The sequence below is a fragment of the Notechis scutatus genome, chromosome 3, assembly GCF_049901735.1.
Source record: "Notechis scutatus isolate UNSWTSFEM ecotype Mainland chromosome 3, rNotScu1.2, whole genome shotgun sequence".
NCBI lineage: Eukaryota > Metazoa > Chordata > Lepidosauria > Squamata > Elapidae > Notechis > Notechis scutatus.
Window position 1 is genome coordinate 118,999,494 of NC_142011.1, and position 288,358 is coordinate 119,287,851.

General features: G+C 38.9%; 4 protein-coding genes across 7 annotated transcripts; 2 read left to right on the plus strand and 2 right to left on the minus strand.

Moving 5' to 3' along the window:
• Positions 1–9,580: 9,580 nt before the first annotated feature.
• KIZ (kizuna centrosomal protein) lies at positions 9,581–88,246 on the plus strand. Of its 3 annotated transcripts, XM_026672536.2 has the most exons (13): positions 9,596–9,797; positions 39,443–39,505; positions 41,591–41,753; positions 42,905–42,994; positions 49,395–50,004; positions 50,925–51,162; positions 55,309–55,443; positions 56,483–56,647; positions 62,831–62,981; positions 65,452–65,560; positions 78,512–78,605; positions 84,639–84,679; positions 87,644–88,246. In XM_026672536.2, the coding sequence occupies exons 1-13, from the start codon at positions 9,613–9,615 to the stop codon at positions 87,745–87,747; spliced, it is 2,148 nt and encodes a 715-aa protein (XP_026528321.2). In that variant the 5' UTR covers positions 9,596–9,612; the 3' UTR covers positions 87,748–88,246. The 3 variants fall into 3 exon arrangements, with proteins under 3 accessions (XP_087817222.1, XP_087817221.1, XP_026528321.2); XM_087961095.1 differs by lacking the exon at positions 39,443–39,505 and having other exon boundaries at positions 9,595–9,797; XM_087961096.1 differs by lacking the exons at positions 78,512–78,605; positions 84,639–84,679; positions 87,644–88,246 and adding an exon at positions 64,041–64,085 and having other exon boundaries at positions 9,581–9,797; positions 65,452–65,554.
• Positions 88,247–89,883: 1,637 nt separating this feature from the next.
• Positions 89,884–165,341, plus strand: XRN2 (5'-3' exoribonuclease 2). The gene is made up of 30 exons (XM_026672532.2): positions 89,884–90,044; positions 101,512–101,639; positions 101,717–101,828; positions 102,342–102,453; positions 102,870–102,928; positions 104,955–105,044; positions 106,474–106,546; positions 111,644–111,694; positions 112,056–112,213; positions 115,370–115,444; positions 118,117–118,250; positions 119,089–119,146; positions 119,232–119,339; positions 120,341–120,385; positions 122,552–122,686; positions 123,915–124,033; positions 125,765–125,900; positions 126,805–126,912; positions 127,005–127,094; positions 128,748–128,820; positions 130,144–130,227; positions 131,478–131,575; positions 131,687–131,766; positions 140,372–140,428; positions 144,449–144,517; positions 144,659–144,793; positions 146,532–146,671; positions 152,838–152,907; positions 158,517–158,670; positions 164,586–165,341. The coding sequence occupies exons 1-30, from the start codon at positions 89,970–89,972 to the stop codon at positions 164,640–164,642; spliced, it is 2,883 nt and encodes a 960-aa protein (XP_026528317.1). The 5' UTR covers positions 89,884–89,969; the 3' UTR covers positions 164,643–165,341.
• An 8,124-nt stretch (positions 165,342–173,465) lies between these two features.
• Positions 173,466–174,959, minus strand: NKX2-4 (NK2 homeobox 4). Of its 2 annotated transcripts, XM_026672535.1 has the most exons (3): positions 174,581–174,959; positions 173,715–174,172; positions 173,466–173,639 (listed from the first exon to the last, which is right to left on the minus strand). In XM_026672535.1, the coding sequence occupies exons 1-3, from the start codon at positions 174,957–174,959 to the stop codon at positions 173,466–173,468; spliced, it is 1,011 nt and encodes a 336-aa protein (XP_026528320.1). The 2 variants fall into 2 exon arrangements, with proteins under 2 accessions (XP_026528320.1, XP_087815143.1); XM_087959017.1 differs by having other exon boundaries at positions 173,466–174,172.
• Positions 174,960–226,721: 51,762 nt separating this feature from the next.
• Positions 226,722–228,789, minus strand: NKX2-2 (NK2 homeobox 2). The gene is made up of 2 exons (XM_026672465.2): positions 228,469–228,789; positions 226,722–227,340 (listed from the first exon to the last, which is right to left on the minus strand). Exons 1-2 carry the CDS (start codon positions 228,725–228,727, stop codon positions 226,781–226,783), a joined length of 819 nt encoding a protein of 272 aa, XP_026528250.1. The 5' UTR covers positions 228,728–228,789; the 3' UTR covers positions 226,722–226,780.
• Positions 228,790–288,358: the final 59,569 nt, after the last annotated feature.

The following is a 288,358-nucleotide window of genomic DNA, read 5'->3' on the forward strand; positions in this document are numbered from 1 at the left end:
GTTTGGGGAACTCCTTTTATTGGGAACACACAAAGGGGTGAGTTTATCCAATCATTATGTTACATGCGTAGGAATGTTAGTGGATGCATCGCATCTTCCAATAACCATGCCATGGTAAATTTAAACTAGCAAACCAAGCTGCATTCCAGTTAACTGCCCTTGTGACGTGTTTTATGGTCTTGTTCCTGGTGTCTGTTTTCAGCCTACGTGAGACCTAGCATGCACCGGAACCATTGAGGTTGCTCACGTGAGGCTTGGCACACAATGGATTTGGCCCATTACAGCATATATCTATTTCTATACCCATGCGTCTTGCAATGCCATGTTCTCACGTTTATATATGCTTACAATTTACCTTCCTTCACTATCCCCTTCCTCGTGAGTTTTTGTACATCAATGTCTAACAATTGGAAGGGATTTGGTATGTAGGATTCTCACCATTCAACCATCAGTTCAGCTCTTCAGGTTTTAAAATGCATGTTTACTGCAATATTATCATAATCATGGAACTGTACATCCAAATGTGTTTTCACAAGCAATCTTCTCTCATCACACTTCATAAAACAGCTTCACAAAAGGGTAGGTTTTTTTGCAAGCCAAATTAATTATTTAAGATTCCCTTTACCTGTTATTTGATTTTGGGGTAGAATCCTAGCATCCTTCTATTAATGGGCCATTCACCTGCACACATACACTCCCAGACATGCAGTGGATTGTCCCCTCTGGCTCCTCCAAATGGAAGTTCCCCAATTAATATCATTTGTAGCCTTTCCTCTATACTCCCTACTGTTCCATCTCACTCAATTGTGGAGGGAAGTCTGTTTGGTCACTGCCACCATCCATTCTTTAAAGGGACAATTCGTCCCTATAATTCTACATCTTTATTCAAGAGGAAAACAATAGGAAAAAACAGATAGTCCTTGATTGATGACAATTGGGATCAGAAAATTCATCATTAAGTGCAATTGTTAAGTGGGGCTTCATGTGACTGCATCAGATTTTATGTCCTTTTTTGCCATGGTCATTAAGCAAATGACTATAGTTATTAAATGAGACATCACATGATTGCGATTTTCCAGCTTCCCTGCTAGTTTCCCCATGTACTTTGCTTCTTGGAAGCTGGGTAGAAGTTGCATGATTACATGATTTCAGGATGCTGCAACCATCATAACTGTGAGTGGTGACCAAGTGCCAGAATTAAGATCATGTGACCATGGGGTTGATACGATGGGCATAACTTCAAGAATGGGGTGCAAGCCACCTCTTTCACCACTAATGTAATGTTGAACTGTCAATAAACAGATGCCCATAAGCCAAGGTCTATCATCTGCATTTGGCTCATTCACTTACTTCAAAACTGCTACTCATGTGAGTCTTCGGGGAGTGAGCCCTTTAGTGGGCCCACCTCTGTTCAAAAGATAATGGTTTATCCTCTTTCTTTGATTAAACATAATCCACATATTTTCTCAAAGACAGAAAGCTGGAAAATGAAGGAAAGGTCCTCTATTCTTCTCATTGTTTGTATGCCTGGAGAGGGTAAGTAAACAGGCAAAGGCAGCAATATGGAGCTCCAGCGCATCAGGCTCCAAAGAATGCCAAGGTTGTGAATTTTGGGAAGCACCCAGCAATAACAACTGTGTCCTTGTTTCTATGTCCTGACTATTGTTTCATATTCGTGTTTTATATGCAGTCAATGTTATTGTCTTACCTATTTTTCTAAACTATTGACAAAAAATTAAAATGGCTGTGCTTGCATCCAATATATTTAAAATTACTCCTTGTTTCTTTGTTCTGATTATGCCATTCTTCAGATAATTTAGTGAACCACTGAGACATTTGGCATTAAGAAAATCAAGCATTGTTTCAAGGGTTATTTTCTCAAACTTCTTAGCTTTAATTATATCATCACCACAGATGCATGAAACCTCATGTCATTGCTTTATAGTAGTTAACAGCTGCTTTCAATCATTCTATAAATATTGAGAAATCTCCAAGGTATCCAATGTCATAGTGATATCGTGTTAGAACAATTATTTGTCAGGTTAAAATATAATTACTTTAAAAAAAAACTTAAGTCACAAATTTTCAATTCAAGTCTTGCTGAACTCTGTAATACAATCTGTGCATATCAACTAAAAAATAACTCTCATTATGCTCAAAAAGAATTATTCCAGAAAGACAAGCCTATTGAGTTACAGTGAAACACCCCCCCCCCACACACACATATTCCTTCAGTGGAGTAAAATACAGCACTGAGGCACAACATTCAAGGCTGCAACACCTAAGCTGGGAGACTGGCTCCAACAGAACTCAGGAACAACACCAGAGCTTTCTCTCCAGAAGAGCACAATAACTCCCAAGGCTCAGGTAGACGAGGCACCGAGATTGCAATATTACCATAGCGGTGATAAGGGAATGTTTATTTAGAAATAAATTACACAGAATTCAGTGGGATTTTTGTCCAGGTAAATATTTATAGAATTACAGTTTTAAATAGGAATAGGCCTGATTAGACATAGCAGGGTTTATATCCCCTCAATATCTACAATTGGACTGTTAAAAATCTACCCTAGTTTTGTTTCAATCTTTCTCAAGCCGTATTTACTATACTGTAAATACAGTATTTTTTTTATGAACTGTACAAACTAATTCCATTTAACATTTCTCCAAAGATGGATGATAAATTTGCTCACAGAATCAAGATGAACTGATTTTGAAATAATAATTATGCTTATTATACAAATCACTTGTTTGTATTGCTTTTTCTGTGCGTATGTATAATGTGAGAAAGAGAGATTTCTTCAATAAGCAGTGGTTCCTCCTGTATGAATCTGGAATGTACAAAAATATTCCTGAGAAGATATGTATTGTTTATTTAATGATATATAGATGCTCAATTCATAAGCAGTGGTTCCAGGTGGCGTATAACATTAAAATACCACCATGCAAAAATCCATGTACCTTATCCAAATTCTTTTCTACCGTAAATTTCTTACCTGCTTTTCCTAGACAAGTAAAATGTTTCATGTGATATTTTATTATTATTTATTAAATTTATTCACTGCCCATTTTTCTGTCATAAGACTCTGGGCTGCTTGCTATCTGATAAAACTATATTATAAAACATTAAAAGAATAAAATAATAAATACATTAAAATTAACAAAAAAATAGCTAAGATAGCGGTTACATGATACAGGCTCCTATCTGGGCCCTAGGCCAATAGACAGAGCTAGGTTTGAAGACATTTATAGAAGGTCAAAAAGTATGGGGGTAGATCTCTTAGGCACGAAAACAAGATCCGCACCTGAAGATACAATTTAACCGACTTATTTATAAAAGCCTATGCACTGGTATCTTCTCAACTAAAGGTCAGCACCTGGTTAGATGTTAGATAATATTCACTGCCAATTAAGATGGGTTGGATTTAGTTTATTTGTGACTATATAATGATTCTAGGCTGATGCCCTTTTTTTATTCCTCCTCTAGTTCTGCTAGCCCTGTCTCTACACAATCTTACCTCAAATGGTATGATGTTCAAGAGGGTGGGCATAGTGGCAGAAAAAGCTCTGCTCCTGGACCCTATCAGTTGCACTGTTCCAGGGTCATGTAATGCATAAGCGCACCAACATGCCTACCGTCCCTGTCCTATTGTTTCTCTTATTCTTTTATTTTTCTTATATGTACCCATTTCATGTATTCACAACTATGTATACATTTATACTTATTATCTTGTAAACAATTGGCAAATCAAATAAATAAATAAATAAATAAATAAATAAATAAATAAATAAATAAATAAAATAAATAAATCACCATTTGTAATCTTCCCAGCTGGCTTCCAACAAGCAAAGTCAATGGGGGAAGCCAGATTCACTTAATGACTGCATGATTCACTGAATAACTGCAGTGATTCTCTTAACTATGAAAAAAAAGGTTGTAACATGGAGCAGAATTAATTTAACAACTGCCTCACTTAGGTAATTTTGTGATCAATTATGGTTGTAAGTCAAGGACCAAGTGTATTTGCATCCCTACAATTATATTCTCAGAATAGTTAGGAAGAATCTTTATTTAACCATCTTCCTCCTAATTAAACTTTCTGTACTTAACTGACTCTTTGCCCTTTGGAATACAGCTTCTCCCACCTGGGAATCCAGGATATTTTCCACCACATCACCACCTCCCTCCCCAAAAAACTCTTCCCCCTCCTCCATCTCCAGTTCTCATGGAACGGGTAATGGAAGTACAGAGGATGTCTCAGAGGCACCACTTCATGTGTAAGGAATCTCCTGAAAAATATCTAGTTAGAAAATTCCTCCCCCATTTCTCTTGAGAAATGAAGGCCTGAAGTTGAAGACCAAACTTCTTTTTGTCAGTGTCAATTCATGGAATGCTATCTTAATTAGCATGTTGGATTCAACATCCAAAGTTTAATACATTTCAATACAAGGAAACACATACTTTCACAATCTGGTTTTTTGATATTAATAATTGCTTTCTTCTGATGTACAACCATCAAATATATGGTTATGGGGAAAATGGGCCTTCTGCACAATTTAGAAATTTGCTTTTGATAAAAACAGGAATTGAAACTAGTTGAGCAAGGCATGTTAGCCTTAATCTTAATTTTCAGGTGTTTTATATTAGAATCCTAGTGATATGAACCCCAAAAATTGCAATATTAAAAATGTAATAATAAAATGTTTGCATACAGGTAATCCTTGACCTATGAGCACAGTTGAGCCCAAAATTTCCACTGCTATGCAAGACAATTGTTAGGTGAGTTTTGCCACATTTTATGACATTTCTTACCACAGTTGTGAAGTGAAACACTGCAGTTGTTAACTTAGTAACACAGTTGTTAATTGAATCTGGCTTCCTCATAAACTTTGCTTATCAGAAGGTTGCAAAAGATTATCATATAATCCCAGGTCACTGCAATCATCATAAATACATGCCAAATGCCAAGCAGCCAAATTTTGATCACATGACTGTGGGGTCATAAGTATGGTCATAAGTGTGAAAAATGGTCATAAATCATTTTTTTCAGTAACAGATAACAGATAATCAGAGTTGGAAGGGACCTTGTAGGTCATCTAGTCCAACCCCGCCCTCCCAAGTGGGAGACCCTATACCATTTCTGACAGATGGCAGTCCAATTTCTTCTTGAAAGTCTCAAGTGATGAACGCCCACAACTTCTGAGGGCAATCTGTTCCATTGGTTGATTGTTCTCACTTCAGAAAGTTTCTCCTTATTTCCAGGTTGTTCAGTTTCCATCCATTATTCCTTGTCTGGCCTACAGGCCATTGTAACTTTGAACAGTCACTTTGCTAATCTGAATCTCACTCTGAGAAATTTATTAAATATATATGCCACCTGACTCCCATTAACCAGTGCAGTTCATCAGTTGTTAAAAACATCTAAAATTAAGAATGCAACCCCCTCCCCGCAAAAAACAACAACATGAAATAAAAGGAACAAAGATGGCAGAGAAAACACACACTCAGGTAGAAAGATGAAAATGAAGAAAATGGGCATCAATCATTCTTGCCAAAGGCCTGCGGTGAAATCCATGACTTCAGGATCTTTTGTAGTACCAATTGCTCAGTGAAAATGGCAGCATAACTAAGAAAAAAAGTCTTGGTCTTTTCCTACAATATCTGTTTCATTAGGCAGTTGCAAAGAATAGCTTTGAGATAACTGTAGTTTGAGGTTAACTGAGACATAGTCAGTGTGTATTTACTTTAAATGAGATCAAAATTTCCAGAAACAAATGAACTGTGAATGCATCCTAGGATACAAATGAAATTTACTGATGGTTTGATTATACATTATCACTGAGAAATCCCCCACCCCACCCCCAAAAATTAATGTGTCAGACAATCCAAGGAGAACAAATACTGTTCCTACCTTCCAAAGCAAACAATAAACAGAAAAAGAAAGATTTAAAATTATATAGACCAAAAGCTATTATAAAAGTTACTACATGATGAAAATGAAAAAAAAAAATAACAAAACACTAGGAATGTTAAAAAAGGAACAAATTCTAAAAAAACAGAAATAAAAAAAATTAAATAGACATAATTGGAAATAGAAAACATTATCAAAACTGTCAAATTTCAAAATCATATTTTCATCTATTATATAATGTCAGGTTCTTAATTTTATACTAACACAAATTGTTACCATTCAGTTTTGAAACAGTGAATTGAACTTAGACTATAAGGAATATTATCTATTTTTGCCTCTTATTCAGTATAAAGCCAGTTCAAAGGCTGAGAAATGACTATTTTTAATAAGCCAACTTTTAATGTCTGTTACATAAATATCCAGGAATATGTAATTGTCTTCTTCAGAAAAATCCAAAGACAATATATAGCCAAACTTCTATATAAATTGAAACATTCTAAATATTGAGGACTATAGTTTAAAAGCACTTGGACCCTTAACTTCCATCCAAGAACCTGATTAACCATTTTAATAATGTCTAACCAATAAGGAATCAGTACTAGTCATGTCCACAGCTTCTGTAATAAGGTACTTTAGAACTGTAACATATCCAGTTTAAAAAGAATAATCTTTTAAAAACATTATTTGAAAATCCAATATACCTATATATTATATAAGTATATATTTAAAATACATAGCTATATTTGAACTCATATGAAGTATATCTAACATTCCTTACAACCCGGAACCATTGACAGAGCAAGGATGGTATTCCAGTGTTATTTTCCAAATTTATTATATACTAATTAAATTTAGTTCTATAAAAATGTATGATAGTTACAAACTGCTAATGTAGTTAGCAGCTTTTTCCACTTAATACCTCTAAGAGTTGGACAGACTGCAAGCACACTTGGGCCAAACAATGAGATAATAAGTTTATTGTCATTTAATAATTTTAGATATGTTTATATACAGTTCTAACACTTCTAAAAGCACTGCAACAGGAAAGTAATTTTTGGTGACCTCTCACTCACTGTATTACTACACTGAATAGATCACAGATTCCATGGTCATTGGGGTTTCTCCCAATGATTATAATAATTTTGGTGGTAATAACAGCAATAGTGATTATAGTAAGCAAGGTGATGAAGAATGGTTATAATTAGAAACAAAACCTCATCCAATTAGTTTCTATTTACCTCATAGGTCTATTTATTATTTTGGAAATACAATCCTGACATATTTCTGTATGTGAAATATAGCCTCCAATCCCCTTAAAGTTTATAAATCATAGCGGTTGACAAAATACATTAGACCAAAACAAAAGAAAACACACACATGATGCAGCTTAGCATGATCTGTAAACCCACATTATATACTGTATGTACTTATCTTTCCCAGCTGTTGAAGGATGGATATATAACACTTTTCTCCCTGGTCATACTGTACTCCATGAATGTTGTGGAAGAATTATGATTTACAACTACTATGCTATAGTAAAATGTTTAAATCTTTAAGATCTAGCTGAAATGGAGACTATTATGAGATTACTTCAGAGCTATAGTCATCATTGGAAGGATAATTGTTTCTAGTGCACTAATGAAGCCATTGTAAGGGGACAGATCAGGAAGGCATAGAAAATGGAAATTCTGAATCTTGTGCTAATAATGAATTACTTGTGGCTAGGTTGTGGCTAGGTTTTTGTTTTTGTTTTCCTTTTGGTTTACTGTTGATTTACTCTTATATGCATGGTACAGTAGTACAATGACTGCTGGAATGGAGATACAGATTATACATACATACATGTACTATGTTTGACTAAAATGTTCATGAATTTTATTATTGAGGAGTCCTTGGTGCTGAGTTTTGTTGTTTACTTGGAATTTTATTATTTGTTACTAAATTTTATTTAGTCTATAATAGTTACAACATTCATAAGTTTGGTATTATTTTTATTCTCTGTTAACTGTGAAATATTTAAGATATTTCAGGCTAATTGAACAATATTCAATGCTTTTATCTTCTCTTTTAGAGGAAAAAGTATAAAATAGATAAATCAATGGATGAATGAATAAAGTAGAATTTCCTCAATGGGTTTTTTTTAATGTTCAAGATGCACTTTTTTAGTTTGATCAGAAGTGATTTTAAGAGGAAAGAGAAATGGGATGGACCATGGAAATTTAGTTAAAATTCAGGAGATAGTGATTGCTTTTTCATCTTGATAGGACTAGATTTCTTTTGCTTTGATTCTAGATTCTCATGAGTAAATATAGTAACAAACTTACCTAGTTCCTTGACTCCAACAGATTTTGAATGTAACTGTTATGTTTTGGAGGAATCAGGAAAAAAGCTGATAAACTAAAAACGATAAAAGCTTTCTCAATGCTATTATCTGTCAGACTTTTTTTTTGACATTTTTGCAACTGATTATTTTTACTTCATCTTTCTCATACTTTTAAAATTTCTTTTAACTTTTGTCAACAGGAAAAGTAAAAATAAAGATCCATGTTTATGTTGTTATATTTCAATTATACTCCAGTTTGGAGCATTATTCTACAAAGTCTACTTCCTTATATTTTCATTACTTGTTAAAATCATTGCAAAATAAATGTAAAGGATGTCCAATTTACACATTGTACTCAACATAAGACATCTTGCATCTGGTTTAGCATGCTGTGAATTCAACTGGTTTTTAAACCATGGCGAAAACCCACCCACTCTGGTATACACAATAAACCACTTTCAAACCAACCATGGATTACTGCAATTATGGACTCAGCCACTGTTGTTTTATAATAATGTGTATGCTTGCAATCTGCACAAGGACTGAATGTTCTGCTATTATTATCTTGTTCTGAGTCAAGCAGTATGATCAATTAGCAAATACAATATGAGTTCACAGAAGGATGCAATTGAAACGTAGGATTATGAGAAGAGTGGTGAAAAGGACAGTTCAGTCACAAGGAGAACAAAATGATTTGGAATCTAAATTTGTTTATTATAGCATTCCAACTAAATCCATAAAATTACCAATAATCTGAATCCTGTACTGACAATGAGAATGTGATATGGTGTGCAGGTTTTCTAAGATAAAAACAAGTTGAAATCCATCTATTTCAAGTTGTCTACAGACCTAGCTGACAAGTTCAGATTCAGTTAAAAGTTTTTAACGCTTTTTTGACATCTTTTTGACTGATACGTGATTTAGTCAAGACCTAGATGATTCTGCTACGTGACTAATAATAGTGCATACAAATTAAGTAACAACCCTTGAAGCTAAATCCCTTGAACTCATCACTTATTTACAGATAAAAAAGTACACCAATCCATGTGAGTTAAACAATCGTGCTAATCCAATTAAATGCAGTTGCTTTTGAATGTCATTGATTTTATCCAATAACATACTACCGACTAAATTTGCTACTGCTGACTTCTGAGTAACTGCCCATGGAGTAAGCTGCTACCGAAATCACACTTACCTTTATTTAACCTCTGAATTGAGCCCAGGTTTCTTTCATTAATTATATTGGCATACAAGCCGATTGCCACTTTCTTTAACGGTACTGTATCTTGATTGCTTGAGCGTACGGGGGCGAGGGGCGCGGCTTTCTCCTCGTCGATGATTGGCTTGCGAATTAGAGTCGTGAACTGGCCGTGTTGCATGTCGGGAACACATTTTTGTAGCTTAGAGACCACGGAAAATAAACAAGAGAGCGTCGGGCCTGTTTGCGGCGTTTGTACGATGACTGGAACTGTGTACGGTGCCCGAAACCCCGCTGTTGCCGGCTGCGATAAAGGCGATTACGATGAACAAATCCGACGTATTCAGGCACATCTCCGGGATAGGTGAGGTCATTGCGCGTGCGGTTTTTTTTTTGTTTTTTTTTTTTAAATCTATGCCGGAAAAAAACATGGTTAAAACTTCCGACCTAACCGTTTCTTCCTCTTTCCCGGGACTCACTTGGTATATAGTGGAGAATTGCCCGGTGGCTCTCAAGGCGGGGCTTCCTTTCCATACCGCTGAGCAACGGGGCAGGTAGAAGCTTCTATTAGGAAAGTTGTTCAAATTTAAACGGGGCCGGGGTAGAGAGAGTTAAACCGTTAAAACGAAATACCTTCTCCTGGTATTTGAAATACTTCCACGCACCAGTTCTGTCCAATATGTATTATTATTATTATTGTTATTGTTATTTATTACATATTGGACAGAACTGGTGCGTGGAAGTATTTCAAATACCAGGAGAAGGTATTTTTTATTATTATTATTATTATTATTATTATTATTATTATTATTATTATTATTAATTAAGGTGCGGTTAAATTCATGTAGATTAGGCCTGTCTGGCCATAATTGAGAGAAATGTTGCTTGCTGGTTTGAAATTTTTGTTGGATTGAACCACATTTCTGAGCTTTTGATTCAGATATTACAGTACAAATACACATACTAGAAAGACCTTCACACCCTATGACTGATCAATGGAGTCTGTCTAGCTGTCAGATGAAGTAATTTATACTTTTAAACTTAAATTATTGGCTTCTTTAAAGGTTATTAAAATAATCCTACATCTAGGTTAAAATATGCTGTGTTATTCTTATGGCACTACTGAAATTTATTTTTTGATCCTCAATGGATGTTTTAATACTAGTAGCATATTGAGAAAATGCTACCTAACAAGTTCTGGGGTGATTGTAGCATGCCTTTGTCCCTCTTCTAAAATAATTGTACAGATGAGTTTAACAATGTTCTAAAAGCTGAAGTCGCTTAATTTTTCAAAATTTACCAGAACGATATTTTTGTTGTTCATATGACAACATAGTTAATCTAATTTAACTGATCAGAAATGTTATCAAATACAGATGATATGTATTATGTATTTCCATTGTATAGGAATGCATTGTTCTATACAATAACTGCAAGCCTTTTAAACTTTGATTTATATTTCAAATATAAATATTTTAAAACAGAAATATGCCAATATTCCTTTTCCATACTTTATTATATTTACCTCTAATTTGAATTCATTGTGTACAGTATACAGAGAAGAACCAGGTTTGCAAATCCCTGCTATAAGAATGCACTATTTTACAGTATGTAACTTTTTAAGTTCAAGGTATTTTAAGCCATGTTTGGAGCTGCAGATTTGGTGGAACCAATACATGTACTTTATCCATCAAAATAATTGGTTAATGTCTGCTAGTCCACCCCCCTGCTCAAGCAGGACAATCTCTACCATTCTGGACAAATAGCTCTCCATTATTCTTAAAAACCTCCAATGATGGAGGCCTCCACAACTTCTGAAGGCAAGCCACTGATTAATTGTTCTCACTAACAGGAAATTTTTCCTTAATTCTAGATTGGGTCTCTCTTTGTTAAGCTTTCATCCATTTCTTCTTGTCTTGCCCTCGGGTGCTTTGGAGAATAGGTTGATCAACATCTCTTTGTGACAGCCCCTCAAATATTGGAAGACTGCTATCATGTCATACCTAGTCCTTCTGTTCATTAGATTAGACATTGCCAGTTCCTGCAAATGTTCATTGTATGGTTTAAACTGTAGTCCCCTAATAATCTTTGTTGCTCATCTCTGTATTCTTACTAGAATCTCAACCACTTTTTGTATTATGATGGCCAAAACTGGACACAATATTTCATGTGCGGTCTTATCAGTGGAGTATAAAGCGATACTAACACTTCATGTGATCTTGATACGGCCTAGGACTGCATTGACTTTTTTTGCAGCTGCAGCACACTGCTGCCTCCCATTAAAGTGGTTCTCCCCAGGATTCCTAGATCCCTCTTGCATTTGGTTTTTCTTGCCTATCTTGAGCCTATCTTCTAAAGTGTTGGCTATTTCTCCCAGTTTAGTGTGGTCTGCAAATTTGATGAGTTCCCCTTCTATCCCCTTATCTAAATCATTTATAAAGATGTTGATGAGAATTGGGCCTACCTTGTGGTACCCCACTTCATGCTTCCCTCCATGTACATCTAATTCCACTGAGGACTACATGTTGAGTCGAGTTAGTCAACCTGTTACAAATCCTTCTGGTGGTGATGCTGTCTATTCATATTCTTTTATCTTACCAAGAATTTTTTGTCAATATCTGGTGATGATATTTCAAATATTAGTAAGTGCGTCCAAGACAGGCACATTTAGTTAACCTTAAACATAAATAAACCTGGCAATTTAAAATGTATGCATTTTTCCAGTCTGATATTAAACATTACAGCTGGATGTTATGTTTTGGAAGTTCCTAAAAGTTGCACTGGATGAAAACTCTTTAAGATGAAAACTTAAAAGTCTGGGCAGAATGGAGGAGAAAGAAAGAGAGACAAAATAACTAATAAAGATTAGTAGTAAAGTCTAAACAGTTTTGGCTGTTGAAGATTTGTTTTCCAGGAGAACTTGGGCAAAATTTTTGAAATGGTGATGTTCAGCTTGATCTGAATACCTACTGAAGAAAGAAGAGAACCACTGTGGGACAAATCCTCCTGATACAGATGACTTTTGCGAAAGATGACAAGACAAGGGAGCTTTTGCTAGCAAATAAAAAGACAGATATCCAAGAGGGAGAATTCAACCCAGAACATAGATGTAACAGTACTTTTATTTTGCTCTTTACTCTTGCTTTTACCTGAAAGAAGATAAACTTTATTGGGAGAAATTTTAGAGAACATACTGACTTCCTTGATGACTTAAGTCTTTCTTAAATAGGTCCTAGAAGTTATCTACAGTAGATAGCATCTTAGGTATTGACTGGGAATCTAGGGCATTCCCATGAAAATATTTTCAAAGATTATTCCATTTATATAGCTACATACATTGTTGATTTTAAAAAGGAAGTGTCTTGGACTCCTTTCTGCTTAATTCTTTATTACTCTATTCTTTAATACAGTACAATTTATTGTATTGTATTAAATGGTAAATTAATTATTAAATTGAAATGAAATGAAATTGAATTTGATTTTTACTTTTTATCTTGGGACTGCTCTTAACGCTTGTATCAGACTGTTGAATGCCCATGTTTAGTTGCTTTTTGATTAAAGGAAAAATCCAGGAAAAAATAACTATCCTCCTCTATTTTTATGTGTTCAAATTGAGAATTTGTTACATGAATAGTGTTGCTATATTTGTATAGTCTGATTTCATGAGAACAGTTGCTGGTTAGTTCAGATATAAAGATTAATTGATAAATTAGATTTTAAGGAATGATAAGGTTAGAAGTTGCAGATTTCCTATTGTGAATAGATGCTAGTATCTAACAATCATATTTTAATAAAGCAGGATCCCCAGACATCAAATAGAACATTTTGAGATCTCTTTGGATTAGGTTACATCCAGACTTGACTAACTGCCAGAAGATTATAGGATTTAAACAGCTGTGAAGAAAGTACAGCTAGTCCTTGACTTACTATTATAATTGAGTTCAGAATTTGTTATGTCATGGCAGTCATACATGATTTCATGATTATTTTGAGCAGTCATTAAGCAATGCTGTGATCCGTAAGTGAATGTGGCCATTGTTAAATGAATCCATTTCAGCCAATGGCTGGTTTTTTGTGTGAAACCAGAATTAAAGACCAGTTTCTGTCAAACAAAAATATGGTTAAAATCATGGTCATGTGATTATAAAATGGTGGAAACACCCTAAATGTGGGCCAGTTGGCAAGTGCCCAAAATGTGATCACATGGCTGTAAGGAAGGCTGTTGTCAGAATTTTAAAACCAGGTTGTAAGTAGCTCTGAGGAGGTTCATTATAACTTAAAAGGTTTATAAGGAGCTCTGAGGAGGTCATAAGTCAACTACCTGCAGTTACAGCTATTAAAATAAATAGAGCAATCTAGGCTGAACCAGATAGATTATGGGATCCTAGGAAAACACAGGTTAGCAGTTTGGAGGCAGAACATTCTCCATTTACAATTTGAATTTCATCTAGTATATACATTGGCCGGCTGTATGGTATGGTGATTATAACTGATGTAGGTAACATATTTTGCTTACAGCTAACATGAAAATTTAGCTGCCCATACCAGGTTACTATATGTTTTACAATTCATTTCAGTGTAATACTTGGTAATGTAAGGCAGCAAAACGTAGGTCAGGGTTAGACATATTTGCTGTCTAAATGTAGCATCACCAGGCTTTGTGTTACTTTGTTTTATAGTCCCAACTTCCAAACATTGACATTAGGCTCTGTTTGTTAATTCTGTGTTTGGCCAAGTAGGCTTGGTTCTAGTGGTTGCCTGCTTCTGAGAATACTATTTTTGTTCAGGTAGGACTCAGATTCATCAGAACTACTGTAGTTTCAGTAATATTGTTCCTCTCCATGGCTATTGACCATAGCTTCTTTCTATAGTTTTGGAGCATCATTGTCACAAGCAAAAAATTTTGGAGGGTTTGTTCAGTTTTGGGGAGAAGATTGTGTAATGGATGATTGATGCCATCTCTTGTGAGAGGGAGCTAACAATTTACCTGAAATGTACTTCTTAGTGATCAGATAAGTGCCATTACATATTTGAATAGATGGCATCTGGGTGAGCATTGGATTTTGATTTGAATCTTGGGGATTGTATTTTAGTTGCTCAGATGGGATTGTATCTTTTTCCCCCCCAGGAGTTCTAGGTCAATTAGGCTGCAGGAATGGATTGAGAGGTGTGGTCTGCTGACTCTGATTGATGGACATTGTGGTGCCCAAGATAGAGGTTTTCTTTGTTTTGGGGATAGCCCTGATCACAGAGATACATTTTACTACATTGTGAATGTTGTTGTGTGGTTGGGAATGGAAAGTTCAACTGTTTTCTAGCACCTTTGTTTATAGGTATGCATATTATAGGTTGTCTCTGGTACCACTTTAGTCAACATGTCATGCAACTCCCATACCTTGAAGACATCACAATCTTTGGAAAGTTCTTTAATCTCTGCATATGAGGAATTTCTAGCAGTTCTGGTGCACTTTATCAAGTTGGTTGTCTATTCCAGTCAGAATCCAGGGGGCTATCTGGATCATTTCAAAAGGTTGCCTTGATTGTTTCTGATGAATTTGCGTCTCAGCCATTTTATCAAAAGGTTAAGTTGGATGCCAGGAGATGGGATTAATAGAAGCTCCACTTCCAAGTTCCATGGAGGATCAATGAATTTCATGTCCCAAAGTCATAAGTTCTCACCTAGCTAAAACATCTAATAAGCTAATATTTTCCTCATGTATATTGGAATACTGGAATCTCCTCAAAGACAGCCTCAAAAATGATATCAGTAGATTAAGATGCTGCAAACAACCTCCATCTCAGGATGAACTAAAAAGGGCTGACTAAAGATAGGACAAATACGTGGAATGGCAAAAGACTTCCTTTTTTAAAACATTCATCTGTAGGGAAAGTGGCCACCCTGTGGAAGGTCAAAAAACAGCATCAAAGAAAATTGACAAGATATATCTAATTTGAAATAAAATATCTAGAAAACAGGAAAAAACATTATGTATCCTATGTCCAGTGACATCCATAGCAATGTAGGTCTCCAAGGTCAACCTGGTCCAGACACTTGCTAAAAGGATGAAGTTAACTGGCAAGATCACATGTGCTTGTAAATTCTCTGTTTGATGTGAGACCTTTGTCAAGATCTGTGAGTTGTGGTTTGGAAGACATTAGGTGGGCACATTTATTCCACATATTTCCTTGATCCATCAGAGTATGTAGGAGGCCTAGCTTGCAGTTATAAACCTTTGTATAATGTTTGAGAGTTACTGGATGGACTTTTCATCAAAGACATCAATATCATCTATGGCACGGTGTCAAACTCGCGGCATCATGTTGCCATCATGTGACGTTTCATGACATTTTTCTCATTCATGGAACTGGGGTGGGCATGGCCTGCCATGACGCATCTGCTTCGCGAATTTGACAGGGTTGACAGGGATTATGATGTAATAAGACATCCCTATGAGGAAGGTTTGCTTCAGCCAGCTCCTCAGGGAGAAGCCCGTGTTCAGGTTTTATAGTGTATCTGAGTGCTTCAGTTCCTACTGTGACTTGAACAGCTCCTTCTCCTCTTTTATTATAACTACAGTAGTTTGTATTTTAGCCACCTTTAACTTCACATGAGATTTTTTCCCCCCCTCAGCTGCCTTTAATTTGGTCTGTGTTACATCTACTCTGGCATATTGGTTCCAACTATCACTCTTTTAGCAAACAAGTTTTTGAGCAGCAACTGCTTCTGCTCTAATTAGGTCATTAACAACAAGTGTAGTGTTACTCGAGCTTGGTGACTTTAGCCAGAGTTTCTGTCATTTGCTTGAACCTGTGGCCTTTTCTAGTTCTAGTGTTTCCCTGGGATTAAAAGTCAGTGTACTCTGTCTTTGGGTTAGTCGCTGGAGTGCTTTTGAGAGACTTGGTTTTCTGAAGTCATTCATTACCTGTGGGAACCATTGTCTGGGGTTTCTGTCCACTCTGTCCATTAAGGGGCATCTAAGTTGCCATTCAAGTCTGGTTGCAATCCTTAATAGCAGGAAGAGTTTTGAAAGGGCTGTGGTAGTTTGGCTACAGTATCAAGTTCTAGTCCTCTACGTTAAGGATCTTTTAGAAGGAATAATTTTGGCAACTTTACATTAAATTTACATTGTCTCGTTTACATTAAGAGTGTGCAGGTCCTGCTCCTAATACTGGATTCCAGTCCAGTCAACTATAGCCAATGTGGACAATGACCAAAGAAGATGGGAATCATGGCACAACAACATCTGCAAGGGCCTAATTTTTTTAACCTTACATGTAGTCCTTGATTTAGGACCATTTGATTAACAATCTGGAATTACTATGGCCTAGGAAAGAATGCCTTACAGCTAATAAGGCACTTCTGGCTATTGCAAAACATTGCACTAACACTCTTGCAGTCATGTGGCTGCAATCTGGGTGGTTGACAACCTGTTCATACTTATGACCAGTTACTAAAAGCCTGTGCCATTTGCTATCTTCTCTGCCATCTTCCCCGGGGAAGGTTGCAAGTTGTTCTTGGCTCCTGAGAGGACTCCTTCTTACTCTGGAGACTGGCTGAAAGGTCTGCCTCCTGAGGGGAGTTGAATGTCTTCGGCAAGGTGCAAAAATAACTGAAATCCTGAAGTTTTTGGCTTGCTTCCTTCACTCTGTTGAAGGAGTTCTGTGGATGGAGGAAGCTGAATTCCTTCGGCAGGCAGTTCTTTCAACCAGCCCCCAGAGACAAGAAGGAGCTGAAATATAATTGGAGAATAGAGTCAGTATTGTAAAGTCAGGGATTATGTGGGGTGCTTCAATCGGTATGACCTGGGAAGCCTGGTGCAGGCCATGCATTAATGTCTCTTCAGGGGTTGAAAATCCTGCTTGGATTTTGATATGGCGGATTTTCAGCTTAGGAATGCAGCCTCCTAGGGCCCCTCATTTGATTGCCTGATGATAACCAGGTGTGCTAGTATTACAGTCATTTTAGTGAAGACTCACGTGGGCAGTCATGGGACAGCCACTTAACTCAATGACTCAGATGCCATTCCCAGTTGGAGTTGTAAATCAGTGATTCCTGTTCTTTTACAAACATGCTATATAAAGACGATTTAATAAAACAGTAAAACACAGTAGTTATCAATTTGATAACAAAGATTTTTATGTGTGCTTGAGCCCCAGTATTGTCCTCATAGTGACTTGAGATCCATTAAGTATTACTACTTAACTCATTGCAAGTGTTCTCTCACACACATATGCTATTTCTGACATGAAAAACAACAATATTTACTTGTTATATTTATATTCACTTTTTCCTTCAGGAGCTCAGGGCAATATAAATACTGAGGGCACAAAATGAAAAATGAATTTTGGGTTATAGGTGGATTGTTTAACAACCAGAACCCACCATTTAGTTATAAAGTAATCACTAAGTGAAACTGAGACTATGGTTGTGATTTTACTTCAGCTTTCCTTTGCTTTACAGACCTGCTAAGGTCGTAAATATTACAATTGACCACAATAGTTATACAGGGGTGGGATTCAAATCTTTTAACAACCGGTTCTGTGGTTGTGGCTAAGTTGGTGGGCGTGGCTTGGTGGTCATATTATTGGCTGGGTGTGGCCAATTCAATATCACATCGAGGCATGCATCTCCTCACCTGGCCTCTCATGACTGTGGGGATGCTGCAACAGTCGTAAGTGTGAAAAATGGTCATAAGTCACTTTTTTCAGCGCCATTATAACTTTGAATGGTCACTCCACACAAGCAAAGTACTAGCAAAGGAGGGGAAAAAAACTCCAGAGAAGTTCCTGAGAACAGGAAGTCTAGTCCTGCCAAGAATGTAATAAGGGTTAATGGAGAGGCAGTTTCTGTAAGCAACACCAGAATGTTTCCTTCCTGACTTCCTTACAGGATTAGGCCAGTAGTTTCTTCTAACAACCGGTTCTCCGAACTGCTTAGAATGCTAACAACCGGTTCTAGCGAATAGGTGCGAACTAGTAGAATCCCACCCGTGTAGTTATACCTGCAAACAGTTGCTATGGAGAAGTAATTTTTCTTGCTGAAGTATTTTCATTATGCCCATTGTTGACGACATTGAGGAATTGGGTACAGAAATATCTCTAGAACGATGATCCAGCAAGTCACAAGTTGTCCAGTAATAGTTAAAAATATTACTAAGAAAACCAGTAATTGAATTATTTTTCTCTTGCTTCCCAATCATTTTTCTTCTAGTTTCTATCATAGGCTGTAAGCCAAAGTACATGAATGATCTTTTATTAATAACCTTTGTAAGTTCTCTGGGGGATTTTTTTGATTAAGAATTACCAAGAAGTAAAACAATTCCTTAAATAACTGCATGAACAATGTCTTGAAATTATTATTCCCATGTGAAAGCTGGGTGGATGACTTTGGACCAATCACTTTCTTTCAATTCAACTCACGTCATTGGATTGTTGTGAAAAAAGTAGGAGTTGGGGTATTAGGTATGTTTTATGCTTTAAGTTATGCAGATATAATAAAAATGTGGGATAAAAATTAATAATGTGAATAATTAATTTGTAAGGCATATAGAAAATAACCAACAGAAGAGTTGTCATTTACATTGCTTATTCAGATAGAATGCAGGAAATGTATATCAAACGTGAAGCGCATAAAGTCATGATTGGGAAAACAAGGTAGATCACTTAAATATTTTAATTTTCCTTACATTGAATAGTATTGTACTGTTATGTTTTTTAATAAATACCAAAATTAAAAATGTTCTTGGCAATCTTGTTTTTAAAAATGTTGGTAATTAGAGAGTTTCTATAGAAGTTGGTTTGCTGATTTAAAAAGTATTGGAAGACTGCTATCATGTCTCCCCTTAATCTTCTCTTTGTTAAGCTAAGCATGACTAGTTTATTTAGACGTTCTTTATAGAATTTAGCCTCCAAATCCCTTATTATCTTTGTTGCTCTTCCCTGCACTCTTTTTAGAGCCTCAGCTTCTCCACTGAGCTGAAGGGAGAATCCAGGCTGGGTTAGTCTCCTAGCTCTGCAGACCGAGTTGAAAACTGAGGACACACTCCCTGGTAACGGTCCCCAGTTCTTCACTTGGTCTCAGCGTATTCAGACCTCTCATTAAGGGCTCTGAATAGTTAGGATTGTAGAAAAATAATCACCCCCAGGATTAAGCTTTTTTTCGCAGAGAGGCTTAGATCAGGTTTGACAGCTAGCCGGATTGCCGATTTACCACTTTTTTTCACACCTTTTTTCCGGTTCATGGTTTTTTGCTTGTTATTTTAATTTTTGACTTTCCTTGCTGGTGGACTGGTTTTTCTGTCGAAACTGGAGTGGAGGTAACCCTAAGAGCCCATGTGGCCCGGGCTGGGGTGGGAGCCGGCATCTTATTTAACTCGCCTCCTCACGATCCACTTTCCCTTGCCCGGGACGAGCCGCAGCTGCCGCTAAGCGCTTCTGTCCCTTTTCGTTGGCAGCGGCCATTTATTTCGTTCGGGGACAATCTTGCAGTTTGTCTCCAGGATTGTCCCTTGGGGGGTGTTCTGGCCATCGGGATTAAATCCCGACCCCCACATCCAGTCCCCAGAGCAACATGGCAGCTGTGAGACGCTTAAGTCTGCCTGACAGTTGTGGTGCAGCCAGCGCCAGGCTCGCAAGCCTCTGACCTGTCAGGGCTTGCTGCAATTCAAAGAGGCAGCTGTTTTTTCATCTTTTTTTCCTCGACTCAGCTTTTGAATTGTGGAGCTGGGCTGAGCTCACCACTTTGGGTCGCACTAGCCTCCTGAAGTGGTGGACAGCTACTGTGGCTGTAGCTGACAGCTTAGGCTGAATATTTTTTATTTTATTTTATTTTTACTTCTTTCTCCCTTTCTCTACCCTTGTCAAGTGAGTTATTTTTGGCGGGCTCAAAGATGGCCGCCAAGGGAGCTGATCAAGAATTGTCAGTTCCTCAGCAGGGTAGAGAGAAGGCTGTAAAGGGATCCCCTAAACCCAGATCTGCTGGTCTGGAGGCAGCAGCTAGGATTAGAGCCAGGGCTCTAGTCCCTAAGAGATCCTCTAGGGCTGAGGGTAGACAGGCCAGGCGAAGACAAAAGGCCATAGACAAACAGTTTGACAGGGCAGTGAGAGATTCCAGGATGGCTGAATACAGAGCCACCCCTCAAACTTTGCCTCCTCAAGATGACAGGCAGCCAGACGAACTGGCAGATAGGCAGTATATGACGGCCTGGTCTCCAGGGGGCTCAAGTACCCACGATTTGCAGGGTAACCTCCAAATCAGGACTGAGACTTCCCACAATTTTTCTGAGCCGCCCCAGGGAATCTTGATGGCGCCACCTGCAGGCCGTCTCCAGTGGAGCCAGATCTGTGCCTGCAGCCACCTTTACACCTACAGCAGCTGGCTTATGACCGGAGGAGACCCAGATGCAAGAAATGCCATCCTTCATGAGAGCCTGGAACTCCCAGACAATAAGACAGGAATTGCAGGCAGAGGTCAACCAGCTGAGCCCGCTTTCTTATTTGGAACCTAGCAGAGGAGTCCTGCAGGGGCAGGGGCAGGCTTCTGCTGAACAGCCGGTCCACTTCAGAGAGCGCTTGGCCTCCCCTTCAGAAAGCAGCCAAATTTATGGCTCCGAGAGGGACTTCCTTCCAGAAAGGGATTTTTCGGATGAGGAGTCAGAGGTAGCAGGTCCCCCCTCCTTTAAGGGTCTTTTCCAGCTGGCTCTTTTCAAGACTGCTGGTTAAGGCCAAGAACACGGCTCATCTCAAAAAGGACACGGTCACTCAGGACCTTCCCACTGAGGGAAAGGATCAGGAGGATTTCCTGTTCACTGAGAAAGCATCTGTTGTGGACGCTGTACCTGTGCCCCAGATGTTTCTGAACCTGATCAAAAAGCAGTGGGAGTCCCGTGGGATGTACACTCGCCCCAGTGGGTCTGAGTCTACCTTATTTAATGTGGACAAGGACCTTTTGGACATTATGGAAGTGCCAAAGGTAGATGGCCCAGTGGTAGCCCTAGCTTCCTCATCTGTCATCCCACCTGATGCGGAGGATGTTCTACGGGCCTCTTCCATAACAGCACGCAGGCTTCTCTGGCTAAGAAATTGGCAGATGGACATCAGAACCAAATGGAAGCTGGCGTCGGCTCCATTTAAGGGAGAGAGGCTTTTTGGGGAAGCCCTGGATCCCTTTTTGACAGAAACCAGGGACAAGCGAAAGATCCTGCCCTCCCAGGGAAGGCGCTTTGATTACAGGTCTCATCCCTACTACAGAAAACCCTCCTTTAAACAGGGGGAAGCTGGGGCAGGCTTTTCCCATCAAAGTAGGCCCTTTTTCCAGAGATCCTCCTTTCAGGCCGATAGACAGGCCTTTGCCGCCAGAGGGCGTCAGAGGCAAGAGGGCAGAAGGTCCTTTAGGGGTTCCAACAGACCCTTCAGGTGCAACAAGTGATGCCCGAGCCTCATCCCCCATAGGGGGCCATCCGGGACTGTTCTGGCAGAGGTGGGAACAGACCACAACGGACATTTGGATCCTGTCAACCTTACGGTTGGGTCTCTCTCTAGTGTTTCTCTTCTTCCCGCCAAGAGCCTTTGTGTGCTGTCCCGTCTCCAGGGACCCCTCAAAGAGGGATCTCATGGAATCAGCAATCCACCATCTGCTGGACATTTGTGCCATCCAGCCGGTTCCAGTGGACCAGGAGAGACAGAGGTTCTATTCAATGTTGTTTGTGATTCCAAGGGCCTTGGGGGGTGGGTGGGAGGTGGCGAGCAATCTTCAACCTGAAAGGGCTCAACAGACATCTAATCTACCGAAGGTTCAAGATGCACTCCCTCCACTCCATTCTAGAGGGACTGCGGGAGGGAGATTTTTTGGCCTCGGTAGACTTGATGGAGGCCCACCTCCATGTGCCCATACACCCCAACCACCGTCAGTTCCTGAGGTTTTGCTATTGCGGCCGCCATTTTCAATACAGGGCTCTTCCGTTCAGCCTGTCATCAGCCCCTTGGACTTTTACCAAGCTCTTGGCAGCGGTAGCGGCACACCTCAGAACCTTATCCATAAGGATCCAATGCTATTTGGACGACATCCTGATACATCCTCTTCCAGACCCCAGGCGGAGGAGGATCTGATGTCGACAATTAGGATTCTTCGAGAGCATGGGTTCTTGATAAACCTGGACAAATGCCACCTAGTACCATCGACTCGGATCTTGCATTTGGGGGCCATTATAGACACCTTGGCCTGACAGGTTTTTCTCTCACAGGAGCATCGAGACAGTATCAGGGAAGTCATGTCGCTGATCCTGTCTTCCAGAGAGGCACCTATCATCTTGCTGTCTCAACTTCTTGGCAAGATGATATCATGCATAGGGATTATCCCATGGGCCCGCTTCCACACCTGAACCCTTCAGTGGTTCCTGCTCCCTTCCAGAGGGAGAGCATGGGTGACTCCCCAAGGAGGGTTCGCGTCCCCTTACCAGTTTTTCGTTCCCTCCATTGGTGGCAGTCCCGAGCCATGGATCAGGGATGCTTGTACAGGGATCCCCAGAGGATTACCATCACCACCGATGCCAGCCTCTATGGTTGGGGGGCCCACTTGGGAGCCCAGGTCACCCAGGGGAGGTGGTCACGAGAGGAGCTCACCCACAACATAAATTGGCTAGAGCTCAGGGCTGCCCGCTTAACGCTCAAGGATCTAAGGCAAGAGGTGGTGGGGAGACATGTGCTTCTCCTCATGGACAATGTGGCTACCAAGGCCCACATAAACCGGCAGGGTGGTACACGCTCCAGATCTCTAATGCAGGAAGCAACTCAGTTGTGCAGGTGGGCAGAGAGGAACCTGTTGTGCCTACGAGCAGAACATATCTCGGGAGTATCCAACATGCAGGGAGACTGGTTGAGCAGGGCCACAGTTGACCAGTCAGAATGGCAACTGCATCCCAGTCTATTCCAGGAGATGACGCAATGCTTCGGCCGCCCAATTCTGGATCTCTTTGCATCACCAGAGAACACGCACCTCCCGAGGTTCTTTGCTCGATTCCCTGCCCGAGGAGCAGAAGGGGTCAACACTCTCTGGTGCAGGTGGCCCCAGGGACTATTGTATGCCTTCTCCTCCCTTCCCCTGATTCCAGAGGCAATCAGGAAAGTACTGATAGAAAGAGCGGAAGTTCTGTTGGTAGCCCCTTGCTGGCCCAGGCGTCCTTGATGGGCCTGTCAGTCGCCAGACCCTGGAGAATTCCCCTGCACAAGATCTCCCTCAGACAGGGCCCGATCGAGCACCCAGATCCAGCCTGGTTTTGGTTGACCGTCTGGTGCTTGAGCGGGGGATCCTGAAACGTGAGAAGTTTTCCACAAAGGTCATTCAGACCATCCAGGCGGCCAGAAGACCTTCCACAACCAGGATATATAACGCAACGTGGAAGATTTTCTGCTGTTGGTGCGCTTGTCGCCAATTGGAACTCACTGGGGTTTCTGTTGCAAAGGTATTAGAGTTCCTGCAGGACGGGTTGGATAAAGGTGTCGCCCCCAATACCTTGAAGAGACAGGTGGCTGCCTTGACCTCGTTAATTTCGGTCAAGGGCTCTACTTCTCTGGCCCAACATCCTAGGGTGAAAGCCTTCCTTAGGGGAGGCCATGAATCTGAGGCCACCAGTGGTCCACTGCTACCCCACCTAGGATTTGCCCAAGGTCCTGCAGGCACTAACTTCTCCCCCATTTGAACCCTTATGTGAAGTCTGCCTTTGCCTTCTCCCATGGAAGGTGGTATTCTTGGTGGCCATTACCTCGGCCAGGCGTATTTCAGAGTTGGCGGCCTTATCCATCAGGAAGGATCTGTGTGTATTCCATGCAGACAGGGTGGTTCTGCAGTTGGACCCTACCTTCCTGCCCAAGGTGAACTCCTTATTCCATCGTTCCCAGGAGTTGATTTTGCCTAATTTCTGCCCTGAGCCTAACCATGCACTAGAGAAAAAATGGCACACCTTGGACATTAGGAGGGCCCTCCGTATTTACTTTAAAAGAACGTTTTCTTTTAGGAGGACGGAAGCCTTGTTTGTTTCCTTTCAGCCGTCAACTTTAGGTCGCAGGGTGACACCTTCCACAGTAGGTCGCTGGCTCAGAGCCTGCATTGCAAAGGCCTATGAGTTACAGAATCTTCCTGTGCCCAGGAGGATCACAGTGCACTCAACCAGAAGTGCAGCAACCACTGCAGCCTGGGCAATGCAGGCATCGATTCTGGACGTTTGTAGAGCTGCAACCTGGTCATCGGCGACCCCATTCATAAGACATTACAAAATTGACTCCTTTGCCTCAGCGGAGGCGTCCTTTGGAAGACGAGTCCTGCAGGGTGTGCATGTAGAGGTGGGGACTTCTGACAAATCCAGCTCCCACCTGTAGGACAGTCATCACCCAGCTTTGGTATGTCCCAGCCTGGATTCTTCCTTTGGCGCAGTGGAGAAGGGGCATTGGTCCTACCTGAACGCTTCTTCTCGGGGAGCCGAAGGGAGAATCCAGTCCCACCCTGTATTCTGTCTGGTCGGAATAGGGAGGAAATGTCCCTTTTTTTCGCAATATCAATGAACTGTCCCTTTGAAGACAAGGAATTCGCTTCAACGTCGTTCAGAACTGGGGACCGTTACCAGGGGGTGTGTCCTCAGTTTTCAACTCGGTCTGCAGAGCTAGGAGACCAGAGACTACCCAGCCTGAATTCTCTCTTCGGCTCCCCGAGAAGAAGTGTTCAGGCAGGACCAACGCCCCTTCTTTTTTGTATTGTGCTATCACAGACCTGTGAAACTCACAGCCCATGGGCCAGATGAGTCACACACTAGCCACGTCCACACCTGGTTTAGTGAAGGGGGAAAATGTCATGATATGTCATGTGACGCCGCTGTGACAATGCAGGTTGGACACCCCTGTGGTACCGGAATCGACACAATATTCCAAATATGGCCATACCAATGTGGTATAGAGTGATACTGTCACTTCCTGTGATCTTGATACTATCCCTCAGTTGATGCACCCAGGACTATGGTTTTTTTGGAATATGTTGCACAGTGCTAATTCATTGGTGGTCCTCCAGGACACCTAGATCCCTCTCATAGGCATCAGAGTTTGGGTCAGGTACTGTATTTGTCAGGTACTATTCTGTATTTGTGCATCTGATTTTTCCTGCCTAAGTGCAGGACTTTACTTTTCTCTCAACTGAACTGCATATTGTTGGCTATGGCCTAGTGCTCAAATCTGAGAAGATCCTTCTGAATCTTGGGTCTACTGAAATGTTAGCAATCCCCCCCCCGCCCCCCGCCGCAAGCTTTCTGTCATCTGCAAATTAAACGAGTGCCCTTTAAATCCTCTCATCTAAGAAGATGTTGAAGAATACTGGCCCCAAGGGGAATCTTGAGGTACCCCACTGCATGCTTCCCTCTGTATAAATGTAGTTCCTTTAAAAACCAACCACACACTGAGTATGGTTGATCTGCCAACTGCAAATCTACTAGTGGTAGTGTCTATCCTGAATTGTTTTATTTTACCAAGAAGTCAGCTGTGGGCTATTTTATCAAATGCCTTACTGAAATCTAAATATATTATATCCAGAGCATTTCCTTGATCTACTAATTGATGCTGTCTTGAATTAATCACCTCCAAATAAATATTTCCTTACGGAATAGATATTCCTTTGTCATTCTAAATTTTGTAAGTCTGCATATCCCAGAAGTCAACTTGACAGCAAGTTGTTTTATTTTGACTGGATTAGAAGTTTGAGTGACAAAACTTTATTTGTTGAGAAGTGTATATCAGAACTGTATATCCGAAATGACATACAGTAATTTTTCTAAATTTAATTTTGGAAAAAATATCATTTAAAATTTCATTGTCACCATCCAAAAATGATAAATGCAGAGTTCTTATACAGGGGTTATCACCTTCTTTTATTAATTCTCTTGGGAGTGGTATCTTAAGGATGTGAGTGTGGGCAGAGACATTCTGCCTCATTTACTGAGATCAATTGCTTTAATCTTAGTAATAACTTTAATAATACTGTATGAACAATCAATGTAAAATGTAAGTTGTCTCCATCTAGAGTATACAGGTATACTAGTGTATACCAAAATTCCAGGCTTATTTACAATATGATAGTTTATTTTGTTGCACTGTCTTTCCTTTTATATACTGTATATAGATTGTTTCTTTTGCCTTTGTAAGGGATGGATGAACATGGAGGAATTTTGGAGACTCGTGAGAAATTTATTCCTAATAAAGAGGTAAAATTTAGCCTTAGCCAAAAAGATTTTGTTACAGACAGTCCTTGGTTAATGACCATTTCTTTTAACAACAGTTCAAACTTGTAATGGCATGCAAATCTGTGATTGTTTAAACTTGCAACAAGTGGTACCGTATTTTCCGGACTATAGAGCGTATTGGAATATAAGCCACACCCACTAAATTTTAAAAGAAAAAAATATTTTTACATATATTAGCCGCACCAGACTATAAGCCACAGATATATATGTTGTAAAATGAGATATTTACACAGAGAAGAATGCTCTTTGCATGCGGCCAGACGTCTCCAACATCTCACCATTGATTCATTAACGCCAAGCTTACGTGCAGCAGCTCTATTTCCTTCCTGGATAGACAGATCGATTGCTTTCAACTTAAAAGCTGCATCATATGCTTTTCTTCATGTACTTTCCATGATGAGGGTGTGAAAAATATTTTGCGTTCGTGCGTGTCGTGCTGCTTGAGTCGAGCGCACCAAAAACTACTGGTAGCGTCTTCTTCTTTGCATTGACCTCTTGCGTCTGTCACGTTTTTGCGCCCCCTGATGGCAGTTAGCGAAGAAAAATCAATAGATAAGCCACATTGTTGTACAAGCCGCAGGGTTCAAAGCGTGGGAAAAAAGTAGAGGCTTATAGTCCGGAAAGTACGGTACTTGGTCCTTGATGTTCTGACCATCATAGAGACTCTGTGCTCACTTGATCACAGTTTAGGTGCTGGGCCACCAGCCTAGATTTCCAGCCTGGATTTCTAACTATTGCAGTATTCTATGGTCACATGATGACAATTTGCAACCTCTGTGGTAATATAACCTATTGATCATTTTATCATTTTCTGTAAGGCCTTTGTATAACTAGCAGTAAGTCTAGGAAGATGTGGGCATTCTTGGTGGGGGTAGGAGTATCTTTGCTCAGAGTGCCTCATTCTGTTTTGATTCTGCCAGTTTAGAAGGAATAGGAAAATGGGTGAAAGTTCAAGGTACAAGATACACAGTTGTGCTTTCTCATGGGACTTTCCAAACTTTCCCATGAGACTTTCCGTGGCTGTATGATCTCACCCTAGCAAGGTAACATCTGGGACTTTCCAAGATTGTGTGTTCTCATGCTGGTGAAGTAATCTCCTGTTGAGGTCATTGTTTTCTGAATATGCATACTGTATATTTTGCTTGTGTGTTTTCTCAATAAATACTGCTACCTGAGTTCTCTCAGGGTTGGCATTTTTCTCAGAGACAGTTCCCTGTGTCTCATTTCAATGTCAAACCACCATAAATGGTGACCCCGACGTGATAGCTTGGAAAGCTATACGTTTCCCGCATCCTATACTCATCGTCGCGGACGTCGACTGGGCCCTCATCTTCTTCGCTGGACGAAGATAGATTCTTTTCGTGAGTATGGGGGAGATCTCTCGAAGGCTCAGAAAGAGCACATCAGGGAATTGAGAGGGATCATTGGGAATAGTTTTGGGTTTGGAATTGGCAGTAGGGGTTGTGCTGTAGGAAAGAAAGAAATTGAGGACTTACTACAGTATGTTTGGAAAAATATTAAGTCATATCCAGAGGGAGGTAGTATTAAAGTAGAGTCCTGGAAAAAGATAGGGAAATTTTTGCACGAGGAGCCTCGTGCCCCTTCTTCAATTTTGTTAACCTGGAGAGTGATTATGGATGCATTAGCTACTTATGAACAACCGCTCCTATCACCCCCCGAAGAAGGTTTGCCGCTTTACCATGCGGATGCGTTTGTTGCCGCTTGACGGCACCTCCAGATAAATCTGGGGGACTGTCTGGCGCTAGAAATACTTTGTCAGAGGATAAGAGTTTACCTTTAAGGGTTCAGGTGGATGCTGTTACTGCAGCTATTCAAGAAGCAAAGAATAGAGGGGAACTATCAGGAGATGATTTGGTGGAGTTTGGAGTAGAAGTTCAACTTAATCCAGTAGAAATTGTCATGGATGCCGCATTAAATCCGCAGCGGGAGTGGAAGCCTTTACAGCTCAGAATTTTGAGGAAGTTAAGCAAGCAGCAAAAGAATATGGTGTTAGAACGCCATATACTCAGGCATTGTTAGAAGCAGTTGGTTATGGAAATAAAATGATTCCGGCTGACTGGAAAGCTCTGTTGAATATGATTTTAACTCCAGCTCAATATTTGGTGTTAGATCAGAAATGGAGACAGCTGGCAATCCAGAGGGGAACAGCAAATGTTACCCCAGATCAGCTTTACGGAGCTGGTAATTTTACAACAGTGGAACAACAGAGAGATGGTATGCCTGAGGAAGGGTTCATTCTTCTCCCACAAATAATTTTTCAAGCCATAGGGTCTCTCCCTGACGGCGAAGGTGGTGAGAAGACCTTTACTAACATCAAACAAGGGAACAATGAACCCTATGAAAATTTCATTAGCAGACTGAAATTGGCTATTGAAAGACAAATTGATAATCAATTCGCCCAGAAAGAGTTGCTTTTAAGTTAGCAGTAGAACAAGCTAACACAGATTGCAAAAAGATTTTAAATCCACTGGTAGCAAGTGGGAGAGAGAAATCGCAGATTTGATTAATGCATGTAGGAAGGTTGGGAGTCAGTCTTTTAACATGGAAACTTTAGCTCTGGCTTTACAAACAGGACATGCTCAAAAGGGGAATTGTTTCAATTGTGGGAAGCCTGGACATTTTAAAGCGCAATGTCGGGCTCCTGGAGGGGGTCAAAGTCAGCAGTATAAGAGATCAATGGGACAGGGTGTTCGTCCTAAATCAGTGTGCCCAAAATGTAAGAAAGGATACCATTGGGCAAATCAGTGCAGACTTCATTCTGAGGGAAAAAACTAGGAAGCAGGGATCAGGGCATTCTCCCTACTCTAAAGAGTGAAGTAATGTCCGAAGGGTTGGAACCACCAGAGAGAGGTATAGCTACTAAAGGTTCAGCAGGAATTGATCTTCCATTAGCCGAGGATTTGGAATTGGGGTTTCCGCATGTAGTTTGTTTGGGCTCAACGGATTTCTATGGTCCGTTGCCTCCGGCTTCTGTGGGTCTTCTTCTTCCTAGATCATCGGCTCATAGGCGTCAATTGTTTGTGGTTCCTGGGGTTATTGATTCGGATTATGAGGGTCAGATCAAAATTCAGGTTCACTCACCTGTCCCTCAATCTTTGAAAAAAGGGGATTGTTTTGCACAGCTTATAGTTTTGCCAAATATGTCTTTGGGAGAGTCAGATGGAATTTGTCAGGGTGGATTTGGATCTACGGATAGGGTTGAAGAGTCTAGTGTGTTTTCTATTATGCAAGGTATTAGGCAAAATGACAAACCAAAATTAACTCTTTTGGTTGAAGGCAGAAAGTTTACTGGAGTGCTGGACACTGGAGCAGATGTCTCTGTGATCAGTGAAAGTGAGTGGCCTAGGGAGTGGCCGACAGATCCTACACCGTCTGTTCGAGGAGTCGGAGGACTTCAAGGCACGGGTTAGTAGGAAGATTCTTAGAGTTAAAACACAGCAGGGAGGGGCTGTTGCATTTGTCCAGCCGATTGTTCTGCGCCTTCACGTTAACTTGTGGGGCAGAGATTTGATGCAACAGTTTGATACAAGGGTTGTCATTCATGATGACTGAACACCCACCTGTGGAGTTATTAAAATTACAACTACTCCAACAGGAGCCAGTGTGGATAGACCAATGGCCTTTGACTAGTGAGAAATTAGTTCATTTACATGAATTGGTTCAACAACAATTAGAAAAAGGACATATAGTGCCTACCACTAGTCCTTATAATTCTCCAGTTTTTGTTATCAAAAAGAAATCTGGAAAATACAGATTTTTACATGATCTGAGGAGCATAAATTCTATATTAAAGCCAATGGGTCCACTTCAGTGTGGAACGCCTAATCCTAATTTAATACCTGATGGATGGAATATAAGAGTGTTAGATTTGCAAGATGCTTTCTTCTCCATTCCTTTGCACCCTGAAGATGTAGATTTGTTTGCTTTTACTATTTTGAGTATAAATCAGGGGCAGCCCGCTAAGCGATATGCATGGACTGTCCTTCCGCAGGGAATGTTAAATAGTCCTACAATGTGTCAAATGTTTGTGGATTGGGCTTTACAACCTTTTCGGAGTAAATTCCCGGATTGGAAGGTTTATCATTATATGGATGATATTTTGATAGCTGCTAATATTTCTGATGATGCCATGAATTCTGCTGTCATTCTTTTAACTGCTATACTAAAGGAGAAAGGCCTAATAGTTAGTCCTGAAAAATTGCAAAAAGAATATCCTTTTGCCTATTTAGGTCATAAGTTATTCCTGAGTCACATTACACCCCTGAAATTGGAATTTGTTCTTCCTAATCCTTTAACCTTAGTGGGTTTACAACAATTTTTGGGTCATATAAATTGGATCAGGCCGTATTTGGGTTTAACTACTCTTCAATTAAGTCCTTTGTTTCAAGCTTTGGCTAGTGCTAAACAAGCATCTGACATAATAACCTTAAATGAAGAACAAAAAAAGATTTTATCATTGATTGAACAAGTTTTAAGCCATAGATGGACAGATAGATGCTTGCTAGATTGTCCATTATCAGTAATTTTAATCTCAGAACGAAGGGCTACCGCATTGATAGTTCAGGTAAAAGAAAAAACTGCTTTAAGGATTCTGGAATGGATTCATTTGTCTCATACACCATCGAAATCCATAAATTGTATCACAGAACAGCTTGCTGATATTTTTAATCGTGCTCGTCAGCGCTGCAAGGCTATTGCTGGTATGGAACCAGTAACATATTATGTTCCTTTTGCTTTAGCTACCTGGGAACAGATGATTTGCAATAGTGAGTTTTTGCAGGTTTTGGTACATTCTTGGCCAGGGAAGTTTTCTTGTCATCCTCCAGCCGATCCTAGGCTATCTTTGTATAAATCAGTCAGAATTAATTTAGCAAGTCTTTTTGTAACTCAGCCTATATCAGATGCTCCTACAGTTTTTACTGATGGAGGGAAAGTTTTTGGTGCTTGTGTTTGGAAAGATAAATCTGGAATTTGGCATACAAAAGTGACTTCAGAGCAGAAGTCTGCCCAGCAGGCAGAACTTGCTGCTGTAGTTTTGGCTTTTCAAAATTTTCACAATCAGGATTTTAATTTACTAGTGGATTCATTGTATGTGTATAATTTGTTACCCTTTGTAGCAGGTTCTTATTTGTCTCCTGGAATATCACCTGATATTTTAAGATTGCTTTTGTTGTTACAAGGATGTTTGGAGCAGCGTGTGAATGTGTGTTTTGTTGCTCACATTCATAGTCATAGTAATTTGCCTGGAATTTTATCACAAGGTAATGCCAAAGCTGACAGTGCCGTAACTTCAGTCCTCACTGTCCAGCCATGGGATAGTCATAGTTATTTTCATCAAAACGCTAAAGCATTGGCACAGCAATTTAAACTTACTACTGCAGAAGCTGCTGCCATAATTCAACAATGTCCAACTTGTTCAAAGCAGGGCACGAATATCCCTATGGGAGTTAACCCCAGAGGGTTGAAACCTTCAATGATTTGGCAAATGGATGTTACTCAATATCCGCCATTTGCGCCCTGGAAATATATATACATGTGACTGTGGATACTTACTCAGGATTTTTAATGGCTACCCCTCAAAGAGGTGAGATGGTTAAACATGTCATCAATCATTGCATTAAGACTTTTTCAGTTGCTGGTACACCTAAAACTTTAAAAACTGATAATGGTGCGGCTTATCGGAGCACCGGTTTTGATCAGTTTTGCAAACAATGGTCTGTGGAACATAAATTTGGGATTCCATACAATTCTACTGGGCAGGCTATTGTAGAACGTCATAATTCCACGCTCAAGACCATGTTGACTAAATTAAATAAAAAAGGAGGGAAGCTCCTGGGGCTTCGGCGATTCAAGATCAATTAAATCTAGCTTTATATACTTTAAATTTTTAAATTTGTCTGGTAACCCCCTGCGGCGCGGCCAGCAGGCATTTTCTTCTCCTTCTACAGATGCGGTGAGACCTCGGGTGTTGGTGCGGTTCCTTCCGGATCCGGCATGGGTTCCTGCTGAGCTGATAACGTGGGGACGTGGTTATGCAGCAGTTGAACATCTTGGTCAAATTCGTTGGGTTCCTGGTCGGTGTGTTCGGCCTGATCATTCGCAGGCACCTGTGAAGGAAGTTTCGGAGGAGCAGGATGGCGCATCTGTGGTTCCTGATCCTGTTGATTCTGCCTAATCTGTCCTGGGCTGCTCGGGTGCGGAGAGAGCAGCGACAGCATGTTCAGCGTGCCGGAGATTTGGGCGATGATTTGTGGACCGATAATAATTACATTAAAGATTTGCGCACAACTGCCAAAAACTTGAACATCACCAATTGTTGGTTGTGTATGCACCTTCCTGGGAGAGTGGGAGAAGGACTGACTCTACATGGAGTTCCATTTAATCGGTCTACTTTGCAGACCGGAAAGCATAACATTTCATATGCCATGAACTTCACAGTCAAGGTGAAGACTGCACTGCAGTCTCCAGCACATTTATGTTTCCAAAACATTACAAACTCACAATTCTTGGGGAATCATAGTGTCTGCAATTACACTATTAAGTGGACAAATGGTTCAGAGAACAACATAACTTGGGTAAATGGGAAAAATGAGTCTGACGCATTTGGCCAGTATCAATATCTAGACATGAAACAGCTGATGCAAGCGGCAAGTCAACAAGGTTATGTACAGCTGGAAGGGTTTTGGTTTTTATGTGGACTGTGGGCATATCAACAAATCCCTGCAAATTGGTCAGGGACATGTACTTTGGGGTTTGTCATTCCGGTTATCTATAAGTTAGATACATTACCTCCTGAGGTTCGGATCCGAAATCGTCGGGAATTGGATTCGGGTCTAACCATGGGAGGTAATCTGTGGACACAAATTTCTCGAGGTCTTATCCCGCCTTTGGGAATTGCTATGAACTATAGAGATATTCATATTTTAAATAATTTTACTGTTGCTATGTTTAATGATACTATAAAGAATATTAAGATGATTAATGTAGAAATGTCTGAAATTCGTACAGTTACTTTGCAAAATCGATATGCTTTAGATATTATGTTAGCTGCCCAAGGAGGAGTTTGTGCTTTAATTCATTCACATTGTTGTGTTTTTTATACATAATTATGAGCCAAACATTACAAAAACTGTTCAGGACATGGAAGATCGTATTGCTCAGCATCAATCTGGAGCCGATGGGTTTAATGCATCATTCTGGGACAGTCTATGGTCCTGGCTTCCTGATGGATCATGGTTTCGCTCCTTATTGCAAGGGGTTGTTATTATTATTGCTATATGTATCTTATTATGTTGTTTTATTCAATGTATTCCTAATCTATTACAAATGTGTACCTCAGTCTTCCGGCGTGAGGGATCAGGTCATGAGGGAACTGTGTACTATGCCACTAAAACACCCCCTATCTTTGAATAAATAAAAAAGGAGGGAATGTGGTAATATAACCTATTGATCATTTTATCATTTTCTGTAAGGCCTTTGTATAACTAGCAGTAAGTCTAGGAAGATGTGGGCATTCTTGGTGGGGGTAGGAGTATCTTTGCTCAGAGTGCCTCATTCTGTTTTGATTCTGCCAGTTTAGAAGGAATAGGAAAATGGGTGAAAGTTCAAGGTACAAGATACACAGTTGTGCTTTCTCATGGGACTTTCCAAACTTTCCCATGAGACTTTCCGTGGCTGTATGATCTCACCCTAGCAAGGTAACATCTGGGACTTTCCAAGATTGTGTGTTCTCATGCTGGTGAAGTAATCTCCTGTTGAGGTCATTGTTTTCTGAATATGCATACTGTATATTTTGCTTGTGTGTTTTCTCAATAAATACTGCTACCTGAGTTCTCTCAGGGTTGGCATTTTTCTCAGAGACAGTTCCCTGTGTCTCATTTCAATGTCAAACCACCATAACCTCCCCTGCCATCTTCCTACAAGGAAGTTACAGTCAGATGAGGTTCTCACTTCATGACCTGTATAGATATCACTTAATGATTGGGGAGTGCTGGACCTGCCATCACTAAGCAGCACATTCATGTAATGTTGCACTTGACAACTGCATCACCTAGCAATGGAAATTCCAATCCCAGTTAGTGTGGTGGTAAGCAAGGACAGAACAGAATAACAGAGTTGGAAGGGATTCTAGTCCAACCCCCTATACCAGGGGTGTCAAACTCAATTTCTTTGAGGGCCACATCAGGATTGGGTTTGACCTTGGAGGGCCAGTGGGTCCGTGACCATAGTGAGCCTGGCCATGGTAGGCGTGAAACGGGACCTCCGTAGACACAGTTTTATAAACTTATAAAAATAGGGAGGCATATATTTCTGTTATTTTATTTTTTTAATGCTTACTTGATCACCTTATGAGAGACATACCAGATCAACAAACTGACTCCATAGGAAGACTAGAACTACAAAACTATTGACATAGGCTACAGTAGCAGAATCCTGCAAGCCTGAAAGGTAAAATTTTTTATTTACCTCCCTTTTGTAACCTTCTGAGTCAAGGATGGTTTCTTGGATCACTCCAGAGGCTCCATTTTGGGCTGGAAGGCCTCCCGGAGGACTCCAGAGTCCAAAAGCGATTGCGGAGGGCACCCCATTTTAGCTAGCAGAGACACCGTGGCTCGTTTGTTTGCTATTTTCAGACTACCATTGCTTGATCATCTTTTCCAGAATCTTCCCAGATATTGATGTCAGGCTTTTTTGAAGATGGGAACTACATCAACCCTTTTCCAGTCTTCTGGTAGTTTCCCTGTGCTTCAGGATCTTGGAAATATATGGTTCAGTATTTGTATCATAGTGGAAATACCACTATTATATGCATGTGCAGAGGTGATCTTTTGAGGTATTTTTCACTTGGCTAGAAATGTGCAAATGACCAAATATAGATTTAGCCAATGCAACTACACACTTTCAAATGCCTTGTGTGATATTGAGCAAATAAGTGTGTCTATTTGGGGTTTTTTACATGTTATTTTATTTGTCCCTGCATGCCTGATCAAGACTGAAGATTCTTAATAATGTTTTGAAGACACTTAAACTATGTCCTGACTGAATAGAGACATGGACCCCAAAGGCCAAGAAACACACTGGATCTCTCTCCCTCCCATCCCCCCATTCTCCTTCCCTCCCTCCTCTCTCTCTCTCTCTCTCACACACACACAGAGAAAGACACATTTCTCTTTCATTCCACCAATAATTATGTATTTCCACCTCTCCTCTCCTCTCTCTCTCTCTCTCTCTCTCTCTCTCTCTCCCTCCTCCCCTCCCTCCCCCCTCTCCCTCCCTCTCCCTCTCCTCTCTCAGCTCTTCTAGCTTTCTAGATGTTGCCTTTGCTTCAGTCTACAACACAGTATCAACAGTAGAGACCTTCAGATTTCTAGGTTCTATCATATCTCAAGCCCTAAAATGGACACCTAACATCAAAAACATCATCAAAAAAGCACAAGAAAGAATGTTCTTTCTGGGTCAACTCAGAAAGCTCAAACTGCCCAAGGAGCTGCTGATACAGTTCTACAGAGGAATTATTGAGTCTGTCATCTGCACCTCTATCACTGTCTGGTTTGGTTCTGCAACCCAAGAAGACAGACACAGAGGATAATTAGGACTGCAGAAAAAGCAATTGCTACCAACCTGCCTTCCATTGAGGACCTGTATGCTGCATGTGTCAAAAAGAAGGCTATGAAAATATTTACAGATCCCTCACATCCTGGACATAAACTGTTTCAACTCCTACCCTCAAAATGACGCTATAAAGCACTGCACACCAGAACAACTAGACACAAGAACAGTTTTTCCCCCGAAAGCCATCACTCTGCTAAACAAATTCCCTCAACACTGTCCAACAATTTACTAAGTCTGCATTAATCAATCCTCTCATTGTTTCTATCACCCATCTCCTCCCACTTGTGACTCTATGACTGTAACTGGTTTATATTGACTGTTTCCTAGTATGATTTGATTGCTTATTTGTACCCTATTACTATCATTAAGTGTTGTTCCTTATGATTCTTGACAAATGTATCTTTTCTTTTTATGTACACTGAGAGCATTTGCACCAAAACAAATTCCTTGTGTGTCTAATCACACCTGGCCAATAAAGAATTCATTCATTCATTCCAAATCATTTCATTATAAATTGAGATCAGATTCTGAGCAGAGAGTTTCTGGGGTTCATTCTGGTTGAGATTTTGCACTAGAGCTTGACTCAGAGCAGAGAAATCAGAGGTATTCTCTAACCTGGGGGGAAGGAGTGACCTTTATATGTACTGACAATATCATTATATGAGAAATACATCTGTAGCAGAATAACTTGCTTCAGGGAAGCATCTACTTCAGAGAAGAATCTTTCAAACTTCTGTAAAGTAAATCTTATATCAATAATCTGCCGTTTATCTAAAGCAATTACATTTATTTAAAAGACATAAAAGTTGAGGTAAATAGTATAAGAAGCCGATGTATCAATTTCATATGCATTACTTCTTTTCTTGGTAGTAGATACTATAATTATACTCTCTATTATTCATGTTTGAAATCTGTATCTCTACTGAGACTTCCAATTGTAACCAAATACAACTAATGCTGCCTTTATTATATGCTTGACACAAATAGAAATAAAAATCTGTTTGTTTTCTCTGATACAATGCTCATTGCATTTATAGCATTTTATATATATACTGGATCATACTCCAAGCAAAATTTTATATGATAATAAATTTAACTAGATTTTAAATAGGGATACTATGTATGGGATGCAAAGGGATGTATGAGATGAGCATTGAATGGCAGCAAATATTAACAATTTTTTGTATTAGTTTTTTGCCATCTATTGTTCATCCACATTTTTGTCCAGATATGGTAGCTTAATTTAGAGTGCTATAAGACTTCTTTTGCCAAAATAAAATCAAAATAGCTTGCAAAATAGGCTTCAGTATAGCTTGCAGCTTATAAAAAATTAAATAATCAAATTAATTAATTAAGATTATGTCCATAAGAAGACAACAATATCTAAACCTATCAAAATTCAAAATAAATTGTTGAAAGCAAATTAGAACAAAATGTTCTGATTTTGAAGTTCTTGCCAAGATTATATATAAAACTACAATTTTTTTAAAAAAAAGCATAATTTACTAATAGTTTCAGAGAATTAGTCTTCAGAGATGTTTTCTGCCCTCGTGTTATCACTATTTACCTCTTTGTTTATTGAAGCCATAGTACAGGAAAGAAAGAGAAGAAAATAATGAGGCTTCTGCAACGTTTGCAGTGGTACACAATTTTTATTTTTTTATGTTTGGCAAACAACATTGTAACTTTACTTTTGTTATTGAAGACAGTTGTCCTTCCAGACATAAAATTAATAAATACTATGTTAAAATGTTTTGTGGTTACTAGGGCAAATGTAGGGCATGTATAGCACTAATATGTGAAAAGACATATGACCCCGAGTAGCGGTCGCCAAAGAGTGGGCTGCGGCCCTCTGGTGGGCCATGAGAAAATTTTGATGTACCACAGAGAAATCTCACCCCCAGAGCACCCCCCTGCAAAGCAATTAATCCAGGCTGCGCAGAAACACAAGGCTGCGCAGTCCACATGGCCCGCGGGAACCCTCCCCGCCCACTCACTCCTGACCTGGCAAACATGCCTGCTAAATTGCTATTTTTACTCTTTCCGACCATCATCTGTTCTGCTGTGCCAGGAGATTTAGATTACCTAGGAAGCAGGAAATGGTTGGATTTCTTGCTTTCTAGCTAGTCTTTAGATCTTCAGCTCTGCTTTTAAGCACAGCCGAACCTCCCTTAGGACTGAAGGTTCTATTATTCAGTGCAGACTCACGGCAAGCAAATTTGAGAGACCAAGCTAGCCGATGGCAGATATATTGATCACTGAATGATTCTGTGAGCAACTCAACCTACCTGCCTGCTTTGCCTGATTTTGGGTAAAAGTTGCTCTTAAATAAAAAATTCAATATTTACATACATGGTGTGTTGTGAGTTAATTTTATGAGTTTACTTGCAAGCAAATTTTATGTGACAGTCTGAGCTAGCCAATGGCAAATAGATTTCTGAATGAATCTGTGATTCTGTGAGCAACTCTGCCTGCCTGCCTGCTTTGCATGATTTTGGGTAAAAGTTGCTATTTTTTAATAAAAAATCCAATATTTATATAAATATAATATTTACGTACAAGCCATGCCCACCCAGTCACATGACCACCAAGCCACACCCACAAATTAGGCCACACCCACAGAACCAGTTAGTGGTCCCTGGGATTTAAAATTATGAGTTTGGTGGTCCTTGAGGTCTAAAAGGTTGGTGACCCCTGGCCCAGAGGACTTCTTAATGTGTGTATTTAATTTGACATCTTTCAGTAGTGCATGATCCTAGTGCTGTGTAATTAGATATTATAAATATTTCTTATATATTGTGATCTCTGAAAGATAATTATAGAGTAAATGTTCACCTGTAATTACTCATCTATCATGATGTGACCTCTAATAACTGTATAATCTTATCTAAATAAGAATTGTAATGTATCAATATTTGGGACATGTGGTAGAGGAAGGAGTCTAAGGTCATTGGGAGCATTTATATATCACAAAATGTATATATCATACAACTCCCAAAACTCTGGAAACTTTACAAAGCTATATAGTTTCTCTTTGTGTACTGTAAAATTATTTTTGATATATAGAAGATTCAGTAACTTCATTCTATGTTTGTTTTAGTGAATCAAAGAGGGTGGAATTGGAAAGGAAAATGCTTGAATACAGCACACCTGATACTTCCGTGTAAGCTTTTTAAATCAACATGTTGTTATATTTTACTATGTATTATTATGTAATGTATAGTATGGAACTATAGATGTTTAAAATTTATTTAACTATGATTAATTCCAGTGCTGATTGGTGTGTGTGTGTGTGTGTGTGTGTGTGTGTGTATAGAGAGAGAGTGTTAGATTTTTATGGATGTAAGTATATTGAAAATTGGAATGGGGAAGATGAGTGGAGAGAAGGCATCCAAGGAAAGCAAACCCTAATTCTAGTTCACCACTGAATAAAAATAGACCAGATGATGTAGAAAAATAGTGATATAAATACATGTCAGCCACTATGTTTGAAATTAATTGTATGGAAAAGTAAAGAATATGCAGTTCAACTATTCAGAACAAAGCATGTCTCATGTTATATTGGACCTCTAAATCTGGGTGCAATTCAAGGTGCTGGTTGTCACCTTTAAAGCTCTATATGGCTTGGGACTGGCTTATCTGAAAGACTGTCTTTTTCCAAGAGTTTCTAATCCAGATTGGGCATAGTGTCTGTCAGCCAAAGTGTTAACTGGTAGGAACTGGAAGATAGCTGTAGCTCTTGCCTTATGGAATATTCTCCTCTCAAAGATTAGACCCTGTTGGCATTGTACAAAGACTTTAAAACTTGATTATGTAGTTGGGCTATGTACCCAGGGCTTGGAATGTGTTAAGGTTCTGTTTTTTGGCTTTACTATTAGTAAAGTCAAAATAATTAGATTAATCATCATGGCTGCTGTTTATTTATTTTGTTGATGTTTTTGTTGGAATTGTTTTTAATTATTTTAGAATTTTAGAATTGTAAGCCTCCAAGAGTCATTTGGTTGAGTTGGGCTACGGAAGTTGAATGAATGAATGAATGAATGAATGAATGAATGAATGAATGAATCAATAAATAAATAAATAAATAAATAAATAAAACTGACCAGCTGAAATAGCATAGCAAATATATTGGACTGACCACTTGCGTAGAATACTAGCAGTCTACTTTCCTGGTATTTCTAAAGTCTTATTTTAAAATACAGACTACAGTGTTGTTGAAACTTTTTAGAAAGTAGACAGAAACTTAATTTGGAAATCAGATACTTACAGGATTCCTTGCCCAAACATAACTTAATCAGCTGATTGGATGTTTCCCTTGGCTTCCCACTCTTTCTTAAAGTTATACCTTTCTTGTGGCATGCATATATTTTGATGACTATTTAATAAGTGAGTAAGTTTTCTTTTCTGTGATGAATTTCAACTTGCCCTAAGGAAGCCTAGCATATCATATGCCCATATCCAGACATAGAACCAAATAGCTGCAGAATACCGAATAGTTCAGAGTGAGCCTATGCAAATTTTTTGAAAGAGGCTCCTTGAAATGTGTGGAGAGCAGATACAAAACATCTCTTTTTGAATTGTTAAAGCTACCATGTCTTTTTCACAGGCTCACATGTCCTAGGCAGAGTCACAGAAGTAGTTTCTGAAGCAGCTTTGTGAGCCTGGGAAAAAATGCAGGTGTTTACCAGTTTGAAAATGTTTTGCATGTGCTCTTATAACTAATCCAGAATACCTTGTGTGAAGGATTTAATAACTACTCTTTTACAATGGCAGGTGGATGCTATCAGTATGTTCTGTAGAAATTTTGGGTTGAAAGAATCAAAGGAAGAAGGTACTATTTTAGGAGTTCAGCTAGTGCATGTATAATTTGACTACTGCAGAGATGGTTCATTTAGACCTAACCCTGTTTGCAGTGGTGCTTTTCTTCCTTCAACATATACAAGCAAGCAAAGGGGAGGGACAAGTGAGATGATCTTGGGCTGCACCTACACTCAGATTATAATTGGGTTCTACTTTGTTGGAGAAATTTTAAATTGTTGTCCTGAATTTGCTGTTGAAGAAATACATTTGTACTTTTAAAGTAAAAAATGAATAACCCCAAACATTGATTATGATTCATTTTTATAGTTCTGTCAACCATTAACTTTTAAAAATTCATTTGATAATCCTGTGTGTATTTAAAAAATGTTTCTCTTTACAAAAATAAGATGGTACAGTTTATGACTGACTTTTGTTGATCTCTGTGTAGAACTAAATTGAAATATACAAATCTAAAAAAATATTTAAATGAAATATGTGAACGGCAGAAGAAATCTCTGCTCCGAAACCAAGATTTATTAAAAGAATTTGATTGCATTGAAGCTCACATTAGGAAGTTTGCTTCAAGATCAGAGTCTCTTCAAAAGCTAAAGGTATGTTGTGTTTTATCTGTGATAAATAACTTTGAAGGGGCCTGACGTGCCTATTCAGGAAATCTTATGTGACATAAGTTGATAGGGAAAAAGAGCAGTAGGGTCCTGTTTTCATCTTCTTAAAGCTTTGGAAATGAGGGAGGGCTGGAGAGCTTAAGGGTCCTGAATATCTCTTGCAACATTATTTACGTACCTGAACTTTAATTGTTAAATATGTAATTCGATTGTGATGTCAGTGAAACAGGATCTAAAAGAATATACTGAAAATACTTCTTGATATTTCATTTTATTTCAAATTCTTGTTATTCTCCATGTGCAGCGAGTGATTTTTCATAACTATTATATCGTTCTCAAATGCTCATGTTTTAGAAGAAGGTCTTATGCTGAATTTACTGTATTATCACCTTTGCTGCCTTTTGCCAAATGTACACATTTTAATTCATAGTTCTTACGCACTTTGAATTTAAGAAAAGTCTATTATGTACATATTACCTAAAACAAAGAATTTGTTTCAAACTCTGAAGAAGCAATTAACAAAGTTCTAAAACTTTGTGTGTAGTTTCAGATAATTCTTACGTAAAAGAGTATAAAAATATACAGCTTGGCTGTGGCTGCTTATTTAGAAGATATGAAGAACTAATGAAAAACTTGACTAAATTAGTATAGTTGATTTTATATAAAATGGAAGCATTTACATTATTTTAGCTTTGGAACCATTTTATATACTATATCTAAATGTAAGCTTAATTATTTTACAAATAAATTAACTTTAAAATTGGAGAGTTGTTTTAAATTTGTGAGAACATGGTAAGGGAGGCATGTGAATTTTGTTCTGTAAAATCTTTTTTTCTGTTTAATCATCTCATATTAATAATATCTTATTACATTTTGGGGTAAATGCAATATTCAATATGATTAAAAATAATATATGTAGAATATTTACATGAGAATGTTATTCAGAATGCTTTTAAACATGTTCATTTTTGTACTGTATACTACATATACTACATCAAAACAATCCAATCATATAAAGTATTTAATTTAAAGGAAGAAGTAAAACATATGCTTAATTGGTTAAACACATCTGTTTAACTTTGGCTACATCACAACCTGAATGCTTAATTATTATTTATAATATCTCCTTTTACTAGGCAGAATATGAAAAAGAAATTAAAAATAAGCTGTTAGTTGAGAGAAAAGATACGTTTAAACATGAAATGAGAGGTGCTACTAAACATCAGGTAAGTGAACATTCTTAAGGCATGTAAAACAATTTTCCTTATTTTCCTTATTTTATTTTTTCTTTCTTTTTAGTTTATATTCCTTATTTTTCCTTGTTATTTATTTTCCAATTATTTTAATGAGAAAATTCAGGTATGTTTATATTTCTTTTTGAATCAGTGAAATAGAAGGTAGATTGGATGATAGACCCAATCAATTGAGGTTTTTGCATTTAAAAAAAATTGGTTGTAAAGCTTGTGTTGCTGTTCTCACGTGCCATTTAAACAATATGATTTTAGGTAACAAGCAAAATCATTGTGAAATTAATAAACAGGAATTGAAACCCTCACTTCCTAGTACCATTCATCTACCATTCATTCTTAAGTTCTAGACTCAAAATAGTGTCTTGTAAATTTTAATTGAAATATGTTGAATTTATAATTTCATACATTTTGACCTTCCTTTTCCCTCTAAAAAGCAAAGATTGCATACCTAAACCACGGACAAAGCCGACAAGTAATACTCAAATATATTCTGCTATATATCTGTAGTAATGCAGCCTTCTAATCCCCCCTCCTATCTCCATATAAATGATACAGTTCAAGACCAGAACTGTTTTTCTTCCCTAAAAGCAGGAAAGCTCTTTTAGATGAAATGACTAAAAACATCTTGTAATAACTTGGAGCATGCTGGCAAGAGTAGTCACTTGTGACTATATGTTAAACCCCCTCAGCTAGTCGATATTGTAATAAGCCAAAATGGGTAGCATCACTCCATTATTCAGAAAAGCCAACAGCATGCTTGTCCCTTAGGCTACAACATTCATTAAGGAAAGCTTACTGGGCTGAAAGCTGGAAACAGATGATAACAGGATATGATTTTCATATTTAATGCATTCCTTGGGAAGAGTATGTGTGCTGCAGATTGATAGAAGAATCAACTGCTACTTTACTGAAAGACTTTCTAGTTTGCCCTATAGCTACCGATGGAATCATTCAGCCAAGAAATTAACTTTTCCTCCTTTTACCTGCTTTATGTATCAGCTAAGCAGGCTGTCTTGCTGCCAGTAAATGTTATTATGCATTTAACTGTTTGGTATTTAAGACTCTTATCAGGAAAGAAACAGAGGCAACACTATTTCATGTGTGTGTATGTGTGTGTGAGGGGGAGATGTGTTTAATAGTGGCAGGAAGGTTTTCTTCATTGCATTAGCAGTTGTTAATCTGAGGTTATAGATTTCTTTTTCCCTGGTTGTAGATTAAAAGGGTGTTGAAACCTTGCATTTAGACCATTCTTCCTTATATACAGAGCAAAGAGCTTCACCAACCTTGACCTAGATAAATAGACTTGTATAATATAAACATTCATTTTGTTCATATATAAAATACTAATTTTCCCTGTGTCCATTTTGATATGACACCTAAAATATTTATCTGAATGGTTTTTATTTTAAATATTTTACATTAGATATCCAAAAGCCATAGAGTACTTTACAATTATTATAGTATTATACTGTGAATTGTTTATGATTTTTCACTGTTCGTTTTAAATTTATTAATCCTCTGTAGGACGGTGATAGCTTTTACAAATTCTGGCTAGGATCCAAACAACAGCATACAGAAACAAAAACATTTTAAGCATAGGTGGATAGAATTTGATCATTCTTCCTTTGCAGCTTGTATTCTAGACACTAGGCAGAGCTGTTTACATATTAGGACTCTGCAGATCATTCAGGAAATTCAGCACAGCCCTATCATGTCTGTTGAATTGACTTTTTTATTTTTAAATGCAATCAGAACTCAACGTTAAGAGAATCATGGACAAAACTACTCATGTATATCAAAACTAAACAAATCAACCAAACTAGTGGTGATTGTTTTCATTTTAAATCCACCTGAAGCTTAACATAAGCAAGACACTAAAGTTGACGTCAACAAGACTGTCCAAGCATCAGAAAGGTCTATTGGCTGTATACAGGTAGCTCTCAACTTAAACCAGTCATTTAGCAATCAGTGAAGTTATGATAGACCCCCCCTCTCAAGGTACTTACAATCCAGTTCCAAAGTTCTGCTGCCTCCCCTCCTCCCCTCACCTCCATTGTTACGTGACCACAGGCACTTGGTAACCACAGGCATTTCAGGCACTTGGTAACCAGCCTGTTTTTACAGCCATTTACAGCATCCTATGATTGCAATTTATGACATTTTTGCTGACAACAGCAATTAATTCTACTTTTTGGCAAAACATTCCAACCCAAAGTCAACAGTGGGTTTGCTGAACAATTGTAGTATTTGCTACAATGGCAAAACTGTGGCAAAAATATTGCAAAATTGGGTTGGTCATGATTGATTGTCATGACTTACAACTGTAACAGAGAGGCATTAAGGTCGTATGTCAAAAATTACCTTTATGGATTTCCAGAAGACTTGTCTAATGCAGCTGGTTTGTTGGATATAATCAAGAAGTGCTAATATTAGATAAAGTTCCCGTGTACGATGGACTCCTTGGGGGATGAGGTGCTGAAGTAGCATTCATGTAGCCTCATGAAAGCTGACAACAGTCATGGTGCCAAAGGGGTAATTTTTATGTTGGTTTCCATCCTGCCAAAACCATCCCACTCATTTTCTGTTTGGAGGCAATGTAGCTAATGCTGATAAACAATGGATGATAACTGCTATATAGACATTGTTTCCATTGTTTGGGATCTTGAAGCCATATAGTTTAGCTACCCTAATAGCTCCCCTCATGTAAGTAACTAAAGTTCTTCATTCTGAACCAGTACCTTCTTGTAGCAACTGTACCAGTTCAAGGTGAAAAGAGGTAAAAGGCATGAACCCGTCTTCAAGTAAACCATGTGTCTGGAATGCAGTTCATGCTTATGGGGGTCCTGTTGCTTGCAGTGATTCCGGCATTTTCCATGCAAACCTGCTTGCTAAAGTGTTAAGGACACTTGACTGATGGTTCCACCTCTCTTGATCAATAAGCCCTTACCTTCTCACTCTGTCCCTCACTGTGTCCCTCTGCCTTTCTAGATCATGAGCCTGGGAAGACAGGATTAAGCCATTAAAAATGAAGCTTGATTTAAAATGAAAGCACTCAAATAATGTACGTGCATGCATACATGTGCAGCCCAGCAAGTATTGGTGTTTTTTTTTTACAAATTTTATTCAGTTTTTCACATAAAAACAAAAATCTCTTTTTAGTGGACAACATATTTCCGGGTCATCACCTTTACATACAAATATGACAGCAATTATACATTCATATATGCATACTTAATTCTATTATTACCTTTTCCATTCCAAATTTTCAGTAAGGAGAGAAACAAACACATTAATTCTAGCCTCTTTCATTAATCTCAATCGAAACATCTTTTTGTTTCATTTCAATTATTTCAAATATAATCCTTTAATATTTATTTTAAAAAATAAAGATAAACAATATGTGTTTGAATAATAATAATAATAATAATAATAATAATAATAATAATAATAATAATAATAATAATAATAGGTTGCCAATGTCTCTCCTTGCTTTTAATAGTCTATATTAACTTATTAATTTAGTTGGTTCTTTAGTCTGTCATATTCCCTTTCCATTACACATTCTTTTTATAAATTCTAAATTAATACAAGTTTTAACACTAAAGAAAAAAATAAGTATAGGTTTCCCCCCTTTTATTGCTTTGAGGGTGACACCTCAGTAGTTAAAATATACCTTTATTCCCTCATCTTGATTCCCAATAAACCATTATTTTTAAGAAGTTACAATAATAATCATTACATCTTTTCATTTGGATTCCGCAGCATATTTCCCCCCCTTAATTTTTTTTAATAAGAGTTATCAATATCTATATTACCCTATTTTCTAAATAATTTTAATTGCAGAAATATTCTTATTACCCCTTGTCACCCTGCAGAACCCCCTTTTTAATTCATCAACCATTATCTCTGAAAAAACAATTTCTTTTCAACATTTTGCTATTTCTGTATTTCTTTATTTCATGCGCCTGTTTCTTACTGCTTCTCCTCCCCCTCTTTTCCCCATATCTTTTCTCATTACAATTTATATCCCTCTCTTTCTTAATATCTTCCTTTCCCCTTTTCTGCTGGGTCTTTCTGTCTTTCCCAACTTCACAGGTATTCCCCCTTTTGATTGCCTTCTTAAGTTTCAACTTTTTAACCTTCCTTCTTTCCCCACTTCTTTGTAGCGTGCTTTGTGTTAATTGTCTATTTAAGATGTCTTCTCCTTGAGTCGACTCCTCCTCCTCTGAAGCTCTTTCTTCTTGTTCTTCAATCACCATTTCCATTTTTTTTAACACAGAACAAAGTGATTCGCCTCTTTCCTGTAGTAATTCTCTCATATTTTTAAGTTCCATTTTTAATTCCCGAAGAGATATCATCATTACACACTCTTGTATTTTATGATCGTTAAAGTCCACAAAAAAAAAAAAAAAACTTTTACTTTCCTTCTTTCTTCTTTCAATTTTCTAAAGTTCTCAATTGTTCCAGCCCAGGGTCTATACCAAAAATATCAATCAATCAAAAACACAGTCAGTCTTTCCTTGCTTTTTTCTTTATTCTAGTTCTGCTTTCACTTTCTAAGATTCTTACTTTGTTTCAATATTTCTTTAATATTATATCCACACAAATTCATTCAGAAACAGGATGCTTTCCCTTGTTTGAGCTCAAGTTTTTGTCAAAAGGTGGCACTCTCCATTATACAAAGTCTTCACCTTTTCCCCCTATTTTTTTATTTAGGGTTTTTCGAACCTCAGTATTCCAACACAGTCCAGTCTCCAATTTATGAACTTTATTATTATTATTTTTTGACAATCTTAAGTCCAGCTTTATTTTATGCCTGTTTATTGCCAAAATATTTTAGTCCAATTTAGTTAAATCTTTAGTTCCGGCTTCTTCCTTTCCCGGTTCAAAGCCCTGCTTAGCTGTCAGAAATATTTTCTTATTTTTTTTCCTGTCCCTTTGTAATTTCGCCACTCACTTTTCTTTTCTTAAAAATTCCATGTTACCTTAATCCCGGGATACTTTTGTTTAGTTGCCTTGCCCAATTGTCCCGGTTCAAATGTTATCCACCTCTTTCTTCCCTCCTGCACAAATCTTAATCCAACTGAGTCCTCCTCTTCGGGGTGGCCATTCTAAACCACTGCTGCAGTTGTCTTTGGGGGGGGGGGAAAGACCAAGCCCAGGGGGGGAGATGCAGCTCTCCTCAACCTGGCTTGCAGCTTCCCCTTACTCTGCTGCCCCTCCAAGGCAGCTTCAGCCCCTAATCGTAATGATCGGGGCTCTCCAACAAAAGAGCATGGACCATAGCCGCAGAGAGATTCGATCTATGGTCTGTCAGCGAGGAGGCTCTGCCTTCTTCCGCCCAGCAAGTATTGTTGTGCTATCAACCAGGTACACACGTCTCATTGGAAGAATTAATTTTCCCTAATTAAAGCAAATATTTTTTTCATATTGAGGGAAAGGGGAAAAGGTGTTTTAACTTTCCAGGGTGAGTCCTGGATTCCTATACCCAACAAGATTTCAGACACTTAATTCTATCATTTGTGGAACTGAAAACCCAGGGAGGGAAAGGGCAGTCTTTTTTGTTTCTCTAACTAGTGAAGCCTGAAGCTCCCTTAAAACTAAGCAAAGTTGACATTGCAAAAATACTGCTATGGGGGAGGTGCTTGAAGCATTCAGCAAATCTCAGTAATAGAGCAGTAATTAGTGTGAACTGGTCGGTTACTATATCCTGGTCCTCCCTCTGTAGTAGTAAAGCCAATTCCAAACTAGTCTTCTGACATGTTTACATTACTCCCCCCTTCCCCCCAGCATGTTGGCATTCCTTATCAATGATAATTTAACTAGCTACTGCTGCTGTTTGGGCTTAAGAAAGAAAGTTAACTAAACCCCAAAATAACAGAACAATCACAGAAATTGCAAATTGAAATAATAATTTTCAAAATAACCAGGTTTTATTGTAAGTATGATTCAAAACTACTGAACTTGAAACTTTTTCTGCTTGGAATAATTTGCACATCTGTAGTGTAAATTTCTTCCAAGTAGTACTTTGTCACACAGTGAATGTGTGCTGACCTATTGCTAGCTATGTTGCTAACCCCTTCAGAGCACATCTGAAACTTAACCTGGCAATGCATGTTGGATTCTATATACTGCTTGTGTTCACTGGATTGGAGAGCCCTTACTTCATCCCTCTTGTCATCTTTTTTTCTTTATTTTTGTTTTATTGTAATTTTTTTGTCAGCCACTTAAAGTCATTGGAAATCTGATGGCATAGAAGTTTAATGCATTATTATTAACCTTTTTTTAAAGGTGTAGTTTTCAAATAATTCCTATCTATTATAATAATAATGAAAAAAAAAAAGAAAATACTTCCTTGATTTTCAACTATTTTCAGATGATTCCAGAAGCAAGGCAGTCAGGAATTAATGCCAGCACAGCCACGTCAAGAGGACTATATCATACAGCAACTATCTTTATGGGCCGCCAAATGTCAGCTGTCTCAAGCGTTGAAGATTTCAGTGCACTGCAGAAGTCTGAACTCACAAAGAGCTTTTCAATTTCTGACCCACATTCCTATAGACAACCATCACAGAGCTGCTACATGACAGACAGCTGTGTAGTTCAAACTAATAATGATCTACAGTGCTCAAATAAGTCTGACAAAATAGATGGGAAGACATCTCTGCTGAAAGGTGAAGAAATGCCAGTCATATCCAGTGTATCATATGAGAATGAAAGAGCTTGTTTAACAGGGGAAAGTATAGCAAATAATGACAGCAAAAATTTTGTGGAAAACAATGTCCACCCTGAACCTAAATCTCTGCTACACAGAAAATTAAGTTCTGAGAACATATCCACCAGTTTGAAAAGTTACAGTTCCTGCAAATCACTGACCCGTGAACATTCTTTACTATATGAACAAGGAACTAAAGAGCCAATCTCGTTGATCAATGATCCCGGCATACTTGTTTCTGCCAATGAGTGCTCAGAAGAAAAATTCCCAGGTATGAAGACAATATACCTTTAGGGCTTATAAAGAAAAGGAAGAAAGCAACCCTTCAGCTGTAATTTTTATGATGTCCCATAACTGTAGGATCTACAAATGAAAAAAAAAAATGAATAGCAAAAGATAATAGGAATGCAGTTAGGAACTACTATACTGTTTACATTATGTTTGGTTTATTTGTGACCTTGCTTTATTTGGAATTGTTTTCTGAGAACTCAGAGAGGTGTTTCTCTTGTTTTCTTTATTATTTAAAGGAGTATATAAAGGTGTAACAGAGCATAATCAAAGACCTTTTAAAATACAGTATTATTCAAGTGAAATACATAGTCACTTGGCCTTTCTAAATATTTCCTGGTTCCATACCTCCGATATTAGATCTGTATTTTGTTTGGCATAGAAATCAGTCTTATTTATGACAAGATTTGAAGTTAGATTTTTGTTAAATTTTTTAAAAGTTAAGCATTTTTTGTCTCATGAAATCTTAGTGAAATAGCTATAGTTCCGCAGATTGAAGAACTGCAATTTCATCTTTATGTTCTTTTTAGGACAATTCAGAATGGATATAAATTAAAATGGAGGGTAGAAATTAATCTCATTAAGCTGCAAAAAATATTCTGTTTCTGACACAGTGTTATTATCTTGATATTCTTTCCAAATATTGTGGGAATTTCTAAATAGAATTTTAAAATGTGGTATTGTTTTCTAAAATATTCCTAAATTTGTCCTAAATTTATCGTGGTGGGTGGTTTTATAAGTGAAGCTAGATTAATCTTGTTTTATTTTTATTTTTTTGAAACACAACATTAAAAACAGTTTTTCTGCCCTATAATAATAATAATCTAGATAGGTTCAGGGCATTATTATAATTGCTTAGAAATAAATATTTAGATTTAATCGTTAAAAACATTTTTGTTACAGTTTTGGGGAGCACCATGCACTTGGACAAAAATATACTGCAGGAGGAAGATAAAAGTTTAAGTAGCAGCACTGATCTTACTGTTTCATTGAGTGAGGAGGAAGAGGAATCGAATTCTTTGAAATTACAACGAAATATAAACAGTACAGATTACAAACTTGATGACATAATATGTAATAATGAAGAATATTTTCAAAAAAAAAATTCAACTGAGCACTCATCTTCTGACCCCAAACTAAGGTAAAACTAAACCAGTAACGTTCATTTGTATTTGTATGGTTAATTTTTATATCTGCTCATTCTACAATTTTGAGTAGTGTACAGTAATAATAAAAGAGGTGACTAAAAACATACCTCACAATTAAAAATTAAAATATAAGTTAAACAATAATAGTAGTATAAGACTAACATCAAGATGATCCAACATTTAGTATTATTAATTGGTAAATACTTATTTAAAGAAATAAATGTTAAAGAAAATGTTGATGATCAACTAGGTGTATCTCTGGGAGTATATTTCATAATGTAGGGGCAATCACTGAGAAGGTCCATCTTCTGGCTGCTGTTTTCCTCACTTTGCACCACAGCTAGTATTGTTGGTATGTCCTCTAGATCAGGGGACACCGACCTTTTGGACCTCAGGAACCACCAAACTCATAATTTTAAATCCCGCAGACCAGGGACCCTGGGAAAATCCGAAAAAAAGTCTGCAGGAAAATTCCCCACCCCGTTTTCCTACCAATTGATCATTCTTTATTTGGGATCACAGGATACCGTCTCCAGCTCCATTCTCGGGGAAGTCTTGTGTTCCCGCAGGCCATGTGGGCGGCATAGCCTTGTGTTCCCACACAGCCTGGATTAATTGCTTTGTGGGGTGCTTTGTGGGTGACATTTCTCTGTGGACCACCAAAATTTTCTTAGGGACCACCAGTGGTCCCCGTCCCACTGGTTGGCGACCACTACTCTAGATGATTGCACAGGATAGATATCTATTCCTTATAAGAGATGATATATGCCATATAGTATCCATTCCTTTCAACGGGTATGGATGTTTTTCTTCCTATTGATCAGTGTAATGAAAGTATGCCTGCCTATTTAATTCAAGGTGTCATCCAATATAGTAAATCCCAGTCTCTCATGCTAACATTTTCACTTTTAGCAGATACGGTACTATCATGAACAACTAATCTGTTTTTGCTCTGTACCGTATAGAAAACCGTTAAAAGTAGCAAAGAAATACCAAAATTAGTTGTGGCAAAGAGATATTAAGATTAAAATGATCTTATTTTCCTAAATTCAGCTTAACACAACTACTCAGATAGTCTTCCAGTTGGGGTGGGTTGAGATAGTGCTTTTCTATCTATAAAGATTCTGAATCTTTATGCAGATAATAGTCATATTTGTCCTTTGTTTGTTTTATTGGGTATTTTTAAATACCTGTACCCTAAATCCCCTGTATAATAATAGTTTCTCTGTCTTTATTCTAACTGCTGTTTACAAATTTTCTAGAATCAGTATTTTAAAACAATACATTTTTATTTCATAAATCAGCTTACATTAAATCTGAGCAATTAAATATATTTAGAGCTGATATGAATATGAATACAATATGTAGCTATTGTATATTTTTATACTTTATAATTACTTGCTAGTTATATTTATTCTTTTCTCATCCTTTTAAATTGTGTTTGCAGGATAATGTTTTGACAAGCAACTTCTGATTTGTTATAAGGGAGTTGAAAATATTAATAGTATATACTACAGGATGTCATCTTCCTTAAATCTTAGTTAAATTTCTTTTATTATAATTGAATCACTGTGACAGACATGCCAAGAGTCACTTTAGATTGCAGCAAAATCTAAATAGAATAAATAAATGTATTTATGAAGTAAGATTGAACGTAATTAAAGAATTGATTAATTTTCATGATGTTAAAAACATAGTCCAATTAGTATTTTACATTTTGCTAGATATCCCTTAGAAATAAAAATAACACCTTTATATATGTAGTTTTTATTATATACAGGTAGTCCTCAATTTACAACCATTCGTTTAGCAACTGCTCAAAGTTATAACAGCATTGAAAAATGGGACTTAATGACTGGTCCTCGCATTTACAACCATCAAAATTCAGGCATTTGCAACAAGTGTAACAAGTGTTTACAATGGCTGCAGCATCCTGGGATCATGTGATCACCATTTGTGACCTTCCCAACCAGACTTTGACAAGCAAAGTCAATGGAAGAAGTCAGATTTGCTCAAAAGCCATGTAATTTGCTTCACAACTGCAGTGATTTGCTTAACAATCATGGCTAAAAAGTTCTAAAATTGAATACAAGTCACTAAACAACCATCTTGCTTAGCACTGAAAATTCTGGTCCCAATTCTGATCATAAGTCAAGGACTACCTGTATAGCCTTTATTATATTGTCTCTGTGTTAATTGAAATGATGTGCTGTTGCAAGTGACAGTAATACTTATGTAAGTTATTATAATTTTACATATCATAAATATGCATTCCCCCCCCGCCTGTCGGTACTATTTAAGATTGCAATTTGGCATTGAACTAGACTACTTAAGCCTATTAATATTGATACTTCTAACGTGGGAAATAAATCAACGAATAATCTATTAAATAGCGTATGATCTTTCAAAATTTTTGATGTGTCAGTATTATCAAACTAAGGAAGAATCTTTTTTGCGCTTTGTTGGTTCCCATCACTAACCTGTGCTTCATTTAGAACCTTAGCAAGTCCAGACTCTTCGACTTAGCACTTAGGAAAATAATGAGTATTTCAAGCTTAGGTTTAAGAAGGAACAAGGCTGAGACCTTTTGCTTGTGTTGCTTCAGCTGCATTCAAGAGGACTTAGCACAGATGGATTGTGCATTACAAAATGTAACACATAATTCAAGCTGTCAGCTTAATCAGGCTGTTTCCAGGAAGCAACCTGTAAAGAGAAAGACCCCTTGTTTGCTGACCCCTGATCCATACCCTGCTGCATCATGTCATCCATTTTGCTTTTCTTTATTTATGTGTCCTTTCCTTCCCCTTCTTTTTATTAATGTATTCCCTTCAAGTGGCACCCTGGAAAGACCACCCAGAGGGAGGAGCACAATAGGGAATGACCTAGCTGAAATAGAGATTTTGTAAGACTTCAGTGCAATGAAAAGCCCAGTTGAACTGCCTGTGTGTTCTTACTGGTTCAGTGTGTATTAGTTTAAAACTCAAAACTTCGCTCTGACACCACCTTCATTTTTTCAGCGTTCACCATTACTATTATGGGAATGCACTGCAATCATTTTCAGTAACTTAAATATTTTACAGAGCTGTGTGAATCATGCACACTATGCATTAAAGTTATAAATATTTTAGAAGCTTGGTGGGATCTCTGAATATTGTTTTTGTACTATATTTATAGGCCAGCTGTATGTTTGCTTTATAGAGTTTTGCTGGAACAAAGCTGGCAGACTGAAATAAAAATCTGAACAGCTATTTACAGGTCTGTAAAAGGATTAGCAGTACTCCATTGTTAAAATGCTTAAATCTTAATTTGCATCATTATAGAGGTATCCCATTATTATTATTCCCCATAAATCATAGTTATGTTTTCTACCTGTAGGAATCCATTAGCTTTTTCCATTCATAGAGTTATACTTTTTGGTTGTTTTAAATTAGAAATAGCCAAATACTGAGTTGCTTTAACCAAAGTTTGCAATGTCATTGCACTATTGGCCAAATTTGGCCCTAAAATTTATTAAGTTTCTTTGCTAGTCACGTTATACACAGAAATATTACTTCTGCTACAATAGTCTAGCAGAACAGACTCATGTTTTATACACCAAACCAGGACAGTGTTTTACTAGTTACATGAATTCTGCAAACTTATAATATACAATCCTGATGTGAAAACTTGAGCTATGGTTGATACAGGTTTGTATGTCTCATTCTTTTTTTTTTTCCTTTGACATTTAAGGATACCCAATATATATGATGCCAGCTTCACATTGCAAATTTCTTATCTCTGCTTTGTTGATTGCTGCTTGTGAAGATAAACCCTCATACATACAACATTTATCACACTGTTGTATCCCTATCTAAATGTCACCAAAAAAGGGGAAAGAAAAAGTATTTTCAGGTGAAATAGCTCAGCGCTTCAGAGAAGGCATATATATATATATAAATCCTAGATTATTCTCATTTCCAATTGGTCCACTGTGTGTGTGTGTGTGTGTTATGTTATAAATATATAATGAAATACAGCAAAAGTGCTTCTACTTCCCCATTTAAATTAATATGCCCTATTTTAATAAAAATATTTTAGTAGATTGTTAAACTATGTGTTCTTGCTATTGCATGAAATGCATTTTTTTCTTATTTCTGCAGGGAATGCCTGTCATTTGAAGGGTTTTGTCATGTCTTAACTTTCATAGAAGAACTAGTGGCCAAAATACCTTCTGGATGCTCGGCATTATACCAGAGAGGAACTGCTAATACAGCAGAACTAAAGAAGCTTATAAGGTCAATGGCTATTTTCATTTAATGTGAAATGTGAGAATGCTACCTATCTACTTGGATTGTGGCTTTAATAACTTCATTTGAATTTATTTCAGATTAATGTTCCACCACAAAAATCCTGGATTGTTCTCATTTCCAATTGGTCTGTTCAGAAGAATAATGTAAAGGAGATGTTTGAACAACGAGGCATGCATAGTGTACAGTATTTCAGGGTTCATATTAAATGGAGTTCAACTGATTAGAGTTCTCAAAAGAGCCTTTTCAGCATATATAATTATTATTGATTTTGGAGAAAGAGCAATATTTGTTTTGTTAAACTGGAGGAAGATAGGAAACCACAGACTTAGTGTGGCACCTTTCACTTCCCTCCCAAATTTGGGAGCTCTCTATAACACTTAGTAACTTTGCCTTCTATTTAAGATAAATATTCTTTTTGGAATAGTCATTCTTACTTTAGTAATCTGTGGCTAAGATCTCTTTATAACAGTGTTGTAGGAACAATTTGATTGTTTTAAAGTCATTGATTCCTCATTATTCTGATTTATTTCGGTAGATTGCAAGTCAGATCCAGACTGTTCTTATTGGCCACACCCTAATCCAGGACTCGTTTTTTTCTCTTTCTTCCTTGTAAAAAGAATTATGTATATATTCTTCACACTTGACAATGTTGGCATTGCAGGCTCATATTTTAGCTTTGCATATGTTACCTTGTGGTAGTGAGCTCAAATCTTGAAGCAGAAATGCTAACTATGAAAAAGGACTTCCTAAATGGCCTATCACATTCTTCATCAAAGACTTTCATTTTACCCAACTGTGTATCACAGTAATTTCTATGATTTCAGCTGGGTAAAATATCAATTATCAGATGTGGAATCAAAGAAGTTTCTTTAGTTATCAGGATGCTACAGGTGAAAAAGTTGGTGCATGTATACACTTTGACCAAATATTAATATATTTGATCAATATATTAATAGTGTTTTAAATTTCATTGATAAAAATAAAATATAATTACTTGTTTTTAAATATCTGTTTTCGTTTATAGCCTCTGTAATAAAGGTGACAACTTGGCACAAGAAAACTTTGAGACATGTGAAGCACTTGTCCTTTATCAACTTCAAAAATTATTGCAAAAAACAATGAATGGGTGCCTTTTACAAGATAAAATGCTTAATGACAAAAGGGAAAGACTGAATGAAGAACAAAGCAGGTATGATCACTTAATGTTCACAGAGTCATCATTATAAGTCACATGCTGTATAGGATATGAAATCAAAGCACTTCAAGAGTTGCATGCATCAGGTTATAGTTTAACTATTCAAAATATAGAAATTAAAGATGTTTTATAGAAAAATCCTGTACATGTTTACTTTGATGTAAGTCTCACTGAATTATTCCCAGGTAAGAATGTATAGAATAGGAGCTTTAAAAGGAAAGAGATGAGTAGGAAAAAGAAAACTAGATAATAAGCAGAGCAACAGCTAACACCAGGGCTTACGCAGCATTTGGGTGTCTGAGAATACATAAAGCATGGGTGTCAAACTTGATCGCATCACGTGACATGATGCTTTCTGCCTTTGCAGAGCCAAGTTGGGCGTGGCCTGTGCATGATGTATCCGGTCCATGGGTCACCAGTTTGACAGGCTTGACATAAAGTGTTAACTTAGGCTTAATCAAATTTTTATCATAATAAATTTTTTGAAGTTGATAAAATTACAGAGACGGCCCCATGCTTCTGCAGAGTCATTTGCAAAAATGAATTAAGCAAACGTAAATTCATTTATACTATAAATTCACTCGCCAAAAACAACACCAACCATAAAAACCTCCGATCTCGTCCTGACCTAACCTTACAGCAACGTGCCTGCTCCCGTATACTACGCACTGAACTCAAAAATTGTCTAGACAATGGAGAGAAGGACTTGTACATTGATTACCATGCAGACTGTATAAAAAGAAAGTCACACAACCCACAACTCAGCATCCAAACCTTCAACCAATCCACCATCATCCAAGACTAGGCACGCATGCCCCCAACTACCTCAATTCAAACTACAACTGGCCTTAAATGCAAGTTACTCAATGCAAGAAGCCTGGTAAATAAAATACCTGAATTTCTCCTGTTACTAAATACGGCTAAATTTGACATCATATTTGTCTGTGAGACATGGCTCAATGCATCTCTCCCTGACTCCATTACCTCAGTAAGAGACTATCATGTTTACCGATCTGATCGTGAAATCCGTAGAGGAGGTGGTGTTGCTATCTTCTATAAAAAGTCCTTACATCTAAAAAACATCCAAGTTACCCAGGAGCTTGCTCTTCCTGAGACCATCATCTGTGACCTATCCTTAAATATCACATTTCGGTTCTTACAATGTTACAGAGCCCCTGATTATGACATCGAACATGTAAACAAGCTAAATACACTACTAACATGGGCAGCATCCTGCCCACATGCTTTTATCTTTCTTGGTGACTTCAATCTACCTCATATTAACTGGACCCTAAACGAATGTACAACTGAACCAATACATGCATTCTTCTACAATGCTGTAACAAATCTGGGACTGGAACAACGAGTAACCAACAATACTAGGCTTAACAACTGCCTCGATCTCATCTTCTGCAATAGTTTGAATTCAATTTACGGAATACAAATAAAAGAACCCTTTTCCAACAGTAACCACAACATGATTGACTTTTGTCTCAACATACGTCCACACAAAAATCATCACAATGACAAAATCCCCAATTATAAAAAGGCAACTATGATCTTATAATCAACTATCTCTCTTCCCTTGATTGGCAGTTTCTATTTACTGGATGCAATACTGTTGAAGACCATTACAACATATTCTTACTAGAAATCAAAAGAGCCATCAAACTATATGTACCAATAACAACTCCCAAAACCAGAAAAAACAGATTACCCATAACAATAAGGAAGCTTCAATCCAAAAAGAAATCACTGGTGAAAAAAACAAATCTGGTCACATTGCCAACTTCAAAAACTGATACAAAAATCTATGCCACTGAATGCATAATTATCACATTAAACAAGAGGAAAACCTATGCACAAATTCCACCCGTGCTTTCTACAATTTTATAAACAAACTAAAAGACCACCCCTGAAAGGACCTAATGGCAAAGACTGCAACGATGACATCATCAAAGCAAACCTCTTTAACACATTCTTTGGCTCAGTATTTGTAAACAGCAATGGACCAAGCCCAGTACTTCCTAGTCGAACCACAGACAACTACAATGATCTAATACGTATCAGTTTTACAGAAGACTTTGTTGAAAAAGCACTGTGGAATCTAAAACCATCCCTATCTATTGGACCGGATGGAATATGTGCCTACTTCTTAAAAAAGCTATCCACTGCCATAGCCGAACCTCTAAGCATAATCTTTGAAAAATCTTTCAGGACCAGCTCCTTGCCAAAACTATGGTCACAAGCCACGGTCATCCTCATCTTCAAAAAGGGAGACCACAGCCTAGTTGAAAATTACAGACCAATCTCTTTATGCTGTGTCACTTGTAAAGACATGGAATCAATTATTAACAAATCCATTATCCACTTAGAAACAAACAACCTACTCTCTAATAAACAATTTGGTTTCAGAAAAAAACTATCCTGTAATCTGCAACTCTTACAGTGCAAAAACATATGGACTACACAACTCGATCAGGGCAAAGCAATAGACGCAATCTACATAGACTTCTGTAAAGCCTTTGATTCAGTGGTACACGACAAACTACTACTAAAACTAAAATCTTATGGTATCTCTGGACACATACATAACTGGATAGAAGCATTCCTGTCAAACAGACAACTAATGGTCAAAATTGGGAGCATCCTATCAAATTCTGTACCTGTCAACAGTGGTGTCCCCCAAGGCAGTGTTTTAGGACCAACTCTCTTCATACTCTACATAAATGACCTCTGTGATCATATTAAGAGCAACTGCGTTCTCTTTGCTGATGATGTAAAGCTATTCAACGCCACAGACAATACTACTACCCTCCAAAAAGACCTTGACTATGTATCAGAATGGTCAATCAAATGGCAACTTCAAATCTCAACAAATAAATGCTTTGTCTTACATATTGGCAGAAAAAATCAGAAAATAAAACGCAAGCTAAATAGTCAAGACCTTGTTGATGATCCTAACTTTGTCAAGGACCTTGGAGTACTCATCTCTAATGATCTAAGTGCTAGAGCCCACTGTAACTACATAGCCAAAAAGGCATTAAGAGTTGTTAATCTAATCCTACGTAGCTTCTTCTCTGGTAATATCACACAACTAACTAGAGCATACAAAACATTTGCTAGACCTATACTTGAATACAGCTCATCAGTCTGGAACCCATATCATGTATCTGATATTAACATAATTGAAAAAGTCCAGAAATATTTCACAAGAAGAGTTCTCTGCTCCTCTACTCATTGCAGAATACCTTATGCCACCAGACTTGAAACTCTAGACCTAGAAAAGCTAGAACTATGCCGCCTCTGGTCTGATCTAAATATAGTATATAAAATCATACATTGCAGTGTCCTACCTGCAAATGAATACTTCAGCTTCAATCATAACAATACACACAATAGATACAAACTCAAGGTTAACCACACCCAACTTGACTGCAGAAAATGCGACTTCAGCAACAAAGTGGTCAATGTTTGGAATATTCTATCTGACTCTGTGGTTTCTTCCCCAAACCCCAAAAACTTTAACCTTCGACTGTCTACTGTTGACCTCACCCACTTCCTAAGAGGCTTGTAGGGGCGTGCATAAAGCATACCAATCGTGCCTACCGTCCCTGTCCTATTGTTTTTTTTATTTTTCTTGTAAGTATCTATCTCATGTATTCAAAACTATATTTATTCTTATACCTGTATCTTGTAAGCCAGTGATCCCCAACCTTTTGACGCGCGGCCCGGCCGGCATCAGCTGGCGCCGGCATCAGCTCAGGGCGCCGCGAAAAGTGACCACCGGCACGCATCAAAGCGGCATCGCTGCTTTCGGGAAATGGCGCCACCATCTTTTTGATGAAACGTGCTCCGGTGAGCTTTCTACCGGAAAAGCTCACGGAAGCACTTTTTCATCAAAAAGATGGCGGGCGCAAGCCAGCGGCCCGGTAGGAGTTGTTCCGCGGACGGTACCGGTCCGTGGACCGTGGTTGGGGACCCCTTTGTAAGCGATTGACAAATCAAATCAATACTAAAAATACTAAATGCTTTTGGCAGTGCATCTGTCAGCATGTGCATAAATAAACACACATACACATATACATACTGTATTACTAGTCCACAACTCTTAACACCTAAAACTCCCTCAAATACATTAATGCACATATAATTCCCCTCAAATAGACTCATGTGAGAGATTGTGAGAAACAGAAATGGGAGGAGTTTAGTTTACATGACAAGAGATAGCACAGGCAGGAGCTGAGGGAAGGAAATTTGGATTGTGGTATGCTGCCAAGAGTTGTCTCTGTGTGATGGATGATCATATACATTTGATTAACAATAAATATTTCAGAGATTCTGTCCTAACTGGTTTTCTACGTCTTCAGATTTCAAAATTATAGTCACTTTCATTTCTGGATTATCTGCTCAAGCTCCAGCTGATAATTTACTTGAGTTCCTTGGGACAAGTAACTCCATTGTAGTCATAAAATAAAAAATCATGGGACCATGCAAATTTATGACAACAGTTCCAGCAATTCTGGTTGTGGTTCTTAAACAAATTGTGTTTGGTTGTTATGTGATGTCACATGACTGTGACTTACAATTTCCTGCCAATTTCCTCACTGCTTGTTGGAAACTGGCAACAAAGGTCGCAAGTGGCAAACATGACTATGGAATGCTCTGACTGCCATAATTGTATGAATCATGGTCATGTGACTGGGATGTTGCGATGGCTAAAATTTTGAGGACAAACTGAAAGTCTCATTGTTGCTATATCAATGGTCCTAAGCAAAGACTACCTGTAATTTTGTAATAAAGAACGGGGGGAGGGGCTGCAAGAGGTGAGGCTGAGCCTATACATTGATTATGTTCATTTTTAATTAAGGAATCTTTTTTTAATCTAGGCTATTTCTGTGCTTTTTGTTTTGTTTTTGCTGTTTTCTTTTAATATTGTTATCTGCCTAGAGTTGGGTGGTCATTTACATTGAAATAAATAGTAACAAAATACAGGAGAGAGAACTGATTACAAAAGTCTAATACATTTGACGTGATCCAACATTATTATTGTCTCATACTCTCTAATAGATAAACTGAAGTTAAATACAATGAGAATGAATTTGAGATTTAGCTTTTGAGCTTTGACTCTTGAATGAGTTTACCTTATTAGTCCTCCATCTATCCATGTTCCTGAATTAGTTTGAATTCATTTTTCTATATATTTGCTTCTGTCTGAATGTTCTATAAGAACTAGTTTCAATTCCCTCCTTAAAAATTGTTAAACTTTTTTAGGATAAAATATGATATTTCTAGTCATTTGAATTATATATTGAATCCAAAGTAATGTATCAAACTATCCTAATGAATAATGTTCTCAGGTGTGATGGGATGTGGGAATGACCTTGGGAGACAGGAGAAAGATCCACAGCTTAGACAACATTGCATAAGAGGCAGCTCAGTCTGCAGGTGGGGGGAAAACATGGGGAGCGTTTCAAAAGAGACCCCCTTTAGTGTTCTGGTGACTAAAAAGAGTGGATGGGAGAAATATTTTCAGACTTGTAAGATTCTATTCGGTGTAATCTTACACTAAAGATCATGCTGATACTCCTGGTTGTGCTTCTGGCCTGGACTGCCTTGAAAAGCTAATATTAGGACTCTTGAGAAGACATAAAAAGATACAATAAATCAACTACAGATTGCACAACTGGATTACATGGCCATTAAGTGAATGGCAAAATTCTGAGTTCAGTTTTTGCTAAACGTGGCCTTTTTTGTGTGCATTGTATTTATTATACTCCATCAAACTCAGAAGGTGAATCTTGTCAATTTACACCATAACACACAAAGGTGGGGGGACGGGGACCACAGTAAAAGCACAAAACATCTCAATGACCTAATCAATCTAATTTCATTTATCTATAATTAATATATATCAGAAAAAGTTATTTTAGCAAAAACAATACAGTTTAATAAAAGAAATAAAGATAAGATCCAATAAGAGATCAAAAATATTAAAATCAAAAAGAATCTGTGTTCTCAATTGATTCCATCCCCCTGGGCTGATGAGAGCAGAAAGAAAAAAGTTTGTCACTCTGGAATTATTCCATATTTAAGTTCTGTATAAACAATATCTCATGCCAACCTATCTGATTTTGGAGCATTTTAAATGAAAAAATTTTGTCCTGTTTTGTCTAGATCTGAATTGGTATCTGATTTTACTAAGATTTGGGAACGTTTAAGCAAACACATCTTATTCTTGCAAAAGTATCACATTTTACTCAGACAAGAAGTGAAAGACATGTTTGGTACCCTATTGATTTTGGAGAGTCATAAACAAGAAACCCCGGTCAGTATGTTACCTAACTTCTTATGTGTTTGGGTAATGCCAGATAATGACACCTGGTGAATGATTTTCAGATGAAGGAATTCTATCTCTGTGTGTATAGCAGTAATTTTAAATATAGACCAGGTAATGTGCTTGCTGAAAGGGTTGTGGTTTTTTTTTGACAACCAGCTGCTGATTATTTTCTGAAACATGAATGTCCCAATTGCTAGTCAATAACTGGTCAAAATGCTTTGATGCATTAATTTGAAGCAAAGTATAAAACAATTCCTAAAACTTAAGGAGATGAATATATCTTATTTCATATAGTTTTGGGAAAAACTATAAAACCCAAAGTCAAAATTACATTTTTTCCACATCAAACACGAAATTCAGAAGCTGTTTCTACATGGAAACAAAAGTACTTATGTTCTTTTCTTTAATCAGAGTAGTCAGTTTTGTCCATCAACTTCTACAACCATTCTTCCGTGGTAGGTATCAAAGTTTCTTTTTTACTTTATTATTTTTTCTTTTCTTTAGACTAGGTGAACCCCAAACCTGCAGCCGTTCTTCATATGGTTTATTTTCTAGGCCTTTGATCATCTTAATTGCTCCTCTTTGAACTTTTTCCAAAGTATCAACATCTTATTTGTAGTATGGTGACCAAAATTGGTTGCAGTATTCCAGGTATGGTCTTACTAGGGTTTTATAAAGAGGCATTAATATTTCACGTGATCTTGATTCTATGCCTCTGTTTATACAACCCAAGATTGTATTAGCTTTTTTGGCTGCTGCTTCATACTGCTGGCTCTTATTCAAGTGATCATCCACTAGGACTCCAAGGTCCCTCTCACAGTTAACTATTTTTGAGCCAGGTTTCACCTAATCTGTACTCATTTGATTTTTCCTGTCTAAATGTAAACTTTGATTTTCTCCACATTAAAATTAGTTTTGTTGGATAGGGCCCATTGTTCAAGTTTGTCAAGATCTTTTTGGATCCTGAGCTTGTCTCTGGGGTGTTGGCTATTATCTGCAAATTTGATGAGTTCCCCTTCTATTCCCTCATCTAAATCATTAATGAAGATATCTTCATAAATTCATTTTGAGTGGGATATGATACATTGTGTGGTAAGTACATCACTGGGGCAAAAGGAGCCAGATTTTGAGAAACTTATATCAGGCAAGGTTGTCCTTGCCCTCATTGTTTAAAAAACTATCCACACAACTGCCTCAGTTATCATTTTAATGGCACTGATTGAACAGTTGCTTTTTTTCATACAGGCACATTGCTCAGTAGATGACTTTGTTATGAAATAAATTAAACAAGCAGCAAACTTTACTATAATGTGCTCAAGTCACTCCTTTTATTTATCAATAAGATCCTTATAATATTCAGTGGAGTGCTTGATGCTCTCTTAAGTTGATTGTTTGTTTGCAGACATCTAATAGAATGTGTGAATGGCCTTGGGAGATGAGATGCTGCCTAGAAAACAATCAGACAAAAGAAGCAGGAAAAAACTTAGGAAGGTTCTGTCCTTATTGTTCAGGGGGATAAAAGTGGCAGTGGGAAGTTTATACCACCATACTTGCAAGATTTTATCAATGTAGCCTTATAATAAATTAAAATTAGCTCATCTGGTTGTTTTTCTTATCTGGTTTATCCAGGAGAGCTGACAAGATGTTTTATCACCCAACTAGTAACATCATTAGTCCTGCTCTCATTTTGGTGCCATTCTGCAATAATATGCAACAGTTCAGAAAATACAAGGGGGCTAATACTTTATTTCAGAACTGTATCCATTTTGAAGAAGATCTTGTTGAGATAGTAAATAGCTGTATTTGCTTGCATCTCTTTTGTCAGAAATTGTTAGTTTTTGCCTTTTTCTGAGGCTACTACTAACTTACCTGAAAACTAGAATAATCCAGGCTTCTCATGAATGTTCAGACTCAGACATTGGTATCAATGAATAACAAGCATTTTACAGATCTGGAATAGTTCTATGCACATTATTCAAGTTCTCTATGAACCCGCAGAGTAGATGAAGTTGTTTGAAAACGTGGTATGTTTGTTTCATCAGAACATTCTGCACAGGCCTGTGCATGCATGGGTGACTCTTATTCTGTCCAGCTGTCAAAGCAGTTCTTCTGGATGATCTCTCAGCTGCTTCCCAACATCGAGAAATGGATTCGGAATCATGCTGTTGCAAACAATTTGCATAGACCTAAAACTAGTGAATTTTGTCCATATAAGGTCTTTGATGAGCAATTGATCTGAGGGAATTGTACACTTTCTAAAAAAGCAGTAATAATGAGATCTCAATTTTCAGAATTCTCACACACAGAAAAAATAATACAATATACATTAGTTAATTAGTTTCAAAATATATTAAGGCAGGAGCTGAGAGAAGCTCATTTCAGAATTTGCATTTGCTATTATAATTCTGCAAAAATATCAGAATATTTTTTAAAATACTGTTTTATTTCTTTTCTTTAGACTTCTTCAGTGTTGAAAGACTTTGTAGAAGATTGTGAAGACAGATCATTTTCCTGTAACGATCAAACCTCCTATAATTCACAAGCGAAAAATACCCCAGAAAAGCCAGGTAAACATTCAGAATATAGAGAACACAGAAAATAATATTCTGTAAAATATGTTACTTATATTTTTGCATAGAAACATTGAAGAACAAAGGCATAGAAATATATTTGTAATTTGTTAGCAAAAAAGAAACAGAATAATCCATGTTTTAGAAGGAAATACTTTTACTTAGAAAAGTGTTGTTGGATTTTATGATAAATTTGTCTGCTGAAGGAAATAATTTTAGAAGTGGAAGGTAGTGATGTGCTCAGCAAAGGCCATAAGAAACAACCCATTAGAAAGTACAAGTAGACCTCGACATACAACCAAAAATAGAACCGGAACTTCTATTGCCAAGCAGTGCTGTTGTTAAGTGAGTCTTGTCCCATTTTATGAACTTTTGTTGCTGTGGTAGCTAAGCAAATCATGCAATCATTAAGCAAAATCCAGCTTCCACTTGCCTTTCCTTGTAGGAAATCTCTGGAAGGTCTCAAATGGTAATTACATGACTCTGGGATCTGCAACTGTTGCAAACATGTACAGGTTGCTAAGCAACCAAATTTTGATCATGTGAGCAAGGAACAGTTCAATGATTGTAAACACGAGAACAAGTTGTAAATCATGTTTTTCAACACCATCGTAACTTCAAATGTTTGTTAAACAAATAATAAGTTGAGGACTATCTGTAGATTCTTTTACATAGTATTGATAAGCAATCATACTTTGTTTATTTTAGTAGAATTTTATCATTTTAAGAGCCCTGGTGGTGCAGTGGTTAGAATGCAGTATTGCAGGCTAACTCTGTCCACAGTCTGGAGTTTGATCCTGACCGGCTCAAGATTGACTCAGCCTTCCATCCTTCCAAGGTCAGACCCAGATTGTTGGGGGCAATATGCCAACATTGTATACCACTCAGTGCTGTAAAGCAGGGATCCCCAACACTTTTCGACGCCGCGGCCGGTTCCGACATCAGCTGGGCGCCGCGGCCGGTTGCCGGCGTCAACTGGGCGCCGCCATCTTTTTATGGCGAAAAGGCGCTTCCGGTGGCGTCACGGGCGGCTGTTTCGTCATAAAAAGATAATGCGCGCCAACTTCTGGTGAGCTTTTTGGGTAGAAATGGCTTTCTACCCGGAAAAGCTCACGAGCGTTGGCGCCGCCATCTTTTATGGCGAAACAGCGCTTCGATGAGCTTTCTACCCGGAAAAGCTCACCAGAAGCGCTTTTTACCAAAAAGATGGCGGCGCCCAGCAACCAGCGGCCGGTAAGGCTTGTTCCGCGGCCGGTACGGTCAGCGGACCGATAGGGACCCCTGCTGTAAAGCACTATGGAGTGGTATATAAGTCTAAATGCTATCGCTATTGCTATCATTAAAAGAGAGGCAGTGATTTAAAATAATTATTTAGATTTAATTTGTGTGTATGTCTGTGCCTGTGTCTTTATGTATTCTCTTGGGATTAATAGCCAAGTTGGTTAAGTTTTGCTGGCAAGCGTTTGCTGACGTTAAATACAGAGCCTCAATATACCATTGCTGTTTTCTTTGGCAAATAAACAGAGAGAGTAACAGCGTATTTTACTAAAGTTCACAGTAGGATCCTTTGTAAAGAACTGTAATGGACAGTTTAGATCAATAAACAAGAGATAACAAAAATGAAAAAGTAAAGGGAATGGGACTTGAAAAGAAAACAAAGTGGTTTGATCACTGAGTTTGAAATGTGTTTCATTATTGTTTGTGTTCACACACAAAAATCACAAGCTGATGTAAAGATGAAACTAACAAAAAAACTTCCTAGAAAAGATGGATATTGCAGGTAAAAGTAATGGCTGTATAATAGGCTCAAATGTGCTGTTTACCTTTATTATACAATAAAACATTGCATTTCAGTGGCTTGTGAATTATCCTCATTTTGAATAAATCCAGCTACTACATTCTAGGTTCAGGCATAAAATGCAAGAACGCCTATGTCATGACTGCTTTAAGTCTTTGTAATCATGTTATATGTTTTAAACCTTGTGAATATCTATCATTTTAGCCTTTCAGGTCTTGGTATTGGTCTTACAAAGGTCAGTCACCATGGGGAAGAATCAGTAATTATATGGCAAACTACACGTTTCTGATTTGATTCTTTTCTTTTCAGCAGTAATTGAACATATATCATTAGGGTAAGAGCTCAGGAAAAAGTGCCAGACTAAAGCAGAATTTCTATTTCAGAAAGCATTTTGATAATTTAAAACATTTTGCAATAAGATCTTATCAGAATCTGTTACAGATTTCTGGTAATTGCATTATGTTTTTTAAAAATAATGTGAAATATAGCATGGCAGGTTTTTCTTGTTCTTTCTTTCATGTGTGCATATATTAGCACCTGTAACAAATGCAGATCTGTAGTCAACATTTTACAATAATTTTATTTTTAAAAAAGAAACAAACTGCACACATAAATATAGAAATTTACAGTATAACTGCATGTCAACAAGTAGCATAAAATTAAAGGATAAATGTGAAAAGTTATTGGGTTTTTTTAAAATATGAAAAGTGCTTTAATATTTTATGTATATTTCTCTTTCAGCTTTTTTTTTTTAACAAATCTCTAGTTAGGACCAGTTCTACAGTCATCAGTCATAATTCTTTTAACAGTGTTAAAGGGGTTACTAAACCAGTGTAGTAAACTCTTTTTACCTTCTAAATTACCTTCTATAAAGAATAATGTTCTGACTTTATTAAAGGTCATCCAAGAAGATTGGTATAGATTTTTTTCCATTAGCTAACAGAAAAAGGTACAATTTCCAATTTTCATGAACGTCTGCCAAACCAGGAAAATCCAGGCTTTTCCAACCAATGCTTTTTATACCTTTTTTCCTCAATTTTGTGAAGAAAAACTGTGATAAAATTCTAATATTTAATAAAAGACAAAGTCCAGGTAAATATGCCGTGTTCACCTCCCTTGACAAAACTTTAAATACCAATTGATAAATGTATCCTCATTTGATGTAAGCAAAAGAAGCTGCTCATTCTCACAACTATCAATTTACTCATGTTGTCCTTATAATTCATTTTTAATTTTTTTTCTTAGTACAATTGTATGGTACTGTATATCTTTGGAACAGGAATAAAAGTTTAGCTTATCTTGAACAGAAGGTAGCTTTTTGGGGCACTGAGGGGTCCATTTACTCCTCTATCTATTATTAGGTATTTTATATCCACACATACCATAGTCACTCCTTAAGGTTCTTTTTTTACCTCCTGACCATCAGCTGTTCCTATGATCAGCTGTGCCGGGATTCCCCTCCTGTTTTACTGCTTCGCCCAGGAGGCTTCCCTGAGGCCCAGGAAGGCAAAACGGGGGAGGGGGGTGCAGCACAAACATACACCCCATGCTCCATTTTTTGTCTTCCTGGGCCCCAGGGAAACTTCTTGGGAGCAAAAATGCCCTCCTAGGAGGCTTCCCTGAGGCCCAGAAGGCCCCAAAATGGAGGTTGCTATGCACCCCCTCCAGGCTCCATTTTTTTTCTTTCTGAGCCCCAGGGAAACCCTGGGAGAACCCCCCCCCCCCGAAGTTTCCCTGAGGCCCAGAAGACAAAAAATGGAGCATGGGGTGTATGTTTGTGCTGCACTCCCCCTCCCCCATTTTGCCTTCCTGGGCCTCAGGGAAGCCTCCTGGGCAAAGCAGGGGGGGGGAATACAACAAAACAAAAAGCCACACCCACCTAGCCACGCCCACAGAACCAGTTGTTAACCACCAAACTCATACTGAGTTCCTTGCTTCTCCTCTACTGCCTCCTCCTCCCTCCTCCTCCAGCACCTCCTTCTCTGGGTAGGGCGATTCTGAACTAACCGAGCATGCTAAGGCAACTCGGGCGATACCGCTGCTGTGGCTTTGCTTGCATCTCCGAGGCTTTGATGTTGGGAGAGGCAGCAAGGGCTAGAGGAGCTGAGAGCTGTGCACTGCTCCATCTCCCTTTCCTTGTTTGCCTGCACGTGGGCGCAGAGGGGAGGGGGAAGGAAAGAGAGGCAGGAGCAATTCAAAGCTAGAGAACTAATGGGAGAGCTAACAGTGGGCGCCGGGGGTGGGGACTGTTGTTGCCACTGCTCGTCATGCGTGGAAGCTGGTTGGCGCGTGCATCTCAGGGACCTCTCTCCGGGGTCCCTCGAAGAGCTGGGAGGCGTGATCTAAACCATTTTAAAATGACAACTTCAAGTAGCAGTGAAAAGAAGCTGCAAAACTTTTACAGTGGTGCTCAGAAGCAAAAACAGAAAACAGGCAGGAAGAGAAACCGGTAGAACTTCCCAAGTTTAGTTTGTTTTTCTGAAATCATAGTGAGGAGAATACAAAGTCCAGGAATAGAAAGTAATAATCATTGTGATCAGGAATAAAATGAAACACAACATTCACTGAATGGCATTTGGGCCACTCAAGATTTTCCTGCAGACCAAAGGGACCCTTTGAATATCAGACAACTACTCACACCATCTGTTACTGACCAAAACAAAGTACACGCCTCTTCAGTAAGAGGCCAAGAGGGCAGCAAGGATGCTGATGCCACCTTAGGTTTTCTCTTGTTTTCTACAGACAGAGCTCATTTTAATGAATCTATGGCTGTGGGGGTTTGGTAAATAGACCATCCACCTGGTCCATTTCCAAGGGAAAGTGATAAAAGAATCAATTATTTAACCATAAAAGAAATCTGGGGTGTAAGTCCAACAAGATTCTGCTCTTTGATTTAAGATTAAGTGCATCGCCCAGCACATTGGTTCTTCCAACTAGGAAACAGAATGAGTGGTTAGATGATTAATACTTGTGGTTAACCTCACTTAAAAAAGAAAAAAATGGATTCTTGAAGCATGAGATCCCTGTCGCTGCTGATTTGCAAGCAATGCTGCTCTAGAACCTAGAATAGAATGGTCAAAGCTTTTAGAGGCAGATGCTTGATAGAATGATCAGATTCACCATGATCTTGGCTCATTTTAACTTGCTCGTTAGAGGTTATCACTTTGATGGGGAGGAAACAGTGCTTTGTGATGTCATGCTGACTTCATGACCGCAGAAATGTCTTCGGAGACCACTGTCTCAACAGCTCTTGAAACAGAGATGAGCCCCATGCCCTATAGTTGGTTAAATCCACAGGGACCCATTTCCTTTTCTTTTCCTTAGAGGTTATAGACAGAATAATATAAATTTCCCATGGATTCTGTGAAAATTTACTCTCTGTAATCATTCTTTCTGTAAAATACAATTTGTTGGATCTTCTGGACAAGTTGTTAATAGCAATAGCAATAGCAATAGCAATAACAGACCTATATGCTGCTTCACAGTGCTTTACAGCCATCTTTAAGCAATTTACAGAGTCAGCACATTGCCCCCAACAATCTGGATCCTCATTTTACCAACCTCGGAAGGATGGAAGGTCAACTTGAGCTGGTGAGAATTGAACTGCCAGCAGCCGGCAATCAGCAGAAGTAGCCTGCAGTACTGAATTCTAACCACTGTGCCACCATGGCTCTTAAATATGAAATGTGGAACAATCAAGTATCCAACATGTAGAGTGAACTTAGCTTTTGTTCTAATTCTGTCAGGATGCAATTAAAAATATGTTTATAAAAATGTCATGAAAATTCCAGTTTTTCCTCTGGTTATGGATGGAAGATATTGACAAGAAAGTTCAGAGCAGTCAGGTGGTTCTACTGACTGAGTGTGGGTAATGCATGAACAAAATAGAATAGAAAAACATGCTGTTTCTTCAAATTTCGCTGAAGTTAATGCTGCCTGCCTACTTTTTCTAACCACACCTGTAACGGTGGCAGCTGCAGAGAGGTCACTCTCCACATTTTTTGTTGTTAGTTGCAAAGTCATGTCCCACCCATCGCGACCACATGGGCAATGTTCCTCCAGGCCTTCCGGTCCTCTACTATCTTCTCCACATTTTTCTCTACATTTAAATTGTATGCAAAAACATTATTGAAAGCAACTTTCCCAAGCATAGCAAATCTGTTGGTGTTCTCAACTGAGAATGATTATACCACATTCCAAAGATAATTGTAGCTGCTAAGGAAAGAAAAACATTTGAGTGAACCTTTACAACTCTTCACCATGGCCCCCACCTTGACACACAGCCAAGGATTATGACATCAGGTCCCAATCACTGACCCACCTAGGTTGTACAAGATGTGCTGGCTCTGAGGTCATAATAATAAATATTGAACATGGTTGCTTTGCCTAGTAAATTACACAACTCAGAGCGGAGGGAGAGAAGAGGGACAACCAACTGCTTTGTGCCATTGCCTGGAAGGTAAATTACTGTGCTACAGTTTGATTTTTAAAGATTTTGTTTGGCTTGTTAACTTGATATACTGTTTATTATTACTTGGTGCATATTCTTGGTCTCAGTCTGTATTTAAAAATGTAAAACCAACTGCTTTGATTTGGTTGGTGGCTGATATATTTTATCTTCTGTATACATGCTCTTAGTCTCAGTATGTATCATATTGGGTTGCATTCCACTCTAGCTACAGTATTTCCCAATGTATAGATAATACAGTTGTGTTTTATGGAAAAAGAGGTCAGTTGTGTTTGTATAGATTGCTACAAAAATTGGAAAAAGCACTATACTGCAATGTAGTTTAGCAGTGATATTATTTAAAATAACTCTTGAGGACCAAGTACCTTTGTGTTCAAAGATAGTATTGTTTTGAATACTAATGATTCAGAAGGCATTTTAAAATATAGATTAGAATTTTTGAAATGCTAAACATGAAAAACTAATTTAAGTTTCAAGTGAAAATGACCTTTTAAAGGGATTTAAGAGAGAGAAAATGGAGAACAGAATTATGTATTCAAATTGAATATGTTGTCATTCTTTCTGCTATTGATAGTTTGAATTTTATTGTAGTTTTTAAAAAGGCTGAACATACTAACATTCATCAACATGTAGTTGTAGTTATTTTTTTCATACTTTTATTTTGTAGCTTGAAGCTACTTTTTTTTAAACTTGAGTATCTAAATTTTTGGATCAACATAAAGAAATTTGCATGTTCAAAAATAACTTGGAGCAGTGGTAATGTTTCCTACACGTGCCAGTATAACACTTTTGTGTGTATGCTATGTGCTTAAGAGAAATCAAGTGTGCATCTTTTTATAGATCTGACATAGCAGTCTGTTAATTTTTAATCAGGCTTTTCAGTCAGGAATCATCGAGGAGATGAAATTTCTCATTCCTATATAACAGTAGTAAGAATATTTTTAAAATTATTTTCATGTAAGAAACAAAGGGAGTATGCACCTCTTTGATTTGTTTATTCCTACACAAAGGGACGTATGTTGTCTCTTAAATGTCAATTATTGCAGTATAAATTATTTGGAAGAACTGATAGCCAAGTACTTGTACTGGCCTATCAATTAATAAGTTTGGTCACTTAATGGAATTTTCTCTTCCTTACAGTGTTTGAAATTATTATGGTTAAGAAGTGGCAGTACTGGAATTGATTTTTTCCCCACTGTTTTCAGTGTATGATTATTATAAGAAAAGCTCTTATTCTAAGATGCATTCATAATTAAAAGTAAGAATGTTAAGTTATTGTTAGCTGAAGAATTTCTGCTGCTTGTTCACTCTTTGGAAAAGGTAATACTGTACTGTAAAAGAAAGCCTTCAGGATTTCAAAGAATATTGAATGCTCAAAGGAACAAGTTGCTATGTTTGTGATAGCCATGTCTAGATTTTGAAGGAGTAATGTAGACAGTTTCTTTATATTATTGTGAAGGTAAAAGTAAAATTCCTTGTATCTACTTCAACTGCAGCACCACCTAGCGTCTGATAATCATGTTTTGTCATTTTGGAAAAAGAAGTTTACATTTAGATAAGATAGACCAGATCAGAAAACAAATTCCATAGGAAGACTAGAACTATACTTCATTGAAATAGCAATCTGTATCCTCTCTCAATAAAATGTAGAGGTAGTCCTTGACTTAGAATAGTTCACTTAGTGACCGTTAGAAGTTACAATGGCAGTAAAAAAAGTGATTGATGACCATTTTTCACACTTATGACCATGGCAGCATCCCCATGGTCGCATGATTTACATTCGGATGCTTGACAGTTGACTCACATTTATGATGGTTGCAGTGTTCCGTGGTCATGTGATCCCCTTTTGCAGCCTTCTGACAAGCAAAGTCAATGGGGAAACCAGATTCATTTAACAAGTGTGATATTACATTTATTCACTTTACAAATGTGGCAAGAAAAGTTGTAAAATGGGACAAAGCTCACCTAACAAATTTCTCACTTAGCAATATAAGCTTGGGGCTCAATTGTGGTCGTAAGTTGAAGACTGCCTGGAGTAGTCTTCCCGTAGAAATTTGTTTTCTAATCTGGTCTATCTTGAGGTGCTGACACCACTTTGGATGAATAAGCAAATTGAAGAGTATTAGAAAGACCATACTTTTGTACACTACTACTGGGAAAACATGGATTGAATAGTTAAGAAAAAACATTTTTTTATTGCCAGTATCTCTGGCTTCAAGCAGAATGTATGCAGCTTGAAAGATCTTGGTCGTAACATCAGGAATGTAATAGGAAATAAAAGATGGAAAAGTAAAATTTAGTCAGCCAGGGCATTACAGATTGTGGAACAGTTGTGTATTGGCTAAAGCAAAAAAATCAAATAGAGTAAGTGTGCCAAGAAGGTTTGTTATAGAGAATATGCAGTTAAAATATAAGATCAGTATAATGATAAAATGAATATTTTTGAATAATGAAATATAAAAAGCAGTAGACCAACTGCCAAAGAGGAGAACTGCATAAAATAGCAACAACTTTAATGGTGAAGGGAGAGATAATCCAATTTGTTTTAGGCAAGAAGGCACAATAGCTCCAAGTCAAATACAGTTTAGTCTCGTGGAGCCACGTTGCATCTTCAGATAGAGCTGTGAAAACTCAACTATGCATCTGATAAAAGTTGTTGAGTGAGCTAAAATCTACACACACACACACACACACACACCTTAATTTATTTACTTGTCTGATTTAGTCTGAGACCTTTCATTGTCTCTCTAAAGGTACACTATACTTGATCTTAGCCAAAAAGCTTCAGGATTAAAGTGGTAGTTTTATAAAGCTGCCCTCAGGTGTACTAATAAACTGACAGCAAATTCTTTATGCTTTGGCCTGTGTAGCATATTGAAGACAAAAACAAGTGCAACTGAGCAGATGCTTGTGTTCATTTAGCATCCATTTACATTTTTAAAAACAAAGTAGATGTTTTCCTGGTTCAGTTTTGAATTGTGGAACAGAACCATGTAATCTTAGGAAAAAAGATTACATTTAGCAGAAAAACAGTAGAGATATAAGGAGAATAAAGTTGTACAAACCATGCAAAGGCTGGGATTTTTAAACTGCAGTTATAGCCACAATAAATATTTATTTGAAAGTCATGCTTAAATAGGTTTATAGCTCTTCTTTCAATCTCCGAGTAACATTTTTGATCTAGTTATCTGTACTCTAGAAAAATAGTGGGCAGAATCTTATCTAAGAAAATAGTAAGTGTGAAGCAGTATTCAATCCAAATTATTATTCTCAATACTAATAATTGGCTGTCCTTATAAAAATTGGTAATAGACAATAATGTTTTCTGGCTGAATTGTGCCATTATTGTTTTTATTAAATTCTTTCTTTATTGTTTGCTTTCATTTCTGGTGGAGATTTTTATCTCTTGTACGTTCTGTCTCCGTGTTTTGATGACAATGTTATCCATTCAGTTTGTGCCTGATCCTTGGTAATTCCATGTTCTAGACTAGAGACTGTATTTACCAAATACATGGCTTAGAATAATATATGTAACACACTATCTAAATATGTTGGTTTTTAACTTTACCCATGGTAAAATGTATGTTACTTAATAGATAATCTTCAAAACTCTTCAACTGGACAGGAGTCTTGTACATCACAACTCATTCTAAACTCTCCTCATAGTTAAGCCAATCTGAGAAAGCATACAAGAGAAACATTTAAAGCAGATTATATATACAGTAATTAATGTCTTTCACCCATTGAATTCCATGTTGTTTGGAGAGTTTCCTTTCTTAGTTTAGTACAGGTATATAGTGTCTGTCTGCAGCTTCTTCAAGCTGTTTCGTGATCTTGAAAAAAAGATAAATTTAAGTGTTTTAAGAAGTTCAGATCAAATCGAATTTTAAACTTCTTAAATTCATCTTTTTTAATTTATTGGTTTGGTTTTAAATTGCATACAGGTGTTACAGGCTCCAAGCATTATTTTTAATGACTCTGAAGTGCTGTGTAGTCCTAATAATTATTGCCTAGCAGAAAAAATAATTTGCATTTGTTACTATTAATTCTCATTTTGTTTTATGAAAGAGAATTTGCTCATGGTTGGAACTTGTTAAAAGATAGCCTATATGGGTCGGGGGGCAATTCCTGTATCATTTATTATATAACCATCTTTTTTAGCATTCCACACCTTCCTGGCTTCCCGTATTTCAGGATGGGAAATTATATGGAAAAAAATATTTAAGTAGCATTGGTACTATCATTATTACGGTAGAATCTTTCCCCCAGGAAATAGTTGGACATGTATCTATCTGTTGAGAAGTTCAGAGAAATTGTCTACCCAGTGGTATCTTCCCTGCCATGCAAGTATGTCACCCAGTATCTTTGCCCATAAAAATGTGTGCTCAACTCTAATTTTAATTGCAAGGTCTATCTGCCTGGAGACATGGAAGCAATGGCTGATTTTAGTCACAAACCTATGAGAAGTCATTTTTCCTGTAAATCAGAGGAGATATTTTTGTAAATTCGTACTCTTTTCTTTCCTCTCTGAATATTCTATTTTCTGGTTATCTAAGCACCTTCAGCTTTCCAATATGCCTTAAAGCTAGAATCTGATTTGAATCTTAGCTTAAATGCCTGCATTGTGAAAAGTCTAAGAAATATAATAAAGGAGTATTTATTCATTGAGCTTTTTTTTTCATTTTGACTCATCAACTTTTAAATTATTAGTTGTTTGCTTTCTTGACTCACCCTTCTGGCATAAGCAAAAATTTGATAAACTTTTACCATTTAAAATAAAAATTCATTTTGTATTATTTAATTTTAATGACTTTTTAAAATTAACTGTGCTACTAATTGCATGTAATATAGTGAAAGGAAAGAAGTTTTACAACATATTTGTATATGAAACTTTTAAGGATAATTAGAAAGTTATTGTAATATATCTATGATGGGCTGAAATTGGATTATTGAACTAGATTTATATTATTTATATATTTATATTCTGCTGTTGGCAATCAAAGAATTATTAATTTTGGTGTATGGTGAGAGAATTAGACAAAAATGTACCTTATCCAATAAAATGAGGACATACAATTAGTATTAGGATTTATTTATTCACAGAAATCAAAATGTAAAAAAATATCTTTGAATTCTTTAAGGGATTGTTGAAACTATCTTCATGGAACAGTGAAAACATTTAAAGTGTCCTTTCTGTCTTGTAATCATAAAACTAATTTGAGACTTAAAACTGTTTCAATTTCAATCACATCCAACATATATGTCAGGGTACATACAACATATGCTCAGCAAAACTTCAGGTACCACTCCGGAGTGTATTATAGAAACTTCACAAAGAATTCATGTATGTTAAGCAACTAAAACTCATGGGAGGTGGGGGGAAACTACATTGAAGAAAAGCAATATTCCATTTTGAATTTCAAAACTCAATCTGGTTCAGTATATTTGGCAATTCAGTGCCGAATATGCAGATGAAATCATATTGCAGGGTTTGGCAAACTGAGGGAAAACTATATTGGCAGCTGTCTCAGTGGGTAGACGATTTAAAAGAAATACCAGCAGACGATTTAAAAGAAATACCAGCGCTACTTGTATTATTATGGCAGATTACAATAAATAGGAAAACTTCAACAAATATATTTATTCCATCACAATCTCCAATGTATTTTGTGAAACATATGCCTATCATGTATTATAATGACAGGCATAAAGCAAACATATTTTAGAACAACAGTTTTAGTTATAAATTTCTTTAATCCAAAAATTTATCCAAAGGTTTTATATAAATCAGGGCCAAAATAAAGATGTTTTTGTGAATTATAAACTATTTTGCAATTTTTACCTTCTAGTTTAATATATAATATTACTATATAATATAAGTATAGTATTAATTTAATTAATTAATAGTAATAATACATAGTGGTATGAATGGAATTTGGTTGCTAACTTCTTTGGTCTTGCAATCTTTATGTCTTCTCACAGCATATGACATAATGTTTAAGGACATGACAATGTATAATGATAAACCAAATTATAATATTATGTCCTCTATTTAGAAGACATATATTATAACATTATGTTCTCTATTTAGGTTCCTGTTTATTTAATATTTGTGATTTGTTTTCTACTATTATGTATATAGTAATAAATATTTGTTTATTTCAGCCCGACCAATGCTGGGTTTTAAATTACCACAAATGTTTTCTAATGCCTTACTATCAATCTAGATTTAAGACTGTATCTGTATCTGAAAATAAGTATCAAACATTAATATAAAGAAAAATAAATTCTAGGAAAAGCTCAAGGATGAAAAATTATTATTTTTTAAAAAACACAATGTTATAATACTTTGTTAACAAGAAAATAAGCTCTTATAAAAACACTCTTAAAACTTCCGCCTTACTGTCTATCATTATATATTATTCTAATACAGTATAAATAGTACCGGTAGTAGTGGAAAATATAGGGACATTATTTGTAGGGAACCATTAAATTGCCTAGATGTACTAAAAGGAACTATGTTTATAGTTTAAACTATGTTTACACACTGTAAAATCTAAATGTATTTTTAAACTGTTTTTGCTATACGCCATCTATTATTATGGTTTCTTCAGACCAGAAGTTATACTTTCTCATTTATTTTAGCCAACAATTAATGAAGCGCTTGGTTTTTATCTTTCAGGTTTGAACATCAGTGGCTTAAAGGAACAAAAAAGTAATGGAACCAGTTCTGAGCCCAGTTTTTCATCTCTGGAGAGGAAAAGCTCTTTGTCAAGGTAAAATCATTAAAGTATTTCATTAGTGAATTGTTTCAACTATTTCTAAGAAATGCCTCTGGGAATTTCATGGAATCCTGACAACAATATTTTGATCTTTGGGCTACAGTTCAGATTCATGTTTCTAAAACAATAACATTAAAGAAGAACACCTTAGAAAATATTTGTACTAAAGCCAGGTATTCTTTTGCAGCTGTTGTTCTTTTAATTTAAGACTCCATTGACATCTCAGTGAACCACAGATTAGCATGTACAGCTGCTCTCAGTAGGACTACTTAAAGACTAGACAATAGAAGTTGTCAAGAAAAGGGCAGACGTAAAACATAAAGTCTTCAAGAAATAAAATGGTGTGTCATCTCCTGGATGGAGTTGAGATGTAAATAAACTTCAGTTCTTGTATTCACTAAAATGCTAGATTATGTGGTGGGTTGTTGTTTTTTAATTTCAAATTGAGAGCATTTAATTAATGCCCTTGTTTTTCCTAAAGAGATGCAATTTATCTACTGCCTCCCCCCCACTTGTTCTTTGGACGATTTTTTCCCCCCTATCAGCAGCATGATTCAAATTGCTAGCAATCAAGAGGTATACGTAAATGAAGCATAGTAAATAATTCTGGAATTTTAAATTGGCTTTAGATTGTTACATAATAATTGTCAACACACTTCTGTAGCCTGATTGTGCTGATCTGTGTTTGAAAGTCTCATTTGTATTGTCTGATCTTTTTGATTATGTTATACAATATGCCTGTCCCTACTTAGTAACATTTATAACATTTATTTTACTTTTAACTATATAATTAATGTAAAATTGGTACTATGTAGTCATGGAATAAAATTAATTCAGCAGCCTATAAAAGAAATAGTAATGCACTTTATACACTGTACAGTGCAATTATTTTCTGTTCTGATTTTCAGGAACTGAAGTTGGAGAATAATACTTTCTAAAGTTAATTTGTTAAAATATATTGCTTACATTTTCATTTCATAAGTTATTGCTATTTGAAGGAATCCAAAGAAGTCTTTTTAAATACTGTTTGCTATATAAAAAGAATAAGCATATTGTGAACACTATCAATATTTTAAAAAATGTTATGGAAACATGCTTTGAATTATAATATGAACAAGCAGTTTCTTGGGCTTATTACTGTTCATATAATGCATGCTCTCTAGCATAAAGAAGCAAGGAACATTTTTATTCTAATTGGGGGGATTGCATAGTATAACATGAATTAATAGTTATTTTTAAAAACACTTGCATTTTAATTTTCTCTATAAGGAAAATAAAGTAACATTTTCAATCTTATATTGGAGGCTTATCTTATAAAGATGTTACAAATAAAGTACAAATAAACTGTGAAAGAAGGGATAAGGCTCAGGTATTTATTTGCAGTTTGGATACGGAGAAATTTCTTACAGGCTGATGTCTAAAGATTCCACTTACTGTTACTTCTTGCACCTTCGTGCTATTACAAGTGGTCTTGAAAACCAGTACTTGAAAATAAACACAACAGTCTAGTACCGCTGTGGTACGTTTAATTCTCCCCCCACCCCCAGTGTTTAGTCACTGAGCTGATGAGCGACTCGTGAAATACCCTGATGGACCTAATTTTTTTTTAAAAAAATGGCTTCCACTGATGTCCTACAGACAATAATTATGATGTGCTAGTTAAGTCCAAACTACAGCTGAGGGATTTTACTTTAAAGCAGAGGCTTGGGTGCAAAAATGCATTTATAGCTCTTTGTCTGCCACCTCATTATGCGTGGACCTGATTCATTAAGTAATTGGTTTGCAGTTGTTTACATGAGTATTAAGGCTTTTATTCAGCAGTCTTTTGAGAGATACATTGTGCAAATGTTGCATGTTATGAATGCAGAATGAGGGGCAGTGGACAAGTCCTATTGGCTAAACACTGCACTGTTGAAAAGCAAGTAAAAGAGATTGGGTGCTGCTTTGCATAGCAATGACTTTCTTAATAAGCTTTACAGATTAATACACACAAGCTATAAAAGATGCAAAGAGATACTCTTAGCACATTTATCCATGCTCATTTCACTATTATGGCACTGGAGATGGGAAGAATTGAGTGCTTTCATATTCTTTTTTTCCAGTGCAACTTCAGTGCATGAGACTTAATAGAATCCAATGTTTATTGTATTATAAATTGTGGGGGAAGTAGGCAGACCTGCAACAGTTTATTATTAAAGATTCTTTCAATGTAAATCTTTTCCACCATTGTGTATCCAACAGCAAAATCATTTTGTGGTTGAGTGGGGATGAAAGGCATAATGTACGAAGGAGTGAGTCTTAATAGGAAGCTGCTCTCCAATTGAAGGCCACTTGTTCCCTTTTGTAGGGAGATGCATGCCACAGCTTCCTCTTCTCCAGCAAATATTACCCTGTTGTATCCTAGCTGAAAACGATTTTCTTGCCAGAGTCCCACTGCTTAGTACAAATACACTTAAACTCGGACACAATTTTTCTAACTTAATTACTACACTACATTCAAAGGAAAAAAATTATATGAAACAAATGATCCAAAAGTAGCATATCCCTAGTAGTTATAACATAATTATTAAACCAATGGTTGCAGCAATGTGTGTGGCATTTGACTGCTCTGTAGCAATACAATCAGCCAGTGGATGTCAGTAGCAGACTGTCCTTGCAGGTTTGGGCTAGATGCAATGTCTTTTCTTAGAGGCCTTTTCTTTTGCAACATCTGAATGTAAAAAATAAAACCCAAAATATTTAAGTTGGCTTCCTGAAGTGTGCCTTAAAGTTTCAGTATATTTTTATTTATCAGGTTATCTATTAAGGACAATAGGACTTGCTTTTGAGTTTCATAAAATTCTTATCCTTGTGTTTAAATTGGCTTTTTGAACAGAAATGTCTTTTTCTTTAAATATTTTATTCACTTGAATAAATTGCTAATTACCACTTGTAGCAGTTTGTACTGAGTATTTCAAATACTGTATACTTAGCCTCTGATAAATGCTTCATTTTAATCTTCACAGATAATACAATGACCAGTAGGGGTCACTGTTTCTTTGCTAAATCCAAGTTGCATTTTTGTCTATTTCCAAATGAAATTTATATTTTAAATCTGGTTGAATTTTAGTTTCCAAAAGCTTCAGTGCTGCTGATATCAGTTTATATCCTCAGGAGTAAAATAATCTTTTGATAGTCACTGAAGATTTTTATGTCATTTGCATAAGATGCTCAAGGTGGACTTTTCTGGATTCCCTGTTCATGGAAGACATAGTCCAGATATTTAAAGGGATGTTTGGTTTTTTCCAATTCTGCTCAATTATCTAAGCCTGCTGTTTTGGTTTCTAATTGAAAATCATGATTTTAGATTTCTGGTAGTTTATAAATAGCCTGTTTTTCATCTATACTATCCTCAAATTAACAATATAAAAGAACGAGACAGTTGTTGCTCTTATTATTCTTTACCTTTAAGCCTTTCCTTTAAGACCAAAGATTATTGTGGCACTAGTCCTATCTCAATTACTACTGAAACTACAGCACAGTTCAAAACACTGATAAAAGTAATAGCCTCATAGATAGAAGTGGATGAATGACTTTGCAGATGACATTGCCTTAATACTGCTTAAGCTAAATAAGCTTTTCCCTTTGATCATTGAAGACATATTAAAATATGGAGAGGTAGTGAATTTTGAAATTCATTTTAGAAAGACAATGGCTTTGTTCATCAACATCAGCTCCAAATTAGAGAATGAGGTAAGGGTTAAATAATCCTTCAAGATTGATCATAAATGGGACTTTAAATATAATTTTTCTCAATTGTGTGCACTAATACTTGAACTAGAGGAAAATTCTAAGGGGGCAATGTCAATGTCAGACTTTTAAAGTGCAAACTTAATAATTAGACTTATGTGTATAGATTGTTGGTGATAAAACAAGGAATGCTTTATGGATGCAAAAACCGTTGAGGTCCTTAAGTTCTTAAAAGAAAAGAAAGTTTATGAAACTAATGCTCTGATGGTGTTATACTCCAATTTCTTTAGCAGAAATGTCGATATAAGAATTATTGAAAGAGATATGGTAACATTGAAACTTACTGGCATGTTCTGGCAGATCATTCAAAGATTTGGAAATTAGTAATATTTTCAATTTTCTCCCCACACTTAACCAATACAAAAACACCCCCCCCCCCAATATCTAAAACTGTTGGTTTGTCTTACTTGGGGGCTTGCAAAAGGGGTAAATGAGGTCCATGGAGTACCTGCAGTTAACTTAAGATAAATAAACCCCTGCTTTTTGTATTTTTGCTTGTGCATTATGCATTAATAGTAGAAGATTCAAAACTGAAAAAAATGAGTATTTATTCACATAGCACAACTATAGACAGTGGAGTAATTCATAAAGGAAATATGTCTTAAACTTTTTAACAATAAAATGCATTATGAAATAATGTTCTTTATTGAAAAGCAATAGTAGGCAGATAAATCCTTTTGAGTGGCTTGAGTAGGAATCAATTCCTTATTCAAGCCCTCTTTATTTCTGGATTCATTTAGCTTCCCAACTAGGATTTATGTAAATAGGATTTATGTAAATATCCAGTATGTGACATTTCTTTCAACAAGCTTATAGCAGTTCTGTGGAAATCTTGAAAAAGAACAATAAGTTATTTCAGTTGGACACTCTTTCATAATTATAGTGTTATGGCCATCTGAACACCTAATCAGATTTTTCCCCATGATAATCTGTCCCTAACCTGAACTTTTAGGTCTTCCAACAATGCTCTGTAAATGAGTCCATGTCCATCCAACTTACTCGTCCTGTTCTCTTTCCTTCTAGCTTTTCTAATATTAGACCTTCTCCTGAGAGTTAGGTCTTAGTAAAGTATATCCACAGTAGGATAATTTGAACCTGGTCATTTGTACCTCTAGTGAGAATTCTGAGTTGATTTGTTCAATTCTTCTTTTGTTTATTGTCCTGGCTGGCCACCGAATTTATAGAAGCTTTCTCCCACATCAACATTCAAAAGCATCAATACTCTTCTACTCTGATTCTTTAAAGTCCAAGTTTCACTTCCATTGAGTTTTGCAGAGAATACCATTGCTTGCACAAATGTGATCATTGTAAGATACACACATCCTTGTAGTTTAATATATTTTCCAAGGCCTTGATGACTGTTGTTGCACTATCAATACAATGGAACAAGCAGCCAAAAAGTTTACTCTTTTTTGACTGCTTGTTCCATTGTATTGGTAGTTGGTTCCACCATTTCAGTATTTTCACTGTATATTCAAAAACTGGCAGCTCTACCTGTTGTTACTAGTTTAGTCTCCTTCAAATTTAATTTTAGTACCATGTTTTCACTGTACTCTGACTTTTACTAGTAGACTTCCCATAATAAATATACAGCATATATGTTTAATAAATAAAGGGAGAGTATAGAGCCACTCTGTTCTCATAAGACTATAACGTCTTCAGTTGTACATAGGTTTCACCCGAGGACAATGAGTGTTCTGGGATTCCCATTTTTCTAAGCACATTCTACAGCTTGATGTGATCAACACAATTGAAAGCGTTTCTGTAATACATAGTGACTTTTGTTGAATATTCTATAGATAGAACTTACTTTCAGTGGAAATTTATTTTTCCCAAGCTAGTAATTTTCTATAAATATGTATACTTTTATTAAACTATTTTCAAGCTCATGTTTCTTCACTAATTTTTAAAAATGTTGTTCATAGTGTTGTTTTTCTGGAGTATGATATTGATTGCATGCTGGATATTCTGTATAAATATACACAAAAATGTATAAAAACCTTAATCCAGAGAAAATGGCAAAAATGGTCTGGAAACTGAAAAACCTTAAATGGTGAAATACAAATATTGTTGGCTTTGGTTAAAACTGAATTCTGAAGGTTTTAGTCCACTGTTCTTAGAATTCATTCTGATTTTAAGTTATATATGAATATGTCCACCTGTCCACTTGTTACTGTGCAGAATATATCCACCTGTCCACCTGTTAATGAGCACTGATATATATTTCTTTTTTTACAGAGATGAAAATCAAAGAGGAATATCTACAATAAAATCTAAAGGTAAGGATATTATCAGTTGTCGTCACCTAACACAATTAAAGACTTTTTCCCCCTTTTCTAGCAATAGAGAAGCTTGCTTGGACTCATGTAGTCCATCTAGTAGCATCTTGGTTCTAAGAAGCCTGTAAGGAATGAAACAATACTCAGCAATTTTGCCCTCAAATAAATTTGTGCCCTTAAGTCAGTATTGACTTTTGAGGACTACCAGAGCAAGCCCTTGTTATTCCCAAGTTTTCTTGGCAATATTTTCAAAAATGGTCTTTTTCTTCTTTTGGGGCCAAGAGAGAGTGACTGCTGGAACTAGAAAAGCAATCTCCTACTTCCTAGTCAGATCCCTTTAACCACTACATCAAACTAGCTTATTTACAGTTTTTTTTTTGTGATCATGCCTATTAAAGGAATGTTGAAAGGGGGCTAATAGTTATCTTCAGACCTGTGGCATTTGCAGAGAGGAGTAAATGGGATCAAAGTGATGATGTAAGCAACATTGTTATGCAAGCTCCACCACTTAGCAGACTGGAGACTAAAACGTACGAACCATTGCAGGAATTGGGTATGTCTAATTTAATGAAAAGAAGAACTAGTGGTGACATGATATCAGTGTTCCAATATCTAAGGGGCTGCCACAAAGAAGGGGTCAACCTATTTTTCCAAACACCTGAAGGGAGGACAAAAAGTGATGGACGGACAGTTCCTGATAGTTATAACAATTAATCAGTGGAATGACTTATGGTTGTGGGTGCTCCAACACTGGAGATTTTAAAGAAGAGATTGGATATTTGTCTGAAATGGTATAGGGTTTCCTGCTTGAGCAGGAGGTTGGACTAGAAGACCTCCAAGGTCCTTTCAAACTCCATTATTCTGTTATTTCTTTTCTATATGCATCTCAATATCGTATGCCTTCCCCCCAATGGCTGGCCTTTCACTGCAACCTCCTTTCATAATTTTGATTAAAATAGTGAGAACCTGAAGATGCTGCTGTTGCTTTGTCAATGACTTCCACACATATTACACATTACATGAAAAGCACTTTCCCCTGCCGGTAATATACAAAATTAACCTGTGGCCATCTGTTTTATCTCTATATTGTAAATCCTTACTCTGTTAATTTGGATGTGAGCCCTCCAGATATTGCTGGATTTTCATTATTCTTGACCAGAGGCCTTTATTAACTGAGATTGATAGAGGCCTGAATCCAACATCTGAAGAGCAACAGGTTTCTTGCTCCCTAAGTAGCCATTAATTATAAGGAAAGTGCTTGATTCCAGTGATTTCTGCAGCATTTTTAGTGCTACAAAAGCCTTTTTGAAGACAAGCAGCAGAATATATACCATTCAGGCAGTGATTGCACTACCTTAAATATGTTGATTCCAGCTTTTATTTGATTATTCAAAACTTTATAAAGTGGCGATAGATCATTCATATTTTAGTTTTCAACAATAGTGGGATTCCTGAAAGTGCAGATCAGGATTGGAGGATTCAGGTGGCTCTGGGCCTACAGATTGTCTTCCTCTATCATAAGCAAAAGAACCTCTTTAGCTTTGTCAATGATAATGTGGATACCATCTTTGTATACCAAATGCTAATGGGTAGTGATTCCTGAGGTTTTTATTGCCCAAAATTTCTTGTACTTTCTGCTGCTTTAGGAGTAATAAGTCTAAGTCTGAGGTTCTCTTGTATTTTTAGCTTTAAAATTTTACATATGATAACTGTCTAACTCCAGGTCTTCATTTTTTCACCTTCATTTGTCAAGAAACTTGTTTTCCCTATCTTTTTCCTTAAAAAAAGATGAGCCAGAAAAAAAGGTTTCATAAAGGTGATAATTGCACAATCTCTTAGATGAGGATGATGAATCAGATGGACCAAGTCCAGTCCATACACCAATGGAAGGAAAACTTCTATGGCTCTGATTACAGTTAAATAGGGTTCATACAGTATTTAATATTTATACTCTTATCTAGTTGTCATTCTTTGAAAGTTCTTAACATCCTAAATAATATAAATCATTGGTTATGTTAATAATAAACCTTTATTGTCAATGCATGTGTACAATGAAATTGGCTGAGGCTCCCTTAGTGCACCCCCCCAACACATCTCAATAACTCAGAGAAAGAAAATCCCTAACCCAGTAAATCGTATTAACACAATCCTCTATACCCGTGATGGCGAATCTATGGCACGTGTGCCACAGGTGGCACGCAGAGCCATTTGTGCCAGCATGCGAGTTGCAGGTAAACTTACCTCACTGCGCATGCGTGAGTCTCATAGCTGATTTTTGGCTGGTTTGAGGCCTTTTTCGGCTCCCAGAGGCTTGAAAAAAGCCTCTGCAGGTTTTGCAGGCTGAATAATAGGCCCATTTCATCACTTCCTGTAATACCAAAAGTGACGAACGGGCTTATTATTCCGCCTGCAAAGCCTGCAGAGGCTTTTTTCAAGCCTTTGGGAGCCGAAAAAGGCCTCAAACTGGCCAAAAATCAGCTGTGAGGCACAGTGCAGTTAAGGGGGGGATTGCGCGCACATGCACAGGGGGTGTGGGGAGGCGCACTGTCTTCTGGGTGCTGGCAAGCGAGTGCACACACGCACAATTTTTGGCACAGGAGCCCAAAAAGGTTAGTCACCACTGCTCTATACTCTATATGTGCATAACATTACATTATATTGCATCAATGTGAACATGATGCATGTTGCGCCGGCCCTGCAAGTCTATCATACTACATAGTTATGATGTTATGTTGCATTCAGGAGTCTGACAGTCCACAGATAAAAAGTGTTCTTCAGCCTGTTAGTATGACTGGCTATGTCTCTATATCTCCTGCCCGATGGTAGGACAATAAAGAAGTGCTGACCAGAGTGTGAATCATCCCTGAGATTTTCCTCACTCTGCTACGGCAGTGAGTCCTGCTGATTTCGTATGTTGACATTAAATGCCTTGTCATTTCTTTCCCCATCTGTCTCCCAATCCAGCTTTTTGGGGTGAGTCTGATGACAGCAATTCTGATATTGAAGCAGCCCTACGCCCTCAGCAACAGTGTTCACAAGAAGATGGATTCAGTGATTTCTATGACTAACTTGATACTCATTTACAAACGAATGATAAAAAGCCAGTAGCAATTTTTCAGGATGAAAGTGGTTTCAGAAAAGGTCAATCTGGATTGGATATCCTGGTGGCATTTTTATGTACCTTACCATAGCCACTTCTTCACACCAAATTATCCTGTCAGCCTACTTTCAACCAATATGTTTATGAATGATTGTAATATTATTCTTGAAAACCAAGCTAAGAGCACCAAAACTGCAACAGTCTAAGATTTATACCTGGATTTGAAACACATTTGAAATTTGAAGTACACAGAAGCAAGGGGGAGAGTAATTTTGGAGCTGGAAAATTGTAGGCCTTTAATTTATATATTCCCTCCTATACCTGTTCCTTGATCCAAGTTGCTTGGTTGAAAAGTGTGTTCTTATGCTTGAATGGCCATCAGACTAATGAATTCAGTTCAAGACAAAGCAACCATGATGTTTATTAATGCTATTATGAATTTTGCATTAAATAAAAAGCAACTGATTAGACTGGGACCTTGTTTGTATTTGTAGCTTTAACCATCCACTACTGTTTACATCAGGAAGGAAGCTTTTAGTTATGAAAATAGTTGCAAAAAAAAGCAAAGCATGATTAAGAGGGCCAGGGGAGAGCGTCACAAAATGAACGATTGTATGAACAATGGCATTTCAGGCTTAGCTCTATAGCTATTTTTTAGAAGTAAAGCATATTATTTCAGAAATCAGATTTGTAAATGTATCTTACTTTTAGTTTATCATAAATGATGCAAGATATTATATTTGCTGTCTTTTTATATCCCCAATAAAATGTACCTGAAAACTTGGAAGAAACTGTTTTCACAATCTTTCTATTTTGAAATTGATAACGATCATTAAATAATCTTTGCACATTGAAATAAACAGGATCTTCACAGTCAAAAAAGTTTTGTTTTGACCCAGCAATTCATTCTGAGGTACTAAGTGTCTCACTCAGGACTGGCCTTTGAGTCACAGAACAGTTTGGTCTCATTTTTGTCTTTGAATTGTTTTGCAAACATGTCACATTGAAGTATTATATTAAGGGCTGTAAGACATTCGCCTCCACTGGATGGAATAAAGTAGATACAAGTTGTCCTTGATTTATGACCAATTGCTTAGTGACCATTCAAACATGACAGACACCTCCAGATTCTTACGACCAGGTTCCGAAGTTGCAAAATCTGCCCCTGACCTTGTGGTCACATGACATTTCAGGTTACTCTAATTAGGGCAACTGCCTGAACGCTGACAGACTAATCACAACATTTTATTGTATATATAACATGTAAATCCTCACAAAATAAGATGTGCAAATGAGATTGTGCCCTGCAATGGAGGAATTATATGGATAGTTATGTATTCTTCCCTTAAATGAATTTGATTAACTGTTTGATCAAATGGACCCATTGTGTGCCCAATGTCTGCCTGCCCACTACAATCACATAAAAATAATGGAAAGGAAGGGCACCATATTAATTTGGTGGTCTCTGGTCCACCAAAATTGCTAGCAAAGCTATCTCTACAGCTCCAGCCAGGGGAGATTCCGATACAGATCTTGAGAATCCAAAAAAAAAAAAAAAAAGCTTTATCACTAAATTGGATTCTTTCAATGAACACACAATACAGCAACCTTCTAACCCAGTTCCATGCCAGGTGCGTGGAACCTCCGTATCAAAATTCCGATGATGGGTAAAGAAAGTCTGTTCACTTGCGGGCCGTCGGATTGACCAATGGTGCAATCTAGTGGGTTATAACTTCAAATACGGAGTTCAACATGCCAAATTTAGATGTATGGAGGGAGCGGGAAACCAGCTGGTAAAATTGGGGGGGAAAAGTTTTTGAACCAAGTCAAATAATAGAGCACAAATAAAATGACGGATATGCTGGCTTTACCCCCGAAACGTCCTCTGGCCAATATCACACTCGTTAGATTGACTAAGTATCAATGAGTATCCAACACAGCCCTGCTTATTCTCCCGCCTTTTCCTGCCGCGAGACCACTCGGTTCCTCCAGCAGCCATTCGAAACTGAAACCGCTTTTCCGTTCACTTGGAGCAAGAGAGTTGAAGTTACGTCATTGGTGACGTCACTGGTGCGGTCCGCAGTTCCCTCCTTTACCCATAGTGCTAGAGGTTATCCGGTGACCCGGACATCTTTCTTCGCCGGTTTTTGTCACGGAAAGGTCTGCGCATCCAAGGGTCCGGGGCGACTAATGGGGGTCCCGGCATTTTTCCGGTGGCTAAGCCGCAAATACCCCTCCATCATCGTGTCCTGCACTGAGGAAAAGGTGAGCGAGGAAGGAAAGGCGTCTGGCGGGACGGGCTCTGGCGCTGCGTTGCCGCGGCTTTTGAGGCCGCGTTGGTTAGGCCGGAAAAAAAAGGGGGCGGGGGGAAACGGAAGAGCTGGTGGATCTCTGCCGACTTGTTATTGTTCTCGCGAGATGTTGTTTCTCTCCAATTCTCGTGGAATTGGTTGTTAGGCTTCGCAACTGGTTGCGCTGGTGGACACCATGTTCTGGTTTTCCGAATCCAAACAAAACAGGCTTTTCAGACTTTAGACATTAAAAGACATTTTGATCAAGTAATATTCATAGAAAATAATGGTTTAGATAGATTGAAACTGGTTCAGTTTGGTAAAACCAATTAAATAGAATGGCTAGCTGAGTAGGTGCCTGGACCACTTAATTTTTGCACATATATAAATTAGCTTTGGAGTGATGCAGTGGCTTGGAGGTGGAGCTCTTGCCTCACAATCAGGAGGCTGTGGGTTCGATCCTAGCTAGCCGCAGATATTTCTCTCACCTGGCATCCGGCCAGTAAACACTCAGCTCCATTCAGTTGCCCTGACTCCAACCCATGCAACAAGGGATTATGGGGTCATTAACAGGAAGAAGAAAAAATAATTAGCTTCTTCTTCTACACACTTGCTTCATAACTGTCAAGCATATTAATAAAATATTGTTGCTTAAGGTGTTACACAAGCAAACTTTCCAGGCTAAACCTGTTATGAAACATTTTTATTCTTTGTGCTTTCATAAAAAAGCCTGGCACAATAATTAGTAATAAACAAGTTAAAAATATAGCAGTTGGAAGGAACTATTTAGGTCATCAAGCCGACTTCTCTACTCTCCACTACTAGTCTGATCTTATTGTTAGAATGTTTTTCTTAGTGTGTAATTGATATCTGACAAAGATATTTTTTCATGCTCTGTAATCTGGCAATATAGAAGGGGTAATTTTTTTGTACACGGAGTGCCATGCTTTTCTCAATAGTGATTTTTTCAAGGCTTAACAGAGTTTTTTCAGTCTTTTCAGATATATTTCATAGTCTGGTTATTTTTACCAGTATTTGTATCTATCCTAATTTCTTAGAATCCTTAAAATATGAATCTCTGAATTATATTCAGTATACAGGGGCAATTTAGTGGGACCTTTGGTATGATTTAGAAAGTATGCTAATGTTGATACAATCTAAAAATGCATTTACCTTCTTTATGTTGGTGATTAATTATTCATACAATTTGAAAACAGACTATGAAATAAATTCTGTTTGAAAAGATTGGAAGAACTCTGTTAAGCCTTGAAAAAAAATATCACTATTGAGAAAAACATGATTAGCACTCTTCAAGTACTAAACAAACATAAGCCTTCCATATTGCCACAGATTACAGAACATGGAAAAATAGCTTTAAGTCAGATTTCAATTGTACACTAAAAAACATTCTGAAAATATGGTCACAAAAGCTGATCACATGACCCTGGGACACTGCAACATCATAAATGTGAACCAGTTGCCAAGCATCAATTTTGATCATGTGACCATGGGATGCTGCAATAGTCGTAAGTGTGAAAAAGTATCATAAGTCACTTTTTCCAGGGTTGTTGTAACTTTGAACAGTCACTAAATGAACTAATAAGTTGAGAACTACCTCTATTAATATCAAAGACTCATTTTGTATAAATTGGTTTGCAAATTGGGATATACAGTAAATACTGTAGAGATTTTAATGTAAGAACAGTGGTAATACACACGAATGACTGAGACTTACAGTTACTTTACATCTTTGATTTATAAGAATTTCATAGTCACATGCTGCTATTATATATGAAAATATCATGAACTTGATTGGTGAATAAAACATGAAAATCCTACAGAAGATTCAACATGGTAGAAAGTATTCTTCCCCCATCAAAAAAGTCAAATATGTATAGGTATCCATAGGGAAGACAATGAAGTGGTAAAGGATAATGCCGGTATGTGCATCTTGGTGTCATAGCACAGATGATGCAATTTATGCTTGCATCAAACATCCTGATATTACAGCATAGAAGTGCATCATTTGTATGATATCTGTTTTTAAAATCGTTGCTTCATATTTGTGCCAGTATGTTAGTTTAAAAATCATGCAAAGTTGAAGGTAAATAGCTTGATCGTATTAAGGAAAATCAGTCTTGTACAAATATATGAATAGAAATAGGTGCAGCTGTCTTTCACTTGCTTGATTTTGTGCTATAATATAATATATAACTGGGATTAAAACAATAAAAATGTTGAGTAATCATAAATAGGGAAAAATGCATCATGGCCTTGATTCCATCAAAACTGTCAGTTATTAACATGCTAATAATTTGGGTTCTGCGACTAGGCGAGACTCTCTGAAAATATCACTGCCTAAGAATAAATGAACTTGTCCATCAGTATTTCTACCAACTGAAACTACTGGTGTTTGGACAAATTTGGTTTATACTTTACAGTGTTCTAGTAGACAATGCTACTGATTTTTAATGTGCCAAACTGAGCAGACTGTGACACTTGTACAATATTAAAAACTATCTCTTATCAGCTGAAATAGAAACATCTACCATATGTAGGAAAGCTACCAGTGAAGCTTTAAATAAGTTATGGGTCTGAGGAGATCACTGCATATTTCATTTTATCAACATCTTTCATTTCTAGCTATTTCAAAGGGGTGTGAGCTTCTAGAAACTAAAAACAGGGTTAAGGAAATATTTGAATTAGAGGAAAGCATGTACTGTTTTAATGGATGTCCTTTTTCAAAAATATGGGGTCCTTAATGCTCTTTAAATTTGGTTGTTTTCTTTCATTACCAAACTATGTAACATAATTAATGCAAGAAGGGAGTGGTATTTGCTCTCCTTTTATGTAGTGCTGTGATGGTGAACCTGTGGCGTGCGTGGTGGCACGCAGAGCCATTTGTGCCGGCACGGGAGCTGCAGGCAGACTTACCTCACTGTGCATGCCTGTGCCTCCCAGCTGATTTTCGACCTGCTTGAGGCCTTTTTTGGCCTCCCAGAGGCTTGAGGAAAGCCTTTGCAGGATGAAAAATAGGCCCATTACATCACTTCCTGTATTTCCGGAAATACCAGAAGTGACGAAATGGGCCCATTTTTTGGCCTGCAAAAGGCTGCAGAAGTTTTCCTCAAGCTTCTGGGAGGCCAACAAAGGCCTCAAACCAGTTGAAAATCAGCTGGGAGGCGCAGTGCAGGTGAGGGGGTGGCAGGAGGGGGTGGAGGGGATTGCGTGTGCAGGGGCGGGGGAGTGCGTGCATTGCCTTCTGCATGCTGGCACGTGAGCGCGTGCACAGTTTTTTGGCACAGGAGCCCAAAAGGTTAACCACCACTGTACTAGTGGTTTGTCCTGTCAGTATTGATGGGAGTTTTCTTGATAGTTCCTTGATTAGTTTAGTTTACTTCTATTGTCATTGCATCTCGTACAACGAAATCAAACACCATCTTCAGTGCACATCATGACCATGACCATGAAAATAAACACAAACACACATCCTTCAGCCTTCACACATTGAACGGAAAATCCTCGACACTACACTAATACTGCACTGATAAGTTTGTTCTTTACTGTTAGCTTATTTGTCTGAGTTGGTAGTTCCTTGATTGGTGTATTGTTTACTATTTAATTGTTGGCCTAATATTAATCGGTGTTAATCTCTGCTTATCTGGGTATTGGCTTGGTGTAGGATGCTTAGTTTCCCACTTGAAACTATGGTTAAGCCTGTCCATATGTTGTGAGATTAAGGAGTTTTCAATGTCTTCTGATTGCTGCTTAGTCTTCATGAATGTACATGCGCTAGTCTTCTGCCTGTATTAATTGTTACAGTCCTTGTACTGAATGTTGTAGGTGACTTATTGTTTTTATTCTGGGCTGCTGGGTCTTGGTATATTTGAGATGTTTTGGAGGGCTTTAGTTGGTTTGTGTGCTGTGGTGATGCCATGTGATAGTAGTAGTCTGCTGGTTTCGGAGATATTTTGGTCTATCACAATATAGAACAGGGGTCTTCAAACTTGACAGCTTTAAGACTTGTGGATTTCAACTCCCAGAATCTCTCTCTGCAGTCATTTTAGCTCAGGAATTCTGGGAGTTGAAGTCCACAAGTCTTAAACTTGCCAAGTTTGAAGACCCTTGATATAGAACATAGAATAGGATAACAGAGTTGGAAGGGACCATGGAGGTCTTCTAACCCAACCCCCTGCAGTAAAACCCTGTACTATTTCAGACAAATAGTTATCCAATCTCTTCTTAAAAACTTCCAATCTTGGAGAATTCACAACTTCTCAAGGCTAATTGTTCCATTGGTTAATTGTTCTAACTGTAAGGAAATTTCTTCTTAGTTCTAGGTTGCTTTTCTCCTTGGTTAGTTTCCATCTATTGCTTCTTGTTCTCCTCCATGCTGCATCGAGAGCCCAGGATGGGTTGGCTCCCTTTGACGTCATAGCTGAGTCTGTACTAAGATATAAAAGCCAGCCCCCGGGAGAGACCCCAGCTTTTGACTCAGCTCCTTTCAGATAGTAGCTGTGTCTCTAAAAGCGTTCTGTTAGATAGCAATCACAGCGGTCTTCAGTACTTTTTTTCCTCTCTTCAAGCAGCTCCCAGGGATCTGGGCAGTTGCTCTTCCAGGAGAGCAAGGTGCTCTCCCTCCCTCCCTCCCTCCCCTGCAACATTGGGAGCAGCTTTACAGAGCTCTGTGCAGGCAAGCTGGGCAGCGTCTGCAGACCTCCCCCACGCCTGCAGTTTGGAGCGATCGTAAACACGATTGGCAAACTGATAAGAGCTCCAGCCAGCTGATCGTGTAGCTGGTTGCTGTGTTTTTCCCTTGCTGACTTCGCTCAGGGCTCTGTATAGTCTAAGGAGCGATACTTAAATCTTGGAGCCTGTTTTCCTGTAGTCAGTGGCCATCTTGGATTCAAGCCTTCCACCACGAGGTGAATGGCCATTTTGTAAGCCTGGGGGCCATTTATACCCTAAGGGGCTTAATAGAAAAATTTCTAGCAAGAGCCTTTATGTTACAAATGGAGCAAGATAAGGCTCTGGCAGAGCTTTCTCCCCCAATGGAACAGTCTCTTAAGCCCAATAGGAGAAAAAGACGTAGGCAACGTACCCAATCAATCCAGAGGGAGGTGGCTGCTAAAATCAAAGCTAAGGCTCTAGCCCCTAAGAAGGCAACTCAGGCTGAATTGAGGGCAGAGAAGCGCAGACATGCAGCTCTAGAGAGAACTATTCAACAAGGGAGTGCAACTACAGCATGTTTCAGGTGATACTCGTGGACCCCAACCAAGCCCTCCCGGGGAGGAGAAGTTATCTATGAGCCTTTCCATCCTCCATCCTGGTCTCCTGAGGCTCTTGCTGTACAGTCAGATCCTCAGGATTTAAGCAAATCTGGGCCTTATTTCCAACAGGCTTCTGTGCCCTATGCTCCTCCCCCTCCCTCCAGGCCTCGAACCTCTCCTCAATCTAGGCCTGAAGCCACCTTCACTCCCACAGAAGCGGGCCTTTGGCCTTCTGCCTCTTCCTTTGAGCATAGACCAAGGGATATCCAAGATGTAGTCTCATCAGCCATTAGGCAGGGATTGGCTGAAGGCTTCAAGCAAATTCTTCAACCTCTGGAAAGGGTTCAGGCCCTTCTCCCTTCTCAATCTATAGGTTCCTTGCCTCATCATCCTGATTTACACAGGCCTCAGGACCTCAGGGTCCATTCTTCTCTACCAGAATGGGAGGAGGTTGATGAGGACGGAAGGGCTTCACCATCTGAACACAGTTACTCTTCTCATTCAGAGTGTGAAGAGGGTGAGATTTTTGACCAAAATCTTTCAGAGGAAGAGGATTCTTGCCCAGAGCAGACATCCTCTGCATTGGTCTTCAAACCTACTTTCTTCAGACCATTACTCAGCAAGGCCTTGGTCACTGCCAAGCTGTTGCCAGAGGAAGTGGCTCCCGAGCCACAAGGAAATCCCTTTAGCCAAGGGGATTTGCTCTTCTCCAAGCCTGTAGTGCATGCAGAGGTTTTGCCTTCTCCCATTTTGTTCCTGGACATGGTCAAGGAGCAGTGCGCTTCTCCTTCGGCAGGTCCTCGCCCATCTTCTCTAGATAAGCGTTTCTACAATGTCAGCGCAGCTCTGGACAATGCCCTGGCAGTGCCTTCTGTTGACATTCTGGTTCTGGCTTCGTTCTCATCTTCTGGCACTCCCACAGAGCCAGAAGATATCCTGAAACCGGATGATAAACGTCCCGAACAGACCCGCAAGCGCAATCACCAGGCTGCTGCTTGGGCTGTTCGGGCTTCAACAGCACCATCCTTCTTCACCAGGGCATCCATACAGTGGCTGCGCCAACTCCAGAATAGATTGCTTGTTTCTGACCTTCGGTCTCACCAAGACCTTAAGAAGATTATTGCAGCGGCGGAATTCACTACGGATGCCACTCTCAATTCTGCCAAATTTGCATCCAAGGCCATGGCATCTTCTGTAGCAGCAAGAAGACTTTTATGGCTCCGAAATTGGCATGCGGAGTCACGCCGAAAATGGAAGCTGGCTTCAGTTCCATTTGCAGACGATAAGCTTTTTGGCGATGCTCTGGAACCTTATCTCATCGAAACCAGAGATAAACGTAAAATTTTCTCTTCCTCTGGGAAGAAAGCCGACTATCGCCCTGCTCCTTATCGCCCTCCTGCCTTCCGAGTGGAGACCTCATCTCGCTTCCCCCACTCTCACAGGCCATACTCCCAACGCCAAGACCAACGGGCGGAAACATCTGGCAGGCAACAACCTTCTACTGGAAAACGGCCCTTTCGGGGGGAGGAGGTCATTCCTTCCGTTGCTCTAAGTAATCCCTCGTTCTCCCCACCCATTGGAGGTCGCCTTGCCTTTGCCTCCAAATGGGAGGAGTCAACAACAGACGCCTGGGTGCTCAGCACTATTAGGTCAGGGTTACAATTGGACTTCCTAACCCCACTGCCCCCAAAATTTTTTGATCTGTCCTGTGTCTCGGGACATTTCCAGGCAAGCCCTCATGAATCAGGGCATTCAGCACCTTCTTGAAATCAGGGCTATTCAACCTGTTCCCCCATCTCAACAGGGACGTGGACTTTACTCTCACCTTTTCATTGTTCCCAATGCCTCAGGGGGGTGGTGAGCCGTACTTGATCTAAAATTTCTCAACCAATTTGTAAAATGCAGGCAATTTAAAATGCAGACTCTGCATTCTATTTTAGAGAGCGTTCGGGAGGGCGACCTCCTCTCTTCCATTGATCTCACTGAGGCTTACCTCCACCTCCCAATTTGGCCTCATCATCGCCAGTTTCTCCATTTCTGTTATCAGAATACCCATTACCAGTATCGAGCACTTCCCTTCGGCCTCTCATCGGCTCCAAGGGTCTTCACAAAGGTTCTGGCAGCATTGGTGGCATCTCTGTGTTCTATTCCAGTGAGGATCCAATGCTACTTGGACAACATTTTGATTCTTTCCTCTTCCATCCTTGCGACCCATCGGGATCTGCAAATTACCCTGTCATGTCTCCAGAGCCACGGATTTTCCATCAACACCAAAAAGAGCCAGCTCTCTCCTACAACCAAATTGCAACACTTGGGAGCAGCCATCGATACCATGTCGTGCCAGGTTTTCCTGTCCCCAGCTCATGGAAAGAGCCTTGCAGAGATCATCAGCCAGATCCAACAACATCAAATTGTCCCCCTGTTGCTGCTGTCCAGACTTCTGGGGGAGATGGTTTCCTGTATTGGCATCATCCCGTGGGTCGGCTCCACTCCCGAGCTCTCCAATGGTTCCTGCTTCCCTACCAACGAGTAGGAACCAGCCACTCATCCATCAAGGTCTCACTCCCACCACAAATCCTGAGATCTCTCAATTGGTGGCATTCCCCATCTATCTGGAGGGGACTCCTATTCAGGGACCCAGACAGGCTAGTGATAACCACCGATGCCAGCCTCCTGGGTTGGGGTTCCCATATGCAGGGCCAGATAGCTCAGGGCGTTTGGTCCAGATCCGAACAGACCCTTCCCATAAATTGGCTCGAGCTCTCAAGCATTTCAGGCAATCAGTGACCGGCTCTCATGTTCTAGTCCTTACGGACAACATGGCCGCAAAGGCTCATGTCAACCGACAAGGGGGGACGAGGTCCAAAGCCCTCATGAGAGAGGCTCTATGGTTGGGGTTATGGCCAGAGAAACACCTGTTATCGATCTCGGAGGACCGCATCTCCAGGGTCGGCAACTCCCAGGCCGACTGGCTCAGCAGGAAGCCTAGTCAACCAGGCAGAATGGTCCATTCCTCCGTCTCTATTCAGGGATCTTTCCCTCAGATTCGAACACCGGAGGTGGATCTTTTCTCCACTCCTCAAAACACCCAAGTCACCAGATTCTTCACCAGGTTTCCTTACCAGGGAGCGGAGGGGACCAATGCTCTTCGGTGCAGATGGCCCAAGGGTCTCCTCTATGCCTTTCCCCTGCTTCCCATCATTCCGGCAATAATTCGGAAGCGGTTGGAGGAATGTGCGGAGCTCCTCCTGGCACCCTATTGGCCAAGGAGACCCTGGTTTGCAGACCTGGTCAACCTATCAGTGGCTTCTCCTTGGAGGATCCCTGCCCATCTAATCTCCCTTCACCAGGGGGCCCTGCTCCATCCAGAGCCCCAGTGGTTTAAGTTGACCGTGTGGCACTTGAGCAGCAGCGGCTAGAGGAGGCTGATCTTCCAGAAGGGGTCATTCTCACTATCCTGGCTTCTCACAAACCTTCTACAAGGTGCATCTATGATGCCACCTGGAAGGCTTTTTCCCGATGGTGCCTCAGGGAGGGTCTTTCTCCTGCTTCAGCCCAGTTGGCAGAAGTTCTTAGCTTCCTTCACCATGGGCTGGAGAAAGGTTTGTCCCCCAACACCTTACGCAGGCAGGTTGCGGCCCTCTCCTCAGTCCTTTCATGGGGTTCGCTTCCTTCCTTATCCCATCACACTTCAGTCAGGAGGTTTTTGAAAGGGGCTTCCAACCTGCACCCTCCGGTTGTTCACAGGTATCCTTCCTGGGACCTTCATTTGGTCCTTAATGCCCTTACAAAGCCCCCCTTTGAACCCCTTAGAACAGTGTCTCTCCGTTTCCTGACTCTGAAGGTAGTGTTCCTTGTTGCCATCACTTCTGCCAGGAGGGTTTCCGAGCTTGCTGTTCTTTCCATCAGACAGGACCTTTGTTTCTTTCACGATGATAGGGTTGTTTTTCGTCTGGACCCCTCATTTATTCCGAAGGTTAACACCTGGTTTCACAGGTCCCAGGACATTGTTTTGCCTGACTTCTGTCCTCCCGCACCATGACTTAGAGCGGCAGTGGCACACGCTAGATGTAAGAAGGGCTCTTAGAATATACATTAAGCGCACTTCCTCCTTCAGGAAGTCGGAAGCCATGTTTGTTTCCTTTTTCCCTTCTCACTTGGGGCACAAGGCCTCTTCTCCTACTATTAGCAGGTGGGTCAGGTCTTGCATTGAGCAGGCCTACAAAGCTGCGGCCCTTCCGGTTCCCCGTGGTCTGACGGCGCACTCTACCAGAAGTGTGGCCACTTCTGCTGCCTGGGCGACCCAAGCATCCTTGGAGGAGATTTGTCGTGCGGCCACATGGACATCCCTGTCTCCTTTCATCAGACACTACCGTCTGGATGCTTTTGCCTCGGTGACTGCAGCCTTCAGCAGACAGGTGCTTCAACAAGTGGTTCCACAGTTGATGTGATGAGCCAGACGAGGACCCGCCCGTGGACATGCAAGCTTTGGTCTGTCCTATCCTGGGCTCTCGATGCAGCATGGAGGAGAATGGGCGTTGGTAGAAGTTACCGTGAAGTTACCGTTTCTATCTATGCTGCGAGAGAGCCCAGCCCCTCCCTTGATTCGTCCGGAGAGAGTAAGACATATTTCTGTATTTATTTTGGACTTTCAGAGACACGTTTCAGTCTGTCAAGTATCTTCGCCAAAGCTGGGGTCTCTCCTGGGGGCTGGCTTTTATATCTTAGTACAGACTCAGCTATGATGTCATAGGAAGGCGTCAACCCATCCTGGGCTCTCTCGCAGCATAGATAGAAAGGGTGTTCAGGGTAACTTCTACCAACGCCCATTCTGCCCTCAGGTGCTTTGGAGAATAACTTGACTCCCTCTTCTTCTTCTTGACTCCCTCTTCCAGAGATACTGGAACACTGCTATCATGTCACCCCAGTCCTTCTTTTCATTAAACCAGACACACCCAATTCCAGCAATTGTTCTTTATATGTTTTAGCCCCCAGTCCCCTAATCATCTGTGTTGCTCTTCTCTGCACTCTTTTTAGTCTTTAACATCTTTTTTACATTGTGGTGACCAAAACTGGATGCAGTATTCCAAGTGTGGCCTTACCAAGGCATTATAAAGTGGTGGTCTTGATTTTGTCCCTCTGTTAATGAAGCCTAGAACTGTGTTGGCTTTTTTGACAGCTGGAGCACACTGCTGGATCGTAATTAAGTTATTGTCCATTAGGACTCCTAGATCTCTCTCACAGTTACTACTATTGAATGAGGGCACACACAACTTCTGAACGGAAGCTATTCCATGGTTGGTTGTTCTCACCATTAGGAAATTTCTCATTAGTTCTAGGTTGCTTCTCTCCTTGATTAGTTTCCAGCAAGATTAGTCTTGTTTTCTGGAGCTTTGAAAAATAGATTGATCCCCTCATCTTTGTGGCAGCTCCTTAAATATTGGAACATCGGTATCATGTCTTCTAGACCAGACATACCCAATTTGTGCAACCATTCTTCATTATATTTTATTTTGGTCGTATTATCCTTTTCACAGCTTATGTTGATTGTGCTGTAGTGAGTTGAGTGGTCAGGCACTTTTTGATAAAGTTGTATTGGTATTCATTTGTTGGAAGATGTGTACATTATCTTTTTTTCTTATCCTGGTGTTCAGGGTTGTTGCAGTATGTTCATGCTCATCTAAATAGTGTTCTTACAAAGTTTCTCTTGTAGAAGGTTAGGTTTTGTTTTGTTTTTGTAGTGGAGCACTTGAGTGGTATGTCTGGTTTTACAATACCCTTGTATTTCTAATTTGCCACTGTTGCCTGTGCTGATAGGAATATCCAGGAAGGGTAGCGTGTTGTTGTTTTCTTCCCTTGTGAATTTTATTTCTTTGAAGATATTGTTGATAGTTCTGAGAGTATTTACATACTATATTAACATGATAACCTTCCCCAGAGTAATCTCAGAGTTCTGTGTCAATTGAAATGAATCTAGATAAAAATGTCTATTTATGCTGAAGCTTGTCATTTACCAACTGATTGAGTATTTTCCAAGGAAGAATATATTAGCTATTAATCTCCTCTGGGTCAATAACAATTCAATTGCTACCTTCTTTTAAATAAGCTCCTTTTATAAACAATGTATACCATGTCCCATACTACACATTATCTATCATTTATTGTTTGTAGGCTAAAGAATGTAATGGTATCAAAATTCCAGTTGACACTAGTAAGCCGAATCCCAATGAAGTGGAATTTGATAATTTATACTTGGATATGAATGGCATTATCCATCCTTGTACACATCCTGAGGACAAGTGAGTGGCATTTTTATTTAAATAAGGAGTCAGCATTTGTGGTATCTGAAATATTAATGTGATACCTTACACTGCAGGCCAGCACCCAAAAATGAAGATGAAATGATGGTTGCAATTTTTGAGTATATTGACAGGCTATTCAACATTGTAAGACCAAGGCGACTTCTGTACATGGCAATAGATGGAGTGGTAAGTATATTTTAAAAATGCTAACTTATTCAGGGTTTTTTTAAATAACAGTATGAGACTTTCGTAGCAAAAATATTTTTTTGCAAAGTAGACATATAAAAATGGTATTTTAATATTGATTTAATGTTTGTTTCATTTATATTAACTAGCCAATATCAGTACTTCGATATACGTTACAAAACTTTGAGGGACAGTGAAAGCCTATTTAATTATTGCACATGTATTTATGGAGATGGCATGTGAGAAAATCAGTAATAAATATATTTTTCTCACTTAACTGAATCAAATAAATAATATTAATATTGTATAATAACACTTTAAAACTTCCCAGAATTGTTCATAGTGCAGCAGTCTACAGTATAAATATTGCTCCTTGTGTGTGAATGTATGTGTTTGTGTAATTTGTATATAAACTTTCGAATATAGTGATGCAATCTAAACCATAGTTTAATAGGAAGACAAAAAATAAGAGCAATGTCAGTTAAATTGTTAATGCTAATACTCCCTTTCTAGGCTCCCCGAGCAAAAATGAATCAACAAAGATCCAGAAGATTCAGAGCATCAAAAGAAGGAATGGAGGGTGCAGAAGAAAAACAGAGAATTAGACAAGAAATTATGGAGAAAGGTAAATTGATGATCTAACATTTTTCATTAATAAGTAATTTGAAGATGGGGTTCTTTCCTGCTTTTATGTAATAGAGCAAAATAGTCATGCAAATGCATGATTAATTGAGTTGCACAGTTTCTGTCTTATCTTAATTCACAAGATTCTGGTTAAATGTATTATAATTTACACTTAAAATGCCATGACTGGAAATCCTTCGACAACTTCTCTTGAGAGAAGATACACCAAATAGTAAAGAATTTTTAATTGAATAAATAGTTATATTGGATTAGAACCATTATGGTAGGTGGTCATCAGTTTTACTTGTGAATGCTATGGGTTAAAATTAATTATATAAAATATATGTCTGTGTTGTTTCATCTCATAATTTTATCTGTTAGATTAGCCTTCAGTTCTGTTACATGTTTTTTTTAAAGGTGGCTTTCTACCTCCAGAGGAAATTAAGGAAAGATTTGACAGCAATTGCATAACTCCAGTAAGTAGAACTACTATTATCTCCCAAACTGAGACCAGAGATAGTTTTGGTCACAGTCTATTTGTTGCTTAACTACCACTTGGCTGTGGGTTTCTAATTCATCTGAGACTGATTACAGTTAAGATCTAGTAATTATTTTTGCAAAGGCTGTTTGCATTTGCAGAGGGTGAAGGTGCCACCTAAAATGCTACATTACAGAACTAATTAGGAAAAAATCTTAGAGTTCGGGATGCTACTTTGATTGCAGTAGTTGCAGTGTGAAGTCTAAGTAGGAACTTGTAGCAAGACATAAATGGAAGAGTAAAATGTCAAAAGATATATCTCTTAGTGCACGTGCTGTTTTTTCTCTTATCTCTCAACTGAATGTGCATAATATAACTCAAATTCTTATGTTCATTTCTCTCCTTCCCTTGCCATATGTTTGCTAAGAACAACATGAAGGGCAAAGTCATCCAACAGAAAATAATGCTTTTGAGAAAAGTATTCCCAAGTTTAACTTTGGGCTGAGTTTGTATGAGGAGAGAGGATGAAAAGAAGTTTTTCCATAATTCAGTTTCTAAAATAAGAACCTATTTTTTTACTCTCAAAACTCAAGTTTGCACAGTGCTCGTTCTGATGGATAATGTCATAACTTAATAGCAGTGACATAACTTATAAATCTGGAAACAGGATTTTGTGAAATTTGAAGGGGTTTTTTTTGTCGACCAAAATAGCCATCATTTTAAAAACTGATTATAGTTTTAACTCTTAGATTTCTCACATTATCCAAATGGATGTGATGGGGTCTTCTGGCTAGATGAATATAATTTTATAGTTAATTTTAAATGTACTTGCAGCTATTCTCTCTGTATTGTTCCATTTGATAAAAGCCTTACTATTGGAGAATCCAAAGTGTGGGTAGTGTCTGATTCCTTGTTTGAAGTCAGTCAAAGCTTAGTCCCGCCTCCTACTGAGCATGCCCAGTTTTTGACTCAGTCTTCATGCAAGGAAGACACACGGAGAGAGTGTGCAAGAGAAAAGGAAATGTAGTCACGCTTTGGATTCCAAAACAATTCAAAAGAACACAAAAGAAAGCGAACTGTGAGTATAGCGAGCCGGGCAGAAGCCACAAGCAAGCGGGGAAGCCACAGCATGGTAGCACAGCGGGGAAGCGCCAAACAGCTGTTTGGCACTTAGAAGAAAGCTGCCAGGGCTCCAAAAGAGTGGGTGGGCTAGCGCTCGGCTATCCTGAGGCCGCAGGGGGAAAGCGCAGGGGAAAAGCTTAGAAGAAAGCTGCCACAGCCCCAAACAAGCAGGCGGTCATCCCTCAAGGCATACAGAGCCGCTTCCCAAAGAAGGGGGTCCCAAGCAGTTTAGGAGAGTTACTACTCAGTTGCGGCTGAGCATACTCTAAAAGGAGACCCTGTAAAGCCCACCTGGTCTGGGGGCTAGAGTCACTACTCAGTTGCGGCTGAGCATATACTCGAGCAGTCAGGAATCATCAGGCTGCAGCAGCAGAGCCCCAGGGTAGGCAAAACTGCCTGTGCCCAGGAACAAAGGGGACAACATGGCTGATTTTTCAGAAACGGAGGCAGGCTTGGAGAATAAGGGATCTCCTGACCCAAGCGAACAGGTCTCTAAAGGACCTAAGATGGCCAGTAGATGGGAAAGGAGCCCCTGTATATGGTCATGGATGTTCAGAGCTAACTAAGCTAATCTTACTATGTTCAAATGCATAAAAATTGTGTTTATGTAAATTTGTTAAACTATTTTAAAACGATCCTGCCAATACAAATAGAGCATAATAACACTATACCTCTTAAGTTAGAGAGTTAAGATCAATTTTGTTTTATGGTTAAAATGCTCACTACAGTTTTTGGCAGGTTACAGCAAGATTCATTTTTCTTAAAGTATGATTTCACAACTTTGGAAACTTTGGGTTTTTTGACCCACTCAAGCTAGTGTATATTTGTGTTTATTAAATATGTTTATTTTAAAAATTACTCAATCTTGTCCCCAAACATTATTTTATGTTCTTGTTATGTAGGGAACAGAATTTATGGACAATCTTGCTAAATGTCTTCGTTATTATATTGCTGATCGTTTAAATAATGATCCAGGATGGAAAAACTTAACGGCAAGTTTTTATCAAATGACATTTCAATCCACTAATAGAATGTCAAGATTTTTTTTATTAATATCCAGTTTAGGAAGCATAGATATCAGTCTTAGGAATATGTACATAATTTCCTTCATATATAATTTTATAAGGCTGTTTATTTCAAAAGATTGAAGTATAAGATGAAATATATTGGTTTGTAACAAGAGTAAGATGTAATGGTAGTGGAATAAGTAATCATATATTGAAAAATAAGGAAATGTAAAAGATGTCTTGATGTTGATAACAATGCATATAATTTTATTTTATGTTTTTAAACTTTGGAAAATTAATAAAATATTTTTTAAAAAGATTATTAATAAATATATAACATACATATTTTATGATTGTAACCCCACTCAGATGGGGGCCCAATCAAATTTATAAATAAAAAATAGTCAATTTCTGACAGTGACCAGAAAGTAAAGCTTGTGATTTTAATGTCTTTTAAAACAGTGGTCGCCAACTGGTGGGCTGGGGACCACCGGTGGTCCACGAGAAAATTTTGGTTGTCCGCAGCGAAATGCCCCCCCCCCCCAAAGCAATTAATCCAGGCTGCACAGGAACACAAGGTTGCGCTGCCCACATGGCCCGCAGGAACCCAAAACCAACGGCAGAGGAGGGAAATCCGCCCTGGGGTGGCTTGTTGACAGTGGGAAACTCGGTCCCGTATTCCAGAGCTGCAGTAGTCACAGGACTGGGCCTTTGGTCATCCCAGAGCAGCTGCTCCTCCACTCGGGTGCACCGGCCTGCCATGGACTGGAGGAGCTGTTCTGGGATGACCAAAGGGCCAGTCTTGTGACTACTGCAGCTTTGGAATATGGGACCGACTTTCCCACCAACGTCAGCAAGCCATCGTCAAAATTCATATTAGTGGTCTGTGGAATTTAAAATTATGAGTTTGGTGGTCCTTGGGATCCAAAAGGTTGGCAACCCCTGTTTTAAAAGACTTTAAAAGGGTCTGCCACAGTTGCAAGCAAGATAGTTAATTGCTTCATCTCCTGCTTCTGAAACCCACAGAAGACTGCTGTCCTGCAATCTCCTCATAAGGAGCAGCCATCTGGTGCACATGAGTCTCTCCCATCCTTTCCTTGTCTGGGGAGGTACCAAAGAATGAGTCACTGGTTCTTCAGTCTTTCTTGTGGGCATCAGCTCTGCCTTCACCAAGATATCTCCAATTTTCCATTCCTCCCTCGGAGGTTCTAGATCTGAGTGTATCTGAGGTGATTTGTATTTCTGAGAATATAAATATCAGTGTTCTTCCAGTTTTTGTTTTTAAAAATTACTCAAGTCCTCAAAAGTTTAAAAAATATTGTGCCAGATATGCATTAGTAGTAATTTTCATGCTGATATTCTATATTGAATATTTTAATTTATATCTTATATTGCTTCTATTTGCTATTGATAGGTTATTTTATCTGATGCAAGTGCTCCAGGTGAGGGTGAACACAAAATAATGGATTACATACGAAGGCAAAGAGGTAGGAATATTATGCTTTTTACAGGAGAATATGCAGTTTACTAGAATTATTGGATAACTTGGAGCAGTTTGAATTAATGTATTACTGTTTTATACAACAGGGTTTGTCAAAATACTCATGTGTGCAGAGAAATAAGTTTCATGTGATTGTGTGATTGTAGTAATAGTTTAGTGTACAACGTAAACAAAGATAAAATCAAAATTTAAAAATACAAAAATAGGCTTAGCGCTCTTGATATTAGTCTTTATAGCAATTTAAATTGTGTACCTGATTTTAAAATACAGGAAGTCCTCAACTTATCACCATAATAAAGCCTTCCCAGTAAGGTCAGAAATCATGGCAATCATTAAGTGAGGTGCTTACATAATTGTCTTGCTTAACAACCACAATCTCTGCTTTTCTTGTTGCAGTCATTAAGCAGAACATGGGGTGCCTTCAGTGTGAGGGCGGCCTTGGTATAAGTGGGGGAGAGAATGGTCAGTTGTAAGGATGGATCATCAAGCACACAATTTTGTTTATGTGCTGGTGGGGACACTATTGGCCATACGTTCGGGCAGATGTCATAAGTCCATTCAACGTCATCATATTTTGAATGGTCACTGAACAAATAGTTGAGGACCACCTGTGTGTAACAGGTACATTTCATACGAACTAACGTGCATCTGTGAAGTGAGATCATAAACTTTTAAAAATGTGGCTTTTTGGAAGCTTCATTCCTTAAATATGTTCTTTTGGTGGAGAGTTCTAGAGAATTTCTCTCATTTATGAAATACTGTTTCTCCAATGTTTGCAATATAATTTAAAAACAAAACTCTTCTAATGTGTTAAAAACATGTTGATTTCAATCAGTCATTGATTGAAATTGATTGATGTTGGACAGTCTTTCTGATTAAAACATTAAGATAGGCTAAATTGAAGAGACCCAAAAGTTGATTTATATAGCAGTTTAGTTTTGATGCCTTCAAACCTTAGTCCAACAATAATTATTACCTCATTTAAAGGGAAGTTACTAATTCTGCAGAATGAACGGAGCAAGAGAAACCATGCAGCAGAATTTAAAATACATATCAATATATGCTTAATGAATTGCCTAGATGGATACATTGATACATGCTTTGTTTCTTCTCAATGTCTTTGAACTGAATTGATATATCCAATTTTTTATATATCATATATCATACCGTGTTTCTCACAAAATAAGGCCGGGCCTTATTTTTTTTTTTGACCCCTGAAAAAACGGCTAGGCCGTCTTTTCGGAGGTGACTTAATTTCCTCCCCCACCTAGACCAGCCCATGTGCACGTACCTCTCCACGAGGCCGTTTCTATCGGACGACGAAAGCTTCCCAAAGGCAGAGTCCCCAGCTGTTTTGGGGCGAGGCGTGGCTGCCCATGTCCCCTCGCCATTAGGCAGTGTCTTTCAGGCGATGGAAGCTCCCCAAGGCCAGTCATCAACCACTTCGATTGGCCAGTAAAAGTGGCCTCTGGGTGAGCGCACACTCCACTTGCCGCGAGGCCGCTTCTATCGGCCGACGAAAGCTCCCCGAAGGCAGAGTCCCCAGCCGCTTTGGGGCGAGGCGTGGCTGCCCGTGTCCCCTCGCCATTAGGCAGTGTCTTTTAGGCGATGGAAGCTCCCCAAGGGCAGTCACCAGCCACTTCGATCGGCCGGTAGAAGTGGCCTCAGGGCGAGCGTACACGCACACTCCCCTTGCTGCGAGGCCGCTTCTATCGGCCGCCGAAAGCTCCCCAAAGGCAGAGTCCCCAGCCGCTTCGGGGCGAGGCGTGACTGCCCGTGTCCCCTCACCATTAGACCATTTCTTTTGGGCAATGGAAGCTCCCCAAGGGCAGTCACCAGGCACTTTGATGGGCCGGTAGAAGGGAGGGAAGAAGTAGCAGCTTGTGCTTAACTGAGTTTCTGAACTTGAAGGTCCCTGCTCTTCCGTCACCTCTCTTTTGTTGGTGCAATTTACTGGGGGGGGGGGGTTTGTCCCAAGACCCTTTGAGTTTATTCATTCATTTACGTTTCCCCGAGGTGCTTTTTTTGGAGGGGGGGTGTTTCTTCCCTGCAACGCAGCCATTATCTCTCCCGGGCCCAGCAAGACGCCGTCCTCCCCACTGGAGGGAGTTGGGGGTTCAGGGAAGTGTCCTGTTAATCATTAAAGCAATCTGAAAGACCACCCTTTGGGCCCACCAGGATGATCTTCACCCAGCTCAGGCAAAAAAACCAGGAGCCCCTCCACTCTGCCCCCTCCCTGTCCCCCCCCCCCCCAGTGCCTGCTCTGCTCAAGTCAGAGATGGGGGGGCAGAACCAGTCCTTGGATTCCCAGAGCGCACCTGGGACGGGGCTTGTCTAGGATGGAAACTAAGCAGGGTTGGAGCTGGGATGGAGTCCCCAGGAGAGAATTTCCAAGGCTGGAGAGAGAAGTTTAAAAGAGTGGGACAGGAGAAGACAAAAGCTTCTTTAGCGACCCTCCTGCGTTCCAAATGGTTGCAGTGGGAAATCGAGGCGGGGGGGAGTAGGGCTATCTGAGGGGATGAAGAAGAGCGGCTGGCTCAGGAAGCAGAAATGCAGCGGGAATCTTGGGGTTGTCTGATATTTATTCTCACAACAGCATATATACATTGCATTGAGTTTGCAGTTGCATTGAGTTTGCAGTTGGGAACCTGATGTATAGCCACGCCTCGCCCCGAAGTGGCTGGGGACTCTGCCTTCGGGGAGCTTTCATTGGCCGATAGAACAGCCGCAGGGGGTGCGGGCCGCCCAAGGCGCTTCTACCGGCTGATCTGGCTGGTGACCCTGAGGGCCCAGCCAAAAGACACGCCATGGCGGGGACACGGGCCGCCCGCCCAGTGGCTGGGGACTCTGCTGGGGGTTTGGCAAAGCGGCCTCGTGGAGAGGGGATTGTGCGTGAGCGCTCACCCCGAGGCCGCTTCTACCAGCCGATCGAAGTGCCTGGTGACTCTGCCTTCAGGGAGCTTCTATCAGCTGATGTTCTATCGGTAGTAGATCGGGGTATTCTAGGCTAGGCTACCTGCAGGGCACTCCTAAAGGCAAGTTTTCTCCCCACACCCCCCGTCCTTCCCCCCCATTTCTCTTCACCTCGTGTAGTTCCAACGAACGATGTGAGAAATGGCAGAGAAACACATGGTTTAAATCGGCCTAAATTTTGGGGGTGGGGCTTAATTTCACCTCCGGCCTAGAAATCATGCTGGGCTTTCCTATTGTTGGAGAAACACGGTATCATATTATATATTGCTAGTATTGGTTTTGTTAATTTGTTTTAATGTATTTCAGTATTTATCCTACTGGATTTGATTTTCATTGAATTATGTGCAGGAGCTATATATCAGTTTGATTTCATAAACACAGTATATAGAATATTTTGGGAGGTAATACTTGATTTAAAAATTACTGATGTAGCTCTTATGGTGCTGTATGAGGAAAAATGAAATGGATCTATAAGATTATGTTGATTCTTCTCTCACATTGAAATTAAACCCCTGGTTATTTCCTTCCATCAGCCCTCCTCCAAGTCCTGTGGGAGGAGACTGTTCCTGGGAGGGATTACAGGTAGTCCTTGATCTACAACCATTTGTTTAGTGACCATTCAAAATTAAAACAGCACTGAAAAAAGTAACTTATGACCAGTTTTCACGCTTGCAACCATTGCAGCATCTTCATGGTCAAAATATGGGTATTTGGCAACTGGCATGTATTTATGATCATCATTTGTAAGCTTTCCAGCTGTCTTCTGACAAGCCAATGGAGGAAGCCAGATTTGCTTAATGACTATGTTTCACATAACAACTGCAGTGATTCACTTAACAACTGTGACAAAAAGATCATAAAATGGGACAAAACTCATTTAACTGCTTTGCTTAACAACAGAAAATTTGGGCTCAACTGTGGTCATAAATCGAGGACTACCTGTAGCGAAGAACACCAGGAGTGTTTGCCAAAAGTATATACAGTCATATTAAAAAAAAATACATCCTCTTTCAGTTCTATGATGTTATGTATCAGGACATAGTAAAAATCATGTGGTCCTTAACAATTTTTAAAAGTAGTATATAAAACCATAGATCTCAAAGAGGATATTCTTTCCTTTTCACATAACTGTATTTTCAGCTAGATTACCGAAGGCATGAAAGTCATCCTAGCTGTCTAGGTAAAATGAGCATGCATCTATATTGGATAGCAGTGATATAGGAAGATGCTGGAGAGAAACAATCATTTTAGTGACAACAGCAAAATCATCAATTTATACTGTGCAGAAGAAGGGAATAGTAAACCATTCCAATATTTTACTTAAATGGATAGAAGACCTAAAGCAGGGCTCCCCAACTGCGGTCCGCGGACCGGTACCGGTCCGGAACAAGTCTTACCGGGCCGCTGGTTGCTGAAGCGCCGCCATCTTTTTGGTAAAAAAGTGCTTCCGGTGAGCTTTTCCGGTGAAAGCTCACGGAAGCTTTTCATCAAAAGATGGCGCCACGCACTCGGTGAGCTTTCCGGGTAGAAAGCCATTTCTACCTAAAAAGCTCACGCGGGCGCTAACGCGCCGCCATCTTTTTGATGAAAAGTGCTTCCGGTGAGGTCACCGAAGCACTTTTTCGTCAAAAAGATGGCGCGCCCAGTTGACTCTGCGGTACCGGGCCGCGGCGCCCAGCTGATGCCAGTACCGGGCCGCGGCGTCAAAAAGGTTGGGGATCACTGACCTAAAGGATTAATTTAGGAACAGGCCATCATGGAGAAAAATGCTGTGGCAACTGATAATTTGATACAAATTTGCTGACACATAATTAACTGATAAACTTGATTAAATGGCAAAGTAGCAATTAACATTGTGGCAGTAATTGGAGCTAATAAGACATTGTGTTTATTATTCTGGTGAATACTTTCTAGTGAAACTTTCTAGTCTGCTGTTTTTTCCAAATTGCATTTTCTTTGTTGTCACTCTTATTACTTCAGAGTTCAGGGGTGCATTTGTGAATACTATGGTATCTTTTTAAACAATTAAGTAGGGTCTAAACAATTTTTTGTTGTATCTTGCCTGAGAAATATCAGAATTCTATAATAATGCAATGTCCTTTTGTTTTAGCCCAGCCAAACCATGATCCAAATACTCACCATTGTTTATGTGGTGCTGATGGTAAGTCCATCTCTAGACATTTCTGTATTAATAATAAATGAAAACTGTGGAAAATATTTGTTAATCAGTTCAGTGCATGGTTAAATAAAAGTTCATTTGGTTGAGTTAAATATTAAATTACCACTCATATCAGTTCAGATGAACCACGTAATTACATTTTATTCCTGTACTTCTTAGCTTCCCTCCATTTTCTACTTATTACATGTACTTCTGAGTGCATTTAATTCTAACAATAATTTGCTAATTCTGGTAAATTGGGCACAAAAGTTCACAAGAAGAGAATGTATATTATGCTTAGTCACTTTGGTGGCTCATTAGAACTGTGCCCTTATTAATGGTTGGGGTTCTGTTTCTTTTGTAGCTGATCTTATTATGCTTGGATTAGCTACTCATGAACCAAATTTTACTATAATCAGAGAAGAATTTAAGCCTAATAAACCTAAACCATGTGGTCTCTGTAACCAATTTGGACATGAAACTAAGGACTGTCAAGGCCTACCAAAGGAAAAGCAAGGGGAGGTAGGTTGAATTTACTTAACTCCTTTTTATTACCGTTGGTGTGCTATTCAAAATGAAATGTTGAGAACTGCTTTATAGACTTGCTTGCTTAATAAAGAAACTTACCTTTGATAAATAGTTGCTTTATCTTACATATATCATGGAATGGCAGCATTTGTAAGGAAAAACATACATAGCAGTATTTATTATCTTGGGTTATGATAGGATTAGTTTAATTTAATATCCTTTGCTTGAACATCTGAATCCCCTCTTTGAGAGAGATGAGCTGTTTAGAAATAAGAAAAATAAATACATAAACCTACTCCAGGCAATAAATTTGATTCATTGTTTTGGCAGCAAAGCTCCATTTGAAACCAAGGTTTGAAGATAATGTATGAGTCCTAGTTTGCTACAATGATTCAGATGTTATTATTTTTCCAGTTATGTCTGAATCCAGTGTTGGTGACTAATTTTTAGTTTGTTCCTGTGCCCCAGCAGAGTCTCAGACAACAGTCAATCCTTTGCCTGCGCATGGTTTGACTTCATCATTCACTCTTCCATGCCATCCTCTTTTTGTTTTGTCTAAATTACTTAGGACCATTGCCAGTGTTTTGTTAGGAAAGGGACCTAGTTATATTTTCATAATATGTATCAAGAATTACAAGTAAATAATATAACTTTGGTATAGAACTTATATTTGAAACAATGCAAAATATATATTTCCACTTTTTTCATTTTGCAAAGCTGGGAATTAGAGGGAACATTGGAAATAAATGAAATAACTTTAATATCCTTTGTAAGTGTTGGTGTGAAAATACAATTAATTCAGACAGTTATTATGCATTTATTGAATGTGTTTTTAATATTTTTAATTTCTACTAAAAAAACAAAGTTGCTGATCTCCAGAATTATGCATCTCTTCATTTTTAATGTTTAGGAGGGTAGTAGTAAAATATTACTCTAACATTAGATAACAAACTTTTTTTCTTTATAAAGTATTCTCCACCAGTGCACAGTTATCTACCATAAAAATAAACAATAAAAATTAAGCAATAATTAAATTTATGCAAAAGCAATAAAATATGTGCAGAAAAAATGATGAAACAGAAAAGTGTACTGTGGATGTCATCTTCTCTATCTAATAGATACAGAAATATCTGATTTTCAGGAAATTAGAGGAAAATTGGAGAGAGAAGAACAACCAAGGTTCATAGCATGTCACTTACTGCATTAAATTACATTCAGTCACATTTTCTTAATCTGAAGTTGTATCATTATTAACAGTTCCTAATTCAAACTGAAATTATTGGGATATATTTCATAATCCCTCCTCCCTTTTAAAAAAATCGAGTGAAAATACAGAAATAAAAGCCTTGTTAGGGAAGAGGGACTTTTTTTCTGAATTCATCTGCTGTCACATCTCTGTTGCAGTCTGACAAGTATATCTGATTTTTTATGTCCGCATAATGAAAAAATGAAGAAATTATCAAAGGGAATAGGATGGAATGAGTTCTGTCCCACTTTTTTCACCACTTTCCTGTGTTGTTAAATAAATCTCAAGGCTGTTAGCTAGTATCAGCTTAGCACATATTAAAATATTAAGCTAACAGATATCTGCCATCAGGGAATTATTATAACTTATCTAGGCATCCCAGTTTGTTTATCTACCATATGGTCACTAGAGCAGAACTTTTCAAACTTGTTAAGGCTGTGGAAATTATTAGTTAAAAAAAAAAACTTCCCAGAACCCCTGATAGTTAGGCCAGTTTCCAGTGATAGAAAATCAGCTGTGTTCAAGGAATTTATACATTACTCTAGAAAACTGGATTAAGAATTTCATTTTTTTTATAAATATATGTTGATTAATCAGCCTAATATAATAAGTAACTATAAAGCTGGGAAGCAATAAATACAGTTAAATTTATTAGTTTTGCAATTGCTATTTCTGATATGAGGCAAAAGTAAAGCAACATAATTAGGAAGCTCCTAATCCAGGGGTGTCAAACTCGCAGTGTCATGTTGTCACAACTTTTGCCCCCTTCACTAAACCGGGGTTGGGCATGGCCAGTGCATGACATGCAGGCTGCAACTGTGATACACCTGTCCTCATCAGACATGTTTAAGAAAGGAACAAGGGAAGTGGACCTGTATGCTATGTGGACCATTCCAAAAACTTTCCATGCTGTTTCTAAAGACAACCAAGCTAGATATTCTGGATGATATGATAAAAGTTATCCTGCTTTTTGTACTACCAGTAGTTGGGATGCTGCCTGTGAATAAGCAGAAAAGGTGACGGAAAACAGGCTGTGATTGTTGCTATCAGCAAGCCATAATTAATGCTAAGATGTTTGTTTTCTGTACGAATATGGTATTGCTCTGAAGTAATATGATGAAACAAAAACCTACTAAAAACAGAATTTATCTTGGATTGGTGGATCATGAGAGAGAACTACCTTTGCATAAATGCAAAACATTCATAAATATGATGAGACAAGAATTATCAAAGGGTGGATCAGTGTTAGAAGACTAGCTGCGTACTGGTAGTCCTCAACTTACAACCATTCTTTTAGCCACAGTTTGAAGTTATAGGGGCACTGAAAAAAAAAAGACTGATAATTGTTCCTCACACTTAGCCATCACAGTGTCCCCACAGTCACATAATCAGACTTTAGGCACTTGACAACCAGCATGTATTTAAGATGGTTGCAGTGTCCCAGGGTCATGTAATTGTGATTTGCGACCTTCCCAATGTGCTTCTGACAAAGTAAATTCCGGGGTGAGTGGGGGAGCTGCATTCATTTAATAACCATGTAATTCACTTAATAGCTGCAGTGATTAACTATGTGAAAAAAGGTAATAAAAACTGGCGTGGCTCATTTGACCGTCCTGCTTAGCAACAGAAATTCTAGTCCCAGTTGTGCTTTTAAGTTGAGGACTACCTATATTCTTAAACATGTTTACTTTAAGAATAAATGTTGTTGAGCAGAGAAGGGATTTTTTAAAATAAACTTTGTACTTTATAAAAAAAAGTTTCCGCTTAAAGTTATAATAGGAACCACAGTCCAAAACTCATTTCCTAAAAGCATTTAAAGGAATTTTTATTAGGTTTACTTTAGGACTATACTGTCAATACAAACTATTTCAAAATAAATGATATGTCATTTTTCATCTTTGCAGCACGATCAGTTTGCAGATTGTCCTCCTGGTATGGAACAAGAATTTATATTTATTCGCTTATGTGTTTTGAAAGAAGTAAGTAATATTAGGATATATTTTGAACAAAGACAGCTAGGCTTTATAATGGGTCTCGAGATCCATCGCGCACACTAAGATACTTCTAAGTAAACATGCACAGAGATGTTATGCAGCAGTCAGCAAACAGGGTTGCCATGGAAGCCAAGAATGTAATTCTGACAGTCAGCTAAGAGAAGCCAGATGTCTTGGCCTTCTTGTTTTTGTTCATTGTCAGCATTTTCCCTACTAAGCAGCTAAAGATGCCTATAAGGCAAGATGCTCCTGTGTCACGAGGAAATGACCAATTACTTGAATTCTACTAAAGGGAAAGGTTAACTGAACACATCCTTATAAGGACGGTTAGTGAGAAGCTGAGAGAACTTGAAAGAGGTATGAAAAGGGAAGCATGTGACAGCTGACCAGAGTAAGGGACAGAAAAGGAAAAAATAGAAGTAACTGTTATCTTATATTATTTGTTCATGCTATGTAATTGTTAACCAACCACCTGATCCCCTGAGTAAACAAGAGACAATATAATAACCCTCCACACTTGAGATGTCATGTATGTATGTGTGTACACCCTTGAGTTAGTTTTTAACTTCTGGTGACTACCTGAAGAAATCCCTGCAATTTTCTTGAAAGATTTTGGAAGTGGTTTGCTATTGCCACCTTCCAAGCCTGAGAGAGAGGCTCAAGGTCATTCAGATGCCTTTGTGTTTAAGGCAGGACTAGGACTCATAGTCTTACAGTTTCTAGCCTGATACCTGAACCACTACAGCAAACTGGTTCTCTTTAAGATATTGTAGCGGGGGTGTGTGTGTGCTTGTGTGTGTGTGTATGAGAGAGAGAGAGAGAGAGAGATGTGATACTACTTACCATCTGTATAAACTGCTTAAGCTTATGTTGGGGTTGTGACAATAACATTTTCAATTATAGTTATTTTATACCTAGAATAAATGAAGGAAAAAATCATGCAATCTTTTACCCAATAAATCCAGTTCTGCCACAGTTGATTTACCTTGAATCATCTTTCAAAGTAGCCCTTTGATGTCTCTTTGATCAGGCCTGCTGCTATCTGTGCATTGGCTTTGGCTCCCTAGGTTTTCCATTTGCTAGCTCCTGCATTTTCCTCATTCTGATTCTTTACAGGTTGTCTTCAACTTATAACCACAATTTGGACCAGAATTTTTGTTGCTAAGTGATGCATTTGTAAAGTGCAATGTCATGTAATCACATTGCTTAATACTGGCACTCTCCATTGCCATCGTTAAGCAAATGCCACTGATCATCAGCTGAGGAACTATCCCAATCCAATCCATTCTGAGCTTGGTCTCTCCCAGCCCTGGCCCTCAGGAAAATAAGGGAATAACTCCCACTACTGATGCTTGCCTATCTCTCCACCATCTCTCTCCATCACCTTGCTCCCTGTCTTGTTGGGTGGCCAGGAGCCCCAGAATTGCACAGCTCTGGTGCTGTTTTCCACATTGTAACTCAAGGGCTTCTTGGAGTGCCGTGGCTCTGGGGTCACAAAAAGCCACAGAGCCACAGCTGTCATTAGAAGCCCCAGCCGTAGCACCCTGGCCCAAGAAGATAGTGCAAAATTATAGTATTTGGGAAGCCGCAAAAGTGGCAGAAGCCATAGCAGCCCAGGAAGCCACAGCCACCCAAGCCCAGAATTAGCTGCAATTGTCTTTGCCACCCTACACTCCAAGGTTCTTACAGCCTTGTGCTTTGTTGCCTCAGCTGGCCTTTGCCTTTCTTCTTCCACTGCTGACTTGCCCACCATGGCCCTTTGAGAGACAGCTCCTTGCCATATGAGGCCGCCTTCTCCAGGTGTTCTGAGGAAATTGCTGTGCATGACCTTGGGAAGAAAGCAAAGAGATGGTGATGGTCAGCTAGGGTGACTGGAACTGCAGAGTGGGCGTGGTGGTGGGGAGAACAGAGATGGGAAATGGAAGCATCACTGCATTTGTAAGAGTGGATGGCTGGCCAAGCACCAGAGTTTTGACCAGGTGACCCCAGAGTAGGAGCACTGCATCAGCCATAAATTTGGGGAATAGTCATATATCCCTTTGTTTAGTATCACCATAACTTCAAACGTTGAATGAATGGTCATAAGTTGTAAACTACCTGAACCTTGAAAGGTAAACATGTCCTCTCCCAAGTCTTGTCTGTAAATGTGCATGCCATACTGAAAAAAGAAATGTCTTAAAATGGACATTTTTGTAGAATGGAAATGCTGCTTAGGATTCTTTTCTTGGCCTTTTTTAGGTCACATGTTGAAAACAAATGCTGGATTGACAGTCTTTTAGTGCAAATGAAGCCTGAAAGGATGGTTGCAAAACTAAATAAGTCCTGTGCTATTAAAAGAAAGAGTTGGGAAATGGTGACATATTAAATATGTGAGGCTGTTGGAGAGGAATACAGAACATGAGAAACTGATTTGTAATAAATATTTGCCAATGAAGGAGACATGAGATTCAGGCTGATGGGAAACATGACTGTTTGTGCTTCTAGCCTTCTGATTAAGAGATGGACTGCACTTGCTTGGTGGAAAAGACATTTCTCTATGTTCTCAGACGCCCATTCACAATGTCTCCACTAGACATCTGACATTTGATTTCTATTAATGCTTGAGAAAATCTTCATTTTTGTGTGTCTCTCACTCACTCTCTTTAAAAAAATTCTAGTATTTGGAAAGAGAGCTAACAATGGCCAGCTTGCCTTTCACTTTTGATGTTGAAAGAAGCATCGATGACTGGGTTTTCATGTGTTTCTTTGTGGGAAATGATTTTCTCCCTCATTTACCCTCATTAGAGATCAGGTAAGAGAAACAACTTTATATCTAGAAACACTTAAAATGTTGTCAGGTATTGATTATTGCACTTTAAAAAAAAGAAAGTTTGGGCATTATTAATGATTCTTGCTTTTTAGATTTGCAAGTTCTTGTTTAATGGAGAGAGCTGTTTGAGAAACACAAGTCCAAAGCCCCTTTGGGATTCAGTTCACTCATTTGGATCCAACTGATAATAAAATTACTGTTCCAAACCCAGTGAACTTTATAAGGCTTTGAAAAGCATGAGTTTCAAATACCTTGCTATTTTGCTTTGCTTAATTAAGGTGCATGATATCTCTAGCTTATTTGAGGCTGTGCTCACTATTTTTCATGAATCTTGGTTCATTTCCTTAAATTAGTAACATGCTCTTTAGTCATTTGTGTAGGCTTGTTGTTTTTTGTTTTGTACATCGGGGATTTAAAGAGCCTCATGCATAAATTAAATATTTTTCCATATTCCTATCTATCTAGATTCAATAAATATTATAGAAGTAGGGAATGGCAGTCAATAATAACTTCACATATTAATAGTTAAATATTAATAGTTAAATAGTGATTTAAACTCTGCTAAATTTAGTGTTGTACAAGCATACTTCTTCATATGCAGTATAATTTTTCTTTGCTCTCCTCATTCTGTGTGCCCCAAATCTGTTTCCAAAATCTCTCAACCCTCCAAAGTAGATTTAGAGATTGTGGCATGGAGGAGGGAAGCAGAATTTGTTCTGCCATTACATGTCATGCCATCACCAGGATAACAAATTGAATATAACCCTTACCGTGAGACCATCCAAGAAATGGGTGAAATGGTTTTATTCTTGTATTGCAGGGAAGGAGCGATTGATCGCCTGGTGAACATATATAAAAACGTTGTGCACAAAACTGGAGTAAGTGATTCCTCCAAACACTTTCATGTAGTAACAACATAAGAAGAAAGGTTACTTATAATTAATTGTATTCTGCAATTTACAGGGTTATCTTACAGAAAATGGTTATGTCAACTTGGAGAGAGTACAGATGATAATGTTGGCTGTTGGAGAAGTTGAAGATAGCATTTTTAAGAAGCGGAAAGATGATGAGGTGAAAGGGCTATTATGAAATTCTGTTTGGTGTGTTTTTCTTTAACAAAATTTTTTAAAAATGAATACATATGGTTATTCCACTCTACACTACAAGTAGGTCTTGACTTATGACTGTTCATTTAACAGTGCTTCAGAATGACAACAGCTCAGGAAAACATGGCTTACAACTATACTTGATGATGTGTTTGCAATTTGGGTACTTGTCAACCAGCTCGTATTTACAACCAGTTGCAATGTCTTGTGGCCATGTGACTGCAATTTGTGGACATTTTTGCTGATTTCTAGAAAAAAAATGACCATGGAAGCATCTGGTTTCACTTAACAGCTGCCAGTGATTCACTTAAGAACCACTGTAAAAATGTCATAGAATCAGGTCTGACTTGACTTACAACCACGTTTTACAATGGAAATCCTGATCTCAGTTGTGGTTGTAAATCAAGAACTACCTATAAATCAAATAGAAATGAGTTTGCCTTAGTAAGCTGCAATGAATTTGCACTGGATTCAACATTTTGTTTTTATATTAGTTTTGATTAACATGAATTCAGGGTTTTAAGGAAAAACATTCAGGAAGCAGGTTGGTTAGTTAGGAGAAAGTATATCTAAATTTTCTCTGTGTGTGTTTGTACATAGAGCTTCCTTTATGACCAATTTTTGCTAATTTTTCTAGTTTTTCTTTGAGGAGTATGCTAAAACCTCTGGCTGATATAATGTACCAAACATATACATAGTTTGTTTACTACATCCAGAGAAGTTAGATCTGAATATGACCCACTTTGTAAAATCTGTGAATTAGGTAATTGACATTTTATGTATATGTACGTCAATAGGATTCCGTAGTTTAATAGGATTCCAGATTAGAAGAGCAATTTACTTTGAAGCAGGAAAAGGAATCTTCTGCAAAATGGTTGTTTAGCAAAAATGAACTATATCTATTTGAATATTTTAGTTTCCTAATAAATGTTAATATACACTTTCCATATTTTATGGGGTACACAGGAAAATTTCAAAAGAAGACAAAAAGAAAAAAGAAAAAGAATGAAGGTGAATATAAATCTATTCCTATTTATTTATAATATCTTTATTTAAAACAATGGAACTATTTAGTAGTACCTACCTGTAGAGAAAAGAAATGTCTTAAAGTTATATTAGAAATACAAATGGAATGTTGTTGCAGTTTTTCAAGGCTGAAATGCAAAGAGCTGCTGCAAATACCCCAGTGCTTATATTCATTCCATGAAGTTGTTATCCCTTTTTATTGAATCCTGATTCTCAGATCTGGACTGCAAATTACTAGTTATTTTATAATGCATACAGCATGGGGTGCAACTATGACAGAAACACAAGTTCACTCTCATTTCCTGAGCACGTGCATATTGGCTGAACAGTTCTTTGAATTGACTTACTAAGAAATATGGTCTTTTTTAACTTGAACTATAATCCTTGCATTGTTAATCTAAAATCCCAGAGGGATACAATCAAGATCAAGGGAAGTACTAATACCACTCTATAAAGCCTTAGTAAGACCACACCTAGAGTACTGCATCCAGTTTTGTTCACCACATTATAAAAAAGATGTTGAGACTCTAGAAAAAGTACAGAGAAGAGCAACCAGGATGATTAGGGGACTGGAGGCTAAAACATACAACGAACGGTTGCAGGAACTGGGCTTGGCTAGTCTAGTAAAGAGAAGGACCAGGGGAGACATGATAGCGGTCTTCCAATATTTGAGGGGCTGCCAGAGGGAGGAAGGGGTCAAGCTATTTTCTAAAGTGCCTGTAGGCCAGACAAGGAATAATGGATGTAAACTGAACAAGGAGAGATTTAACCTGGAAATAAGGAGAAACTTTCTGACAGTGAGAACAATAAACCAATGGAACAGCTTTCCCACGGAAGTTGTGGGAGCACCATCACTTGAGACTTTCAAGAAGAGATTGGACTGCCATTTGTCAGAAATGGTGTAGGGTCTCCCGCTTGGGCAGGGGGTTGGACTAGATGACCTACAAGGTCCCTTCCAACTCTGATTATCTGTCAAAATATTATTTGGATAAACAAACATATTCAGTATATGGTCCTTAGATCCTAAATTAAATCAGGCACAAAAAACAATGTTCTGTATATTTTCTCAGAAGTTCCATTGCACCAAATTTTATTTTTTCCCAAATAAAATCATGAATAAACTTGCAGTCATATTGATTTGATAGAATTCACAACATTCCTTTTTTGCAAATTTGCATATTTCCCCCAATCTTAGCTGCCTTTTGATAATAATTTTAAAATGCAATATGTTTGCTTACTACTTGAAAATAATTGAGAATTCCTGTTATCTCTCCATTACTTTGACACTTCTACCTGAGTCCTACCACTTTTTCATGTACTGTATACCATTGAGTAAAGGGTGGCTTAATTCAGGAGATAGCTTTTATGATTGATGCAAAATGTCTCATAATAATTGAATCATTCTTCTACAATTGGTGCCCTTTTATCTACTCCAACCACCATAGTCATCAATGGCACTAATAATTCTACAACTTTAAGCATCCGTGTATACAAATTACCATATCCTTTTTATTACATTGTCAATATGGTTTGACTGTTGCTGTTAATTAAATACATACATTTTTATTTGTATTTCTTAATTAAATAAATTTGGAACTGCCAAGCTAATTGTAATATAGCTGTAATTATGTAATTTCACTGTTGTTCTGATAACATCTGAAGTTTTCTGTTAAAGAATCACTAGGATATTATTCTAGTGTTCCTAATATGTTTATGATCATACTAATTATTATTTTTTATTTTATTGCGATATGTTAATTATTTGAGCATATTAATTGAGCATAATTAATTGTTCTATAAGGATCCCAAATAAAAATAAGACATCATTGTATTTTGACCATAGTTTTAAACTGAAGTAATGCCAATCAGTTTTCCTTAATAGATTTTAAGTTGTAATTTTATAATTTTTCTGAACTCTAGCCAAACACTGTCTACTGGTTGAGGGGCACTTCTATCTCAGTCAATGCCATAAGCTTGTGGTTACTTTATTAATGAGCCAAATAGAATATGCCAATATGGATGTTTAAGTATTGTATATTCATTTGGAAATCAATATCCTGTGTAATATAAATGTAGCTATTCATACCTTTATGTAGTGTTTGATCTCATACCTGATGCTCAACATTTATGTTTATATTCTGATCATTTCAGAGGGAACAACATACTATGCTTGGTGGACAATACACCCCACAACCTTTAGGAAGAGGAAACAGGTCAAGCCATCAGCCTATTAGTAATCCAAGACACACAGCCTATGAAATGAGAATGCAGGACAGACAAAACACTGTAAGTGATTGTTTTTTAAATAAATATAGATAAGGTAACAAATGGAAAATAACTTAATGATGGCTCAGTTTCTACAAAGCCTAAACTTAACATTCACCTTTCCTTTACTACTTTGCCTCCATCATATCCTCAATTTGTTGCAACCATGAGTTCAACCCTGAGTCAGACTAACAAGAGTAGAAGTCATATACTCTCTCTGGATCCCTTCAGTCTGAGAAAAGTTAATAATTGATTAGAAAAAACACCCCCACTTTTTGCCTAAACAATTTAATGTTAGCAGTCAATCTTTCCAGATAATGAAAAAGCCTTGAAAGAATAGAAGTTTAATCCCATTCCCTGACTTTGCGTCTAATGTCCACAGCTCAAAACAATCAGTAAAACATTGATGCAGTCCACTTAACAACTACTTGTACTAAATGAATTGGTGCAGAGGGAAGGATTTTATGGATAATACATTGTCTATTAAATATGTGAACTCTGAATTCTTAAATTGGGTTGTATCCAATTATCTTCATTAAGAAGCAGAGTTAAGATTTTAACAGAATGTACTTTACAAACTTTTGTTCTATTTGATGTAAACATACACACACGCACACGTTAATTTATCTTAGATCCGACCTAGCATATATTTCCCCGTGACATGAAGTAGAACCATGTTATATACACTCATTATGGTTTTAATTTAATGTATACTTTTAGTATGTACTAAAACAATAACTGATGAGTTCATTATTAAATTTATTTGTTGCCTATCTCACCATGGGGCTACTCTTGGCAGCTGACATCTACAAAAAGGAAAAAAGGAAAAGTTTAAACAAAGTGAAAGTAAAATAATAGAACAATAAAATAAAGAAAAAGAACAGAAAATACATCAATATTACTACTAAAAAAAGATGGGTGTGTGGGGAGAATAGAATAATTAATAGGATGGGTTTCCCTTTCTTTTGGGTATCAAGATCTATTATATCAGAATCTTTTGAAAGTTCGTCAATTTAAAAGTGGTTTATTACTTGCTATGAAATGTTGCTGTCTGAGTAACACTATTTCAGATCCCCGTGGTAACATGAAACTAGTTTCTACATTGTTCTTTTGAATTCCTGTATTGTTAAGTAAAGTAGATACATATATTTTTATGTGTTGTTGTTTTTTGGCAAACTCATTAATTTTAATTTTTGTAAGTGCAATGAGATCTTTCCACTAATTCTCTGTATGCTAACTATATCCCCAGACTCCTTCAGTTTCTCCTAATACAAGCTTCACGTCTGATGGTACGCCATCCCCAGCAGGAGGAATTAAGCGAAAAACAGAGGACAGTGACAGTGAACCGGAGCCAGAAGATAATGTCAGGTGCCACATTTCATACTTTGTTAGTGCGTTGTCAAAAGGGAGAATGTCTCATTAATACTATTTACCTTGCGTCTGCCACACCTTCTAATGCTTTTCCATGATCTTTTTATCCACTATAATTAATGTGGAGAGTTTGGATACTCGGTAAATTCCAGTGAGATGTGTAGGCTGTAGCTGTTAAATTTAAGTGTTTCCATTAGTATGCATGCTGGTTTTCTTCCTAAAAGCTGCTACTCCCTTTGAGACTAAACACCAGATTGGCTAGAGATTCAATATTCTGTGAGCAGAATCTCATTCTACTAGCATAAATGGAATGGTTTAACTCTTAAAGTTGTATAATCAGATGATTTAGTTTAGTGAGGGGTTATTGTTTGTTAGTAAAGAATATATTATGTATACTCCACGCTTCTTGTATTTAGACTGAAGTTCTCAGTACTTCCATTTAAAAGGTTCTTGGGTTCAGTTTTCAAGATACTAAACCTAAGATCTGGGAAACTGACTACCAGTTAGGACTAAAAGACTGATTCTTATTAAGAAAACTCCATTACTTTAACTTTGCCTGTTCTTTCCTACATGCCAAATGTATTAAAATAAAGCAAACTAGAAAGCAATCTACATTTGTAGAGAGTAAAGAGGATGGTGTTGATGGATAAAGGATAGATCCATTACTAGTCAACAAAAGGGAAAGATTGCTTAAGTCCAAACAACATGGTAGGATTGCAAACATATTACAGATGGACATCCCCCTAAATCACATGAAAATAAAAGAGGGAGGAGGGAAAGTAAATCAGGCTTGTAATATGTTTACTATGACCAATCTAAATAAAAATAGTTTTTAGTTTTCTGTGGAGCCTATTTCTTTATCTGGTCTACCCTCTCAGGGTTATGGGGTATGAGTTGCTGTAGTAGTACAGATTGCAACACTAATCATAGATGGATGAATTTAGGGGAAACAGGTAAAAGAGTCCATTTAAGTAGTAATTTACATGTAGTCCTTGAATTATGACCACTAGGTCAGCACGTGTTCAAAATTACCATGGTGATGAACAAATAGTATTTATAACCAGTCCATGAAGTTCCAGCATCGCACCACCCCTTTGGTCACATGATCATGATTTGGGTGTTTGGTAAGGCTGCAGCATCCTGTAGTTGCCCAATTATTATTTGCAACCTTCCCTGCCAGCTTCCCACAAACATAGTCAATGGAAAGGTCAACAGGGAAGGTTGCAAGTGGCTCTCATATGTCTCTCCCACCACTTTTTCTCCTGAAAAGCCACACTACAAAGTATGAAAGAGCTCATACTCAATAGCTGCCCCATACCCTTACACTCTGTAGTGTGAGTATACCCACAATACCCCCACCCCCCTGTGGTCTTAAATTTCAGCACTTCCTTAGCACCTACCTACACCCCCTCCCCTTCTTGTCTGGGACTCCCACCTCTTCCTGCTTAATGACTTGGGCAGTCCTGAGATTATGACGGCAAACAGGGACTGCCAGGTTTGCCATCATTAAGTGATACAGTCACATGACATCTCACTTTACTATTGCATCTCTTGAGAATAGAAATTCTAGTGCTGTCATAATCCAAGGGCTAAAGTCATCTGATACAATTACATGGGAGCATGATTTCAACCACACTGCTGTTAGTAAAGTCTGTTCTACTCTTTTGTTTGAAACCATTTGATAAACTGAATTGCACATTATGTAGATTCACTATTGTTTTTATGAAGGTTATGGGAAGCTGGCTGGAAACAACGTTATTACAAGAACAAATTTGATGTTGATATCAACGATAAAAAGTTTCGGCGTAAAGTTGTACAGTCTTATGTGGAAGGGCTTTGCTGGGTTCTCCGATACTATTATCAGGTATTAACTTTTGGAATTTTATTTTTATTCCCCCAAGGTTTATTACAGAGGATTTTCTATCATCAAACTTCCACCTTACTTGGCAATGACAAACTACTACTGCATGGTGGTCAAAAATATTACATGGAGTCAGTAGTCTTTGCCTTTATATATTGATATTTCCATTGCAAACATGTAATGCCAGCTCAATCACCGCTTTTGATCATCTTAATAAATTGATCTATGCAGCAAATCAAATTGTTTATTACAGCCATATGGCCAGATACAATAAAATAATATGTGTGTCAGTTCCAATGAGGGGGAACGATTTGAATAAAAACATAGTGCAGAGTGCAGAAACAAAGTGGTTCTGTTAATTCATCTATAACTAAAATTCTCTCCCAAGAACTGATTACCTGACTCTAATAGAGGCAGTCTTAAGGTATTTTGACAAATTGGCAAAATAATTCTTCTTAGAAGGTATTTAATTATGTTATATAAATATAGGATAAATAACATTTACATTTTAGTATAACAGAGCTATCTATATACATTTTAATTGTTTGAAATTGTCAAGTGTAATTTTACCCATTTGCCATGTTGATAAGAACTTTAAAGCTTATTTTTGAGCATACATATTTTTAGACTTATTACAGTTAGTATTCTGTATTGGGTTTTCATTATGGTGATAATAATGTAAAATAACTTGCTAGGGAGAGCAAAGGTTTACAGCTACCATTTTATATATCATTTAATATCAGTAACCCAATAATTTTTTTTAAATGTAAGTAGTTGGTTGCTTATGCCTTCCTCTTTAAAAATACAACTAGATTAATTAAGGTTTACCATTATTTAATAGTTAAATGAAGAAAGAAGATTCCTGAATCTTTTTTTATTTAAATTCTTCTTTCATTTTCCAAACTAGGGATGCGCTTCCTGGAAATGGTATTATCCTTTCCACTATGCACCATTTGCTTCAGATTTTGAAGGTATTGCAGACATGTTCTCAGATTTTGAGAAAGGAACCAAACCAGTAAGATTTATTACTTCTGTTTATAATTCATCTTAGTAACTGAAGATTTAAAAATTTAAAACAGTTACTACTATCTACTTTTCTTTTTACAGTTCAGACCTCTGGAACAACTGATGGGAGTCTTCCCAGCTGCCAGTGGTAATTTCCTCCCACTAACATGGCGGAAACTTATGACTGATCCAGTAAGAAAATTAAAGGGACTTTATTTGTTTGAATATTTATGTTAATATTCCCTCAACTACTTCACTGGTTGTCTGAAAAACAGAGATATTATTTATTTAACTGCTATACCACTACTCTTTCAGTCAGAACTTGTGTGGTTTTAAATATTTCAGTTCATTCCAAATTTAATTTGATCTATATTAGATTCCAACAATGAAATTATGCCCACAAGGGAATGTTATGGTTAATGATAAAATAATTCATTGAATTGCTGCAACTGCTTGAAAGGCTTTTGGCCACAGTAGGCGATATTTGGGACGGACCTTTTAGAGTTCTGAAAAAGTGTGAGGAGGATCAGTATAAAATGTTTTCCAATATAAAATAGCATTTGTGGTTCAGTAGATATTCACAAAATGCCTGGCACATTTAAAGAACTGTACGAAACAATTTATTTCTCCACTATCCAGTAAAATAAATGGTTTCCTACCCTGACTACTCTTTAAATTATATGGATTTATTCTCATAATGATACCTTGATTTTATTTCTATTTAACCACCCTTGAAAATATGTTTTTGTACTATTTTTTTATAAGCAAAATGAGTGTGACAGAGAAAAGCTTGCCATAGGCTTTCATTTAACTTTACAGGGTTTACTGGTAGCTAATTAACTGTTGTCTTTTTGTGGTTGTATTTGACATCAGCACATAATTAATGACGCCATCCAGAATATCAGCTCTAGCTGAGGGAAGAAGGGAAATATCATCAGTTTTATCTCCACTTTTTAAATATTTGAATTTTTAAAGAAGAACTTTGTTTATGAAGTCTATAGTGGTTAAATCAAGGGAAGAAAATTTTGGTTGTGTAATGGAAATTTTGTTGGAACATTTGATAGAAACCAGTGAGAAGGATGTAAAAATGAATTTTAATCACATTAACATTCATGCCTCAGCTATTGAATTTTAATGGTTTCTGTGCCAGTTCCTGGCTGGAAAAAGAGATTCTGTTTTGACTGTAGGGGGCAAGAAAGATGCATGATTTTTCAGTCTCTGGCTCATGGTTGAAAGGATGATTAGGCTTGAATAGAATGAAAGTGAAAGAGGAGTAACTAGCCAACAGGCATGTTCTCTCATTGATCATGCCCTCCCTCTTGCTTTGAATGGATAAGAAGAATTGAAAGTTGAGCTGTCTTTGGATCAAGCTCTGAGTTTCTCAGCATTTTCCTACTGAGAAACAAAAACCAGCCTTATCCCTGCTATTTGCATGCTTTTGTAGGTATGTTCCACAGGTACTACTTTTGTGAGTTCAATTGTATACTACTGTGCCCCAATTATCAAGCACTTAGAAGGTTTATTTTATTGTATCATGAAGCAGGCTGGGAATTTGGGAGGAGGAAGAGAGTGTGGAACATAGGAAGCAAGAGTTTGGGGATTGCATACATATGCTTTTGCACCTAGTTTAATGGTTCTGATTCTGGGCTTAAAGTTAAAAAGTCTAAATTTTACACCTTGAAAATGTACTTTTTAAATTTAAATAGTTGTTTTGGAATAGTTTGTAAACTCCTTTTTTTTAAAAAAAAAAAAAAGCTCTTTGAATTACATTTCAGAAAAAAATAAGTAGCTTCATCCAACACACTGCAGATTTCTAATCACTGTAATAATATTTTATTAAAACAGGATTCAAGTATAATTGACTTCTATCCTGAGGACTTTGCTATTGATCTGAATGGGAAAAAATATGCTTGGCAAGGTAACTATTTCATCATGAAATCAATATTGTATGGTTAGTCTTGGGAATAATTTTAAGAAAACAGGACTTTGTTCCATTTCCAGGTTTGCTAACATTAAACTGATTTTTATGTGCTGTTTTCCTTAATGAGTTTTTTTTTAAATAACAACTGATAAAGATTAAATGAGCTGTGATACATAGTAATTTGAGCAGTATTTAGATGGAATTTTATTGTTGTGACTAAAATAAAATTGATTAACTATTTATTATTGAAGATACTTAATAATAAGCTTCTTAAATAGTTTTTATAATAGAAAAAGTGTTTTATATGTTCTGCCTAGGGTCATGCAAGAGGACTCTACCTGCACAGCTGTCCTCTTCCTCAGTTGCATTTTGGCTCTTCACAACCCATTTTCCTGGAGAAAGCCAGGAATTGTGCTTGGCTGTAATGCTCCTCCATTGATAAATTAATCTTTTGAATGTCACTCTAAAATAACTTACTTGATTTTGTAATTACTTTGTATTTTTATTAGAATGTTTAGAAATTCAGTATCTGTAATAGGTACAAGTGCAAGGTGTCCTTTTGCACTTTATTATGTGTATTATCATCCATCTTAACTTCAGTCATGACCATAATCCAAACTCAAGAGGTTTGTTCTTTGTAGGGAAATGTGGTTTAAGATGGCTCCAAATTGAACTGAACATTTGTTACATTTGCTTAGATTGTATGTTATTTTTTTCTTTAGCTTTATAGACTATTCACATAAGACAAAAACTTTTTAAAAGTCTGTTACAGCGATAAATGCCATTTAGTTCCATTAATAGCAATAGTACTTATATACTGCTTCACAGTGCTTTACAGCCCTCTCTAAGCGGTTTACAGTGTCAGCATATTTCCCCTAATAATCTGGGTCCTCATTTTATTGAGCTTAGAAGGATGGAAGGCTGAGTCAACCTTGAGCTGGTGAGAATCAAATTCCTGGAATGAGCAGTTGAATTAACCTGCAGTACTGCATTCTAACCACAATGCCACCACAGCTCTTAAAAAAAATATTGAAAATTTTTCTAGCATTTTTGGGAAGGGAAATGGTGGATATACAGTAAGTGTAAAATTAACAGAAGTGGGTAAGTGCATGCATTTTCTTTTCCTTCTTTCCCCACCTTCAGGGAAAGTCAATGACCTTAAAAGAAATCTTTCAAATCCCTGATTTTGGTGGAAGAGCTAAATATATACTTAATTATCTCTTCTTGAAATCCAGTGTTATGACTTGCCCAAGTATATTTTAAACTTTCTCCTTGATATTGTTAGAAATAAATGTAAGTTCTAATTGCTTGTTTTCCTAGGGGTTGCTCTGTTGCCTTTTGTTGATGAACGCCGTTTGAGGGCTGCTTTGGCACAAGTGTATCCCAACCTCACTTCTGAAGAAAGTAAGAATTACAAGATTATTAAATGGTTTTGCTAACAGAACATTTTGGTAGTGATAACTCTATATAAATACCTTAATTTCTGTTTCATTCTCAAGTAATTAGGCAGTAAATATTTGTGCCATCTTCTACTATTCCAATCTTGGTCCTTTTAATTATCTGTAGTATAAAAATATCTCACCACCCTACCCACATTACATTTTACGTTGAATATTCTTTTTGTTAGAATAATCAAGTTTATATTAAATACTCAACTCCAGTGCTGAGGGGACTTAAGTTATTTATGCATATTTAATACAATAATTTAATACAATAATTATACAAATTGTAAGAGAAGAAGAGGCAGAGTCGGGGCTGGGGTCGAGTGGACTCAGCCTAGAATTGTTAGGTGTCCACAAACATTCCAAGCCCAGCGCTCTTTGAATTCCATTGACTCTTATCCAGCACCAATTTAGTGCTGACTATTACTTGACTAGATTCTTCTATATTAGCTTAAGCAATAAATCATCTTAACTGGAACTTAACATATGGTCCTGATTCTTTGTGCCTGACACAAATTCAACATAAAAATGCAATTTGTCAGTTTTGTATGACATGCAAACTATTTATATTCACCCTTCAGTGGCAAATAATGATAAAATCTGTATGCAGAATTGTGGAATGTAGTATTACCCTCTTCATGTCAAATATTTAGCCAATGAAGAAAAACAGCAGAATATGGACCTGGTCTTTAAGAATTCTGACAAGCATCCAAGTATCTTTTATTACATTATTCAGATTGACAAACAGTTGTTATTCAGACTGACAAGCAATCACACGTGATGGAGAATCCAGGAGAAATATATTAAGTTTCTCCTGAATAAAAGTAGTATAAAATTTCCTTTTGAAAAGTGGTATACAAGTCACATAACTCCTATCAGAAGTCCTTGCAAATGATTCCCATACTTTTGGATTTGTTTTTAAAATGTTAATAATGCACCTCTTTGACAGAATCTACTTTGTGGAATCTCAGTGATTAAGAAGCAGACATTGCTTTTAATAATAGTAAATGCTTTTCTCCTCCCAGAGCATAATGTAATTGAACTACACTGTAAACTAGGCACACATCAACAAGACAAATGTCTTACAACATTCTAAATGGTGTTTTGTATTGTATTGCAAATACATATAGTAAGCTGTGTGTTACTTTTGCTGTGTCTTACTCCTTTTAGACATTTCATAATGAAGTATTATTACTTTATTTTATTTTCTAGACAGACGAAATAGTCTTGGTGGTGATATCCTTTTTGTTGGAAAACATCATCAGCTTCATGACTTCATTCTTGAACAGTATAAGTCTAATGAAAAAGAGGTATGTCTTGTCATATTTGTTAGATGTATGAAATAAAGTAGGTCTCAACTGCATAATTGTCATTAGACCTATTTTGGTTAAGTTAATCAGGATTTTCTTACTCCTCAATAGCCAGTAGATATACCCCCAGAACTGTGTCATGGAATACAGGGAAAGCTTACCTTGAATGAATATCCCATCCTTCCAGACGAGTAAGTACAGCTTATACTGCAGTTAATTTGCTGACAAATTGCTCATGATTAATTTATTTCATATGTGATAAAACTGATTTGTTTTATTCATTGTCAAGGAATTTTAAAAAATCTAGTCATATTAGAAGGAGAATAATGAGGAAGATCGTCTGTGGATGTGAAAGTTGGAAACAAGTATATATATTTGGTAAAATAAAGATGTAAAAGACCGTCCCTCACAAAATCCCAAATACTATCCCATGTGGGAAATCACTAAGGGATTTACTTACCTACTTGCTTAGTTATTTTGTCTCTACCTCTTGAAACTCTTGGCAGTTCACAACAATTATGCAACAGTTGCAATATTCGCATTGCAGTGTAAATATAAGAATACAACCTTGGCAACATCATATTGACCAGCCAAAAGCCTACTTTAACTATCTTCCAAAAGCCTGTTACTGATAGAACTGGTCTTATTTCCAGGTTGGCAGTGAATCCTCTTATTCTTTGGGACTTCAGTCTACTTAGGAGCAATGTGGTGTCCAGATACCTCAAGAGTTTGGCAATCATGAACCTAACCCAAATTATTTGAAGACTTGACACATAACAAGGAATGCATGTTAGACTTGATTTTTGTTTCAGGATAAAATGTGATGAGGGAATGAAGGATTTTACCATCAGTAGTTAAGAGTGCCTTCTGATTGCTTTCTGGATTGGTAGTACTGCCCCCTTTCATAGAGAAAGATGATTTATTTGATTAGTTCTCCCATCAGACTGATTGGCCCAGAAAGTTTGGGATTTATCCTGAGAATGTAATAGGAAGTTTGACATGAGTCTCTAATTGCTGCCTGAGTGGGTGGCAAGAGCCCTTCCTTCCTTCCTCTCTCCCTTCTCTTCTTAGTAATGGCTGCAGCTGAGAAGGGTGGGGAGGGAGTGGATGAGTGGCCTGGAAATGGTCATCGAACATTAAAAATATGACTGCAACAGTCCGGTAACACTGAAGCAATCGTAACTTTCCTAAATTTCATTCCCTTGGAAGAAATAGGTTTCTGTATTCTGTAGGTTAGCTCATTTGTGGTATCTTTGTTGACAAAGTTTTGCCTTATTATGCATTGTTTTGTCCAATTAAAGTTTTGGTGCTTTAATATTATAAACCATCTGGAGTCTTTCAATTCTGGTGATATGTAAATGCAAGAGAAAGATATATTTATATAGTTAAAGCCCAAAATGGGTTTGAGGCTAATGTTAGCTAATCTTGTGAAGAATTTGCTGAAATGTAAGCATTAATTTAAAAAAAAAAACTTGCAGAGAGGTAATTTAAAAAACTTGCAGAGGTAATTTATGAGTAAAGGATCTTGTTATATCTTGTAAATACATTCTCTTTTATGTTTTATTAAAATTGGTTGTATGTAACCCCTTCCAGCATCTATAACCTTTACATTATCATAAAGACTTAAATTAATTCCTGAACAAAATAGTGAGTATATAGTATATAGTAAACACTGTGATTTGTAAACAAAAAGTTGTATGATTAACACAATTTAACCCCTTCCAGCATCTATAACTTTTACATTACCATAAGAAGTATAAAGAATTAAATTAATTACTGAACAAAATAGTGAGTATATAGTATATAGTAAACACTGTGATTTGTAAACAAAAAGCAGGAAATTCAAAAGATAAAATAGAAAAAAGCTGTCATTAAGCCATAATACAAGAAAATTGTTTATAATATGTATTGAGAAAGTGTGGTATAGAAAATTTGTTGAGAGGGTTAATGGGAAAATACAGTAGTGGCCAAAATTGTGGAAACCTTTTGGGAACAGTGTATTTTTGAGATTTGTTGGCTAATAATATCACTTTTTTTGGAGTAGGACCATAAAATTATCAATGAAAAGATAATTTAATCAAGAATGTAATGCAATAACTTTTATGAAGGATTTGCTATTAGAATAGCAGTTCTAAAGAAGAAAAGTGAAACACATAGAAAAAATGAGATATACAAAAATTATCTCCATAGAAAAAAACAAGATATACAAAAATTACCATCATGTCAGTTAATACTTAGTTGGGTAACCTTTAGCATGAATTACGACCTTACAACGTCTTCCCATGGCGTAAACCAAGTCTTTGAGTTTTGCAGCTGTTATTATGTGATACCAAGATTGAATGATTGCTTCTGTTAACTGGGTTTTATTGCTGGGTTGCTTCTGACTAACAAGTTTTTTTAGTCAGCTCCATAGATTTTCAATTGGGTTAAGGTCTGGGCTATTCCCAGGCTATTCCAGCAGTGGAATAGGATTATCTTGAAACCACTTTTTGCACACAGCAGCAACATGACATGGAGCTAAATCCTGTTGAAATATAAATGCTCGGAAAAGATCATGTGCGGAAAACTTCAGTTGGGTTCAAGTATTTCATTAATGAATTTTTGGCCATTTGTATTCCCATTAATCAAATACTCCCAACACCTTTTGATGTCATACAACTCCAGATCATAACACTGACTGGGTGTTTCACATTACATGTAATGCAATCAAGATGCAAATATTCTCAGATTCTTCTCCTTACGTATTTTATGCCATCCCTACCAAACAGGGAGATCTTGGGCTCATCATTCAAATAACACTGTCTCATTGTTCCTCTGTTCAGGTGACATGTTTTAGCCCAGTTTAGTCTTTTCAACCTTTGTTTGAGAGATAAAAGTGGCTTTTTCGTGGAATTCTAGATTTTAGGCCAAATTCCTGCAGTCTGTGCTGAACAGTCCTTGCACTCAACTTCATATTGCATTGCGCCATTTCATCTTGTATGTACCCAGATGATTTTCTTCCGTCACATAGGCACAGTCTCTTAATTCTTCTATCACTTGCTGTTGTGCACCTTTTCCTGCCTTTACCAGTGTGGTTTTGTAATGACTGAGTCTCCTTATACGTCTTTAAAAACTTAGAAATGCCCGGCTGGGTCGGAGCCCCAAAAGCGGCTAGCGCGGCAGGGATCGCGCAGCCGCAAATCCCTGCCGCTCGCGAAGCCGACAAACCGGAAGCAGGGGCAGCTGAAGTAGGGGGATCCGGAGAAGGGTTTGGGGTGCTGCAGACTCCCTCCCTGGCCGGCAGAACTCCCTTTTCCCAGGACGGTGCAGCGGCGGTCCGTAATGGCCGCCACAAAGAAGCTGGCAGCCGGGTAAGAATGCGCAGGAGGAAGTGGAGAAAGTGATTGAGAGGAGAAAGTTTTCTTGGCTCCTAGGACTCTAAGACATATTTAATAAAATTCCTGAAAAGTATGATTCTCTGAATAATACCTGCCAGAAGAGGAAAAAAGCGGCTGCTTGAAGGTGCTGAAAGGATAGCTTTCCCTCTTTTCCTACGGAATAAATAACTGGATATTAAGAAACCTATTTTTAGGTGGAAATTGGTTTTTAAGCGATGAGTGGGAAGAGAGAGGATTAAGAAGAAAATATTTGTATGCTAAGATTTGTTGGAGCAGATGCCTTAAGGATTTGAAGACTAGAATATATTGTAATAAGATTTTAAACAGATTTGGACTTTCTTTCTCTTTGATTGATATTACCCCAGAAGGAGAAAGTGAGAACTCTGCCTTGGTTTGGACTGATTGATAACTTTGGGACTGTTTTATCTTTTTTATTTTCTTTTGAATATTCTGGTTGTTGTAAGAAGAAAGAAGGAGAAAAGAAAAGAAAAGATTTATAATGGCTCTTTCTGTTGAGGAACTAAGAAAAGAATATGAACAAGCAAAAAAAATGGTAAAGATGGTGTGGAAGAAGCTTTCCTTTTCTTAGAAATGGCGCTTACTAATTATCAACAAAAATTACAACAGATGAAGACAGCAGAGGAACAAGAAAGAAAGGAAGGAGCCATCTTTAATGAATCTCAGAATTTGATCCAGAAAAAAGGAAGAGAGAAAGAAAAGAAGAGAAGAGAAAAGAAGAAAACTAAAGGATTTAAGGACTTAAGATCCAAAAAAACATTTAAGAAAGGGAAAAATAAAGTGCAAAACCAATATGATGATTGTAAACAAAGGGGAAAAGAAATACGACAGAGAAGGGAAGCCGGTAAGGCAGAGGCTAGAAGAAGGGGGTAGAAAGGTTTGTTGGGAAAAGAAAGAAAGGGAAAAGGTGGAGAAAAGCTACAATGTTTTGAAATTAAATGGAAAAAGGAATTTTTATGGATAATGGATAAAGTATAATTTTTTTTTAAAAAAAAAAAGATTTTGCAAGGTACATAAGATGAGATGGTAGTATTGCAATGGTTTAAGAGTTGATAAGAGATTAAAATGTTAAAATGTTTAAAAATGATTGGCTTTAAAACTTAATAATAGGAGAGGTTTAGAATATTGTTTTAATTAAAGAGTTTAATAAAATTATGGTATTGAGGTTATTATAAAATTTTATTATAGTATTTCTTTTTAATATTTGGATTTATTGTCTAATTATGCACTTAATTGTGTTGGATGTATTAGTTAGATAGAATGTACCAAGCAAAATCTGATTGGGTATTAGATATTATTTTAAAGATTAATTTGATTAACTTAGGGGAGATAGAAAGGCATCATACTCTGATTAATGATTTCAGGAGAAACTGATTTTCTTTTTTTTCATAAGGGATGAGACAAAGGATGATAAAAAATGGACAAAAGATACAAATATAATGATTTAAACTAAGATGATTAATTAAGGTAGAATTAAGAAGTGTGAAATATGTGGAGAAGTTAATATAGAAGGTTTAGAATGGTAAATAAAATAAGTAATGATATGTAAGATGAGCATGAATATAATTGAAGTCCATGAAGAGAGAGATACCTGGGCCCAAGTTACTTTCCAAAAAGATTTTTTTATGTTTTGTGTGTTGTGTGTATATGTCTTTTTTGGGGGAGAATTGGTAAAAACTTGTAGAAATATAGAATGAGAATAATGGTAACTAAGTCAGAAAGAATCAGATGAAATAATAATAATGATATTGAATAAGAGTAAAGAGAAGTAAAGAGAAATTGAATAAGAGGTTTTGGCATATTATATGGAAATGGTTTAAAACAGAATCATAATTTATCTGACTTGTTAAATTTACAATGGAAAAAGGTTTAAACGTAATGAATAATGATAATTTGTGTGTTTTAAAAATTAATAAAACTTGTTTTAAAAAAAAAAAAAAACTTAGAAATGCCACCTTTAGTTAAGTTTCCACCAATTTTTCTTCGAATTTCTTTATAACTATAGCTTTCTTCACTTAATACTATTTTACATTGCTTTCTGGGCGACCAGTAACTCTTTGCACCATTACTTTAATTTTGTTACATTTTACAAGCTCACTAAATGAAAGAACACAAAAAAACCCCAACCAACTTGACAGCAATCACATAACACATTGACAAATATCCTCCTCTCAGCTTCAATACATGACATCAGAAACTGAATCCTACTGTGATCTGATTGGCTCATTGACAACAATCAGAAGAAGGAAAGCTACCTGATATAAGCCTAAGCAAGTTGTGCTTCCTTTTTCTGGTTATTTGGCTATAACTTTTCATAGAATACATTGCATTTGTTGCATTGCATTCTTTTTTTTGTCAAGTTTTTTTAATATTGCTTATACATATCAATGTGTGAACAGTGTGATACCCGGGTATCATACATTCTAGTACAAATAAACAGTATTATTACTCATTGTTATTATATTTTATTTTCATTGTTTCATATTGTTTAAACATATCTAATACTACCGCCATTCAATTTCTAAACCTCATTATTATTACATATATCTTGTTATATTAAAATATGTATATTGTTCCCCTCTTATTTCTATTTCTATTCTAACTTTTATTCATGTCATTGTAGTATTCAAAGACATTTCTTTTCTGTCTTCCATTTTTCACCAGCTTTATTCATATTTCCCTTATTTAACTCTTCACATCTATATATATTAAAATTTCATCCTTCCTTTCATTGTTCAGTGTTTCAATATATGATTCTAATACCAGTCACAATATCATTTAAACATATAGAGTAGATCTATTCATATTTCTTCCATTCATCCAATTCATATAATTCTACTATTAATACACATGCTTATATTAAAATATATTATTTCATTATCTAATTACTCATTGTTTAATTATATTATTTCACTGCTAATCATATTATTTAGGAATGTTAATAATACCATAATTCATTCTCTAATTTTCCAATTAATGTTTAGTTCTTATTCATTATTCCCATATTTCACTCTTCATATCAATTTGTATTAAAATGTTATCCTAGTGCCTATCACAGTACATACAAAATAGTTATCCAGTCTATATAATTCTAATGTTAATACACATGTTTTTATTAAAATATGTCCTTGAAGGATCTTTCCGGGGGGGGGGGTGTCTTTTTTCTATCCATCATCTCTTGGCCTCATCAGTACCTTAAGTCTTATCCTTTTTTTAACTTGCCTCCCATATTCTTCTCTTGAATCTTTAACTCTGTCTACATCTGCATTCTGACTGTTCAATCCAACTTTTTCTCCCCTCCCTACCCTTTTCCACTGTCTAATTTTAAAGCTATCTGTTCTAACACCTATCTCCTTTCCCAAAATATCTTCCTGTTTCTCCCATTCTCTTTTTAAGTCTTTTAAATTGTTTTCCTCCTGTTTAAATTCCTTGATCATTATTAATTTTGATGATATCTCTTCCTCGTTGTCTTCTTTTCACTGGTTTCTCGGTTCTGCTTTTTCCTCCATTCCTTCTGCTGGTTCCTTCCTTTCCTGGACATCCTGGTCTTTGCTCGTTGTCCCTTGTATAATATTTTCCAGTTTTTGGTCTATGCCATCAAATAATTCCACAGTTGCCTTATGTTGTTTCTGTATAAAATCCTTAATGCTTTGGAACATCAGCTCCATCTCATTTAAAATTCCACTCATTTCCACCTTGTGCTGCTTATTTTATTTTAGTAGATCCTACTTTTAGTCAAAAGTCCAGGAGCCATTTATTCAAAGCTGAGCTTATACAAGTCACAATTCTTTATATCTCATAAATAATCAGTCAGATCCATTTCAACAGACCAGGGGGTTATCCAAACCTCAAATCACTTTTATGCATTCAATCATATAACATAACATTCAGGGGTCTTTTAATTAATGATCTTATTTAAATATTCAAGTCTCCAGTGATCTTAGGGTAGATGAATGTAATCCAATAAATATTTTCACAGTTCTTCAAATGGTTATTCCCAGACTTGTATATTTTTCCTCTCATGAGCAGATGGTGCTCTCTACTTCACAATGTTGTTACTGGGATGTCTGATTTTAATTATTATTGATTATTTTAAATTATAATTCAAGTGAAAAAGCAGAATTAATTTTTTAATCCATAGTTCCAACATTGTAAAATTCCTTCTCAATATCACATCTTCTCACTTTGAGAGTCCAATTTTCTGTATTTTTAAGAATAAATAATTTTTTTCCTCTCTCTTTAAATCTTCTCCTTCTGGTTTAACCACTTTCCAATATGCTTGTTCACTATTTAATAGACAGTTAATAATAAGTAGATAGTTCCCCTAAATTTCTTTGGAGTTAAAATTTGAATAGAAAGTATTCTTCTCACCCAGTTCACACACTGTTCACCAAAGTCTGCTCCTGCACTGTGCTTAGATGATCATTGACTGTCCCAGCTTCATGGCAGCCATCTTAGACTGCCTCTTCTCCTCGCCATGGCATAGAGGAAAAAAAGCCCTGGGGTTCAGCAAGAGAGTTGCGATCTCTCCTGCAACCTCTCAGAGTGCCCCTCCTTAGCTTCGCCGCCCCCTACAAGGCGGCTTTGGCTCCTTTCGGAGCCCACAAACAGGGAGAAGCCAGCACAGGAACGGAGAGCTCCGTTCCTGAGACTGGTAACGCCGGGAAGCTCCACCCCTTCCCATTGCATTACATTCTTGATTAAATTATCTTTCCACTGATATATAATTTTATGGTACTACTTCAAAAAAATGGTGTTATTAGCCATCAAACCTGAAATATACACTTTTCCCAAAAGGTTTCCACAATTTTGGCCATTAACTGTAGAATAAAGATACACTAAATGAGACTATTTGCAGCCGGGCTTGAAGATGGGACTAAGTATGCTAAAGAATAATAGAGGAAGAAATAGCTAATTTGAATTGATGTGAAGCTCTGGTACTAAGTGCTCTGTTTTTATTAAATTGTATCTTTTTCTGTTCTGGGTGAAAAATAAATATTGATTATTGCCTGTCTCAAGAGTTTTTAATTGGAGTTGGGTTTTTCTAGAACACTTGACACTTTGTGCGCTAGTTTCTTCTTAAAATGACATATTGACATTGCCACATTAATATCAGTAAATTAATTTCCTCCTTTTCCTTGCTTGAATTGAGGCAAATTGCTGCTCCTTTTAATCTTTCTGTAGCAATACACACTTAAAACCATGCAGCCTGAGAATTTTATCTTAGGAAAGTTAAAATATTTGTACATATCGTGTTGGTTACTTAACCACTTAAATGGCCTTTTACACAAAAGGCAAATGTTCTGTATTATGGCCATTGACAATTTATATTTGTGTTCTACAGTCATGAGGGTTTTTTATGTTGAAATGAACAGCTTTTTCCTTTTCCCTTAACCATTAGATCAGTGCAATCTCCTGTACCGCTGCTGCGTGATCTGACACAGAATTCTTCCATAAGGTAATTTATAAAGTCAGGTTATAGTGTACCATCCTTTACCAATCCTGGTTTATCATCTAAGTGTGTCACAGATAGGTAGAAAATAAAATAAAGAGGTGATCCCCGTACAGGCTTCTGATGTTTTGGGTTCACAGTCAACTGAAATATTAAACCTTAGAACTGCTGTATTCCCCATAAGACTACACTAGTGAATCTGATGAAATAACATGAATGGTTCTAAGAGAATCTATACAAGAGTTTGTTAATTGTAATCCATAGATCATTTACTCCTCTGGCCTTATTTAGTTCATGTCAGGAGACAAATACAATTTTGCGACTCATGTAGAACTAGACCGTTGGCTCCTGAATGATGTGGTCAATTTTTCTATTATCCTCTGTCAAAGTAAATCTGTTTACTGTGGGACTGAATTGTCCCTTCCATTTTAATTGTGAAAACAATGTTTTCTTGAATCTATAGGAAGAAAACAATTCCTTTCTTCTTTGAGATGGCAAGTCTTAAACAAAGTTTATCCAGACAAAATAACACCTTAGTCTTTGCTTGCCTGCTGCAGTAATCCTTTGGTGGAAAGAAAAATGGCTGCCAGGATCAGATTGCCAAGGGATCAGGCTGTTAACAGGCTGTTCTCATGAAGAACGTTAGACACTAGAAGCTGGGTTCCCTCTTATGCATTCAGAGGTGTCAGAATAGCTATACTTCAAGCTGCCTTTTATTCTTGCTTATATGTACTTGCCCCATGTTGCATTTGCTGTCATGTCCTTCTAAATCAGAACAGTGGTGAACAAAGCAAATCATCTCAACCAGGATACTAAATGATTTCCCAACTCCCAACAGATTCCATGGCTTCTCAGTTCATGGTCCTAAATTCGAATCTGGTCACATGGTGATTCACTTTACGACCACAACAACTTATAACTAAAATTCTGTATTCAGTCATGGTCATAAATTGAGGATTACCAGTACTTCTCCCCCAAAGTATTTTGTGGCTACACAGCCCTCTGTAATCTCATTTTCTTTTCTTTCTTTTTTTTTCTTTTTGCCAACCTAGGGAATTTGCTGTGGAATTTGCCATTCCTGTAGACTTTATCATAAGCAGAAGAAAAACTATTCTAATAATAATTCTGCTGGAATAGAGAACGGAGACAGAAAGATAATATGTTTGTGTAGTTCCCACTTTGATAGAGCATCCTGTCATCCACCGTTATTCTTACATTTCAGTTGCCTGAAACTTTTTTTAAAGTTGTACATTGTAGTGATAAGTGTTCCATCTTCTCTAGAAGAAGAGGAGTTAATCCTTTCCTGCCAGGTACAGCCTCAAGTGACCAAAAAGACCCTATAAATTAAGTCCAATTTCCATTCTGAACTGGTTATAGCCGTGATGGCGAACCTATGGCACAGGTGGCATGCAGAGCCATTTGTGCTGGCATGCGAGTTGCAGGCAAACTTACCTCACTGTGCATGCGCAGGCCACGCAGCTGATTTTCAGCTGGTTTAAGGCCTGCAGAGGCTTCCAAGTGATGAAACGGGTCTATTCAGCCTGCAGAGGCTTTTTTCAAGCCTCTGGGAGGCCGAAAAAGGCCTCAAACTAGCCGAAAATCAGCTGTGAGGGGCAGTGCAGGTAAGGGTATGGGGGGGATGCGCAAGGGGCGTGGGGGGGCGCATTGCCTTCTGGGTGCTGGCAGCCAGCACGCACACAATTTTTGGCACAGGAGCCCAAAAAAGTTAGCCACCACTGGGTTATAGGATAGTATAATTACATTTGTTGTATCAATTGAACAACGTTTCTGCTAGTGTGGGCCATATGTTGGTACTTTTTTATAATCTGCCCTAATGCTGCAATAAATCTGTAGGCACATCTGTTATAGCAGTTTCCTGCAATCCCCCAAAATATAGACTTTGTACTGTATTTTTCGTTCCACAAGACACGCTTCCCCACCCCCCAAAAAATGGGTGGAAATGTCTGTCTTGTGGAGCGAAAAGTACCGGCTGTGGCAGCAGGGTCCTTTTACAGTGCTGAACCCCACCTCTGTTGTCTTTGTCATTGCCTGATTTTCCTCCTCTAAATCTAGGTGTGTCTTATGGTCAGGTGCGTCTTATAGTGTGAAAAATATGGTAATATAGTATCCCATTTATCCTGTGCTTTGAAGGATTAGTAAATGAAAAGACAGAAACCCACTTGTTTTATTTATTCAGAATATATTGTAAGGATATAAAAACAAATAAAAAAGCATATTAAATGAAGCATGCAATTATTAAAATATGTTTAAAGGCATATGTTACCAATCTTCCACAGATGTGTTATCTAGCTTGAGAGGATCTAGCTTGAGAGTGTGCATCAGAGAGCTAATTAACATTTTGAGACTTTTTATCTTTTGACTCAAAGATGTCAATTCTTAATTTCAAATTGTTAGATCCATAAAATATAAACTAACTTATTGATTATGCTCACCCAATAACTTTTTATGATGGGAATTAGTTTCCTCTCTTGGACTTACCTTATTCTTTATAGCATCCTTATTTTTTCAGGCTTTTGGTGAGAGGGTGAGGAAAATAGAAAATTCTATATCCAAACTGTGACACATTTAGAGGGTAATATTAAAAAAATGAGTTGTGTGACAAGGATATTCAATCCATGTTTTACCAAAAAAAAGTTATTTCTGGATCACCTGAAGAATGCATATATGATTACTTGCTACTTGTTGACTCATATTCAATTTGCCAAGAAATTGGCATTTTTAAAGGGTGGCATTTCCCTCCTAACTTTTTTAAAATGTGTGCATTTTTATGAACCAATACTTGACCTAAATATTCTAAGATTGATCCTGGTGGATTCCTTAAATTATGTATTTTTGTGTTTCTGCATATTTCCTTTCACATTTTTGCTTGAAAAGAAATCTGTAATAGATTTTTCTTATTTCATCAGCCCATTTGTTTTAAGAAGGTCAGAATTCTTGGGAAAATAAGCTTAAGAAATAGGTTCATTTTGGATCCTTGTATCTGTAGAGCTAGTCAATCAGAAAGGTTGGCGGTTCGAATCCCTAGCACCACATAACCGAGTGAGCTCCCGTTACTTGTCCCAGCTTCTGCCAACCTAGCAGTTTAAAAGCATGTAAAAATGCAAGCAGAAAAATAGGGACCACTTTGGTGGGAAGGTAACAGCGTTCCTTACGCCTTCGGCATTTAGTCATGCTGGCCACATGACAGCGGAGATGTCTTCGGACTGCGCTGGCTCTTCGGCTTTGAAACAGAAATTAGCACCGCCCCCTAGAGCCAGAAACAGCTAGCACGTATGTGCGAGGGAACCTTTACCTTTATCTGCTGAGTCTGTCAGTATGATTGACAGTAGCATCTTATGAGAAAATCTCTGTGAGACTATGTGCTGTAAAGTTTCTCTACATGCAGTTGAATGAAAAGTCACAGAAAAAATCTGCATGGAATTATATCATTTATTTAAATACTAGTTTATGGCATTTTACACACCTTAGTTGAGGTGTTGTCCACTGATAAACATCTTGGATTTGTTTACAAAATAAGGAGCAAGCAAACCAAATTGATAAAACACCTTTGTCTTTGCAAGTTTGACTGGTTAAATGTTTGCTGACTGGTTAATTTGGTTAAATGTTTATCTTGAAAAGGAATAGTGAGAACTGTTCATAGAGCTGGATTATTGGTCTTCTTGTTGTTAGTTGTGAAATTGTGTCCAACTCATCATGACCCCATGGACAACGTTTCTCCAGGCCTTCCTGTCCTCTACCATTCCCCAGAGTCCATTTAAGCTCACGCCGACTGCTTTAGTGACTCCATCCAGCCACCTCATTCTCTGTCGTTGCCTTCTTTTATTGCCCTCAATCATTCCCAGCATTCGGCTCTTCTCCAGTGAGTCCTTCCTTCTCATTAGGTTGCCAAAGTATTTGAGTTTCATCTTCAGGATCTGGCCTTCTAAAGAGCAGTCAGGGTTGATCTCTAGGTCTTATTAAAATTTCACAATTGTTTCAGTTTTTTGTTTTTTGTTTTGTTCCCAGTATCAACTTTAAAGATCCACAATTCCAAGAAGACTTTATTTTTAAGGCAGTTGTGTTATCTGGGGCAAAGTAAGTATCTCTTTTTAAAAATATTTCTGAACCATTTACTATATAATAGAATGTAGATAACTATACTATGCTGAAATTTGGGCCAGTCTCTTCCGTTGTCCAGACATGTATTACACTAAATATTTTTTTCTTAATAATCAGAAAACCTGCAGCAGTTCTGAAGCCAGGAGACTGGGAGAAAAGTAATAATGATGGCAAATCTTGGAAGCCACAGCTTGGCTTTAATCGTGATAGGAGGCAGGTTCACTTGGACCAGTCAGCATTCAGAACATTAGGGTAAGTAATTATGAGCTTTATTGATTTTTAATTAGTATTATTCATCTACATTTATTTACTCATATAGATAGTCCTCAACTTGTGAATGTTTTTGGTGTTTGTGTTATTTTTAGTGAAAAATAAGTCCACAAGATGTAGCTGTAGCAATCATTTTGGATGATTTTAGCAATAGCACTGAGGCTTATATACTGTTCCATATTGCTTTACAGCACACTCTGAGCAGTTTATAATGTCAGCATATTGTCCCAACAAACTGGGTCCTCATTTTACCAACCTCAGAAGGATGGAAGGCTGAGTCAACCTTGAGCATATCAGGATCAAACTCCAGGCTTTGGGCTTGCAATACTGAACATTCCGCCATCACCATGATTTGCAATACTGGAATTGAACAAATTTCATGGCTGAAAGAATATCAATAACAATTAGTAATATAATCTTCAATATTGAAAAACTATGCTTCTTAATACCCATCATGGGAAAACTACATGGAGAAAAGTCTATTAATAAGCATGATTTAGCCACTATTGGTATAGATTAGACTAGATAGATCCTTAATATGGTCTAATAGGATTCTTATATTCATACAAAACAAAACACTTAGATTTTATCTTTGAAAAATAAGCATGTTCTCTGAATCCCCTCCCCCCAAGTATTCTCAAATCAGAAGTATTTTAGCACTAACTATGCTCTCGCCTTGTTTTTTCTTTGGTTTCCTAAGATTTTTACTGGGCTGCTTCGTGCTTGTATATGTGTGAAAAGCAAGCCCCCACTCGCTAGTTTTCTAGGAAATTTGTTATATGGCTCTTTTTATTTCTAATGTACTTATTTTACTTAGTCCCTATTAATGGCAAAATGCTTCCAAGATGACACTGTATTATGTGTTCATAGCTTATTTGCATGATATGAACCTGTTCATGCATAGTTTATTTGCATGATATGAACCTGTTCCATGAAAAAAACCATGATTTAGAACCATCATTGATAACTTGAAGGCAAAAGAAGAAGCAAATGCGTGATGAATCATTCCCCCAAAATTCACTCTCCTTTGAAATAGCTATCATTCTATTTTTTACAAGTTAGTAAAGTAACTTAAATCAAGGTTTAGACTTTAGTGTGCTCTGTAGTCTTTTTTCATTTGTTAGGACAAATGGAAACATGCATTCTTTTTCCCCTAAGTAAAGAGTTATATATAATCTTATATGGATTATTATACTGTACTTACTTATTATTTCCTTCCAGTTACTTTAGAAGAGGAAGACTTTATTAATTCAGTGTGCATATATTCTCATGTGCAGAAAGCTGCTTATATAAATTGGTTTCCCATAGTGATGGACATGCTTAATGCATATGTCTATGATTAGATTTATATCCTGCCTTCCCTGTGCTCAAGGCACAGGGTCTCTATTCATTTTATCCCAACAATAGCAAACCCATGAGGTAGGAACTGAGAGGGAGGACTGGCCAAAAATCATCCAGTGAGAGTTCATGGTTAAAAGTGGACTGGATCTTCCTGTCTCCAATCCAGCACAACATCAGTTCTACATGACTCAAACCAAATATATTTCTATGTCCATAATATCTCTGTTTTTCTACATTCAGAGCTTTAGGAATGTATGTTTGTGCTGGTCTGAAATGCAAGCCGCCTACTTCATGGAATATGAGGAGATGAGTTTCCTTTGGATTCATTTATTTCCTAGAAAATTAATACTCCCTTTTGTTTTTCTTCCCTATATTATAGACATGCAATGTCAAGGGACAGAGGACAATCAGGAAGTGGAATATACAGTAATATTGGTCCCCCTGGAGCTTACAATCAAGGAAACACGTATAGACCATTGCTAGCCAGACCACAGCATCAGATTCCCAAATTGCTGTCAAGTAAGGTTTTTTTCCCATTTGCCTTGTCTATCAAGTTTCTTTGTTGAATTTTTGCTGATGTCACACAGTAACTTTTTGTTCTTGAATTTGTTTTAAGCTATTTAAAGGCATTTATTCACAGAAGAGCTTCTCTTCCGTTAGGGATGAGAAGCTTATCTGAGAATTATCTCATTCAGTTGAAGCATAAATTCACATGTGGCCCCAGATCTTATGTTTTCCAACTGCATATTTTAAATAAGGCTGGTAATGAAACCCAGCCAATTTTAGAAGTGGAATTGCACCTTTTTGTACCAGTGGACACAGCAAATTTTGAGTAAATATTACAGGTGCTATCAGAAAATAGATCTAGTGGCATACACATCTCTCCCTATTGATAGGGAAATAATTTTCACAAAAATTTGGCTTTGTTCACCCAATTCATTTGGTTGCATTCACTCAGCATGTTTACTTTAATATTAATGAAGGTTTTTTAATTGCAGCTGTGGTATGAACCTAGCCTGTTTGAAGTTTGGGGTATTTAATATTTCAGAGAGATTGTCTCTACATATTTGGTGGTTCCCTAAAGAAACTATGTTCCCAGGAAAATATGTATGAGATAAGGAGGCACCAATAGGGCAGGGGTTGGATTCTACCAGTTCAGACCAGTTCTATAGAACCGGTTGTTATGATTCTGCGCAGCTCGGACAACCGGCAAATCGTGCCCCTGGCTGCCCCTGCCCCTCTCCACCTGCCCCTCCCCTCCCCACCCAGTCAGTCCTTATTACGTGCATGCCCAACATTGCTGACTGCGTCCTCCCCCACCCAGCCACTCCTTAAGGTTTTTTTCCCCTCCCAACAATCAGCTGTTCTGATGATCAGCTGTGCGCCCCTCCTATGCTTCATTTTTTGCCTCCCTAGGCCCCAGGGAAGGCTTCTGGGAGCAAACCCCCCCCCCCAAGAGGCTTGCCTGAGTCCCAGGAGGCAAAAAAAATGGGGGGTGTGCTCCAAAAAAAAAGGTCATGCCCACAGAACCGGTTGTTAAACAATTTGAATCCCACCCCTGCAACAGGGTACAACAAGGTCCTCCTCCTGAAGTTTATTTTGTCTCCATAAGACATGAAAAGAGCTACGAAATTATTGTTCCAGAATGGTTCTATTCTAAACATGAACATTGCCCTTACATTTGATCCTACTTGATGGTGCAGCAGTACCGGCCACTCATTCTTAATAGTTGTTGATATCTTGAAAGGAAACTTACAGAAAGATCATAGAATGATACAAAATAAGCTAACGTGAGGTCCTTGGTGCTCTCTGAACGTGGTGGTTTCATTGCAGACATTTCATCACCAAACTAGGTAACATCATCAGTACTAAAAAGTAGTCGGGTTTGCTCCTATTATTGTATATTAATGGCTTGCCCTGTCAGTGCTGCTGGGAGTATTTTTGGCAGTTCCTTGTTTGGGCTGTTATTAACTATTAGTTTATTTATCTGTGTTGGTAGTTCTTTGATTGAGGTATTGTTTACTTCTTGATTGTTGGTCTAAGGCTGTGTTGGTGAACCTATGGTACACGTAACGGAATTGGCACACAGAGCCACTTCTCTCAGCACACGAGAGGTCTCCCGGAAGAGCCCCACTGCGCTGCGCGCGCCACCGCCCAACAACTGATTGTTGGGTATCTGACGCAAATGTGCAGGGGGCGGGGGATGCATGGGAGACACACGGTGCATGCAGGGGGATCACGTGTGCATGTACAGGGGGCATGGGGGGGCAGCACGCATTGCCTTCTGGGTGCTGGCATGCGAGCACGTGCACAATTTTTGGCATGGGAGCCGAAAAAGGTTAGCCACCACTGGCCTAAGGGATTGTGATTTGGGTAAGAGTTGTCCAGATTTTTCTGTTGCTTCAGGTCTGAGTTTCATGTTTTGGGATAAACATGTCTGGAAAGTATGCTGATCAGGTTCAGATTAGTGCCTACTTGGGTTGGACTACTGAAACTGCAAGATGCATGTTTTTTGTCATCCTCTGCAACTGACTTTTCTGTGTCAGCACTAGTGACTGCTAACCAACAAGATAGCAAGCTGGATTTTTGTTTAGTCCAGCAATAGCAAAGTTTAGGTAGAACTTTTAGAGGAAAAGAGTCCTTTTTTACCAGGATCTTAAGACAACAAGTACAAATGCAATCACACCCTTGACAGAGGTTGAGTCCGGGAATCCAATAAACAAGCAACAAATCCAAATAAAGTGACAGGAAACATAGTGAGACAGAATCCAGACACCATATGACACAACAAAAATGCCAGGACTTGAAAAGTTGTTCTCAGTGTTTTGTCCCAGGGAAGGAAGTCAATAAATAAGCTAAGCCAAGCCAAACCGAGCCTACATTCAGATGCTTAGCTGGGATAAAGGATTCCTTCAACTCAACTCTCCTGCCAGTCTGCTTTTTGGCCACTCAGCCTGACCTGGGGTGCTTAGCTATCTACCATTGTATTTTCAAGCAGGTCTCTGCTTAGGACTGGAGGCAGGGGGTGAACCTCAGAATCTGAGAGGCTATCAATGGGTGCATGCAGGAAATCGGGGGGCTTGCTAGATCTGCCTCAGACAGAGGGGAGCTCATGGCTGCAGCACTGCTGCAATCTCCCTTCAAGACTAAATGCCCCTGGCACTCCTTTCTCTTCTGCTTAATCCAGAGACAGGTCCAGCGAGGACGCAGAGGCAGTTCAAGCTATTTTTTTTTAACTTAATTATTTTATAAACTTTTGCTTCCCTTTGAGAGCAATATAAGTATATTGTATCTTAGTCTGAACCTTATGTAACTTTCCTGCACACAGCAATTTTCCATGGTGGGTGGAAGGGTGGTGTTAAACAGAATGGAGAAGAGGCCACCCTTTCAGACCATTCTCAAATTTTATTTACTTTACAACAAAGGAAATCTAGTTGATGAAATCATGCCAATGCAAGTCAGCACTGTAATCATTGGGGCTGCAGGTAAACTGAAAAAGGGGGGGCAGCAGATTGTCCATTCTGTAAAGAAATGTCAATAAAAATAAGCAAGTGTATCCTAGATAATCAAATTTGCAGTGATTAGTCTTAAACTCTACAATTCCTAGTAATGCTATTGAAAACCAAAATTATTTACCTATACAGTATTGTTTAATATATCTTTGGGAAGGGAATGTTTATTTGAGGAATCATGTTAAATATATTTGTTGATTTTACTGGCTTGTCAAGATGCAGCTCAAAACCTATTTGTAAAAAAGATTCAATTCCACTTCATATTTGGTTTTCTTTTTTAAAAAAGCCATAATGTGTTTTTATAAGTGAATCAGTATTAAAATATGGCAAAGTAATGTAGTCATTTCAGCTTCAGCTCTCTTGGTTAGCAATGGAGGTTGATGGCATTCCATGATTTGATATTGATATGCCGATTTTCAGTTGATGAATAATTATATGCTGATAGCTTCTAAGAGTCAAGTGGAGGCTGGAAGCACTATGTGAATACAGCTTTGGTTTTTGCTATCTTGAGTATGATTGTATTACTTTCATCTCAGTCAGAAACTTGTCAATTAGCCAACTTTCTATTAATCAAGGGGAGGCTGAGCATTTTTAAATTGGTAAACATGAAATCTTTGATTGCCATACTGATTGCACAAGTTGTCACTTGAGTTGCTGCTAGAAAGAGCAGTTTAAATCTTCAAGGAATTGCTTACATTTTATGCACCAATGAATTCCTCGCTCCATTTTTTTTTACCATGAGCTGTTTTATGGGTCTGCATTTCTCACTTATGTTTCCTTCTATTTTCTTTCCCTGCTGTAATGAATAGTCCAAAGTTGGGTGTTAATTGTTTTCCATTATCATTGTTTTCTCATTATATATTTTTTTCAGCTGACAACTATATTTTAGTATTTGTCTTTTAATATGGAATTGTATACTTTATAGCAGAAGTTGCCAGACGGTGGGCCACGAGAAAATTTTGGTGGGCCGCAGAGAAATCTCACCCCCAGAGCACCCCCCCAAAGCAATTAATCCAGGCTGCACAGAAACACAAGGCTGCGCCGCCCACATGGCCTGTGGGAACCCCCCGCCCACTCACTCCTTACCTGGCAAACTTGCCTGATAAATTGCTATTTTTCCTTTTTCCAACCATCAGCTGTTCTGCTGTGCCAGGATATTTAGATTAGCTAGGAGCAGGAAATGGTTGCATTTCTTGCTTTCTAGCTAGTCTTTAGATCTTCAGTTCTGCTTTTAAGCACAGCCTAACTTCCCTATTATTCTAGGTTCTATTATTCAGTGCAGACTCACGGCAAGCAAATTTTATGTGACAGACTGAGCTAGCCGATGGCAGATAGATAGATCACTGAATGATTCTGTGAGCAACTCAATCTGCCTGCCTGCTTTGCCTGGTTTTGGGTAAAAGTTTTTTTGTTTTTTTTGTAAAAAAAATCAATATTTATATAAATATTTATATTTTACATACAAGCCATGCCCAGCCAGTCACATGAACACCAAGCCACACCCACAAATTAGGCCACGTCCACAGAACCAGTTAGTGGTCCCTGTGATTTAAAATTATGAATTTGGTGGTCCCTGAGGTCCAAAAGGTTGGCAACCCCTGCTTCATAGTATTGAGAATAAAATGCACTCTTCTTGGATATGCAACTTCTGATGCTTTGTATAGCTTTCTGAAGGCTGCATTACAAAAGTGGATGGGGCTTTTTTTCCCCTTTTTTCTTCCCAAAATGGATTTCCTTCAGAATTGGGGATCGATTTTGGAATAAATTCTAGAAATGAAAATGCCTTGTGTGTGATAGTCATTGCTGTCTCATGTTTTCCTTGTGAAGATGCTATTAATTACCATATAAGTAAACTTAAATCTGATTTTCAAATATCTACAAGGGAGTAATGAGAAATACTCTAAAATGTTAAACTGTTTTGCCTGTTGAGCATAAATGACTTTGGTCAAATAATACACAAAGCAGGAATTGCTATTGTTGAAAACTGAATTAGACTCAGTTTCATACTGCAAAGATAAGTTGCAGTCATCTCTACTCTGCATTCACTTCTCTCAAATACTTCCATAAAAGCCTTTTTGTTCAGGTCAGATCATTCAAAAATAAGCCTTCTAGAACATAGAAGCTCGGGTTTTCTTCCAGAGGTTTCATGTTTTTAAAGTTTCAGTTGACAAAGACAGTGTGACATTGTAGAACTCACTAGGCTCTGAGGTCCTTGAATATTAACTTAATAGGTGTAATAAAATAGTCCTCGACTTAAAATCACAACTGATCCCCAAACTTTCCATTGTTAAACAAGGCAGTTAAGTCAGATTTACCTCATTTTATGACCTTTTTGGCCACCGTTGTTAAGCAAACATGCACTTGTTCAGTGAATCATGTGTTCATTAAGCAAATCTGGCATTCCCCATTGACTTTGCTTTTCAGAAGCCATCTGGGAAAGTTACAAATGGTGATTATATGACCCCAGGACAGTGCAACTGTCATAAATACATTTAATAGCCCAGCTTGTTCATGTGATATCCTTCTCATTTATTTTTGTTGAATATTTTATATTTGTAGTACAGGTAGTTCTCAACTTATGACCATAATTGAGCCCAAAATTTATGTTGTTAAGCGAGATGTTTCTTAAGTGAATTTTGCTCCATTTTATGACCTTTTAGTATATATCAAAATATGTTTACTTGTTATCTTGTTATATAGCTTCCCCAAACAAAAAACAGGATGGACAATATCTACCACATAAGCCACAATATAGCCATTTAAACAATCATTGTCATTTGTCATCAGTATATAATATAGTAATGTAACCTTTAGGTAGTAGTTCTTACAATAAGACTTACTTACCATTAAATATAAGTAAGAGTTTTCATTTATCACTGTTGCTTCGGTAGGGAGTTTGTTTTGTTATATTTGTGGTTGTTGTATCTAGACTGAAAAATCTGGATAGCTACAAGAGCAACATGCTCCAAGGAGTTAAAACCAAATCAAATCTTCATTATGATTATAAACCAGTATAAACAAAGAGTTAGAATTTTCTAGAGATTATCCAGATTTCTACAGTCCACATGATAGCCATTGCTTGTATTTAATGTTTACCCTGTTAATATTTTAAATTTAAATGTAATGTTAATGTTTAATTTGATTTAATGTTACATTGTTTGTTTTGTTTATAGATCTTAGGCCCCAAGATTCCTGGCAAGGTCCTACACCTCTATTTCAACAACCACCACAAAGATTTGACAGGTATGAAAAAATATATATTCGGCAAAGTGTATTTTATATTTAAAATAACTATTTTCCTTTATGATATTTGGGAAGTTTTGGGTAAGTTATATTTTCATCTTTCCTTTTTTTGTCTTAATAGTCATGGTTTCTGTCTAGTTTTTGTTGTTGTAGGGAAAAATTTCTAAAGGAAAACCTTTTCCATGACTATATCAGAAATTTAACTTTAATGGGATGTAACCTTCTTCAGATTTGGCCCCTATTTTGCTGAAGCTTTTATAGCACTGAATTTCAGCAAAGGCAGCTCAGACCTGCATTAGGTTCTGGACAGGCTAAACAAATTTCTTCTTAGTAGAGTTGTGGAACTTAATGAGGCATAACTAATGGTGGTCCACTTTTATCATCTCTGTGTTGGAACCAGAGTATTAGCACAGACCAGCCATTGATTCTTGCTACAGACCTCTTGAAGTCCTAATCAGCTTCTTTGGTACAGCTTTTTCAGGCCTGACAAGTCTATTGTAGGGCTGTGTCACTATAGGTCAGTAGTTATTAGTTGCTACTGAAAACAGTTTCTTTAACTACTTAAGACTGAACTGAATTAAATACAGGAGGGACTCTGGGGAGGATTAAGGAATCTGCAGTCCAATAAGTACCATGGAACAGAGAGAATGTGACATGGTTTGATAATAAGGGATGTCTTGTATATGTGCCCTTCAGTGAGAAGCTGAATGTGTGCCCTTAAAACCAGATAGCCTGGAGTTTGCAGAAGAATATTTGTCAATAATTTACATCTATAGTATAAAATAATATTGTACATTTAAAAATATTTAAAATAATAAAATAATATTGTACATTTAAAAACATTTGAATATATTTTCATGCATTGTGCCATGATAAAAGAAAAAAGTCATAACAAGATATATTGCTTTCCTTCCCATTAATTCATTGCTATTTTTATTATATTCAGTGAATCCCAGATTTATTTTTTGTATGATAAGCAAATGTAATATTTCTGAACTGGAATGTCTTCTTCATCAGTAAACTGAATCCAAGAAATACTAGTGCTCTGATGTTTTCATTCTGAGTTTCTTTGTGACAAGATTAATCTTCTTTTTTCAGCTTTTTTATATTTAACAAAGAAAAAATATGTCTTGATTTGAGTGAAATCAGGGAAAGCAGATAAAAAAATAGAGGAAATGACATGATTAACATTTTATTTTTATACAAAGATAGACAGTAGTATTGTTTTGTTTGGGGAGCATGTTTATTTGTTTGTATGTTAACCATATTGCATGTATTAATGACAGGGAGATCTTTGTATTTCTCAGGATAATTAATTTTAAATTATATATTAAACTCATATATTACTTTATAATTTTCAGAATCTTTATTTCAGCAGTTTCCCTCCTATCTACCTACCAAGAACTTTTTAAAGATATATATTTTTAAAGAGGAAAAAGAATATATTGTACTGTTTCAAGTAGTAGTGGGGGTAATGTATTTAAGAAAGTAGTAGTTAAACACAGAAGACACATGCCTCAATGATAAAAACAAAAATGTAATATAAAAGTTTAAAAGTATTATTACATTTTGTTTCCATTTTATTATGGATGCCATTTTGAACATGAAAATTCCAGAACAATGGGGATGGAATATTCCAAAGTATGATATTTCTTGTATATTCTCTAGATGGGGACTGCATTATATTGATGGGTCATATCCATAGTCTTCTTTTGGGAAAAAAACACTTGGTAAACAATCCAAGATGCAGCAATTGCCAAGTGAATGGTCTATGATTACCCAAAATGAAATGGTTCACATCAGTAATCTCCATTTAGTCAGTACTTGTATGGGAATCATGAGGAAAGAATTGTAGGATAGAAATATAATACATAACATTTCATGAAGTAGTGGTATTTTATTGAATTATTTCTATTATTGGACTTCTTATATAATCAGCTGCAATACTTTTAATTAGACGCTTTAAAGAAAACATCAGCAAGCATAAAAAGAGGCAAAAAATGCATATTAATTGACAAGAGGCTTAGAAATATTATGGATGTTATAGCTTTCTAGTATATCTTTAGCTGATTGTAAATCATAGAGTATATTGTATTATTTTCAAGGTCTAAGAATCACTATTAATCTTTAAGCTAAAATTGAATATCAAGAACCATGGTCAACACAAATTATAAGCTATAATAAATTCAATCCAAATTATGAGGGTTATCCACAAAATAGATTACGTTTTCGTCTGTAGCAAGAAGGGGCGGAGCTAGCACGGCCATCTTCGGTCTGTGCTTCCGCCGCTCAGTCTGCATCTAGTCGTGCTAGTTTGAGGTTCGTATCGTTGCCCGTTATTTCACAGGAAACGTTTGAAATGTGTGCTGCAATTGAAAATCCCGCGAGTTGTGAGGTGCGATTAGTGATAAGGTTTTTGTTGGCAAAAAACCATAAACCGATTGAAATTTTAATTGAAAAATTGAAAAACTAAAAAGCAATTCAGAACAAGCGTAGAGGAAAGTTAAGCTCAAAAATTTTGTTCCAAGCCAGGTTTTCATCCTCGGAAACAAGTGGTAGTCACTTGGTGCAAGATCGGGGCTGTAGGGCGGATGAGGAAAAATCTCCCACTTGAAAGCATTCTCGACTGCGATTTGCTGTGTGTGGTCGGGCATTGTCATGCAAAAACAAAATTTTTGAGCTTAACTTTCCTCTACGCTTGTTCTGAATTGCTTTTTAGTTTTTCAATTTTTCAATTAAAATTTCAATCGGTTTATGGTTTTTTGCCAACAAAAACCTTATCACTGATCGCACCTCACAACTCGCGGGATTTTCAATTGCAGCACACATTTCAAACGTTTGCTATGAAATAACGGGCAACGATACGAACCTCCCACTAGCACGACTAGATGCAGACTGAGCGGTGGACGCACAGACCAAAGATGGCCGTGCTAGCTCCGCCCCTTCTTGCTACAGACAAAAACGTAGTCTATTTTGTGGATAGCCCTCGTACTAAGAACCTATTCTGATGTAGATAAGCCTGTAAAATTGAAATACAGATTCTCTATGCCTGTCATGTAATTCAACTCAAACTAGAAGCAATTATTATATAGGTAGTCCTTGACTTATGACCAATTACCGAGTCTCCAAAGTTCTGACAAAACTACCTGGCGGGAGAATACTTCGGCCCTGGATTCTATGTTCTGAAGGTCAGGGAGGGCATGCAGTCACATAACCATTCTTTAGGTCACATTTATGGCCCTTTGCAATGTCCCGGGGTCACATGATTGCATTTTATGACAGTTTTGCCCAAAACTGGCTTTTACTTCCAGTGTTTGACAAAATTGTGCTCATAGAGAACTGTTGGTTCACTTAATGGTTCACTTAACAACCACTGATTCACTTAAAGATTCAGGGATTCACTTCACCACCACCACCACCACAAAAAAAAGGTCTTAAAAGTGGATCAGTCACATGATCAACCTATTTTATGACAGTTACAAGTTACATCTGTGATGTGCAGGCTCCATTATGGTCTTAACTCAAGATTACTTGTACTATAATGTAATTCATAGATACATTTCCAAAATTTTAGTTTCTCTGAAGTATTATTTCAGAATGGGGTGACATTTTTATGGCTTAATTATAGATCTATGAGTATTAAATACTGAGGTCAAATACAACTATATTCATTGTTGCTTTTGGTTGCTATAGGTAACAAAATTGTAAGTTGATGGATTTTCAGTTGGATTCAGCACCAATTTAGTATATAAAACATATTTTAGAAAAAAAGTCATCATAGATCTGGAAACAATTCATGTTTCCAAGCTCACTACTAAGTGGGGCTGTTTGGGGTTTTTTTTATTCACTTAGAAGGAACTGCCTTGAAACACAATGGGAGCACAACTATTTCACTTCAACCCCTGCAATACCTATTTCTAGGGAGGTTTCCCCTGCAGTTAAGCAATCCTGGAGACAGATGTAACTTCTTTAATGAGGTCCTGTATTTGGCTGCCATTTCATTCTGAAGCATCTTTTCTGGACTGAATCTGACCCATTTCTACAGCTTTGCCCCGGAGCACTCACCACTTCATAGAATAATAATCCCTGCTTGCTCACCATGGAAAATATCACTAATCATTGATCCAGGAGAATAAAGTCCCTTCTTGTTAATGGGCATGCACTGTTGAGTTATTGGAATTGGAACACAAGGATTGTACTTTAACTGGCTTTTCCTTGGTGAAAGAAGCAAAAACACATAGAACAGTTTAGAATACTTCGCTGTTCTTTAATGGAAACACAGACTACAAGCTAACATTATGTTTCCTCCCACATTTCAAACCTACTTCCAGCATGGTTTGTGTATAAACAGGAGACAGAATTTGGAATTTGTTCTATTGATTTTGTTCATCATTCACTAATGGGGTGATGTCATTGGATTCAATCTGTTGTAAAGCTATCTTTGATTTACCAAACAAAAGAGTTATTTGAATTCTTAGTCATCTGGTTTTATAGAGGTCCACAAGGAACTTTAAAAAAATATTAACTCTTTCTTACACCACATGCAGGTAATTAAATTATGACCCAAATAGCAATTGTTTGAGTGTATTCTCAAATGTGGTCTGTCTATTCTCCAAGTGCTGTGTGCATTAGTATCTACAATGCATTCTGCAGTTGTAAGAAATTGCCTACCTAGCCAATTTTATTAATCATCCAGTATTTAATGATCCAGTATTTTGCTTGGTTTTTTTTAATGAGCTTTTGGTCACACTGATTAACTCCTACCTCAGGTTACTCTTGGCGTTAATCTGTTTCTCTGGACATTCAGACCACAATTAAGAATACATTCTTTCTAATTAATTGCAGGTTGTAAATGAATTCTTACTGCAGAGAAGTTTGAATTCAGGATAGGAGTATTAGCTGTTATCTCCACGCACCTCTATTATTTTACTCAATATGTCAGGAGGTCTGATCAGAAAGAAACCTTTTTAAGTTCTATTGATGCCAGCTTCAATTGACCAGTGACCTAGCAACATAAGCACTAATTGGCATAGACAAACCAACGTTTGCTGTACAGTTTATATGGGAACACAAGTACAATGTCTATTATCGCCGAGAATACTATACTAAATTGCTAACAAGAAATGATTGAGGTGTCCAGATCAACAGGTGTATAAGCACAAATATGACTTATTAGAAAAACACACATCCACAAACCTCAGGAAATAAAGCTTTACCACTCCTTGCTTATTCTTGATATATGTTGTTTTCTGATAATGTGATATATCCTAAATCGATTCTTCAGATCACTGCATAGACACGTTAACAAGTCAGTAATGGATGGTTCCTATTGTCTTTAAGAACTGGATGTGTGAAAGTGAAAAACATACAGTAGTATAAAACATTTCATTTTTTCTGTATTCACTTCATGTTCTATTAATAAGGAAGGAGTGACCTTATTCTAATGAACTAAAAAGGCTCCAAAATGTTTGTATGTTATCTATAAGCTATTCAGAAATGAAAAATGCAATAAACTTTTAACTATTTGCAAAACTATTGTTTTCAAATAAATAAAAATAACTACACTGCATAGCATATATCATCTCCACCTCTATTTTTGCCCCTTTTAGGAATTCTGGAGCCACTCCACTTCTTGCCTGGAACCGCATGCCCCATTCCCAGGGATCACCATATCAGCAAAATCAATATCAAGCTCCAGGAGGCCCAGGGGGACTCATGAATTTCCCACAAAGGCCCAGTGATCGGAGGGAACGTGGAAGACAGGTAATTTTTTAAAAAGTGTGATTTCTGTGTGGCCCATAAAGGGATAGGTTAAGAAATACTTTAAAAAGGAGCATCCCAATTCTTCATTATGATAGGATATGGTGTTACTTTCCTGTATATAATAAAAGGCCATATTAGGTATGTTAAACATTTAGTATTTTACAAGATGCTTCAAAAATCCAATGAATTAGTGATTTAATAAGAGAAACTTAATTATTGGTACAGTCATGTTAGTTACTGAGATACGGTTACTGTGACTATTTCTTCTTTATCATTTCATAATTATCTTTTAATTGATGAATTAAGAATCTACTTGAACACATCTACCATTCCAAAATATAATATCAACTACTAGAAAAATAACTTGGGTGATAGAACCAGTTTACAACTAACTGGCAGTCTGATTTTGAGGAGTAATCACTTCATACCAAAGACTCTGCATAAGATGCCTCCTTTTTTGTCTTTTCTGTTAAAGTACTATTAACAGAATTTGATCACTCATGGTGGTATACCAGTTCTGTTAGTGAGCACTGGTATAAATTTAGCCCCATTTTTCTAGACATGGCTTCCTGTTTCCTAACATTGCTGTCATGCATGGGGGTGAAGCAATTATAGGATCTGTTAGTGTTCAGCTTGTTCATCTGTTCAATCACTTACAGTGTTTGTTAAATCTATTATGCCTTTTATTTATCTACTAGACAAAATAAGTCCTGTTGATTCCTCATTTCAGAGATATTTCCTTACCTAAACAGAGAAACAGAATGACTAACAGAGGACAAAACAGCAATGGGGGCAGGAGCAACTTCTGACTTCCTGCTGGCTTTCCAATTGAGTTTCCCTGTGGGACTCTGGAAGAAAGCATTCTTTCCCTTTCCAGCAGGTAGATAAGTGTCAGCAGCTGAGTGAGGGAAGGAGCAAGGGATTGCATGACTGTCTGGGAAACTGTCACTGAATGTTGAAAATGAAGATCACATGACCACAGCAGCAGCCAGTAGCACTGAAGCAGCCACAGCTTCCTCAGAAGTCATGGGTCCCAGATATATGTCACATTATGCAAGTTAGCCCAGTTGTGATACCTTGATTCAAAAATTGTTACCCTATGATGCACCATTTCACTCTGTTAAAAATCATGACAATGAGAATACATCAAAATTAAAGCAAAGCTGAAGTTACAAAAAAGTGAAGCAAATTTACAATTCCAAAATTAATTAGGACAGCCTAGTCATTAGCATTTAAATGCATTGCAAAATAAAAAGATCTCAAATGCTAAAAAGTTGGGGAGCAACTTATATCTCAGTAGGCCAAGTACTTCAGAGTGTAGCATTGTAAGATATTTTGAAATATTATGGAAGGACCTCTTAACACCACTGACTTAAAAAACAACAACAACTAAATGCCTGACCTCTTAATACCACACAGAGTTAAAAACAACTAAATGCTGCACAGGGTTCTATACATATTCTACAATTTCTAATTTTTCACTGATACTTGGGTTGAAATAATTAAGAAAGGTTTGGTTTTCAACAAGAATGTTATCTGACTTGTGGCAATGTGTGTGTGATATGTAACTGGATAATCATATTCCTTATCAAAGAGAAGTACAAAGAAGAGTTGTAATAGAGTTTCTGGTTAATCAGCAATTGTCTTTTGAAGCTTGGAGTCCTACTGGTATTAATACTTTTTAATATCAAAGTCCTTGTTTTATCTATTTGCTTACTAAGGACCTGGTTGCATAGTTTTGATCTATAGTTCCATAATCTATCTACACACTACTAATATTCTCGTCAACTGATTTTTTGTATAAATGCAGGTAGTCCTCAGCTTACAACAGTTCATTAGTAACTGTTCAAAGATACAACAGCACTGAAAAAAGTAACATCATCATTTTTACACGTATGACCATTGGGACGGTTGGCAGCTGATTCATATTTATGACAGTTGCAGCGTCCTGGGATCTTGTGATCACCTTTTGCAACCAAGCAAAGTCGACAGGGAAGCCAAATTCATTTATTAACAACTGTGTTACTAACTTAACAACTGCAGTGATTCACATAGCAACTATGACAAGAAAGATAAAATGGGGCAAAACTCAATTCTTTTGTTTTGTAGCAACAGAAATTTTAGGCTCCATTGTGATTGTGCGTCAAGGACTACCTGTACATTAATATGGGGCCACCTACATCAAACAGAAAAAAAATTCTCAGCCACTTTTGTTTTATAAAATGTCTGTCTCGATAATACTAAATGGCTTGTTACTTATAAAATTAAAAATTCCAAGCACCTTGTGAATACCAAAAAAATAAATTCCTATAGGCCTAAAATGTAGTCCGGTGGATATTGCAGCAAGTAGGATATTAGCCTAGAATCAGGGAGAGCTAAATTAAAATCCATCTTCAGGCAGTTTGGATGGCTTTGGGATCACTATCAGTATAGCCCAGTCTATTTCATAGGATATTATGAGGGGGGAAAACGTAGGAGTGCCAGGTACTCCACCATAATGTCCTGGAGGAAAGCACTGTATAAATCTCAATAATGCTAAGTGTGGTGTGGTGGCTAAGAATGAGGAGAATCCAGGTCTAGTCCTTCCTTAGGCAAGGAAGCCAGATAGGCAACTTTGGGCTCGTCACTCTGTATTACTCTATGGTAGATTGAGAAGTTGAAAAACATCTATCAACCTGCACCAGACCAGAGTGGTAGGTTGTGATCCATAACCTTCAATGAAGAGGGTATAATTGGACTGGGTTGGTAGAAGCAGCAGCAGCAGCATTAATACATGAATTTGTTTAACATTTTTGTTACCAAAGCTGAAAACCATTCACTTCAAACTGAATTTAATAGTATTTATAACAGCAGGCAACCAGAAATTAATAGTAGCATAAAATACCTTCAACTTTTACTTTCCTGCTGAATTTGGTCCTTAAACATTTATTTCTTGAATAAGGTTTTCCTAATATGGATCCATGTAGCTAAATTTAGAATGATAAATTCTTTCCCCTACCAGTTGTAGATAGTCCATTTTGTAATCATTATCTCATAATTAAAATTGCAGTCTGAAAGAAAAATGTAGTCTTGATTTTTTTCCTCTGCTCACTTTTTCCATTGATACTTCATTCCTAGTATCAAAATTTAGTAATCCAGTGATACCCCTGCTTTGCATGTATGTATTACCAGGATGACTACATGGAAGTACAAACATATCAGCAATTTCTGCCTTGAACATCTCATAATCAATAGAGTACCTTTTGAAATTGTAGCAAACTGTTGACAAGCTATCCATGCATTTGATAGCGATTTCTTACCAGTTACAGGGGGAGCTGTCCAAATACTCAAGCAAAAATCGCTGGGATATGGTTCAAAAGCCCCTGTCTCTGTCACATAAGGTGCTCATAATGAAAGCCTGTGAACACAAATATATCTCAGAGTTGTAGAGAAGAAACTACAGCATGCTAGCTTCTTCCAGTATCTAGAATAGCTGATGTTGTGTCACTGGCTATCGTTAGGAGTTGCTTCCTACTTGATATGGAAAATGCAAAATTGAAAAATATAATCAAAATAGTACTGATTGTAATTAAAGCTATCTGAATCTAAATTCAGATTCTGGGAACATTTTAAAATATTCTGGATGCTCTCTGTTTTAAATTAACTGCCAAGGTCAGGTGGTTACCAAACATAATTCTAAACAAAAAAGGAGGTTGTATCATTTGTGTTACTAATAGATATACAATCTATTTACTTGCTGTTGGGATAGCAGTTGCTGTATCAGCAAGCTCACTGCAAATTAGATTTAGTCCCCAGACCTTCTATTCAGAGATATTAACATTATTTAATGATCATGGTGTGAAATTACAAAACAAATTTCTTCAGAGCATTTATAGAAATATTTGCTACTATGAGCCTATTTTCATAAGAATTAAATATTATAACTGTCCAAATATTTAATAATTTCTTCTGACACAGCTAAACTTATGATTTAATGGCAACTTTTGGAAGCAGTGAGGGGAAAAAAACTTCTAACGGAGGCTGCATATAACAATGAGGCTTAGTAATATGTTGGGAGAATTAGAGTAAAAGAAATATTTCTTCACATTGCATTTAATTAATCTGTGGAATTTACTACCAGTAGATGTTGATCAGGTTAAAATTTGGATTAGGCAAATTTACCAAGGGTGATAAGATTATTATTGGCTATTTATCATGATGTTAAACATTATCTCCAGAACCAGATACGGTAAACTTTTTAATAATTGCTATTGCTGGAAGAAACCTAGTAAGAATGTTTGGACTTTTCAAGATATTCATATAGGCATTTAGAACAGGATACTAGAATACATGGGATTGGTCCAGTGCAGCCTTGCATTCTTATAAGCTTATTTTGAATCAAACTTTTATTCTAAACTCCAAATAATGCAAAAGGTCAAAAACATCTGGCAGGTAACTAAATACTATGTTACATTTAACATGCACTATAAGATAAATTCTTTATCCTGCTTTTGTTTGTATTTGCAACAGATTTTTTTAAAAATTATTTTAAATTTTAATTATGAGAATACAACACAATACATCCAACTTACCTTATTATACATATATACATTTACTTCATCATTTATAATCTCCTTATTTAATATACTAATTGCTAATTAATCTAATCATAACTACTGATATTTCGACCTTGTCTTCTACTATATAACAATTGATAAAATTTATTCTAGGAGAGTCCAAAGATTTTTAACTAAATGAAAAAAGAAGCTCCAAATGTGGAATTGATTGATTTAATGAGACTAGACAAGCAAAGATCAGTGAATATAAAAGTAACTTGTGACAGCCTTGGAAAGGGTACTTTATGGCCTGTAAAATACTTCCAGGAATGGTAACCGTACTCTCCCCAACGTTCACATGACTACATTTCAGGCACTGTGCAACTGGCTTGTATATATGTATGACTGGTTGCAGCATCCATGGTCAAATGACTGCAGTTTGCAACTTTTTTGCTAGTTTCCAGTTGAGTTTCCTTGTGGGAATCTGGAATATATATATTTCATTAATTAAACTAATTTATATGGCTACCCAATTCACACATAGGTGATTCTAGGCAGCTTACAACATTAAAAATTACAACATAAAACCTATAAAAAAACAATCCAGCTTCCAGCAAAAAGAAAACCCATTCAAGAAAATGAATTCACATAGTCATGTAATTCAGACTTAAGACATGGTTCACTTAGCAACCATAACAATAGTTTAAAAAAATCAGGTTCAATCACACGATTCCTTCAGTTTACAACCACAACTTAAATCAAACTCCCAATTTTGGTTTTAAATCAAAAACCTCTTGTATAAACAACATATTTATCATACAGGTGGTCCTTACTTAATGACAACTCATTCAACAACTGTTCAAACTTGAAATGAAGGTAAATGAATGGTACTTACAACCAGTTCTGGACTTCCAGCCTTTGCAGCATGCCTGTGGTCATGTGTCCACAATCCAGACACTTGGGTCATGTCTCACAATTATATCACAATGTCCTGCAGTAGTCACATGGTTGCCATTTGTAATTTTCTTTTGTGAGCTTTCAACAAAATCAGTGGGAAAGTTTGCAGGGGGGTGCAAATGACAACCGTGTGACTGCAGGACATTCCGACTTATTGACCTGAAGTGATTCATTTAATGACAGCAATCGGGAGTGCTGGAATTACCATCACAAAGCAGTGCCATCATATGATATAGCACTTTATGACCATGTCATTTAGCAATGGCCATTGTAGTGCCAATAGTTGGCATTAAGTGAGAACCATCTGTATTTCCTTGTCTTTGCTTGTTGTATTACACAATAATAAATATTTGGATGCGGTGTCACTTTTGTGGTAAAAGCTGGGATTATAATAAAATAATACTGTATTATTTATTTTTGCAGGGTTATGGAAGACCTTACCCATTGCCACCCTCATCCGGAAGATACAACTGGAATTAGGCTTCTGCCACTTTCCACTCTTGTTTTTATAATCATATAGATCACCTGGATATTTTGGGGGGTGGATCAGCTTTCTTTTTAAGATGTGTACATTTTTAACAGTAAGATTTGATATTATGGCTGTGTTGATTTACAATTGTACTTCAGAATAGGAGCAAATGTTCTGATCTGATGAAGCAGGAGTACAGGTCTGTCTTTACTGAGAGTAGAGACTTTACTACATTATATTGCCAATGCTCCTCACATCAGGGTATCCATTAGTGTGAACACCAGAAAATGCATTGCTAAGAAAAATAGCATTGGAAACATACAAACAAATAATGTAACTTGGACCTTGTCTTGCAAAGCTTCAGCACAAGAGTTAAAGACTCCATCGGTATTTCTTTTAAATTCTTCCTTTAAGATACGGTTATTGAATTTCCCAAGTAAACATTTCAGCTTTTATAGCATCATGTTGTTTATTTCATATTGTAGCATTAAAAAGAATAGGAATTCTTAGCTGTAGCTCAATCAAGATTGTATTTTATCAGTTTACATGAAAAAATATGAATTGGTGAATTTTATACACAATAATTTTATGTACTTTTTTGTCTCTACTCCTGTCAAGAGCAGTGTGTGTGACCCTTAAGTTTATCTAAATCTTATCTTGCTTAATGACATTTATACTGCATGTATATACAAATACAAAGGTGACTAATATGTGGTTGTCCATATATTGCTGAATTACTATTCCAATAACTATAGCTACATGGCCAATACTGAAGAATGTTTGTTTCTGCAGATATCTGAAATTCCGATTTGTCCAGTAAATGTTATCCAAAGTGTCAAGGCACACTATTACTTACACATACCATCTTTCAACAAAGTTTCTTGGCAGAACTGGAGAGAGGAGCACAAGATAAATCTATTTGGGACATTTAGACAGAGATATTGTAAATCCAGTAACAGAGTTGAATCCTACATTTTTTTCAAGAAAGCATTGAAAATAACTTGCAGTTTAAAACTGTTAAAATTTAGAAGAAATTGCATATTTGGCTTTATTTATGTTCCCTTTCAATAGTTTTTCCTTGTATCTTTAAATGAGCTGTCAAACATACAGGATTAAGAGAGCACTGTGGTGTCACTTCCAAGTGCAGTATTCTTGGATATATTTTAGATAACTATCTAAATTAGCTATTGAGAAATTGAATGATGAATATGCACTTTGCCTTCTAGCCCTTAGCACAGATTTAATTTAAAAATGAAGAGTTTTAACCCAAGTCCCAACAGAAATGGTAAGGAATTCCTTATTTTCAAAAAGGCTTCATATTTTTCTAGGCCTAAAGGGATAGAGTTATTTCAAATTGAATTCAACTCCTGGGACTTAATGGCCTTGGTTCAATTCTTATAATTTTATGGGATGATACAATGAATTTTACTGATTTTTTTTAAATCTGTATATAGAAAATGGGCTGAGAAGAAATCTTTATTCAGACAAAATCCATTCTAGATCTCTAGATTCCATTCATTCCCCTTGCTTGTCTAAGAGTTTAAATGTATTTAGAATGGAACTAGAATTAAATTGTCATTCTGTGTTATAAAAATTGCTGACACATTTGTAATATTGGAATAGTATTCATCTATAGGAATAATTTTTAATCTTTCAAAACAATTACAGCCACTCTTTGTTTAGCAACTACTTCATAAGTATTTGCAAATTTGTCAGTAGTAAAAAGAAAATCATTTTCTGACTAATGCACACACTTAAAATAAAATTTCTGTTCCTGGCAATGCATGACAGAGTTGAGAATAATGCTGGCTACACAAGAGAACTTTATATTTTACCTGAATCAGACAGCAATCAGCAATCTTCACAGCATCTCATCCTCTCTCTGTCTCTGTCTGTCTGTCTCTCGCTTTCTTTTAATGACCATTTTGCTTAACAACAAAGTTGCTAGAACTGCTTGCAGTTGTTAAAGAAAAGCAGAGAAGACCTATATACAGTTCCACTGAATTACTTTAATGCAGATCCTTGCTCTGAAACATAATTAACAGTGAATTTTGTTATGAGATGAAAAGGGGTGAAATACATAGGTGATTGAATATATGCTCATTTCTGGACTAACGTTACTTTGAGTAGAGAGACTTAAGCACTTACATGCGCAATCATTGTTTACTATCTTCAGCACTTACTACAGGATAGCATGTTTACACAAGCCATGGAAGATATAAGCCAATAAAAATGGCAACATTTCTAATACTGTATTTACTGTTTGAATCAGAATAATAGAAGCAGGGCTGAATTCAAATATTCACCATTTCTCATTTGTACAAATGTCAAGAGTTTACATCTTTATTGGATAATGCTATAAAACAACCCAGTAAAAAGACCCTAAATGTTAGTTGGGATCTACTGCACTGAAAAGTTAACACTGAAAAAGAAAAGGATTCAAAGTATGGAATGCTGTCGTGGGCAGATAAATCCCAGGACAGGCATCCTAAACGTACGTTCTTTAAAAAAATGGACTGCGTAGGTGAACAAACGTTTCCTCCACTATTCCAACAATCACTGACCCTTTTTATCTTGTGTTTTCCCTATTTTTGAGATAATAACATAAGCACTTCACCTTTGCTATTAAGAGTCCTGGCCATTGTGTACAAATGCCTGTACTAATCTCTACCATTCTGGAATAAGATATCCTTTTAGGCAAGGAAGTCGTAATGTTTACAGTGAAGGTTAGGGAGTAGAGGATGGAGTGAAAACAGCACAAGCTGCCAAAAGCTCTTGCCAAAAAATACAGGTTGATGGCAGCAATTCAGGGGACTCCAGCAGCAAGTATTCAATTTCTTACTTATTGCCAGCCTACACGGTTGTTGGGGAGAGAGATGCCTATAAAGAAAGTGCGTTTCAAAGGGCGAGTAACCCCTTTGATCCTGGAATTTCGCCCCAGGAAATCTATGAAGCAGATTTTAAGAGAAAGACTAAGGGACCTGTGCATTGTGCAAACGAGGCTTAAGAACTTAAGATCCAATAGAATTTGTTTTCTGTCGTAAAGCTTTAAAATAATCTTGTCAAACCATAGTATATTAAATAATGAGCCTAAGATTTCTGCAAACTACTCATTTACTATAATACTCATTTCTGTAGTTGGACTAACAAGTAAATGCATTCACATATAAACTAATAAGAACCGAAGTCTCGCATCTTTAGTTACTCTCACTCAGAGCGGCTACGTGAGTAATACAAATTATGGGACTAAATGTGTCGCCAATGAGCGATTTCAAGATGCTAGGGCAGCAAACAGTTTGCTATGCACGTGCGGTCGATGGAAAGCAGCAAGCCGCCGCGCCACTGCCGGAAGAGCGCGTCTTGGGACGGGTTACCCTTTAGCTGCGGGCTTTCCAAATAATCTTTCGCCAGGGGAAAGACTTTCTCGTCTTCAGTCTGGCCGCTTTCGGGCCCCACCGCAGTTCTTCCTTAACACCCTGATTTGCGATTTCCAGCGGTGACGGGGCCTTCCCGCCAAAACCGATCACTTCCAGAAATGCGCGCTTTCTGCTTCCCGCCGATACCAAGATCGCTTGCAAGGAAAGGGGCCCTCCTTTCTGCCGCCAGGGCCTCTTTACTGACGGAGCTACCGGTCCTTGAGTGGCTGGCCAAGCTATCGAGGTCTTCCCATAAAGAAAGGCTGCCGCCGCCTCTCCCTGTGCGAGTCTCGTCTCCCTACCCACCCACCCCACTCCTCCCCCGCGTGCTGTGGCCCCGAGAGTTGCAGCGGACTTGCGGCCATCACTGCGGAGGAACTTTGGGAGGTTCTTTGTTCCCACTTGAGACCCCTTCCTCGCCGGGCCGCTCCAAAGACACTTATCCCCCTCTTCAGATAATGAGCTCCGCTAAGGCTGCCCCGGCTTGTCTTCGCCTTAAAAGCCTGGCGAGCACTAATTGCCGGAGAAAACCCTTTCTTTCAAACGCTCTGAAAAAATGCTGCAGCTGAATGGGTGGAAAGCTTTTCCCTGGGTTTCGTGAGGAGAAGTGCTCGCGGCTCTCCGCAACGGGCTGGCTTTGCTTTTCATTAGAAGGGCCTTTAAGTTTGAAAGCAAATTGGGAAGAAATGCTTAGGGGAGGTAGCTGTCGAGCTTTCGCTTGCTTGCTCGGTCGCTCGCACAGAAAGGCGTGGAGACTTATGCCAGAACTAATTTCAGTAGTGGCAACCTAACTGCCGTTATAAGGGACCGGACTTTGGTTCTGATGCGGGTTTTTCCAATCCCCAGAAACTCTGCCTCTAGGCTTCATCGGTTTCAGATGCGTCGTTAAATTGGCGGGCATAAACCGGTTTGCTAAAATGAGGAGGCCTTTGCGCAAAACAGCCCTCTCAATCCAGTGTCCACGTCCTTGGCATTAAAAAGCTTCTGGGTTGTTTTGTTTTTTGGGTGGGGGCGGGGAGATGTACAAAAAGAGTAGGATTAAAATTAAACCTTTACACCCCACCCCCCATTTAAAATGTAAAGCTATTGTGGGGCTATTTAATAGCCATTATCATTTTGGGAAAAAACTTAAGAAACTAATTTGTTTAAAACATTGTTTTTAAAAATATCACTCAGTCTCGCTATTTTCTCATCTTTCCATCTAGCTGCTTCTTGTTCTGGTTTTCTTTTTAAAAAAATCATAGGAATGAGGTGTTTTTTTATGGCTCGGGGTCTACCAATATATTAGGCACCAGAAAATTATTTGACATCTCCATTCCTTCAGTTCTCAAAATGGAAAATGCCTTGAAAAGAATTTCTACTTAAAGTAATATATTCAAGCCATTCAAACTCTTTCTATTGTCTGCTGTGAAATTTTGCTTCCCTAGCCCACCTGCACCTCATTCTTGCAAACAAACTCTTCTTTCCAATGATTTTCGGCCTGCCTGTTTAAATAAGATTGAGTGAATAAGTTACAGTACTCCTTTCAGTGAAAATCCTGCCATTTTGAAAACATCGTACCTTCCTAGGTTTAGGTCTCTTCTGAATGGACTTGTTTCAAGGTTTGGTCTGCTGAAATGTATATTCTTGCCTTTTCTATTATTTGGGTTCAACGGGACTCCTTTAACAACATTGCCTTAGCAGACCGCTAATCTGCTTGCCTCTTCTCACCTGTTTTTGCCAAGGAAACAATCTGAATTTGATTTGATAAAATGCTAAGGAACTAAGATGCTAAGATTTGTATGTTGCCCAATCCAATCCCCCCATTACTGTATTTAGAAATGAGTTCTATGGAGAGCAGAGTTTGAATCCAACTCAGCCATATTTAGGAAATAAAATCCATGCTGCAATCTGGTGCTTAAATAAGAGTAACTATCTGGAGTAACTATCTCCAAGGATCTTAGTTCTTGGCAAATGCACATTATGATACAAAGCAGTAGCATAAAAGTAGGCAAGGGAGCAGTTCATGAATTCTGTAAATTTCTGTCTTGAAGTTAATGGTTCAAATAATCGCTTCCCTACCGGTTCCAGGTCCTGTATATTTACCATCCCTGCTGTTTCTTTTCCCCTACAGTCTTCTCTCTCCCCCTTTAATAGTCTTTATTCCTTAATATAAAGAACAGTACAGTTAGAAAAAGACGAGGGAGGAGACCTTACATCTCTAATACATAATTTAAGTGGATGAGTTGATCCGAAGAAAGTGAGCAACTTCCTTACTACACAAGAAAAATACAGTGTAGTGTTCTTAAGTAAATAGCTAAACTATGTTTTGTCCAACATTTATTCAACATTACAATAACAAAATAAGGGCAATGGAAGACAATTGGACTACAGCACAATCCTACATGTGTCTACTATTCATAAGAAATGTTGTTGCACCCAGTAAGGGTACCTCCCGAGTATATATAAAGAGGATTAAATTTAGATTACTCTTAGCATGATTACTCGGAAGTAAATTCCACCAGTTCAACCAGTCTTTCTCCTAGAAGTGCTTGGAACTATAGACTAAAGCTATTTAGAACTGGTGCCTACAATTTGCAAGCAAGTCTTTTTCAAAGAAAGTTTTACCCAGATAATAGTGCAACCCCATATTTATTTCAAACAAACCTTGAAGTGTATAATATGATGCAATTCAATGAACAGTATTCCTCCTGAATTGATATTCGATGTTCCAACTTCAAGATGTTGAGGTATATAAAGCATTTGATCACTTTTGTATGTGGATCTAAACTTTTCCAATAAAATTACTCCAGCTTGGAATAATTTGGTCCTACTACAAATTCCCATTAATTGTACTAGTTCCCAAACCCGAGTTTTACACGATCCCGAGAATGATTACAAAGAATGACATTCTGCTGTGACCCATTGCTTTTACTTCTGAATAGGATCACAATCCAAAATCCTTCAAAAGGATACAATCCAGGGAATGATATTTTAAAATCCACTATTTTAAAGTAAAATTCTAAGCATATATATATATTCCAAAGTTAAATCTCATTTAATACAGTGGAGCTTCCTCTCAGGCGAATATTACCTCATGTACTTTTATTTAGAAGATTACACAAAATATAAGACAAATGCATCCGAAATTTTGGTGGTGTGCATTGGCCTCTTAAGTTATTTCAATGGAACTAGTTCCTGCTGTCTGCATATTTGGAAGTAAATGCTACTACTATGAACTAAAATATTTATCCGACTTTTTGCCCATCTGAATCAAGGTCTCATCAAACCTCCCACCCGGTTGTGTTTCCATGGTCTCCATATTCCCTAAGGCACATTCCCAAGGGAAATTTTTTCTTCACTTACTTGAAATGAATGGGAGCTGGGCAACAGCTCTGGAGTTGTTTTCTTTAAGTTCCTATGCTGAATGACTTTACCTAGAAGAAAAATCTATTTAAATCAGCAACCAAAATGATTTGGACTGGGGTAGTGGCCCCAATTAGGATTTGCAAGCTGGAATATTAAAGGATTACAGACCATCCCCAAACACCTGAAACTGAGACTTTTCACAGGAATGGAGGAAATTCTGATCTTTGGTGTGTCTTCCTTAATTGAAGTTTCCATAGGAGAATTTCTTGTCCCTTTTTAAAGTTTAAAAATGTTTTAAGTTTTCCTGATATTCCTAATATTTGCAAGAATTCCACCAATTGCTTTCTTGACTAAATCATGAGTAGATTCTGATTCAGACTTTACTTTATTCAGTTTGTATTTATTTCAAGGTGGTCAAAGTGATCAGCCAAACCATTTTTCATGTATTAAAAATATACATCTCAAAACAAACGGAATTGCAGACTCCCCTAGGAAAAAATGTTGATTGTTCCAGAACAAACAAAAGTATTCACCAATTGTTTGATAATTAAGATCAAATCAATCATAGAAACTGAGTTAGGAAATATATTCATTTTTTAAAAAAACTAAGCAGATAAACAATAAAAAATATGACTGACAATATTTTGTAAAAACATTGCCCGGGCCAGATCAAGGTGCAATGTGGCTGTAATCTTGCACATAATTGAGACTGCTTGTATCCTGCAGAGTTTAATGGGATTTTAAACAGTAGTCTTCCTAACTACCCCAAAGCAAACCTTCTTGGATTCATTTATCCTATAAAATGAGTATAGGATAGCAGCCTAACTACTGTCACCATTTGAGCGTTTTGCGGTATAATACTTTATATTCAGAGCATCTGTTCTTAGGAGTGCAATATGAAAAAAAAAAGTCATGCAAAAGTGTTTTCCGTTTTCTCTTCAGCCTCTCACAGAGTTTGCATTTTGACTAATTCCCCTTTTCTGGATTTGTTTTCTACACTTCCAGAAACACCTATCTTTTCCATCGATTAAGAAACCACGTAGCAATTCAGTCATTTTTACAAGCATTAAAGTTTAAAATGATTAGAGGTAGGTACGCCCTTTCGCGAAGTTTGTTCGTGCTCTTTCTGCAGGAAAACTCCTTGCCGCATTGATAAGAAAGCCACAGGGAGGCAACATTATATTTGCTAAGGACGGTTTCATCTTCATTATTGGCCCATTTGCCTTTTATTGGAATGAATTGTAGTTTGCAATACAGTTGATTGATGTTCGTCAGTATACAACCAAATCCCTACTAGATAATACTTAACAATAACATCTTTGTTATTTTTTTCCTCTCTTAAATCTGAACCCGAGATTCAACGTGGTGTTTTTTTTAATGTCATTACCGGGTGCAACGATACAAGTAGGTCTCCTCCCCTCCCTTCTCTTTGCGAATGTCGCCCCTTCTCTTTTGTGAAAATGGCGGATAATGTTCGCCAGTCGACCTCGAGTTACAATTCAATCAGCTCTCAATCAGTAATAATGAGATTGCACTTAAGGGGTTCCCAGATAAAATTATTATTAGCATTATTTGTAGTTCGGTTTGATTCACCAGAAGGAAGCTGCACTTCAGGAACTGCGGTTGTTGATCTTGTTTGGTTGCCTTTGCTCAGTTAGGTGCGCAGGGAAACCTTGCTCCGCCCGACGTCTGGAGTTCCCCTCTCCACTTCGGGGATTGTCTCGGAGGAAACGGGGCCTTTCCCCCTTCCCTGAAGCTGTGGAGAGGGACCTACTGTACAGAGCACCTAAGAACGTTCCCCACCTGGTTTTTGGACACTTGGCCATTGAAGGCCTCGTGTGGGTCGCCGTGTCGACTGGCCAGAGCAGCTGAGGGAGGCGGCTGGGCGGGAGCACTGGCGCGGGAGAGAGGCCCGTTTCCTCTGCCATGCCCAATTTAGCAGGGAAGATTCTCTGCTGAGGGTGAACCCCGGAGGAGAAGCAAAGAAGCCAGAGGAAGCTGTCGATGCAGGGCGCAATATTAGAGGGAAGAAGAGCCACCTCGACGATTCGCTGGGGAGGGGGGGGGGTATTACCATGTCCGCCCGTAGAGCAAGCTGGCATTGACCAGGCCGCCGCTATAATCGACAGCAGCCGCGTCCATCTGGGCCAGAGAGCTCACTTGGCCGTGCAAGGAAGGGGGGCTCGGAGACATCTGCTCCAGGTCCGGGGCTTGGCCCAGCGAGGTCCCTTGCGTCTGCGGGTGCTGATGCTGAGCAGCACTCCCGCCTGCTCCGCTGCTGCCACCGGCCCCAGAAGCTTGACCGGCAGCGGCGGAGGCGGCTTGACCGGCGGCGGCTGCGCTGTGCGGACAGGGCTTGCCGTCCTTGACCAAGACGGGCACCGCCACGCGTCTCGGAGATGCCGCTTGGGTTGAGGCCGGCGGCTGGCACAGGCTGGGTCCCTCCGGCGGCTGTTGCTGTTGCAACTGCTGAGCCGCCTTGTCTTTGGCTTGCCGCTTCATCTTGTAGCGGTGGTTCTGGAACCAGATCTTCACCTGGGTGGGCGTGAGATGGATTAGGCTGGCGAGGTGCTCCCTCTCGGGCGCCGAAAGATACTTCTGCTGCTTGAAGCGCCTCTCCAGTTCATAGACCTGGGCCTGCGAAAAAAGCACTCTCCTTTTCCTCCGCGGAGTGGCGTGAAGACCGGGAGCCATGGATTTGGCAGCCTCCGCGATTCCCGACAGAGCTCCCATGCCGGCCATGTTCATGGCCCCGGAAGGGCCCATCAGCCTGGAAACTAAGCACACAGGACACAAGTTAAAAGAAGTTGTCACCAAGGCCAAGAACCAGAGAAGGGACGACCCTGAAGACAGAGACCAGCGGCCATAATCACCGGTGGCATTTTAAAATAACTTTAATATTAGTGGTTCCCCTCTTAAGACAGAAGAGGACCCACTTTTCCTCTCCATTCGGCCCTGGGATTCTCTGAACACACCCCAACAATTCTCCTTTTTCCCAGTGCAATTGATCCCCAAACTCGGGATTTTCCCGCCCAAGCCTGGGAAAAAGACACTTGAGGAAGAGCATTATTCCAAAGAGGGCTTCGTATGGGACGCCCTTCAGAGCACACACCTCCACCCCTGGCAAAGAGAACCCCCCCCCCCAGCTGATTCAGTCCCTCCCTCTCTCGCCCCTCCCCGCTTACTCGTGGGGTACCGGGGATCCGGGTTGGCTCCATACCAGCCGGAGGCTGCTGTGCTGCTGCGCACGCTGTCTGGATAGGACGCCAGGTCGCCTACGTTGCCCAGCCCGCCGTTGCAATAGCCAGCCACTGAACCGTGAGTGAACTGCGAGACCCCAGCATGGGCCATGGGGTGGTAGGCGGCAGTATTGTGGCCTGCCATGGGGTGCTGCTGCTGGGACTGGAGGGCTGAACTTGAGGTCTGGCGGTAGGCGGTGGCGCCCACGCCCAAAGGTGCACCCAGGCTACCCTCCATGGCGCCGAACTTCTTGTAGGTCTCCTCCATGGGACTCAGGATGTCGGAGACGGAGAAAGGAGTCGTGTGTTTGGGGCTGAGCGACATGGCTCGCCGGGCAGCCCCTGGGCTCCCTTCCTTATCGCCCGACGGACGCTGCTGTTGAGTCCAGAGAAAAAAGGGGCTGAACGCCGTCGCCGCTGCGCGGGAAGCCGGCAGGAGGAGGAGGAGGAAAAGGGGGTGAAGAGGAGGGGGAGGTGGCGGCTTCGCACCAGCCCTCCCTTCCCTTTCTCTCTAGCTAGCGTTTATTTTAGACTGGCGGCGCCAGGTTTACGACAGATACCGCGGGGGCGGAGCCACACCGCTGCCCCCAGCCGCCACCCCCCCCTCCCGCGCGCTCCCTCAGTCCTGGATCCTTTGCCTGGCGCCCTCTCCAGCGAGGGAGGGTTTCTCCGAATTTCCATTCTCAAAGTCTGAAAAGATTGGCAGAGCCCCTCAGAACAGCCCTTCATTCATTCCCGCGCCCCAAAGTCCACCAAGGTGTGTGGCGGGAGTGGGGGGTGGGGTCTCCCATTGGCGAGTGTTGCCAAGGACCTTTAGCTTCAGCCTTCCCCCTCCTCCCCAGCGAGGTCGGGCTCCCAACTGGAAGGGTTTGATTTTGCCCCTTTCCGCACCGTTGGGAGATGGTATCCAACAGAAAATCCTGAAACGTTGGCCACTCTTGACCTGGAAGGACAGTGGTGTCTCCATGAAGGGAGCGAACCACTCCTTTAGGCTCCTTAGTACAAGGTGGCAGATAAAAGGAAAACTTTGCAATTATAGGGGTCTCGTTGAGGTAACTGACACGCGGCGCGCTGAACATTCAAAAAAAGAGGCTGCCCGCACACACAAAGTAAAAGGTGTGGCGTGCTGAACTAGAAGGTCCTGCTTGAACTAGCTGACTACACGATAGGGAGCCGTCCCAGCTTCTTTTCAAGAAGTGAACAGTCGGAAAAATGGGCAAGGTAGGTAAAATAATGTTTTAAAAAGTAGAGAGACTCTTCCGCTCCAGGGGCCTCGGCACGAGGGGAACTGCCGTTCCACACATCTGGAAAACTTCCAACTGGGATACTGGGACACAGTAACTTCACGGCGCCCCAAGAAGACCCAAGAGATGCGGACACAGCCTCGGGAAACCGAAGGGGTGGCACCGGCGACAGAATAATGTGTAAGAAAGGCTGGCTCAGTTCCCCAGATCTCGGTTTATGGAGACAAGGCAAGAGACTGCAGGACAGGGAGCAAGACCGTCACCAAGGGAATCCTGCAAAGATCAATATTGCTTCCTGTTTACAACAGAGTTGATCTCCGAGCTTCGTGGTGCTGATTCCGTTTGGGAGGAAATCTCCTGGTAACACACAGGCTTTGTTCTGGCCTTATCCTTAAGAGAGGGCTACTTGTCCGTAAAGACGTCCTCAACTACCTTGAAGTTTCTAAGTGGAAAGAGACCTCTGCCCATCGCAGATAATGGTATAATTGTACCAAGTCCCTGGGAATCCTCTTTCTCCTTTGTAGCTAGGAGAACCAGATTGATTAGGAACCACGCGCGCGCCCAATCAGGCCAATAACAATTATTTAATAAAACAATAAAAACAAATTTAATAAACGTAATAAATGAACAAATAATAAATTTGTTACTGAGCAAACATTGGCCTGAAAATATTGGGCCCCAACCAGGAGTTCAAGACACGTGCTTTACAAGACTCAGAATGTTGCCCACAGTCTGGACAAGGCGGTTCTTTTTATTAGAGATGCGCATTAAACCCGAGTAGAAGATGCAAAAGAACTTTGCTTGTCGCGGCAGATGTCCATCTACAACCGGTTAACAATATATCCTGGGAGAAAAAGAATGAGTTTCCATTAAATGGCTGGCCTTCCTGAAACTTGCAGCTGAAGAGCGGGAAGACAGCCAATTATTCCTTGAGCAAGAGCCGGTGGCTGGAGAGATGTTAACTACCTACGCGACCTAAATCGGAACTTTAAAGCGGACATCCATCCCCCTTTGCTTCTTTTTGTTTGACAAGTTGATCCTGGAGGGAGGCGAACGCTGGGCTCCCGGTCTGAGCTGAAGCTCAGTGGGAAAGGGGCTTCCTTCCGTTTTGTCCCCTCCGCTCAGGGATCACGGAGAGCTACTTCAGCGCTCGTAGACGGAGAGGTTTCACACCGATTCATAGGCAGAGAACAAAACGGAGTGATATAGGACCGTAGAGATCCCCCTTGTCCTGCCCTCCTTTATCAACATGAACCAAAGAAGATGAGTTCCTTCCCGAAGTTCCCAGGAATTCCAAGGGGCAATCTTGAGAGATAACGGGGCAGGGAGACCCAGCGCTGATGATACCAAGAACCCACTGGAGGGTAACACATCTTGGGCTAGGCTAGGGAAGGCCCACGCTGCTGGCGGTCGTGAGAGACGAGGGCAGTGCTCAGCTTTGCGAGACCAGAGGTGCGGAGGTCAGGGCGCCCTGCAAGCGCCGCGTTTCGTTCTGAAAGCAAGCCCTATGCTGTAATTTGCCCGCGCTTATGCAAAAGGTGAAGAAGAGGCCTTCCCTCCCCAAGCTTAAGATAACTCCTCTGTATATTAACGAGATTCCATAGAAAAGGAGCAGGGCCCCAAATAGGAAGAGGTGGCACTAAAATGGCCGAGAGGGAGCTAGGCGCGTGGAAAACAGTCGCGCGCGCACTCCAAGCACTTCCCCCCCCTCCGCAGCCCGAATTCCAGGTGCGCGGCTAAAAAAAAAAAAAAAATGGCTGACCAGCAAATGGCGCGAATCAGCCTGAAGCGCCTAGAATGCAGGTCCGCGTTGGTTTCGCCCGTAAGCCGTTGGTGTTTTCGGACTAAAACAACTTTTCCTGCAACGTCCCAACCACGGTAAGGCTGCAGCAATTGTCTGGCCAACAGTACTTCAGTCTGCAGATGGGACTCACTTGACTGATCTGTTTCGCTGTGGAAAACATGCTGGCAAAAAGAAAAGCTGGCAGGTGGGAGAAGGGCTGCCTAGCATGGCTCCTACTGGTTTCTGAGAGCCTTTTGATGCGGAAGGGAGCTTTCCTTCATTGTTACAGCTTGAAGTGGTACAGCCTAGACGCGGGTGTTCCTACTGTTTAAAAATGCACCATAATACTATATTTAGGCCTATCTTTCCCAGGGCTCTTGCGACAGAAAGCTCACAGTCAAGAGTTAAGTTCTTTTGAAGAGGAGCAGGAAAAGCCCCCAATGTTTTAAGGAGCCTCAGAAGAGTGTCAAACCCATATTAAAACTTCCACTGAAACTAATACTGTTTAAAATATTGAATGTGGGCTGAAACTCAAACTGTAGAATACAAACTTACATAAGCAATGTTGTCAAGCATTTCATTAAAGTGTACCCACATTTGTTGCATATTTGGTCAATGACTGGGGGAAGGTGCTACTGTCCAAACAACACATAGATAAAGAGGAGGAAGTGAAAGGCTTCCTTTTTTTTTTTTTTTGCCAGAGAAGAATTCCATTTCTGAACTGGTTTGTGTGTGCCTTAAACTATAAATAAATCCATAGAAGATTTCTGTGGAGACCCCCACATTAACCAACCATTAACCACTTACTATTTATTTATAGAGCCTCCATAAAGTCCCAGGACCTTTTCACTGAGAAAAGGCCATTATGAAGTGGCTCTTCCTTACTTGCTCCTCAAGCATGTTTTGTTTGAGACATTGCTTTTTGGCACAATTGAGAATTGTTATTGATATATAAATTTTATCAATGATATTGCAAAATATTTTCAATCAAAGTAATGAAAGCCCATAACTAAAGCCCTTTTCCTACATTATGACACTTGTAGTCATTTATTTTACATAGGATTCCACTGAGGGGGAAAAATATCCAAGTTTAACTTTCTCACAATGTTCCCCAAATGAATGTTCTATGCACATATTTCTTCCCATAGGTTGAGTGACAGAGACAACTCCCACTACTTATTCCAATTCCTCATAATTTGGGCCTGAAAAAAGCAGAGCAAAATATTTCCTTCTTCTACTGATTTCTCACTAAAACTGTGGTGGCTTAAAGGCGCTACCTGTTGTTTCTTCTGCTTCTACTTTATGAGGACCCAGATTGTTGGGGGCAATATGTTGATTTAGAGAGGGCTATAAAGCACTGTGAAACAGTATATAAGTCCAAATGCTATTGCGATTGCGATTAGAGCACTACTGTAGAGGCATAACCTTACAACTAATCTGCACTTAGTTTAAAAGTTTCCCTTTGCTTTGCCTGGGTGGGAGGAATGGAAACATTCAGTACTCAATCAGTTTGAGAAAAAATGGTTTGTTTTAATCCTCCATCACTGGAAGTTTTTAAGAAGAGATTGGACAGTCATTTCTCTGGAATGGTATAGGATCTCCTGCTTGAGCAGGGAGTTGGACTTGATGACCTCCAAGGTCCCTTCCAATTCTTTTATTGTCTATTTTATTCTGTAATATTTTTAAAGAAATCACATATTGCAACGTATTAATCCCAATAGCATAAAATCCCATTTAATTGAAAACAATAACACTTAAAAAGAAACTTTCAAAGTTTAAAAGGATCTTATTCCTGATAAAACATGTGGTAACAAATACAAAATGCATTTCTCAAAGAATGAAATACAAATAGGTAGACAGGGCCTTTAGCATAGAGAACATAGTTGTTTACATATTTAACAGTTCAACTTTGTTTACAAATTAACAGAGTTGGAAAGGACCTTGTAGGTCATCTAGTCCAGAGGTCTCCAACCTTTTCATAATTTTAAATCCCGGGGACCACTAATATGAATTTTGACTGACGGTGGCTTGCTGGGACAGAGAAAGAGAGATCTGATCTAACCTCTCTCTCTCCCTCTCCCCCCTCTCTCTCTCTCTCTCACACACACACAAACACACAAATTTTTTAACAACCTGTTCTGTGGGCATGGCCTAATTTATGGGTGTGGCTTGGTGGTCATGTAACTGGATGGGCATAGCTTGTATGTAAATATTGATTTTTTTAATAAAAAAAGGAGCAACTGTTACCCCAAATCAGGCAAAGCAGGCAGGCAGATTGAGTTGCTCACAGAATCACAGATTCATTCAGAGATTTATCTTTCTGCCATCGGCTACCTGCACTGAAGCTTCAGTCCTAAGGAAGGTTCAACACTGCTTAAAAGCAGAGCCGAAGGTCTAAAGATTAGCTAGAAAGAAAGAAATCCAACAATTTCCTGCTTTCTAGGTAATCTAAATCTCGGCACAGCAGAACAGCTGATGGTCGGGGGGAAAAAAGGAAAAATAGCAACTTACCAGGCAAGTTTGCCAGATAAGAAGTGAGTGAGCGGGGCGGGTTCCTGTGGGCCATGTGGGTGGTGCAGCCTTGTGTTCCTGCGCAGCCTGGATTAATTGCTTTGGGGGGTGCTCTGGGGGGGTGACATTTCTCTGCAGACCACCAAAATTTTCTTGTGGCCCAACAGTGGGCCGCAGCCCACTGGTTGGCGACCACTGATCTACTCCAACCCTCCACCCAAGCGTGAGACCCTACACCATTTCTGACAAATGGCAGTCCAATCTCTTCTTGAAAGTCTCAAGTGATGAAGCTCCCACAACTTCCGAAGGCAAGCTGTTCCTTTGGTTGATTGTTCTCACTGTCAGAAAATTTCTCCTTATTTCTAGATTGAATCTCTCCTTGATCAGTTTCCATCCATTATTCCTTGTCTGGCCTTCGAGTGCTTTGGAAAATAGACCGATGCCTTCCTCTCTCTGTCAGCCCCTCAAATATACATAAAAATAAGTAGGGCTTTAATCACACCATTGTGGCCATCTTATTTTTTTTAAAAAATCATAATTTATGGATACCCCTAGATGATAGGATATTTTTCTTTGACAATTTTCTTTGGCTCTACAATTTCCCATCACAGTTGAACTTTTTTTTTTTTTAAAAAAATTGTCCTTTCCTCATGAGGAATATTTCCCATTTAATTTATACCTTTATACCTAGCATTTCTCACTATTCAAAATAAGTTAATTGTTTCATAGTAAGGGCATACAAAAGGAATAATTGGTCCATGTTACAGTAAACATGCAAATTAAGATTCAGTAGAAACAGATGCTGGTTGCTTGAAATTATGTCAGAAATAATAGGTCAAAGGCAAAGGTTTCCCAGTCCAGTCGTGTCCAACTCCAGGGCACAATGTTCATCTCTGTCTCTTGGAGGGAGAAATGGGAAGTCAGCATTGTCTGAAGGCATTTTCCATGGTCATGCAGCAAGTTAAAGGTGCACAGAATGCTGTTTCATTCCCACCCCAGTGGTACCTATTAATCTACTTGCATTCACATGCTTTTGAACAGCTAGATGAGAAGGAGCTGTGGCAGGAATAGGAGCCCACCCCTTTGTGCACCAGACGGGTATCCAACCTAGGCTGTCAGCTTTCCAACTGACATGTTCAGCACCTTTACCTGCTGAACCATTGCAATAACAATAACAACAACAACAATAATGATGATGATGCATTGACAAGTTGTGACTTGATTTCCAGTTTGCTTGAAGAGAGATGAGATTAAGGTCCCATCACAAGGAGAGGGGAAACTGGCTTGTTTATATCATAACGGGGCTCAAGCAGAAAAAGGCCCTATGATGTATGTACCACTTTTCCAATTAATAAAGATATGAGTATGAAATTGAAAACCACCTCTGTGAGTCTTGCCAATGATATGACTGCATTGAGGGCCACCTATTTCAAAGGCTCTGCACAGTCTTTCACAGGCTCTGCATAGTTCTATAGTCCTGGATGGGGAAGTATATATGTGCTATGATCTAGAACCACCCTTTGATGATTGCAGATTCCGGGATAAAAGGCATAGCAGAAATATTACACCTTCAAAAACTGTCCCATTTAGGAGCAAAATCAAATATCTGTAACGTGCAATTGTGGTGTCTGCACAATACTATATCAGACTTCAGATCAAAAAGAAAAATAAATTTACCTTTCCAGAAATTCAATCCTCCATTCAGAAATTAAATAATGGTAGGTCATCAAGGACTTGATAGTGCTGGATAAATTACTTTAGAGTGGACAAGTAAGTAGTCATGATATTCCATATGCAGACACTCTTCACACTGCAGAACACAGAATTCAAGCCATTGTTTTTTGACCTTGAGATTGGAATGTTCTTATTCCACATTTCAATGGTTCTCAAAGCAGTGCTAGATTCTGTCTTGCTGATTTTTACAATACAATCAGTCTTTACAATCAAACATACCATGGTAACGGGTAAATTAGGGTTGACTCAAATCCTAACAAGAGTTGTCTTGTGAGGCAGATGGGTGATGGGTGGTAGGATAGGGAGAGAGATGGACACAGAACAAGCTAGCCATACACACTAGAACCACAGTTAACTGTCTACTTTGTGTTTCAGGGTTTCCTGTGAATGTAGCAGTCCAGCAGTACATCTTTCCTCCCCATTACTCAAGAATATTTAATGAGCATACACAAGAATCATCTAAAGGATTCAAAGTAGGCTGTAGATTGGAAATTCTATCTGACCTGTCTCCCTCCTAGAATAAACCAACCTATTTATCTATTTGTCAAATCCTCCTTTATCTTTTAGTGACATGGAACCAGTTTTAGAGGTCTCTTGGCACAAAGTCCAGATGCTCTCCTTGGGAAATTCCTTGATTAAATTCTTAGGATTTAAAACCTTGACTAGTTAAGTCAGTGATCTGGTTCATATTTCATGCTAAGCCATAGTGTGGTTTGTTTGCTTTTGGCTTAGCATCATGTGTGAAACCACTAAAAACCACTATTATGATTATACAATGCACACACTATTTTGTGTGAATTTGGTCCTCATGGCTTAGAGCAATGTCAGAACGCATTTTGCAATTTCAGTTTATTGTCAAAACCATTGAACAAACTACTTGGATTTCCTAAAAAATACATTCAATGAGAAACAAGTCGTAGTTCAGTTATTATTTTGGCAGAAGGTAGTCATACAGGTTGGACTGCTTGGAATACTTTTACAGAAAACAAAAGAAGCCTTGGAAAGAGGGCCCGTCCTTTTTGATAGACCTAACCAGAGATCTGATTATGGTATATTAAGGCTAGGAGATAGTAACATGTGGATATTAGCAGTGAATATTAAGTAAATAACAAAGAGAACTTTGTGGCATATTCTACTTTGCAGGATAGGCAAGATAAATGTCTGTCTTGTGGGGAAGATGTTCCATTCCCCAGCTTCCCCGGGAGTTACATCAGTGGGGGGAATTATTTAAAATAACAGTTTAAGCTACTGGAATTGTAATAACTGATATTCCTTTGAGAATGAAGTAGAAGCTCAGATGTGTGCAGGCCAGCCCTTCTACTTTCCTGAATAGTAAAAGCTTCTGAATAGATTAGGCACAGTGGAAAGCCAACTATTTATCCAGACTGTGAGAATACACAAACCTTTAGGATTTTCTTTTAAATACATGTTTGTATCTCATTTTTTTTTGTTTTTTTTTTTTTTTGGGGGGGGGGGTTTTGGTTTGGCGGGGTGGGGGGGGGGGTTTGGGGTTTGGGGTTTGGGTGCTTTATTTTTTTTCCCCCCTCCTTTTTTTTTTTTTTTTTTTTTTTTTTTTGGGTTTTTTTTTTTTTTAAACGGGGGGGGCTTTTTGGGGGGGGGGTTTTGGGGGGATTTTTCTCTTGGTAGCATATGTAGGGATGGGTGCTGTCATTTTGTCTTTATTATCACCACAATAACTGAGATATGTGTGAGATAACCACCCAGAGCTATCCTGTAGTAAGGTGGGTGGCCAATAAACAAACAAACAAACAAATGTCTGAAATGAGGGTGAAAAACTTACAAAGAAAATACACAAAGAAGAAAGTTGCACTTGGAAGAAAACAAATTGCAACAAATTGTGGTCAATGTTGTCACTGAAAACTTACTAGAAAGACAATTCCTTGCAGTTTCCTTGGCAACTTTTTAAGATAAGTTTTTCGTCCATTGCCTACTTCCTAGGATTGAGAGAAAGCGACTGGCCCAAGGTCACCCAACTGGCTTTGTGCCTAAGGTGGGACTAGAACTCATGTCTTCCAGTTTCTAGCCTGATGCCTTACCTACACCAAACTGGGTCTCACCACCTTGTTGTTTTTACAGGGAATGTGTTAATTATACTGGAGAAGATTTTGGCCAACCTTTCCTAAAAGATGCCCCACATAACAGCCTATTAGTCTTAGTCTGGGCAGCTTTTTTTACTTGGCTTCTACTACATTTACCTGCAAGAAATTGTAGAGCCAACTCTCTACAGGGGACAGACTCACACAGAGCTTGAAGCTGAAGTAATGACAGAAGGTGATTCAAAATTCTGAAAGAAAGCACCATGCAGGTTCCATTCGCTTCATGGGCTCCCCAGGAGAGTTTTCCACTGGGTTGTCACCCAAGTGCTTGCTATTATCAAAACACATTGCAGGCACACGCTTTTCTCAAGTCTAATCCTCACAAAACAACTCTGGTTTGCAATTGCAAGCCAGAAGAATTGAGAAGTGCTAAGCTCTTTGGGTAGAGCTATTGAATTAACAAGTCAAAGCAGACAGAATTATTGCTGTTAAAGAACTGAATAGCATATAATTCAATGCGTACGTCAGAAAGCCTTGAGGTAACTATGAAGGTCATTTTCCTGAAATATGCCATTATACAATGTAGTGCAGTTGAAAGTAAATACAGGGGGGTTGATGTTTCAATAAAATAGCATTAAAGAAAGCAAAAGTATCCAGGACTGAACCAGTTGCCCTTAATAGAAGCTTCACAAGAAGATAATATTGTATTTTTAAAAAAGTTAAAAGAACTCAGCCTCCGTGGTAGTTGTTTCCCCTGTTCAAGGCTTTATTCTTTTAGAAGGCGCTTGATGCATATTGCCATGAAATAATTGCATTCTTTCTTCTCTCTTATGCAGGTGTATCAAAATACAACAAATAAAAAAGTCATAAGGTCCTTTGGTATAAGTCTAAAAATGGCACTGCTCTAATCTACCTAAGGTCCCAGCAGACTAGAGATTAATGGGAGATGAAGGCTTTGTCATTGTGATAGTTGTTTGGAAGCCAGTTCAGGTCAGAACTGATGAAGGCTGATATAAACTTCATTACAAATAAAAAGATGCTTGGAGAGAGGCTGGACGTGAGCCAGGCTTTCCTTCCCACTTCCATCTTAATCCTGTATTTCAGTTATAGTTCTACTCTGCAATACATAAAAGTAGGACTGTGAGCGTGACATACTGATAGAAAGACCTCCATTGCAATCTAAATACATACATTACAGGATGCAGAATTTCTGGAAATATTATGGAGGTGTAGAAAGTTAGCACCCACCCCTCTCCTAGGAAAATGAAATACTTTAGGATATATTTTAAAAGGCAGAATATTTCCCCTAAAAAGGAAATAGAAACTCAGAAGCAGAAACTCACCTCAGAGGCAGAAGCTCATCCCTCACCTTTGTTAATGGGTGGACCATTAAGGCCTGGGCCAGGGTATTCTACATAACAAATGCCTCTACCCATCTCACCACCTGGCCTGTGAAGATTGCATCAGCCAGCACTCAGGTGAAGCCATGTGGTCCAGACAAAGCCTACAAAGTTAACTAAGACCCCTGCCCCTGGGAGACTGACAGCCAATGGAATACATTTCTTACACAGGAACAGGAAACACTAAAGTGGGGCCCAACAGAGGGAACATAACTAACGATCTCTCAGCATTTTGGCCCTTCTTTTCCTTCACCCAACATCTTGAAGCATGTGATCGTCCTTTTCACTTTGGAGCTCCAAGCCATGTGGTCCTGTCCACCATTAATCCATCTTTCCAAACAGCTACCATGTTTCCAGTGTCTTTTTCCTCACTTGGAATGGAACCCAGAAGGATATTTCTTCCAACAATTTGGTACCCCAGATGGGACTCCAAGCTAACCTAACCAATGGACCAGGACCAGGTAAGATTCCCTTGCTGGCAAGCAGACCCATTGAGTCCTTGGGTGAGTTTTCCTGGAGCTTGGCCATTTGGAAAAAAGGTTTTAAAGGGGTTTTGAGTGTTGAGCTCAAAGGCTGCTTGGAAGGAAGTTGAGTACCTCTAAATTCTATATTGAAACCATGGGAAAGCATGGGAAATGTGTGTGCCTGCATGTGTGTGAGTGAGAGGGCCCTTCACCCAAACACAACTGGACCTTGCTTTCTCTGTGCATTTCCTAACTGCAGAAAGACCAAGAGTCTGGAGAGCATGGGGGGGGGGGTTTGCCAGAGCACAGGACCTTTAGTTGGGGAAGGAAGAAGTCAAGCGGGTTATGATTGAAGGGAGGGAAGAAAATGTTGTTCTTTTTTTGTCCAGTGTATCCCCAAAAGCACATCCCAGGATTTTAGGTAATTGTGAATTTAGATAATTAGGAAATTGTGAAGCAATAGGAGTGCCAGTACTTGTCTGCGGCAGGCAGAAAGTTCTCCCAGATTGTCTTTTTGGGGGATAGTAAGTCCTCACAGACTGTTTTTCCCCCAGTCCGAAAACCGTTGTCTGAGAGTTCCCTCTGAGGGAACTCATACTTTGTAAAGGGAACCAAAGTCTCCCCCAGACACCTTTTTGTCTGCAAATTGATAGTCGACTGACCCAACAAAGCCAAAGTGTGAAACCCCACATCTGAAGGGGAAAGATGGGAAGCTGTACTTAGAGGATCCTGAATGGAACCCCCCCCTGAAGAGTTATTGGAGGCTTGGGATGAACGGCAGATGCTGGTCCTAGCTGGTATGGGGAAAAAAGAAAGAAAAAGAAAAGCTAAAAAGATATGTAAAAAATGGACTTTGCTGAGGGATGACACAGGAAGAACAATTTGGCTAAATAAAGGTACTTAAAAGAAAAGGGCAATATAAAAACATGATCACATGGGGTTTTGTTTGTTTGTTAGTAGTCTCTTTCTCTGTCTTCTGTGTAACCATGTAGTTTGTTCCTTAAGATTTGTACCTTCCCTAATTTAACTGAGATTTATGGTGGGAATGATCAGTATGTGTGTAAACCTAACAGTTCTGTTTTCCTTTTCTGTTTTGTTTTGTCTTTGCGTGTATATGTGTGTGTAATTTTTTGTGCGCCCTTGAGGTAATTGTAACTGTAAAATATCTCCAATCAAAAAGGAGAAATTAACTTGCTACAAAATTATTAAAAGCACTGAGAGAAAACATCTTCTCTTGGTCTAGCCTGGCCAGCTGGACAGAGTGAAGAACACAGAGTTCAGATTCCTTTCCTCTTTATGCTTTTAAGAAAAGCCCAAGGTTATTAGCAAATATTTTAAGTTCATTTACAAGAAAAGATTCATCCTTGCATTTATTGTATGTTTAAATGATTTTACCTGATTATCTTTTTTCCTGAAGCATGTGAATCCAGTTTTTTCCTTTCTCATCTGCTGTGTCTCCATTTTGTTGAAACTGATTTATCTTTTTTACTAGCTGAAATACTGGTGTGTTGTGTTTTTTTCCTCCTCAAACCCTGCCTGCAAGTTATCTCTCCCCCCCCCCTCAATCTCTAATCCTTTTACAATGCCTTTCCTGGTAGAATTACTAGCGAAGGGAGGAGTGGACCCTTTTTCTTTGTCTTTCAGCCCTGCCACATGTGGAAACAAGATGCTGCCCCCTAAATCCATTGGAGTCAGTAATTGGGTTTGGATCCAGCCTCCACTAAAGTCATTACAGCAACCAGAGAGGGGCTGACTTTCCCAAGCCTGACTGACTACCCATACCACTAGGCCAAGCCTATGCCACCAGGCCAAGCCTATGTCCAGAGACATGAAGGAAAGGATCCTGAGATGGACCAGTAAAAAAACTAAAAGACTCTTTCCAATCCCCAGAAGAGAGTTAGAAAGATTGGCGGGGGGGAGGGTGGAAATTCATTGTAATGTTTTCTTTCTTGTATCATTTATATTATAATCCATTTAAATCAGCTAGGGCAGGTTTAATAACCAACCCTTGGAAATGGGCAGCCTGTAATTTAAAGGCAAACCATGGCTGAAGAATGAAGGGCCCTGTGCTTACAACCTGACTGTAAGCTCACAGAAAGTACATCAAACATCTGAAAATTAATTGGCATGAAAAATTGGATACTGTAAAAATAATTTTCCAGAACTTTTCCCAGGATTGTATTTGGGAGTGGCTGGCCCAGCAAGTTCTGAACCCCTTGGACTTCTGTATGGTGTGAGGGAAAATTGTCCAACATATTTGTATTGTCTGTATTGTAAAAGTAGCTGCCTACAGAAGCACACAGAGACACACCATTCAGAATTAGACAGAGGTTATCCCCTTCACCTACCTTCACACAAAGGTGCTCCTAGCTTCCTTTTTGTGTGTGTTTATTTTCTTGTTTTTTTTCTTTTTTGCTGCTCTGTGGCATTAAGGCCCAAGCACTCATATCTCCCTGATAATCCCATGGGGGAGGGGGCATCCCCTTCAGTCAATTCCCTCACTTGAAGAGATAGCAGAAAAGAGATCTCCAAAGCCTAAGCCCTGACTGTGACTCACAAATGATGCTGCCCAGTTGCCCAGTAAAGCAGGATATGTTGCACTGATGGTCTCATGAGTAGAAGTCCCAGGGCTTATTGTGTGTAAAAATACTAAATAGACTGGATTGCACACCGGCTAACTTTAATTTGGCCTCACAAACCCTGGAAGCTAAGAGCTAGGGCAGGTTTAATAACCATCCCTTGGAAATGGACAGCCTGTAATTTGTCTTTGTTGCTGAGTCTCTTGGCCATTCGGCCAACTCCAATTTGGCCTGCACTGTAGCCTGAGCTTTGGTCATTTCTGCCTGTTGAGCTGCTATTTCTGCCTTCTGCCGTGTCACCTCCTCTGTGGCGCATAGTTCTGCATCTGCTACTGCAGCTTCTACTTCAGCTTCTGCAGCCCGTTCAGCGTAACTTGCTGCTTTGGAGACCTGAGATGCGCCGCTATGATGGGAGGATGTTCTGGAAGGATGGTGAGAGCTGGCAGTGGAGAATTGGCGCAAGACACTGGAACCTGCTGGCGATCTAGCCAGTTTGGGATGGAGGAAGGAGGGTTTCTTAGAATGGTGGGAAGAAGACACATGTGATCACGGAGCCATGTCAGATGCTACTCCCTGCCGACGTGCATTGTGGAGCGCTGCCTGGAGGGCTGTCTTGCTTTCCTCGACACAGTCTTTGCATTCCTTGTGAAACTCCTTGAAGTATTGGATGTGAGTTAGGAGTTTGAGGTCACCCAGTCTTGACTGGATGGACTTGAGGTTGTCTTTGCTGTGTCTCCACCATGCGAGAAGGGCATCTAGATCAACTAGCAATGTGTGGAGTTCCTCGGGAGGCAGCTTGTGTTTTGGGGCATCACAGATCTTCTTAAGCTCTGCCCATGAGTCTGTGTAGTGGCGATATTGCTTCTCCCAATCGTTCCTCAAGTGTTCTTCCATGGGTTCAGTAAGCTTCTTACTCTTTCTGAGGTCGTAGGCTTTTGGAGGTATTGCGGTTTCTCCAGAGGGTTGGACATCTGAAGGCGGTTGTTGGGAACCAGGTTCCACGTTTACAACAAGGGTGGGTGAAGGATTCGGGTCTTCTGGTATATCAGAGACATCTGTCATGGCTGAGGAAGTTGCCATGCTTCAAATTGGCAAAGGGAGAAATTTGGAAAATTTTAGTGGTTTTCCGTGCAATTCCCTTTTTTGTACTAGGGGGCACTGCAAGCAGGTAGCAGAAAGTAGAATTGCTGCTGGATTTAATACTTGAGCACGTAGGTGGCACTGCAGAGTCTGGGCGATGCTAGCACAGCACACAATATGGCTGCTTCTAGGGTGCGTTGTGAACTTGCAACACAAGGGGGCACTAGAGGTTGCATTGCGAAGTCTGAAGACTTGAGGGCAGAACGCAGAAATATGCCTATAATTGTCGCTTGCTTCACAAGGTGGCAGCAGAGGGTCTGGAAGATGCTGTTGCTACGCTCATGTTAGGTTGCAGTTACTCTTGGGACCTTTGAATTAAGTTGATTAAACACTCTGGTCAATATTTGAGAAACTGTGTAAAAAAATCAAAGTCTGGGAAATTTCTCCTTGAGCCCCAGATGTAGCTGAGGGCTGCGTTGCTTATGTCTCACTTCTTTGTGGAAGAAAAAAGAGAGGGGAGAATTTACTGCCTACTCTTGAAAAAGGAAAAAAAAATGGTAAGAATTCTTTAGCTTCACTGTAAATTCTTCTTGACCACCAGAGGGACTGTAGGCTGCTTTACTTGAGTCTGATTTCTCTCTTTAGTGAGTCTCATGGCTATGAAGTTTGCTGATTGCCCAAAGGAATTTATTGCCTACTTCAGATGGTGTTGTAAGCTAATAGTTGAGTGTCAGCCGATTTTGGTTTGTGACAAAGTTCTTTAATGACCAATCCTTTGTATATCTGCTTTGCAATAAAAGATGGTTATCTCCTAACCCATCTCGTAGCGATAGAAAGAAGCTGCCATGAGTTCGTGAGTTCAGGCAAGAATGAAGAAAACTCCCCCAACCCCTCAAGGGTCAATTTAGTGGCCAATCAGGAATACAGATGTGGCCACATGACATGAACTACATTTCCCAGGATACCTTTAACTACATTTACCATGATGCATTCCCTTAAGGGGACAGCTCATAATTCCTAAGTAACTATCCAATTCCCAGAGACTGGCTGGGACAGCACACCATGGCTGTGAAGAATGTAGGGGCTTGTGCTTACAACCTGACTGTAAGCTCACAGAAAGTACATCAAACATCTGAAAATTAATTGGCATGAAAAATTGGATACTGTAAAAAATTTTTTCAAGAACTTTTCCCAGGTTGCTAGAACTTCATGGTTGAAAGCTTTTCGGAGCCACTGGAAGAACCCTTTTCCATTGCCTCTTTATCAATGCCTTCCCCTTTGCATCAGAAAAAATAAACGCACCCATCAAGTCTCCCTGATCTGATCACCTTTTAATCTTTTGTCAAAACACGTGTGTCCTACTCACGTGTTTTTTTTTTTAAAAAAGAGGGATTGTAGGAAGTTAGCACCCCCCCCCTTAGGAAAATGAAATACTTTAGGATATATTTAAAAAGGCAGAATATTTCCCCTAAAAGGGAAGTAGAAACTCAGAAGCAGAAACTCACCTCAGAGGCAGAAGCTCCCCCGACCTTTGTTAACAGATGGACCATTAAGGCCTGGGCCAGAGTATTCTACATGACAAATGCCTCTATTCATCTCACCACCTGGCCTGTGAAGGTTGCATCCAGCACTCAGGTGAAGCCATGTGGTCCAGGCAAAGCCTACAACGTTAATTAAGACTCCCGCCCCTGGGAGTCTGACAGCCAATGGGATACATTTCTTACACAGGAACAGGAAACACTAAGGTGGAGCCCAACAGAGGGTATATAACTAAGGGTCTCTCAGCATTTTGGCCCTTCTTTTCCTTCACCCAACATCTTGAAGCATGTGATCGTCCTTTTCACTTTGGAACTCCAAGCCATGTGGTCCTGTCCACCATTAATCCATCTTTCCAAACAGCTACCATGTTTCCAGTGTCTTTTTCCTCACTTGGAACTGAACCCAGAAGTACATTTTTTCCAACAGGGTTTTTTCTACAGCTTTGAAGAGAATGTTCTTTTGCTCTTTTGATTAATTTACTAAATTTGCTTCCATGGAGTTGGTGATGAGAGCTGGTGGTGTATATTGCTGTAAAAGAAGGTTAAGAAGTTATAATTGTATTTATTGCTATTAGATATAATTATCTAAATTATCTGATCATAAGTAGGAAATTATTTGTTTATTTATTAGTGAATATATATTCTGCCTTTCTTTTTATTCCAACAGCCAAGGCACCTTACAATAATAACAAATAAATGAACAAATGAAATAAAAGAGGCATATTGCAATGGTTGAGATTCAACTGGCTCACGAAGGGACATAGTGCAAGCGTATGAATAGTCTTCTTGCCATATAGATGCTACCTTCAAATCCAATGACGTCCTGCGTGTCCAAGAAGCATTATCACACTATGAACCTGTGGACTCATTCAGAAAAAGCTTCATCTCAGAGTCCAGCTTCACTGGCCTCTCTGACCACTGGTTCTTTATATGTTATTCCCAGGGAACACTTTTTCCACATCACTCCACAGTAAACATTAATTTTCTTTTCTGAAGTTTAAAATATCAATCTATTTTTTTATTCATCAACTACTTTTAATATTATGTAGTTACATACTTAAGCTTACTAACTGAAAAAAAGCATCATATTCTCGTTAGCATCCATCTTTTTCTTTTGTTGTACATATGAACACTAAGTAGTTTTTAGTTCTATAAATAATGAATTCTTGAATTATTAATAATAATGAATTCAGGAATGAATACATTGCAAACTCATAAACTGAATCTCAATTTATAGCGTTAATCATAAGATTAGTCTCTGATGAAACGAATAGAAATATATCTGCAAATAGTTTTAAGAAGAAAGATAATCATACTTTATATCTGGAGTGATTTTTTTGCTTAAATATTCTTTGTTCAGTAAAATAGAATTAGTAGAAAGATATTACTGGTACTACAAATGTTAGTTTTTAAAACAGCAAATTGCTGTTTATAATACTTCTGCTTTATGCAGAATTTAGTCCATAGTAGATATGTTTAGAAACACTAAATTACAGTGATGCTTAAATGTTTGTGAACCCATTTGAATCTTCAGTATTTCTGCATAAATATGACCTAAAGCATGAGCTGTTCTCCACATATCCTAAAACGAGACAAAGAGAATTCAATTAAACAAACGAGGAAAAAAAATATGGAGTAGAACCTATGCTTAAGTTCTGCATTATGGAATTATTACAGTAGTAAGACTTTTTAAATATAATTTTTATTTGCTATAATATGCATAATTTGAGTAAGGGATACAACAAAATGGGAAAAGAAACAGAAATAAGTATAAACAAATATACATACAGGAAAACAACTCAGCTTTTAAATATAGCATAGAGTAACATTGATCAGTCTTTGCCTTACATGTATAAAGAACCACTGCGCCGTGGTGGCGCTGTGGTTAGAATGCAGTATTGCAGACTAATTCTACTGACTGCTGGCTGCCAGCAGTCTCACTGGCCAAGGTTGACTCAGCCTTCCATCCTTCCGAAGTTGGTAAAATGAGGACTCAGATTGTTAGTGGTAATATGCTGACTCTGTAAACCACTTAAGATGAGGGCTATAAAGTACTATGAAATGGTGTATAAGTCTAAGTGCTATTGCTATTATTATAGTAAATATGGATTAATAATCTGAAACTGTAAGGTGGGAATGGCACTGTTTTTCCATTGTTTCTTAAATGTGTAGTACTTCATACAAAATGGGTGAGCAAATGTGATACATGTTTCCTGCTTCCCACATCCCAGTGTGGATAGTAAAGGAGAAGGAAGGAATGTGTGCAAAACACCCATGGCTGGCCAGATGTCCAACATGAAGTATAGAGCTGTTGTGTTCACTCCGATGCTCTCACCAGCCCATCACTTCTGTTGAAATGGAAATATTATCCTCTAGGCCAGTGGTTCCCAAACTTTTTCAGTCCACTGCCCCCTTGGTGCTACAAACTCATCCTCGGTGCCCCCCACCCACGGGTGGGATTCAAATTTCTGTGGGAATGGCCTAATTTGAGGGTGTAGCTTGCTGGTCACATGACTGGGTGGGCGTGGCTTGCTGGTCACATGACTGGGTAGGTGTCGTTTGGTGGTCATGTGACTGGGTGGGCGTGGCCAGGTGACTGGCAAACCAAATACAAGTGGTCCTCACTTAATGGCTGGTTATTTAGCAAGTGTTCTAATTTATGACTGGCCTCCCCAGAGTTACTTGACCTGTTTTTGAAGTTTTGACAGCCATGCACACACATACACACACACTCCCTTCTAGCCCTGCTGGAGCAGGACATTGGACTAGAATCAGCAAAGCATCTCTGATTAGATTCTAGTAGTGTATAGAATCTAATCAGAGATGCTTCGCTGATTCTTGTTGATTTGTTTTATTTGTATTTATTTTATGTTGCTGAATTGCATTGACATGTGTGTCCCTTCTTGTGCACAACCCAGAAGCTTTTGTAATTCTTTGCAGCAAAAATTGCCGACCTCTGGCTTTGCTCTCCTTTTCAAACATGCTGCCACTGCCGCGTTCTAGGTGCCGGCCCCACAGGTCCAACCCATTGAGCCCACTGCATTGGAGGGACCTGCCCAAGCAAGTCTGAGCAGAGCAGTGCACCAACTCAATGGGGTGAGCCTGAGAGAGGGAAAGAGAGAGAGAGAAAAGAAAGAGAGAGAGAAAGAGCGAAGGAAGAAAAGAAAGAGAAAAGGGAAAGAAAGAAAAAGGGACAAAGAAAGATGGGGAGGATGGAAAGAAGGGACAGAAAGAAAAAGAAATAAAGAAGGAGGGAGGGAGGAGAAAGATAATGAGATATCTATTCTAGTCCAATCACCTGCTTCAGCAGGGTTAGAAGGGAGTGTGTGTGTGTGTGTGTGTGTGTGTTCTCCTTGTAATTTATCAGTACATTTTGCTTTTGCCTTCTTCAGAATTGGCACTGTAATACATTGGGGAAAAGTAATTTTTAGGGTGGAGGTCTGGTCCAATGGATCCTGTTTAAAGCCTCAACAAAATGTGAGAGCTTCCTGATAGTCTTGACCATGTTTCGTCCACAAAACCTTTAATAGAAGCCAAAGATGTTTCAATGTGGAAAAGGGCCTCAGTCTAAACTAGGCCTCACTTCAATCTGATACATCAGGTCTCTCTCTCTCTCTCTTTCTCCCTCCCTCCCTTCCTCCCTCCCAGACTGGCTTTGCTCTACTTTTTATATGTGCCTGTGAGGCCAGCGCTTCAAACATGGATGGATGGATGGATGGATAGAGAGAGAGAGAAAGAGACACACACACAGAGAGAGACAGGTAGGTAGGTAGATAGGTAGATAGGCAGGCAGGCAGGTCTTTTGGAAGAATGTATGGATAGATAGGTAGGTAGGCAGGCAGGCAAGCAAGCAGGCAGGAAGACAGACCTTTTGGATGGATGGATGGATGGATGGATGGATAGGTAGGTAGGTAAGTGGGTAGATCTATATTGGTAGGTAGGTAGACAGAAAGACAGGCAGGCAGGCAGGCAGGCAGACAGACCTTTTAGATGAATGGATGGATGGATAGATAGATAGATCTATATTGGTAAGATAGGTAGGTAAGTAGGTAGGTAGGTAGGTAGAAAGACAGGCAGGCAGGCAGGTAGGTAGGCAGGAAGGAAGGCAGACAAACAGATAGATCTTTTGGATGGATGGATGGATGGATGGATGGATGGGTGGGTGGGTGAGTGGGTAGGTAGGTAGATAGATAGATAGATAGATAGATAGATAGATAGATAGATAGATAGATAGATAGATAGATAGATAGATAGAAAGAAAGAAAGAAAGAAAGAAAGAAAGAAAGAAAGAAAGAAAGAACTGGGTATGGGCGTGGCCAGCCCATGATGCATCTGGCCTGCGGGCCAGGAGTTCGACAGTCCTGCTTTAACATGTTGTGACCTACTGACCACAAAGGAGCAGATGGACATACTGGTCTGCTGTGGGACTGCCTCTCCCATCTAGTCCCTAATGCTTGCTCCTTTGTATTCTTTTTGTGGCAAAGGGAAAACAAACCCTAGTTCCTGGAGCCCTTTTTCTTTTCCCTTAAACAAATAAGTTGATTGACCAGATTATTGGTTTTCCTAAAGATATTGGATATGCATTTGACTGGACTCTTCAACCATATACATGTTATGCTCTGTGAATTTGCCCTTTCAGAACATAGCACCTTAACCCATCCTTTAGTTGTCTCAACTGTGGGCAACACTGATATAGAGATGGAGGCACACAGATATGTGCTGGAGGAGTGGTTGGTTTAAAGACAGCTTCAGGATGTGCTAGACCCTTACTACATCATCCATGTTACTGAATAGCTGGTTATTGAGAACCGTCATCTGAATGATAGCTTGCCTGATACCCAAATGCATTTGCTACTTCAACCATTGCTGAAGCCACTTCTTGCATTTCAGCAACTAAAGAGCTTTTATAAAGTTGGTGATCATTGTTCCTCTATTTGGAGGGATGCTTGAATGATTCCTGGGCAGATGCCTTTCCCCTGAAGAATTTCTGTCCTAACCTTTGTGATTCCTTGCATTGCAGCAGGAGCAGAGAAGATAGCAAAAATGTCAGTGGGTCACATTTGAATTTGCTGTTGGGACTAGCTTCGGTATGAAGGGATGTCTGCTACAAGTTCCTTGATTCTACCACTACCATCCCTAGGCTATGAATCAGAAGGAGGAAGCTCCTCCATGAACTACCCGTCAGTTCTTGGGTATTACTTTTGTGAAGAGTTTGGGAAAATCAATATTACCTTATCATTTTCCAGATCTTATTGGAAGGGAATAAATGCAAGGACTTTGATGCATAAGCAGAAATCAACTCATATATTTTCTGTATCTCAGAAGCCATCCAAATGTGTCTCACTTAATGCAAACGACAAGGAAATAAATAAACGAATAAGTAATTTAAAGCTCGCTAGACCTATAATAGAAACAAACACAACCCCTTTCAGCTATCTACTTCCTGCAGATGACAGTGAGTTATCCCACTAATCCTACAAACACAAAGTACTAAAAATGAAAAAGAAGGTGAGTAATGCTTATATAGGGCTTCTCATCTGGAAAACATTAAGCGTTACATGGTTATAGGCAGTGCTGATTTTCTTGGTATAGTTCATTTGCATCGGTGGACAGGTTCCTTCAATGGCCTGGGTTATGATTCATGTTCCTGAGTATTAGCAGGATGATGTCAAAACTGATCCAATTCCAAAGGTGGGAGGAGGGGCATTGCAAACCGTCTAAAACTGCAAGTCATCTTTGCAGCTGCATTTCAGCTTGTTGATGGATTTTGATTGCAATATATACAAGCAATCCAAATTCTATTTTCCCAGCAATGAACCTTGATTATATTGTGCCATACATTTCAATCTTTTGGGTGTAGTAGGAATATGTTAACTACCCAAAATATAATTTATGAAAAAAAGATATATAAATATTCCTTTTTTCAGACTTGTTTTATAGCTGGAATTTTTGGGTCACGAAAATATGTTAACTTTTAAGATCATATGTTATTTAATAGGTTTTTTTAAAAAATATTTCCATTAGCCAGATTTAAAGAGCCTTGAATATATCACACACACATATGACACATTATGGCCAATTCAAGATTTTTCATTAATTAATCATGGCCTATGAATGTCTTTTTTTTTTTCACTTAAACAAGTGAGAGAGAATTTATTATACATATGCGCAATAAGCAAACGTGCTCTGTTCACAAAGAAAGCTAAATCTTTGTGGCTGTGCCTTAGAGCACTCATACTATAATGCAAAGAAAATAGCTTTATACAGTGTACTGAAAAGGACATAAGAAGTGACGTGCTAATAGAGGCCAACATGTAGAGCATTGTCTCCTCTGTCTATTGCTGATGTCTCATAATCAACTGAAGTGAGCGTTTGGTTTGTTGCACTGAAAAGGTTTATGATTATAGATATGATTTTGTTGCAGTAATGGAGTTGACATACCAGTAATGGAGTTGACATTTTACTGAAATAAAAAAGAATCAAAGAGGGTCATCATTAATATATCTACCTCATCAATTACAACATCTTTGAATAGGGTTTCATGTTGCCAACACAATAAACACTCATATAACAGCACATGCTTCAGGAATGTTGGTGGGAATAAAGAAATCAGCTTATACTTGAACCTCATTCAGAAATCAAGGCAACAACTTCTTCGCCATTAAATTACAGCAAATCAAATCAGTTTTTCTTGGGTATGTATGCTTAAAATGGATCACTACTGAGAGAGGCCAGGCATTTAATTCTATTCAAATTGCTCCTAACTGATGGTTACTTACCCACAAGGGAAAATGAGACAGCTGTCTTGGGTGATGGATTTTGTGTGTATATTCAGTTTGAAGCAGAAGAAAAAATGGGAAGAAAGCAGAAACAAAAATGAATCTTACTTGTTTTATTGAAAGGGAGTCACAATAGCTCCAATCACAGGGGCAATAGGAGAATGAGCATGGCAACAGTTGCTTCATAGGGATAGAGGCTTAACTGTTAATTATAAAGATATTTGACTGTTATTAAGTTTCCTTGTTTATCACTAGAACTCTGCAATGGAAATGTTCACCTTTGGCTATTTTTCAGTGCTAGTTTTATTTATTATTTTTATAGATGTTTTTATTTCTTTTTCTTCCAGCTGACAGAGAATGAATGAATGAATGAACAAACAAAATGAAATGAATAACAATTGTTACATCCAAACTGCTCTTCGGTTTTGTGGAACTGGAGTGGTACCTTGCATTCAAAACCAACCTCTCTTCTCTGTATGATTATAGAAATATGTTTCATGAAAGTATTATTTTTTATTTATTTTTATTTATTTATTTTTATTTGTCAATTGCTTACAAGATAATAGGTATAAGTAAAAATATAGTTATGAATACATGGATACATATAAGAAAAATAAAAGAAACAATAGGATAGGGATGGTAGGCACGTTGGTGCGTTTATGCACGCCCCCTACAGACCTCTTAGGAAAGGGATGAGGTCAATAGGAGACAGTCTAAGGTTAAAGTTTTTGAGGTTTGGAGAAAAAAATCACAGAGTCGGGTAGAGTATTCCAGACATTGACCACTCTATTGCTGAAGTCATATTTCCTGCAATCAAATTTGGTGCGGTTTACCTTGAGTTTGTATCTATTGTGTGCTCTTGTGTTGTTATGGTTGAAGCTGAAGTATTCATTGACAGGTAATACATTGCAATGTATAATTTTATATACTATACTTAGATCGGACGGAAGGCGGCGTAGTTCTAGGTTTTCTAGGTCTAGAATTTCTAGTCTGGTGGCATAAGGTATTCTGCAACGAGTAGAGGAGTGGAGAGCTCTTCTTGTGAAATATATCTGGACTTTCTCAACTATGTTAATATCAGATACGTAATGTGGGTTCCAGACTGATGAGCTGTCTTCAAGTATTGGTCTAGCAAATGTTTTGTATGCTCTAGTTATTAGTGTAATATTACCAGAGAAAAAGCTATGTAAGATTAGGTTAACAACTCTTTATTTTACATAGCCTTTTTGGCTATGTAGTTACAGTGGGCTCTAGCACTTAGGTCATTTGAGATGAGTACTCCAAGATCCTTGACAGAGTTTGGATCATCAGCAAGGTCTTGGATATTCAGCCGGTATTTTATTTTCTGATTTTTTTTTGCCAAGATGTAGGACAGAGCATATATTTGTTGAGATTTGAAGTTGCCATTGTTGGACCATTCTGATACATAGTCAAGGTCTTTTTGAAGTGTAGCAGTATTGTCTGTGGTGTTGAATAGCTTTAGGGTAGCAGTATTGTCTGTGGTGTTGAATAGCTTTACATCATCAGCGAAGAGAACGCTGTTGCTCTTAATATGATCACAGAGGTCATTTATGTAGAGTATGAAAAGAGTTGGTCCTAGAACACTACCTTGGGGGACACCACTGTTGACAGGTACAGAATTTGATAGGACGCTCCCAATTTTGACCATTTGTTGTCTGTTTGACAGGAATGCTTCTATCCAGTCTATGTAGATTGCGTCTATTGCTTTGCCCTGATTGAGTTGTGTAGTCCATATGTTTTTGCAGTGTAAGAGTTGCAGATTACAGGATAGTTTTTTCCTATAACCAAATTGTCTATTAGAGAGTAGGTTGTTTGTTTCTAAGTGGAGGATGATGGATTGGTTAATAATTGATTCCATGACTTTACAGGTGACGCAGCATAAAGAGATTGGTCTGTAATTTTCAACTAGGATGGGGTCTCCCTTTTTGAAGATGGGGATGACCGTGGCTTGTGATTATGCTTAGAGGTTCGGCTATGGCAGTGGGTAGCTTTTTTTAGAAATAGGCACATATTCCATCGGGTCCAATAGATTGAGATGGTTTTAGATTGCGCAGTGCTTTTTCAACAATGTCTTCTGTAAAATTGATATGTGTTAGATCATTGTAGTTGTCTGTGGTTCGACTAGGATATACTGGGCATGATCCATTGCTGTTTACAAATACTGAGGTAAAGAATGTGTTAAAGCGGTTCAGGGATGGGATGGATCTTGAGTCTTTTAGTTTGTTGTTTACAAAGTTGTAGAAAGTGTGGGTGGAATTGGTGCATAGAAGGTTTTCTTCTTGTTTAATGTGATAATTGGTGCATTCAGTTTTTATCTGGTGGCATAAATTTTTGTATCGGCTCTTGAAGTTGGCAACATGACCAGATTTGTTTTTCCGTCAAAGTGATTTCTTTTTGGATTGAAGCTTCCTTATTGTTTTGGGTAATTTGTTTTTTCTGGTATGGGAGTTGTTAATGGTACATATAGTTTGATGACTTTTTTGACTTCAAGTAAAAATATGTTGTAATGTTCTTCTACAGTATTGCATCCAGAGGATAGAAATTGCCAATCAAGGGAAGAGAGATAGTTGATTATAAGATCATAGTTGCCTTTTTTGAAGTTATAATTGGGGATTCCATTGTTGTGATGATTTTTGTGTGGACGTATATTGAGACAAAAATCAATCATGTTGTGGTCACTGTTGGAAAATGTTCTTTAATTTGTATTCTGCAAATTGAATTCAAACTATTGCAGAAGATGAGATCTTTCTTCTTTTCTCTGTACGATTATAGAAATATGTTTTATGAAACTATTATAGGTAGCTGATAAGAAAACATGAGGATAAATTTTCCAATGCAAGGAGGAAACTTTTTCATTTATCTTTCATCCATCTTCCTTATTCTACCTTATTCTCTCCTGCTGCTGTAGAAGCAGACTATGGTGATTATGATGACAACACTGTATGCAACAATATATAATATATTTTCCCATTCATTTCCTTTAATGTAAATTACATGTTATAATATATCAGCCTGTTGACATATTATAATAATATAATATAATATAATATAATATAATATAATAATATAATATAATATAATATAATATAATAATATAATATAATATAATATAATATAATATAATATAATATATATAATATAATATAATATAATATAATATAATATAATAATATAATATAATATAATATAATATAATATAATAATATAATATAATATAATATAATATAATATAATATAATAAATATAATATAATATAATATGATATGATATGATATGATATGATATATGATATGATATATATGATATAATATAATAATATAATATAATATAATATAATATAATATAATATAATATAATATAATATAATATAATATAATATAATATAATATAATATAATATAATATAATATAATATAATTAATATAATATAATAATATAATATAATATAATATAATATAATATAATATAATATAATATAATATAATATAATTAATATAATAATATAATATAATATAATATAATATAATATAATATAATATAATATAATATAATATAATATAATATAATATAATATAATATAAATAATATAATATAATATAATATAATATAATAATATAATACTCAAATGCTAAAACATAGAGATTAACTTTGGATCAACACGTTCGGTTCTTAAATCCTGAAAAAGTAATTATCTTTCTGCACAATTAAATGAAAATTTCATCACGCTAACAGTTTGCAAACTTATCACGAGAAAATTGAGACCCCACAATGGGGAAGAGAGCTGTATAAATCCTTCCCAGATAGTAAGGAAATGGGGTTTTTCTCCCATTCCAACTAAGAATGGGAAGGAAAATAGACTTCCTTCTTTATTTGTGCTTTAGTAGCATTTGTTCAGTAAGGTGTTTGATCCACTGACATTGTAGGTTACAGTGACTGAGTAATAGCAGTCATAGTTTATTTATTCACTTCTATTATTTATTTTAAACATATTGATAGATTTTATTGTAACAAAATAAGAAAAGATATATTAAAAATTGGATATAAAACACAGCTAGCTAAAATTCAGAGAATATTCTGCTAATTTTTAATATTCAAAAAACTTTCTGACCATCTTTAATATTTGAATATCAATGTTTGCATCCAGAGAAGAAAATCACCTGTAATAATGAGCCACAAAACACCTGGGCATAAAATGACTTTGGTGCCAAGCATTAGTTAACATGGAATTTTCAGCAGAAAGGATCAAATTCTTCTTTACATAGAGTGTGAACGTTAGATAACATTTTGTGTGAGATTAATAGATGGCATGTTTAAGAATAATGTTAGATTTTAAAAGAATCAAAAGGAAAGGCCCAAAACTTGGGCTCCCCTTTCTCAGCAGGAAAACCTTCTACAGGAAGAATTGTTGTAGAATAGAAAAATGAAAGGGGCGAGGAGAAGTTTCTTGCCCTTTAATTGTCCCTGCTTTTCATCTCTTAATTTACTCCTCAAACTGCATCTTCTGTTGATTTCAGAATTAGTGTTTTTCTTAACAGCACATATCTGGAAACTCATTTATCGTGGTAGGGATAGCTTAGGGTAGAGAGAAATTCAGATTATGAGTAGCCCGTCAGGAGAAACCCAGAAGTCCAAATTATAAGCAGCCTATCAGGAGAACCCCGAGGAGCCCATCTTTCCATTACAGGCTATTCGTTTCTGAATCCACATTCTTAAGCAAAGAAAAAATAAGTTTATTGGAACACAATAATGAGCTTTAGTGCTAGCATATATTAGGAACTAAACTTTAATAATTGCACATACATCTGAAATGATCCAGTATCATGATCATAACTGACTATGCTAGTCTCCACATGATTTCTCATCCACAGATTTGACCTATATGTTTTATTGTATAATAATAAATAACTGTAAAGTTTTTAAAAGTCTTTTCGGATTACTGTAAACAAAATAATTAGCTTTGTTATTTAAAATGATTTGGTCCACATTTAATACAATCTTCATTTGTATTTTCAAATTATGCAGAAACCCATGAATCATCCCCTTGAAATGGTGAGGGGGCCTGTATATACCACTGATATTATGAAAGATACTTTTGGGCTGCACAGGCCCAGAAAGTCCATGACTGGCCAGTCACAGATGTGAGATTGGATTGGTGCTAGGAAAGGAAATAGAAAACTGCTTTAGAAATCAGCATGAAAACCAAGAGAACTTTGGCAACCAGGACAATGTCATGGCACAGGAAGACGTAACTCTCAGATGAAATGGTAGTTTTGGCTCAGTCTACAAGGCAAATCAACAAGTTGGTTACCAGTTGGTTCCTTCCTTGAACTCTGTGGAACAATAATGCAGAAAACGGGTCCATCAGCGTGCCATTCTGTAATCAATCACCACCCATCAGATTGAATAGGAAACCAAAGTAATGAATGACAAGACTAATATTGATATAATCTTCTAAGTGCACAACTAAAACTAATTTTGGCCAAAATTAATTCTGGCATTTGTGGCCAGAATGTGTTACAGGTTTTGCATTCAAAAGGTCCTTGATGGGGGCTTCCTTAGGATCAAAGTCTGCCACATATGTCCATTTAGGTTTATTATCATATAGTAATTGGTTGTTTTTTCAACTAACCAGCAATGTTTTTCTGTAATTTTGTTCATAATTTAACAAGGGAGTTAAAAGAAAGAAGCTGAGAAAAGGCCAGTAACTCAGCCTGAAACAACAGATCCATCTTCCATTCAGCAATACAAGTTTTGATTTCTCCTGGATTAGAATATTAGGAATGTTATCCTCAGGGCAACTGATTCTTTGGACTCCTAGCTCCAAGAGGGAGGAGAGAGAGCTCTGACCTTGGAAGGGGAATATAATGTCAGAAACGCCATTCTCACTGGATACCATCAGCCTCAATGATTGCTGTACAGGGTCAGAAGCATGAAAAGAAGACAAGGGGAAGTCACCACCCACCAGCCTTTCAGGAAGGCGGTAGATTCTCCATAACCCTTTCAAAGTAGTTGCAGGGGGTTATTCATCCTAACCATTTAGTAATTGGAAATGTGTGAGGAAAAAGAGAGGTCAAGGAAGAAAAACAAAGCAGAAAGTATCCTTCAGTCACTTTATTTTGCGAGGTGAATCAAACAGATTGAGTTGATATCTCTGCGCAATCTCAACTGCGCAATTCAAAGAAAGCAAAAAGGTGGTCTTTTTCTATCATAAGAATGGATTAATTATTCTGAACTTCTTTATACTGAGTAATGCGCACAAGTACAATGATTGACATTGCTTATGAAAAAAAGAGAGAGAGATTTAAATGACAATTTTTTTTACTTTAGCGGGAAGAGAATAAAGAAATGGGCCAGTCTGGGGAAGATGCCTTTATCTCTTGCTTCTCGGGATGAAAATGTCCTAGCATGACCTTTTCCAAGTGCAGCGTCCAGCTCTCTGGACTTGCACTTATTACATGCGCCGGTGTGAAAGTGACATGAACCCAAGGCTCACCAAGTGTACTTCAGGCAGTCCCTGGTAACTGAGAAACTGAAAGAGCTCATAAAAGCAATAAGGGCATCTGAAGAGGAGTATTAACTGCTGAATGACTCTGAAAGTGTTATCGGAATTAAAGCCCTTTATCAGGCAAGTGTTATAATTTTTGATGGCTCAAAAGTACTATGAAATACTATGGATGCAGAGGTAGGTATGGAGAATGCTTGCGCATTTGAGATGCATTCTCTTTAGGAATTTATGTTATTCTGCTTGTTATTGAGATGCTTGGGGGGTGGGGGGAACAATACACCCATCCCAGGAACTAAATTGTTGTAAAGATCAGGTTCTTTCACTACTTGCATAATTTAGCTTGAAAAAGTTGGTATTGATGCCAATATAATAATGGATTCCATGAATCCAGCTCCATGTATATCTGGATAATGCTGATGATTCCAACCCCATTCAAATATACTTTGGGATGGACTGTAGTATTAATCTTGATGATAACTAATGCTTGAAACTGGACATGATTTCCACCCTACTTAACAGTAACTCTAACTGTACTTCATGGGCTTTGGTGCCTGTGTCTAAGCAAGCCTCCTGGACTCTTCATCACAGCTGGGACCAAAACTTCCAATGCCACGCAATACGGTTGCAAAGCACATCATCACATGGCTGGCACCTCTTAGTGACAGCAATCCCAGAAGTCCTGGTTGCCATTGTAACTCCAGCACCCATATGAGTCATTAAATAGGAAATGGCAAGAGTGTCAGGCAAGTGCTATGGAATGCAAGGTTGTGAGTAGGTGCCTGTGCGGTGTGTGTCACAGGTAGGCACTATGAAGCACAGGTGAGAGGGGGTGATGTGGACAGGCACATGCTATGGTACAGGTGGGCATGGAAGTGCTACAGAGTACAAGATCCTGTACTCTGTTTGGATCTTGTATTCTTATTGCAGGGTTCCTCGGGATAAAAAGCAGCATGAGTGATTTATGAGAGCATGTGGATGTGGGGATTCAGCAATAGCTGGAATTCAAAGAACCTGTTGTAAGAACCATTCATTCATTGCCATTGCAACTTTGAATGTCACTGAATGACTGGTTATAATCTGAGAACTCTCTGTATTTACTGAATAGATTTAGGATAATAACAGACTTAGTGAACTACAAATGCATGTTTACTCAGAAGGAAATTGTACCATGCAAATTATAATTTGCAGCTAAGTGTATGTAGCATTGCAGAATTAGCTTCTTGATTTATTTTAGGATTGTAAATGAAAATATCATTTGCAGGAATCAGTTCTATAATTTATTAGAGTTATCATGGTTGGAATGTCTTACAAATGCCTCTCCAAAGTGGGGGGCTCAGGAATCTTCTGGGGAAAGAGTGTAACAGCAGCATCCATTGGTGGTCAAAATAGACAAGATGATGGTCACAGCATTGAGACCAAAGCCCCAACTCTTTTCTGTGTTCTTCAATGGTGCAGGCATGTGCAAAGAGCAATGCTTCAATTATAATGCTGTGACTGCCATTGTACAAGCAACAAGTGATACCAAAAACAAAGTTATACTCATAAGAAGCTAAGGAAATAGGTAATAGGAAAAATGAGAATGATAATAGTAGTAGTTAATACAGCCCTACTAGGTAGTTTACCATCCCAGGGCATAAGACTGTGTTGTGGGAATTAGCTGTTTCGAATTACCGTATTTTTCAGAGTTTAAGACACACTTTTTCCATACAGTGAATGTTGTCGAAGCCCCGCTCACCCACCGGCCCCCATCCTTCAGCCTCTGTCTCCCAGCAATTTGCCTCCTTGCAGCAAACAACAAACATCCTGTTTCAGTTCCAGCACAGCCTGATTAGCACAAGCAACTGATTGTCGGTTGGATTGACCTCCCAATGATCAGCTGTTTCAGACTGCAGGGATTACTATTGCCTATTGGCGCCCCCACGTGCCCCATTTTTGGTGTCCACATCCCATTTTTTGCATCTGCACAGCCTGTTTTTGGCCTCCGCATGCCCCATTTTCAACCCATTCCGATCCCTGTTGCCCGGAATGGCCAGAAAATTAGGTGTATGGAGGCCAAAAATGGGATGCGGAGGCCGAAAATGGGGCACGCAGAGGCGACAAGAGGCTATGGCAATCCCTGCAGCTTGAAACAGCTGATCATTGGGAGGTCGATCCAACCGACAATTATCTGTTTGTGCTAATCAGGCTGTGCTGAAATTGAAACTGAAACAGGCTGTTTGCTGTTTGCTGCAAGGAGGCAAATTGCTGGGAGGCAGAGGCAGAGGTAGATTTTTTTTCTTGTTTTCCTCCCCAAAAGCTAAGTGTGTCTTATACTTTGGATCGTCTTATGCTCCAAAAAATAAGGTAGATTTTTAGCAGAGTGATGGCATTGGGGGACCGGGGGGAGGGGACTGTCTTTGTGTCTGGTTGTTTTGGCATACAATGCTCTCTAGCCTCGTCTTGAGGGGAGAAGTTGAAACAGTTTATGTCCAGGATGTGAGGAGAATCTGTAGATATTTTCACAGCTCTCTATCTGGCTCATGCAGTACAGAACCTCAATGGAAGGCGGGCTGGTTGCAATTAATTTTTTTTTGCAGTCCTAACTATCTGTTGAAGTCTGGGTCTGTCTTGTTTGGTTGCCGTGTCAAGCCAGACAATTATACAATTATACAGACAGGTACAAATGACAGACTCAATAATTCCTTTGTAGAACTGCATCAGCAGTTCCTTAGGTAGTCTGAGCTTTCTGAGGTAGTGCAGGAAAAACATTCTTGGTTGTGCTGTTTTGATGACGTTTTTGATGTTAGGGGTCTATGGGGATTCATTTGTAGAGAGCTGATTCCTCAACTTTGCAGAGTACCTTCTTTTTGCTGCTCTAATCTCCATTGCCAATACATTCCTGGCATTCTATCCTGTAAGCTTCTTCTTTGGCATGACGTAGCTGCTTGAGTTTACCTGCGGACCAATGTTTGTTGGACCCGCAACATTCCCTGCATCCCCGCTCTAGTGGGTCAGGTGGGTGTAAACTGTAAGAGATGGTCTCTCCGATAACCTGATCCCAAGCCATGAATGATAAGATGCTTCATTGATTTTTCTGAATCTTCATAATAAAATCAGTCATGCTTTTGACAATACTGATTCCTTTGCTATCTACCAATATGTGTATAAATAGACATAAATGTAAAGCACTTATTTATAGCAAACAAACCATTTTCTAAGCAGATAGTCATCAATCACCATTCTGATTCATTTCTGGCCACCTGAGCAGACCACCTTTATTACACACTCTCTCATCTTGTTCTAACCCATCCATTCAGCCCCTGACCAGCAGAATAATATTTTTCCTGGATTGCACTCGTTCACAATGCTTCAGGTTTTCCTCAAACTAATGTTAGTTCTTGCATGATCATCTCTTGATATGCAGGGACTGCATTCACCTGGGTTCAAAAGGCAGAATGAAGTTGAGGCAGGTGATATGTAATGTTCTCAGGCCTCAAGATGTATGGGACTTTATTGGTAATAACCACCTTTTGAATTACACCTGGAAATTCATTACATTTAGTGTAGCTATAACAGCAGTGCTACATAACAATATGATGATTGAAAATATGCACAGAAACAGTTGCATCTGTTGAGGTTTGGGGGTGATTTCACAGGCAGACCCATGTACAGTTAACTGTAGTGATCCAGTAACAAAGGTAAGAAGTAACTATGTCATGCCTTTGGTGGAGTCGGACTCTGAGGGAGAGGAGGAGCAGCTGACAGGGAATGGAAGTGTGGCTCCGGATATTGTGGAGGAGGCTGGGGAAGGGCAGAGGCTGGCTGGTCAGTCAGAGGAAGACCCAGGCCCATCCCCTCTCCATCCTAGGGCATGCAGGGAGGAGAGGATAAGGGAGACATGTGAATGGCATGGTCTACGGGGGAGGAAAGGGCCTTGATCCTCTTCATGGGCTGCAGCTGTGAGAACTGGTTAAAAGGACGGACATGCGTATGGGCCAGTGCTGGTAACAAAGTGTGGAAATATCTCTAGTCTGTCATTCCTCTCTGAGTTTGGCGTCCTTCCCAGTGTGTGTTCCGATATCTGTGGACGTCTTCAAGCCCTTATCTTGCCTGGTTCCCTTAATTGCTTCAGTGTGGTTTGTGTTGTTTTTACTCTTTATAATTTATAGGCATTTTTAGTTTAAATGGCATTTCCTCCTTTTCGTAACTGCTTGTGGGGGAGTTTTTTGTCTCCAGTCAAGGATATTTGGAGCTTTGAAGCAAAGTGAAGAAATAAAAGGGGCTTCACCTGTTTTCGTGACTGTGTTTATTTTGTATCCCACCCTGGGTCATCACAAACTGTTTTCAGAGAGCCTGTGTTAGGTAGGATCACAACTGACAACTAACTCAAGCTAGACAAAAGTCTTCCTATGCTCCAACTCCACCTCAAATGCTTTCTTGGGCCTCTCCTATTCATGACTCCCTGTAAGATTGGATTGCCTTTGGTCCCCAATCACGTAGAAACTTGGTTTACACAAAATGTTTCCCCTTGGCTTGCTATTGAAGTTGGAAGCTAATTGAATGGCTTCCTCAATATGGAAGAGAACTTTCCTTTAGCTGCTGGACACAATCCACTGCAGTGTGAAGCTCTTGATATACAGCGAACCTTGTTTTAATAGACCAATTGGAGGGAGGGCATGTTGACTATTTGTTGACCCTGAAGATGACATATATGTGTAGCCATATTTTATTGTAGCCTTTGTCTATTCTTTCCTTAGCTTTATTTAGGATTCTGCGAAGGATTTTAATGGTAATTCAGGCTCGCCACCCTCTAAGTGTTGAAAGGGGGGTTACAGTGATAAAGGGGGAATGTTATGTCAAGATGGCGTTCTTTCCCATAGGATCAGAGAAGATGCCTGAAGCTGGAGGAAGGTGGAGTTTGGAGTCACTGGACTGATGGACTGAGAATTGATTGGAGATTGTGACTCTTGGCGGAAGTTTCAAACGTTTTCTTTTTACTGAATGAAATTCCAGAATCTGGCCAGAGTTGGAATTAGACCAAGACCTTGGCAATTAAATATGTTCCTAATAAACAGACTAAAGAAAGATGGGTGCCTTAGATTTTTATTCTGGGGACATATTACTTGGAATCTTGACACTATTACTGAATGTCCGTTAAGCTAGGATAGTACTAACCTGCAGCAATTTGCATAACAATATCATTACACCAGTTTGAAACAGTTTATGTCAGGGGTGTCAAGCTGGTGGCCTGTGGACTGGATGCGTCACACACAGGCCACGCCCACCCCAGATCCGCAAATGGGGAAAACATCGCAAAACATCACACGACGGGAATGTGACGTGGCAAGCTTGACACCCGTGGTTTATGTCCTTTGTGTAATGACATAATGACAGAAATGGCATCAAATACATCATTTGCATCCATTTTTATCATGTACATAGTAATATTATTATCCATATGGTTGAAAATTTGAAGTTTACATTGTTTGCCATAACCCAGATGGCATTAATTGGTGCAGAAAATTGATCCATTCTCTGAGAAGTCTATTACATTGAAATTTGGTAAATAAAAGTTTTCATATATTCACATTACTAATACTATTCAGGGGAATGAAAAGTTAACTCGAGTAAGGAGATGAAAATTACTATCAGCGACAGTCTAAAAATATAAATCGTACACAATCATCTCAACTTTTAACATTTAGTAGGTGTGTGTGTGAGAGCCAATGGGGTGTACTATTGCATAGAAATGGGGGAACCCCAGTTCTTATCTTCCCTTAGGCACAGAAGCCAGCTGGGTCATCTGGAATTAATCATCTGCTCTTAGTATCTCTGCAAAAAAGCTAATTGATAAACAAAATCACTTGTATTGTTATCCTTGTTTTGAGAACTAAGTGGCAAAACCTAGTGGAACATTGTGTTAAGTTGGACAGATGTTAAGAACTACACTCAGTGGTGTATTAACCATTAAGCAAACTAAGCATGTGCTTAGGGTACCAGGCCTAAAGGGGGCACCATAAAGTTGAGAATATGGCTTCATTTGTACAGTATGTACAAAGGACGGGGGGGGGGGCACCAAGATTTGTCAGTGCTAAGGGCACCAGTGAGCCTTAATCCGCCATTGACTACAGTGTTAGGACTGGTGGGGTGGTTAGATTCAAAAATGATTTGATTGACTCAATTCAGATCTGTGAAACAATCCCCCCCTGCTTGAAACAAGAAAGTTGCTCAGCTTGCCTTGCTTAGAAGACCACTTTGAGTAGTAGTTCCAGAGGGCTAGAAGAAGACATTTCTGGTTAGCTACTGAAAGCAATGAAAAAGGTTGATGCATAACTCATATGCAGAAGCCTCTTCCAGTTTCTGCTGGACAAGCCTTGAAGTGACACAAAACACAGTGTTGAGGAGATTGGTGCCACATTCTTACCTTAACGAGATAATGCATTATCATTATTGCAGTAATTAAAATATAAGATTTCTTATAGCTGAGAAGAATCCTTTGCATTGGTGTTCCTTAGATGAACCTGGATGAATATGAAAAATCTGTATCCAGGATTTTGACGGGTTATCCAGGGGAATTGGTACAAAGAGTGTTTATAGTGGAACCACCAGAAGATGGGACCCTCATGCGACTGATTAAGATCTTTCTGGTATTATTTCTGCTGGTGTTCATTGTAACTACCGGTATTTCAGTACTTATGCCTTTCTGGATTGTGAGTTAGCCAACGCAAAATACTGCATTTACAGTATTTTCATCCAAGGGGCTCCAGCTATTGTTACATGTACTGACAAGTATAGCATTTACATTTGTTTTCAGCCAGTTAGCTAAATTAAAAGAATGGACTAAAGGAACGTGGTTTGTGGTGAAGTTTACCTCACATTCTTTTATTCATCTCAAGGAATGAAAACTAAAAACCAGAGTACAATAGCAACTCTTGTGATATTCAAAGTTGAGTGAGCCTCCTTGTTTTCACTTTTTAGAAAGGCAAAAGATATTTACAGCAAATGTTTACAGACATTTATTGACAGATGTTCTATGCTCTAAAATGAGACACATCTTAAAGCTCCTTAAAAGTTGTCTCAAAAAGAGAAGTAGGTGACCTCAATATGCTTCCCAAAGGCTGATTGAAATTTCTATACTTTTGAGGTAGATGTTTCTGGCCTTTCAACACATGTCTTGGCTCATGTCAAGACAGAAGTGAAGATACAGAGCAGTGGTGAGATTCATTTTTTCTTCTTCTACCAGTTCTGTGAGCATAGCTTGGTGGGTGTGGTGTGGCTTGGTGGGTGTGGCAGGGGAAGAGTACTGCAAAATCTCTATTCCCTCCCCACCCCATTAACCTGCTTTCCAGCTCCGTTCTCCTGTGCTGGGCAACACAAGAAGACCCAGCTGATCAGCTGGGACTCGGGAGGCAGAAAAAAGATGGGGGTGGGGCCAGTCAGAAGTGATATTTGCTGGTTCTCCGAACTACTCAAAAATTCTGCTACCGGTTCTCCAGAACTGGTCAGCACCTGCTGAATATCCCCTCTGGTACAGAGTTGAGGACTGGAACCGAGTTGCATGAAATGGAGTACTTAAGTTTAGAAAGGCAAAATGTTGTTTTAGTTCCTGACTAATTGTGAGGTTGTTTGCTTTGAAAAGGAGGCTCTCAGGGGCTCCTTTTTCTCCTTTACAAAATTAGCAGGATTCAGTAAAGAATTCACAGTGGATTCTTCACTGAGTCCTGCTAATTTTGTAGGGGGGAAAGGAGATACCAGTTCCTGGCTCATATTTTTGGAAGTGCTACCTTTCTACCCACAGCATTTCTCAAGATTCTGCTGGCCTCTACTGACCTCCAGAGATGATGGGCTCCTCTGTCAGTTGCGTACAATAGTTGTCATCTGGTGCTCCGTTCAAAATCCAAGAAAGAAATACTTAGACTCTTGTAATGAGAGAAAAGCTATCTTTTACTGGAAGTCAAGTGGTAGCAACAAGAGAATTCTGAATCTGAGGAAATAGGCACGTACATCACATATATCAAGGGATTGAAATGTTCCCACCCCCAATAGTTCAAACGGTTCTTCCAATTAAAAGTTGTGAACCTCAGCATGTGGACGTCTTCAGGTGGTGATGATTAGTTGACCTTGGCTTACTCAGATAAAGGTTTGCAGCTCCGCAGAGAAGAGAAAGCCAAGCAAGAAATAGAAACCCTCCTCAGTTTATACAATATTAGTTAGCAGCACTTTTCCCCCTTCCACTCCCCGTTACTCATGACAGCCAGAAAGAAACAAAGCAAAGGAAGAAGATCTTGAAGGCTGACAGTAGTCCTTGACTTACGACCACGATGGAGCCCCAAATTTCAGTTGCTAAGCAAAGTAGTTGTTGATTGGATCATGCCCCATTTTATGACCTTTTTACCCTAGTGTTCAAGTCACTAAGCAAATCACTGCAGTTGTTAAGTAAATGATGTGATCGCTAAATGAATCTGGCTTCCCCCATTGACTTGGCTTGTCAGAAGCTCCCTGGGAAGTTGCCAAGGACAATCCGAGGACCCTGGGATGCTGCAGCCATTGGAAAGGCAGGCCAGTTGCCAAACAGTTGGGCCACATGACTGTGTGGTTGTAGGTCCCTTTTTTCAATGCTGTCTGTAGCCTTTGCAAGCTTTTTTCATCAGTAGGTAAATGAAGCCAAATCTAAGCTGACTTACCTTTGTCGTGAGAAGGATAGATACCCAGTTATTACATATTTCAATGAGCACCGTCATATTTGTGTGTGTGTGTGTGTGTGTGTTGGGGGAGAAGAGTATCCTACCTGGCCAAACCCTTATGGCCAATTGTATCAAGAGTATCAATTGTATCAAAAAAGGTTTGTGTTCAGGACACTTTTACAGATATACTGTATTAACCTAGGACAGTGGTGGCTAACCTTTTTCCGCCCCCGTGCCGATAATTGTGCGTGCGCAAGCCAGCACCCAGAAGGCAATGCGTGCTGTGGCCCCCCACGCCCCCTGTGCATCTCTGTGCATGCGCGCACAATTCCCCCTCACAGGCTACATGTCTGTGCATGCGCGCATGATCCCCTCACGTGCAGTGTATACCTGCGCATGCACATGCATCTCCCTCACACACACCCTCCTCCCCCTGTGCATGCGCACCAGATACCCGACAATTCACTGTTGGGCAGTGGCACGCGCGCACATGCACAGTGGAGCTCTTCCGGGTGACCTTCATCATCACATACCTAGGGTCTTAATCAGGGGTGGAACTCAAATATTTTAACAACCGGTTCTGTGGGCATGGCTTAGTTGATGGGCGTGGCTTGGTGGTCATGTGACTGGGTGGATGTGGCTTGGTGGTCATGTTATTGGCTGGGTGTGGCTAACTCAATATCACTCACATCGAGGCACGCATCTCCTCGCCTGGCCTCTCGTGACTGTGGGGATGCTGCAACAGTTTTAAGTGTGAAAAACGGTCATAAGTCACTTTTTTCAGTGCCATTGTAACTTTGAATGGTTACTCCACACAAGCAAAGTACCAGCAAAGGTGGGTGAAAAAACTCTAGAGACATTCCTGAGACAGGATGTCTAGTCCTGCCGAGAATGTAATAAGGCTTAATGGAGAGGCAGTTTCTGTAAGCAACACCAGAATGTTTCCTTCCTGCCTTCCTTACAGGATTAGGCCAGTAATTTCTTCTAACAACCGGTTCTCCAAACTGCTTAGAATGTTAACAACCGGTTCTAGCAAATAGGTGCGAACTGGTAGAATCCCACCCCGGTCTTAATGAAATCCTCAGCTACATATGGTAATGTGTGTTTGTGCTTTGCTTCTGGTTTAATATTTGCTTTTCGACGTTCACTACCATTTAAGCTAATAAATAGGATCCAGGGCCTCTGCTTGCTGGTGAGGTGCCTTTCTGCAAAGGGTTCGTTGCCACCACATTGCCAAGCCATGTCACAAGGCCCCTGCAGCTTCCAAGCACTTTGTTCTCCCTTTTCTTCTCCAGTAGACATACAGACACATACACAGAGGTAACCCACAATCCGGTGCCTTGCAATGTAGCACTGGGCTACAACCACCCCCATTCTTTGGCGCATGCACGCAGACACACTCACACACGTCAGTCGTGGCTGCCATGGTGCTTTTGTGCAGGGCACGACTTGCACGCCTGGTTGACATGGCCCTGGGTGACTCTTTTTCCAACCATATTGACAAGGCAAAGAAAAGAACAGAGTTATAAGAAAAGATAGGAAAACCTGGAATGGTGATTGATTGTAGAAAACCTGGTTTTAGAAATGGTGAACATTACTGCAGAATTGAAATCAAAACCTTTTTCTACATATAAAGAGGCGTATTTTTAATAGGGGTTATGAATATGTGTGTACTTTTCCTGCTCTTGTTGATAAGATGCATCTTTGGCAATTCCGCATGCTTAAAGTTAATCTGAAAATATCAACCCACCATTTATTCCAAAGATGTTGCAGTTCCTGTCCTTCTGCTGAAAGTTGAAAGAAAAGGCCTTTAACTCTCTAAAACAGGGGTCTCCAACCTTGGCAACTTTAAGACTTGTGGACTTCAACTCCCAGAGTTCCTCAGCCAGCAAAGCTGGCTGAGGAACTCTGGGAGTTGAAATCCACAAGTCTTAAAGTTGCCAAGGTTGGAGACCCCTGCTCTAAAAGGAATATATCAGAGTAAGCATAAGTAGTAGGGAAGCCTCTGTGTTTTTCCATCCACTTTCTGAGTCCAGGCTGTAGAGGTAGAGATTTGTAAATAAAGAATGTCCTTATTTTCACAATCATGCATACCAAAAATAGGTGGTTTCAAATGGATTTAACTATTCAATACAATGGATTGAACAGAATCCTTATATATAAATAAATAAATAAAAAGAATTAAATCAACTGTTTGAATTAAATTGCAATTACAAATCAGATCTTGGATGATTCTCCCACCTTTAGGATCAACCAAATTATTATGAATTATTACCTGTCCATTATTTTTTTAATTTATTTTTGTTCTAGAATTTGATGTTAGTGTATAATCAGTGATATAATAGAATGTGAGATACTACTAAATCAAATTATGAAGATACCAGTGCATTATGAAATGAACTGCACAACGCTTCAATTATGCATTTTTCTCTGTGTAACATGAATGTCCTTAAGTTTTCACAAAAAACAATTCCTGAACAAAAAGGAGTAAACTATTCAAATACATTATTCACTGCAACTGTAATTGCTTTTCAAATAGGAACATGCTATTTTTACAACTTCCCCCAGTTATATGAAGGAGTATATGAAAGCTATCAAATATTTTCAGTGGCTTAAAAGGTTATATAAACATGTAAAGCCTGCATTCTGGAAGGTTATTGTATCTGACTCAGGTGGGTCTGCAGCCATAGATTTGACATTCTTGGTGGAAGAAGCTATTTGTTTGATATCCCTTTTTTTTTTTTTTGGTAGTCCACATACTGGTGCAGCCACTTTTGTAATAAGATGATTCTTAAATACTTAAAACATCTATTTTCCCCAAATGGAACATTGAATGCAGTACATAAGATGTAAACTTCAGATTCAGATTGTGAATGTGAAATTCTCCCTTTCAAGACCTCATTGTGTAATTGCTTGAGATTTACTAAATGTCAAATAGGCATTTTGAAAAACAGCAAGGGCTGATATTGTTACATGCTGAATAGGCTCTGGAAGTGATTGCATAAAGCAGGTGGGCTACACTTGCCTGCTTTTGGACATCTAATCCCACCTCTCTGTGTATGCCAGGTCTTCCCAGCCTCAGGGGGAGAGAAACGTTGGCATCAATGCCAGACCCTCTGAAAGGGGCCTTACAGCAAATCAAATCAAATCAAGTCTATTATGGCCACAACCGGCATAAAGGGACATATTTAAAACTTGCGTACCTTTATATAACATTTGTAATAGAAAAGAAGGGATGTGGAAAGGTTAAAGGAATGGTTCCCCAAACCTTCTATCGAGGTAATTCCCAAAGTTCTTTCATCAGTGAAAGAGGAAAGATGGAGAGGTTGGGGATGGTTAATAGCTGTTCTTCCCCACTAGGCAATTAGAATAAATATAAATAAAAGGAGAAGGCATTCTCCTGCAGGACACTGAGAGAACACATTTGATGAAAAGACAGAAATCCTCCATTTTAGAGGTGAATAAAACACCCCAGTCTTGCTTTGAAAAGTTGGCTGAATAACAAGCTATGTTTGTTCTAGAAAGCCCCATCCAGGAGAGACTAAAGTCCCAAAGAAGCGGTGAAATTCTTGATGAACAAGGAATGGATCTGTAGCCAAAAGTCATTGAGCTTTGGTTGAGTGTCTTCAGTCTTGTGCCATGTCTAGGAAAGCCGCCAATCCATCACATCACTTCTTTCGTCTGTTTATGAAAGCTGTACAAATCTTTTTTTTTTTTTTTTTTGGGGGGGGGGGGGCAAGCCACCACAAACTTCTATAGAATTATAAAATACTAAATACCATTGTCCTTTTATATAAAAGGCATCCTGTGTTAAAACACATACAATTAATAGTGAAACTTTTTTTTCTTGCATATACATTTATACAATTCAAATAAGAGTTGGGTCATGAGGTGTTGCCTGAAACCCCTCAAATATATAAATACTGTATGCAGTATATTCCTTAGGTAAGTAGATAGAAAGGCAGATGTACAATATATGAACAAAACTGTTTTGTGTATCTTATGGCCCGGGCCTAATTATTTTGTTTTTCACAATATCTTTGAAGAATTTGGGAGGGGAAGATCGTCATACCATAAAACATTATTATTTATTATTATTTAAATATTATTTTGATATCTCAAACTTGCTAACAGATTTATTGTTTTATTTATAATTAGTTATATTGGCCGGTATGTCATAATTTAAAAAGAACATTAAGACAATAGAACAATTAAAATAGAAATTAAAATGCACATGTAAAATAGGTAAAATAATTGCAAGTCACAGTTAAAACCTGCACATTTTACCTTTTGAAAAGCTTTTAAAAATGTTAGGCCTCTCAATTTTGCAAATGCTCCAAGAGACCCACCCACATCTATGTATATCTGCGAAATATATGCTTCTAGACCAGTATTACTTGACTTCAGCCGCTTTCAAAACTGTGGACGCCAACTCCCAGAATTCCCCAGCCAGTATTCTAGCTGGGGAATACTGGGAATAGAAATCTACACCTCTTTTAGTGGGTCAGATGGAAAAACACTGTTCTAGACAGTTAAAACCTACAGAATCTCTTAGCTTCATCACAATGCCACAATTGATCTCAGCTTTCATTGAACGGGCTGAGGAATAAATGTGGTTACAAGAACATAAGATGGTCACCTGTCCTAAAGATGAGCATACTGAAGATCAAAGCAAAGCAAGCAAAAAAAAAAAAAGAAAGAAAGAAAGAAAGAAAAGAAAGAAAGAAAGAAAGAAAGAAAGAAAGAAACCAAACCAAGCAGTACAAGTAGTTAGTGTGATTGTTATGTTAATACATCGTAACTGCAGCAATATTATAAATACTAATTGGTCACTCGTTTTATTTTCACTGAAAATATATGAATATTGGAAAAAGAATTTAGGCTGCAGTCATTTACAAATGTTCCAGCAAACAAATCCTAGTGAACTTTCTCAAAATGTACTTCTGAAGATTTGCATTGGTTAACTGCTTATAAATGAAGTCTGGAACAAATGAATAGCACAGATGTTTAAGTGCCCTTGAAGAATAATTACACGTGATCGGAAACATGTTCCATGAAGAACTAGCATTCCAGAAATAACCTCCTTAAAGACTGTGCCTGTGTATATACTTGTATTTGTGATGGCCTGACCTTTTCAAATGCAGAGACACGCAACTTTTGCCCTGCCTTTCCTTTTAAAAGCTTGCATCTAGAATTCAATTTTGTTTCCATCCTTGCCTGATTGTTTTGGTATATATCTGCCGAGATAATTTTGCAGGAAAGACCTAATGTGAAACCAGCTCCTATATCCAGTATTTTTGGCTGGGGTCATATTACAGGGTTTCTATCACAAGCACCTATGGGTGAAAACAGCTACAAAAAGTGTGTCATTAATGGCACGACACGCAAATGCAACTTACATTAAACATCAGGACATAAATATGAAAAGATCGGATTTTCATCTTGGCATCACCATTTGACATAATTTTGGCATTTTGACATAATTGTGTTTTTCTCTGGATAAAGGTATCCATAGTTCATCTTTTAGTGGGAAGAGCTGTCTTTTCTGTCCTCTCTACTCAAAGGATGGTGGAGGGAGGCAGCCAGGCAGGCAGGATATGACTCAAGACAGCCAAAAAACATTCACTGCGAGATGTCCATATAAATCAATTAACTCTTAAATAACAAAATAGAGATTGTTTTAATAAAAGCATTTCTTCTCACTTGTAAGAAGTAATTAAAATCTGTTTTGCATTTGTCAGGCTGCATTTCAATATGGACACGCCCTATTGATAAGATATCTAAAGGAATATGATCAAGATAAACGAAGTTTAATAAGGGTCTGTTGAAATACTGGACATGTTTAGTCTAAGGGGAAAAAGATTAAAGGGAGGCATGGCAACAATATTCAATTATCTTGAAGTTTATCATCCACTTGAAGGAGTTGTTCTGTTCCTCTACAAAGCAGAACTGAAATTAATGGGGGTGTGTGCAGAGAACACAAGATTGGCTAAATATTAGGAGAGCCTTCTGATATACAAGATGCCAAAAGGTAACTGTCACTAGATAACTGTAACCAGCACCTAGAAGGCTATGGGAGTTAGTGAGTGGGAAACATGGTAGTTTCACTCTGCATTATATATCCTATAGCAGTGGAGGCTAACCTTTTTGGGCTCCTATGCTAAAAATTGTGTGCGCATTAGTGTGCACGCACTCGCATGACAGCACCCAGAATGCAATGCATCCCCCCATGCGCACACAATCCCCCCTGCCCCCCCTGCCACCCCCTGCCACCCCCTTATCTGCACTGTGCTTCACAGCTGATTTTTTAGCTGGTTTGAGGCCTTTTTCGGCCTCTTAGAGGCTTGTTCCAAGCCTCTACAAGGCTTTTCAGGCCGAATAATATGCCCGTTTCTTCACTTCCAGTATTACAGGAAGTGACGAAACGGGCCTATTCGGCATGACAAGCCTTGCAGAGGCTTTTTCCAAACCTCTGGGAGGCCGAAAAAGGCCTGAAACCAGCTGAAACATCAGCTGTGAGGCGCATGCATGCGCAGTGAGGAAAGTTTGCCTGCGGCTCGTGTGCTGACACAAATGGCTCTGCGTGTCACTTGTGGCACATGTGCCATAGGTTCGCCATCACGGTCCTATAGGGTGTAAAGGGTAGACTCAGTTATGTGTAAGGTTTCTTTCAATTTTATAAACTGCCTTTGGGAAATCACAGGTCCCCTCTAAGGTGTTTGAAGTTCAGGTCCTGATGTTCTGGCAGGTAATAAAAAAATCTGGGTGAATAATTGTGCTGTAATACTACAAAATTAATTGTGCTAATCAAACATGTTCAGTAATCGTATTAGTCTCCAAGCATATGTTTGATGAAGTGGATGGGTGCCCTACTTCCATCACCCCATTCCGATTCGTGTTTTTGAGATACACTCTGAAAATTGGGAAGAGTGGCAAAAACGTAAATGCAGGAGAGAGAAACCGCTTTGGGAAACAGTTGGATTTCAGAGCAAATTTTATCAAGAGACAGAGCTGCATTTTATTGTGTTGTGTTGTCTTAAATTTGAGAGTGCTTTTTAGCCTCTCTTCTTATCCAGTACTGCCCCCTCATGGTTGGCTGAAGCACTACTCCTCCCCCAGCCCCGTTCAAATAACCGCTGTGACAGAAATGAAACCCCAAATCTAAGCATTGTATTCAGACCAAGAAAGAAACGGCATAGAACAAGATCCATAAACAGGGCCCCTGTATTTCACAAAGTAAAGGTGATGGAGAACTGAGTATTTTTCTATTCCAGGTATTATACATTCTCCACCTCCTATCATATTGATTATCATAGTAATCATTACAGTGACCTTGTCTACAGTAGGTAAATTAGTACTTCTGCTATCCCCAGAGAGCCCAATCCATGGGCAGACAGAGATAACAGCCAACTTGGGAGGAACCAAAGGTTCGTCTGAATACAACAAAAGGTTAGAAAAAGAAGGGAAGGGGAAACCTTTGCTCTCCAAAAAGCATCCAGAAAAGGCAGCATCAGTGAAATATCATTCATGTTATTCAAGAATGGAATGAAAAAAAAAATGGGTAAGGAATGGAGTGAAACACATTGAAAGAGTGGAATGCTTCAGCCTACAATATTCTGTTAGCAGATCAGACTTGTTGGAACCAGAACTACAATCCCAAAACCACCTGGAACAAATGAGATGAGATTTGTTCCAGGAATGAATCTCATGCCAAGCCATCTCATTTCAACATTGGTTTGTCTGCCATCACAGCCACCGAAAGAAAGACAAACATCTTTCTGTCAAGGGCAGCATTTTGTCCAACTGGGCTTGTAGCTAAAGGCTGGTTCTCATGAACCTTCCAGAAGGTTCTGACTTTACCTGCTCCATCAAACGACTCAACACAGGCAGACACTGTGCTTTTCAGCTAAACAATGGAAGAGGCAACCAAAACAAACCTCTGACTGACAGCTGCCTCATTACCCAACCGAATATTCTTAGCTTTGTAAATCTCCAAAACGATGTTCACCGTTTCTTCATCCTTGGCCCTCTTCCTTAAAAGCAGATCGGTTCCTGATGGCTTTGCCAGGGGTCAGGTGGCTGGTGCGTTCAACAGCAGAGCGCCTCTGCTTTGCTCTGTCTGGCGTGTGATGGGGAGTGGGAAAGAGAAGATGGGGTGGGGCTGATTAACAGAAGGTGGTTCTGGATCTGCACAGCACCTAGAGAAGCTGAGCTGAGCGCCAAAGCCAAGTAGGAAAGCCCGGCGTTGTTGGCTAGGCCGGACAATCGAAATCCTTCCACTTGTGCAGGGCTTTCCTGAAAAAAGGAGCGCTGGTGCCTCAAGGAAAGCCTCGAGTGCCCCCTTGTGGCGACAGGGGGTCTCTGGCGGGAGGCGGAACGGCGGCTTCTCTTTCCCGCCGCCCCTCCCCTACCGATTGCAGGCGATTAAGGCTCGCCTAGCTCGCTTTATTAAGAACAGCGCTTATAATCGAAGAAGCTTCCAAGAGGGAGGGAGGGAGAAATGAAGCAATAAAACTAAATTGTTTTCTTTTGATAGGGGAGATCAGAGAGAGTTTATTTGCAGATGTTAGGATAAAGCGGGTTGATTTATCGACAGAGCAAGAGTGTCGCTCTTAGGACGCCACAAGTACATATTTCCTGAAATATTGCTCAGTACAATATCTAATACACACCAGCACTTCACGAGTATCTGCTCCTACATCGCTCCGCTTGGGCGCTGCTGGTGCTGGGCAAGGCGCAGGAAGCCAACAGGCCGGCGCGGGGCCTGCAGCGGTTCCCGGGGGCCAGGGGAGCCCGCCAAGTGACGGGCCGGTGCCCAGGCTGGAGCCCGCCCGCCTCCTGCCCTCCTCCGCTCCCCTCGAGCCTCCCTCCCGCCGGCAATCGCGCGGGGACGGTCCTTTCCCCTGGTCAATATTGGATTAGCTTTTCACTGACCACCAAAGCTCTTGAAGGGGACCCCCTTTAAAATAAAAAGAAAGAAATGACTCTCACACCAGGTCCAAACTAAGCCCAACAGTCAATAGGCCGTTTATTTCCCAAGATTCTTCAAGATTTTGTTTTTCAACCCCAACAGCCGCGGCCTCCTGATCAGTTAGCTCTGCTCGAGAAATGCCGCCACGCCGGCGAGGGGAGGGGTCAGCAGCAGACCCCAAGAGGGGAAAAGGAGAGGGGCGCGGCGCACCCCCAAATCGGATGCAGCGCCAGGCCCGCTGCTTAGGAAAGCGCCCGGCCGCTTTTCCATGAATAAGCAGCGCCTTTTGCCTGATTATTCCCCTCTCCCCAGCCCGGTCTCCATTAGTTAAGCACCGGCTAAGAAGGCACAAACAGGCAAATGAAGCCGCGCAATCGCTCGTGCTTCCGGGGACCAGCCCCGACGACCAAAGAGGCCTTTCCACCTGGCCTCGCCTGCCCCGGGCCCACTGCCCCGTTAAGCAGGGCTCGGATTCCGCTGGCGGTTCGGTCCGCGAAGAGGCTCGCCCCAACCGCCATTTGCAACGGCGTTACTACCGTCATTCCCCGCGTGAATATACTCCTGATTCCCCTTTCGAAAGTTAAGCAGGTATTTGCTACCCTTACACTCCACTTTTCCCAAGGAATTCCAAGCGGGCTACGGAGTTCGGCTTCCGCTTGAGCCTTACAACAATCTTGTGAGGGAGGCTAACCGGATAGAATTTGTCTGACGCAAAGTTACCCGGTTGGGATACGAACTGGGATCTCCCTACCTCTACGCAATATTTGAATTCACCGGGAATGTTCACCTCAAGGCAGGTACACCGGGCAACAAGGCCTATGCCACGAGGCTGTCTTCCTGGCCTCGTGTTTAGGACGGATACGCTGAGTGTTGTCCGCTCCTGGCATTTAAGTCTGCTCATCCTCCTCCTTTTGCCTGGGTTCTGCAGATCTTTGGAAAGACGACTCCCACCTTCCTCTCCCCTGCCTCAAACGGTGGTCAAGCTAGCCTAGAATGGCGGGAGTTGCCGTCGCCCAAACCGGGGGAGATTAGTTGGGGTTGGACAGTTTTGCTATCTATGGGAATTTTGTCCCATGAATGGACACGCACGACTTTCTGCTTTCAGGATCATATATATATATATGAATGAGAGAGTCTTAAGAAAGAAACACCAGGCCTATCCTAGAGGATGAGGTAGAGAGACAGGTAGAGAGACCAGTAAGTGGATGAATATTAATAGCTCCGTCTTCTTTTTTTAAAAAAAGTGTTTTTGCAAAGATGCGCCAGGAAAATCGAAGGATCGCGGTTGAACGGGGAAGGGGGGTGTCTAAGCCAGCCATCTGCGAGGCTGGGCTCTGTGAATAAGGCAGACTGAAAGGCAGGCTCATCTGTCCATTTTTGATCGGATCGTGCCCATAAATCCAGGAACTTTGACGCATCGTCCTGGAATGTTTTGGAGGCTTCTGACTTTTTTTTGCGGGGGGGGGCGGAGAAATAGTGTATCGATCTCCAGTTTACCTCCACGGTCCGGCAGCCTTATCCAGCCGCAATGACTTTTCTCTCTTGCCCCGGGCAACTAAACCTTTAGAGTACCCACACCGTCTAGCAAACGAAGGGTAATGATGAACTGTGAAAGACGGGGGTGGGGGGTGGGGTGGGGGACAGCACAGGCTTTAAAATAAATTCAATACTATGGCTGAGGTCTTATTTTAGTTTCTGCAGAGATGCGGGCGCCAACTTTCCTGTGAAACTACACGCGCACTTTCAGGGACTTTGGAGAAAAAGGGGCCTTGTTTGCTTTCTTAAAGGAGAAAAGAGATTCTCCCTGCCTTTTCTTCTCCCCCTCCCCAAACCTCCCCGAGAATAGATATAGCACGAATTTTTAATTCGTCTTCCTTTCACAGACAACAATGCTCGTTTTGAAAAGCGGATACAATTTGGGTTTTGTGAATGTCTCTTTCTACCCTCTCCCGGCCCAGCTGTCCATATGGAAGACCGCCTGTACAACGTGGCTCACAATGGCACCAACTGACAGGCGGAACAAAAACCCGAGGTACTTCCCTCGGACTCGGGGAATGCTCTGCTCCTTCCAAATGCCCCAACCGACGATTGTCATTTTAAAAGGGCCAAGAAAAAGAAAGAAGAGGAGGAGGAGGAGGAGGAGGGCTTGGGAGTCTCTCTGTCTCTCTTGCATCCTGCCCCTCTCGCCGCGGCTGTTTCTCTTCTCCTCTCAACTTAATATGCACGCCTCTAACATCCCCAAGGCCCAGCCTTCCCCATTGTGCTGTTTTGTGACGGGCACTGTATATAGTGCAAAGATAGACTCCCCCCGACTCTCGCGCCGTCCCCAGCGTGTGAAGTGCAAGGCCACGGGGTGGGGGTGGGGGGTTAGGGCCACACAACAGCCCTCCAGCTTGATAGACTTAGCAGGAACTCAAGCGGGAGGCTCTCCCCGCCCATCGCCACTGAGGGAAGATGCCGGGGCGCGCCAAAATCGAGCCCCGCGGCAGCGCTCTCGAGGTGGGGTGGGCCGCCGCCAGTAGGGCTTGGTACTTGTGGAGCGCGGCGTCGGAGCGCAAGCAGCTCCAAACTAAAGACGTCAATAACAATAATAAAAAGCAAGGGCCTGCAATGAACTCCGGCCGCAGCTAAGGAGCGCTTTCTCTGTCCCGCCTCACGCCAAGCTCCAGAGAAGTTGCGGGCTCTCCTTTGGGGAGAGGAAAGCCGAGGGCTCGAAAGCGTCTTCCCTGGGACGGAGAGAGTCCAGCAGAAGAAAGGCAACCTTCCTCTTCCCCCAACTGGCTGCCGACGCTGGAGTAGGCAACGCAGCGCTCAGGCCTTCTGCGCCTCAGGAGGTCGGGCTGCAGCCTAGATCTTTACGCCAGATCCAGCATTTGCTTTGAATTCTGGCCAGCCAGCTCCGCCGAGACCGCGCTTCCAGCTCCGAGGGCCCCCTGGGCCGTTTGCTGAGCCGCGGGAAAAGCTACTGTCTCCAGTGGGGCAAAGTTCAGAGACGAGTTTGTCCTGGCCGCCTCTTCCAAGCAAGAGGTGCGGCGGCTCCTTTCTCTGATCTGTTGGCGAAGAGACTCAAACTGCGCTAAGGGGCCTTTCCGGACGCTCCTTCCCGCCTCCCGGCAGCTGACTATCTAAGAAGGCCTTGTCTTTGGGTCCTTAAAACTCCGTGACTCGTGCTAGTGGGTCGTCTTTCCCCTGGTCAGAAAGAATCCAGGAGGAAAACGCAGTCCTTGGCCGTTTGGGTCAAGCGTAGGTGTCGCGTCGCTCCGTCTTGCTGCTGGCGGAATCAACGTGCAGAAAATTGTTGCCTAAAATGTCTTGTCCCGAAGACGCGTGGCTGGGATTCCAACGCCAAAAGAGAGGTCGCTCTTACCCCAAGTCTCTTGTATCATTTTGGCTCCCCTCACCGAAATCCATAAACAGGGCACAAGCTCCAGAATGACGATTCTGAATTTCGAACCACACACATCACCCACCGAGAAAATAAAAGCACGGAATTGTTTTGAGAATCAGAACCTTCCCTTCAGGCCGAGGCGGAGGGGGGTGGGATCTGCCTCCCCCCTCCCCACTTTTCCTGATCTGTTTATTGACTTTAGTAAATAAACTTAAATAAGTGTGTGTATGTGGGCGGGGTGGGGGTAGGGAGGAGGAGGCCAAGAATAGATCCTGTCTCCTGCGGGGTAGGGTGGATAAGGGGCGTCTGCGTTTGGGGTCGGGGCAAAGCTCAGCTCCATGGTGGAAGGAAGTGCGCTGGGTCTCCAGTATTTTGCGACTCCGAGCTTCGGGATTTCGGGCTACCGGGACAGGCTCAGAGCGAACTTCGTCTGAAGAGGCACATCTCGTATTCCTACAATGAGTTACCAGATTGAGCCAAACTTTAGAGATCGAATTTAACTACGCCTAATTCCTAGGAAGTTCCCCAATGTGGCCAAACCTGCCCAAACTCGAACTATTGAAGTGTTTCAAAGAAAGAAAGCAAAAAGACACCCTTTTGTTTCCGACAGAAGAAACTCGTTAACTTGCGTTTAAAAAGCCTGAACAAAACCCAGAGAAAAATATACCAGTAATAAAATACCTACAAAGATATATATATTTAAATATTATATTTATGCAATATATATATATATATATATATATATATATATATATATATATATATATATATATATATATATATATATATATATATATATATATATGCAAAATTATATGAAGACGATCCTTATATGCGTGTGTACGAGCGCGCATTTATGTATCCTTGAAAACACGTGTGTTTTAAAGCACACACGCGTGTACAATAGACCTGTATGTTTTGTTCTTTTGGCTTTGTACAGTTGTAGATTGGGGGGTAACTCTTAATAAGAAACAACCCAAAAGTAAAGCCCTCCCTTAGACATAGCAACCTACCATATTTAATACTCGCTAGTTAAAATCTTTAGTAATTGTCAGAAGTTTATTTCCACCTTGAGAAATAAAGTTCTTTTTTTTCATTTTGAAATCTTACTTCTTTGATTTTTTTTTGTTCGAGCCCAGCTTCAGTCTCACAAAGCATGCTTTACAAAAATCACGAGAGCATTCCGTTTTTATTCTTTTTATTCTTATTATAATTATTTAAAATTTGTCGTTGTAGGTAGACAAGACCACTAGCAACGTCGCATTTTTTCTTGTAAACATGGAGCACAAAACACCCCCGAAGAATGGAAACCGACCCCCGCCCCAAGGAAGGAAGAAGCGAGCCCCTCCCGAGCTCAACCCCGGCCCCCCACCCGCCCCGAAGTCTTATCGGCCCTCGATCCACCCGCGAGTCCTGGGCCTCCCGAGCGTTCACCAAGTCCACTGCTGGGCTTGTACCAAGTGGTGCGCTGTCGGGTACTGGGGGGTGCCGGCCGAGCTGTACTGGGCATTGTACTGCATGTGCTGGAGAGACTGGGCGCTGTAGGCTGAGAAGGGGATGCCCGCCTGGAAGGTGGCGGCAGCCAAGTCCTGGGCTTTGAGCGTGTGGCACGGCTTGCCGTCCCTGACTAAAACCGGCACGGCCACCCGGCGCGGGGAGGGGAGAGGAGTCACTTCCATACCTTTCTCGGCCCGGGCCCGCTTCATCTTGTAGCGGTGGTTCTGGAACCAGATCTTCACCTGCGTCGGGGTGAGGCGGATCAGGCTGGCCAGGTGCTCCCTCTCGGGCGCCGAGAGGTACCGCTGCTGCCTGAAGCGCCTCTCCAGCTCGTAAGTCTGCGCTTTGGAGAAAAGCACACGCCTTTTCCGCTTCTTCCCCGAGTCGCCGTTGCTCGAAGGTTCCTTGTCGTTGTCCGGGGACTCGTCCGCGGAAGGCTCCGGAGATTTGGACGCCGAGTCCTGCTGGGAGTTGCTGGACGTCAAGCCGTGCACTGTGGGGAAAGCCACAAAGGAAACGACTCAGAAGGGAGGGGGGCGGCCGGGTGGGACAGCAGACGCCCCCTTCCCCACCACAGGGTCCCGCCAGGCGCTGATGCTTGTCGGCTCGCTGCTTGGCTGGCCTGGGGGGAGAAAATAGGGTCCCGGGGCCTTTGCCAGCGGGCGGGCGCCCTTGGTCCCTGCCCGGTCGGAAAGGCGCGTCTTCGCCACGGAACGGTTTTGTAAGGGGAAAGCTCGCCTCCCTTGGAATATTTGGATGGCGCGCTGCGCCTAACATCGACCTCCGGTGTTTGTTTATCATGTTTACCCACTCCTTCTCCCTCCCTTCTCTGGGATTATGGGGCGCTTTATTTTTCTTTCTATTAAATGCGTGTCGTACACATAGAGCGTACATGAAAAGATACACACAGAAATATACAAGATAAAGACAAAACGCATGGATTTTAGTAATTTTGCAGGACACTAAATATAGAACAGTTTGGTCTGGAACAACCCACTTTTTAAAACTAACCATAGCGAGCGCAGTCCGCAGTTCTCTTCTGCGTGAGAGTTGTGCGGAGGAGACCTTCCCTAGATTGAAATGTCTTCTCTTAAAACAGCATTTGGACTTTGGACAATTCCCTTAAAAACAAACAGAACGGATTTCTTCTTTCTGGGCTACGTGGATTGATTTTTAAAGGACAATTCAACAAGTCATTCTTTGATCCAGCAGAGCCTGGGGCGATTTACAAACGTCTAAAGCAAGGCCATCCAAAATTTTCCCACAAAGCATGCTCTGTTCGTTAGAAAAGTAGAGAGGACGACTCGGGAAAGAGAGGAGAAAGCAGCTGAGCTGAAGGGGAGTTTTAAAATCTATTTAGGATGGGCTTAGCTCGTATTCTTCGCCCCTCCCCTCAAAACCCCTAAATAAATAAGGATTCAACCCTATTATTTATCCTATTAGCATCTTTAGAAAAGAAAACCCTTTATGTTTAGTTACTTGTTCCAAAAGGAACTTTAAAAGGCAACCAATTTGGCGGAGAAAAAGTAACAAGAGCTATCACGGTTCATCCAAGTCTTGGGGTGGGAGGGAGCAAGCTCACAATAAGAGGGAACCCCAATGTGTAAGTTTGCTTACTTACAAGAATACTGGATGCTCTCGGTGGTGGCAAGCCAACGCGTGTAGGGATTATCAGTATTGTCATAAAAGGGGTTCTTCAGAGGCAGTGTCTGAACAGCGTCCAATGCGGTTGTCCCCAAAACACCCGGCTTTTGGGGGGACTCCGAGCCCTCCGTCTCTTCCTCCCCCCCTTCCGCGATGGATCCGTCTTCGTCATTGGTGTCAGGCAAGTCCAAGATGTCCTTTACAGAAAAGCCAGTCTTTGTGTTGGTTAGAGACATATTCTGGTCAATTTTTATGCAGGAAACTTTGAAGGACCAGTTTGTCAATCCTCTTGGTTCGCCAAACACCGGGAAAAGGGGTGGGTGGGTGGGAGAGAGAAGAGGGAAGGGGGTTGGGGGATGGGGACGAAAGACGAAAGGAAAGGCTGGGGTGGTGGCGGATGGCGGGGGGACACAAAAATCAGCTGCCGTCTTTGGACATAGACTATCTGCTGTTTCAGGCTTGGGCAACGGAGAACCGGGGAACCGGGGGCGGGGGGGCGACGCGGGCTTCCTCAAGACTTTGTAACTCCAGGAAAAATGCCAAGGTGCATTTACTTGAAGGTCTGCTTTAAGCCCAGTGCGCTGGTGGTGCCTCCTTGAAAAAAACAAGCCATTGCTAAGACGGGCTGTCCATATAAGGTTGGTCTTCGTACATGAACCTGCTGAGAGGAGGGAGAAAGGAGGGAGGGTTTGAAAATGCATTAAACGCAAAAGGTTGGCCACGTGTGGGCGGGTCTTGGGAGTCAAGTGGATGAAGACAGTGTTTGCAGATGTGAAATTGTGGGGTTTTTTGGGGAGGGAGATGAGCCTCCACCATTGGTGCTGTAGCACATGATGAGTGGTATAACGTGTCAATTAATTACAAAGATGGGGAGGGTCTTTTCTACACAGTATTTACATACAAAGGCGATCCAAGTAGCTAGATATTCCACATACTTGAAAATACGTTTTAACAAATTGCTTCTGAAATATCCCCTCCCCCCCTCTCTCAACGCACACTTCGAGCGCAATTTTGCATTCATTTTCCATTTTATTACTGACATATAACTGCTCTTCCTCCCCTCCCCCGCTCCTTTATTTGCAAGCAAACTGGAAAATTGACAATTGTGCAATGGCTTGAACTAAACTACCACCTAAAGGACAGCAGAGAAGAGCGCAAAGGAGAAGTCTATTCAAACTCCTGATTGTTACCAAAAGATGTTGTTGGGATGGCAAAAGCCCAATTTATGTAAACCTCGTAGGTCAATATTGTGGTTGAGGCTTAAGGATGAGTGTTAGAAATTAAACAGCAAGTAATTGATTCCAGTTTGCTCCGAAATAAGCTAAACTAGCACTAAAGAGGATCGTTCTGCTTTTGAAGAGTCGAACGATTTTTGGTGGGTTCTTAAAAAATATTTGCACAAGGGTAATTTGTTTCAGCCCTTCGCTTTCTAAGAGATTAATCTGGGAATGACTCTATAGTAGCCAATGCCTGAATTCAAGAGGAGATTCTAGATTAAAAGACACTCTTTGAAGCAAAGTTGCAAATAGATCGCATTTTTCACATTTATATAACACACACACCCTAAGCCTATGGTGTTGTGTTTATTCAGATAGCATTTTAAGGATACTGGAAAGAAAATAAACCTTGTGGAGGAGACATTTTCGGTCTTCACTGGAGCTAAACTCTTCTTCTGTTCTTTCTTTCTTTCTTTCTTTCTTTCTTTCTTTCTTTCTTTCTTTCTTTCTTTCTTTCTTTCTTTCTTTCTTTCTTTCTTTCTTTCTCTCCCTCTCCCCCCTCCCTCTTTCTTGCCTGCCTGCCTGCCTTCAGTCCCTGCGTCCAGTCCTCAGAGATTCGTGGTCCTTTCGTTGTTCTTGCTCTTGGGGCCGGAGACAGAGTCCGGCAGGCTAGCTGTTAATCTCCGAGGGAATCTGGGTGGGGTTGCGCTGTGGCAGCGCTGGCCGCCAGGCGGAGGGCAATTTAGGACTTAGCCTCCTTTGAGGAAGAGGGGTTACAAAGGAAGTCAGATGGGGTTGCCCCTCTTCCCAAAGCCCTCTAGCTCTTTGGGAGGCGACCAAGAGACAGGGGCTGCTTGACTTCCTTAAGCGATGGCCAGTGCACCGCTCTGATAGACGGGTGCGTGTGGGGGTGGGGGTTCAGAGAAATCCCCCCAAAGCAATTAAAGATCGTTGATCAGTATATTTCCCCGAGTCGTCCCCCCCCCCCCCCGCCGCCGCCCAACCTCCCATCTCGTATGCGAGGCGGATGACAATGCTTCGGGTGTTTTCTTCTTCTTTTAAAGCAAGTCCCTGAGCGCATCCTGGGTGGTCGGACCCGGGCAAACACAAATACAAACCGATTGCTAAGCTGCGGACAATGGGCGAAATGTAGACAAATGTCCGGCTTCTGTTGGAAGCCTTTGTCCTAGACCAGGTTTTGCATTTATTTCACTGGTGAAATAATACATGATTGACGCCCTCTTTCAATGTGTTCCAACTGTTTGGAATAAATCTGAGGTTGTTCCTAGTTGTCATGGCATTCAACGCCTTTCAATGGACTATCTCTTCATTCATTTCGGAATCTTGCCACAATATTAAGGAAAACCCCTTCATGTGGATGCTTCCTAGCTGGTCTCCTCTTTTCACTCCAGTAAAAAATAATAAATAAATAAATCACAAGGGGGGGGAGGGGGAGCGGCAGCAACAATCGGTTCAGGGCAAGACCAGGTTTTCAATTGATACAAGGCCTTTTCTTCGGGTGTTAGTGAGAAACAAGAAGGGTGGATGAAGGGAATCTAAACAACCAGGCAAAAATGCTTCAAGCCCATCATGTATATGTCTTTAAAATTAAGATGAGGACACCCCAAAGTTTAAAACAAAGGATATATTTGCTATAGTGTTCTTGCTGTAATACTGGGTGGCAGCACCAAGACCATGGTTGTGAGGGGCTGTCTAAAACAACAGGAGGATTAACAGGAGCAAGTGTAATAAATAAATAATTGTAACTGTTGAGTAGCCAAATAAAGAAAGAACCCATTGTTCTTTCACATTGCAATATAATTTTGGGATGGGGAAGAGTGGAATACCCCTTTCTTTACTTTGGAGCCAGGCCCAAAAGAAACAACTAAAGAATAACAGTAAGGAAATGCCAGTTGCAGCAAACAAGTACAAATAGCAGGGGGGGAAAAGACACAGCATATAAGTAAATCATGTTGCCAAGCCATTCTGATTCCTTCTTTAAACAACCCAGCTTGTTGCAAGAAAGGGAGAGGTGAGGAGGAGCAGAGATTGGGGAAAGGAAGAATTGTGAGGGAAGCATCCTTTTTGCACAGTTTGGGTAGGAGTTTGGTTTTTGATCAATACTCTTTCTGTTTTCTCTTCCTCCTCCTCCTCCTCCTTTTGATGGGATAGATCTCTTGATGCTTGGGCTCCTGAACCCTTGATTACATTTACAACTGGGGGGAGGGGGGGTGGAGGGAGAGAAACCTCACTTGTTGAGTTATATCAATAAAGACCTCCTGGGAGCTACACTTGGGAGCACATGCTCCCCATGTGATATACTCGGGACAGATTTGCTCCCACCGGCCACCTGATAAGCAAATATTTTCCTAAGGGAAAATCAGGGCTCCTAGAGAACATTAATCAGCTGCCCTTGGAATGGGGGTGACAATGGGCCATTGAGAAGCACATACATCGACTAAGCAACACAGCTGGACTGTGACCAGCCATTCTCTTTTGTACACAAAAGACCTGCAATAAGTCATAATTCCATCCCCCAATGCCTTCGCCCTCCCCACTCCCAATCAATCCGTGAGGTTTGCGTGCAAGTTTACCTTACGCAGAAAGTTCCCACAAGGGCAGAAAAATGGTATCAATGGTACAATCAAGGCACATTTTATTTTCTGTAACATTCTCTCTTTCTAGCCTGATTTGTTGCATGTTTCCAATAAGCACCTACTGCAAAGCTTCAGTGGACTAGTATGGAGTAGCACCCACTAGTAGCACCTTGAGCCCTTCCAGTAGTAATAGAGGGGGAGAAGCCACAGGGTCTTAGTTATGGACTAGTGAGACCACAGAGGCAAGTTCCACCCTATTGAAATGTGGTGCATGGGGGAAGGATGGATACAAATGCCTCCCCCAGACCAAACATCCAGGCAAGAACATCCCAATTTGGTTGGCAACAGGGCTGACTGGTCTGAAAAACTGAGGCAGGTTGCTGAAAAATCTAAGCAAGTGGCAAGCCTTGGGAAAGAAAATCTAACTTTGGATGGATTTATACCATGTATTTTTAATCAGTATGATAAAGCATTCTGAGTAAGGACTGCTCTTCTAGAAATGTTTTTTCTTCTTCTATTCCTAAATGGGATACTGGCTTTCTCTTGTGCTTCCTTTTCTTTGAGACAATTTTCTCTTACTCAGGCTATCCACTATGCAACTTAAAAGCCATTCTCCTTTAGCTTCCCTTTCATAGGGTGATTTATTCCAAAATGTGATGTCTCATCTGAGCTTTGAACTGTGGATTAGTGTGGAATAATTAATGCTGTCTACTAAATCTCCAGAGATTTTTTTAGCTGAAACTTGTGGGTCTACCTTTTCTTTCAAATCACATTCCCATTTTTTTTTTTTTTCATAAGTGAACTCCAATGGACTGGGAATTTTAGGTGGTGATGTTCACAGAAATGGCCAATTTGAACCCATGAAAAGTAACCAGTTTCAGATTGTAGGGACGTATTTTTTGTAGTCTACATTTTAGGGAAGGCTCAATATTTGATTAGAATATTGTACCCTTATTGGGTCATTAAGGAGCATCTTAACAAGCAACATAAAGAAAACACCCGTTTGCTTCCCCCCTCTCTCCATACTCATATAAGTAAATAAACCTGAGAATGAATGGACAAAAGTCAAATGGCTGGTGCTTCTAGAGTGTTGACATGAGCCTAGTAAGGATGTCTGCCCAACAGATTAAGAATCCAGGAATGCTGGCCATCCTAAGCCCTGGAATTAAAATAACCGGGTGGTGCTGGTGGTATTTGAACAATTGAACAAAGAGGCTGAAAAGGAGAGGTACGTGTACACAGCACAAGTGCTTGTACTTCAAGACAAGTGCCCTCTAGGAGTGGGGAAGTGTTTACCTGTTTACTTTTACAGGTAGCTCAAACACTGGGCAGTTGCCTCTTCACAGATTTTGCAGCTGTCTTCCCCACATCTCAAGCTTTAAGGTAGGGTGTAGTTTCCAAAACGTGGGCTTAACCCTCACCCAGGACTCTATTTAAAATAATGCAGGGAGATAAGGGCAGAGAAATAGACTTCTCAGCTGCTGCACTCATATAAATTGCTGGGACACTTCTACCACAAAAAGGATTGCTTGGAGGTAACACTACTGTCCCCAACACCAGACAATCTTAGCAGTCCTTGACTTATGGTTAATTCGAAAACCAGATTCAAAAACCAGCAGCGCTGATTACATTTAGAATTACAGAAATTGTACAGGTGAGAGGACGTTCTTAAAAGAAATGATTTTGTGGGTTAGTTCTGGAAAATGTGATTGTTTTTTTCACATAACCATGAATGATTTACAGTGACAGCAATGTGGTGATATTTAAGTATATGTTTGTGCAATTTCCTACAATAGAATTTCAGGCAATGTTACTTTACAGTCTGATAAGCATATACACACACACACACACTGCAAGGTGTGAAAGAAAGATGCAGCAGCTAGCTTGAGGTCCCATTTGGCCCTGATGCTAGACGGCCAATTTCATTGTCTTTCTCCTCTTCTCCTTTCTTTATCCGCTACTGGACAGATGCATACCAAGTCGTTAAAAAAATACAAGGTATTTTTTTCCCCTTTCAAACAGTACATTGTTGATTATCATTTTTTTGTATTTGGAAACTGAGGAAAAAAGAGTTTATCAGGAGTTTCTCCTTTGGAAAGATGCAGGGAGGGAGAGAAGATACTGTATAGTGAGTATATAGGGTTGATCTTTCACCCACCACAACATCCCACCTTGGATAATAGCCTTCAAGTGGATTAGTTTATTGTTTGATTAGAGCAAAGGTGCAAGTAAATTGTTTTCATTCATCCGTCTACAAAAACACATTGCACCTTTAGCGCTCCTAGTGAGGATTAGTTGAAAGAAGATACAAAGCCTTACTGTGTGGACGGCCTGTTTTATCTCAGGTTTTATAATCTTAGGATAGTACACTTGAAATCAATAAGAACAGATAACACTCACATATAAAAATCTGCTTTGAATTAATTATAGGAAAGGCATTCACTTCAGCAAAAACCACAACTCGAATATTGAGGGCAAATCCAGTCTGTCTTTGTTCTAATGTTGGTTGGGTGGTAACAATGCTTCCTCACCATAGGATGCTATTCTAGCTTCGAATAAAGGTTATTTGAAAAAGGCTAGATTTACAGTAGAACTCTATATGTATCTGCAACATGTAAGGCCCAATGACTTCAGGGGGACTTGCAGCCACAGAACTAATTGTGTTCAGAATTTTAATATTAAAATTGATATGAGCTATTTGTGACTACCATTGCTTATTTAAACCTACATAGCCTTCACATTCACAACATTTTAACAGTGATCTTGATCTCTTGATACAAACCCAATCCTTCTACTTTTATTTGACAGGAATCTAAAGTAATAGCAATAAAGTGGGATACCCCCTCCCCTCCTCACAAAATGCACTGCTGGAAAAAAAAATATTGGAGAAATTGTCTGAAAACAAATGTCCATGAAACTATCTCTAATCCTGATTTAACTCTCTGTAGCTGTGGTGCAGTAGTAGGGAACTGTAGGAAGAGAGATAAATGCTTCCATAATGACAAAAGGCAGAGGAAGCTTGAGAAATGAGCCACTGTCAGGCTGCGACCTCTCGTCCAGCTCCAACTTCCAGCTTTCTCAAGAAGCAATCGGTTCCTTGTTTGTTTGCAGTGTAAAAAAATTAAACTCTGTTCAACATGTCAATTTCTAAATGAGTTTTTTATTATAATGATTATTATGATTCCCCCCCAGCACTGGCTTTGATAACAAGCTTTTTCCTAATTCTTTCGGAAAACCTCCCAAGGTTACAAATTGTAATAGATATCGCGGTTTTCTTTCTGCAGGCTAATCGGTTATTTACGGGCTGTGCCAAACCCAGAGGGCATGTGTTAAGTCTTTGATAAAACCACATTTATGAGATTTTCTCAAATATACTAATGCAACAATACGAAGTACAATAAGCTGTTCTTTCAACTAACTTAAAAACAAAAACAAGGAACAGAAACACTTGACATTATCATATAGACAAGTAGACTTTAGAGCTGCCTTTCAGCTGTAGTATTTTCTGCAAAAAGTAGGATCTAACCTCTGGTTATCCTTTTGGTTCCAATTTATTATGGCCATTTAATATGTAAGACTAAAAGCTTCCTTCCCCCAAGCCAATTCTTCAGCTTTATTCATTCGCTTCCCTTCAATGATTAAACGTGTAGATGGGATTAAACATTGTCAGCTTGCCTTCAGAACTGTTCTCCTGTCCAAAGAAAGGACCTATTGCCTCTGGGTTTTTTTTTAAAAAAAATACAATTATACAGACAAGATATTTATCTTTCTTTATACAGCTCTTGGCTATCCAAATTAACTTCATGCACAGAAGTGCATGGCTGGTACCATTGACTCAGAATTTAGGTAGTTGTAAGATCAAAATCTATTTTAGGCCCTTACAGAAAATTTCTTGAAATACTTTGCTTTTTTTTTAAAAAAAAAAAAAAAATGAAAATAATGATCCTCCCAAAGAAACTGGACCACAACTTTCTGATGCTTAAGGCATTCTTCAAGAGCAGAAGTGAACTAAATAAAAGGCGACTTTCTCTCTCTCTGTATTATAATTACTCTGGAGTAATTTCATGAAAACATCAAAGTGCAAGAGAAATTTGCCCAATTGATTCGGAACAGATTTTGAATTATTTCTGATCCTGTGGCGAACTCTGCCGACTCAGTCAAGAAGTGCTTCCCTCTCAGTACTAACCGGTTCTCGGCCCTACCCAAGGTTAAACTATGCTTCGGGAAGGTAGCAACCTACCTGTCCCAGAATCAACCTTTTCCTCTCCCTGGAGGAAAAGCCACCTTAAAAAAGATTCATAATCGTTCTCTCTGCTAATCGAGCCGAACCCGCCCTGGAGCGTTTCGGAGTTTAGGAAGAGCCGAGCCGAGCCGAGCTCCGACGCGAAGCGAACTGCCGAGCCGGCGCAGGAGGGCGCGCGCTGAATCAGCGGGGCCGCCCAAGCAGGTAAAGGCGGGCGCTGTTCGCCTGCCGGGCGGGGGGAGGGGCGGGGTTAGGAGCGACCTCTCCAGCAGGCGCCGCTGCACTCGAGGCTCCCAAGCAGCGGGCGCACTTTCCCCCTTCTCGGCCAGCTTTCTACCTGGCGGCGGGGCGGGGGATGCGGGGCTCAGACCCGCGCGCGGAGGCAGCTCGCCCTTCCAGCCTGCGCGCCTCCTTTCCACACACACCCCTCCCGCGGTCCCCTCAGCAACCTCGCTGCCGGGTCGCTGCCTCTCCACCTGGCCAGGTGAGCGGCCGCCGCCACCTCCTCCGGCAAAATCTTCGACCGGGACCCTGCTGAGCAAGGGCGGTGGGGTCGGGGCGCCCACTTAGTCAGCCCCAGGCCCGCAAGGCAACTTGCAACTCCCCCTCTCGCTCCAAGTCCCCGGCGCTTCCTCTCTTTGCGCGCCAAACCCAGCAGCCCTCCGAAGAACTTGGCGCGCCTCACTCTGGCCAAGTGGCTCCAGTGGCTCCCTCACCGCCCCCTCCCCTCCCCTCAGGATCCGCGGACACGAGGTCCTTTGGGGGAGCGCGCACCCTCGTCTTTTCGCCGTCGAAACCTCGAAGTTGTCTTTCTTGCCGGGAACCCATCCCGATTCGCCCCGGACTCCCCACCCCGGCCGCCTTCCTGCGTGACGAGACGAGACCCCAGGCGAACCCCAGCCCCCCACCCCCTCTAGGCGAGAAAGAAGCGCCCGCCTCACCTGGAGGCGAAAGCCGGGCCTCGTGGCGCGCGCCTCTGCTTCGGTCCGGCTCTCCTGGTGCGTGGCTGAGCGTCTGCGTCTATAAGAGAGTTCCGGGCCCGGCTCGGCTAGAGTGCCGGCCTGGGGTTTCGCTGGCGGGCAGAAGGAGAGTGTCTAATTTGTGGTCGCGTGGAAGGGGAGGCTGCCTCCGCCGCGCTTTATATAGCAAGCCCAGAAGCCTGGACTCCTTCCTCCCACTGCGCTCCCTCACATTGTCTCAAATCAGTCAGCGGGCTCTCCACGAGCCGGGCTGGCTGAGGAGAAGGGGCTGCCGCGCTGCATCTCTCCCCCTCCCCTCCCCTCCCTTCTGTCTCTTCTCGACGACGCGGTCTTGTTTGTTTTGCTTCCTGCTCTGACGTGGGACAAAATATTGACCATATGTTCATCGGTAATAAATTGGTAGGAAGCGCAAACACGCCTGTTCCTGCATGGCTCTCTCTATCAACCGCTACCAACAGGGCTACGCTCCTCCTAAGCAGATGGGCCTCCAACACCCAGCCCGCTGCCAGCCCAGCCCAGCTTCCTCCGTCTGATCCGCAGCTTTCCAACAGCAAATGGACCTTTCTTTCTCCCTTTCCCTGCCTGGTTGCCTCCCGTAGCCGCCACCTAAACTTACCCAGCTTTGCTAACCCACCAGCCACATCTCCCCCTCCCATTTTTAACATGCGCACCTTCCCATAAATCGCTCCGTAGCTAAGACACTGTAAAACCCCCAGGGGCCAGATGTGGCACGTTATTTGTGTGCGAAAGCTCGTTTACATTAGATATGCTGATCCAAGCTTTGATAGTGGGCTTGCAAGAGATTAAGGTTGGTTTTTCATCGGCGGTTCCAGCTGCAGCTTTTTTTTCCCCCTCCCTTCTTCGTGACGGTGTGTGTGTGGTGGTGGTGGTGGTTGTGTGTGAATGCGGAGAGGGAAGGAGAGACAGCCTCGGTTCTTCAGTGCCAGCCTCAGACGGGGTGAGTTGACACTTTCTCCTTGGTCCCTCACTGCTGGGGCCAGATGCTAGGAAAGGAGGCCCTTGCTCCCAGCGCAGAATATGGCTCCTCCCCTCCCCCCCCACTTTCCTGTATCTGACCAACAAATTCTGAGACACAGCCCCTGCTCGCAGACCACTGGTGTGGCATTTTATTCCACCACTTCCTTATATAAGATACAAAATGCAGCATACAAAGAAACTCCATTAATCTAAAGCTACTGCATCTTCATCACATCACATTGCAAACCCCAAATTTACCTCTCCCTGCTTCACACAGTCTGGCACTGGGATCTTAGGAGCCACCACTCTGCAGCTCTGTAATTAGTCTCCTTGCAAGTCCAGCTTACGTAATGAGGCTTCCCATCTCCTGTCTTGTCACCAAGAGGTTAATGGGGATTGTGACTTTAAAGTGCACCCTCCTTCTTTCCCATTAAAAACTCGTCAGCAGCCTGACTTCATATCTATCATAGCATCATATGGGACCTTGGAAGTCTTCTAATCCAGCCTCCTACCCAAAGCAGGGAGACCTTATTGCATCCTGGACAAAGGGATGACTACACAATCCAAGCAAGGCCCAAATGCCTTGCTGGAAGTACAGGTTATCACCCGAGGCTTGCGTTTTGTTTTTCAGTTGGGCGGCTTCATATCATGTTTTAAAAGAAAATTATCTTGAAAAATAAATTAGTAGTTCCGTCAATACATCTTCATTTCTATTTCCATCACTATGGATATACCAATCGGGTCTCATTGAACAAAAGCTACGCATTACAGATTATTAATAAAGGGTTAGAAATAAAATGGTAAGTATGTATGTTTCGTTTATAGACTGCGTTGCGTAATTCTGCTGATCCATTGCAAAAATAAATATACCCCCCCAAAAGAAGAAAGAGAATAAAAATGATTGAAAGGATGGCTCAGTTGCCTCTCAAAGGAAAGGCCCTTCCCCCTGTTCGAAATAGAATGGAGTATTTGGGTCTGGAAGGAGCCATGAAGTGAGGGTAATAAAAAGAAATGTTTGCTCTTTCCTTGATTTTCATAGAGGACCCTGGGTAAACCTAAGGAGTTTTCTGAGCTTCTGTGGGGCAGAATACTGATCTAGGAGAACCTTGAATTAACTCAGCAGCAAAGCAGTTCTCATCTAGTCACGACCTCCCAGTGAGAAGAATTAAGCACCTGCTCCTTTCAGTTGGAGCATTGCTGGATCGAGAGAGAATTTAGTGCTCGCTTTTAGATTTAGCATAAATCCCACAATTTTATTCCAATCAAAGTTGGTATGCTGTGTCAGGCAAAAGTGTAAGTTGCTATCATGTACCTATTTACTTCAAAGGAAGTCACGTATGGAATGCATTGGAATCAAATAGTTCAAGGAACAAGTCATATAAACGGGCCTCTTTCTTCTGTCTCTGCTATCCCATCAGTTGTTACCTTCTGTAACCAGAAGAGTTAATACTATACAAATATAAACAGTAATCAATTCAGAAAGGGAAACTCAGCCCTGCCTCTTCCTGGCCTGGAAGGCAGAAGAGACCTGGGTCTCCCATCGTTCATATCACAAAAGGAAGCTCTTTCTTGCTCCCAGCCATTGCAAGAAGAAACACAATTTATTTCCCCCTTTTTATTGGGTAACTACAGTTAGGGAGCATGTAACAGTGAGAAAAAGTGAGCTTGGATATGAGAAAGGAGACATTTCAGCAGATGCAAAGAGAGCTATGCAATGAACCTTTTACCCTGAAGTGCTGAACACCAACAATAGCTCTCTAACTGTGTGAGTTACCTCTCAGCTCTTCATAAGGCACCGAGAAACCTTTAATTACCGTTGTAAAATCTCAAGTCTCGCTATGCCTAGCAGTAGCTGTTGATCTTGACAGGGTTACTATACTGTACTTCACATTTCCACAAGGAAATTAAATCTTTATCTATGGTTAAAAACAGGTTATACGGCTTTACTAAAAGCCTTATTTCACAGGTAAGAAGAAAAGCTCTCTTGAGCACTCTTTATGGAAACATCTTTCCTAGGTGAGTAAGGTTAAATTTGAATTCTCTTCTTTGGACAGATAAGACCTGATTCCATAGACTGTTCCACAGAACTGTGTTTTTTGCTGCTCATCTGTGTAATAAACTGTGGCTAATGTGTGTTGGGGTAGGGATAAATCAAGTAATATTTATGGCTAGTGCAAGTATAACGGTACCCCACATAGTGTAAGATTACCACTTCTGATAATTGAAATGAATGGTTTTGAGTGGTGGGTCTATGAACTATAACTTCTTTAAAAACAAACTTAATTTCCATTTCTAGGTATAGAAATCAACATCCCCAAGGACATGCTTCAGCAGAAGATGACCACAGTACAGTATTTCAATGGGAATCTCAAGCAAGTGCTTAATTATATTCTACTGAATCTGGGATGTAAACCTTTGCGGAGAGGTAGTCATTTTCATCTTTTACAATAAAAGCAGCAAAATGTATTCTGGCACCTTAGATTAACACATTGCTGTCATGTGGCTTGCCTGATACACAATACACTTAAAAGAATCTACATTTGATTGAAATATGTCTCATATGATTCTCATATACTTATCCTTATTTCTCTAAGTTAAATCACATTGGCTTCCCAGAAAATAAGCTTGTCAGAGTTTTACTTTTACATTATTGAGTTTAATGGTATGAGTAGAAATTGATAGGAATTTAAATAAAATTAGAAAAAGGAATTTTGCTGGAAATTTGAAACTAGTTTGTGCATTCTGAAATTTAGAACGCAAAATGGAAAAGTTGATTTTTAAAAGAAATAATAGAACTTTGAGATATTATTTGAACAGATATTGGATGTATGGATCTGTAGTAACTTTAAACAAATGATGTTCATTAATCAGGAGATTTGTACAAGCACTTTGAGAATCCAAACTTAAATGGCTATAAACACTAGAAAGCCATCATCATCACCATCTTCATCTCAACTACACTGGATTATCTGCTATACTAGCAGTATGTACTAAATCCACCTGATAATATGTTTTTCATAACAATATTAGTACACACAGTACTCATTGATGCTGTAATTAGAGGCCTATATAAGCAGAATGTCCATTGACTCTCAACCCATGTCCCACTACTATTTTTCAAATAATTCCATCTCCTTCCTCCCCTGCCCCTTCTTCACTCCCTCATGTGCCTGGTCTTTCCGCATCATTAAAGGAGTTTGGGATATGATACAGTAATATTGCAGCTGTATCAGTTACCTCCATCTCTTCAAATGGTCACTGAGGGAGAAGTAGGCCCTTTATCTTAAAAAAAAAACATGTCTGGTAATATATTTGGGACCTCTAGGAGCCTGGACATGAACATAGCAGTCTAGCTTTAAGAGCATATAATTGAAACTGATAATATCCAAACTTCAGATAGTCCAAACTTGCAATCACTGAAATTACAATGGCCCTAAAAAATCGATTTACAACCAGTCCTCACACTTATGATAGTCATAGCATCTTGACCATCACATGATCAAAACTTGGGCACCTGGCATATATTGATGATTAATTTTTAAAGTTCTACATTGAATTTAGAGATTCAGCAAGTGGAGCCTGGCACAGGATATAAAGAATGTGAATTTGTGTCCCAATGCATTTAAACATGACACAATAATTCTGTGACTACAGTCTGATCACCTCAGTCTGATTCTTCAGATGTTGCCTTTATCTTGTTCTCTACCCAGGAATGAGACAGACAAGTCACCGCTACATATTCTAATATTAGTCTTTTCCTCCTCTTCCTTATTGCCTTATCAGGACTATTCCATAGAGATAGAAGGAATCTCTAAGGCAGGGAAGCGGGGTTGGCACTGATACCATTCTCTGCCTTTCCAAGGATGGTTGAATAGAAGGGCCCCTTCATGGAGAATCAAAGATGTCTGAACACAGGAATTTGTTCTTGGAAGAGGTACTAGTGCTCCTACACAAAAACTCATTCTTGATCATCCCAAGCTTTTTTATTTTCTGTAATACAATTCAGGAGAAGGGTGGAAATACAATTACATTGCAGCTATTTTTTTTGGTATTTGGGAGTTAGAAATCCTTACTGATGTACTTCAAATTAACTATTGGTAGAACTAGAACTTCTAATCCAAATCATGGAATAAAACAGAGCAGTATTATGATGAATTATCATTAGCATTTTTTTTCTTGCTAGATCAAAAACAGCTTATTTATTGCTCCTTGACAGTAGCATTGAGGAATAAATTGTATTGTCCATTAAGGCAGAATTTCATATATTACAATATCACATTAAACAAAACAACTTTGGATGGTGATGATTAGTATGTGTTCTGAAGGGTAGGATAATTTAATGTTTCTGGATTAAATACTGTGCATTCACGTGAGAGTCAGCAAGTATACTCTAATTACAAGTATTGCTCAATAAGTTTGTATATGTATAATGAAGATTGCCATTTAGAAATGCTTAATGTGTGAACCACTTAGCTAAATATACCCTATCAATTATATACAGCAGGTCAGAATTTTTGTTTTCTCTCCTCTGATTATAGAAATTAGATTCAAATATTTGAAATGCCATTATGGACAAATAAGCTGTGTTTGGCTTTGGAGAATATAAATTGCACACCTGCGGATTAATGAAATCCACTTTGACTCCCATTGAGTTGTATTGTGACAATATCTGTGCAACGAAGGCAAGGTATCACCCAATATTTGTAAGTATCATTAAAGATTCTGGTTAAAACCGTTGCTCCCACATATTGGAGTGACAATATCCTTATGAAACTGCTTTATGTAATACTTGAAACTGAGCAATCCTTTCATCTTCACATGCACATTGGTGAAGACTATCTTTATATTTAGGTAACCAACCCTAACCATACACCCTGTGTAGCAGATAAGCATCTGTGATTAACAGATGGCCATTGCTTATGGTGTGTTTTAAAAACACACATAGCAATCTGTCAGTAGCAAACAGAAATTAATTTCACATTTATCACTGTACAGTTTATTTTGATTCTGATACAATAGCTTTTGCTTAGGTTTTATTTCAGTTGATTTTCAATTTTGTTATAAAATACACCTCCAGCTATATTTTTTTAAGTCACAGGTTTTCTGTTTACGCAGAGTTGCAATTGTATGCTTGAGTTGACTAGGCACATACAAGGCCAGTCAAACATAATGCTGTTAAAGTGGAAAATGATTAAGAACCTTTGTCATCATAATAACTGAGATTAGAAAAATTTTCAGAAATAGTGATAACAAAAAGGGAAGAAGAAAAAAGAAGAAAGAAGGAGAAGAGGGAGAGGAGGAGGAGGAGGAAAAAGAGGAAGAGGAAGAAGCCATGACAAGCCATGAAAGTAATTCCAGTGATTAGGAAATTGAAGTGAGGTTTTCTGTATCCTGTACAGAGGTGGATTTGTAAACTGTACAGATGCAGATAGATAACTCAACAAGACATCCATAACAAAGTACATTTATTGGTTCATCAGGTATCCTCATAACTCACGTTTGTGATGAAGTTCTTCTTTAATGACCAATCCTTTGTATATCTGCCTTGTAGTAAAAGATGGTTATCTCCTAACCCATCTCGTAGAGATAGAAAGCAGCTCCCATGAGTTGGGGAGTTCAGGCAAAAGTGAGGAAAACTCCCCCCAACCCCTCAAGGGTCAATTTAGTGACCAATCGGGATTACAGATGTGGCCATGTGACATGGACTACACTTCCCAGGATACCTTTAACTACATTTACCATGATGCCTTCCCTTAAGGGGACAGCTCATAATTCCTAAGTAACTCTCCAATTCCCATAGACTGGCTGGGATAGCACATGAGGGATTGGGGAGGGATTGCTCGATGTCACTGCTTCATCCACAACTGAAGATGTTCTGACAAGCAAAAAAAATCTTCAACTATTGTGCTTCAACTATTTGATGGATTTTTCTTTTGCTTCCACATTTAGGGCACCATGGAACTTGAAGTGCATTTTGTAGATCTGATTAGAACTAAAATTTTTGGCATGCCAAGCCAACTTTCTCTTGTTTCAGAAAAAGAAACATAAACTATCTATTTACCTCTAACAGCAAAGTTGCCTGAGTTGGCTCGGCACACCAAAATCTTTAGTAGCTAACATTTACAACTAAATAGAGCCCTTAGATATAGTAATGATAATATAAAATGTTCTTATGACAGAGTCACACCTGCATGCATGTGTGCAGACACACTTCCTGTGTGTACTGTGCCATGGATGTGGGGCACATTGCTAAGTTAAGAACCAAATGCAAACAGCATATGGTTCCTGGAGGGAAAGCATGTGCTTAAGTTAAATAGGTCAGAGAAACAAGCAATAATAGAGGCAAATAAGAGCTTTGTGTGGCCCAGACACATTTCCTTTTTATATTAGCCCACTCACATGTGCAGCTAGATCATGTTAATACTGTTTGCTCTGTTGTTAAATTATACAAAAGAGGCTTACAAAATGATTTTGTCATGAAGTTTCCATGTAAATGACAATTGATTAGAAGAAATACATATGCCCCACAAAGGTAGCTTGGAAATTGTGATTAGAATCAGAAATGAAGAGATGGAGAGACACATAGGAATTAAAACCCGGGAGACAGGTTTATTGTTATCTTGCATAACAGAGCTGAATAGAAGTAACCTGTGAGTTGGTGTCCTATTATTTGCCCAATGAGATTCAGCCAACAATGAGACAACTTCAAAAAGCATTTCCATTCTTGTTTATTCTTTTAGCACCTGGCTATTTCCTGTGTTTCTCTTCAAGTCTCATTACCAAAATTGGCCAAGCCATTCAAAAGCTCTTGCCTATTCTAAGTCTGTAACTCAAATCTTGAAATCTTCTTTCATCCAGAAATGTTACCCAATGCTGTTTCATTCCTGTAAGACTTTTCCACAGAATTCAGCACAGATATTTTTAATGTCCTTTACAGTTTTCTGTCCTTTCCACCCATTTGTAGAGAATAAGCAGGCAAAATCTTGTTAGGAGTTCTCTACTGGGGTCAAGAGGTCTGCCATCTCTTGCATTTATTTCATCAAATAAAATTTGATTTCTGCCAAAAGCAATAGTTTTAATTCATCCTCCCTCAACTTCCCACAATGACAGAAAATCCCAGCAGTACCTTTTTGGTAATGACATCGTATCACTGCCACATCTCTCTTCAGCCCTTGGCTACTAAACAAATAAATAACAACAAAAAAAGATGATCTACTGGTGCTGTAGAGATTTGCTTGGCAAACATGGCCAAACGAGCCCACAAATGCCTAAAGATGACTTCTTTTTTCTCCACACCCTGTTTAATAGAATAGGAAAATGATATATAGTCTCTCTGAGTAACGATAGCATTATTTTATGTATGTATATAGTTTTTTTATATGTAGATTTTTACCTAACATTCATGAATAATCTTTGTTCCCATATCTTACATCCATTAGTCTGTGACCTGTACTCCAGATTAATAGAAAACAGATCTTGGACTTATTTATCCATCAAATGTCTTCCAATATTTGAGTTCTATTATATCTTTCTTTAGTCTTTCTTCTTAAGGTTGAACATACATAATGGTACTATATTCCTAATTTCCTATGGAACTATTTAGCTTTTTGCTTTATTATTCTTATTGCCCTTATCTGAGCATGTTTTAGTTTGCCTGAATCTTTAAAGTGTAGGTGCCCAGAATTCGACAGAATATTCAAGTTGAGATTTGGCTAATACTTATTATTAATGTGTAAAGTGTAATTATTAACGGAGACCAGGCATGATGCATGAATTTAAAACTTCGTAAAAATTATACAATGCTAATGCTAGGAATATTTGCACAGATTACTCAGACAGTGATATTTTTTTTGCTACAATTCTCCTCCAGATCATCCAGCCAGAATCCTTAGGACAGTACCAATTCTTCTTCCCATATTAATATCGAAAAATTGTTTCCTGTATGGCCTTCTTTCAAGTCATACGATGATAAGTGGTTGATGATAAGCCATTTAGACCCGGAAGAAGTTTCTTTGGCCCCAGTCTTGTGATCCCAGATCCAGTGAATCTTTTTTTATTTTAAAGATGCCTCTGAGCATTCACCCATCTCTCCATTAACCCACGTAAAGGCATTTATCTCACCTGCATTGGAAGAGTTCAGTTAAGTAGATATCTTAGTTGCTTTCATAATTGCTGTTCAAGCTTTATCTGGCTAGCTGAATTTTCTGATAACACATGGCCTTCTAAAATTTTGTAGCCCTATATAAACACTTGTTGTTCTTTGTAGCTTCTCTGATGATAGTTTTTGAGTCCAAGTCATTGGACCAGAATCCTTTCCATATCTTCCCTGGTCAGTAAAATGATAATCTTACCTTTCAGTAAACTAATTTCCCTGTCTTCAAATTGCAATATCAAAACTTTATGGAAGCTATGCCATTCTATCCCCCCCCCCCACAGTGTGTAGATTTTATTCTAGTTGCAGAAAAGATCTGTGCCTATACACACCTAGCAAATTCCACTAGAATCAGATTGGTTGTTTAGTGTCTCTCCATTAGAGTAAAAACACCATATAAGACAGACTGAGTAAAAATAGAGAAATCTCCAGGTGAGATTGGAAATCATGCAAAACTTCATAAAACAAGGATCCTGGCATAATATACAGTAATATCTGCACCTCTGTGGCCTGGGAGTTTAGGAAAAGGGACATAGACATACATAGATAGATATAGATTATATAGATATATAGATGTCATGTTTCCCTGAAAATATGACCTACCCTGAAAATAAATCCTAACCTGATTTTTGGGGTGGACCTAATATAAGACCTACCCCAAAAGTAAGCCTGGGGATGGCTGTAGCCTGCTGGCCCTTAATGCAGCACAAATACCTGTACGTCTGAGCATGGAGGCAGAGGCATGGAGGCGGAGACAGGGGATCCGGACATGCTGTGAGGCTGCCTGGCTCATGGGAGGCTTGCAGGAGGCTTGTGTGGTGCCACTGGCAGCAGTGGGAGGCAGAGGCATGGGGAGAGGGAGAGAAGTGATCCCAGCTGCATGGCTCATGGGAGGCTCATGGGAGGCTTGCTGGAGCAGCCGCGCTTCTTGGATTTAGCAGCAGGAATGGCACCCACTGATCAGCTGTTCCGTGAAGGTGTGAGGTGTGTGGGTCCCCCCAATCGGCTGCAAAAGCAGCCACACTTCTTGGAGTTGGCAGCTGGAACAGCACCCGCAGACCAGCTGTTCTGTAGACCAATCTGCTGGTAAGACCGTTAGGCAAAGAGGCGTGAGGGGCAACTCACCCCTGCTTCCCAGTACATTGGAGGAAAAATAAGACCTCCATGAAAATAAGACCTGGTGCCTTTTTTGGTGGCCCAAAAAATATAAGACCTGGTTTTATTTTGGGGAAAACACGGTATATAGATATGTGTGGGTCTTCCTGAAATCTTGCTGCTCACCAAACCAGTATACATCTAAAATTCAATAGGCCATGACTTCTATTTCCAATAGCGCATAGAATAGATCTGTGGCTAGTATATAGACAAAGTCAAACTAGAATGAAATCAGCCACGTACTGCTTCCTGATGATAATACATTGTGATTGGATCCCACTTGCTTACTAGATAAGGCTTATCTGTGGGTATTCAAATGTGCAATAATTGTACAAACTCTTATTTTTTTCAGAGGAGGATTATACTTTTCAAAGCTTATTTTGGGAATAAATATACTGCTGCCATCATTCTAAAACCATAAACTAATGGTTCTATATTGAACTTATCCCCTGTATCAATTCCTTCTTGGTAATCTTACAGCTACAAGATCTGCACTGTATTTATCCTATCAATCACAAGGTGAAAGCAAAATGATTCAGAAAGCTGGTTCAGATCTTTGCAACCCAGATCTGGTGGCCTTACTAACTGTGTCTTAGATCTGGAGGAGATGGAGGAGGTATCCTGACTCTCATTTAATCAGAGGACCAGGTGATTATGAATCTTTAATACTTTATTTAACAAAAACTTAAAGAACAGGATATACAGCATATTCTTTCTTTTTACAGAGTTACATAAACAAAACTCTTCTTTATGCTTTATTATAAACGTATTGCTTAATTTGCAGCAAATGTCCTTCCCTTTTCCTCTTTTTATTTTGTCCCAGTGGTAGAAGGCACATTTAAAATTGCTCTTAGATTTCTCTTCTTCTTTCCTTAGGCTACTTAACTTTTTATTTGCATTCCACTAATGCAAAAAAGTACAAATTGCAATCTCTCTCAATTCTTTATACAACAAAAGCAAGAGGCTGAATTCTCAAGTCTGTCAAGAGCCTTCTGGATGTTGAGCTTATCTTTTAAGCATTGACTATTTCTCAAACTTGCTGTCGTCCGTAAATTTGATGAGTCTTGTCTAGGTCATTCATGAAGATGCTGAAAAGGTTGAGGCTGAGGACTAAACCTTGAGGTACCTCACTACTTACTTCCCTCCATGTAGATGTAATTCCATTGAGTTACCTGCTGAGTGTGGTTGGTCAGCCGATTGCAAATCCATTGGAGGTGATGCTGCTAATTCCGTATTGTTCTAACTTATCAAGAAGCAGGTTGGGGTCTACTTTGTCAATGCCTTGATGAAGTCCAAGTATGCTGTGACCACAACATTTTGCTGTTCCACTAATTTAATTACTTTATATAAAAAAGGGCAATAAGATTTGTCTAGCATGGTCTTATTTTTTTAACAAGCCCATGTTGGTTTCTAGTAATCACCTTGTTTGTTTCTAGGTGTTCATGGATCCTGCACTTGATTATTTTTTCCAAGATTTCCCCCGGTATTGATGTCAACTTGATAGACCTATAATTTCCTGAATCCATTTCTCCCCTCCTTTATGTAGATTGGAACCAAGCAGCATGGTGGCCTAGTGGTGAAGACGCTCAAGCAGTGTGGTGGCTTAGTAATGAAGATGGTCACCTCCCACTTGGAAGGTTGAGAGTTCTGCTGGTGGTGTCAGGAAAGGCATCTGGTCAATAAATGCTCAGCTCTGTCAGTCGCCCTGACTCTACCCTGAGTTAAGGGATTACAAGGTCAAAAAGGGAGGGTTTTTGGTAGATTGGAACCACAGTCCTCTGTGGTTTCCAGTCCTCTGTTATTTCCTTGTGCTACATGAACTTTGAAAGATTGCATTCAATGGGTCCAAAATTACATTTGCCTCTTACTAATTCCTTGCCTATTTTGACATGTATACCTGTTCTATTTTGCTTGGTGCTGCTCTTGATAGGTTGTGGTGTTTCTCCCTTGTGCCTAAAAACAGATGCTAAGAATTAAGGAATTAAGCAGTTCTGTTTTCTCCCTGCTTCCTGTCAACTTCTTGTCATCTGCTCCCATTGCCAACAAAAATAAACTCTTATACCTCATACTTGATATAGGCATGCAGGAAGGAAGACTTTTATATCAATCTTGGCTGGAGTCTTATAATAATATGTACAATTTATATATTTTGTTTTTGAAACACATACTTTATACAGATCTGAAGGGCCTGTATAAATATTTCAACAAACTTTACAATCTTTCAAGAAAAGTAAGTAGGAAAGTAGGAAAAAGTAGGAAAATGAGTCTCTACAGTTTTGGCTTTAGCTGCCCATTGAGTTTATAGCTAGATTGAGTTTTGAACCAAAATTAGGAGTCAAACTGACTGCTTTGTGACAAATAATATTAACCTCTTAATTTTTCAAAGTGAACAGCAATTGCAGGTGGACTGGATTACAACCATGACATGTGAATTTGAAAATGCTAAGACTAAATTTGAGGTGGAGTTGTGTACAAATGATGATATTATTGCTAACAATATACAAGTATTTATTAAAAATGGAAGCATAGGATAAACAAGTTAAAGATTGTGTGTGTTATAAAATGGGCAAAAATAGGATATATGTCACAGATGGATCAGTGGGAGAGTATATGAAAGAAAGAATGGATGGAAATATACATTGAAAGGTAACAAAGAGAATTTTTAATAAAATGATGCATTGCTGGTATATGAAACTGGATAAGGGGTCAAAAATGAATAAGAGATTTCAAATATTTCCTGGAAATGTAATCAAACTGAGGATACACTCTTCATCTTTGATGGATATGTAAGACAGCTAGAAAATATTGGGATCATATGTGCATTCCGATTCAGAAGATTTTAAAAGTGAATGTACAATTGAAACCAGAGGATTTTCTTTAGGGTTTAATCAATAAGCAAATGGAAACATCCTATGGATAACAGCAGCAAGACTTTGAGCAAGGCTCAAAGGTGAAGGATTTACAAATACCTATAAGTGGAAGAATGGATGGTGAAGCTGATGGAATTAATGGAGATGGTGAAATTGACAGTTTTGATTGAAGAAAGCATAATTTAACTAATTGTATTTCTTCTTGGAAACCACTTTGGGATTATTTTTTTCATGAAAACTGAAAGAAATGAAATGTTGACTTTGGGATTTGATGATAAGTATTATATGAGATTATAGAAATAATGCAGACAAGTATTAAGCTTAAAGAGTTTGATTTTCATCTGTACCAAAGAAAGTTAGAAATCATTCTTTTCCTGTTTCTTACTCTTTTCTTTTTGTACCTCTATCTTATCTATTTATTTGTTTATTATCTTTTCAAATCTTTTTTCTTTTCTATCTTTTAATCTTGGGTTTTTAATCAATATAGTTGTAATAAGCATTTTTTTTGTCAAGCAGCCATGGCATTATGAAAAAAAGCTAATCCTTTGTCTATATTTTTTGCTCATGGAAGCAGCTATTATTAGATTTTATTGGGAGAAAAGTTACATGTTTCTTAAGGGATAAACTAACATTGTAAATAGCAAGTATGGGGAAGATCTTTTAATTAAGAGTTTCCAATTCCTATGTGAGAACTTCACTTCGTCCATTCTTCACTTAGATTTTTTTTTAATGAACACAATTATAAATACAGAAAATATAAAAAAAATTCAACTGTGGTATGGAGATATTACTGCTTATTTTTAATTCATTAAAGGAGCTTTAGGTTTTTCTAAAAAAAAAATTAATAAATCCCAAAATTGCTGCAATACTGGCTCCACAAAAGTTGCTGTAACTAACTTTTATTATCTAGCTTGCATGCAGAGGCAAATAGAATACGGAATCCATTCCTTTAAAAAGGGTCAAACAGATAAGTGAACATATTGAGCAAACTAAGCATATTGAATAAGCAAACAGAGGTGCCACTGTTAACAGAAGGAAAAGACAAGAAAGGAAAGAGGAAAGTTATTTTTTTTAAAAAACTACATGCTTTGAGAAACTGTGCTCAGCTGTGAAAAGGTGAAAAGACCAAATTTTAAATAGCTGCTGTTTTCAAGAGGTATTTCTGAGAGTTGCTGATAGCTCATTGTGGGTGACTGACTGCTTCCTGCAGAGCAGTCAAAGGTTTCTACAGTGATGGTAGGTAGTAAGAATTTAAGGTAGTCAGTTTCCAGGGAGGAATGTGCCTTAACACATAGCGCTTATAATAAGAGCTTGCTAGTAAAGTTCAGATTGAGAAGGTAACATGGAGAAACAGAAAGCTTTCTACAGACCTTCCAAATAGTCATCGCTAAATCTACCTAATATAGCTCTAACTCATTCTGATAAAAGTGACTAGTTAAGGAAAGGATGAAAAAGTGGGACAGGTTTTAGCTGAGCAATCTACATAAGACCTTCTGTAAGGTTACTTGAATAAGAAAGTGTATTTGTATGAATATACTTAATCAATATGTAAAATAGTCTGGGAGAAAAACCCCTGAAAGCAGAACTAAATTAGGAAACACAAACACTCTGGTTTTTCTTGAAGCAAACAAAAATTATAATGATGGTGATGATGACAGCCAGAGTCATTCACCTAGAAATGAAAACAGATAATGGCTATCACATTTGCAAAGGAAATAATTTGATCCAATAAATAGTCAAATTACCACACAGCAGGAGACCTTATACAGGATCATATATCTGAATATGAGTGATAAAAGTTTATTGTTATTGTTTTATTCTTTCTTACTATTAGGAGGATAGAAAAAAGATCAGCCAATAATATTATTCAAGGCTTTATTCTTATGTTATGCCATACAGTACTATAATGTAAATTTTTGTCTTTTCTTTGCATTATGTCATTCTAACCAATGAAACTATTCTTTTAAGCATATGAATCTCAGGTTTTTCTGACAACTACTAGCACCTTGAAATGAATTCAGAAATTGGTTGACAACCATTGGAACCAATGCTGAGGAAAATGTTTCTGAAGAGAAGACACAGATAGAATTTCAGTGGCTGCACTTTATAGTAAATGCAATCCTTTTGCAAACACGGTGTAAACAGAAAGTTGTTAGAATGTGATTAATTGTGATCTAAAACATAACTAGAACCGAGAGGGCATCATTTCTCAAAGAAATATCCAAAGAATGCTTTCCACACTGGAAGAGGTATAAAACTTTCCTAAAAATCTAAAGGGGAAAATATGCAAATCTGGTAAAAATGTACACCGTTAATGGTTTTTTCAATGTAATAATATAATAAGGGCAAATCGATAGAACCTAAATAAATGCATACTATTAATGAACCTTTTAATGAAAAAATTATGAGAAGGGCAAATTAATGGGAAATAAATGTAAAAAACATGTTAACGTGTTAAACATTATGGAATTTAGCTTGTATGTATTATTAAAAGTGCTGGAAAACGTAGAAAATCATTGCGTGGAATGTTGATAGAAGCCCACAGGAATGGTAACAAAAGCTATAGAGCAAGTGGGAGGACGACAACTATAGTGAAATGTAAGCCATTAATGCAAGTGAATTACATTACCGGAAGGTTAACAAATGTCAGGGAGAGTAGGAGGAAATAGCAGAGCATAACTACCTTCCAGACAAAGCAAAGAGATTGCATTTAAGAGAAGCAGGTAGCCAAGAGAGTCACATCTCTAGGTAACAGATATTTGAAAGTATAAAAGGTGATCATTGTTCTGACAGCTGTAAACAAAAGAGTTCCCCCTCCCTTGAATTGCTCCATATGGTGAAGCAAACAATTCTACATGCTTTTTTATACATCCCTACCATAGTAACAACCATTAATTTTTCTTTGGAACTGCACCTTCCTCTACAGAGGTGAAATGTATCCTTTGAGTTATAACTTGTTCGGGCTATTGTTTCATGAATTTTAATTGTGTTTTGGTTTGTCCAGCTATGTTCTTTCATGCTTTTTTTGACCATTCCACACTCTTGAAAGACTTAGTATGGGCAGAAGTCATGTTTGAGAGTCCATCAACGGAAGCGTTGATTTTGAAATCTAAATACTGGTCACTGTTCAAATTAAATTGTTTTAATGCTGCAGGAACAAATGCACTATGAAAAGGAATTGTGATGTAATGCATGTCATTTAGAAAGCCCTTAGCTTTCTCTTAAATTTGGCATCAAAGGTTTTTGTTTAGGAAGCCAACTTAAACAGATGTTGGATTGTTCCACTAAACCTAGCCAAACTAGACGTTACAGCTGCCTACAAAATCAATGGAACGATCTAAGGTAAGAACTCTGACTGAGATATTCATAGAACATAGAACAATAGGTTAAGAAAGGATCTTGAAGATCTTCTAGTTATCAGTCAATCAGACAGATGTTCAGATCAGCCAACCTGATCCTGGCTGAACCAGTTGTTAAATTATTTGAATCCCACCAGTGCCTATATGGCATTGATTTCATAGTCTGGCACAGGGCCTAGAAGTCTTCCTGGATTCACAGATACTTCTAAAAAAGCCTAATAAGACTATAGCTATGGAGGTCTTTATCGATATTCTGAGGACTTCCATCAGTAATACAAATATACAAGGTCTGTTTTTTTTAAAAAAGCTGTTTATCTCCCTTTCTACCGTGCTGTTTCCCAGTTTGGTAGGGAAAATTATGTAAACCTAAAAAAATACTATTAAAATACTATTAATAATATAAACCATTTAGCATATTATATAATTGTATAATATTAAGTATAACAAAATAGTGTTATTTATTGTCAATAATAATATTTTCTTGTTGACCCTCCCAAAATAACAACCACCCAGAATAGTCAGGTTTGATTTGCTAAATTTGTATACAGCCTTCATTCCCCCAAAATATTACACAGAGTGCTGGTTACCAAAAGGTTTAACCCCTCTACAATCTTGCACTATAGAAAGAAGGCTAAATGTGGGCAGCAGAAACTTACTTAGGACACTTATTCTTTTGTTAGGTAGAAGCTCTGAAAGAAGAATTCACTGTTTGCATTATATTACTTCTCCTTTTTCTGATTATGCTCTCTCCCCCCCCCCCCACCCTGTTCTCCTTTGATATCCAGGTAGGCTTAAATAACTCACCCAGATATTGTAATTGGGCACCCTAGAGTTTCCTTTTCTATTTATCACGGAACTGGAAATTGGAGAGAAATGCTAGACCAATCATGTATTTCAACTCATCATAATAATCCACCACCAAAGCAACAGCCTTAATGAATGAAGAGCTGATGTTGGGAGGACTTGTCAGTGTTGAGGTGCCCACCCTCTCTTTTACACTGGGGGCGGGGCTACACTTAGCTTTGGAATGATAAGCTTAAAAGCCCAGTCCCAAATGGGCACAGCCTGGATGGAAATATTTGCTTTAGTTAAGTTTAGTTTCAATTAATTACTCATTTACCCAATATTATTTCCTCTTGCCCCTTTAAAAATTAACACTCGATAGCTTTTGGAGAGCTGTGGAGGCATGTGATCATGAATTTTTGTTTTAAAGAGCCCTGGAGTAAGGATTGACTTTCTTTCAACGTGCTTGATACCAAGAGTAAAAAATAAATTTGGCCTTTACCACTATGAAATGTCTGAGTTCTGCTGCTTTCCACACAAATAGACAGGAGAAAGGGGGGAAAAAAGAGGTAAAGATGCATGTGGAAAAATATCTAATCAGACCTCTGATATTTAGATTTTGTTTTTCTTGCATTTCTTCCAGTTAGATGAAGCCAATTGAGTCCTTGGAAATTATCTGTATTTTTGCCTTTGTAATCTCTATGTTTATTTGAATGCTTTTGCTGGAGTTATTTTCTCAAACTCATCTTATTTGCAGCATCTCCTGGCAGATAACTTTCCTTACACTGTAATTTCAGGATCAACAATAATGTTGACAATGGAGGAAAGAGCAAATCATATCAATAAGAAAACAAGAAGGACATATTTATATTTTAACATTCAGCTAAAAAGCATAGCTTACATAAATATAGTTATTAAAAATTAAATCGATAATAAATTTCTTATTTTTTCTTACTTTTGATCCACTGTATAGCAAAGGAATAAAGTATAGGAAGCCTTGTAGATATAATGCAAATTAATATAAAATACATACATTGTTACATAAGTGGAACACTTTGGAGATAAGAGGCTTGAGTCTAAACCTCTGAAAATACATCATAATAAAACGTTGCTCTGAAAAAGTTGTGTGTTAATGTATATTTTGATTTCTGGTCAGTCAATAACTTCCATGGGTGACCTTGAGGCGTTGTTGGTTCTTGACCTTAATCCTTTGTTAGCTTGTTGAGAGAAAAAAACAATGAGACAATGCTTCATGGAAGAATACAGTGTGCCCCTTGGTTACAATCTCATCAGCATAAACACTTAGAAATCTATTTCATTTCAAAGGAAGAATTACAGTACAGGGCTGAAATAATTGTTATCTGAAAGTATTTAAATTTGGACAGATACTTCTTGTTATATTTGGTGAAAAAGAAAGTACAGGTAGTCCTTGACTTAGGACCACAATTGAGCCCCAATTTTTTGTTGCTAAGTGAAGTGACTTTTGTTTGTTAAGTGACTTTTGCTGCATTTTACCATCTTTCGTGCTACAGTTGTTAAGTGAATCACGGCAGTTATTAAGTTAGTAACAGTTGTTAAGTGAATCTGGCTTCCCCATTGACTTTGCTTGTCAGAAGGTCACAAAAGATGATCACCTGAGCCTAGGATAGTGCAACCATCATAAAGATGAGCCAATTGTCAAGCATCAAAATATTGATCACATGACTATGGAGATACTGCAACAGTCTTAACTGTGAAAAACAGTCATAAGTCACTTTTTTCAGTGCAGTTGTAACTTTGAACAGTCACTAAATGAACTATTGTAAGTCGAGGGCTATCTGTATTCTACAAAATGTGAATCTTTTATATATATATATATATATATATATATATATATATATATATATATATATATATATATATATATATATATATATATATATATATATATATATATATGTTATGTCCCACCTTCTAAAATAAACAGTTAAGGCTGAAAGCAGCAGTCCTTGTAAAGAAAGGCAGCAAACAGGAATTTTCACAGATAGCTCCAATAAGTAAAAGTTCCAACGAACTAAATCCAAGACTCACAACAAGATATTTCAGATCAAAATCCTCCAAACTGTGCTCTTCAGTTCTCCTTGCAAATAGACACTTTGTTCGGACAAAGTGCAAAGTCATATCTCTCCCTTTATAGAGTAACTAATTAGTCTAATTGCTGGTCTGCTCTCCTACTGTATCCTCGTTGGTTCCTCCTTGTCAGGAGCGTCTTGTCCTGACATCTACCCAGCAATCATCCAAATTATCATCTTCTTCACCTGAAGATATCATTGGTTCCTCATTATCACCCGTTCCCGGCTGACCACCTAATTGAAGGGTGGAGGAGTTTGAAGGTTCAAGCCGATCTTGCAAATCAAATGCATTCATCTCCTCCTCATCGTTAGAACTTGCTGATTCATATAAGTCCTCCTCGCTGGAGCTGTCATTCAAAAAACCTGTAGCAGATGCCGAATCACAACACTATCCCTCACCGCAGGGCCCTTCCCCGGGTCTGGCGATCCGGATGCGGTTTGAAGGAAGCGTGCATGAAAGTCTCGAAGCAGATCCGAAGCATGAAGTGTAGACGCATCCGTCCAGGAACAAACCTCCGAGTCATCTACCCTCCTCCTGACCAAATACTGGGGCGACCTTTGAGCCAGCGGGAATCAAGAACGTCGACCACCGTATCGTCAACAGCAGGCTCCTCAGAAGGCAATGATAACGGACCCGGTTCAGCAGAATCACGTAATCGACAAACAGAAGAATCAGGAATCAAAGAGATCGATGAAAGACGGGGTGAATACGCATGGATCGTGGCAAAGTGAGGTGGTATGCCATGGGATTAATAACTGCCTCAATCGGGAACGGACCAATAAACCGATGATCAAGTTTTCTAATAGGGCGATCGACCTTCAGATGTTTTGTAGATAGCCACACTTTATCACCCACAACTAACGGAGGTGTATCTCGGCGGGACCGATCTGCAAACCGCTTATAATCTTCTTTTGCCTTGTTCAATTGTTGTATCAGTAGACGGCGAACTGCGTGTAGTTCTTCCAAAAACTCTCGGGTCTCAGGAACCGGGAATCCATCATAGTTAATGGGAAGAAACGCGGATGATAACCCATATTTGCAAAAATGGCGTGACACGGGTGGAGGTATGCTGCGAGTTGTTAAAGCGAATTCTGCTAACGGGAGGTATTTCACCCAATCGTTTGTCGCCAATTAACAAAACATCTCAAATATTGAGTAAGAATCCCAATCACCTTCTCCGTCCCGCCATCAGTTTCCGGATGGTGCGCTGGACGCTAAACATACTTTCACTTGCAAAGCCGCCATTAACTGTTTCCAAAATTCTGCCGTAAACTGGACCCCACGATCAGAAACCACTCTATCAGGCAGTCCATGTAGACGGAAGATATGTTGCAAAAATAACTGAGCCGTGAGTGCGGGACGATGGTAATTTCCGACAGGGAATGAAATGGGCCATTTTAGTCAACATATCCACTACCACAAGCACTGTTGTGAACCCCGATGAAGACGGTAAATGTGTCAGAAAGTCCATAGAGATCGCTCCCCATGGTCTACTTGGAGTCGGCAAGGGTTGCAAAAGTCCAGGAGGTGCACCGGATGCTGCTTTCGCTTGCCTACATTGAACGCAAGAAGCGACGTAAGAAGACACATCATGACGAACTCGAGGCCACCAAAAAGTCCGAGTGACCAAATGCAAGGTCTTGTGTAATCCAAAATGACCAGCGGCTGGGTTATCATGACATTGTGTCATGATGAGAGCCCTCAACGGTCTGGTAGGCACATATAATAAACCCCGATATCGAAGCAGATCGTCTTCAAAAGACCATGGAGAAGTTGGGCCAATGTCCTCCCGTCTCTGCTGCGTCCACGCATCCAAACGTTGCGCCTCGTAGTTGGGCCCGTAAATCTACCGGTTCCTGCAGTACAGCTAGAGATTCCGGTGGTAACACTGTCCGTAAAGGAAGAGGATCTTCGGCACAAGTATACTCGGTTTCCGAGATAATGCATCCGCCCTCCGGTTCTGACCACTTGGAACGTAAATAACCGAGAAATTAAATCTGGCAAAAATAACGACCAACGAATCTGCCTTTGATTCAATTTCCTAGCCGTGGTCAAATGTTCCAGGTTCCTATGATCTGTCCGAACCTCCACCTTGTGTCGAGCTCCCTCCAAATGATGTCTCCAAGTCTCAAAAGCAACCTTAATAGCTAACAACTCTTTTCCCAAATGGTATAGTTGCGTTCCGAAGCTGTAAGCTTCCTAGAATAATAAGCGCAAGGAAACAAAAGAGTGCCATCCTCCGAAGCTTGTAACAGCACTGCTCCGAGAAGCGACATTAGAAGCATCTGTCTCGACCACAAATGGGCGATCCGGATCAGGATGCTTCAATATGGGTTCAGTTATAAATGCTTTTTCAAAGTGTCAAAAGCCTGTTGTTGTGGAGGCCCCCACACAAATGGAACCTTCTTACAAAGAAGCTGGGTTATGGGATCCATTATCTTCGCAAAACCTGGAATGAAAGTCCGATAATAGTTGGCAAATCCTAAAAGTCGTTGCACATCTTTAACCCGACGAGGAGCTTCCCAACTACACAACGCCTCAACCTTTTTGGGGTCCATAGCAATGCCCACAGGAGAAATAATGTGTCCCAAGAATTCGATAGACGACTGAAAAAAGAAACATTTTTCTAATTTAGCATAAAGTTTATGTTCCCGAAGACGCTGAAGCACTTGGACGCACCTGCTGAAGATGTTGCTCTTTAGATTTTGAATAAATCAAAATGTCGTCCAAATATATGACAACAAACTTATCCAACATGTCTCGAAAGATATCGTTCATTAAATGTTGAAATACAGCAGGAGCGTTGGTCAAACCAAATGGCATAACGGTGTACTCGAAATGACCATAACGAGTGCCAAAAGCCGTCTTCCACTCGTCCCCTTACGCATCCGAACCAAATTGTAAGCTCCACGTAAGTCAAGTTTCGTGAAAATTGTAGCTTCCCGTAACCGCTCGAACAATTCGGAGATGAGCAGTAAAGGATAGCTATTTCTCACAGTGATAGCATTTAAGCGTCTATAGTCACAACAAAGGCGAAGTTCTCCGACTTCTTCTTGACAAAAGAGAACGGGTGCTGAAAGAGGGGATGACGAAGGTCGAATAAATCCCGAGCTAGATTTTTATTCAAAAATTCTCGAAGTGCAACTAGTTCAGGCTCAGACAAAGAATACAACCTCCCCTTTGGTAATGGAGCGTCCGGTATCAAATCCACGGGACAGTCGTAAACACGATGTGGTGGTAATTGATCTGCCTCCTGTTCACTGAAAACATCGGGAAATCCGACAGCTCTGAAGGAATCGAGGCAGCAGAAGCGACAATATGTTGGCCTGCGCAGACATGTCTCAGGTGGTCCACACATTGCAGGCTTGGAAAAGAAACAGCGTTTCTGCGCCCAAGCCACCAACGGATCGTGTAGACGCAGCCAGGATACTCCGAGCACCAAAGGAAGATGGAGGTTCGAAGTGATATAAAAACTTATCGCCTCCTCGTGATCCCCAATACGCATACGCAGTGGTTGGGTGGCAAGCGAATAGGTCCCGACTTGAGTTCGCGCCCATCTACGGTTTCCACCTGCATGGGGGATTCACAGGCACTAAAGGAACTTTGAAATGTTTTACAAAATCATAATCCATAAAGCTAGTCGTAGCCCCTGAATCCACCAATGCCACGGCAGGGATTCCCTCCTTCCGAGATTGCAAGAATATGCGAGTGTCCAAAAGTAAATGTCGAGGAGGGCCAGAATTAACTTCAGCAATTTGAGATGAAAGTGAATACTGTGCCCGACCTAGGGTTTCCTGAGGTCGGGCCTACCCGCTTCCGACGGACCAGCAATGGGTTTTGATACAGGTCCACGAGTCCCCTTCCGAGTGCAGGAATTTGCAAAATGTCCCGAACCCCGCAATAAAGGCACAAACCTTCCTGAAATCTTCTCGATCGTTCCTGAACTGTTAAACGAGGGCGGAGTGCGCCTATCTCCATCGGCTCCTCTGCTGGAATTCTGGATTGGAAAACCCTCATAGACGGGGTGCGTGAACGAGGAAACACAGGTGGCTCTGCAACGGTCCGTTTACACCCACGATGTTGTGGCGAGCTTCAATACGTAAGCATTGAGTAATCAATGTGTCCAAAGTTGAAGCACGCTCTGCATGAATTAGTTCATCCTTGATAATGTCGGACAAACCCTCTTGGAATGCTGCCATGTGAGCTGGTTCATTCCAGGTGGAGTCCATACACAACAAGCGAAATTCTGCAACGTATTCTTGCAATGAGTGTTTACCTTGAATAATATCCCTCAATTTTCTGTCCACAGTTTGAGATTTAATTGGATTCTCAAACATAACGTTCATCTGTTGAATAAACCCTGGAAATCGTCCAGTAATGGACTATCTTGTACTAATAAGGAGTAGCCCATTTGGCAGCCTGCCCGGTTAACAAACTAATAATAAAGCCAATTTTAACTCGATCGGTTGGAAAATCCTCCGGCCTCACAGAAAAATACAATTGGCACTGACCCAAAAATGTTGAAAACATGTCCGTTTGCCCAGAAAATTTATCTGGCATAGCTATCGGAATTTTTCTCACAGGGGTGCAGGGGAACTCCAGCTGCAGCTGAAACAGTTTGAGAATTGGCAAGCGACGATAATAATTGTGTTACCTGATTTTGAAGGGATATACGTTGCTCTGAAGTAATTGATTTATTTGCATCTGTTGCTGCTCCACCAATTGTTGCATTTGAGTTGAATCCATCGTTGCAAAGATGGTCTGTTAGGTCCGGAACAAAAATGTTATGTCCCACCTTCTAAAATAAACAGTTAAGGCTGAAAGCAGCAGTCCTTGTAAAGAAAGGCAGCAAACAGGAATTTTCACAGATAGCTCCAATAAGTAAAAGTTCCAACGAACTAAATCCAAGACTCACAACAAGATATTTCAGATCAAAATCCTCCAAACTGTGCTCTTCAGTTCTCCTTGCAAATAGACACTTTGTTCCGGACAAAGTGCAAAGTCATATCTCTCCCTTTATAGAGTAACTAATTAGTCTAATTGCTGGTCTGCTCTCCTACTGTATCCTCGTTGGTTCCTCCTTGTCAGGAGCGTCTTGTCCTGACATCTACCCAGCAATCATCCAAATTATCATCTTCTTCACCTGAAGATATCATTGGTTCCTCATTATCACCCGTTCCCGGCTGACCACCTAATTGAAGGGTGGAGGAGTTTGAAGGTTCAAGCCGATCTTGCAAATCAAATGCATTCATCTCCTCCTCATCGTTAGAACTTGCTGATTCATATAAGTCCTCCTCGCTGGAGCTGTCATTCAAAAACCTGTAGCAGATGCCGGAATCACAACATATATATATATATATAACATTTTCCTACTACATTATTTTGCCCTTGTCATTAGTGATGCTGTAGGGAAATTCAGCTTTTAGAATAGAATAGAATAGAATAGAAACTTTATTGTCACTTTAAATGTACACTAATCAGCATACATTAAAATGAAATTTCATTGCATTCAGCTCTCAAAAGATAACCATTATGCATATAATCACATACACACATATATGACACAGAGAAACATCACAATCTAATTTGGATATATACATATACATGGTGGGGGGAAAAAGAATTCTGCGAGTTGCCAAGACGGATGATATAAGGAGCAAAGCTGTTACAGAATCTGGTAGTCCTGCTATAAATACTTCGAAGCCTCCTCCCAGAGGGGAGCAACAGAAACAGACCGTGGAGTGGATGTTTTTTGGGTCTCTAACAATGCTTCAAGCTCTAAGCACATAATGCTTATAAGCAGTATCCTGAATAACGGGAAGCGAGCTTCCTATAAAGACAATGTTGAAAAAGCACTACGCAATCTAAAACCATCTCAATCTATTGGACCAGACGGAATATGTGCCTATTTCTTAAAAAAGCTATCCACTGCCATAGCCGAACCTCTAAGCATAATCTTTGAAAAATCTTTCAGCTCCTTGCCAAAACTATGGTCACAAGCCACGGTCATCCCCATCTTCAAAAAGGGAGACCCCAGCCTAGTTGAAAATTACGGACCAATCTCCTTATGCTGCATCACCTGTAAAGTCATGGAATCAATTATTAACCAATCCATCATCCTCCACTTAGAAACAAACAACCTACTCTCTAATAAACAATTTGGTTTCAGGAAAAAACTATCCTGTAATCTGCAACTCTTACACTGCAAAAACATATGGACTACACAACTCGATCAGGGCAAAGCAATAGACGCAATCTACATAGACTTCTGTAAAGCCTTTGATTCAGTGGTACACGACAAACTACTCCTAAAACTAAAATCTTACGGTATCTCTGGACAACTGCATAACTGGATAGAAGCATTCCTATCAAAAAGACAACAAATGGTCAAAATTGGGAACGTCCTATCAAATTCTGTACCTGTCAATAGTGGTGTCCCCCAAGGTAGTGTTCTAGGACCAACTCTTTTCATACTCTATATAAACGACCTCTGTGATCATATCAAGAGCAACTGTGTTCTCTTCGCTGATAATGTAAAGCTATTCAACACCACAGACAATACTGCTACCCTTCAAAAAGACCTTGACTATGTATCAGAATGGTCAAACAAATGGCAACTTCAAATCTCAACAAATAAATGCTCTGTCCTACATATTGGCAAAAAAAATCAGAAAATAAAATACAGGCTGAATAGTCAAGACCTTGTTGATGATCCAAACTCTGTCAAGGATCTTGGAGTACTCATCTCTAATGACCTAAGTGCTAGAGCCCACTGTAACTACATAGCCAAAAAGGCGTTAAGAGTTGTTAACCTAATCTTACGTAGCTTTTTCTCTGGTAATATTACACTAGTAACTAGAGCATACAAAATATTTGTTAGACCAATACTTGAATACAGCTCATCAGTCTGGAACCCACATTATGTATCTGATATTAACATAGTTGAGAAAGTCCAGAAATATTTCACAAGAAGAGTTCTCCACTCCTCTACTCGTTGCAGAATACCTTATGCCACCAGACTTGCAATTCTAGACCTAGAAAACCTAGAACTACGCCACCTTCAGTCCGATCTAACTATAATATATAAAATCATACATTGCAATGTCCTACCTGTCAATGAATACTTCAGCTTCAACCATAACAACACAAGAGCAAACAATAGATACAAACTCAAGTTTAATCGCACCAAACTTGATTGCAGGAAATATGACTTCAGCAACAGAGATGTTAATGTCTGGAATACTCTACCCGATTCTGTGGTTTCTTCTCCAAACCCCCAAAACTTTAACCTTAGACTGTCTACTATTGACCTCACCCCTTTCCTAAGAGGTCTGTAGGGGGCGTGCATAAGCACACCAACGTGCCTACCATTCCTGTCCTATTGTTTTTTTTCTTTCTTTTCTTTTTTTTCTTATATGTATCCATGTATTCATAACTATGTTTTTACTTATACCTATTATCCTGTAAGCAATTGACAAAAATAAATAAATAAATAAATAAAAATATAATAATCTCAGCTGTCCTTACCACTCTCTGTATGGACCTACCACCAAACCAAACAGTGATGCAGTTTGTTAAAATGCTCTCAATCGTGCCTCAATCATAAAAAAGTGGCCAGGATGGAAGAAGAAAGATGTACTCTCCTCATCAGATGCAGGAAATGCAAATGCTGGTTTGCACGCTTCACTAAAGATAACATATGAAGAGACCATGTCAGATTGTTGGTTATCTGTGCCCTAAAATACTTAATACTACTGACCACTTCCACAGCTGCAGCCTTGATACAAAGTGGAGTTTGACTATGCCGGATCTTTCTAAAATCAACAATGATCTCCTTTGTTTTGTTAACATTCAAAACCAAATTATTTTTATTGCACCAGTCCACCAAAGCCTTCACCACCACCCTGTAAGAATCTTCATTTTCATCCTGGACAAGACCCACTACTGACGTGTCATCTGCATAGTTCATAATATGATTCATCACAGACTTGGCACAGCAGTCATGGGCCATCAAGGTGAATAGTAACTGACTCAAGACAAGACACAGGCCTGTAGGGAACTTATACTCAAGGAGGTGGAATTGGAAATTTTCCTTCCAACCTGAACAAACTGGGACCTATCAATAAGGAAATCAAGTATCCACTTACACAAAGAGGTATTAAAACTTAATAGGCCCAGTTTGTTCACCAAATGCTGAGGAATGATTGTGTTAAATGCTGAACTAAAATCAACAAACTGTATTTGCACATGAGTATTCTTCTCCTTCAGGTGCTCTGAACTAAGATGACGCACACAAGAAAGTGCATCATCTATAGAGCGGTTCTTCCGATAACCAAACTGTAATGAGTCAAATGTAGGGGGAAGGCATTGTATCCCAGGGTGGGATACAAAATAAACACAATCACAAAAACAGGTGAAGCCTCTTTTATTTCTTCACTTTGCTTCAAAGCTCCAAATATCCTTGACTGGAGACAAAAAACTCCCTCACAAGCAGTTACGAAAAGGAGGAAATGCCATTTAAACTAAAAATTATAAAATATAAAGAGTAAAAACAACACATACCACACTGAAGCAATTAAGGGAACCAGGCAAGATAAGGGCTTGAAGATGTCCACAGATATCGGAACACACATTGGGAAGGACACCAAACTCAGAGAGGAATAACAGACTAGAGATATTTCCACACCTTGTTTCCAGCACTGGCCCATATGCATGTCCTTTTAACCAGTTCTCACAGCTGCAGCCCATGAAGAGGACCAAGGCCCTTTCCACCTGAGTAGACCATGCCATTCATGTCTCTCCCTTATCCTCTCCTACCTGCATGCCCTAGGATGGAGAGGGGATGGGCCTGGGTCTTCCTCTGACTGCCTAGCCGGCCTCTGCCCTTCCCCAGCCTCCTCCACAACCTCTGGAGCCACACTTCCACTCCCTGTCGGCTGTTCCTTCTCTCCCTCAGAGTCAGTCTCCAACAGGGGCATGACAACCAGTCTCTCAAAACATTTCATCATAATAGAAGTGAGAGTAACTGGGTGGTAATCATTAAGGCATGTAATTATAGATTTTGGGGGCGGGGGGACTGGTACAATGATTGCAGTCTTAAAACATGATGGAACCATGGCCTGATGCAGCAAAAGATTGAAGTTGTAAGAACAGAGGCCAGTTGGTCAGTACACTCCTTAAGTACTCTCCCAAGGATATGATCAGGACCTGCAGCCTTTTGTGTGTTGCTTTTCTGCTGGATCTTCCAAATGACAGCTGTGTCAGATCTGAGCACTTATTCATCAGCCTGTCTTGTTGGAAGATTATTTGAAGCCTCAAACCATCCAAAAAACATATTTAGCTTATTTAGAAAAATCCATGTCACTCTTGCATTCAGGAAAGCTGCCTTATAGTCGGTAATAACCTGGATATCCTGCCACATGTGTCCATAGGTCCATAGGATCTTGGAAAAAATATTCTGTACTCTCTGACTAGAGGCCCGCTTTGCTGTTTTTATAGCATGTTGCAAATCAGCTCTTGCCATAGTAAGTGCTGCCACATCGCCTGATTTAAAAGCGGCATTTCTCACCATCATCCCACATACCTCCTGAGATATCCAAGGTTTCTCATTTGCCTGCATAACAATAGCTTTAAGAACACTGACATCCTCCATACACAGCATAATTATAATTAATATAATATAATATAATATAATATAATATAATATAATATAATATAATATAATATAATATAATATAATATAATATAATATAATATAATATAATATAATAATATAATATAATATAATATAATATAATATAATATAATAATATAATATAATATAATATAATATAATATAATATAATATAATATAATATAATATAATATAATATAATATAATATAATATAATATAATATAATATAATATAATATAATATAATATAATAGCAGATGGATGGAAACTAATCAAGAAGAGAAGCAATTTAGGAGAAACTACCTAACAGTGAGAACAATTAACCAATGGAACAGCTTGCTTTCAGAAATCCTAGGCGCTTCATCACTGGAGGTTTTAAGAAGACATTGGACAGTCACTTGTCTCAAATTGTATAGGGTCCTAGAGTTGGACTAGAAGATCTCCAACTCTATTCTGATTGATTGATACCTGACGATTATATATTTCATTAACATATACTGTCGGGTTGATTTTTCTTAAACATAAAAAATAGAACTAAGAAGCTTTAAATATATTTGTAAACTCTTTTGAAAAGTACATAAGTGAGGTGACGAATGTCAAGTGAATAAACATTTTAACGTTTTTATGTTAAATGCTAGCACACAATGAGCTAGTCAAGGTTTCTAGTACAATATACATGTTTCCTGTACATTGTGCAATGTCTAAAAGAAGAATTCTCAACCAGAAGATAGTTCAGTTCGTATTCAATACACCTACCAAAGCATACAAGTTAATGGATAGTATAACATCATGAATTGGAATCTATTCTGACTGTAAGCATCCTTCTTACTTGCCACTATGACATTCTGATAACAAGGTGTTATGCAACAATGTATTTAATGCCATTATTTCATATTGGAAGCTTGGCAATATTTGATAATTGACATTAAATGGTTTCAGTAATTCACAACACAATAATAATATGCAAAAGTATATATCAGTTGATTTTGGACCAGTTTGCTAAAAACCAATGTTAGAGAGAAGGCCTTCATGTTTCAAGCAATCCTACAGTACCCACTCAACTCTTGCTCTATGCTACAGATTTTTTTTTTATGGAAGAAGACCAAAGAATAAAGAAAATTCTCATTGGTTGTACTTTCATTGAAGAATATTAAGAGATGCTCATTTTTTTATTAGCTTTCCCTTAAAATTATAATAATCCCTAATGATGATAATCATTAATTTTTATCCCATCTTTTAAAATAAATAACTCAAGGCAGCAACACACATAATATTCCTCCCTTTCCCTATTTATCCCACAGCAAGCCCTCTGTGATGTAAGCTGGACTGAGAGACAGTGACTGGCTAAAAGTCACCCAAGGTGAGACTAGAACTCATGGTCTCTGGGATTCTATTCTGGAGCCTTAGGGGTCAGAGCAAACTGGCTCTCATGGGGGGGGGGGGCATAGCTCAACTTCCTGATTTTCCAGAAGTCCACAAAAATGTCTGTACCCTTCCAGAATGTGTTGATGTTCTATCATTGGAAGGTTGGGATCAAATAATTTTAGATATTTGGGAAGGGATTACAGGACAAGAATGGAAGCAGAGTATTTTGGCTATTTCAACAGTAGAATTTGAGAGATCCTGAAAGGCTGCAGATGAGATTCTTGGGAGTGGAGGTGCTATCTGTAAGCACCTTAGGTTGCCATAAAAGCTCCTTTCTATTGATTAACTTTTCATTAACTTTAAAGTAATATTATCAGGAACTGACCGGGAACTGAAAAACAGCCTGCTGTATTATAAATGTGGTTTGTCTTAAAGATTATGCTGAATTGTTGCCCGATTACATAAAAAAAAAGAAATTTATAAATATTTTAAGAACAGGGTAATTTGCTGAAAATGGAATGATTTGGGCACATGTTAGATACTGGGGTTCTCCATTCTGATTCTGGATGTACAGACAGAATCTACAGTAGCAATAACAGTAAGCAGATTCAGGGCACAAAATGCCAGTGCTGACAAATGCAATGGCAAGGACATCTTTTTTCTTTTTGGGGAGGGCAGGTCAAATAAATAATGATGGCTTCTTCAAGTGACACATATACGGGGCCAGTGAAAATGGTACACTAGAATACACAATAGATGTGATGGCAGGGACACATCCTTTCTGAAGATCTTACGAAATGAATAGGAAATGCAACTTATCAGGCATTAGAATTCCCTGTCATTTCTCTAGAAATGTTTCTCAACTAAAGCAATAAGTGATTATGGGGCTGGATCCATCCCAGAGAGATCCAAGTTCAAGTCTCAATTACCACCCCACTGACTGGATGATGGTGACCTATCATACTTAGCCTGACACACCTCATGGGGCTATTCTGAGGGGAAATGATAGCATGGAAAACTGTTTGTCACCTTCTGCTCCTGGATGAAAGATAAGATTTAAACCTAGTGAATGATTTTTTTTTTGCTTCTTTACAATTGAATTTCTCCATATTTTTAATCATCTGGGTGCGTGGGAAATGTTCCACTCTTGCAAATATTTGTATTTGATTAAACACAAACTCTCAGATATTCAGTCCAGCTTGAGGTATTTATCCCAAAGGAATTATGAAATAAACAAAACCACTGCAACATTGTATGAAAATGTGAAAGATTGGTTGGATTATGTCGGCCAACTTAACAATGGCTTGATTTACAGCAATCAGCAGGTGACATTTTTCATTGCCTAGAAATAAAAATTATTGCCTGCTAAGTGTTGCAGGTCAAGCCATTATTAAAGACACAGCTGCAGATTTTTTTCTTTTATTAAGTCCAAGGCCAAACAAAAGTGAACCCATGAGTGCATATACTGTATGAGGTAAAGGGGGGGGGAAAGCTTTCTGACTAGTCTATTTATTCAACATACTGATTCAGTTAATATGTATCCTGCATATTCCACATACAGTACTTACTTACAGAGAAGATCACAATTAATCATAAGCAAATTGATGTACAGCAACATTAAAAATTGCAGGCACCTATGCAATCTAGAAGGATGCCTGAGATATTCTTGGAAGCAAAGATGATGTTGGAGGTAGATGCTTTGCTTCACAGCATGTTTACTTTCCATTTATTTTTTAATTGAAAGACTCTTAGAAAGTTGGGTGGATAAGCTAGTCTGGAAGGTATTTATAAGCTTAGACTTGTTCGATACCATACTGCCTCCTTCAATTGTAGGCTTTGAGAACTACAGCTATAATCTGTGAGGAGCAGTATTAGTTTTCATAGAATACTCCACAAAAATAATTCCCCAAAATACCTCTCTCCCTACCCCCTGTGTTGGAGGCTATCGTAACATTCATAAAACATGTAAATCATAGCAAAATTGTAACAACCACTTTTGGATTAATAGCAATAGTTTGGGTTGTCCTTTGCTATAATTAAGCATAAAATGGGCAAGATAGAAAGGAAACTTTACGATCATAGACCTGGATGCGTGTATAATAGAAAATGAACTATGGAGGGCGGAGCCGGCGTCGCAACGATACGGCATGCAATCTTGGAGGTCTGAGATCGCTGCCGATATCTTTGCTCCTGGACAGTCCAAACGGATCTAAACCATCCCGAAGAGATGGTGACTGTAAAGAGCACATCCTGTCAATCCCAGGGACACTGGTAGATCCAGGAGAAGTAGATCCAGGTAGTCCCTGGTAGATCCAGGAGAAGCTCTGTTTGCCAGCAGCAAAGAGGCAGCCATTAAAGCTGCTGAAGTTGGGACAGCTCCGAAACAAAAGAGAACGGAAAGAGAAAGTGTGCCGGTTTGGTGAGAATTTTTTCTTTATTTTAAGATTTGAAAGGACACTCTAAGGAAAAGAAAGAATGTGTAAAAGTTTTGACAGAAGTGATTAAGCGGCGATTTTAAACAGGAAGTCAAAGTAATATTTTTTTTATTTTTTATTTTCTCATTGTTGGATTTTTTACACATGATTTTAGATTTTGAAACTGGACTGTTTTTTTCCCCCTCTCTTCTTCCACCTATTCTTTCTTTCCTTTTTGACTTTATAATATTTTAGGCTAGAGACTCTCTTCTAGTCATCTTTTTAAATATCTTTTTCCTTTTTTAATTAATTTTTATTATATCTTGTTTGGGAAAGGAGGGGGAAAGTGAAAGCAAAAGAAACTTTGTAACACTGCCAACTAGAGGCTTGGAAATATTCTATCTCTTTTTTTTCTTGACCAGACAAAGCTGAGAAAGAACTGAGACTTCTTTTCAAGGACATTGCCTGTTTGATAAGATAGAGGGAAGAGCATGGGAGAGTATTATTTCAGGTGCTCTTCTGGGTTCCTATCAATAGCTGGAGTCTGGTGTTAAAGTTTATAGGAAAAAAAAGGTGATAAGACTCTGGAGAAGAGAGTTATAAATTTTAACAAAAGCCTTGGATAACCAAACCAGGTGCAGTGTGCTCTTACTTTTTTTAAGCTGGGCTATTTCTTACTTTAACAAACCCCCTCTTTACTAGCTTACTAGCTATTTGGATCTTTGGTCTTTTGGAACTTGTTTTTGTCTTTATTTTTGTTCTTGAAGTCTAATTTTTATGTTTGCATTTTATTTTAAAGGAAAAGCTTTAGTATTAATGATTTCCTTCCTTCTTCTTTTTCTTTTTAAGAGAGTAGTCTCTCTTTTCTCTCTCCCTCCCTTGTATTTTTTTTTCTATTTACCTTCCATATTGGTTTTCTTTTTGTGGCTTTCTTTTTTTGTTATGCATCCTTTTATACCTGAGACTTTTTAATTGGATTAAGGTGTTGAAGAACCTGAAGAACTTTTCTTTTCTCTTCTTTAGTTATTTATTTTTTATTTTTCCGCCTGTTCCAGGATTTAACAATTTTTTCTTTTTTTGTGTGTTTATGGTCTTTTCTTCCATTTTTGAGTTTTTACTGCTATCTAACCAATTGATTGGATTAAGGTATACAAGAACCTGAATAATAATAATAATAATAATAATAATAATAATAATAATAATAATAATAATAATAATAATAATAATAATAATAATAATAATAATAATAATAATAATAATAATAATAATTGTTATTGTTATTGTTATTGTTATTGTTGTTATTATTTGGCTTCTTTTTTCTCATTGTTTTTACTTGGAATTACAATTGGTTATTTCACAAGTGGATTAAGGTCTAGAAGAACCTGAAGATTTTGAATTGTCTGAAATGAGTAGGAAACTAACAGCCCCTGGTTCCTCAACTTCTACTTCTTCCTCTTCACCATCTGGAAGACAACGCTCAATACAGACGATGTTACAGCAAGAAAAAGAACAGGAAAAAGTGATGCTGCAGATGATTATGCAAGGAATTCAAAATATACAAATAAGAACAGAGAATATTGAAAAGAGAACATTGAACAAAGAACAGGAAAAACTGATGAAAAGGTGGAGAACATTCAACAAATGATGATGAATTATGATGAGAGATTCCAAAAAATTGAAGAAGATAAACAAAGAGATAAGAAGATTGGAGATATTGATAGCAGATTAACTGTGGTTGAACAAGATAAAAGTGGGATGTTGAGATGGGAGATGGACAGATCAGAATTTTATCTCAGATTCCAAAACATAGAGGAAGAAAAGGGACAAAACCTAGCTGAGATAATGATAGAAATTTTGGCTGAAGCTCTGGAAATAACTAAAGAGAAGATGATGGATGGAATAGACAAAGTTTATCAAGTCTTCACAAGATATGCAATGAGAAATAGCTTACCAAGAGAAGTTCACATCAGATTTACAAAGAAAGCCATTAAAACACAAATATTGCAAGTGGCAAGAGAGAAAATATTGAAATATAAAGACAAGGAGATTGTGGTCTTGAAACAAGTACCCAGAAGAGTGAGAGAGATGAGAAGAGAATACTGATTTCTAACTAAAATTCTACTTAAAAAAGAGGTGAATTATAGATGGCTAATTCCAGAAGGTTTAATGTTCACATGGCAAGAACAGAGACATAGAATTGACTCAATTGAGAAAGCTGAATTATTTTATACAGAATATTTTGGAGGGAAAGAGGAGGAGTCAGAAAAAGAAATGTCACTAATTGAATTCCAAGAGGACTGCCAAATAGTGACTGAAAAGGAAGAAGGTGCAGTAGGCAGAAAGGTGGAAGTCAAAGAACAACGTGAACCAAGATCTACGAGAGCTGCTAAACCTAACTACAAAATATAACCATGGAAGAGAAAAAACTGATTACAATTAACATAAATGGACTTAACTCAGCTGTTAAAAGAATGAAAACTTTCCATAAATTAGAGAAATTTAAATTTGATATAATCTGCCTACAAGAAGTACATATTAAAAAGCAACATGAACAATTGCTGATACAGCCAAAATTAGGGAAAATATTTACTTCTTTGACACAATGCAAGAAAAGAGGAGTGGTTTTATACATTAAAGATATTATCCCAGTGAAATTGATCTATACTGATGACGATGGAAGATTACTAATGGTGGAAATAATGTACAATAATGTGAAAACACTCCTGATTGCAATCTATGCCCCGAATGACAATCAAGAAGAATTTTATAGAAAATTACATATGAAAATAATTGAACTGGACTATGCTAATATAGTTATGATGGGAGACTTTAATGGAATTGTAGATAATAAATTGGACTATACAGCACAGAAAACAACAAAGCAAAACAGAAAGACTCTCCCTAAATCCTTTTTTAAAATGATAGATGAAATAAATTTAAAAGATACCTGGAGAGAAAGAAATGCTAAGACTAAACAATACACCTTCTATTCAAACAGACATTTATCATGGTCCAGAATAGATATGATATGGATGTCAACAGAATTGTTAGCTAATATTCAAGAAATAAATATTGAAACAAGTACTTGGGCAGATCACAATCCAATAACAATTAAATGGAAATGACAAAGAAGATCTAGATGGACGTTAAATAATACTATATTAAAGGAAAAAGACTTCATACAGTGGATGGAGAAAGAACTGGCTTTCTTCTTTAGAGAAAACAAAAAAGAAGATACTTCAGTGCAGAACGTATGGGATACAATGAAGGCATATGCCAGAGGCTTCATAATAGATGAAACAAGGAAAAGAAATACCATGAAAAGACTAGCCTCTAAGGCATTAGAGGATGAGTATAAAGGACTTGAAAAAGACTTACAGAAAATGCCACAGAAAAAGGACATTAAGTTAAAAATGGATATAATTAAACATACAATGGGACTAATGGAAAAAGAAGAACTAGCACAGAAAAGCAGAGGTGCGAAACAGAACTATTTTGAAGATGCAAATAAACCAGGTAGATGGTTAGCATACAAATTGAGAAAGGAGAAAGAATCAAGGAAAATATTGCAATTAATAGATGACCAAGGCCAAGTTTGCTATGGTAGTAAATAGAAGAAGGAAATTATATGAAACTATTATGGGAAATGATACACACAAGAGAATATTGATGAGGAAAGAGTTAAACAGTACTTACAGAATGCTAATCTACCCCAGATACCTACAGAGATTGAAACCATGTTAGAAAGCAATATAACGATGATGGAGTTAACTGAAGCACTTAAGAAGCAAAACAATGGAAAGGCACCAGGCCCAGATGGACTTCCGGCAGAATTTTATAAAACACTACAAGAATCGTTGAACCTTCCATTGCTAGAAGTTATGAATGAAGTTATGTTGAAGAAGAAGATACCCAAAGCATGGTCAGAAGCTTATATATATAAATTAATCAAAAGGATGCTTATTCAGTCCCATAATCAAACACTCGAGGCTGTTTCAGTCTCATAACAAAACTTAAATTTAGTTTGGAAGAGATCCAGGAAAATCCATATCTTCCAAGAACAGTTAAGCTGAGACTCACCATCTTCTTGAGCACCTTTATTTTATTTATCTCTTTATTAAATTCTATGCCCCCATATGACTGATACAGTGACTCTGAGCTTGCATGATCTTCCCTAGAGTCATAGAGTGAGATCCCAGCATTTCCCCTTCTCAAGAGAAACTTCCGGAGAAATTTGAAATGGCTTCTTTCTCGCTGCTGACTTTTCTGTCCTGCAAGAGTCTCAAAAAGAAAGAGAGAGAGATATGACAAGACAGAGCTAAAGGTACTCCTGTCTCAAAGTACCATTAAGAACCAGCTTCATGAGAAGCAGTAGTCCATTCCCTTGCATTTTCTTTTAACGACAGAGGAGACTTACTATTGGGCTACATGGCTGGACTGATAGGGCAGACATAGCTTGCATAACTAGTTAAATTAGTTCCTTATTTAATTTAACTGGAATGCATTTAAGAGTAACATTTGTAGTGTCCATTGTTATTCAGTTTGCCAGCTTTTCAAAGTGTTATTCAGTTTGCCAGCTATCTTTTTCTGGCTTTTCAAAACCTGTCTAGTCAAATCTGTCTAAAACTGGATGATGTCTTCAGTGCAAGCTCTGAGGTTTCTTGTTAATACAGCATCCAAATTAGACCAGCCATTCAGAGCAGAAAAGGTCTGAGACTGTTAGAAGAGCATGTGGATCAGCACCATGGTTTTCATGTTCTTTAACCTAAAGAGGGAAGAGAGTTAGTTTTCATTCAAATGGGAAAAGGAAAGGCTTTTGCAAAAGCAGCTTAAGAAAGAGTGAGCATAACTGGGCTCTGAAGTCAGAGAAAGTGGACACTAAGCAATTGAACTTCTAATAGACTATTATGATAAAATTGGCATTTTATCATCCATGCCATCTTGAAATGGGAGGAAACCATTGTAGGAGGATATGTGTCATCGGTATTACCTCACATTGAACTCAACTCTTGGTTGAAACCTTAAGGGATCCTGACAAGTAACAGGTAAAGTCTCTTTTAGCTTGAGGTCAACTCCTGATGATTTTATAAATACCATGTAACTCCTTGACAGCAACAAGACATTAATGCTTTGCTACTGCCTTCCTCCAGCTTGATTTTCCAGCTTCTCAGTCTATCCTGTAGGCACAACGATTCCCTGCAGATCACTGGTCCAACTTCCACTCAGTCCAGGGGAAGGTATTATCTGCCCCAAAAGTAGTGAGCAGACATTGTACTTTCCAGCATGGGAAATCACATTAAGTATTTTTTTTTTTTATCCAAGAATTCCAGGTGCACCTTGCAGTCTCCTTGGGTATTTCATTTATTTCTGTGCATCTCAATTTGCAGCTCATTTTAAAATTTAACAATCTCAAGCATATCACAGATATGACACAGGATATTTTCTCTACCCACACCTTGCTTTGTTTAACCTGTAGTTTAATGAAGAGGTACCAGCAGCTCAAAACAAGTTTCCAATTCCATGATGTTTCAGCAGGCACAAACGAAGGTATTACCTTACTGTGGCTTTGGGATACATATATCTATGTTTTAGCACATCTAGCTGACAGCAATATTACATTCTGAACAAGCCCTAACATAAGACTTTCATTCTTATTCTTGAGCTGCTATGTTTATTTAACTGAATCAGTCTGCTGCTGCTGCTTAGAGTGATGGCACTCAACCTTTAGCAGTCCAAGAGCCACTTCATTGCTAAGCAGATGCAGAGAGGTATAGAGCAGTGTGCAAACTCCCCAAAGTATTTGGCACGCTGAATGCCCAGGCGCACGGAACAACTTTACAACATATTAATAATTCATGGCCTTGTCAACACATCTTAAGAAAGGGACAATTGGAGAGGAAGTAGGTGGAGCTCGAAGAGGACAAACACCAGAAAGTATCTTAATTGCTGGACAAAGAAGCTCTGGATTCAGATCCTATGCAATCTTGGGCATATATAACTTCATCTTGTGCCAAACACTTTCTTCTAGCCCAAGCTACAGTACCGATAATCCTTTGCCCTCTTGCCTTAAATAAGACGATGGTTTAAAAGAAGCGAAAGCACTATACCTAAGTGTTTGCTAAATGCTTGATTGCCCTAAAAATGGTAATGTTAGTGCCATAGTTCCTCAAGCGTAGACATTGGAAATACAGTTTGGCATGAAACAAAAATATTTACTACATATTATTTACAGTGTTCTAAAAAATCTGCAGTGGGGCACATGCTGTTCAATATATTCAATTACATCTGAGAGAAAGCAATAAAAATAGCAATAGCACTTAGACTTATATACTGCTTTACAGTGTTTTAGAGACCTCTCTTAGCGGTTTACAGAGTCAGCCTATTGGCCCCAACAATCTGGGTCCTCATTTTACCAACCTTGGAAGGATGGAAGGTTGAGTCAACCCTGAGCCTGTGAGAATTGAACTGAAGTCAGCCGGCAGTCAGAAAAAATAGCCTGCAGTACTGCATTCTAACCATTGCACCATCACAGCTCTGTAATGAGTGGGTTAAATCTGCTGGTGATATATAGTAATCCAATATAATATAATAGTGAAAAATGGAAAAAAGCTACATGTTAAATCTAAAACATGGGAGCATGGGCCACAGAAAGGACATTGAAAGGAATAGAAATTTGACATTGTACATAACACAGTGAACTCAGTTGTGTTTTTCCAATCAGAAAGAAGAATTTACTTTATGTATATAATGCACATAAGACATTATTGTATCCATCTATCTATATATTTAATCTTCACTGAAAATGAAAGAAGGAGGAACACCACCCTACAAAACCCAACACAAAATGGAAGCTGTTCTTCTCCAGCAATTCCTCGCCTGCTTTCCCTTGTTGGTAAGGGGCTTGGTACTTAATTCAGCAATTTGAACTGATTGCCTGGAAACTGCATCTCACGGCTTCTCTGGGTGACCCTTTCTGGCAAGGGTGGTTGATGTGGCTTGGAGCTCCACTTCAGGTGCAAAGTGTCTGGTGAAATCTGTGTGTAGCAGACTCGCTACAATAGCACAGACAGAATAAAAGCTAGCAGGGCTGTTACTACTACTGATTCAGACCCTTTCTTAGTGTGATCTGTTATGTTATTTGTATTAACTGGAGCAATGCTCTTTTTCAGTGGTGTCAAACTCACGTCGTCATGGCAGCGTCACTTGACGTAACAGGACCTTTCCCCCCCATTCGCTAAACCAGGCATGGGCGTGGCCAGCATGTGACACATCTGACCCACGGGCCAGGAGGTTGACAACCCTGCTCTTTTTGGTCTTCTTCTCCACTCTTTTGAATGGCCACAGAATTTAAAACTATAAGGGATTAGAGGAACATGGCATGTCTTTAATGCTATGAGAAGGCATTTTGTTTGTGTGTCAGAGGTGTTGAATCTGAGGAACTAACGCCTTGTGAGTTCCAAAAATTTTGATTTTGGCTCTCAGATTTTCTCCAAAAACTGGAATGAATGATAACTTTTAGGTGACATAAGACAAATATTATTAAATACATGGTACTAAAGTTACATTAACAACGTATAACATTAATGTGATTGAAACATAAATTAATCACATTTTTTTCCTGATCTTACTCTCTCTATTGGACAGGGGGTATCTTTCCTAACACTCCAAGCAAAGGCCAAATGCAGCAATTCTTAGCCCTGAAAATGTGCGCATCTCTTTTTGTTCCAGAAACGTGTAATGATGAAAGCATAAGAAGGGAGAATGCCAGCTTGAAAATGTCTGTCAGCCGCTGACTAAGGTTATGTGGCCTTCTGTTTTCTGTGATGCAGAAGAACCTCCAGTTAAAATCTTCATGAGCTCCTTGTCTAGGATGTTCAGGCCAGGTGGGCAAACTGTAGACATAGCAGTCTTCCAATATTTGAGGGATAGGAGGGAAATCGACTTGTTCTCCAAAGCATCCAAGGGCAGGACAAGAATGGAAGTTTATCAAAGAGAGATCCAACCTAGAATTAAGGAGAAATTGTCTGATGGGGAGAACGATTCATCAACGGGATAGCTTGCTTCCTGGGGTTGGACTGTAGGTACTTCATCACTGGAGTTATTTAAGAAGAGACTGGATAGCAATTTGTCTGGAATGTTATAGGATCTCCTGCTCGAGCAAGGGATTGGACTAGAAGATCTCTAGGGTCCTTTCCAACTCTGTTAATCTGTATTCTGTAGTCCTCTCTTGGGGAAGTAAGGAGATGTGGGACTAGAAACAAGCCTTCTTGGTCATAACTCTTCACTTTGGAGTAGTCTCTCCAGTCCCAAAAATCCAGTGGACTTCCTCCTTACTGCAGTATCTGAAGCCTATTAAAACAGCAAATTCTCTCTCACACATACACCCACAAGACTTTGGTACCGCTTCTTTGGAAGCAATAACTGAACAAGACCTTAGTATTTATAGAAACTACAGATTGTCTCTCTCACAAAAACTGTTCCTGCTGAAATATATTGTTTTTTTTCAGCAAATAAATCCAAACTACACGTTGTATTAAATGCAAATGTTTGTACTTTTTTTTTTACTACCAATTCAAGTGTTTCTGTATCTTTGTGCTTGTGAATAAAAAGCGGATGTTGGAGACCAGGTCACTGGCCGTTTGCCAAGATCCATGGAAGCAAAGGGCAGTCAAGGCTTCCTTCTAGGTTCTGAGGAAGAAGTTGTAGGTGAGAGGAAGGGCAATTTAGCTCAGAGGTGGAGCACATAATCTGACTGAAGGGCAAGATTGTGCCCCCCCTACATATTTAGTGGGCCAGATGACGTCAGATGAGGTGTGTGTGTCTTATGGCAAGGGAATCTTTTGCCCTTTTCTGGGATAACCCCACTATCAGATCAACTTTTTTTCAATCTCTCCCCTCAGTTTCCCGTTTTGAAGGAAGACCACCCTCTTCTTGAAAGTCAGCATAGTCAGGTGTGGTCATGGCTTCTCCTGAGCAACGAGACAGGGCCCTGAGGCCATCAGCTTCTATAATACAGATGACAGACCCTCTGCCCACTCCAACCACTTCCCTCCACCCCAGGTTAGCTGAAATTTCAGAACGGAACACTTGAACATAAGAGTCAGTGAAAGATACTGGGCAGACCCATTGTGTAAACTGGAAAAATAGCTGCAAATTTTTGTGCAGGTTGTGAAAAGTGACACCTGCTACATTTTTTTCTTCTTCTGTATAATTCCATGGACAAGGTCCATGTCCTCCTTTCCAGGCAGGCATCTTATATTGACTGCTCAGTGAACAATGTGGTGTTGAGATGACTTATTTCCACATAGAAACAGTAACTTTATTTTGTTAATTCCACACACCCCCCTTTCTTTTTTTTTTAACTATAACCATTTTTGTATTAGTGATCACTTCATCCACATACCTTGCTAGGAATCTACATGTTATATTTTACAAAGAAAATAATGAGTGAGTTGGCCTGATTGTGGAACTAGGACAATCTCTGGTGACACCTTGTGGCAGATGAAGAGAGTCTCAAGGTAAGATTATTTTTTATATTTAAAACTATTTTCTCATGAAGAAACCAAATTACTTTTACAGGTATTTCTGGATTCTTGCACTGTTTAGATGTATTAATGCAGAAAAATAGCCCAACACACAATATTCCTCAGTGTAAGAAGGTAAAGAAAAACAGATCTGTGATTTAGGAAACAGGATATACAAATAGAGCTCTTTCAATATCTACTTCAGTTCTGACAAATAGAATATAGAGGCAAATGACAAAGAAATGAACTGCATTTATCCAGGTTTAAACTTTCCTAATAACCACAGAAGATCAAAATTCAATAAAAATGCTTTTGGTTTTAAAACATAAACCCTACAATGGAACAATGGAACACAATAATGCGCTTGTCTTTGATAGCAAATGTTACTGATACCAGTATAAAGCAGATTTGAAGCTACTATTTATGTTGAAATATACTGTCATCACCAGAAACATCAGTATATATTTTTCTTTGCATTAATTGTGGATTAGACCTACTGAGATACCTAGAGAAAATCAGGAGTGCATTTTTAAATTAGCTTTTAAGTCATAAAAGTAAATCAAGGAAGTTTTTAAAGCTTTGGTAGGTCATAGAGTTTACCACCAGCCTGGCTAGCCTCTCAAAACATATCACTGTGGGGGAAAAAACAGGGCCTTTTCTACCATGGTGCCTTTCCTGGATGATTTCTTTCCCAAGAACTGTAAGAGATAACATAGCAATTTTATTTTGTATTCTAGCTGTTAGCTGTATTTTGAGTATGAGATTTATTTTATGCAATGTTCTCTACTCAGCTCTGTTATTACTTTTATGATAATGGCTTGGTTGTGCAAATTACCTGGAGGTCCCTGGTAAACTGAAAACCAGGCTACAGATATGAAAACAAACAAACACCGGATCCATGTCACCACTCTTTCTTAGCATGTGCTCTGGGGATTTCTTGCCAATGTGTGGGAGGTTAATTAGTACAATTAATAATGAATACTGTAATTACAGTCATTTAAAAGCATGAGAGTTTGCTGTTGTTATTATCTTGTATGCAGTCATTACCAAACATGTGGGTGTCTTTTCATTAAAACAAATAAGACAACAATTAGGCACAAAGCAATCCAAATGCTAGCAGGAGAAGTATATAGACAATAATATTCCATGCAAGTGAGGAGGAAGGTCTCAAGTTGTTCATACAGTGATAATCATACAGAAGAATGATATGAAATCTATTCACACAATGCCTGCACATCACTGGAAGAATTGGTAGAGATATCCCAAAACTACTTAGGATTATGATATTGGATGTGAGCAGGCTCACTTTCACACATACATGATACACAAATAAATGCACAGGATCTTTTAGTTTTGCACAACAGAATAGAATATGTCTCAACAAAGTTTGGCATTTAGACTGCTGTCCTGTATTTATTTTATTCAGAGCAAGTCCCATTGAGTTGAATGGCTATGCAAAGTTTCCTTTCAGCTAAATGTGTGTTCAGTCTTTAGATATGTCTGGATGATTTTCCTGGCAACAGTACGAAAGTAATTTGCTATTCCTTCTTCTAGAGTGTTTGTTTTTAAAACTTTTCAAAATCTTATTTTAGGTCAACAAATCTCCAGCAACTCCTGAAAAAAGAATCAGGAAAGGTGAGATGATTTTGGTAAGAAAGCAAGTGAAAGGGCTGAATGGATGAGGAAAAAAGAGAGTATAAAAGAATCAGTAAGAAAGTAGGATAGCATAACATATATGTAGAAAAAAATACCTGCAATTAATGTAGTAAAAGAGTTAAATTTAGTTAAAATTAAAGCAGGAAGAGAAAATTAACAGCAATTTTGATGGAAATAAAGTATCTAAGAAAATATGGAGAAATGTGAAATACGGATGTGGTTTGCCCATGAACTGGCAGTGTGACTTGCCTCAGGTGTAGATAAAGACCACATCCATGCCTGATGATTGGAATGTTGGATGTTTTCTAACAGTACCTGACAACGAGCAACATTTGAAAAATGCAGCACAGCTTTGCCATCCAGATTTTTACTCTTTAGCAGGTCATTGGGAAACGTATGAATGTGAGAAGTAACATGAATTGTATGTTTGCTGATTTGGAGAATGAGTATGACAAAGCTTGAATTATGAAAAGATGTGTGCAAATATGGATTTTAAGGTTGATTGCTAAACATGATAGCAGTGATATATGATGGAACTAAATCACACATAAAAATGGTTCAATATTGAGAAGAAAGTAAAACAAAGGTATGTTGTGTATCCTTGGTGATAGTATCTTCTTATGTGTGTGGGTAAATGGGTAAGGAAAGCTTGTGGTTTCATAAGAGATGTGTGTTTTGTCATGTTATTGACTGGAAACCTGAATCCATTTGCAGAAAAAGTAGACAGGTTGTATGATGCCCATGGATCTGAAAGTTAACATACTGAAGTTCAAAGAAGTTGTATTTTGGCAGAGAAAACAAACAATTTCAAATTACGCATAAATGGTGAAAAATTAGTGAGATGATAAATTTTTGGACTTTGATTTATTATTTATTCATTTTTATTAAAGACAGGAAATAGATGGAGAAATATTAAGGAACACAATTGTTGGTAGAAATGTAGTGAATAGCATTGGGCCTAGTATGATGAATGAATGTTTATTGAAAAGCAAAAAAGTGGCTGCGTCTAAGAGAATGCTTCTGCCTACTTGTTATATGAAAGTGAGAATTGGATATGTCAGAAGAAATGTAAAAGTTGAATGCATCGGGAATGATGTAGTTAAGAAATATGAGTGCTAAAACAAGAAGAAATAGTGTCAAGAATGAATGGCTGCTGAATGAATGTGGACTGAATACTAAAGTGAGTGATCAGTGCATTGGATAGTTTGACTGTAGAGAGAGAGAAAAAATGAGGATCAAACTGCAAAACAAATGTATGAAGAAAAGTATATGGATTGAGAGGAAATGAAAGACTGTGAAAGTTGTGGTTGAGTAGAGTTGATGAGATCATCAAAAATAAAGGGAGATGAGAAATTTAAAGATCAGAAGGCAATGCATAAAACAACTTATGGATGCGGTAGAAGCAATGATTCTGTACAAGGATAGAAAAGTAACTGTATAACAGAATAACACAGTTGGAAGGGACCTTGCAGGTCTTCTAGTCGAACCCCCCCTAGTCAAGCAAGAGATCCTATTCCATTCAAGAAAAATGGCTTTTCTTAAAAACTTCCAGTGATGGATCACCCACAATATGTGAAGGCAAGGTTTATTGTTCTCACTGTCAGGAATGGAGATAATTGTTCTCACTGTTAGATATGGAGAAGTATAATGAATGGTATTGCTCCAAACTAGATTTATTTCCTTTTCTTATAACTAAGTATTTTGGCTTCCTATTTCTTATTCCATTCTGTGCTTTTCATAAAGTTATTTATCCCCAAAGGAAAGGTATGAAGGGTATACATGCATCAATTTTAATCCCAATCCTTGTTTCCAAGATGCTTCTGAGCTTCACTAACATCTGGTGATGCAGTGATTAGAGTGCTGTACTGCGGGCTATTTCTGCTGCCTGCCGGCTGCCTGCAATTTGGCAGATCGAATCTCACCAGGCTCAAGGTTGATTCAGCCTTCCATCCTTCCGAGGTAGGTAAAAGGAGGACCCAAATTGTTGGAGGTAAACTGCTTAGAAAGGGCTGTAAAGCACTGTGAAGCAGTATATAAGTCTGAGTGCTCTTGCTTTTGCTATTAAGAGACTCTTAGAAAATAAAACATGACTGCAGCTCATACTTTCTTAGGTAATGGCAAGGTGGTTGAGAACAAGGTTTTGGGATGGGTGGGTATTGAGAAGCAACACCATACGCTTTCTGCTGAATTGACACTTGCTCATTGGTCATACCCAACACGGCAGCTAATTATTGATACAGTCCATTGTGTGTCATTTTTAGTAAAAAAGCATTCCATGGCCCAAACATATATGGGGATTCTTGTATTCTCAATAAACTGTCCTGGCCTGTAGATGGAGATTATATATAACTGAAGATTTTTGGTAAATAAGAATGGCTGGATATTTTGACTTCAGTTTATGCATAAAAGTTTTACTTGAGGCTATAGTGATATTGGATGAGTGAACTATCCTGTTGATCTGGTCCACATATTCATTGGTATGGATTTCCAGTTCACCAAATATAGGAGGAAACACAGTCATTCTCTCACCCATGGAATGCATGGTGGAGGTCCCCAGAAAGAATAGAATGAGCCTTGACATGGTGAGCTGATGACAAATACAAGTTAAGGACACAGGGATGAGAGTTATCTCTATCCAGTCTTTCATTACACGAAAGAATCAATATGGGGTGAGATAAGTATCTACTGTACATCTTAATTTAGGTTTGATCTTTGTCAATAGCAGAATAAGAATAAATCTTGAAGTATAATTATCGTTATGATTTGAAGGCTATTTGGAGATACTTTGCTGCCTGAGGTGAAGGATAAGATAACTAGTCACACTCCACACAAGGTAGGTCGAGAATATGGCTCCTTTCTCAGAAGAGGAGGAAAATCACAGCTGCTGTGCAGTCCAGCATCCGGTACCCAGAGGTGATATTCAGCAGATTCTGACCAGTTCTGGAGAACAGTAGTGGAAATTTTGAGTAGTTTGGAGAACCGGCAAATACCACCTCTGACTGGCCCCATCCCCATCTATTCTCTGCCTCCCGAGTCCCAGCTAATTGGCTGGGTCTTCTTCTGTTGCCCTGCACAGGAGAACAGAGTTGGAAAGCAGGTTAGTGGGGTGGGGAGGGAATGGGATTTTGCAGTAACCTTCCTCCAGGAGTGGGGTGGAAATAGAAATTTTGCAGTATCCTTCTCCTGCCACGCCCACCAAGCCACGCCCACAGAACCGGTAGTAAAAAATTTTGAATCCCACCACTGCTGGTACCCAAAGGGAAATTCTGTTCTTCCAATGCAAGTTCAAATTACTTCAAAGTATCAGGAAAGGCAGGAGTTTTCCCATGTTAAAATCTCTCTGCAAACAGAAAATTAACATGCTATGAACACAATGGCATATATTAAATATATGTGCATTCATTAAATAATGACATCCTACTATGTAATTTCAAGAGGTTTAGTCTACTAGCATATCATGGTTTCTGCCATCTGACTGTACTGTATGAAGAAAGCAAGGCAAATGTGCCTTACTGAAAAATTAATTTCTCCTTGCAGTTACTTATATTCAAGGAGATAATTATAAACACTAAAGGGCTCTTCAGTTGCACAAGTATTTGGTTTATGCCTTAAGATACTGTGGCACATTCAGCCTATGTGATATGATAGTATTCTAAAGCAATTCCTTTGCAATCAGAAATTAAAGTTTCTAGTGTGTATTTTAAAACTATATAATCAAATGTGTTATGGCTGGCATATCTGTTGATTTAAAAGATTTTTTTTTAAACTTCACCTTGGCATGCCTTTTATCAGAAATCATTCGAAACTTTTTAATTTATGAGCTTTTATTGCAATCCTCAATTCATCCTGAGTAGTCTATTATTAAGTGTTCTACTGGGCTCTTATTGTTCTTTATCAAAGTATTGTATCTCCCTGCAATTCATCTGTAGTCATTCTTCACAGAGAAAATCTTTCATATTAGGTTCCTTTCATCATTCGATGACAACTCTTGAATGCATCATTATTCAGCAATGGGTTTAGAAATTATAATCATTAGACAATTTTTCATATAATCTGATTTTATAAACTGCTTCTTTTTATTATCTTTTGATGGAAAACAGTAAATGTATCTGTCTGTTTTGATCCATCATGATAACTGTAATAGAAAAACTAAGTAAGAACATCTTATTGAGGAAACAGCCACACTGAAATTCTTATATGCATGAACTGAAAGGTTATTTAATGTGAAGGAAGAAAATCCTTCTCTGACTTAATGAGGCATTCTCACAGCAAATATCTAAACCTGGTACTCTACTCCTGCAAGGCTGTCAAGGTTCAATGTACTTTGTACTCAAGAGAGGGTGGTGGTTTTTTTTTTTGAGTCACATAAAATGTACAATTAAAAACAAAACAAAGATAGAGAATGGGAGCAAGGGTACATACCGGTATTTAGGGCTCAGTTCTCAGTTACTTTATGAAACCATCAATAAGATGGATGGTTATATGCAATGACTGTTGTTGGCCTCAGCTGCCATTTTATGCATTTCATTCTTATTAATCCCATGTTAGCTGCCCAGAATCACTACTAGATGGATGACCATCTACATTGATTGAAGCAAACAAACAATCACACATTTTTAAGGTTTTCTATAGAAGCTTTGAAGGAGAAAAACAATATTCTATAATGATTTAATGAAATGTCCTGGCAGATACACTCACCAAGAAAGTGTCTACATTACAAATCTATATGGCTTTTAGTGAATGTGATCAGTTTGGCATCTTCTGGCCACTTGACTCTGGTCCAGACACGGCCCAGTAAGAATCTTTGGGAGTAAGAATGCTCCAGGGCTCTGGAATAGTCTTCCAGGACTTTTCAACTTTGGGCAATCTGCCTCTTTTACATCAGGCTCTCCCACTGTCTCTGCCACTATCTGACCTGGACCAGTCTGAACTATAGCGACAGTGATGGGACTCTAGGCTAAAGAAACAGAAAAAAGAGATGGCTCTCTCTGGTGCTGCTTCCTAGTTCTAGGCCATCAGCTGTTATTTGGGCTTTTTAAAATATGAGCATTCCAATTGTTGTGGTTAGCCGGTAGCAATGAGGAGGAGGTTCCTGAGGAGCCTGTGCTAAGGTGCGAGTAAGTGCAGGATGATTCATAGAAGAGCAGCACAGGCGACTCGGGAGTACGAATGCTAATTAATGGCCCCTCCCTCCAGGGAATATAAGCCTGGTTTCAAACAGTTTTTGCCTTTGCAAAAGGCAAAAACGTTCGAAGGACTCAGCATTGTGATTAAAGACTCTGGTTTATTTGAAGACTTCTGCCAAGGTTTTTCTAATTGGACTAATTGGCTGCAAGCCATTTGTTATCTACAAAGAGGTTTATTTGTAGATTAAAGCCGTGAAAGTTTGAGTTACTGAGTTTATCTGTGTTTGCTCTTTGGGAACCTGGCTGGGTCAGAACACCAATCTTCCAGAATGCTGATCCCCAAAGGGTCTGACCAGTAGGTAAGAGATGGGCCTTTTCTGAATACAGCTGCAGAAAATACTATACAAAACCTAGTGAATTTTGACAGATATTTAATCACAAGACTCATTTACCATCATCAGAGTCCTGGTTCATGTTTAAGCAGACTGGTTTGTTGATATTTTCCCCCTGGTTGGTGATGTTCAGAATAAGAAGGTTGGAAGGTCTTCTAGTCCCCAATCCCCAGCTCAAGCAGGAAACCTTATAGCATTTCAGACAAATGGTTGTCCAAACTCTTCTTAAAAACCTCCACTGTTGAAGCACCCACAACTTCTGGAGGTAAGTTGTTTCACTGATTAATGGTTCTAACTGCCAGGAAAATTCTCCTTAGTTCTAGGCTGGTTCCTTCTATCCATTTCCACCCATTGCTCCCTGTTCTGCCTTCTGGTGCTTTGGAAAATAAGTTGACCCCCCTCTTCTTTGTGGCAGCTCCTCAAATATTGGAATACTGCTATCGTGTCACTCCTAGTCCTTCTTTTCATTGATCTAGGTATACCCAATTCCTGCTACCTTCTTTTAGCCCCCAGCCCCTTAATCATCTTTGTTGCACTTCTCTGCATTCTTTCTAGAGTCTCAAGATCTTTTTTATATTGTGGTGACCAAAACTGGATGCAGTAGTCCAAGTGTGGTCTTACCAAGGCCTTATACAGTGGTACTAACACCTCACACGATCTTGATTCTATCCCTCTGTTAATGAAGCCTAGGATTGCACTGACTTTTTTGGCAGGAATAAGAGGTGAGCAATAAGAGGGGAGGGAAATAATGCTGTTGGGATCCAATAATAGTAATAGCAATAGCACTTAGACTTATATACCATTTCATAGTGCTTTACAGCCTCCTTTAAGCGGTTTATAGAGTCGGCAATCACCCCCCAACAATCTGGATCATCATTTTACTGATCTTGGACTGCTGAGTCAACCTTGAGCCAGTGAGAATCGAACTGCCAAAATGCTAGCAGTCGGCAGTCAGCAGAATTAGTCTGCAATATTGCATTCTAACCATTGCACCACCACAGCTCTCTATCCATAACATGCCCTGCCTACTGTAGACAAGGATGGCACTCTCTTCCAGTTTCCTGCTTGTTGCAGGATAGAAATCTCCAGTTGGAACAGCATATTTTATATTGACACAGTTGTGTGGCAGTGCAAGGACTGAAAGATAAGATTGTAACTCAGATATAAGAGTGAGCTGTAAGTAGAATACCTTTAGAGTAGCCAAAACCCAGTTTATTTGTCTTTGGAAACTGGGAAGCTTATGTGCAAAGGGGATTTTGTTTGACAGGAAT

What these genes read in the sequence shown, in the direction of transcription:
- KIZ (XM_026672536.2), top strand. Translation starts at nt 9,613, where the DNA reads ATGTCGGGAACACATTTTTGTAGCTTAGAGACCACGGAAAATAAACAA. An exon ending in GTCATAAACAAGAAACCCCG is followed by an intron (nt 62,982 to 65,451) that starts GTCAGTATGTTA and finishes TCTTTTCTTTAG; the next exon opens with ACTTCTTCAGTGTTGAAAGA. An exon ending in AGGAAAAGCTCTTTGTCAAG is followed by an intron (nt 78,606 to 84,638) that starts GTAAAATCATTA and finishes CTTTTTTTACAG; the next exon opens with AGATGAAAATCAAAGAGGAA.
- NKX2-2 (XM_026672465.2), bottom strand. Translation starts at nt 228,727, where the DNA reads ATGTCTCTAACCAACACAAAGACTGGCTTTTCTGTAAAGGACATCTTG. An exon ending in CGAGAGCATCCAGTATTCTT is followed by an intron (nt 227,341 to 228,468) that starts GTAAGTAAGCAA and finishes CTTTCCCCACAG; the next exon opens with TGCACGGCTTGACGTCCAGC.
- NKX2-4 (XM_087959017.1), bottom strand. Translation starts at nt 174,959, where the DNA reads ATGTCGCTCAGCCCCAAACACACGACTCCTTTCTCCGTCTCCGACATC. An exon ending in GGATCCCCGGTACCCCACGA is followed by an intron (nt 174,173 to 174,580) that starts GTAAGCGGGGAG and finishes CTGTGTGCTTAG; the next exon opens with TTTCCAGGCTGATGGGCCCT.
- XRN2 (XM_026672532.2), top strand. Translation starts at nt 89,970, where the DNA reads ATGGGGGTCCCGGCATTTTTCCGGTGGCTAAGCCGCAAATACCCCTCC. An exon ending in TTGAGAAAGGAACCAAACCA is followed by an intron (nt 126,913 to 127,004) that starts GTAAGATTTATT and finishes TTCTTTTTACAG; the next exon opens with TTCAGACCTCTGGAACAACT. An exon ending in CCACCACAAAGATTTGACAG is followed by an intron (nt 152,908 to 158,516) that starts GTATGAAAAAAT and finishes TGCCCCTTTTAG; the next exon opens with GAATTCTGGAGCCACTCCAC.